Source organism: Phyllobates terribilis, unplaced genomic scaffold (assembly GCF_046119375.1).
Source record: "Phyllobates terribilis strain yellow unplaced genomic scaffold, ASM4611937v1 Scaffold_11__3_contigs__length_659146591, whole genome shotgun sequence".
NCBI classification, from domain to species: Eukaryota; Metazoa; Chordata; class Amphibia; order Anura; family Dendrobatidae; genus Phyllobates; species Phyllobates terribilis.
The window spans coordinates 425654613-425942970 of NW_027362771.1; the positions used below are offsets into that span (position 1 = coordinate 425654613).

General features: G+C 47.1%; 1 protein-coding gene across 2 annotated transcripts; it reads right to left on the minus strand.

Annotated features, from left to right (window-relative positions):
- Positions 1-255: 255 nt before the first annotated feature.
- On the minus strand, positions 256-161159 carry IQGAP1 (IQ motif containing GTPase activating protein 1). Of its 2 annotated transcripts, XM_073653145.1 has the most exons (38): positions 160925-161159; positions 122506-122605; positions 73763-73919; positions 72642-72719; positions 72478-72554; positions 70191-70258; positions 67771-67884; positions 64930-65108; positions 63107-63197; positions 62603-62766; positions 59800-59884; positions 56635-56798; positions 54043-54203; positions 52796-52920; positions 48267-48430; positions 28370-28460; positions 27438-27605; positions 27071-27213; positions 24826-24996; positions 23756-23839; positions 23592-23663; positions 23437-23506; positions 22672-22880; positions 21482-21637; positions 19475-19638; positions 18345-18569; positions 18111-18251; positions 17158-17242; positions 13840-14072; positions 12746-12878; positions 11757-11859; positions 9210-9345; positions 9021-9108; positions 8633-8845; positions 7342-7508; positions 6599-6715; positions 5717-5825; positions 256-1307 (listed from the first exon to the last, which is right to left on the minus strand). In XM_073653145.1, exons 1-38 carry the CDS (start codon positions 160971-160973, stop codon positions 1194-1196), a joined length of 4968 nt encoding a protein of 1655 aa, XP_073509246.1. In that variant the 5' UTR covers positions 160974-161159; the 3' UTR covers positions 256-1193. The 2 variants fall into 2 exon arrangements, with proteins under 2 accessions (XP_073509246.1, XP_073509247.1); XM_073653146.1 differs by lacking the exons at positions 122506-122605; positions 160925-161159 and adding an exon at positions 104637-104759.
- Positions 161160-288358: the final 127199 nt, after the last annotated feature.

Here is a 288358-nt window from a genome sequence, read left to right on the forward strand (position 1 = left end):
CATACCAATTTAAAAATCAATATACATATCTCTATTATTATAAAAAGTATTTTTTTTTCTTAAAAATGTCTAGGTGTATGACTATACATTTCTAAACAGCATCTACCTAAAGACGGAGCCACAACCATGACATCTGAAGATATGCTCATGAAATAGTGTTTCTTACGTTCCTTACGACTCCTCAGGACCTCAAACACTTAAGAGTTTACGTTTACAGTACTTTTCGATTTTTAACTATTCTCATTGCGTCTTGGGTTTTATATAAACTTTTTTTTTCATTAAATTCTATTTAAATTTTCCTTTCCTGAGTAACACAAAATTGCAATCCGAAATTTCATATTAAACCTCTGTTAGCTCTTTTAGCTAAAAGTTGCAAAATTTAAGGCAAAATTCCTACAAAAAAAATACAAACTGAGACATAGAAGGAACCAGTTGGACTTTCTGCAAATAAAGGAAAATTTGGCCGGTGGTTAATTCCAGTTTAGCAATATGTTCTAAAAACAGCCACTTTCCGTGAATGGGTTAATTTCCAATGGCCCATTATTAGCAGCCCCGAGAGCTGTATCAGCGGCTATGACACTTGATCACACCACGTATCAGAGCCCGATAGAAACCAGCCATTGAGTCAATACTGACAGTAGCTGAGAAGCTGACTACACATAACCCCGCCGTTAGGGGACACGGATGCGTACTCATAAATAAGCGACGTCAAGAATAAATTCTCATCTCTGCACAGAATATATCAACCAAGTAAAGAAAAAAAAAAAAAGTGCCTGCACTGTTAAATAGAAACATAGATTTGCTTTTTGAAAATTGTCAAATAATATGGAATATAATCTATAAAGAAAAGATCATTTTCATCTACACAACAAAAAAAAATAAACATTCTAACACATACGTATTTGTAGATGCAGTTAGTGCAGGTCTGTGAGACCAGTTATATCGTAGGCTAACTAATCCTTGGCAGAAAGGGTGTGTATATACCCCATGCTCATCTCCTATGTAACATTATGTAGAAGCACTGCAGCCACGTGTTGCTTTCCTTATGTTTAGCATCAGCGAGATACAGTACTTGCAGAGTTTGGGCACATGACCTCATACATATATAAAAGCATTTTAAGTAAGTTGTAGCCACCCTTTTTTGGTGACCAGGAGGCAGAAAAGGTCCATAGCTTGGCTCCTCAGATCTGGTTTTACTTCCCATAGAATTTCTTGTTTAGAAGGAAGATCAGGAGGTTTACATTGACTTTCGCTCGGTCGAACATCTTCATGACTGCAACACCTTCATACTGCAGCTGAAGAAGATCCTACCATAAAAGAAGCAAGTAAAATAGTAAGAATGCAGGACCGAAATAATAAAGTGTATTGATCTGTAATACATGAGAACAGAACGTTTCCATGGACAGAGATGTCGGAGCCTAATGATTATATAGAGGTCACAGCCAGCTCCCTGTATTGCACCTTCCACTTACAGATTAACATGTAGACTTCCCACTATAGAAAAGATGTTCTTCAGCAGCTCCAGTGAGTATTATACTCTGTATTGCTGAAAAACATGACAATACACACCACAGATTCTGAAGAATTTCCTTTAGATGGACAAGTGAACAGGTATCCATCTTATTCCTCAAGTAGAGGGTCTGCAGCAGCTGAGGTTTGTATTATAAAGAATAATGTATGATTTATATGATACAGAGTATTAGATATCACAACGGAGTTCTGTGACCGGTGGAAACGCACAGGTCACAGTCATCACACATTGTAGTAGCAGACATCTGCAGATATTGCCTCTGATAAAAGAGTAGGTGAACTCCATGGCAGAATGCGGGGAATCCACATACAAAGAAACCAGATAGATCCCAAACCTGCTGGGAACAATAAGTCAGTGGTCTCATGATGTATGGCTGATCTTTGGACTGAATTTAAAACTCCATTGTAGAAGTTTTATAATAAATCCTGATTTTGACCGTTACCTTGTACTAAAGTGTATCTAATTCCAGACAAAGTACTTTTAACACTCAGTGTCAGTCTATTTAAAGTCTGGATGATACACAAAGTACCTGAAGAACAGAAGATTTTAGCTTTTACAGTCAACCAATACATGAAATCAAGAAATATTTTGCAGCTAAGGATATTCTCTTGTATTTGTGGTCCACTGGTATTAGTGGGGTATTCCACTCTTGCATATTTATGTCATCCACAGGCTATGCCATAAATGTATGTATAGCAGATGTGGGTCCCATCAATGGAGGATAGTCAGAATTCCCCATTCATTTGTATAGGAATTTGACCCCCTCTCTGCTACAGCAGCGCACAATGGGGCTCAATTCTCCAATCAGATGCCGGTCTCATTTGTGGCAAAAAAACTGAAATATCGCATGGTCATAAGCATTCAAACCTTTTGCTCAGTATTGAGTAGAAGCACCCGTTTGAGCTAGTACAGCCATGAGTCTTCTTGGGAATGATGCAACAAGTTTTTCACACCTGTATTTGGGGATCCTCTGCCATTCTTCCTTGCAGATCCTCTCCAGTTCCGTCAGGTTGGATGGTGAACGTTGGTGGACAGCCATTTTCAGGTCTCACCAGAGATGCTCAATTGGGTTTGGGTCAGGATTCTGGCTGGGCCAGTCAAGAATGGTCACAGAGTTGTTCTGAAGCCACTCCTTTGTTAGTTTAGCTGTTTGCTTAGGGTCATTGTCTTGTTGGAAGGTGAACCTTCGGCCAAGTCTGAGGTCCAGAGTACTCTGGAAGAGGTTTTCATCTAGGATATCTCTGTACTTGGCCGCATTCATGTTTCCTTCAATTGCAACCAGTCGTCCTGTCCCTGCAGCTGAAAAACATCCCCATAGCATGATGCTGCCACCACCATGTTTCACTGTAGGGATTGTATTGGGCAGGTGATGAGCAGTGCCTTGTTTTCTCCACCAATATCACTTAGAATTACCACCAAAAAGTTCTATTTTCGTCTCATCAGACCAGAGAATCTTATTTCTCATAGTCTGTGAGTCTTTCATGTGTTTTTGAGCAAACTCTATGCGGGCTTTCATATATCTTGCACTGAGGAGAGGCTTCCGTTGGGCCACTCTCCCATAAAGGTCCGACTGGTGGAGGGCTGCAGTGATAATTGACTTTGTGGAACTTTCTCCCATCTCCCTACTGCATCTCTGGAGCTCAGCCACAGTGATCTTGGGGTTCTTCTTTACCTCTCTCACTAAGGCTCTTCTCCCACGATTGCTTAGTTTAGCTGGACAGCCAGGTCTAGGAAGACTTCTGGTGGTCCCAAACGTCTTCCATTTAAGAATTATGGAGGCCACTGTGCTCTTAGGAACCTTGAGTAATGCAGAAATTCTTTTGTAACCTTGGCCAGATCTGTGCCTTGCCACAATTGTCTCTGAGCTCCTTGGGCAGTTCCTTTGAGCTCATGATTCTCATTTGGTCTGACATGCACTGTGAGCTGTGAGGTCTTATATAGACAGGTGTGTGCCTTTCCAAATCAACTTGTATCAGTTTAATTAAACACAGCTGGACCCCAATGAAGGAGTTGAACCATCTCAAGGAGGATCACAAGGAAATGGACAGCATGTGACTTAAATATGAGTGTCTGAGCAAAGGGTCTGAATACTTATGACCATGTGATATTTCAGTTTTTCTTTTTTAATAAATTTGCGAAAATGTCTACGTTTCTGTTTTTTTTTCAGTCGAGATGGGGTGCAGAGTGTACTTTAATAAGAAAAAAAATGAACTTTTTAGAATTTATCAAATGGCTGCAATGAAACAGAGTGAAAAATTTAAAGGGGTCTGAATACTTTCCGTACCCACTGTACCATACATTTCTGGCATATCCTATGTATAAATTGCCTCTTCAGAGAAAAAGATGGATATCCCAAAAAGGTACAAAATGAAAATACCACTTTAATGGTTTGTCGGCTAAAAAAATAAACTAGGCTGATAATGTGCAATACAGGAACTGGTGGGTATTTTACTAGAGAGTAAATCTGGCCATACACCACAGCGGTCGGCTGAACGCTCATTTAGCCAACAGCAATTCCTCCCAAAACCTCACACACTCGGCTGCAGACTCTCATTCTAATAAGAAAAAGCGATCAGATTATGTCTTATCTCTATTTTCCAGCATCTGCCATTGGAGCACAGGAAGGACACCACTAAAATCGATGGGTTTGGCTGAATTTCTTTTAGGCTATGTGCCCACGATGCAGAAATGCTCAGGATTTTTTCCTGAGCGTTTCTGCATCTCCCTAGCAGAAAAAAACGCATGCGGATTGTACATGCGTTCTTCCTGCCAGGGACATGCGGATGTGAAGCGTTCTTCACTTGCATTTCCGCATGCGGGTCGACAAGCGCTTTCCAAGCGATTTTAGCATCACTTGGGAAGTGCTTGTCAACTTGGTCACACTATATAAATCCATGCAACTGGCATGGATTTATATACTGTGACCAAAAGAATGGTAAAAAATAAATCTATACTTACCTTCCGATGGCCCCCGGTGTCTTTTTCCCTCCGTCCTGGCTGCCGGCAGTGGTACACTGAAGGACCTGCCGACGTCAGCGTCACGTGACCCGTCACATGACTATGACGTCAGCGCAGGTCCTTCAGTCCATCGCTAGCTGCCGGCATGGGAGGACGAGTGCAGCGGGGGCTGTCAGAAGGTAAATATAATCTTTATTTTTTATTTTATTCTTTTTTTTACAGTTTCTATGGTAACCGGGTCCGGAGGAGTCTCCTCTCCTCTAGACCTGGGTACCATCCGCACATTGGAACGCATGGAATGCGCATCTACATGTACAGTGATGCGTAATCCATGCAGTCTAATGCAAGTCAATGGTGGCGAAAACGCTGCGCTTCCGCAAAATAATTGGTAGTGCAGCATTTTTTTCCACAATGATAATCCGCAGCGGAAATTTCCGCAGCATGTGCACAGCACATGTGGATTATCATTGGGGAACATGGCAGGCCTTCTATCATGCGTTTTTTTAAGCGTTTCTGCCGCTGCGAAAACGCTTAAAAAACGCATCGTGGGCACACAGTCTTAATATGTGTATAGGCACCTTTATGTTCATAGATGTTTTGGAAAACTAGGTGTTGTTAATACCATCGCAAGTCATTGAAAAAAATCTTGTCAGATAGGGCATGCTGGGGTAAATAGCTGCAGTAGTAAAAATGAATAAAAACTGATGTACTAGAGGATCTGTAGAGTAATAATAATATAGCGCAGCTTGAGCCTTTCCACGTATACTGAAACGTATCCAAAATTTATTTTTTAATGACAAGTTGCACATAGGATTTAACAGTAATTCAGGTGAAATTAGTCGGTTAATTAGTAAGTGAACATTGGCAAAAAAATGTTAATATTTTTTTGTCCGTTTAAGTGCCTGTGGATTGAGGTGTCCAGGTCCCGAGATCCAAACAAATCACTCGAGACCCCTGAGAAGTCCTGCACAAGCATGCACATAGAGCAGAGTACAGATTCAACAGCGAGGCTATACTTTTCATTGAATCCATGCATCCGTGCACGCTCAGGCTGGAGATTTTCGCTCCCGTCTCCTGAGCGGTGCACTCCTCAGTGCTGTTTTCAGTGATCAGAGGGGGTTTCAGAACCTGGCACCCACTGATCCACAGGCACTTAAAGGAACAAAATAATATTAAAAATTTTGGTAAACATTTAGTTACTCAGGACCCATAGAATTCACACATTACCTGATAATGCAGCATGTAGGTTTCCATCTGAACACCCATGAATTTGGCTTTCACTTCAAAATCCCCAACCTCTTCTGTGGGAGCGATTTCAAAGATAACGTTCTTAAACCTGCGGATAAGAGGAACATTTTGGTTCTAGTTGGCAGAGATTATTTTTGGCAAATTGCATATATCATACAGTAAAGAAGAAGAGAACATAGTGCACAACACAAAATAAGGCCCGTAATGCAGAAATGTATGTAGTGATGCAACAATCAGAGGAAAGTAGCTGTGGGCTAAAAGGGAAGGGTGTTGCTCAAGGGATGGGAGTGCAAATGTTAAGCAATCCTTTCATAACACAGATTTTTGGTCGGCAGTAGGTGTCACAGAACTGTGATTGCAAGTCACCTACATAATGGGAAGAAGCAAGAATACAGGAAAGGCATCTGTGGTGCAATGCATAAGGATCCTGACCCAAAATACTGTGAGAAGTGTAACAAAACTACATGTACTGAAAATACATCTAGTAAAATGTCACTTTATGGGGAGTCCACAAAGCATGAAAACAAGAACTGTAATTTCGCTCTTCTTTTAGGTCATGAGACTAAAACCACAGTTCGCTTAAATTGCGCGAGCTACATGAAAACCATTAAAATAAATGTTAGTGTTAATATATTATCGGGAGTATACATTTCAATCGTGTTTTTTTCAGACTTTTGACCAGTCATGTTCACTATTGGTTGACAGCAAGATCACAGGGGACTTCCAAGTTTTTGCATATTCCTGTGTGTGTGGGGCTTTGAGTCAGTAATGTATATAGTGCTAGATCAATAGCAATACTGAAATCTGGTCCCAAGTAAGTGCACAATGCCTGCAGAAGTAGTTACAGACGGTGCCACGTACTGATTGCCTTGCAGATCTTCAATCTCCAATAACACGCCTTTTTCATGGAGCCGGGCTGCTGAGTATTTGAGAGAAATCTTTTTACTTTTCTTCACATGTCCTGGTTTCTTGGAAACCCTAAGTTTAAGAAAATAGAAAAAAGTTATTTGACTCATTGACCTGTGTATCACGGTGGTAAACAGCATGAGCAAAAATATTTCATATCCTACACGCTGGAAATCAGGAACTGGTAAAATGGGATTTAACTTACTTAAAGTAATTTCCCAGAAATATGTTAACACTTTATGATCAGAGAGGGTCTGCGCCCTTCAGATGAGCACAGGGGGGCTCTCAGCCACCAATCTGTGCAAGACACTGCAGACAGCACCATTTACTTGAATGGGGCCACCTTGCAGATCCCTGTTCATCTGAGTGCAGTGTAGTGGAAAAACAATGATGGATATGTAACCCTACACCAGCGCTGAATCACCTGCATTCTCCGGATAGGTGGGAGACCTCTACCAATCCTAGTGATAAGAGATGACAAAACCCCTTTAAGTGATGTTATTGAAATTTGTAGCAAAGGGTAGATTGACTCACCAGAGGATCATAGGGTGGGCACGGCTCTCACAAGGTAACCGGGCCCAACCACAATACACCAACCTCTAAGCTCCAAATCCCTGGTGCATCATTTCCATCAGCGACATTAGCACTAAGTACACTTCAAACAGCATTACACCATCACAGCAATAGACTTTACTTACTTGCCCTTGCTTGCAAGGTTGTCCAGGCACGTTTTGATGTAACTTTTGTAGTAGTCTACCTGTTCCTCATAGAACAGGGCCTTGGAGTTGAGAGCAGCATGTGTCTGTTGCAGCTTCACCAATTCTGCTTTTCTTCTCTGACGGTATCGCCTTTGATTACGGATATCCTTGAGAGAAAGAAGTTAATCATGATTACAAAACAAAAAACCTTTAAAAGTTGAATAAAGGGTTGGTAGAGTTACTGAAGAATGAAATCACACTGCAGCTCTAAATAATGCCTCCCTATCATGCATACACAGTGCCCTATTAGGCAGTACAGACCTTATAGAGGGGGATCAGGAGTCCAATCCATTAGCCAGAGCTGCTGCACACAGTGTCCTTAGCTCCAGCAGAAGTGTCTCCACCATGTATTACATTGACAGCAAATAATTTAAATACCTGTCATGTAACACTACATTCTTCCCAAAGAGAACCTTACTAGTGACATGTATGGCCAGCTGTCTTTAATCATAAAAATTGTTTAAATGAGATCAGTCGCCATATTTTACAATACAAACTGTATACATTATTAAACAGATCACTTAGACTTGATGAGGCTGGTGTACTTAGTCTGATAATCCATGTCAGAATGACTGTACACTGTTTTGTGAAAGTTTTCATTCCCAATATTAAAATGATCATTTTATTAAAAAATCAGGTCTAAGGGGGAATGGTTCTCCTTGAGAAGATTGCTAAGCCGAGACCTATAGGCCATGCAATGCTCCTCTTGGAAATTAAAAATGCAAATATCCTCTTCAGAGAGGCAGAGGACTAGAAATCTAGGGCCATCTGTTGGATGTAGCAGTTCTAAAAGTCAATATCGATTTGTTAACAAGCGTTGTCACATGACGTAGGATGAAAAGGCAAACCAGACACTCCAATTGCAGAAACAGGATTCGGGGTGTTTGCCCCTCATCACTGCAAACAGCTCGAAAAACATGTCTGCAAATGGAGTGTCTGGTTTAGCTTCTTATCCCAAGTCATGTGGCAAAGCACTTTAAAGGGTCAATATAGACTTTTAGGCTAGCTACACCTTTAGTTGGCACTAGAGTTTTCTAGTCCTCTTCTTCTCACAAGAAAATATTTGCATTATAAAATGATTACTTTAATTTGAGGATTATACAACCTTTGTGACATGGATTTTAAAAAGGAGTACACCAGCTTTAACAAGTCTGAGAGGTCCATTTAATAATGTATGCAGTTTGTAAGGTGAAATCTGGTGACAGACCACTTTAAGATAGTCTGTATTTACCTTAGCAATATCATTGATGAGATCTTGATACCGACTCTCTGGCTTCACCATTCCCAACTCTGCCAACTTTTTCAGCCCACTTTGTATCTTCTCTTTCTTCTCTTGCAGAGTTAGATTGTTGCCTTGCCGTAAAGTTGTGGCCTTTTTCATTTTGTCAGGTGTCTTGGCATCTCTGATGGCCCTTCTCTGCATGGCTCTCTGATGATCTGCTTCCTGGAACGAAATAGGCAACAGACAGATGAATAAACCAGAAATGACTTCTATATATCAGATCACAAGGCAAACAAGATGTACTCATTGTACTGTAATCACCAAATAATGGACACGTGTATCGGTGGCACTGACGCTCTTGTTAGGGGAGGGCATTAAATAAAGAATGACACTTCACCTGTTCAGGGGTTGCTGGAGTATCCAAAATTTCTGTCAAGGTCTCTCCAGGTTGGAACCGAATGACATCCACTATCAGCCGTTTTGCGCTGTAAGATAAAATAAAATAATGAATCATTAACTACGTCATTTGCCCATATGAGCAAATAATTCCCCTCTGCACTGAAGACCCCACAACTACAGCTCTTACTTCAGTAAGATGGTCTTTGCATCTTTTTCTGCATTCTCATCGCCAATGACTTCAAACTTGTTAGTGAGGGTCAGGGACACCTCCGTCTTTGCTAGGGACTCTTTACTGTTATCTGGGGAAGTTCCTGGTACCTCACCTGAAGCAAACAAGAAAAAGAAAAGTCAGAAAAAATGCATAAAATCTTTGTCATAATGTCTGAAACTGAAATAACGTCTTCAACAGAGATATACAAAATGCAGCTGGACGTAGGCTGTAAAAGAAAAAATAAATGCCTTTAAAAAGGGGTATTCCCATCTCCAAGATCCTATCCCAATATGTAGTAGGTGTAATAATAATATTAGCAAATACCTCCAATTACAAATGTAATATAGTTTTTCTGATTCGCAATGTCTCTTTCTTCATGTGCAGGCTTTGCAGGACCTTAGGTATCCATGGTTACGACCACTAGCAACTACTTGTCATTATATCAGTGGTCGTAACCATGGATACCTAAGGTCCTGCAATGCCCTGCACATGAGGAAAGAGACATGGAAAACCAGAACTATACTACATTTCTAATTATAGTTATTTTTTAATATTATTAATATTACACCTTCTACATATTATGGATAGGATACTGGAGATTGAAGTACCTCTTTAAGTCTTATATACAGTACAGACCAAAAGTTTGGACACACCTTCTCATTTAAAGATTTTTCTGTATTTTCATGACTATGAAAATTGTACATTCACACTGAAGGCATCAAAACTATGAATTAACACATGTGGAATTATATACTTAACAAAAAAGTGTGAAACAACTGAAAATATGTCTTATATTCTAGGTTCTTCAAAGTAGCCACCTTTCGCTTTGATGACTGCTTTGCACACTCTTGGCATTCTCTTGATGAGCTTCAAGAGGTAGTCACCGGAAATGGTCTTCCAACAATCTTGAAGGAGTTCCCAGAGATGCTTAGCACTTGTTGGCCCTTTTGTCTTCACTCTGCGGTCCAGCTCACCCCAAACCATCTCGATTGGGTTCAGGTCTGGTGACTGTGGAGGCCAGGTCATCTGGCGTAGCACCCCATCACTCTCCATCTTGGTCAAATAGCCCTTACACAGCCTGGAGGTGTGTTTGGGGTCATTGTCCTGTTGAAAAATAAATGATGGTCCACCTAAACGCAAACCGGAAGGAATAGCATGCCGCTGCAAGATGCTGTGGTAGCCATGCTGGTTCAGTATGCCTTCAATTTTGAATAAATCCCCAAGAGTGTCACCAGCAAAGCACCCCCACACCATCACACCTCCTCCTCCATGCTTCACGGTGGGAACCAGGCATGTAGAGTCCATCCGTTCACCTTTCCTGCGTCGCACAAAGACACGGTGGTTGGAACCAAAGATCTCAAATTTGGACTCATCAGACCAAAGCACAGATTTCCACTGGTCTAATGTCCATTCCTTGTCTTCTTTAGCCCAAACAAGTCTCTTCTGCTTGTTGCCTGTCCTTAGCAGTGGTTTCCTAGCAGCTATTTTACCATGAAGGCCTGCTACACAAAGTCTCATCTTAACAGTTGTTGAAGAGATGGGTCTGCTGCTAGAACTCTGTATGGCATTGACCTGGTCTCTAATCTGAGCTGCTGTTAACCTGCGATTTCTGAGGCTGGTGACTCGGATAAACTTATCCTCAGAAGCAGAGGTGACTCTTGGTCTTCCCTTTCCTGGGGCGGTCCTCATGTGAGCCAGTTTCTTTGTAGCGCTTGATGGTTTTTGCAACTGCACTTGGAGACACTTTCAAAGTTTTCCCAATTTTTCGCACTGACTGACCTTCATTTCTTAAAGTAATGATGGCCACTCCTTTTTCTTTACTTAGAATTTGTATTATGGCAAGAAAAAAGCAGCTAACAGTCTATTCAGTAGGACTATCAGCTGTGTATCCACCAGACTTCTGCACAACACAACTGATGGTCCCAACCCCATTTATAAGGCAAGAAATCCCACTTATTAAACCTGACAGGGCACACCTGTGAAGTGAAAACCATTTCCGGTGACTACCTCTTGTTTCACACTTTTTTGTTAAGTATATAATTCCACATGTGTTAATTCATAGTTTTGATGCCTTCAGTGTGAATGTACAATTTTCATAGTCATGAAAATACAGAAAAATCTTTAAATGAGAAGGTGTGTCCAAACTTTTGGTCTGTACTGTAAATAATTACTGCACTGGGTCCTTAAACATAAAGACGTATTTAAAAATGAGAGTCAATAGCCGATATTAGCAAATTGTAAAAGTGGTTATTCTGTGTCTCTCACTGCTACATATAGGGCCGAAGGGGGCTGCCGACATGGCGAAAATCGATCACTATAGGATCCAGAAGATGGATCTGCAGTGACCAATTGCCAGGGAGACAGTTTTTAGAAAAAGAGGTTTCTTAATGGTACAACCGGTTTTAACATTTAACAAACTGGTAATGAACCAGAATTATCATTTCAAACTTTTTTTTAAGGATATTGTCACCAACATAAATTTTATTGTCTTATCCATTCATCACATGAGCAGCAATCTCTCACCTATAAGAGACTCAATAGTAGGAACCTCGCCAAGATCATCTAACAGCTCATGGATGGGATCGTTGTGCTCCGGTGCTATAGCGTCCTGGTGGTCCAGAAGCAGCTGCAATATAAAGACCATGGTTAACCACTGTCCTGTGGGTTCAGTCACAACATATAATGTTCACTTTAACATACACACATATTAAATATATACAGGGTGCCAAGGAGCATTGTCCGGCCTGTAAGTCTCCCTACATCAACTTAAGCACTTAGACAATTTTCTTACATTTTTGGACAACCCCTTTAACGTACAGGTTTTCTGCGCTTTACTGCTTAAGAATGTGCTTCAATGTCTGAAACTTGGCCTTTGTCATGCTCTTGGCATTACATATGCTCTGGTGGTCATCTCTGCAGTCAGCATGTCAATTGTACGCACCCTCAAAACCTGCGACATCTGTGGCATTGCGCTGTGTGAGAAAACTGCCCGTTTTAGAGTGGCCTTTTATTGTGGCCAGCCTAGGCACACCTGTGCAGTAACCATGTGTCTGATCAGGTGGATGGATTATCTCGCAAAGGAGAAGGGCTCACTAACACAGATTTTCACACATTTGTGAACAATATTTGAGAGAAAAAGGCCTTTTGTGTACATAGAAAAAGTCTAAGATCTTTGAGTTCAGCTCATGAAAAATGGGAACAAAAACAAAAAAGTGTTGCGTTTATATTTTTGATCAGTGTATTATCCATTATATGCAGGTACTCCTATGGGCATCTAATTACGGATGCATACTATGGCACTTTGGGTGAGAGGCCTCAGCCTTGTGTTACACAGGTGATGCTGCTGCTGGGTGAACACTTCACTGCACCTACAGGACTGCACCCATTAACCCTGCCACGTGCTACACTGTACAACAAGCTTACCAGACAGATAAAGATGTGATAATGGCAGATAGGGTGACATATGGCAATGTTGTCACCCTTGCCTGAGCAGACAGGGCTGACGTACTTACAGTGTGAGTATTAACAATTTCTCCTATAGAAATATAGATGACCGGTTTGGTGAGGGTGATCAGATCTGAATATTCATCCACATTAAATTTATCCTGTGGCTCTGGAACTTCACAAGCAGATTGGAAGAAGCGTCTGTGGACAATGAGAAATCAGCCTGAGGATGCAGATAGTGGTGAAAACGGGACGCCGGGCAAAGGAAGGTGGCCGCATAGTGCGACCCATGGGCCAGTGTTTTCGGCCCTTTGGCAGTCTTAATCCGTGGGCCCGGACTGAAACAGCCAGAGGTCCTGATGTAGCTCACGAGCCCAGGTCTGTCCTATAGGAAGGTAACGGCGTGTCACCAGATCTTGTTCCACATCACATATCTTTCTCCCCAAATGTTATGGATTTTCATGGATGTTTTGCATTGATATCATGAATTAATAAAGAACTATTGATTATAGATTATAGTGGAGTCTTCTTCTATATAGGATATCTATCTAATTAAACAAGTTTGCATTGGCAACCGTCTGGTAACAAATGAAGGCAAAAAACATGTGAATTATAGTATATTACATGCATTGTGGATCTTTTGAAAAGCAGATGGACTCTGGGGAATCCCATTAGTATTTAAAGGAGTTGTCCAGGCTTGGGATGCAAGTCTGTAGTCACTCTATGTGACAGCAGACTTCTGAATCCTGACAGCATGTGCAATGCACACAGTCAGGATTCTCCTGTGTTGCCAGTGAGAATAAGTGACTTGTATACTTCCGGCCACATTCTGATTAGACCTGCTCATCCCCTCTGAATACACTTCTACTGAGCGAGGCCGAGCACGTCTAGTCGGCACATAACCAAAAGTATGCAAATCGCATGCTTGCGGTCACGTCACCTGCAACACCAAAGGATCTTGATAGCGTGCGGAGAATCCTGACAAAGCGACTGCAGACTTTCATCCCAAACCTGGATTACCCCTTTAATGGTCACTTATGTATAATTTGCCGCACCATCCCTTGCCCCATCCCATACACATTCTCCATCTATACTATGAGTCCACGGGACTATCTTTTTTTTTTTTTTCAGTATAAAGCATTATTTTAAGATTTGTAACTACCTAAATTTCTGGTAGGACTGAGCGAGGTATTCATTGATCATGCCCAGGTGGGCATTGTCCCCAAGGAACATCTTGTTGGAGGCAGCATGTTGGAGCATCTTGGCAATGGATCCAAGGTTCCGGCGCTGATCTGTGGTTAGCTGACCTCCAGCAGAAAGGTCAATGATATCAAAGGCATCTGGAGCCACAATAGCTGGATTCATGTAGCGATAGTACAGCAGATTTCCCACTATCTATTACATAGAAGCAGAGGCAGTATTAGTGCCAAAAATCACATATTGTTCTGTTAAAATAATAGTAACAAGTTAAGCAAAAGCAACAAATTGCAATAAGCAAATGACAGAGGAATCCAAAATGTCATTCCATCCCATATACTTGCAGCTGATTGCTTTTCCGGGGTATAATGACAGGCAGTCAGAACCACCTACTGTGGGACACCACTATTGGTGGGAAATTAGGCTGTAAGATCTATAGGGGCACGTTATGTTTTACATTAATAAATCTTCGGGAAATTATTCAATCTGACCTACCGCTGAACTAGTGAAACAAAATAATCACCTTGGTCAGAGCTAGTGCATTATCGAGGCCTCAGTGCAAAGAAGCAGAAAGCTAGAAGAACAGAAAAGAGAATAGACTTCAGATAAAGTGCAGTGGTTGTCGGCAGAAAGAAAGAACATTGGAAATAAAGCATAGGAAGAATCTAAAACAATTAGGCTGTTGATCTAAAAGTGACCAGCAGAGGGCGCCATGTCACTATACTAAACAATTCTGAATACAGCACAACCTAAACTAATGAAGCCAGAGGCAGCAAGCACTTTGCATTCTACACACTGTAAGGCGGCGGTGTTCACACCGTGCAGTAACTGAGGCAGTGACCCAAGCAAGTCCAACATAAACAGCTTTCATTCAGCACTCACGGATAAAACAGAAAAGTCCTCCAGTTCGCAGAAGGGTTAACATCAGTCCATAACGACGGTTGCCGTGGGCAACGGCCGGGCCGCTCAGAGCCTGACCGGTGCAGAGCCTTCCCAGGCGTGGGTTCAGCTACATACAGGCAAGCCGAGCTTTCCTGCTATGTTCCTAGCAGGTCCCAACACTGAACACCACTAATCCTTAATGCAGGGTTTTTAAAGGACCTGTGGCCAGAGCCACTGGAAAACCCGGGTTGGAGGGAGGAGGCCGCCCCACTGCCTCCTGTGACCTCCTCCAAGAAATGAAGGCCCTGCAGGGTTTTACTAATCTGCCTTAGCCAGATAGCCTGACTAGGTCAATGCTCACCTTCGTTCCTGCATTGCAGCCGCAGCTGTGTCTGTGACTGCAATGCACTCCAATGGATTTAATAGGTCTCTGTACACATTCTGGGGGATATATAATGTCCCTTGTATACGATCCCGGTCACTGCCTCACAACACAAATATATTTATATGCTGTATAGAAATATGATTTCATTTTCCTTAAGTTTGACGTCATCTGGGCTCATTTTCATTAAAAGTAAGATGAATCCATTAATACGATTCATATTTCAAAGTACATGACAGAGTCTATAATGCTAGGGCATATAAGCGGAAGATACTGAAACAGATTTGGTTGGGTGCTGTATGCACAACCACCAAACAGTCCTCAATCTTTAGATTACAGCTCCCATGCATCAATACAGGTACAGTCCTGGATTACAAATCTGTCTGAGGTGCAGAGACACAGGGCCCCGGGGGCATTACCAGGCCACTTTGCCAATCATCTGTCTAAGAATGCTGGTAACCAGCCATGTGAGACACAAAGAGAAAGACTAGTAGTTGGTATACACTCATATGTGATGATAACCTGAGGAAGGAAGACTTTATATCCAGTGGGCTTGGGTTGTGCACACTGATATTTCAGGATCTCTGCTCTAATTTTAAGATAAACTGTTAGGCTATGTGCCCACGATGCAGAAATGAAGCAGAAAATTTCTGCAGCATTTCTGCATCTCCCTGGCAGAAAAAACGCATGCAGATTGTGCATGCGTTTTTCCTGCAGAATACATGCGGATTCACATGCGTTTCCGCATGCAGATTGACAAGCGCTTTCCAGGCGATAGCATCACTTGGAAAGTGCTTGACAACTAGGTCACACTATATAAATCCATGCAAACAGCATGGATTTATACAGTGTGACCGTAAAAATAAAAAAAATAAAGCTATACTCCCCCCCGATTCCCCGGCGTGTGCTGCAGCGCTCCTTCCTGTATGGTTCCCGGCATATCGCGAGACACAGCGGTGAAGGGCCTGCGGTCACATGACTGTGACGTCACCAAAGGTCCTTCAGCGATGCCTGCATGCAGAGAGAGCCGTCGGAAAGGTGAATATAACGTTATTTATTATTTTATTCTTTTTTTCACAGGTAGAATGGTACCCAGGTCTGGATGAGAGTCTTCTCTCCTCCAGAACTGGGTACCATCCGCACATAGAGACGCATAGAAGCCGCTTGTAGAAATGTACAGACACGGATTCTATGCGTCTCTATGCAAGTCAAAGGCGGCGCTTCCGCAAAATTAATGAACATGCTGGGGATTTATGAGCGCTGCAGAAATGCTGCGGAAAAATCCGCAACATGTGCATGGACATTGCGGAATGCCATTGGGGACCATGGGGTGCGGATTACCATGCGTTTTTGATGCGTTTCCGCTGCGGAAATTCCGCAGCATAAACGCATGAAAAACGCATCGTGTGCACGCAGCATTACTTTTTCATTTTCCACCCAACTAACTGCACCCTATACAACCATTCATTTGTCCATTAAATCTGGCCATACACTTGCTGGCCTCTCTGTATGTCGAACGTTCATGTTCTTTTCAATGGCAAAAATAAAAAAAAGACTGTTACCTGGCAGCCACTTATCCATCACAGGAACAACTGATTGGCAGCTTTCTGCCTATGCACAGTGCACACATGAAGCTGCCGATCAGTGGTGTGGGCGAAGTTATACAGAGCTCATGAATGTGGAGCACTACATGGCAGCAGGTTTACTAGTCCTCTAGTGATAATCTCCTGCTGATAAAACAAAGATTTTATTAAAACTACAGCAAGCAACCCAGTAAGTGATATGACTGGAATTCGGGCCTGTTCCTCTACATCATGTTGCTTTAAAATCAGGTATCAAAATAGTGACAGATTCCCTTTAATAAAGTGATTTGCAAACTTAAATAACTTTCAATGCTTGACAGAATATGCAAAAATGGTTTTGAAAGTTTAGCAGCGCTACAAAAAGTCACTGTGTACCCAAGGCCTAATGTTAATGTGTATGTCCAGCTTATCTCCACCAAACCTTACAGAAACTGACCTTCAGCAATTCATCTTCTCCAGCGTCAGGAAACTTCTCATGAAGGGAATGTTTCAGGACCTTTGCAATGTAACGCATGGCGTACCTGGAACAGTAGAGGAAACATCCATGAGTTACACAGAACAGATGGCAAAGGTAAAAAGACAAATATGTAACATAAATGCTACTTGTCATCATGTGTATGGTGAACTCACATCAATACAACTGATAGAATGTGTTTGGTAAAAGGAAAGAATAAAGTGCTTATTACCGAGCTTTTTGCTATTCGAAAGATAAAAACAGATGGCAAAAAACAAGAGTTGATTTGTAGAACACACGCTCCACAATCATTAGCATCTATTTAATATTACACTTTTGTTTCCTTTTTATTATATAGGGGGTATATGAAAAAAATTCAATATCATCGCCTATGTATTATCTTGTAATAGAAAAAATATATAAAACAGGTCAGACCTGTCATACAAGCTTCATCCTGGTTCAGGAGTCAATAAGTGTATAATACAGAACAGCATTTTCTTAGGCAAGTCATATATTATAGGCATATTGAATTCTACTATGGAAGAAAAGAGCACTGCTAGAAAGAATGATTGGCATTAAAGGGTAATTACCATCTTAGCAAGTTATCGCCAGATAGGTGATAGCTTGCTGATTGCTGGGGGTCTCACCACAAATTCTAAGTACGGGACTCCAACATACCCCAATAATAAGGACCAGTGGAAGCTCGCTTTGAAAATATAGGTTTGGCATTTTGGATTTCAACATACTCAATTGTTTCGTTGTTAAGGGAAATAAAAAGCCCCCGGAAGTCTGCCAGTGCCTTATTCCTATCTCCACATTGAGAAGAACGTGCAGAGGCGTATGGAAGACGTATGACTACCTTTATATACACTTAGATAAAATAAATTGTAATAAATAATGGCATAAATGACAGCAGAGATAACAGGAAGACTTACGGGATCTTATCAACTGAACTAATGATCGCAGAGAGGAACTTGTCTGTAACCGTCCTCATGTTCTTGATGGAGGCATCCAGTTTGTTTTTCACCTCCTCGTGTGCCATCGCTTGCTCCGGAGTGACATCATAAGGCAGTTTGCTGTTGAAAAATACAGTAACAAAAATGATTATGACAGCGACAACTACATAAGAAAAAGATTATAAGCCTTAATGGTAGTGGAGAGCGTCTCACCTTGCTTCTCCAGTCTGAGACTCCATCTGATTTACCCAGGACTTGTAAATATCTACTGGGTCAGTTTTGATGTTGAGGGACTTATCATCCATGATCTCTTTCACTACTGGTGACAGAATCTGCCTCAAAGCATTCTGACCACGAGCGCCACGGTTAAAGCTCACCACCATCTTTATAACAGTCGGGTTCCCAGTGACTATTTCCTGAATCATGTCCACCTTGGATCTGTGATGAGAGAGTAAAATATTTTAGGTTTCAAAGTTGCAAAAAGACTATAACGTATTTTAAATGGATCCGTCATCATGGATATGAGCTTCATAGACAGGCATAAAAATGTACCGGCTGACATGAACAGAGCCTACTCTCAGCACATACATTATAAAGGGGAGAAATTTTGTATCATGCTTTTTCAGTTTGTCTTTACTGTGCAGCACAGAAAAAAGCTCGCTGTAGAAACTGTCAGCAAGCAGGATAGATGCCTAGATCTCCTTCTGTGACATTGTCATGTTATGTGAGAGCTGCAGTCTATTAGCAGGCACTGATGGGCTGCTTCACTCACACTTACCTCGGATGAAACTCGGACATCAAGTATGAGTGAAGCAGCCCATCAGCGACCATGGATTGGCTGGAGCTCTCACGTGGCATGACAATGTCAAGCGTGTACTAGGAGAACCATCGCCGACATCGCTGTGACTACGGCATTTAAAAATGGGTAGTCCAGATAGTGGACAACACCTTTAACATATAAATACATGATAGGGTTGTCCATGCTTAAAAACCGTGGCTCCTCTCTTCCACAAAAAGCACCGCACTTGACCATGGGATGTACCTGGAATTTGTAGCTCAGCTCTAATGAAAAGCAAAAAATTAGGTCACACAGCAATATACAGACCTGTGTGGCACTGCTTCTGAAAAAAAAAAACAGCTATGTTTTTGTAATTCTAGACAACCCATTTATCACATCAAATTGAGGTTCATACAAAATTCGCCCAAAAAGTAGAGTACATTCATAGATTGCAAATTCTTTCTGTAAGGTAACGTGTACCTCTGCATGTATGGTGTGAACATGGGACAGCAGGTACAGTAATCACATAAGCCCTTAGGTAATGTATCTCTATGTAGGCACTCACTTTATCTCCTCTTGGAGAGCGGTTTTGAAGAGACGCAGGAGCAGATATTCTTCTCTTTGATTGGATGCATAGTTATAAAGAGTAAAAATGACAGAGTCCATGAATTTAGTGGATTTATTCTGGGGCATTTGGAAAATGAGCTTTGCCAGATATGTCGGATTAGTCTGCAGGAAACAATGATAAGCAGTCAATTGAAGTATGTCATTCTCCGTATACAAGTCCATAGTGTACAAGTCAAACTACACAACCGTAAAATAAAGGATGGGGCTACGACATGTGTCACGTGACAGCAGTTCTAGGACAAGTCACCCAACCAAAAGCATATATGCACCTTTTTTTGTGACTTGCCACCGCACGACTAATTTAGAGCTTTGATTTTGCTGTAAAAAAAAAAACAAAAAAAAAAACAGCCAAGATGCACACAATCCGATGTCGTGTGTGCAACTTGCAAGAGCGTCACAAGCGACTGTGACGAGGACATTTGTGTCACAGGAGCTCACATAAGACCCCATAGGAAATCGTTAGATGGCACAATGCAACACTACGATTTCAGTGCCGCAGAACACATGCCGTCGTGTAGCCCCGGCCTTACTACTATTGTAAGTGAAACCATCTATTCTAGGCCCTAGGTAAGTAGGTAAAGATGTCTCAGCACAGTGTTCACTCATATTATTACAGGGGATTGTACAGATTTACCGCTATAAGTGCTGACATATTCTAATTTGTAATTCAGTGTTTTTCTTTATTCTCTGAATATTTTCTTATCAGTTAGTTAGGATTTGCACCCATGCATTGGATAAAAGTATTGTATAACATAAAGATGTACTGACTTTACACAGGGGACAGGACATGTAAATCCCACCAAATTCAGTAATACTCACCTAACAGCACCCATCTGGATCCAGAGATGGGAAGGAGTGAAAATACAATTCCTTTATGACTTTAAGGAGTGCATTTTCAGATGTTTTATAATGAAGCACACCTCAAAGTCACCCGACCACTGCAGCCAATCACAGGCCGCAGCATTCAGGGGATGGTGTAACAGTGACATCATTGCTTCCTGTCTCTAAGCAGACCACTGAGCCGCCTGTGCTGGCTCTAGGTGGGTGCCTGTAGGTGAGCATGTGACTGAGTTTATTTATACATATCCCACCCCCTGAGCAAAGTTTTATTTAGCCCATACTACCCCTTTAACATAAGCAATTAGATGCCGATGTGTAGATTAAATGCTGGAGCAATCTAAAGAACAATGCAAGAGTCTGTACCATAAGGATATGTGCACACATTGAGTATTTGGTGCAGAAATTTCTGCATCTCTTGGTAGGAAAAGGCAGACTCAAAAACATTGCGTTTTTGCTTGCGTTTTTTCAGTGCATTCAATGGGTGAAAAACCCAGGCAAAAACACACAGAGAATTGACATGCTGCAGATTTTCTGCACCAAATCTGCAAGTCAAAAATACTCAATGTGTGCATGAGACTTCAGGTTTCTCATTCATTTTGCTGGCATCAGGTTCTGTCACAAATCCACGCAGAAAAAAACATGACAAAAAAAGCACTAAATCTGCAACATGCGCACATACCCTAATAGAAAATTATCACTTATTAATAGGATAGTTTATCGCTTGCTGATCGATGTAGGTCTCACTGATGGGACCCCTCCAATTCCAAGAACAGAGCTGTGTCCCGCCGGAATGCAACAACCTATGGCCTCGGCTATCTCCGGCAGTCAATGTATGGAGGTGGTGCACATGCGGGACCATCACTCCATTAAGACAGGGAACTGCAGTGGGAACCTAAGTGATCAACAAGTTACAACCTATCCAATGAATTAGTGATAACCTGCTTTATTGGTGCAAACCATTTAAAAGACGAGGTACCGACCACGGGAGACAAACTAAGCACTTAAACACCAAGTGAATAGTAAATTTAAAGGACATAATACTCCAAGACAATCAGTATCTTATCCTCTAGAGCCATAGTACAAATGTTTCAACCTATTCATATACCTGCAGTAAGTAAAAGAGGTGCTGGTAGGCCTCCAGCTTTTCCCTTTTCTCCTTGCTCAGAGCCTTCAGTCCTCCCTTCTGCTTATTTAGCATCATCATGTCAGAGAGCTGCTCCTTATTTTTCTTTGTTAACTTCTTACTATGGGACACAACATCCTAGAATAGAGAAAAGCCACTAGTAAAGCTTCATATTGGGTTCTCATGTGTCTCAATATTAGTAAAAGTTTAGTTCTCCTTGACTAGTGATGAAGAAAACAAAGTATAAAAAGTAAGAGTGACTGTCACATCTGTCTTTAAAGTCTGCTGATGTGAACGACCGGATCATGGAGCTCACGACTGTTAATACATTTACCATAATGTTACTGAGCTTTGTTTCTAAGGCCACATTCACACGTTCAGTGTTTTACCTCAGTTTTTGTAAGCCAAAATCAGAAGTGGGGGAAAAATACAAAAAGTGGTGACGTGTTTCCATTATACTCTCCTCTGATTGTTCCAATTCTGATTTTGGCTTACAGATACTGATGTTGTGGGGTAACGTTTCGCCTTGCAGAGAGTGACGGGTCAAACATGCCAAGGTGAGGAGACTTTTAAGCCGCAATGCTCCTCTGGAAATATGTAAACTGTCTCTTCAGAAAGGAAAATGGCTAGAACTCTAGTGCCACCTGTATAAAGTAGCAATCCAAAAAGTCAATATCAACCCTTTAAAGAGCCTTATCACATGACTTAGGATAAAATCCAGAACCGGAATCTCAATTTGCCGACAGTATGCTTTATGTTTCGGGGTACTGACGAGGGACAGCACCCGAAACACAGTGTCTGCAAATTGAGATTCTGGTTCTGGCTTTTATCCAAAGTCATGTGACAACGCTCGTTAGAGAGTCGATATTGACTTTTAGGATTGCTACTTCCTATAGGTGGAGCTAGAGTTCTAGTCCTCTTCCTCTCTGAAGAGACAATTTTCAAATACTGATGTTAAATACTGAACGTGGCCTTATAGTCACTATATGGATCAAGTTCTATAGAACTTTAGCTGTATGTTTCTATATGTCAGGGCCATCATTTGTATTGAATGCTTCTTTATGTAATCCCATGAGACCCTTTTCAGAAATGCATTTTCTATCATGCATTGCACAAGCTGTAAGTAATGCTATCAAGAAGCCCGTGCAGAAGATCTGACTGCAGTAATATACCTGCAGTGTAATTTTGTTTTTCACAAGGAGTCCAATCTTGATATCCATAAGATTGAGATCATTCTCCAGCTGCTGGTTTGATCTGAGAAGAGTCACTACTTCTTCTCTCAGTTTCATGACTTCCAACTCTTCCTGGAAATCCTGGTCGCTCTGATCCAAAAGATGAACAAACTTGCGCACCACGGCCATTGGTGGATCTTCTGCATTGACTGGAAGAGGGAAAGACAAAAGTATTATATCATTTCTGGTGTAACATCTTAACAGCAATCCAAGAAGGCATGTTTAGGGGACTGTAACACTACAGCTGCCCATTCATACAGCAGCTCCATACACATGCATGCTCGGCCAAGTGTCCATCAAAGCAGACAATCGCTGAAGAGCAGTGGCACCTGCTTTAGTGGATTGCATCAGTCCATGGATTTTTAATGTATATGTGCCCAAAAATTTCCCATGGCTTTAATAGCTTATCTCCAGATACACTTCATTTTCAGAAGGATCTGTGATGTCATGAGAGAGCAAAAAAAAAAGTCTCCGAGTGCTAAAAAGGAATCAGTCATCCTCTCGAGAACGAACATTATAAGCTGAAATGACTGATCCTATTTTCTTAGGGCATTTATATATAAAAGCCCGAACCTTCCTAGAATACTTCTAGACCTTTAGTTACGTGTATGGACAACATGAATAAAAGGGTTTATGACCCGATAACTCAGAAAGGCAATATTGTGTTTTAGCTCAGGGAAGAGTCATTCACAGGTTAGAACTTACTCAAAGTCTTGTAGTCATCTCGGGCTTTGTTGGCACGGATGAAAGCTTGGATTTTTACTATATCATTAATCTGTGGACAAGAAATACAGAGCTATTAGATGCGATCTCAGTAAAAGCACGCACTATCGTCAGGACACGTAGGTCAATGTACTCACATGGTCATGAAAATACTTTAGTCTGTCTCTGTAGCGTTTCCTGGCTTGATACATTCGAGTGTATGACTGAATCTGCAATAATATAGAATGATGAATTAGTCATTACGACATCTAACAATCATTTATTCACCATTATTCCGACTAAACAAGTAGTAGTGCAGTACCTTCACTACTTCATCACTGTGATCGTTCAGATACCGCATGCGGTCCTTGAATGCTTTCCGCTGCTTCTGACCTCTGTAGTGGGACTATGAGGAAAAAGATAGGGGTTAACCATTATCATTATTATTTCAGATTCATTTACTGTATACCACATGCAACCACCGACCCCAAACTCTGGACAGGATAGAGGGACATGAGCACAATTTATAATGACACCAACAAATGTATTTTTTTTTATTTGTATGTCTGTGATGTATTGATGAAGCCTACCACAGTATAATGTATATATAGTATAATCAATGATTTCTTGGAGTAACAGGGATTCATTACACATAAAAAAAACTTTAAAGGGAACCTGTCATCTGATTGATGCTGCCCGATCCACAGGTATCATGAATGGGAGCCTGCCTGCTTTATTGCAGCCAGGTATGTTTATTCTGAAATGCTGTGGCGTTTCAGATAAAGACAGAGAAAAGACGGCCAGGACTATGTGTATAGGGTGACTAGTCCATTGTAGGTCCCGGCAGCTTCTCCCTATCTATCAGACCTCATCTGGAATTCTGTGTCCAGTTCTGAGTACCATATTTTAAAAAATGACATTGAAAAACTGGAGCAAACAGAACGAAAAAAAAAAATCCAGCATTAGCAGCATGTAGTTAGGTATGATGAAAACATGACTTTAATTGCGACATTGAAAAAAGAAACAATAAAAAGGCATATAGCACAAACAGTTGGAGTGGGTGGGAGGCGGAAAACCAGAGAACCGGGAGCACAGATTTACGCCTTTCGAGTGTGTACGTTCCTAGTCCTGACATGCAGCCTGTACATAGGAGTCATCAAATACAGTCAATCACTTACCCATAATGAAGGAAGGGAGACCACCCGCCCGAGCCTCAAGCAGGTGACAGGTTCCCTTTACATGTGCCCCTCCCAACACCATTAAAGTCAAAGGGAAAATCCCCAAGGCTGAATAAAGACTAAAAGGCTAAACCTTTACCTATGGGGACATACTATTACAAGACATTTCATGTTATTTCGGGCAGACATATATTAAATATAATAGAGAACCAACCTGAATGCAGGTCACTGCGGGAGCCTGTTCTTTTAAAAACTTCATTCTTGAGTTAAATTTCTTGCGCATCAGGTAGCCTCGACAGCGAGCCTGCAGTTTGGTGATGAGGCTTTCGTTAGCCAGCCATAACTGTTCCCGGTTGTAAGCAGCCGAAACACCAGAAATAGTGCTCTGTTAGAGTAAAACACACAAAATAATACTGATGACAACAAAGCATGAGGTAAAAGACAATGTGATAACCACAAATACAGGAATAGCGATAAGATGGCTTCCACTTAGATCCTCCCTTCTTTTATTCCTGGAGCAGAGTTAGGGGTGGATTAGTATAGAAAAGGACATAGACATCATCTCTCCACTGACATCAGAGGTAGGGCTACGATAACTTTGTGACAATTATGGTGGACTAACAGATCATCGTTTCACAGATGGCGCAGAAGGGGATTCAGATCAGTGTTTTTAAGTTATTTTGAAAATAGAGGCTAATTTACTGATCACTGGGCGTCCTCCCGATGGAACCCACAACTATCTCAAGAGCAAGACTCAGGAGCCGGGTTCTTCAGCTCCATCTTGAATTGAGCAGAGGTGCCATGATCGGCTTCCACTCACTGGCTATGGGATCACCAGAGAAAGCTGAGTACAGCACTCTGCTATTCCCAGGAGTCCCTATACAATGAATGGAGCAGAGGTCGAGCATGGCAACTCCGATTCATTTTAGACAAAGCTCTGATGTATCGGGTCCTTGGGTTCCAGAGCGGCGTTCTCGAGATTGCTGGTGGTCCCAGCGGTTGGACCCCTATCCTCTGGAGAGGAGATAACTTCATATTTTGGGAGTAACAATTCACAGGAAAGTTTTCCCTTAAAATAATATGAAATAAACCTTTGCTGCTTGTAACTATAATTGTGATGTACGGTCTTGAACACTAAAATGGTTACATGAGCCCAACAGAGGCCAAAAGAGTGGCCTCTATCTGCCCCATGTATCTCAGTAAACCACAAAAGGTATAGAATCGCATAGTAATCTTCACCATCCATTAAAATGGTATCCAATAGAAAACATAGGAAAAAAGTTATAGATTTAAAAGTTATCCAAGGGGTAACATTTCTTCTTGTGGAGAGTGACATGTTAAGCATGTCACCGTGAGGAGACTTTTAAAGCTGCAATGCTCCTCTGGGAAATATGCAAATTGTCTCTTCAGAGAGGAAGAGGACTAGAACTCTAGTGCCTCCTATAGGAAGTAGCAATCCTAAAAGTCAATAGTGATCCTTTAACGAGCCTTGTCACATGACTTAGGATATAAGCCAGAACCAGAAACTCAATTTGCAGACACTGTGTTTCGGGGTACTGCCCCTCGTTAGTGCAAAGTGTGAGTTCTGGTTTGGCTTCCTACTTCCTGTAGGTGGCACTAGAGTTCTGGTTCTCTTCCTCTCTGAAGAGACAATTTGCAGATTTAAAAGTTAAAATTCATACTTTTTTTTTTTTTTTTTTTTACTTTTTACAATGGGATTCCCTGGATAACAGATGCCACTAGTCCGATATATCTGTTGAACGTTCTGACGTATACAATAAAAGGAGGCCATAAACATGATGGTGACAGGCCTAAAAACTGCAGTGTGTTGTCAGGTTCACTTAAAAACTCCCTGCTCCATTCACAATACATTACAAGCAGATGGGGCTTTAAAAACGCCACCGACATAAGGCAAAAATGTTCTGTGGGGAAAATAATCCTGTGGCAGTGTGCAGCGAGATCCACTTCTATCGGACATGCGTGTATAAAGCATTGGCCATACAGCAGTATATCTAGGGGCAATTTCTGCTGCTCCATTTATGACAAAGTAAGAACTTTCATCACACACAGATCATCTCCAGCAAGCTTCTAGGAGCAGTGAATGCGCAGGTTTGCACGCCATCAGAATCAGGCTTAAGAAAGGCCTTTGTGAACATGACGGGAGCCTGCTAAACATCCTATGACTGCAAGATCCTATGACTGCAAGATCCTATGACCGCAAGATCCTATGACCGCAAGATCCTATGACCGCAAGATCCTATGACCGCAAGATCCTATGACCGCAAGATCCTATGACCGCAAGATCCTATGACCGCAAGATCCTATGACCGCAAGATCCTATGACCGCAAGATCCTATGACCGCAATCTCTCTGTGCTGCCTGCAGGTAGTGTCTTCCGGTACTAATGAGCACCCTTGATATTGCGAAGTGTTGTCATGCACATCGCTGCAGCCATTTACCTGAATGTCTTCTTTTGACAGCTGAGTGTTGTTCTGCACAAATCCTGGGGGCTCTTCCCAGCTCCCTTCATTAGTTTTCAGGTTAAAGTAATAATGATAACCGCCCTTCACCCAGTGCTGCATCCATTCACTTCCATTGTCCCCTGCAAGACAGAGAAACGTTTTACATGAGGGATGACTTTAATTACTCAGCTCAGATAAATCAATGTAATAATGCCTGCCATTTTCTCCTATAGATTAATGATCCCCAATAACACCAAGAATAGTAGAACAATATGTTATACATATAATATGTTAAAACCACGTGCAATGATTTCACAAGTTAGCAGTGGTGATACCTCAGACAGATTTCTGTGGTGCATTTTACCTTCCGATGCTTTGTGTTCCTTCAGGTCTGTCAGTTCCTTCTGATAAGTTTGCGCACATTCAGCAGTCACCCCATAAAGGCCAACATCAGGGGATCGAAGGGCGTGGAGGGTTTGGGCACTGTCACCCTTCTCTACTGCTTCATTAATAGCTAGGACACCCTGAGAGACTGGCGGTACAAAGAGAAAATCACTAGTTTCATTAAAAGCTTTCATCAACAATATAAAAATAAATGAAAAATATATACATATTAAAATGTATATATCGCGTTATCTATATACATACACACAGATATACACACCCATCAGGAATATGTAAACACATACAATACAAATAAATAAATAAATATATATATATATATGCACAAAGTGTTACTGTCAATCATTGGGGTGAAAGGTCACCTCCATGGGAATTGATGGCATTATATCAGCCTGGAAAGCAACTTTACACATGACACTTTCAGAATTTCCTATGGGAAACGTCAGAATAAATAAACCCACAATGCTATACTGTGGATATGATAAAACATGTAATATTGAGGCGCCAACTTTCAAGACTATTTTTTCTAAAGCCAAAGCCAAGCAGCCATAACTTCTAAATGACATTATTCATGAAGAATGACAGGTTGTTTTTGTCACTACAAAGAAATAGAGCCTATAGAAATGCACAGTTAGCTTCTGTTCACACTGGCAGCAGGGCTTCCATTTAGATCAGACAAATCCCTATGAATCCTAATGGATCACATTGACTTTAATGGGATCTATCGAGGTTCCCGTATTAAACATTGTGCTGTACACGGCACTATTGTTGTCAGCAAAATTACTGATCACTGGTGGTTCTTAAAGCACACAGTTCTGGTGGTTTTCACAGTAATGTAAAACGTGTCATGATATTATAAAAAAAAAAAAAAGCGAGCGCTGCACAGCTACATACATCTTTGGGCATCTTCTGTTTCTTTATTGGAGCGGAATATTCCATCCTGAATCTCATCCAGCCAAAGAACTGCAGATTCATCCCTTGTTTCCTGAGAAGAAAAACATTTTAGTAAACTTTTTATTTATATAAAATTTCCGTATTGTACATTTCTTCATTTATCAGTGGAGTCAGGACACGAATAAGGTGTTAAGCTGTCATCAACCAGCAGAGGGCACTGTTACCCACCATGTAAACCATGGGTAGATCAAACGCACAATCCACAAGTGATTCCTTATACTCTACAGAACAATACAGGACACCGGATGCTTCTTACCTTCCTAAGCCAGTAAGTATTTTACCAAATATTTTACAGGAGTCAACAATTGACACCACATGCACAGAACACACAGTCCCATCTTCTAAAGCTTTTGTTTTTGCAGATGATCACATAAGACATTACTGACAAAAGCCACACCACCACCCATTGTCTTCAGATATTACAGAATTCTTTTATGTTGTTGGTTTTATGGATACAAACAAAGCGTACTGTTCAACAGTTAGTGTAACTATTAGTGTAAACCAATGAAGAAAATATTATTTATGCACTATAATTCCATCACCACAACATAGATCATTGTAGCAGAAATGTTATATGCATATTAATAAACATGAGGGGCTATAGGGGGTGCAGACGAAGAAGTCAAACCCAGGACATATTGGCTGTAGGGGAATTAAGGGGGTATTCTGTGTTTCTTCATGAGCACACAGCTCCTCGGCTTCTTGATTGTGGGGGACGGTGCACTCCTGAAGAATAGCAGTTGTCATGCCTCTGCAGCAAGGAAGAACAGGGGGGCTGGAGCTGGTGGGATCCAGTGATCAGGCCAGCTACAAAGCAGCACTTGCAGGCTCTAGATCAGTGTTCCCCAACTCCAGTCTACAAGGCCCACCAACAGGTCATGTTTTCAGGATTTCCTTAGTATTGCACAGGTAATGTAATTATCACCTGAGCAATACTAAGGAAATCCTGAAAACATGACCTGCAGGTGGGCGTTGGGGAACCCTGAAATAAAGCATAAGGTCTGTCTGCAGTGCATGCTCCTTACATAGACCTAGGTAACCAGCCACTCTGATCCTGCAGGGTGGAAGGTAATCTAGATAAAATTAAAAATTCCTCCATTACTGAGAATAGAGAGGATTTTTAATAGGAGGTAAATTGCAAAGTTGTTTTTACAAGCACTTTGAAATTTTACCCCTTTAAGAACTTGAAACAACCCCTGGCACATAAACGCCAGTATGATGAATGGCAAATGGTAGAGCAGGAAGTCGTTGTAGATTTTGGATCCAAGAGCTTGCATTTCACCTATCGTAAGGCATGGTCTGGCATATAGCAGTATGGGGTAAGGCATGGTCTGGCATATAGCAGTATGGGGTAAGGCATGGTCTGGCATATAGCAGTATGGGGTAAGGCCTGGTCTGGCATATAGCAGTATGGGGTAAGGCATGGTCTGGCATATAGCAGTATGGGGTAAGGCATGGTCTGGCATATAGCAGTATGGGGTAAGGCATGGTCTGGCATATAGCAGTATGGGGTAAGGCATGGTCTGGCATATAGCAGTATGGGGTAAGGCATGGTCTGGCATATAGCAGTATGGGGTAAGGCATGATCTGGCATATAGCAGTATGAGGTAAGGCATGGTCTGGCATATAGCAGCATGGGGTAAGGCATGATCTGGCATATAGCAGTATGGGGTAAGGCATGATCTGGCATATAGCAGTATGAGGTAAGGCATGATCTGGCATATAGCAGTATGGGGTAAGGCATGGTCTGGCATATAGCAGTATGGGGTAAGGCATGGTCTGGCATATAGCAGTATGGGGTAAGGCATGGTCTGGCATATAGCAGTATGGGGTAAGGCCTGGTCTGGCATATAGCAGTATGGGGTAAGGCATGGTCTGGCATATAGCAGCATGGGGTAAGGCCTGGTCTGGCATATAGCAGTATGGGGTAAGGCCTGGTCTGGCATATAGCAGTATGGGGTAAGGCCTGGTCTGGCATATAGCAGTATGGGGTAAGGCCTGGTCTGGCATATAGCAGTATGGGGTAAGGCCTGGTCTGGCATATAGCAGTATGGGGTAAGGCCTGGTCTGGCATATAGCAGTATGGGGTAAGGCCTGGTCTGGCATATAGCAGTATGGGGTAAGGCCTGGTCTGACATATACCAGTATGGGGTAAGGCCTGGTCTGGCATATAGCAGTATGGGGTAAGGCATGGTCTGGCATATAGCAGTATGGGGTAAGGCATGGTCTGGCATATAGCAGTATGGGGTAAGGCCTGGTCTGGCATATAGCAGTATTGGGGTAAGGCCTGGTCTGGCATATAGCAGTATGGGGTAAGGCCTGGTCTGGCATACAGCAGTATGGGGTAAGGCCTGGTCTGGCATATAGCAGTATTGGGGTAAGGCCTGGTCTGGCATATAGCAGTATGGGGTAAGGCCTGGTCTGGCATATAGCAGTATGGGGTAAGGCCTGGTCTGGCATATAGCAGTATGGGGTAAGGCCTGGTCTGGCATATAGCAGTATGGGGTAAGGCATGGTCTGGCATATAGCAGTATGGGGTAAGGCATGGTCTGGCATATAGCAGTATGGGGTAAGACATGGTCTGGCATATAGCAGTATTGGGGTAAGGCCTGGTCTGGCATATAGCAGCATGGGGTAAGGCCTGGTCTGGCATATAGCAGTATGGGGTAAGGCATGGTCTGGCATACAGCAGTATGGGGTAAGGCCTGGTCTGGCATATAGCAGTATTGGGGTAAGGCCTGGTCTGGCATATAGCAGTATGGGGTAAGGCCTGGTCTGGCATATAGCAGTATGGGGTAAGGCATGGTCTGGCATATAGCAGTATGGGGTAAGGCATGGTCTGGCATATAGCAGTATGGGGTAAGACATGGTCTGGCATATAGCAGTATTGGGGTAAGGCCTGGTCTGGCATATAGCAGTATGGGGTAAGGCCTGGTCTGGCATATAGCAGCATGGGGTAAGACATGGTCTGGCATATAGCAGTATGGGGTAAGACATGGTCTGGCATATAGCAGTATGGGGTAAGGCCTGGTCTGGCATATAGCAGTATGGGGTAAGGCCTGGTCTGGCATATAGCAGTATGGGGTAAGGCATGGTCTGGCATATAGCAGTATGGGGTAAGACATGGTCTGGCATATAGCAGTATGGGGTAAGACATGGTCTGGCATATAGCAGTATGGGGTAAGACATGGTCTGGCATATAGCAGTATTGGGGTAAGGCCTGGTCTGGCATATAGCAGTATGGGGTAAGGCCTGGTCTGGCATATAGCAGTATGGGGTAAGGCATGGTCTGGCATATAGCAGTATGGGGTAAGACATGGTCTGGCATATAGCAGTATTGGGGTAAGGCATGGTCTGGCATATAGCAGCATGGGGTAAGGCCTGGTCTGGCATATAGCAGTATTGGGGTAAGGCCTGGTCTGGCATATAGCAGTATGGGGTAAGACATGGTCTGGCATATAGCAGTATTGGGGTAAGGCCTGGTCTGGCATATAGCAGTATGGGGTAAGGCCTGGTCTGGCATATAGCAGTATTGGGGTAAGGCCTGGTCTGGCATATAGCAGTATGGGGTAAGGCATGGTCTGGCATATAGCAGTATGGGGTAAGGCATGGTCTGGCATATAGCAGTATGGGGTAAGACATGGTCTGGCATATAGCAGTATTGGGGTAAGGCCTGGTCTGGCATATAGTAGTATGGGGTAAGGCCTGGTCTGGCATATAGCAGTATGGGGTAAGGCATGGTCTGGCATATAGCAGTATGGGGTAAGGCATGGTCTGGCATATAGCAGTATGGGGTAAGACATGGTCTGGCATATAGCAGTATGGGGTAAGACATGGTCTGGCATATAGGAGTATGAGGTAAGGCCTGGTCTGGCATATAGCAGTATTGGGGTAAGGCCTGGTCTGGCATATAGCAGTATTGGGGTAAGGCCTGGTCTGGCATATAGCAGTATGGGGTAAGGCCTGGTCTGGCATATAGCAGTATGGGGTAAGGCCTGGTCTGGCATATAGCAGTATGGGGTAAGGCATGGTCTGGCATATAGCAGTATGGGGTAAGGCCTGGTCTGGCATATAGCAGAATGGGGTAAGGCATGGTCTGGCATATAGCAGTATGGGGTAAGGCCTGGTCTGGCATACAGCAGTATGGGGTAAGGCATGGTCTGGCATACAGCAGTATGGGGTAAGGCATGGTCTGGCATACAGCAGTATGGGGTAAGGCATGGTCTGGCATATAGCAGTATGGGGTAAGGCATGGTCTGGCATATAGCAGTATGGGGTAAGGCATGGTCTGGCATATAGCAGTATGGGGTAAGGCCTGGTCTGGCATATAGCAGTATGGGGTAAGGCATGATCTGGCATATAGCAGTATGGGGTAAGACATGGTCTGGCATATAGCAGTATTGGGTAAGGCATGGTCGGGCATATAGCAGTATTGGGTAAGGCATGGTCGGGCATATAGCAGTATTGGGTAAGGCATGGTCTGGCTTATAGAAGCATTGGGTAAGGCATGGTCGGGGCATATAGAAGTATTGGGTAAGGCATGGTCTGGCTTATAGAAGTATTGGGTAAGGCATGGTCGGGAATATAGAAGTATTGGGTAAGGCATGGTCGGGAATATAGAAGTATTGGGTAAGGCATGGTCTGGCATATAGCAGTATGAGGTAAGGCATGGTCTGGCATACAGCAGTATGGGGTAAGGCATGGTCTGGCATACAGCAGTATGGGGTAAGGCATGGTCTGGCATACAGCAGTATGGGGTAAGGCATGGTCTGGCATACAGCAGTATGGGGTAAGGCATGGTCTGGCATACAGCAGTATGGGGTAAGGCATGGTCTGGCATACAGCAGTATGGGGTAAGGCATGGTCTGGCATACAGCAGTATGGGGTAAGGCATGGTCTGGCATATAGCAGTATGGGGTAAGGCATGGTTTGGCATATAGCAGTATGGGGTAAGGCATGGTCTGGCATATAGCAGTATGGGGTAAGGCATGGTCTGGCATATAGCAGTATGGGGTAAGGCATGGTCTGGCATATAGCAGTATTGGGTAAGGCATGGTTGGGCATATAGCAGTATGGGGTAAGGCATGGTCTGGCATATAGCAGCATGGGGTAAGGCATGGTCGGGCATATAGCAGTATTGGGTAAGGCATGGTTGGGCATATAGCAGTATGGGGTAAGACATGGTCTGGCATATAGCAGTATTGGGTAAGGCATGGTCGGGCATATAGCAGTATTGGGTAAGGCATGGTCGGGCATATAGCAGTATTGGGTAAGGCATGGTCTGGCTTATAGAAGCATTGGGTAAGGCATGGTCGGGGCATATAGAAGTATTGGGTAAGGCATGGTCTGGCTTATAGAAGTATTGGGTAAGGCATGGTCGGGAATATAGAAGTATTGGGTAAGGCATGGTCGGGAATATAGAAGTATTGGGTAAGGCATGGTCTGGCATATAGCAGTATGAGGTAAGGCATGGTCTGGCATACAGCAGTATGGGGTAAGGCATGGTCTGGCATACAGCAGTATGGGGTAAGGCATGGTCTGGCATACAGCAGTATGGGGTAAGGCATGGTCTGGCATACAGCAGTATGGGGTAAGGCATGGTCTGGCATACAGCAGTATGGGGTAAGGCATGGTCTGGCATACAGCAGTATGGGGTAAGGCATGGTCTGGCATACAGCAGTATGGGGTAAGGCATGGTCTGGCATATAGCAGTATGGGGTAAGGCATGGTTTGGCATATAGCAGTATGGGGTAAGGCATGGTCTGGCATATAGCAGTATGGGGTAAGGCATGATCTGGCATATAGCAGTATGGGGTAAGACATGGTCTGGCATATAGCAGTATTGGGTAAGGCATGGTTGGGCATATAGCAGTATTGGGTAAGGCATGGTTGGACATATAGCAGTATGGGGTAAGGCATGGTCTGGCATATAGCAGTATTGGGTAAGGCATGGTTGGGCATATAGCAGTATGGGGTAAGGCATGGTCTGGCATATAGCAGTATGGGGTAAGGCATGATCTGGCATATAGCAGTATGGGGTAAGACATGGTCTGGCATATAGCAGTATTGGGTAAGGCATGGTTGGGCATATAGCAGTATTGGGTAAGGCATGGTCGGGCATATAGCAGTATTGGGTAAGGCATGGTCTGGCTTATAGAAGTATTGGGTAAGGCATGGTCTGGCTTATAGAAGTATTGGGTAAGGCATGGTCTGGCTTATAGAAGTATTGGGTAAGGCATGGTCGGGAAGATAGAAGTATTGGGTAAGGCATGGTCTGGCATATAGCAGTATGGGGTAAGGCATGGTCTGGCATATAGCAGTATGGGGTAAGGCATGGTCTGGCATATAACAGTATGGGGTAAGGCATGGTCTGGCATATAGCAGTATGGGGTAAGACATGGTCTGGCATATAGCAGTATTGGGTAAGGCATGGTTGGGCATATAGCAGTATTGGGTAAGGCATGGTCTGACATATAGCAGTATTGGGTAAGGCATGGTCTGGCATATAGTAGTATTGGGTAAGACATAGTCTGGCACATAGAAGAGCTAAGGAAAGAGTTGATATTGGAGTTATGAGAAGTTCTTGTCTGGCACATGATTATTAGACCTACAAGGCTAGATGTAGAATAATTCCCATAAGGAATTGAGGAGCAGATGATGCTTTTTGAAATGTGGACCCGCAGAAACGCTATTCACAGCGTGAAACGGCTGTTGTCCACCCTCCCTCTCCCCGCTTTCCCGGCCTGCCACTTTTTTAACTACATTATTGAATAAAGGATTAAGTTTTATTCCAGGAATGGTGAGTGCTGCTATTCTTTTTTCATTTGGATATTATATTGGACTGTTCCCATATAGTTGAGCACCACGTCATTTTCCTGTTTTGCTGGTATAGTGTCTAATAACAGGTGGATCTGTTACACTGCATGCTAGGTGGTGAGGGCTTCTTTGATTATTGCTTTTTGAAATGTGGTTACAACAAAACAGGCAACCCTTTGTGGTACAATATTTAACATAAATGGTCATCATCCTGAATTTTAAGGAAATAAAAATGGAAATATTGTGACAGGAAACAAGCCTATTGTACAATGTAAGCAGCAGTGGCATGAAAATATCCCCCCCTATAGAAACACAGAGGTTCAGTTTCAATAAGGAGATGTGCCCGTGAGTAAATCATTGAGGACGGCTGCCAGTAATTACTTAGTCAAAGTCCTTTTTGTTCCAAGAGACCACACAGGTTTTCGGTGTAAAACACGACTAAACACTACTCCCACTTTGTGTATACTCTGACTGGCAATATACAGCCATAAATCTTGCCAAGGCTAGCAGGCAGAAGCCAGATGGCAGTTCTCACAAATCATAAACTGTACACAAGGGCTGTTGTATCGCACACTTCTGGGGTCACACAATGAAGGGGTCAGTGAAACACGTCAAGAGAAGTGTAAACCTATCAGTAAATGTCTACTGTCCTGGGAAAAACAAGGCAAGCGGGTGATTAGTGATACAGATTCCTAGACATCGGACTATAACAAGGATAAGGCTACATTCACACATCTGTGACTATTTAAGTCAGTGTAAAATGGAGCGTTTCTCTTGTGTCATCCGTATTTCCTTCATTTTGTATCTGTGTTTTATTTGGGGGGTTTTTTCATCCATTTTTAAAAACTGAAGCTGCACACCAAACTTTTTATTTATCCACTGATTCTTACAGAGGTTGTCCACCACTCGGACAACCCCTTCTCCATCCCTACATTTGGACAACCCCTTCTCCATCCCTACATTTCCCCCCAGTAAAACAATAACACCTATACTCACCTCTGGCGCTGTTCTAGTTGTGTCAGCACTGGCTTTCCCAGGGCTCGTGTGACATTATGTCACGTGAGCCCCGGGAGGGCCAGTGCAGACACCACTGGAATTGCGCCAGCATCGCCTGTAAGTGTAGATGTTGTTTTACTCAGGGGAAACATAGGGATTGAGAAGGGGTTGTCCGAGAAGTGGGCAACCCTTTTAACAATGGATCAGTGAAAAACTTATAAAACACAGAGACAATACTGGCGGCAAAAAGGATTCCTTTCATCTGTGTCTACCTAATCCTCATAGATTTTAATGACAGAATCTATTCCACAAAACTTGCCGAGTCTCACGGGTCTGACATATGTATCCGTTTTTAAAATGGAGGTGTATGGATCAATGAAACACTATGGGTTATGGGTCCATATTCTGTACATTAAAAAGAAGGATGGCATATGGACATAAATAACAAATCTGTTAATTTAGCCTTTGGATTATGATTTGTTTTAAAGGCTTGTCCTCTTTGTGCAAAATTATGTTTGTTATAGAGGTTTTCCAAAAACTAAGGAGATGACATTCAGTCACACGGCTGGGTTCCCCCAGAGATGATCAATAATCATCAACATAACCCAGCAGTAATCATTTTATTCTCCGTCACTGCTAACATGCATGGAGGTGCATGGAGGTACGGGGTCCTCCAGAGCAACCAGTGCTCTTCATAGCTCATCGGATAATGGATGGCATCCTCTATTAACTTACGTTTCCTAAAGGGGCACTTGAAAAATTGCTCAGACACAGTCTAGGAGAAAATGTCTCCTTTACACCCACCACTATTAAATACAGTCTTTATAACCCCTATTACCCATGACAAACTATTAACTCTGCCACTTTGATACAAATCATTACTACATATTCCACTCTGATACCAACTATTATTATTTCTGCTCATCACTTTTACGAATGATGCCTCTCTTCTACAAATCATCCTTACCAATGCTAACACTCGTTTGACTGACAGCCATCTCTACCGGCTCCCCCATACACATGAACGTTAGTTTCAGGAGACCCCCCCCTCCTGGCAGCTGCTCATCTCTTGCGGAAACAAAAGGATCAGGCTTATAGATTCAAACGGCTCGATCCTTCTGTCCCTCAACATCATCTGTCAGTGGAGAGTACAGTCATGGCCAAAAGTTTTGAGAATGACATCAAACTTATATTTTCACATGATCCTGACCGATAGCAGTCCATTCTTGCATAATCAATGCTTGCATTTTGCCAGAATTTGTTGGTTTTTGTTTGTCCACCCGTCTCTTGATGATTGACCACAAGTTCTCAATGGGATTAAGATCTGGGGAGTTTCCAGGCCATGGACCCAAAATCTCTATGTTTTGTTCCATGAGCCATTTAGTTATCACCTTTGCTTTATGGCAAGGTGCTCCATCATGCTGGAAAAGGCATTGTTGGGCGCCAAACTGCTCTTGGACAGTTGGGAGAAGTTGCTCTTGGAGGACATTCTGGTACCATTCTTTATTCATGGCTGTGTTTTTAGGCAAGACTGAGTGAGCCGATTCCCTTGGCTGAGAAGCAACCCCACACATGAATGGTTTCAGGATGCTTTACAGTTGGCATGAGACAAGACTGGTGGTAGCGCTCACCTCTTCTTCTCCGAATAAGCTGTTTTCCAGATGTCCCGAACAATCGAAAAGGGGATTCATCAGAGAAAATGACTTTGCCCCAGTCCTCAGCAGTCCACTCTCTGTAACTTTTGCAGAATATCAGTCGGTCCCTGATGTTTTTTCTGGAGAGAAGTGGCTTCTTTGCTGCCCTCCTTGAAACCAGCCCTTGCTCAAAGAGTCTCCGCCTCACAGTGCGTGCAGAAGCACTCACACCAGCCTGCTGCCATTCCTGAGCAAGCTCGGCACTGCTGGTAGTCCGATCCCGCAGCTGAAACAGTTTTAAGATACGGTCCTGGCGCTTGCTGGTCTTTCTTTGGCGCCCTGGAGCCTTTTTGACAACAATGGACACTCTCTCCTTGAAGTTCTTGATGTTGCGATAGATTGTTGACTGAGGTGCAATCTTTGTAGCTGCGATACTCTTCCCGGTTAGGCCATTTTTGTGCAGTGCAATGATGGCTGCACGTGTTTCTTTAGAGATAACCATGGTTAACTGAAGAGAAACAATGATACCAAGAACCAGCCTCCTTTTAAAGTGTCCAGTGATGTCATTCTTACTTAATCATGACTGATTGATCGCCAGCCCTGTCCTCATCAACACCCACACCTGTGTTAATGTATCAATCACTAAAACGATGTTAGCTGCTCCTTTTAAGGCAGGACTGCAATGATGTTGAAATGTGTTTTGGGGGTTAAAGTTCATTTTCTGGGCAAATATTGACTTTGCAAGTACAGTAATTGCTGTTAAGCTGATCACTCTTTGACATTCAGGAGTATATGCAAATTGCCATTACAAAAAATGAAGCAGTAAACTTTGGAAAAATTACTTACTATTTGTCTCATTCTCAATACTTTTGGCCATGACTGTAGGGAGGTCCTATACACATTAGATGGCCAGCTGATCTTTAAAGGGATTTTCTGCGGTCTATACAAATTTCAGAAGTCACTATGTGCCTGCAAATTGCCTAATAATGACAGTGTGCAATGCGCACACTATCACAAGTCCCCTGTATTCCCAGTGCAAGTGCCGACTACATTCTTATCAGCTTTGCTCAATGTTCTATTGAGAGAAGCAAATGAGAATCTAGTCACCACATGACCGCAAGTATGCACATTTCACATTTACGGTAACATGACAGCCCATTCGCACAGGGAATACAGGGAAATCTTGCCAGTGTGAGCATTTCACACTGTCACAATTTGTCAATCTACATTCTTTAAGGTGTATGGGGGCCTTATGCCCACCACTATTACCTACAGTGGTGGCCAAAAGTATTGGCACCCCTGCAATTCTGTCAGATAATACTCAGTTTCTTCCTGAAAATGATTGCAATCACAAATTCTTTGGTATTAGTATCTTCATTTAATTTGCTTGCAAGGAAAAAACACAAAACAGAATGAAGCAAAAATCAAATCATTGATCATTTCACACAAAACTCCAAAAATGAGCCAGACAAAAGTATTGGCACCCTCAGCCTAATACTTGGTTGCACAACCTTTAGCCAATATAACTGCGAACAACCGCTTCCGGTAACCATCAATGAGTTTCTTATAATGCTCTGCTGGAATTGTAGACCATTCTTCTTTAGCAAACTGCTCCAGGTCCCTGATATTTGAAGGGTGCCTTCTCCAAACTGCCATTTTGAGATCTCTCCACAGGTGTTCTATGGGATTCAGGTCTGGACTAATTGCTAGCCACCTTAGAAGTCTCCAGTGCTTTCTCTCAAACCATTTTATAGTGCTTTTGGAAGTGTGTTTTGGGTCATTGTCCTGCTGGAAGACCCATGACCTCTGAGGGAGACCCAGCTTTCTCACACTGGGCCATACATTATGCTGCAAAATTTGTTGGTAGGCTTCAGACTTCATAATGCCATGCACACGGTCAAGCAGTCCAGTGCCAGAGGCAGCAAAGCAACCCCAAAACATCAGGGAACCTCCGCCATGTTTGACTGTAGGGACCGTGTTCTTTTCTTTGAATGCCTCTTTTTTTCCTGTACACTCTATGTTGATGCTTTTTTCCAAAAAGCTCTACTTTTGCCTCATCTGACCAGAGAACATTCTTCCAAAACATTTTAGGCTTTCTCAGGTATGTTTTGGCAAACTCCAGCCTGGCTTTTTTATGTCTCGGGGTAAGAAGTGGGGTCTTCCTGGGTATCCTACCATACAGTCCCTTTTCATTCAGACGCCGACGGATAGTACGGGTTGACACTGCTGTACCCTCGGACTACAGGGCAGCTTGAACTTGTTTGGATGTTAGTCGAGGTTCTTTATCCACCATCCGCACAATCTTGCGTTGAAATCTCTCGTCAATTTTTCTTTTCCGTCCACATCTAGGGAGGTTAGCCACAGTGCCATGGGCTTTAAACTTCTTGATGACACTGCGCAAGGAAGACACAGGAACCATCAGGTCTTTGGAGATGGACTTGTAGCCTTGAGATTGCTCATGCTTCCTCACAATTTGGTTTCTCAAGTCCTCAGACAGTTCTTTGGTCTTCTTTCTTTTCTCCATGCTCAATGTGGTACACACAAGGACACAGGACAGAGGTTGAGTCAACTTTAATCCATGTTAACTGCCTGCAAGTGTGATTTAGTTATTGCCAACACCTGTTAGGTGCCACAGGTAAGTTACAGGTGCTGTTAATTACACGAATTAGAGAAGCATCACATGATTTTTCAAACAGTGCCAATACTTTTGTCCACCCCCTTTTTTAGGTTTGGTGTGGAATTATATCCAATTTGGCTTTAGGACAATTCTTTTTGTGTTTTTTCATTGAAGACAAATTAAATGAAGATAATAATACCAAAGAATTTGTGATTGCAATCGTTTTCAGGAAGAAACTGAGTATTATCTGACAGAATTGCAGGGGTACCAATACTTTTGGCCACCACTGTATGCCTGTCTTACTTATATAGATATCATTCTTGAACAGTTTTCACAATGTTTATTTCTCAGTGCTGATTTAAAGCCAGTTTCTTTCTATTATGTTCGCCCCTGAAAAGTCTGTTTTCCACCATGTAATGCATGGCATCCAGGTTCATATATCCTTCCAACCAGCACAGAACAGGCAGCATGTTTATGCCCGGTGAATAAGACTGCTCCTTTACATTACAGGATAAGTTAATTTAGGGGTTGAGAACATTTATATTTTCTATGAAAACTGACTTTGCATATGGCCAGCAACTCAAATGCTAAAAGTAACAATATAGGAATATATAAAATGCAGAAAAGGCATAGGAAACCATAACGTCACAGCCTTGCCTCACTATTTTCCATTGCTGCTTCAGTAGAGCGGTGACGTGTGTATCTGGGGAAGAAACTGCAGAGGAGGGAGAGAGAATATGTAATACACCAGCCCACCACACACAAAGAAGATGACAGAACCACAACAGCTCTGGCTGCGGGGAGAAGTAGGAGCAAAGGGTAGAATGCTCACACAAGGGCAATATTCATTACATTTCTAGTGAATTCAATACGTCCCATAGATGCAGATTTACCCCAAGGATCCGGAGTCTGGCACTGGTTAGAATCTGATCTGTGCTGGAATAAACGGACCTTACATGAGAGGGAACGATGCACTGAGAAACTTCTGAGATGATAACATTTGTGTTCACTCTGATAAGTACTGACAATAACCCTCCAGAATACAAGAATATACCAAATTGTACAGATGAGAGTACCACTGCCTGTTATAACCAGACTCCTAAAAACTTCAATAGTTTTCAGATAGTTAAAGTGTTTTTTCCACAACATAGGCATTTATGAAGTATGAAATAGATAAGCCACTAAAGGGATATTCCAATCTGACCATGTTATCACCCATCTACTGGATATATGATAACGGTTAGGTCAGTGTGGGGGCCACTGCTGGGACCCCACTAATTGCCATAAGTCCCCGGTTTTCTTCTTGTTCTTCTCTGTTCACACAATTATGCCCAGGATGCAACATACATAGGTGTATGGCACTGAAGAAAGCAGCTGCAAGCAATGAGGGTCCAGAATTCTTTGCATCTTTAGCGCCAGAAACTTTAAGGGTGCGTTCCCACATTCAGGATTTATTGCAGTTTTGACGTTGCGTATATATGCAGCGTCAAACTCGCAGCGGCCAGATGTCACAGTATAGTGGATGGGGTTTCTAGAAATCCCATGTCCACTATGCGTCTCTGTGCACCTGCAGATCACCAGCGGAAACTGACATGCGGCGCGTCTTTCAGATCTGCTGCATGTCAATGTCTCTTGCGGGTTCACATGCGGATTTTCCCCATAGACTTGCATCAATGAAGAAAGTCTGCATGGGTAAAAAAAAAAAAAAAGTGTCTGCTCATTTGCATAATTAGGGCGGATGCGGTGCGGAAGTTCTGCAGCGTCTGGGCCACAGCGGGTCCTGAACGTGGGAACGTAGCCTAAATGAGCAGCAGGGTGCATCTCTGATCACTTCATTCAACAATTCCTGGCAGTATTATCACAGCCAGGTGGGAACTAGGGGGAATGGCAAACTAATACCCGTCTATTTACTGGATAGTGGATAACTTGTTTTCAATAGAATACCCCTTTATTGTAGACCACCCACATATTGGACCTTCGCCTTTTTGGAAAAGGGGGTCCCACTTTACTCCTGGATGCCACCACATTGCACTTCATATCGAGGGTCAGGAGATGTCTACATGTCAGTAGATGGGCGCCTAGAGGTCCACTTATTAGACACGGGCCTGGGTGGTCTGGAGTTGGGACCCGGTCCTATTTGTCTACCCTTTTATATGCATTGCTTCAACTTTGATATACAGTAAGGTTTTTAATATAGGCAGTATAGGTACCGTCCCAATTTAGGGTCACCTTGCCGCTGGTGGGACGGCTTGTATACTTTTTTTGATCAAAAATAGTTCACTAAGTACCCTATATTTATTATGCAACTTTGCTTTACATTTATATATAATGATGGTAGGGTATGAGATATATTTTTGTCTTTTGTAGGTTTTATTAGACATGTATGTAATGATTCACCATAGGTCACTATGCACATAAGATTGATAGAGGCACCCGTGCATCCATTCCTGAATACATGAAGAACATCTGATTCTGCAATAGTCACTTGTCTTTCATTTACCTTCCTCCTTCTACATTTTGCTTTATATTCATAGTTGACCAAAAAAAAAAAAAAAAACATGCATTTTTCTAAAAAAAAAAAAAAAAAAAAAAAGTCCATTAAGACGCCAGTTTCCTATGTACATGGCCTACTAATAAGGCAGTGAGGAGAGACAATTACAGTATATACTAGATCAATCACTGATGCTTTCCCTGTAAGGCTACATTGTCACCACAGAAGACATAGTCAATGCTAAATGCAAAAAAAGATCTCTGTAAATATATATATATAGCTGTGCAGTAACCATGGAGTGCAGTGACACATTTACTTTCACATAGTCATCTCAAGCTTTTTTTTTATAATGTTTTGCTAAATTTGGCAATTGTGTAACCATATCCTAAGTGACTGAGCATTGGGGGCACAGTGTAGCTCAGCTCATGACTAAATAAGGCAATTTTGCCCAAGTGTGAAGTGGAGCCCAGTCTGGCAGCCCCTGAGCTCAGTGAATAGAAATGGTTATTTCAGCCCAGCTCAGCAGCAGGAGGAAATGCTTGGACTGGAAACCAGTTCCTGTACAAATTCACATACACCCTGCGCTGGAGCCAAGGCATGATCTCGCTGGAAGGTTTAACTCTTGTCTACACTGGCAGGACTCTAAAATCTCATTCTAAGAGAAAAGGCCACTAGCACCTTCTGAATAACTCTCCGGATAGCTCTGATGGGTCTGATGACACCTCTGATAGGTGGTGGATTTTACAGCGTCAATTAACCTGCAGAAATTCCTCTGCATATTATACAGTATGGTCGATGGGATTTTAAGAAATCTCATCCACAAGACATGCAAAAAATCCACACTGGAAATGGACTTGCACTGTGAATTTGTAATCAGCATCAAGTCAGTTTATGCTATAGACTTTCACTGCTGATTTCACCCTTGACAATCAAAAGAAAGCAGCGAAAATCTATAGCAATTCAGTCTCACGTGAACATAACATTAATGCACATTTTCGCTCTTGATTTCTTCGCAAGGATGCTTTTGCATCCAGTACCCTAAGCACATAAAAGGTCTCTCCCCATGGTACCACCTCCCGCTCACATCATGGTATTTCACTGAAACAGAGAAACTGGAGCTGCATCTCCCTCCTCCCTGACCACTTTCCTGACTTACTATTCCCTTAAACTGAGGAGGTTTCTAAACATTCAGAGATGACCTTCATGCAGAAAAAAAGAGAACCTACAGTTTGCTGAGAGATGAGATATGCAAAGAAAGTGTAAAATAGGTACGCATTACACTGTATTTACAGAAAGCCCATTTAACGATTACCTTTCACCAAATGTTTCATGTTGAACTGGGCACAAGTTGCAATAGTGGCTGCAGAACGGAATATATATTTTTTTGCCTCTCCGTTGCAGATATTTTAGCAAAGTGATTGGTCCCTAACTTCTTTCCTTTGGGTGGTGCTGCCTGCTTATGATTGGACAGCATCATACAGGTGAAAGAAGGACACACCCCCTGTGACACCTCTGATAACACCCACTTGGACTCTTTTATTCCCCTCTGCAGCCACTATTACATCCTGTTCAACATGAAAAATTTGGTGCAAGATCCTCATTAAAGGGGCTATCCAAATCCCAACAATGATGTTGACCGGTATCTAGGTATGTTTTGTATGCAATTTCATAGAGAGTGGGAAAAACTGAAAATAAATTACATTTGGCTGATCACGCAAATATGTTAGTGGTTATATAAATTATCATTTGGCCAACAGAGGATGGCTTTCAATCTAAGATATAATCTTGCTATCTGTAATGGGTGTGTCAGTGTTGACAGACAGTCAGTCATACAGTGTCCAGCTGTAGAAGGTCGCTGCGTTTGGCCTTATAAACATCTCCCTGATCCTTTTATCATTCAATTCCTCTCTTTTTAGGACTCAGCGGTGATCCTCACCTTGCTTGGGGATTATACCTTTCTCTTTAGGACCCTGAGGTATCCTCACCTTTCTGCTGTTAATTAGCACTTCCTTGCTGAGTCCTTAAATACACTCAGGTTGCTTAGAGAGTTGCTGGTGATAGCGTGTTTACCTATTCAGGCCTGGGATTCTAGTAGTCAGATAAAATTTCCTTGGAGTTAGTTCGTGGATTGTTGCCGTGCTTTCTCCGGTGTCATCTTGGAGCTAAGTGTATTCCTGTTTGTTTCCCTTGTGTGTACTTTAGCTTGTAGTGGGGCTGACTCAGTGCTCATCCCTCCTGCTCCCTAGCAAGGGCCTAGCCTTAGGGTCAGCTAGGACCAGGTTTCCTGCTCGGTGATAGGTGCAGAACCTATTTAGGATTTATAGGGGAGTCAGGGTTTGTTGTTTAGATCTGTTTAGGGGTCTCCACTCTCCTTTTAACTAGTTGTAGGGCTCTCTCCCCTTTTCCCGTCGTTATGCGCTGGGCTCTCTCCATACCTAGCATGACACTATCTCAGCAAAAAAATGGTGGATTTTATACAAATCAGAAGTGTATAGCCAGGTACTGTATATATCCCGCAGCTGTGTGCATCTACGGTCTCCAGGCCTTGTGTCTATAATTCATTTACCTAGAAGTCTAATTACAGTGAGCCCTAATACAACCATTACTCATGTACTTTGTGCATCCCATCACCTAGCACGTCTTACAGCCAGCCCAGCTGCGTCTGGCCACAATACTGGAAATACTCAGTACAGTGCTGGCTTTGCTTTGAACCAGCCGGATATTTTTATTACTAACAGTCTACAGTCATATAAACACTATTATACACAATCCCCATTGTTATTACAAGAACACACTGCCAAATATCCTCCTATTCTGTGCAGCAAAATACATATGGAGTTGGTATTATACTAAAAACCTAGGTAAAAACTAAGTGTTAAATGGGTTATCCACTACTGGACAACAGATTCTTAACTGCTAAAGTGCCGCACATAAAAGAAAAAGATAGCGACCACTGTGGCCTATCAGTGGCCGCTGGTTGGTTGCTGCGGTCTCGTGACAATGTGGGTGACGCAGTGCTGGCGTCAGATGTAGGTTTTGTTTTTATAATGTAGGACGCTTTTGTTGTTAAGAAGGGGGTTGTCTAGAATTAAACAGATCCTCTAATAAAAATAAAAACAGAGTCCGCAACGGTTGATACATTCTAATAGCCAGCGGAAAAGGTGATGATAAACAGCGGGATTTCCGGACTTCTTAGGTCTCCTCCACATTAGACATGATTTAATGCGATTTCTGAAGAGCCATATCACTAAGTTACCACTGCAGCCAGTCACTCAGCTCAGCAGTCAAGTCAATGTTGATGGCACAAGACCACGGAGCCCAGTGATTGGCTGCAGCGGTTATGTGTTGTAGTTGTCACATAACTGCTTTGTACTGTCAAGATTGGGGCAGTGGCAGAGACGTAAAACTTGAGCGGCAGTCGGTAAGTAATGCAGATTTTTTTATTTTTAGATAAAGCAAGCCTGAGACCAAAACAATTAAACTTGGGCCTTTAAGTATTTTTTTTCTATATTTCAAAGAATACACTATACAGTACAAAGAGTCATGTATGGTTTTTTTTTCCTTGATAATTGGTAAGTACAGACTTTCTTTACATCCATTGCCCCTGCCTTGTTCAGTCGTCAGTGATATTTATTCTTTGGTCTGCTGTATCCATGCTATTATATCTATAGATCAGATGGCATTTTACAAAGGCTGCAAGCAATCATTAAGAAACGAGTAACAGATAGGGGAGCTGTCATTATTATGGGGACCATGACAGGCATTTCCGTTTATTATCTATGACTTTCATTTATTAAGACTGTCTGATAATCTGGAAACATTATCACTAACTAAGAAATAGAAAAGATGTACATACTGCTGCCCAATAATGTGCAATGGTTGTCCCTACTGAAGTCCATGGATCTTGGCGTACAATGAACTCTGCATATTTTTGACAATAATTCAGCAGGATAATATGGAAGTTTTATTTCTAGACTTTTGTAAACATAATTACCAAATCTAAAGTACAGAGCACCGATCATATAACCCACTAGATACTGTCAGTGGCCACTTGTACTTTTAAATAGTTTCTATTCAAGCCAATTGCATTGATATACAAGTGTATATTCCTAGGGATGGAATAAAGCCACCAAATTTCAAGGGTCTGTGGAAGTAGAGAATTGTTTTTCCCTAGTGGAGAATCCGTGTATAGACAGCTATACTGATAAGGCACAATGATTTATACCAACACTTTCTCAATGAAAATTGCTAGTATATGGTAATGGGAGATTTACTTCAAAGCATACCACCAGTGAAAAAATAAAAACCTTACAATGCTCCTAGATCCTCATCTACAATTTATCTAATTTTTCCATTTAAAGTCCAGTCAATTGTGCTGCAGATTTCTTCTACTATTTTGCTAACAGAAGTTGTTCTACTTGTCTGCCATGCAAGCAGTGGTCATTGCCTAACCTATAGGCCTGCCAGCTCACATTACTTTCCTCTCCTCCCTCCGCACCCCTCTGACACTGCAGAGAAAGGGACTGCTTGAATCAATGCCTTCCCTGTTGGGATTTTATTAGCTTGTTTGTTGTTCAAGGATTCCGGTATTTTAGCAGCATCTCTCCATAGCAGGGAGAAAGTAAAGGCCTAGATTTATTACACTGGCCTTCTACTCTGATCCACCTGAAATTAATGGAGTGTGCAGACTGCGAGTGAATAAGGAACAAGTAAGATAACCTGTTAAACTCATAGCAGTTAATGTCGTCCAGCCCCTGTATTGAGCAATGTTGTCAAATTAGAGAAACATTAAGTTTTTGTCAGGGACTGTATTCTGGTTAATATGAAAAACTAGTAGTAGATTAGAAATATTGCCAACACCACCTCCAACACCAGGGGCCCAAGTTGGAAAACAATGCAGTGCCTTTATTAGTCAAAGGTGAATCTCAAACAATACTATGCAGCAGATGCACATTTAAAAGGGAACCTTTCATGTCAAAAAATGCTATTAACCTCCAGATATGCGGTTAATATGCAGGTTAAGAGCATTCTAAAGCCATGCATCTGCTGCACTAAAAGTCCAGCTACCGGGAGGAAATGAACTTTATTCCTTCCAGCAGCCTCTGGCTTTCAGCCATAGAGGTGCGGCAGACGTGGGTCAGTCCAGGGGCGTGGTAACAGCCACCGCTCATTATATACTGAGTGGAGACTGAAGACGGGAGGAATAAAGTTCATGATGGGTTCACTTTAAGGTTTTCCAAAACACTTCACATAAATCTAACTTGTCAAGACAGTAGGGCTTACCTGAGCCTTTTCCCTTTTTGCTCGCACCAGAGTATCCTGGTAATGTTGAGCCACACTGGGTTGAACACCTTCTAACTTTGCAGCAGGCAGCTGTAATGCTTGCAAGGTCTTCCTAGCATCACCTTCATCCAAAGCTTCATTTATGAGCCCAATTGCCAAAATCCCTAAAAAAAGAAAAAAAAGTTTGCTTTCACACTTATTCATGCATTAGGCATTTAAAGGGAATCTGTCACTACTTTGGAGTTATCAGACCTCTACTATGGGCATACAGGGTATAGAAAAGTAAATCTATACATACCTGCATGGCCCATGGTAGAGGTCTGAATGCAGAGAAATGTAGTTTTATCTCGTTTTTTCACAGGCTTGGCGTCCCCTGGACGCCAAGCTATCCCCACCCATCTGCTTATGCCAAGCTATCACCACCCATCTGCTTATTATTCCACCAAATCCCCGCATATGTCCACGTTTACCATATCACCCCCCCTCTCCCTGCAAGTCACAGGGCCCTGTGACGTGCGTTTTTTTCCTTCACCTCTCGGCACAATGCGCGGCTTACAGGGAGCGCGCTTTGTTTCTTCCCAGGCCTGTTTGGCTGAGCACAGTGCAGCAGTGCTCTATTGCGCAGGCGCCGGGGAGTCACAGTTCTAGATAAATGTGAAAAAGACAAACTGGTAAAATCAATCCATTTGCAAGTTATAAACAAGCTCAGTCAGGCCTGCCTATTCTGATTGGCCTGAACTATTATTTATAGGATTCCATGAATAATAAATACAACTAATTCACACCTGACAGAATAAACGCACTTTCAAGTAACTTTGCAGAATAAGCTGGCATGTGTGCTTACATGAGGAATTCCACCAATTCAGGCCATTATGTATCCTGAATTTTCACCAATTTTCACCTCGGCAGGCTCTATTTCTTAATTTGCAATTGAGGCTATGTGCACACGATGCAGAAATGCTGCATATTTTTTCCGCTTCTCCCTGGCAGGAAAAACGCATGCGGATTGTACATGCGTTTTTCCTGCCAGGGACATGCGGAAGTGAAGCGGTCTTCACATGCATTTCCGCATGCGGGTTGACAAGCGCCTTCCAAGCGATTTTAGCATCACTTGGATAAGTGCTTGACAACTTGTTCACACAATATAAATCCATGCAACCGTCATGGATTTATAGTAGTGTGATCAAGTTAGTTAAAAAAAAAAAAGAATAAGAATGGTAAAAAATAAAAAAAATAAAAAGATTATACTCACCTTCCGATGTCCTCCCGGTGTTTTCTCTGCTGCGTTCGGTGTCTTGGGCGGCTCGCGGTGGTGTGAAGGACCTGCGGTGACATCACTGAGTGATGTGACAGGTCACATGATTCAATGACGTCATGGCAGGTCTTTCACAACAACGCGACCCATACAGCAGACCAGACGGAGGGGAGAAAACACCGGGAGGACATCAGAAGTTAAGTATAACCTTTTTTTTTTTATTATTTTAAATTCTTTTTTTTTTTACAGTTTTCTATGGTACCAGAGTCTGGATGAGAGTCTCCTCTCCTCTAGACCTGGGTACCATCCACACACTGAACCGTGTGATATCCACTTGTGCAGATGCAGTGATGCGAATGTCACATGGTACAATGCAAGTCAATAGCGGCGATTACACTGCGTATCCGCACAATTAATGGATATGCTGCGTATTTTTCCGCAATGTTAATCCGCAGCGGAAATTTCCGCAGCATGTGTACAGCACATGCGGATTATCATTGGGGACCATGGGGCACGTATTACCAAGCATTTTTTAAGCGTTTTTGCTGTGGAAATTCCGCGGCAAAAAAGCTTGAAAAACGCATAGTGGGCACACAGCCTGACTCACAGCTGGTGGGAGGAGACTACCAACAACCCAGTCCCATACACATCACAGCACACAGAAGGATTCCTGCTCTTCATTCCTTAGTTAGCAGGCAGAGAAAAGCAGCAACAGCATGGAGTATGTTACACAGCTATGCTACGGAGCTGTGTAGATCTGAATTCAGCTTTGGTGGGGGGTAAAAGACTTGTTAGCAAGATCAGCACAATCTTTCACCTCTGCTCTTCATTTACCCCTACGCTCTATAAAATACAAAAGGAGGTGTAGCCAGACACCTTACTGTGCTGGAATCCATCTTGTATTGAGCATGATGGCATTAGAATGTTTTTTTTTTCAGAGTGGATGAGTTCAGGAGGCAGAGGGGAGGATTAGAAGTGGATCATAAGTGGAGATAGAAGCATGTTTCTCTGTTAAGATATAGTATAAAGTTTCTTATATTTGCTTCTACTATTGATTTATACAAAGTTTGATGAAAATATAGTTCCCAGTGTAGTGAGACTATAATATATACACATTTATGCATGATAAATGAAACATTTCAGTTGTACGCACACAGATAAAGAGATGTATGACAGATATTTCCGGCATTTAGTTTCAAGCATCTAAACAAGACATCATCTTAAACAGAGTAAAATGTGAATTTTTGAAAGACCAAATAGATTAAAAGGTACCCAATATCTGTCAGCTGAACGTTTGGCTGACAGCTATTCTTTTTGCTTCCCTCATACACATACGTGGTGACGGCTTATCTACCCTGAGAATAAAAACACGGAGAGTGGAATTCAAGATGCCTTATCCTTCTTTCCCAGTGAAACATTGGGAGTCGACAAAATATTTAAGATAGTTGGCCATTCCTGCCGAAATCAGTCTTATATGGGCACCATTCCTGCATGGTCAAAATTGTTGGTATCCCTCGTTTAATGAAAGAAAAACCCACAATGGTAACAGAAATAACTTGAATCTGACAAAAGTAATAATTAAAAATCTTTGAAAATGAACAAATGAAAGTCAGTCATTGCTTTTCAACCCTGCTTCCACAGAATTTAAATTAAAATTAAACTCATGAAATAGGCCTGGACAGAAATGATGGTTCTTCTTAACTTAATATTTTGTTGAACAGCCTTTTGAGGCAATCACTGCAATCAAACGATTCCTGTAACTGTCAATGGGACTTCTGCACCTCTCGACAGGTATTTTGGCCCACTTCTCATGAGCAAACTGCTCCAGTTGTCTCGTGTTTGAAGGTTGCCTTTTCCAGACGACATGTTTCAGCTCTTTCCAAAGATGCTCAATAGGATTTAGGTCAGGGCTCATAGAAGGCCACTTCAGAATAGTCCAGTGTTTTCCTCTTAGCCATTCTTGGGTGTTTTTAGCTGTGTGTTTTGGGTCATTATCCTGTTGCAAGACCCATGACCTGCGCTGAGTCCAAGCTTTCTGACACTGGGCAGCACAATTCTCTCTAGAATTCCTTGATAGTCTTGAGATTTCATCGTACCCTGCACAGATTCAAGACACCCTGTGCCAGATGCAGCAAAGCAGCCCCAGAACATAACAGAGCCTCCCCCATGTTTCACAGTAGGGACAGTGTCCTTTTCTTGATATGCTTCATTTTTATGTCCGTGAACATAGAGCTGATGTGCCTTGCCAAAAACTTCCATTTTTGTCTCATCTGTCCATAGGACATTCTCCCAGAAGCTTTGTGGCTTGTCAACATGTAGTTTAGCAAATTCCAGTCTGGCGTTTTTAGGATTTTTTTTTTTGTCAACAATGGTGTTCTCCTTGGTCGTCTCCCATGAAGTCCACTTTGGATCAAACAACGACGGATAGTGTGATCTGACACTGATGTTCCTTGAGCTTGAAGTTCACCTTTAATCTCTTTAGAAGTTATCCTGGGCTCTTTTGTTACCATCTGTATTATCCGTCTCTCTGATTTGTCATCAATTTTCCTCCTGCGGCCACGTCCAGGGAGGTTGGCTACAGTCCCATGGATCTTAAATTTATGAATAATATGTGCAACTGTAGTCACAGGAACATCAAGCTGCTTGGAGATGGTCTTATAACCTTTACCTTTAACATGCTTGTCTATAATTTTCTTTCTAATCTCCTGAGACAACTCTTTCCTTTGTTTCCTCTGGTCCATGTTGAGTGTGGTCCACACCATGTCACCAAACAGCACAGTGAGTATCTGTAGCCCTATATACAGGCCCACTGACTGATTACAAGATTGTAGACACCTGTGATGCTAATTAGTGGACACAACTTGATTTAACATGTCCCTTTTGTCACATTATTTTCAGGAGTACCATCATTTCTGTCCAGGCCTATTTCAGGAGTTTAATTTTTTTTTAATTCTGTGGAAGCAGGGTTGAAAAGCAATGTCTGACTTTCATTTGTTCATTTTCAAAGATTTTTAATTTATTACTTTTGTCAGATGCAAGTTATTTCTGTGACCATTGTGGGTTTTTCTTTCATTAAACGAGGGGTACCAACAATTTTGACCACGTGTGTAGAGAGCTACTGGGACCAAGAAGAGGCAGTCTTTTCATGACAAATCACCTACACGCTGCAGGGTCTCAGAAACCTCCATCATGTCATTTTTTTGGACTGCAGGTTCACAATGGAATAGTCAAGTGTGTATTACTAAGGATTCCAGTAACTATCATAACAACTTACTGGCGTGCTCCTCGTGTACAGTGTTATTGACCTGATGTACACATCCCTGGATATCGTTCCATGTAATAAACTCATTCCCTTCTTCCCGAGCCTGTTGTTTCAATTTCATCAATTCATCAATGTACCTGTCAACAGGAGAATAATCAGTACAATGGACAACAGCATGTGCTATGTAATATAATCTAGAGGAACTGAATGATAGTCTGTTTACATGTAGCAATATTCGGCACTATTACTTTGCTTCCAAGCAATCGTAATGATTACTAGCTGCTTTAATGTTCAAAAGATAACTTTATTGTTTGCCGTGTTTCAAGATTGGACAGTTAGAAAAATCATCATTTCTACAGATAAGAGTATTTATAAATATGTATTTTATGTGATGGAACAATGGACGAATATTTTAAGTAGTTGACTACTTAAACCTACTGGTAATGCCTGTGTCTATAATGGCCTAAGCCTCCTTATACTGGCATGTCTCTCTCCCTAGACCAAGTCAGAGGCCTCCCTCTCCTAGCAAAATCAGATCTCGTGCTTTGCACTGAGGAGGGGCAACACCCTGAAACTCATGTCTGCAAATTGAGATTATGGTTTGGCTTTTATCCTAAGTCATATGGCAAGGCCCGTTAAAGGATTGATATTAACTTTTACGATTGCTACTTACAATAGGTGGCAATAGCGTTCTAATAGTCTTCCTTTCTGAATAGACAGCTTGACTAATATATATAATTGTGCAATGCAATGGTATCGCAGACCATATTACAGATTTATATCACTAATGGGCTGAGCCTCTAGCTACAAAGAGGAAATGCTCTTTCAAATAAGAGTGAAATACCCATGGCATACAGATGCTTTGCAGTTTGCAATACTTTAATCGTCTTTTCACACAAAACAGAATTTTTTTTTTTTAAACATGCCCGTGTTTGGTAGGCATAATCTGAGCGGCTCCATAATACCTATTCAAAAATGTGGACGTAATATTGAGAAAAAAATAATCTCAGGTGTAATCACCCACAGGCCTCATGCACAAGAGTGAAAATACTGTGGTAAAATCATGCAGAGTCCGTGTAATAAAGTGCTGCATTAAATGCCACATTCCCCCTTATTGCCACTGAATTAAATGACTCTTAAGAAAACTTCAATCACTGAAAAGGAATCTCAACGTAACGGAATGAATTCGTGGAGGTGGATACAAGTTCTTTCCCTAGAAATTCTCTAATGAAGTCCAAGATGAATTCACTTTTACAAACCTCTGCAGGTTTTCATCCTCGACGTCCATCAGGCCGGTGACTTGGTAGGTCAGCTGCTTGCCCACAGTGTTGACATCTCCAGTATCTAAAGCCCTGTTAATGAGAGCCACGGAGGACAACATCTCCACAGCAACTGAGAGCTCCGGATGAGTGAGGTTCCCCTGTCAGAAACAAGGTCTCAGATCACTTCACTAATTGGGATCATTATTAGAGTGGAAGAATAAATAAAGTATAAATCACTATCACCCTGTATAGTGTATATTTTCATGTGCTGAATGAGGAGTCCTTAAGAAGTACCTGTCACCTTGTCAAAAGTGGCCAGTTTTTGCTCTTATTTTATTCCCACTGTAGGGATTCATCCTCTCTGGTAGTATTAGGCCTTAGGTAGTGTTCACACAGGCAATGCAGTTTTTATTACTTCCACAGGTTGCACAGCACCAAAACAAGCTGAAACATACAGGTGCATCTCAGTAAATTAGAATATCATCAAAAAGTTAATTTATTTCAGTTCTTCAAAACCAAAAGTGAAACTCATATTATATAGAGTCATTACAAACAGAGTGATCTATTTCAAGTGTTTATTTCTGTTAATGTTGATGATTATGGCTTACAGCCAATGAAAACACAAAAGTCATTATCTCAGTAAATTAGAATACTTTATAACAACAGCTTGAAAAATGTTTTTAAAATCCGAAATGTTATCCTACTGAAATGTATGTTCAGTAAATGCACTCAATACTTGGTCGGGGCTCCTTTTGCATCAATTACTGCATCAATGTGGCGTGGCATGGAGGCGATCAGCCTGTGGCACTGCTGAGGTGTTATGGAAGCCCAGGTTGCTTTGATAGCAGCCTTCAGCTCGTCTACATTGTTGGGTCTGGTGTCTCTCATCTTCCTCTTGACAATACCCCATAGATTCCCTATGGGGTTAAGGTCAGACGAGTTTGCTGGCCAATCAAGCACAGTGATACTGTTGTTTTTAAACCAGGTATTGGTACTTTTGGCAGTGTGGACAGGTGCCAAGTCCTGCTGGAGAATGAAATTTCCATCTCCAAAAAGCTTGTCGGCAGAGGGAAGCATGAAGTGCTCTAAAATCTCCTGGTAGACTGCTGCACTGACTTTGGTCTTGATAAAACACAGTGGACCTACACCAGCAGATGACATGGCTTCCCAAACCATCACTGATTGTGGAAACTTCACACTAGACCTCAAGCAGCTTGGATTGTGTGCCTCTCCACTCTTCCTCCAGACTCTGGGACCTTGATTTCCAAATAAAAATTGGAACTCTGGGACTTTGTGGAGTGTGTCAATGACTGCCTTCTGCACATCTGTCAAGTCAGCAGTCTTCCCCATGATAGTGGAGCCTACTGAAACAGACTAAGGGACCTTTTTAAACGCTTAGGAAGCTTTTGCAGATGTTTTTGTTAATTATTTTAATTTACTGAGATAATGATTTTTGTGTTTTCATTGGCTGTAAGCCGTAATCATCAACATTAACAGAAATAAACACTTGAAATAGATCACTCTGTAATGACTCTATATATGAGTTTCACTTTTTGTATTGAAGAACTGAAATAATTTAACGTTTTGATGATATTCTAATTTAGTGAGATGCACCTGTAAATCACTAGTCTTGTACAGACACTAAATAAGCAGAACAGACCCTGGATACTCATACACGGCTTAGCTAGCCCCAGCTCGATCACACAAACCAGCTATTGTCCATAGTAACCACTGATGCTTGCTGTTCTCTGCACACGGTCTGTGCATTTAATCATGATCACATATGTCAGTTTGGCTCACCCCAACAGATTACAGTCCTTTTTCCCAAAGCAGACTTCATACACAAAAGAGGCACAATCCCACCAGTTGCGGTATCACCTTCAGCCCGAGCTCCAGCAGCCTACAGCGCCAAACAGTACAAAAGCACAGTTCACACTGAACAAGCTGCAGCTTACACACGGTTCTTTCCAGCTCTCACAAACAGAATGTTTAGCACAGTCTCCACTCAGAGAGACACCTCTGCATGTCTCGCTCAGCTACAGCTCACATTTTGGCTGGTCACTCACTAGAAGCACACTCAACTCTGCTCCATCCAGCATACTGACTCTCCCTCAAGAGACTGCCACTCAATGAAGCTACTTCCTGGTTCTTAGCAAAACCCTACAGGTGTATCTAATCAAGACCCTGAAGAGCTGGGATTTAACTCTGTCCTTCCCAGCTATGCTACACCACTATTTTCCTAGGATTTCCATTTTTATTAAAATCCAACATCTGATAATGTTTATGTTATTTTGCAAAGGGGTGTTGCTCACAGGACAATAATGCACGCCCCAAGAGACCCTGAGAGCACCACCCCCTTAGTAAAGCCCATAATAATTTACACTAAATAAAAAGGCCCATAATTCTGGTACTGTATGCCGGATTTATAAAATTCAAAAACAGAATACTAAAGGAAGCAAAGGGAATAAAATAAGAGCAAAATCTGGACACTTGACATGCTGACAGGTCCTCTTTAAAAGCCTTGCTGTGGCATAATCATAGCATATAGGGTTAATTCACCCACTTCTACACTCACAATCTGGCACTCACCTCTGGGCTCTGCTGCTGTAATGTGGAGAGCTCCCGCTGATAAAGATCTTCTGCAAATGGGAAGACCTCCGGCAGCTGTGCATCGGGGCTCATCAGCTCCTGTACAGTCTCCTCAGCCACCCCCTTTCTGATGGCATTATTAATGCGGACCACTGCCGCCTGCCCTGTAAAAAAAACAATTACAATATTTTACAAGGCCATATATAGTTTCCTATGTCAATAATTGGAATAGATCCATTAAAAATGAATGCCAGAGGGTTGGTGTCCGTATAGCATCCTTTTTTTACACACCCAATGAATTTAATGTGCGAGTCTGATTCGCTGCATTCATCTGAACTGCCCTATTCACATTAGTCTGTTCTCTGTACATGCATGGCCTGTCATGCACACGGACAGCACACAGACCAAAAACACGCTCATCTGATCGAGCCCTTATCCTGGAATGGTGATGTCACCATTATAATTTAAACGTTAGAAATGATGTCACTACATTATGCTGATAATGCGCTTACATAGCACAGCTGCAGTTAATAAATGAATTTTAGGAGGAAAAGTCAGGGGGATGACTTGTAAATTTTCGAACATGCTGAAATTCCTGTTATTTCAATATGTTGCCCATTACGTGTCGTTCAGTGTCCCATATTAGCAATCCACCCCAACAACAGAGATATTACATAGTACTTTGCTGGACACTTGTCACATTAAAAGTTACAGGAAGCCAAATGTCTTTTGGGACATATACTTGCGGTCAACACACAATCATGTACACAGCCCCCTGACCCCCATTTATATGCTCGTGTCCCCATTATCAAGCTGTATAAGCAGGCTGCAAATGACCAGATGAACAAGCAAAACACTCATGCTGCACGTTAAATTATATGTAAGCGTGCTTAAAAATCTTTCTCCTCAGCAGCACATCGCCTGCTGTAAACAGGACATGTGCTGCCGAGAACATGATGTTCTATGCACAGAGAACAACTGCACTGTGATTGTTCTCTGTGCATAAAAGTGCAGTCCACCAGTCTAAACAACCATTGATCGTCTTGCATGTACAGATGAAACCAGAAGTTTACAAACACTATATAAAAAGACACATATTGATGTTTTTCTCAATATCTGACATGATATCAGAATAAACCTTTCCCGTTTTAGGTCAATTAGGATTACCATCATTTTTAATATTTGCCAAATGCTAGAATAATGAGAGCGAATGTTTTAAGGCATTTTTATTACTTACTGCAAAGTCAAAAGTTTACATACACTAAGATTACTATGCCTTTAAACAATTCTGTACTGCCCATATGATGATGTCATGTGTTTGGAAGCTTCTGATAGGTTTCTTGGCAACATCTGAGTTAATTAGAGAGACACCTGTGGATGTATTTTAATGAACACCTGAAACACACTGCTTCTTTGTGTAGCATCACGGGAAAGTCTAAAGAAATCAGCCAAGATATTAGGAAGAGAATTGTGGACTTGCACGAGTCTGGCTCATCCTTGGGTACAATTTCAAGTTACCTGAAGGTGCCTCGTTCATCTGTACAAACAATTATATGCAAGTACAAACAAGATGGGAATGTCCAGCCATCATATCGCTCGGGAAGGAGACGGGTTCTGTGTCCTAGAGATGAACGTGCTTTGGTCCGACATGTGCATATCAACCCAAAGACAAAAGCAAAAAGACCTTGTGAAGATGATGGCGGAAGCTGGTAAGATTGTGTCAATATCCACAGTGAAACGAGTACTGTACTAACATGGGCTGAAAGACCACTCTGCCAGGAAAAAGCCATTACTCCAAAAGAAACATAAAAAAGCCAGATTAATTGTTTGCAGATGCACAAAGGAACAACGACCTTAATTTTTGGAGACATGTCCTGTGGTCTTATGAAACTAAATTGAACTTTTTGGGCATAATAACCATCTCTAGATTTGGAGGAAAAAAAGAGAAGCTTGGAAGCCTAAGAACACCGTCCCAAATGTGAAACATGGGGGTGGCAGCATCATGTTGTGGGCTTGTTTTTCTGCAGGAGGGACTGGTGCACATTACAAAATAGATGGCATCATGAGAAAAGAAGATTATGTGGCAATACTGAAGCAACATCTCAAGACATCAGCCAGGAAGTTAAAGCTTGGGGCTTGGGCGGAAATGGGACTTCCAAATGGACAATGACCCGGAGCATACTGCCCAAATGGTAACAAAGTGGCTTAAGGATAAAGTCAATGTTTTGGAGTGGCCATCACAAAGCCCTGATCTCAATCCTATTGAAAATTTATGGGCAAAGCGAAAAGGCAGGTGCGAGCAAGGCGACCTACCAACCTGGATCAGTTACACCAGTTTTGTCAGGAGGAATGGGCCCAAATTCCAACCAACTATTGTGATAAGATTGTGGAAGGATATCCCAAACGTTTGACCCAAGTCATTCAGTTCAAGGGCAATGGTACCAAATACTAATGAAATGTATGTAAACTTTTGACTTTGCAGTAAGTAATAAAAGGCCTTCAAACATTCTCTCTCTCATTATTCATTTGGCAAATATTAAAAATTATGGTAATCCTAATTGACCTAAAACGGAAAAGGTTTATTCTGATTTCATGTTGGATATTGAGAAAAACATGTATATGAGTCGTTTTATATAGTGTATGTAAACTTCTGGTTTCAACTGTAGCTGATCGGTGGTCGTTTAAACTGCCACGGTCGGCCGATGTATGTAAATGCAGCCATATACAAAGAAAACTAGAAAAATATCTGCTGGCGACAAAATTTCTCTTTAAATACAAACTACCAATTTTCCGCACAACTTTTTATGTTGGATTTGCACTGACAAAAATGATTGCGCAGTGTCCCCTGCAGCTACGTGGGTCTGGGGTTTAATGGCTGCAAAGTTTGTACAGCTGTTATTACATCCACTATGTTCACCATGAACAGGCTGCATTGTGTTCACCAGCAGCAGCAATTACAGTAATAGTGGCCTCTTCTAGATAAGAGGTATGGTAGATGGAACAAGAATGCATTATTTCCATCTAGTGCTACTATGGAGTACCTGGAGCATTGCCATGAGTGCATTCTGAAGAGGGGGCCGGGATTAGCCATTAGTCTGACTCATTCATGCCCTTACCTGTCTCCCACCATCACACACTACTACACTCGGTGTTACTGATACCTACTCCTCTGTAGCTGCTGTGCTAATCCATTGGCAGCGTCAACTCCAGCCTGCAGCTCCTCCTTCTGTAGGGGGCCAGAGAAGCCGTTCTGTGGGGAATTCATGGGACACATCAGTACATGTAATAAGCCTGGGGATCAACTAGAATAAAACATGCTTATTATCACAGGTTACATACAGTAAAGGTCAGCTGTATGAGATTAGAAATTGTAGAACTTTTATTCATAGGGTGAGTCTTTATGGCGTACGCACGGAATATGCCCTAGACATGTCTGACTATGTCTTACAGTTTTCAGCAGTAAGACTTCACTTATCAAGTAAATGCTAATCACATTGCCCAATTTCCATAACCTTAGGCATGCAGCAAGTCTGGAAGACTGGAAGACTTCCACCGGGGCAGTAATCACCAAGCCCTGGCTCTCAGCCATTGCAAAACTACCACTCCCGGCAGCTGAAAGCTTATGCTGCTAATATGCGAGTGCGCAGAAAGTAGTTGGATTAACCCACATGGTATATATATTTTATCACTAGGAATCTTGCTATTGGTATTAGCAATTTAAGGATTTACAGACTCTGGACAAGGGGTTAATAGATGACATAAAATGTTGCATTGCCTCCCTCCGGACACACACCTAGATTCCATGCCTCCACACTGAGCGTCTTTTGTATTGACGTCTATTTATAAATGCCGGCACATACAGGAGCTATACATGTGCTTGTGGGCATGCAGGCACATCCACGCCCAGCCAGCATAGAGGTTCAGGAAGAAACGGGCACGCTTGGCTTACAACAGATGTATTCAGGGCATGAACACTAAATAGCTGTAAATCAGCGCAATCCAAATAAACCGCAATTCATTTGCTGCTGACAACAAGGTGACGTGGAAGGACTGTGTCATCAAAGGCTTCCGCATGAAAAGGCGGCTGCCATAACACCAGGCGTAATGGTGATGTGCACATAAATGCACCTGACAGAAAATGTCTTTGGGTCATGAATGTCTTCATAGACTGAGAGGACAAAGCAGGGACACACAATAGTCTGCACCTCCGTGAGGACACCCCGCAGCCTGATGCCTCTCCTGACTCACCACAATTGCTCATGGATAAACACATTTATATGAGGTCCGGAGGGCAAACCTTCTCCATATTACAGTCGGCTTTTCTTAGTGCTAGGAATTGGATTATCTTTCTGTCCATCCTCTACGTCCGTGCCTCCATGCTTTATAACTCCTATTTACTTTAATGGCAGTTACGGATACAATGCGCCTGATTAGGACGACAGAAACAGCCAACCATTGCACATGGAGATGGGAAGACCCCTTTAACCACCTTCGCATAATCCGTGCCTCCCACTACCATTCTGATGCCTTTCTTGTTCCGCACCAGTTCTCACAATTCATATCCTGACTCCTGTCCTTTTATCACCATGATCATCACATCTGTGCCCACACATACACTGGTGGACGGCTGACGGACACAGCTTAAAGACAACCTATCACCAGTCTCGGGCTGCCCCTTTTTAATTTAAGAAAAGAGTGAGCAGCTTTAGACTAGTGATTTTTCCAAATAACTCCTTAGCAGAAGGGTCTCTATTGCCCCCATAAAAAACCAACCTAGAGTTCAGTCCGTTCCCAACCTACCAGGTTGTGAAACCCCTGCATGCAGAGTGGGGACTCACTGTGAAAGACGGACATCTCATGTGTTATCGGTCAGCGTTAATAATTCGGTCTCTGTGTAGTAATTATATACGTTATACGTGGCAACGCGTAGTTAGTGCAAAGAGCAATAGCTCACTCTTCAAAGCAAGGAGGGCCGTGGGATTCCCGTTCTGCATGCAGAGCTCCCACAACCTGTAACGGACCAGATTTTTAATAGAAAGTCCTTTAGGAGGTGGGGTGAAATTACAGACCCCTCTGCTAATGAATTAAATTTGTGATTCTACAGGACTGGTAAGAGCCCAGTCAGGAGTTATGAGGGATGGGGAGGGTGGTGAGCAGGTAACTGCTGTATAGAAATCAATGAGCTAGAGAGCTGACTGTTGTGTTAGGAGTTAACCCCTGTCCTGGAATGTAACTGCTGCAAACAAACTGGTCAGACTATGGCGACCAAGCTCCAGAAAAAGCTGCTGTACACTACATAAGATAAAAGCTCTCCTTACAGACGAATAAAAACAGATTGAAAAAGCAAGTCAATTGCAATCTTGCTTATTTTCAAATTATGAAACTAATTAAAGCAAATAAATAACTTGAGAATACTCCTTTAGGTTTATAGGACAGTTGGTTAAAGGGGTTGTCCAGATTTGGAAAAAAAGTCTGCAGTTATTATATGTGAATGCAGACTTTTTAATCCTCACAGTGCGCACTGTCAGAATTCTCTGGTGCCGGGAGTGGGGGAGGAGGAGTTATGTGGCCGCAAGTATGCGATATGCATTCTCCCAGCCACATTCCAACTAGACGTGCGCAGCTTTGCTCAGTACAAGTGAATTGAGCAAGGCCGCACACGTCTAGTCGGAATGTGGTTTGAAGTATGAACATCTCATACTTGCAATCACATAACCGCCAACTTCATGCGCCAGAGAATCGTGACAGCATGCAATGTGTAAGCTGAGAGAATTTACAAGTCTTCAGTCATATAGACTTTTGTGCCAAATCTGGACAACCCATTTAAGGCAGGTTCTTACTGCGCAGCTGAAGCTGAAGACCACACAGGGGCAAATAAGCACCTCAGTGTTACTGCAAAGTCATGACACTGGTTGACTCATATAAAATAATAATGTATTATATCTACTCAGATCACCAAACAACTCACCTCCAGCTTCTGCTGCTTGTCATTCTGCAGCTGACTAAAGTACCATTCAGAATGGTCTCTCTGCAATGTTCTTAGTGCCAGCGCTTGACTGCTCAGAGCCTCATACAACACCGGTGGGCTGCCGTTCTCCAGAGCTTGGTCAACCCTGTCTATGGCGGATTTTACTAAACAAAGAGAAAAGAAGCAGAGTCATTAGGGAATATACTTCATATATACTCATTCTAGAGCTAGGATCCCCCTGCCAGTAGATTTCAGACACCTGGATATTACCCATCTGATATTTCTAGACACTGTCAGCCAGCCGCTCATATTTTCTCGCTTTACCCAAATATCATGACTACTATTGTGGATGATGGAGATAATGGTCTAATAAACAATGGATCACCCAATCTTTATTGAAGAAGTGCTCTGCAACGTCTGGTGAAAGTAGGCGACCATAGACAGGATACAGGGATCCGCGCGGTATGTGTGCCATGGCCATTCACACGTAAGTGCAACACTTACAATTCACTTTGTTGATGTTGCCCTGTATTTCGGCTTGAGTTAGCAGTTCTTCATACACATCGCGTTCTCCTCCCTCATTCTCAGAAGAGATCTGACACAAAGAAAGCAGGAGGTTGCCATTAATGTTACACCTCCATCAGCAACAACATGACAAATGCTCAAATATAGTCAGACCAACTATTCATGTAAAAGCTCATGTGCAAAACTACAGGAATTTGATGCGCTTTTTGGGTGGATTTTTTTTTATTCAGACATTCTTTTTGGCGTGCTCTTTTTTTAATTTACAGCTAAAATAGTGCTGTATATTACATTATTCCATATAATGATATATGGTTAAAAAAGAAAGTATACTGCAGACTGTACATTTGTATAGGTACGGGTGATGGAAAACAAAAGGCCACAGTATGATTTGCACAAACGGAAGGAGATTATGTGATTTGGACAGAACCTTTTCTGTGTGTTCCTTTATTACAAGATCATTCTCTAGAACGGAGATCTCCAACCTGTGGTTCGAGAGCCACATGTGGCTCGTGGGCAATGATATGTGGCTCGTGGGCCCATGATATGAGTTAATGCCAACAGCAGCGCTCACTTTGCTATACTGTTCCTGTATCTCCCATTGATTTCTATCAGAGTTCTGCATACAGCATAGAGCAGATCCGGTAGCTGACACCTAGAAGCAGTGCTTTCCATCTGGTCATGAAAGGTAGAGATGGGAATGAATCTAAACTGCACATTACCAGCACTCACAGAGGGCAGCACTGGGCCGAGAGCTTATTCAGCAGTCACCCTTCTCTCCAAATCAGCCTCCATGATTTCTCAATAGAATAGGCTATTGCTTATCTGACTGAGAAACGCAGCTCATCTCCTGCAGGAAATCCAAAATAGCTAATCCTTCCTTCACTGATGGGAACAGCCAGATATCACCCCTAAACCTGTAGATTATAAACTGATCCTGCTCAAATCTGCGAGCTTGCTCCACTTTAATCTCATATGTATAGCCAGCATTAAAGGGGCTGGCGAGACGCCCTAAAGTAAATGTAGATCGGGAGCGACTGGAGTGGCAGCTGCTTACAGGGGTGGTTATGCCTTTTTAAAAAACAAATTATTACATATGTATGTATGTATGTGTATATATATATATATATATATATATATATATATATATATATATATATATATATATATATATATATATATATATATATATATATATATATATATATATATATATATATATATATATATATATATTTATTTTATTATTATTATTATTATTATTATTAAAAGGCAGGCAATGAAATAAAACAGTAAGATAGAAAATCCCCGTAAGCAGCCGCCAATCCAGCCCCTGCCGATCTCTGTTAACTTTAGGGCAGCTGATCACATGGCACCCAGGTAACTGGCCTCAGCATTGACGCCACATGCGATCGGCCACGCCGATCATCCGACTCGCTGCCTAGAAGAAAACGGAGACGCGGCAGCGGTGCTGGAGCAGTTCTAGTTTAAAGGGTGAGCACTGGTTCTCTTATTATTTTATTACATATAAACAGGACACCCCATTAAGATGTGATTGTTCATTTGCCAAGACATTCACCATGTATTAAAACCATAGAATGTTAAAAATAAAGGTATAAATCTGGGATGCAGATCTTGTTACAAATATATCCGGCAAACATTACAAAAATAAAAATGGATATCTTCCCAGCAAATGTGGAATTGTGTGCGGGCAGAAGGAAGATAGAGGCTTGGATGTGTTCTCCGTACTGCAGCAAAGGATCGTGATCGTAGAAGTCTATGGATTCATGGAAATAACGACTCACCCGTTTCTTGGCATTCTCCATTTTATGTTGCTTGGCTTGATAGAGGGCGTTCTGATAGACAGTAGATTGGGGCTCATTAAGATTTACTAGCATGGCATTTGGATTCCTCAGTGCGGTGAACGTTTCTGCAGGAACTCCCCGGTCTACTGCTTCATTGATAGCAATTACAGCCGCATGCACTGAAAAATACCAGAGAGATTATACAAAACTTCAATATCCGCTCTTCAAAATTGATCTGCTCCAGCCAAGTAATACAAATCCTGGTGAGTCAGGCAGCAAGACGAGCGAGCGTCAACCCGTACATAGCCAAATAGCTAACCTCACAATCCCCACACATCAACAGATTGTGCCAATCAATGAATTCTGGAAGGCTTTAAGTGTCAGAAAATGTAATAATTGCTAAAAAATCCCAAAATGAACAGATTAGATCCAGTCCATACATTAAACATTGCCTAAAGAAGGATAAAAGTTTTACTGGTGCACTGGGGCATGTGTGGCATGATGCCAAGGAGGACGCACAGCACTGATATTACGTAAGTGGTAATATCACATCTTACTGGGCACATTTACGTTGCTTTTAATTCGATGTATTGTCTATGCTCTTGCCCATTCTCCTACAAACAATCAAATATATTTTTAACATTATGGGGCCTTTAAAGGTCTATTGTGTTGGAAAGTTCCAGTCGTTATCAAGTCAAGCAATCAGTGTTCGAATGCTAGAACTTAATGGGGAGAATTGGCAACTGGCCCAGTGTGCCCAAAGAGTCATTTGTACACTTAACACTGATAATTACCTCCAGGAAATGGCTTCTAACTAGATGAAAGTAGCAGAATTGGGAACAGAGTCTCTTGGAAATTGATATTTTACCAACATCAGAGCGCTCTGAACCTTTCAAGCAAAACGGCACGGCGGTTATTAAGCCTCATTATAGCTGATGGTGGTATAATTACAGGAGAAACAGATGTACGCTGCATTAATATACCCCTGAAAGTAAAGGAGACATTTAAAGGGAAACTCTAAAAGCTCTAAACTTTTTCCACATATTGACTCTCTCTTTAAACAGCTATGGTACCACAACTGAGTGCTGTGAGGGATGTCCTTGCCAAGCTGGAGGATGTACAAGGTTCACACACCGCTTAGATGGTCATCAACCAGTTTCTCCTTCAGTCTACAGCTTTTCATCCCAACTCCTTGGCCTGTTTTCTCATCAGGTGAGGGGTAATAAGTAACGTTTCTCCCACTAGAAAGAAAGGCTCGGATGCACTGGAATCCACCATGCCCGATTCTCCTTTCATCCCCCCCCTCATGCCCATCGGATAATCAGCCAGTTCTGCTGAAATTCATGCATTTGGATGAAATACATCCAATGTGTATGGCCACCTTTAAAGAGGTCTCTCCTGATATGGTTATCGGTCGTTCCTGCCAAAATTATGTTTATGGGGCCTCCTGATTCTCCAGAGACAAATGATGTCGGGGAAGAGGAGGATCAAGCATGTTGAATTTCAATGCAAGATCCATTTGTTGTCTGGGGAGATAAGGTGTCTGGCGGCTGCCTAGTGTCCTCTCCCCACTGAAAGCATATGCGTGCTTGGCCAAGCGCCATGTTGGGTGGTATAGCTGTTTATGGTGTACAAGCACCTTTAGACTCTTCTTGCTTGGGTAGCACCATGCACACTGTTATATTCCAGCATCTATCCGGCAATGAAGCAATCTAAATCTGCTCAAAATGGCATAATAGTCTGATATAAGACTCACAAAACAAAAAAATTATTGTGTATAATAACAGTCAGGAAATGCCATCTGCACAAATGTACTGTAATGGAGAAACTGCTCTGATTTATTTCCTAGAAGGCCAAATTTGGTCCTCTATACGCATAGCTATCACTCTCGAGTCCCTCAAACACAGGAAAGCTCAAGCTTTACCAAACGCCCTGTATCCTCTAGGATAGCGCACCCTATTCATCTATATGGGCATGTAGGTCATAGGAAGCTAAATAAAATGATATCCTGATATCTGCGATCCGATGTCTTTTTCCATAGAAATCCACGTTTTACAGCAGAGCTCAAGAGCTGCAGCTGCTAATATGTTTGTTACGAGAGAAAGTTCAGTTCTACTGTTCTGTGTTAGTCTCGCGCTGGTAAATCCCCCTTTCATTTATAATCATCTTGGCAGGCAGATTCTCATGCAGATCAGTGTCCTGCCCATAGTCCTGAACAGCACATTTACATATAAGAAAAATGTGGATTTCTCTGGAAAAAGACATCGGATTGCTGATATCAAGGCATCATTTTTGTCAGCTTCCTATGACCTACATGTCCATATAGACGATTTAGGAGAGTTGATCCTACTGACAGATTCCCTTTAAGAGGAATTTACACTGCAAGATAATCATGAACGAGTGTTGTTAAAAACACTAGTTTTACAATTATCTTGCCATGTAAACAGGCTGCCGAACACCAGATGAACACGCAAAATGCTTGTTCATCGGGTGAAATGTTCTTTTGTGCAATGTAAAAGATCATCATTCTCGGCAGTGCATGGTCCTGTGTAAACTGACGAGAACAATGGCAGCCTATGTGCACTGATCTAGTGTAGATCGCTTAGTGCACATAGTTTACTGTCGTCTGCAATCAAGTGCCGATCCGTAAAAGTTTACAAATCGGTGGTTATATAATGTCGCTGGTCGATCCATGCAAATGGACCTTTAGGATAGGCTCTTCTTTTTACAGACCCAATTAAACCCTTTAACTGAAAACGGATTTCTATAGGAGAACTATAATCACATGAGAACATGCTCAGCAGATCATTGCCTAACAATCCCACCATAACCTGTACTCACATGCAGCTTCATCTACAGAGAGCTCACTGGCCAAGATTCCTCCAATTTTACTGAATGCAGGCATCTGAATCCCATATTTCTCCAGCTCACTCTTCATGATGTCAATCTCTTCCGCTGGAAACACAGGAAAAAATCATCATTACTACTGCTTCAAAAAATATTATGTTATATTAATAATCTAAAGCAACAGCATAAAAGTATTAAGAATCAAATTCATTTCCGCACCAGCTTAAATAGGCATTTCCTATAATAATGAAGTGTTCTCAAAGCAATGCACGGTCACCATCATGTCGACACGTCGGACACAAATACTTGAGTTATTTTTGCTCAATAATTCATGTCAGCTGGGATTATAGCATGGATTCTAGGCACTATTGGCCACACCATATACAATGTCACTTGTATTAAAATCATATTTAAGAACACAGATATTAATTTACAATTAAAACATAACACAGAGAACATAATTCTAGGGAAAATTAAGAAAAAAAGAAAAAAGAGGCGTCCCTCAATTATGTGACCTTCACAATGTGAGATTTTGAGGGGAGTACTAAAGGGGGTTTCCATTTTCATAAACCATGTCCTCAAACCATAGCATGCTCGTAGGACAACAAACACAGCAAGCACTCACCCCTCCTTGGGCCCAGCGTGGGCTCTACAGTCTGGGTTTTTGTATCAGTGGTGACATGACGAGTACAGCGCACATCACCGCTGCAGCCAATCGCTAAGCTCAGCAGCTCTGCTGATATAGACAGTACAAGCTACTGAACTCGGTGATTGGCTGCAGCAGTGAAATGTAGTATACTGATGGCGCCACTGCTACAACCAAAATATAATGACGGAAGCAGAGGCAGGAAGCCGATGCCTGAGCCGAGGAGGGCGAGTACTATCAGAGTTTATTGTTTTACAATTATGCAATCATTTGGTCACAAGTTTTTTGAAACTTTGAATGTTTATACCTTTAATTCAGATAGCCATAACACATCAAATAGTTAAAGGGAATCTGTCACTAGGTTTTTGCTAACCCATCTGAGAGAAGCATAATGTAGGGGCAGAGACCCTGATTCCAGTGATGTATCACTTAGTCGGTTGCTTGCTTTCATTTTAATACAAATCAGTTTTTTCTTCTGCAAATCTAGCAGTTATCTGTTGACATCTGTATAACCCTGACTGGCAGCTCTCTGCCCATGTACAGTGTACACACTGCCAATCACTAGTGGGGGCAGGGTGATACACAGCTCATGATTACAGAGCCATCATGGCATGGCAGCAGGTTGACTAGTCCTATAATGATTATCTGCTAATAAAACTGTGATTTTACCAAAACGACACTAAGCAGCAGAGTTAGTGACATCACTGGAATCAGGGTCTCTGTCTCCACATCATGCTGCTCTCAGATTAGGTGACAGATTCACTTTAATAAATAACATTTACCTTATGTCTACCTTTACACCATTTGTCAAATGTCCTTTTATTTTGTTAAAGTGTGGTAAAATTTAGCAGCAATTTTTTTAAGGAAATTTCCAAAACTTATTTTTTAAGGACCTATTCAGTTTTGAAGTGATTTTGTGGGACATACATACTGAAAAGTTCTCTGCAAAGTGATACAATTTTAAAAACAGCACCTCTCAACATAATCAAAACTGCAGTTGGGTACTTTATTAACCCTTCAGGTGCTTTTCAGGAATAAATGCAAAGTTGAATGACAAATGGTATTTTTACCACTAAAATGTTGCTAGCATATGAACAGGTCACTACAGCTGGCAGACCCTAGGACCACTACTGAGATATGGATTGCCATGGCAACCATCAGGACCAGACAATCGTGATCTTAGGGTGTTATAGTGGTAGCCCCCGCACTCTGTTAACCATATAGATGCTGTAGTCACTATTGACAGTAGCATCTATGGCGTTAAGCAGCCATGGTCACTGCCAACAACAGTCATGGTGCACCAGGTGTCGGCTGTAGCGCACAGCTGCCATATTTTCATTCTTCGGGGGATGGGATTCTCTTCTATCTCAAGGGAGTAAAAATGCGCATTGCTGGTCATTAAGAGGTTTAAAGCCAAACTTTTACATAACATGCAAAAACTATCTGCCGACAGATAAAGATAGACATATATGTATACGTTTTCTTGTCTGTACAATTCATAGCAAGTTAATAATTACATTTTTTTTTTTTTTAAATATATAGATGTAGATGATGTACACATAGACATTCGGACAGAAATAGTTTGATGCCTGGCACGTACTTGCATACGTTTTAATGTATCAGCACAATTGTGAGGCCAGCCTAACACAAGCAGCTCTGTCTATACACAACACACCTTCCGGTAAGCATGGGTGACGTTCACGTGACTGCCAAGGAATACGTAGGCAATTTCGATATATATAAACATGAAGAAAGAATGAATACTGACCTGTAAATTCTACTTTCCCGTACAAGTCCTGGATCTGGGGGGCGAGGCCTAGTTTAAACAGGTACAAACTGAAAAAAAGAAGTCACGGAAACAAATTGGTGATTGTATGAAAGATAATTCTTATATGCAGACAGCAGTTTCCATTGATTGGTTTCTACCAGAGCTGTGGAGTCGGAGTTCATTTTGGTGGAGTGGGTCCTCACACTGCAACGCCTGGTAAATTATCCTGACCCTTCTCATTTCTTTTACAACATGGAGGAGGTGTTTTGTTTTGGTGAGTTTGGAAAGTTGATCTTTAAGAGGCTGACATTTACCATTTTTGTGACCTTATTGTCCCAACTGTAGTGGCCATTTGTAACCGAGATATTCAAGCAGCATTCCAATATGAGTTATGTCTACAGTATCCCCATCAGTATAGCAGCGGTGTGTGCTCTCCAGCTTCGAGAGTTACTGCATGTTTTTACCGCTTCTGTGATCAGAGACGTCCTATAACTTCACTCGGATCACCTGGCAGTAGGGTTGCCAACCGTCCAGAAATTCCAGGACAGTCCGTAAAAATACGGCACTTTTTTGCCCTGTCCGTAAAAAAAATGTAAGGAGTCCGATTTTTTTTTCAAGCTGTAGAAACTTATACAGATTATTTTGATTGGAATTATTTTACAGTTTACAGTCACTGCAGCCAATGTCTTCATATCAGAATGATGGGCTGCAGATATATCACTAATAATCATAATGATTTATTATGTTTTTTTAATGCATCTATAAAAAATATTGTCTGTCCATGATTTTTTGGTAAGCTGTTCAGAAAAAAATAAAAATTCAAGTTGGCAACCCTGCCTGGCGGTTACATAGCTTCCATCTCTGACCAGAAGTCAGTTAGTATGTGGTGTCCTGACTCTCCTCTGAGGGAAGATGCCAGGGAAGAGAAGGATCAGGCACTTAAATTTCAACATGTCCAATCCTTTTGTTCTGACAGAAGATCAGTGCCACCAGCGGTGTCTGGCAGCAGAACGCTCCCCTCTCCCTTCATTGAATACACAGGGGCATCAGGCTAAGATGAGCATGCCAATAAATAGGGGCTGAGCATGAGGAATAGATATTAGCCTAATAAACAATTGGCTCTATCGCCACCTTAAAGGGAACTTGTCAGCTTGATTTTACTACTGGTGGCTGCCTAAGTCATAGTACAGCAATAAAAACTATACCTGTTTGGTGGTAATCAGAAGTGTCATTACTGAGAAATCAAGCTGTGAAGCCACATGCAAATTAGGCTAGAAGTCTATTGGGGGCGTGTTGTGTTTTTAGTGCATCAACACGCCTCCAATACACTTCCAAGCTAATTTGCATGTGACCTCAAAGCCTGATTTCTCAGTGATGGCACATCGGATTACTACAAAAAGGGTGTCCTATTCATTGTTGTGTGATGACCTCTACAGCCATGCTTATAGTTGCAGCAGTAAAATCCTCCTGAGAGATTCCGTTTTACAGCCAATGAAGGAGTCATGCTACAGAATATGTCAGAAAATAATATTCTCGAGGCCAAGTTTTGTCATTAGCAGTTCCCAAGGTCCACATGACCGCTATTCATTTCTGTCTCTCAGTTAGAAGAATTTGGGTGCTGGTGTAACAAGTCCTCACCTGCCTTTATCCATCTATTCCCCTAGCAGATTGCACTGGCTCCCAGTATCGGAGAGCCGTCTAATGTCTGACACTAGTAGGAATACAGGGTGGTTACACAAGGAGACCACACTGCTCATGGGAGTAATGCCCACCCTTGTCATCCGATGTGCAGATACACAGTGACATGGTAAAGGGATGCAATTTAAATCTAGACACACAATTATGGGTTTCTGGGGTGATTTACAGACAGAATCTGAGCTGCAGACCTCTACCACTCCTATTGATCAATGTGCAAAGACAAACAAGCCTAAACAGGATCTGCAGCAAAGACGCCAACTCTCGGATTTCACCAGCGGCTGAGATACAATTCCTGGTTTGACCATTAAACAGTATTTGCAGAGGTATTTCAACTTTCATTTATAATTGAGCCATGACATATATTCAGAACATCCAATTGTTTTAATGAGGTCAGCTGGGATTTAGTTCATTTTGACTTACTAGAAAATAGTCTTCAAAAACGGCAAAACACCAGAAATACCAGAAAACGGAAATTCCAAAAGACCCCATTAGTGCTAATTTAAACATTGTCTAATTATTCAGCTCATATTCATTGGAATGGTAGAATGCGAATATATACAGAAAACGTACAAGGTTAAAAATCCTTTACCTTAAAGCATGTATGCAATATATACAACGGGGCATATTCTTCCTATCATAGATGTCTGTGGTCTCGGGGTAAAAAATCTGAAAAAGTAGTGTGGAGAAGATCAATGAAAAGAGTATGCAAAAGACACTGAGGACAAAGACATGGGGTATACGGGATAAACCTACCTTTGGGAGGCCAATCTCCGTCATTGCGTTAAGCCACTGAATTACATTGTCCGTGTGTCTGAAGTGAAGACCGGTGGCCTAAAAGAGAAGACAAAAACAGATACAGAAATGATAACTGGTAGTAGGTTCTATAATGAGAGGTCATATCACAGAGGGGTCTCTATCCATGGACTCCCCTCTACAAGCAGCCCCTCTCGCTTAGGCAAACTAATTCTGCCCACGCATTACGTAGATCATCTGAATGACAACATATAATACTTAGTGGGTTCCCAACACCTCTGCAGTGAGCGTAGTGTGGCCCCAGTCAAGTAATTGGGGCTGAGTGACACCCCCACCCCTATCCCAAGGCCGGACGACTATGGCCACCGCTTTGCAAGGAGAACGTACAATGTACTTAATGCTACACCAGAGCTGTGGCCCCTTCGTTCTCTGGATCAGTGGTGCTCTTGCCAGACTGACCATACCCTAGCGAGGAGTCAACACTTCATAAGACATCCCTTTAAGCAGAGTAATAATATAGATTTTGTAACCTTTACATTTTGACATTTCTTTTGCCCAAAATATTAACAGTAGAAACAAAGTCATTAGCAGTTATGTGATTCACATATTAAAGGGAACTTGTCATCAGATTCATGTTGCCCGAACCACATGCATCATGAATTAGTCTTTGTGCATTATTGCAGAAAGGTATTCTTTACTCTGAAAGCCTGCAGTGTTTCAGAGAAAATATGCTTTGTAAAGCCAGCTGGGGACTGTGCGTCTCAGATGACTAGTCTGGGCTTGGCAACTTCTCCCTGCTCTACTACTCTAGACTGGCAGCTCTCTCACTATGTGAGGAGAAACCTGTCAGTGAATAGGATCAGGGTGGGGAGAAGACATGAGGGAGACCGTCTTGGACTGACCATCCAAGACACACAGTCCCCAGCCTGCTCTACAAAGCATATCTTCTTAGAAATGGTGCAGCGTTTCAGGAGAAAACCTGCATGGTTGCAATAGTGCCGCCAGACTCCCTTGGCAGCATAAATCAGATGACAGGTTCCCTTTAAACATTCACTAGAATGGTAAAAAGCTGCATCTACTGGGACATTGCTGTCCGTAATGGTGTACCAGTATCGGCTTACATTGTATCTGGTCTGCTCCCGATCATAGATTTTCTTCAGAGATACGACTTTTGGACTGAAGAAGTTTCCAAGTTTTGCCAGGTAGACTCCATTCCTGAGCCCTTCCTCCAGCTCTGTAGTAGGGGGCAGGTCTTCCATTAAGCAGGCTTCCATCCATCTGTAATAATCATCCACAACAGATGAGCCATCATACCATGGAATGAATGGATTAAAATGTAAATTCAGAAAATAATTTAATAAGTACAACCAGGCAGCATACCTTCTCTGGGATCTACACAGTATCTTGTGATGGATTCCACTTTGACATCCTATGCTTGTATTCAATGAATTGCTTTAAATAGCAACTCCGTAATATATGATACTACAAAGACCAGGAGTGCTTAAGCTAAAAGGGGAGAGCAACTACGGGGAAATCAATCCCACACACGGGGAAATCAATCCCACACATGCCCTGCAGTAGAACACAGATTCACATGTATTTCTCAAATTGTGGCAGGAGAGTGACTGTCATTATGTAGACATGGCCACAACCAGAGCACTTCAGCAATAAGGATATTTTCCCTCAAAAGGCATTTATCTGAAAAATTAATTGATAAATGTCTGATTGCTAGGGGCTCCACTGCTGGGATCCCAACCAAACACTAATATCCTGAACCCTAGAGTCATTCAGTGAAGAGGAGGTAGAATGATAATACAGTCAAGCATGCGCACTTGGGCTCCAATCATTGTCAAAAGGGCTGGGCTCAAATCCCACCAAGAACGACATTTGCAAGGAGTTTGTATGCAGAGATGAGCGAGCCCGAAATTCAAAGCTCAGGGTTCGTACCGGACACATATACGGGAGAGAAAAAAAGAGAAAGAAAGCAAAAGCATAATAATAAATAAAATAAACTTTAAAAAGGGCCGATAGAGACAGCCAAGAGGTGAATCGTCTATGAATAGGTGTACTGTAAAATTAGCCTAAGGCAGTGTTCACATAGTGTTTTCTCCTATGTTCAGTGAATCTGTCGGCTATATGACCAAACCTCTGCAAAACATGATTTGGGCATATGTGCTGACGGGGCCATTGACTAGAATGATGCAGATGGAGTCCGTGTGCTCAGTTGTGCGTCATTTTCGGCTGTACATTCCTATTGGAGGAGGGCAGCAAGACATAAGCCCTGACAGATCCACTGAACGTGGTGACAAACATTATGTAAATCCAGTCTAAAAAGGAGACATTTTTTGGAGATGATCTGCAGTACCCAGCAGCGGCCCCTACAGTGTGACAGAGTTGTAGTGTTAGCTCCAGATGATGTTACATCTAGACACTCCCGGAGCTAGTAACAGCTGATCAGTGGGGGATTAATTGGTGGGGGGCAGTGTTGATCCCCGACAGATCTGATTTTAATGTCCTACCCTAGACATAGATCCTCAATATCAAAGTAACACCTGCAAGGCGACTGTATGTTCTCCCCATGTTTGTGTGGATTTCCTCCCACACTCCAAAGACATACTGATAGGGAATGTAGATTGTGAGCCCCGATGGGGACAGCGATGATGATATCTGTAAAGTGCTGTGGAATATGATGGTGCTATATAAGTGAGTAAAATGAAAAAAATAAAATAAATGATAGTGGAAAATCCCTTTAAATGTTTTATGTAACACAATTCAGCTGCCCCATATAACAACATTCATCACAGGCATTTCTAGGGATCTATATTTAACTTTCAAGGCTTTTTATAGCCGTTATCTAAAGTGAGTGAGAAGGTGACATTCGTAGCATGACTCTGAAGGTGCAGCACCTTTCAATAAGAAACTTTGCATCTGCTGGAAAATAGAGAACTGCATAAAAAGCAATTACTAAGAATAGTTTTTTGTTGCCTTTTTTTACCAAGTGAAGGCATCCTGATAATCCCATAGTAGATTTCTTCTTTTTTGTGACTCTCTTGCAGCTTTTGGCAATTTTAATGCTAAGAATCTTTGTGAGAAAGACCTGACCATCCTGAAAGATCTATATTACTATTGCCAAATTTTATCAGGACAGGGCAAAATCCAGACAAAAAAATATTACATCTAGGTTAGTCCAGTCACTGGCGACGTGCTGTAGATTTACAGTTTGCATGCAACACTGTAAATCTGCAGCAATATTTGGTATAATGCATGTAAAAACCCTCTCCACATGTGATAGAAAACAACAACACAGCATACACATTATGTTGGGGAAATGCTGTGATTTTATGCAGTGCGTTTCACCCAATGGGCTTGTTCACACAGCATATTTGCAGCGTTGTTTCTGTCTGATTTTAACAGGAATTGGTCACCAGATTTTTGCTAACCCTTCTGAGAGCAGCATGATGTAGGGGCAGAGACCTCGATTCCAGCTATGCAACATTTACTCGGCTGCATGCTGTACATTTGATAAAATACCCATTTTATCTCCTGCAGATCTCCAAGGTGGTGAGTTCCCCTTCAATGGACGTCTTCAAACAGAGGCTGGACAGACATCTGTCTGAGATGATTTAGTGAATCCTGCATTGAGCAGGGGGTTGGACCAGATGACCCAGGAGGTCCCTTCCAACTCTACCATTCTATGATTCTATGATTCTAAGTTCTCTGAATGCTGAGCTCTGTATAACTCCGACCCCACCACTGATTGGCTGCTTTCTGTATGCACTGCATAGGCAGAAATCAGAGGTAGTGCGGGGTTATACAGAGCCCATGAACATGGAGAACTACATGGCAGCAGGTTTACTAGTTTATTTATAAAAGGGATTTTACCAGCAGTAGATCAAAGCTTCAGCAAGCAGATGAGTAAGTGAAACATTGCTGGCTTTTTTCTTTACCAGAGTTGTTTTTTTTTGTATTTAAAAAAAAAAAAAAAAAAAAACGTCTGCTCTTTCAGCATTTTTATTGCATTTTCCCAAATTAAAGGGAATCTGTCAAAAAGTTTTTGCCACCTAATCTGAAAGCCTGTGTTTTTGCCATTTAATCTGAGAGCCAGTGTAGGGACAGACCCGGATTCCAGTGATGTATCACTTAATGGGCTGCTTACTGTAATTTTGATAAACAGCTCAGGATTCAAAGACCTGGAAGATCTGCAGCAAATAAAACTGTGATATTTATGAAAATGACAGCAAGCAGCCCAGTAAGTGACACATTGCTGGAATCAGGGTCTTTGTCTCTACATCATGCTGCCTTCAGATAAGATAGCAACGAACTGGTGACAGATCAGACACAGCAACAAAAACATGCATGAAAAAAGAGACACGTAAAAATTGCATATTTTAATACACAATTGCGAATGGATTTTCTGTCACTTTCATGGAAAGTTTTTCACATTAAAAAAATGCAAATAAAAGCTGCATGTGAAAACACCCTTTCACAATATTGTACCAGCACAAACCATGGAATTTTTTTTGCAAACTTTCAGTCGCCTTAGGGCCTTTCACACTGCGTATCTGCAATGCATTCAGGGTTTCTGTCTGAATCTCCCTAAAAATGGGATTCAGACGAGCCGCCGACAGTGCTATAGACAACAGACTTGTCAGTGGCTTGTCTAAATCCCATTTTTAGGAGGATTCCACTGGAACCCCGGACACACTGCAGCAGTGCTGTGTGAACAGGGCCTTGCAATACAGAATCCATAGCATGTTCTCACACTTCTGCAAACTCAAGTTTTGAATGTGTTTAATAGTAAAAAAGCACCGTGGCATATACAGAGATTATACCTAATATCCAGACATAAAAAGGTTTGTTCCGAAGACACCCAAGGAATATTACAGCACAAGTTTACAGAAAGATTCTAGACATACAAACATAGGAAACCAATAACCCCAACATGATGAATACACAGTAAAAATCAACATGTGGTAATAGTGTAGAAAACGAGGTGAACATAATCCTGACAATAACATAGCCTTATATTCCTACTGTGTATTGCAATTTCTGGTCCGTAGAGGGCAGCATATCAGACAATGCAGAAGATCTGCTTTTTATGACAGAAATAAAAATGGGTAAATGTGCGAGTTCACAGTCTGGGACAATTACTTACACACAATGATCAGTCCTGTGCCAGTAATAAAAGCTTCAGCAGAAGGACAATTCCAGGCAGATGAATAATGTATTGCTGGAGCTCCAATGGCCACAACAGCAAAAGTAACAAATGTCACAGAATATGAGGCATCTGCTTCTACAGACACTGGCACCATTCTGGCAACTCACAAATGAGTCAGCTGCCGAGAAAGAGAAATCAGAGGCAATCAGAGGGGCCTTTCTAGAACAAATCCATCTTGGCTCAGTTTTCCTACAGTAGTTTCATCACTTTACTTATAAGGACTAAAGATTTTACACAGATTAGAAGAACTGTCCAGATTAGAAGAACATGGCTTCCTTCTTCTAAAAGCAGTGGCACACCTCTGCACAGTGTGTATGGTAGAGCACCTGAGCAGTCTTCTCTCCGGTGGGGCTGAGCCGCTATACCACACACGGTCATGTGTTGTGCGGTTTCTAGTCTTCTAGATCGCCACATCATCAGTGCTTGGTGTGGAGGGGTGGGTGGACCAGCAGATTTCAAAAGCGAGGCCAGCCCACTTCTCTGTCATGGTTGCTGAATGGACAGAGTAAGGGGAGCGGATTAGCTAATGGAATGAGCCAGTCAGCCAGCCCCTCTACACACGGCAGTAGTCACCAGGCCTAGAGGGGATAGACACCGATAATAGAAGCATACGAAGAAACTGCGGAACTTACTATTTTACCAGTCCAAGACTGGGACATTTATTCCCATTCCTGGCCAGGAACATTTTTGGGTTTTTTTCATACATGCAGTTTTAAAGAGCCGTAAAAAGAGATGTCTGGCGGCAGCTCTCTCAGAGAAGACCGAAGCGTCGGGCAAGATGGCTGCTGGCTGATCCATCATTCAGCTGACAGCCATCTAGAGTATGACATGCTTTGGTTTCAGAAAACCTGATTCATGTTGCCCAATCTGCAGACAGCATGAATCAGAGTCTTGCTGCAAGATTGTAGCCAGGTATATTTTTCTCTAAAACTTCCAGGATCCGGCCAGGGACCATAGCGTGTGGCCTGGCTTGTCCAGCTCTGCACACGACCAGCTGCTCCAGCATCACACAGGTGATTGACAGGTCTCTCGCTATGTGAGAGACCCATCATGCGCCTCTATCGGAGCTGGGAGAAGACATTCAGGGGCGGCTCCAGACTCATCAGGACTCACCTTATGCTCCTTGGCCGGATCTTTTAGAAAAATAAACCTGGCTGCAATTGTGATTCATGTTGGCCAGGGTTTGGGCAGCATGAATCAACGTACAGGTTCCCTTTAAAACGAATCTGTCACCAGTTTTTTGCTACCCCATCTGAGAAGCGTATGATTTAGGGGCAAAGACCCTGATTCCAGTGATGTATCCGTTAGCTTACTGGAGGTAGCAGTTGTGATACAATCCTGGTTTTCTCTCTAACAGCTCTCTGAATGCTGAGCTGTGTATAACCTGCCAGTGGTGGGGGGTTATACAGAGATCATGAATATGTCCTACATGGCAGCAGGTTTACTAGGGTTTATCTCCTGCTGATAAAATAGTGATTTTCTCAAAACTACAGCAAGCAGTCCAGTAAGTGACACACCGCTGGAGTCAGGGTCTCTTTTCCTACTCTCCGATTAGGTTGCAGATTGGTGACAGATTCCCTTTAAGCTTGCAATAGAATATTTTCAAAACGCTTTCTGGAACATTGAATAGCACCTCAGTTTGGAAGAAAATAAGAGACACCACATAATGTATGTGAATAATGAAGTAACGTTTGGCTGTTCATTAACTTGATGACTTATTTTAGTCATCTTTCTATTCAGAGACGATTCACCCAGGGGTGTTTTCCTGCCGAGCACTTCTGAAAAAGACAGTGCAGAAAAACACACATTTCCAGCAGATGTTGCTGTGGAAACGACCAGCCCGTTGTGTAGACTGGGCCTCTGCCAAGAGCAGATTCTTGGTCTGAAGGGGGATGAGAGCGCAGAGCTGCTGCCATCTCGGGAACGGTGGAGCGCCAAACCATTGACATGGAAAAGCCATCTAATACTGAGTGCTTCTCATAGGAATGGATCGTCCAAACACCACACAGCCTATTATTACTGTGGCACTGAGCATTAGCGGAGACGCTGTATCCTGCCAACCACTAAGTATCTGCACCAAGGCTGCCACTGGTCATTATATATACACATACGAAACATGGACAAAAAAGGGGAAATACGGCACATTTTGGAAAGTACAGATGTTCCTGACGTCACCCGACTACTCATATGTTCTAGAACAGGATATTTGCCCATAGCAATAAGCCAAGAGAATTCATAGTCTGAAAGAGAGATACAGACGAGAAATAAAGCACTTGTCCCCAGCCGCTGGATAATAACACTATATTAGGGAATAGAAATTAGCTCAGATCTGTAATAAATTGGCTTCAGTGAAGCTATCTTGTATTTTACTTCTAATATCTGTAATTTTCTGCGATAACTTTCCAAGCCTAAAGCATTAAAGGGAATCTGTCAGCAGTTTTGCTATGTAATCCGAGAGCAGCACAAGGTAGTGGAAGACCCTGATTACAGTGATGTGTCACTTACTGGGCTGTGTTTTATGTTACACAAACTGTAGCCAGTCAGCAGCTGCTTCCCTCTCACTTCCTTTGGATGAAACTAACACTTGGAAGAAGGGAGCGCTGCTGTCACGCAAGCAGGAGAGCAGGCACCGACATCACTGGAAAGGCACCCGCACCGGAGGAGAATATAGCTGCTAACATTTTACAAGGGGGAACTATGGTGATTGAGAAGAAGCTTTTTTTCTGAAATGCCTCTTTAAAGTGTGAATTTTATCCATTCATTTCAGTAGGGGCCATAATCTGCAGGTTGTACCTCTGGCCTGGCATTGCTTTGATATGTTTTTTAGTGCATTTCTGCAACAACAAAAAATGCATGATTAAGTGCGGAAACGTGGATTTTAGCTGCAGAAATGCTGTGGATTTTATTTCAGAAATTTGTGTGTAAAATCCGATCTAAATACGAAATGTGTAAAAACCTAGCCTAAAGGTTTCAAGATGCATTTTTAACTAGTTCAACCACATTGCCCAGGTTAAAGAGGAGGTTACCTTTAAAAAAAAAAAAAACCTGAGGTTTACTTACTATCCCCTGGTCCAGTGCTGTGTGTCCACTGCTGCCCTCGGCTTTGTTATTTGGCTGCGGAGCTGGCGTCATGTCAACAGTGCCTCATCTAATCAGTGATGTCAGATTTAGACAGCACAAGTCACCGAGCTTAGAGATTGGCAGCAGTGCTGTCTACATTATGTCACCGCTGCAGCCAAACAACAAAGCTCAGGGCAGCAATTGACACACAGCACTGGACCCAAAGATGGCATGTAACACTCAGCTTCTTTTTTTTTTTTTTTCAAAGCTGCCTGAGACTATGGGCAAAAGTTCTTTGGAAGGAAAAAACCCCTTTAATTACAAAAATTAAGGGTTAGGCTATGTTCACACATTGCGTTTTTTCAGCATTTTTTTTTCTGCAGCAAAACCTGATCTCTTACCAGGAGGTTGTTCGGGATTTTTTTTGCTTTTTTTTTGGTGCGTTTTTAGCGCGTTTTTTCACTGTCCTTTTGTCTCTTTAAGCACGTACAGTGGTGGCCAAAAGTATTGGCACCCCTGCAATTCTGTCAGATAATACTCAGTTTCTTCCGGAAAATTATTGCAATCACAAATTCTTTGGTATTATTATCTTCATTTAATTTGTCTTCTTTTTGTGTTTTTTCATTGAATTGTCCTAAACCAAATTGGATATAATTCCACACCAAACCTAAAAAAGGGGGTGGACAAAAGTATTGGCACTGTTTGAAAAATCATGTGATGCTTCTCTAATTCGTGTAATTAACAGCACCTGTAACTTACCTGTGGCACCTAACAGGTGTTGGCAATAACTAAATCACACTTGCAGGCAGTTAACATGGATTAAAGTTGACTCAACCTCTGTCCTGTGTCCTTGTGTGTACCACATTGAGCATGGAGAAAAGAAAGAAGACCAAAGAACTGTCTGAGGTCTTGAGAAACCAAATTGTGAGGAAGCATGAGCAATCTCAAGGCTACAAGTCCATCTCCAAAGACCTGAATGTTCCTGTGTCTTCTGTGCGCAGTGTCATCAAGAAGTTTAAAGCCCATGGCACTGTGGCTAACCTCCCTAGATGTGGACGGAAAAGAAAAATTGACGAGAGATTTCAACGCAAGATTGTGCGGATGGTGGATAAAGAACCTCGACTAACATCCAAACAAGTTCAAGCTGCCCTGCAGTCCGAGGTTACAACAGTGTCAACCCGTACTATCCGTCGGCGTCTGAATGAAAAGGGACTGTATGCTAGGATACCCAGGAAGACCCCACTTCTTACCCCGAGACATAAAAAAGCCAGGCTGGAGTTTGCCAAAACTTACCTGAGAAAGCCTAAAACGTTTTGGAAGAATGTTCTCTGGTCAGATGAGACAAAAGTAGAGCTTTTTGGCAAAAAGCATCAACACAGAGTGTACAGGAAAAACAAAGAGGCATTCAAAGAAAAGAACACGGTCCCTACAGTCAAACATGGCGGAGGTTCCCTGATGTTTTGGGGTTGCTTTGCTGCCTCTGGCACTGGACTGCTTGACCGTGTGCATGGCATTATGAAGTCTGAAGACTACCAACAAATTTTGCAGCATAATGTAGGGCCCAGTGTGAGAAAGCTGGGTCTCCCTCAGAGGTCATGGGTCTTCCAGCAGGACAATGACCCAAAACACACTTCCAAAAGCACTATAAAATGGTTTGAGAGAAAGCACTGGAGACTTCTAAGGTGGCCAGCAATGAGTCCAGACCTGAATCCCATAGAACACCTGTGGAGAGATCTCAGAATGGCAGTTTGGAGAAGGCACGCTTCAAATATCAGGGACCTGGAGCAGTTTGCCAAAGAAGAATGGTCTACAATTCCAGCAGAGCATTGTAAGAAACTCATGATGGTTATCGAAAGCGGTTGTTTGCAGTTATTTTGGCTAAAGGTTGTGCAACCAAGTATTAGGCTGAGGGTGCCAATACTTTTGTCTGGCCCATTTTTGGAGTTTTGTGTGAAATGATCAATGATTTGATTTTTGCTTCATTCTCTTTTGTGCTTTTTCCTTGCAAGCAAATTAAATGAAGAGAATAATACCAAAGAATTTGTGATTGCAATCATTTTCAGGAAGAAACTGAGTATTATCTGACAGAATTGCAGGGGTGCCAATACTTTTGGCCACCACTGTACATAACGTTCAGTGGAAGAAAAAAAAAATCTCATTCTGGTTTTGGCACAAAAAAACACTGAAAAACCTGACACCTGTGTTTTTGGTGCGTTTTTTTCAGCGTTTTTCTCCCAACCCATTACTTCCAATATGTGAAAAAAACACTGAAAGAAGTGACATGCTCTATTTTGCAAAAAAAAAAACATGCAAAGCACAAAATACTGATCAAATAAAAACCAAGCTTGTGCATGAGATTTCTGGAATCTCAGATTTTGCAGGTTGTAAAACACAACTGAAAATTTGCATTAAAAAATGCTGAAAAAAAACACAAAGTATGAACATAGCCTAAAAGCCACACTATAAAAATATAATTATAAAGGATTTTGATGATATTTTATTATACTGGAGCATTTAGCACCTGCTGAAGAAAACAAGCTGAAGATGGTAAACAGGTGGTGGAGCTGAAAGCTGAATAGTCCTGTCTACGTGGATGGACACGTGGTAGAATAGGAAAGCAGGCTGCCTTTCTACCTAACATTTTAACATTCACAACATCACAATACAACTTGTCAGGCTTACAGGTCAAGCATATCTAACCAAGCCATGTGGATGTCACGCACAGGGTGGAGCAGTCAGAATTTCTGAACTTCTCATCTGTTCTTCCCCATCCCAAACCCCTGCTCTGAGCTGTGATCACAGACCAAAGAGAAAGTTGTACTGTAGTCTAGGAGGAATGTGAAAAAAGAGAATGATCTGTACTTTATCTTCTCCTAAAGGCTACAAAACATTTGTAGACATAGATCTGTTTTACTGGAGATAGGAAAGAGCAGCAGAAGTATGCAAGATGAAGACACAACAGGTCAGACCTGTTCTACACCAAACACTTCAGTCACACATCCTCCCAAGCCACAGGTGAGACCATAGCAGGATTGTAATATTCAGTTATGGACATATCTCCCACCAAGGACAACATCTGCAAGGAGTTTTTATGTTCTCCCAGTGTTTGCGTGGGTTTCCTCCGGGTTCTCCGGTTTCCTCCCACACTCCAGAGACATACTGATAGGGAATGTGAGATTGTGAGTCCCAATGGGGACAATGCCGATAATGTCTGTAAAATTGTCTGAATTGTAAAGCGCTTATTATTATAATTATTATGATATCTGGTGTATGCAGTAGGACGCCGTCATTGATATAATCCACCAGGATAGCCCTGCTGTTTGCAACCTGAGCTAAATTGATGTGGGAAACAGAAAGTTAACCAGTAATGAGAATTTTCAAGGGCTCCAGGTAACGACCTAGCTTCTGTAACAACATTCCCTGACTTGTCCTTAGCCGGAGCCACAATACACAGCTCGGGCTAAACACCTGAGGCCCAGGTCACCTAACATTTATGCTCTCCGCCAACTGTATAAGCCTGAATATCAACTTTAACTTTTAATGGGCAAAAACTTAGTCCAAAAGAACATACTTTTGACTATTTCTGCCCTTCTTTACGTTGGAGTGCACTAAAAAAAATGTTACGATAGTCTCCTTGTTTTATTAAATTAAAAAGAAAAAAATAAAGAGACAATATGCTTTTTTATTCCATTACAATATGTTATGTACGTAATGCTTTGCGTGTGCCTGTGTTAAACACGCCATTTCCTTTTTGGAGGAAGACAAAAAAATAAAGAGGCTTTAACATACAGCTCTGGCAAAAATTAAGAGACCACTGCAAAATTTTCATTTTCTCAGATTTTTCTCTTTATAGGTCTATTTTTGAGTAAAATGTACATTGTTGTTTTATTCTATAAACTACTGACAACATGTATCCAAAAATCAAAGCTAAAAATGTTGTATTTATTTGCAGCAAATGAGAAATCATCAAAATAATAAAAAAGAAACCGTGCTTTCAGACCTCAAATTACTAATGTTTTAACTCGGGAAGAGTTCAGAAATCAATATTTGGTGGAATAACCATGATTTTTAATCACAGCTTTCATGTGTCTTGGCATGCTTTCCACCAGTCTTTCACACTGCTTTTGGGTGACCTTATGCTGCCGCTCCTGGCACAAAAATTTAAGCAGTTCTTCTTTGTTTGATGGCTTGTGACTATCCATCTTCCTCTTGATTACATTCCAGAGGTTTTCAAAGGGGTTTAGGTCTGGAGATTGGGCTGGCCATGACAGGGTCTTGATGTGGTGCTCCTTCATCCATACCTTGATTGACCTAGCGATGTGGCATGGGGCAATTGTCCTGCTGGAAAAAACAGTCCTCAGAGTTGGGGAACATTGCCTGAGCTGAAGGAAGCAAGTGTTTTTCAAGGATAACCTTGTATGCGGCTTGATTCATACGTCCTTCGCAAAGATTAACCTACCCAATTCCAGCCTTGTTGAAGCATCCCCAGATCATCACCGATCCTCCACCAAATTTCACAGTGGGTGCAAGACACTGTGGCTTGTATGCCTCTCCAGGTCTCCATCTAACTATTAGACGACGAGGTGTTGGGCAACGCTGAATATTAGACTCACCAAAGAAGATTACCTTACTCCAGTCCTCTATGGTCCAATCCTTATGGTCTTTGGCAAACTTCAGCCTGGCTCTCCTTTGCTTCTCATTGATGAAAGGCTTTTTGTCTAGCTTTATATGACTTGAGGTCTGCCTCTAGGAGCCTGTTACGAACTGTTCTTGCCGTGCACTTCACCCCAGCTGCCATTTGCCATTCCTTTTGTAGGTCACTTGATGTCATCCTGCGGTTGCTGAGTGACATTCGAATAAGATGACGGTCATCCCGGTCAGTGGAGAGTCGCTTTCGCCCTCTGCCGGTCTGTAGCTTTGTTGTTCCCAATATCTGCTGCTTGACCTTGTTGTAATGGACTGCCGTCTTCGAAATTTTAAGGATGGAGGCAACATGACGCTCACTGTATCCCTCTGCTAGCAAAGCCAGAATTGAGCCCTTCTTTTCCTCACTCAAGACTTTTCTTTTCAACTCCTTTGGCATGGTTAAAAGTTATTTTTTCATTCAAATTACTTTTGGGGCTGTTCCTAGCACTTGTTTTGCCATCCAGCTTGTCCTATTGCAAGAGGATTGTGAAGACCACAGCAGTGTTTTTTATACTTTCCCTCGTTACATAAGATTTGGTTCAGGTGATCACCTAATCAGAAGCACATTAAGTAGAATGAGGTGGACTTTGGTTGGAATTCTACTGACACTGGAATGGAATGGCTGTCAGACATGTAGAGATGGGGACCACTGTGAGATGGTGACCACTTAGCAGTGGTCTCTTAATTTTTGCCAGAGCTGTATATGGGACATTAAAATACATAAAGTGAGTGCCTATATATACACTGTAGGGCTCACTCTCTCTGGTAGCCATTAGGCCTTAGGTAGCGGTCACACAGGCAATGCAGTTTTGTTCCAAAGTTGTTGTTTTTTAACTTGATTGTGCGATTTTTATCCATGACTCACATTTACAGACAAGTCTACTTTTTTTTCCGCAGATACTCGGCCCATATAATAACACTTACATGTCACCAGCCTCTATCTATAATGGATACATATTCTATCCATGAAGAAAGCATACTTGAAATCACGGTTGTCTGAATTAGGCCTGCAGCCGAAAGCAAGATGTGAACAGAGCCCCATACAGGCATAATTTATCCATTACTGGTGGACACCGAGACATGGACGTGCTTTCACAACTCAGTATGCCTTGAACTGTCAGGGAAAGCTAATAACTAGTTGACACGTCATGGATTTAAAGAAACCATTCTCGTCACCCGCAGATATAGGACTAGAGATGACTGTCCATCAGACACACGATGAACTTTTATTTCCTTTACAACTTCCGAGACAGAGACTGTTCATACATCAGGAAGTATTTGGAGATGTGAAGAGATCTGAGGTCGCTGTGAGGAAGCCTGGGTCATGATTTCTACATCCTCATGGGATCCCACCAGGAAGTAGATAAATAGATATGGAAAGATAATGGCAATAAGTCAGTCATACGTTTCATGCTTTAATAACTTATCCATGTTTTATTTTACATATTCTCACAGCGCATCAATAAGAAAAAACCTGTCCAAAAGGCATCTTGGAATTTATGACTTCATTTCAACATCAAGCTTCCCATTAAAAAAGGGGAAAAATATAAAAGACTGATGTGGGAATTTCCAATAAATTCTGAGACAAGCTTGGGCTGCATTGTTCATTATGGAAAGGGAAAATGCCAGCGAATAAATGAAATCTACGTACTGGCACAAAATCAACTGGCACACCCAGAGGAAGTGGATTTTAGACATTTTAGGCTAACCCATAGTAGAAAATAGGAACTACATTCCCTAATTCAGTGTGATTGTTATCCATTAGCAGCGATGTCCTCTCACTTGTCTTTCTATGACTTAACAAATGAGCTGGATTATCACCCAGAAGTCAGTGAATAATAGGCCAGGCAGGTGCCAAGGAAGTCCATGCCAGGGCAGGGGGTGCAGAGGTTTTCTCTCATTTCCAATCTTTCATCTGTGTTTTTCAATGAAGTATAAGCTCTGGCCATGTAGCACTCCTGAGAAATGAACGGTAGTACTTAGCCAATAAGGATTGAGATCATGGAGACTAGAATTTACAGGTCCGCGCTATTAAGACTGCGGTTTTATATGTCAGTTATAAAAAGTGATCTGAAATGAACAGCAGCAAATTTACTAAAATATATAGCGCACCTTGGGCACTGCACGAAAGTCAGATTATTAAATCTACACCAATGTGTACCACAAATGCAATTTTTTGGGGCTTTTATATTGTCACATTTGTCAGAAAAATGGAGCTCATGCCTCCTCCTAAATGCCACTTCCACGTTTTCTACTTTTGGCGAGGGGGGCATAAGCAGTGACATATTTGTTCAATGTTGGCAAAATGCAATGATTTCCAACAGTTTATTGGCAAAATTTGCACAAACACTAGTCATAATACACCAATACCATCCACATGTTGTATACCAGCATAAAATACCACAGCACAATGCTTAAAGCACCTCATTTACAGTACATGTGTAACATGGTGCGGAGCAGAAGCCATGGGTGATGTACTCGTCTCTTGCGCCCGGCACATTACATGAAGGTGGAGGTCCTGTCTGGGTGTGTGGGCTTGTGTTATGAGGGTGCTACGACCGTGCAGGCCGCATGTTACCGATGACGCTGGTTTACCAGGACCAGATGTTTTACTGTTCAATGAGGGAGACCACCATTTGAAAATAAACTTTCAACTTGGTAGGAGAACTTGGTAGGAGATATATACAGGAGACATTGGGTATACAGTCTTGTGAACGTTTCCTTCACAACTCAGAGCATTTTCCACACAGTTTCAATTCCTTCCTCTTTACTGCAGGAGTTATAAACTCTGGGCCTTTCAGCTAGGCGTCCTCTCCCAGAACCTGTCTCCAGAAAATCACTCCGTCTCTCGCTCACTTCTGCTCCGGATCTCGCTATCTCTTCTCTCTTTGCCTCCTCTCACGTATGGACACCCAAGAATTAGACACTGCTCACAATGGACCTTAGGTCCTTTCTCTGTGCACTCCAGGCCCTATCTGACTCACTACTATCAGGAAAGGGTCACTTTTCCATCAACTCAGCCCTTCCCACTCTGAGCTAGTCACAAACATTAACTCTCACTATCCCTACTGTCAAACAGCACACCTTATCAAAGTTACTAACATCTTTAATTCACATCACAGTTCACATTACATCACATATACTTGTTTTGCCCTTAAACACTGGGCTCTTGACATCATTCCCGAAGTCAGACGTAGAATACAGAGAGGAGAGAAGAAAAGTAAAAGGGAAAGATTCAATTCTGATTTTGGATAGAAAAAAAAATAACAACAGCACCAAATCTGCACTTTGTAAACAAGGCCACGATGGAGGCCTTACCTCAAGCATTATGTCTGTCTTAAAGGGGACCTCTCATCTGATTCACATCACAGCGCTTCAAAGAAAAATATACCTGTCAGCAATTGTGCAGCGAGGATCTGATTCATGCAGACCGTGGTTTGGACAGCATGAAATAGCTGCAGTTTCCCCTTAAAGTTCAAAATTATTCAACTCCCATCGCGAATTACGCTTATTAGCAAAATGTACAAGCTTTCTGCTGTTTGCTATAAACCAAGCAAACGAGCAATTTTAAAAGCTCAACACAGCTAATATAACAAGTAGTTTCTCCAAATTCTACACAAATTGTCACTTTAGGGCTAGCTCACGGAAGCCAAGAAATCGCTCGAAAGTAATCCGATTAAAAATCAGATTGAACTAGGCCGGCCCAATGTTATAGTATGGGGCAGTGCAATCTGTGATTTTTTTCTCCAGCTAATTCAGCATGAGAAAACAAATCGCAGCATTCTGTGAGTGCATCTGAGAAACGGATCACACACACGCATACAAGTCTACAGGTGCGTGTGAAACATCGGACTGCACTCAAGATGCCATCCGAGTGCAGTCTGATGTACTCGCACAGAGCCAATGGAGAACTTGGAGAAATTTTGTTCTCCATCTTTCATGCACCTGTGCTGTGATTCTCTCATAGAGAATCAGATCACACTAACGTGACACTCGGATAGAACTGTGACGGAGTTTAATCCAAGTGTCATTAGCATAATTGGCCTGGTTCTCTCGCATGAGAGAATACTCGCTTGTCTAACCCCGGCCTTACCGACTACTGCAGTGGCAGAATTATTCAATCACTTTCACAACAAGTATCTTTGGCATTTAGTAGGACCCCTCTGACTGTTATGACCTGCTGCAATGTGAAGCATAGCCAGACCTCAGCTTCTAGCAGCATTCCTGAGGAACCTTAGCCCATTTCTCATGGGCAATTTCTTACAGTTCACTAACATGCTTGGGTTTCAATGCTGCAACCGCCTTCTTCCAATCCCATGAAAGATTGTCTATGTGGATTAAGTCAGACAACTCTGATGGACATTCCAGAATCTTCAAGGATTAGACCTGAAACCAAGGCCTAGTGGACTTTGAGATATGCTTAGGATCACTGTCTTTTCAGAAGGTCCAATGATGCCCAAGCTTCAGCCTATTGACCAAAGACATGACGTTTTCTCATAGGATTTCCCGATACATGATTGACTCTATCTTATCCTCCACAAACTGCTGGTTTCCAGTGGTAGAAGCAGCAAAGCAGTGGTGAAACATCACCAAGCCACCACCATGCTTCACTATAGGTAGAGTGTTTTTTTTATTCTTCCTCCACCAGACATACAACTGATACATAAGTCTGAAAAGTTTCAGCTTTTGTTCATCACTCTACAGATCAGAATTCCAAAAAGTCTGTGGCTTATTTATATGGCTTATGGCTTTGAGGGTTTTTGACCACCAACCTCCTCAGGAATTGGTTGGCAGCCAGTGACAGCTTCCTGTTTCTATAACATCCAGGTGGTATAGCCTATGTTCCTTTAAAGAGGTTTCCCCACAAACAAAGTACTTTTTACTTAATAGATATTGAAATACTAATAATTTCCACAATTAGATGTGCTTAAAAATTGTTCCTGTGCTGAGATAATCTTATAAATGTGCCCCTGCTATGTCCTGTGTAATGACTGAGTCTGACAGTGCAGTAACATGGTCTGATCATACCACAGCTCCTGGGCAGGGGAGGAAGCAAAAGAGTATACAGGCAGGACAGAACGGAATCGCAGCGGATTCTTTCTTTGAGGTAAAATATTTTCCTACCTGTATTTAAACAATGTTTTACCTCAAAGAAAGAATCAGCTGCGATCCCCTGCTGTCCTGTCTGTATACTCTCTTTTGCATCCTCCCCTGGCCAGGAGATGTGGTATGATCAGACCATGTTCCTGTACGGTAAGACACAGCCATTACACAGTACACAGCAGGGGCACATATATAAGATTATATCAGCACAGGAACATTTTATTTAAACTCATCCAATTGTGGAACTTATTATTATTCCAAGATCTATTAATTAAAATGTACTTTGTGGGACAACCCCTTTAACTGTGAACTTGAGAACTCTGCTTCAGGCTGTATCTCTAGGAACATAAAGTGCCTTCAGTATCTTTTTGTATAATTTTTCTTGTTTATTTAAAGGGGGTTGTCTAAAATGATAAGCCTACAGTCACTCAGTGTGACTGCAGACTGCGCGCTGCGAGGATTTGCCAGTTTTTAACCAGGGAACGATAGTGATGTATGCGTTACGCATACTCCCGGGCAGAATAGTGGGCACGGCCTCGCTCCATACACAGGAGCGCTCAGTAAGCAAAATATTAGAGTAGTAAAATGCACAGAGGCCATAATTTGAGAAGGTAGCCTAAAATGACCTTATTTTAAAAGTTTATTGCAAACAGCAGAAAATTTGCAAATAAACCTAATTTACAATGGGTGGTGGTGGGGGGGTAAGGATCAATAATTTTGATCGTAACTGGATGTATATTTAATAATGAGACATTTTCATAGATGTCCTAGTTTCTGGCACCCGCTCACTTTGTCTATACACAGCTCTTTATAAAACACTACACGGGATTGCTAAATGTATACACACTTCCCATTACAACGTGACCACACAGATGTAAGCCACACTCATTATCCAGCAGTCAGGGCATTTATCAGATCACACAAGAACAGACAGGATTTGCAAGTAATAATTCATTTGTGACAATGTGGCAGACACAACTTCACCAGGTTTTATGTGAAGAAGCATTAGCATATAAACAAGGGCCCATAGCAAACAATAATAACAGGCAGCAATCACCACTTCCTCCCAGGCAGCTCCTGAGCCGCTTAACCCCTTATGTGTAAAGCAGATACATAATGAATAGAGTAGACCTGTATACCAGGAGGGAGCCTGTAAAGGATACTGTGCACAAAAAATATATATATTCTGAATATTCTCATTACATTGTCAAAAATGATTAACCTCATTCAACATGGAGATCTAATATATAGCTTAGGATGAAGAGGAACTCCATTAAAAAACACAAATCTCGCAATGCCTTTATTAAAGAGGACCTGTCACCCAGTCTAAAGTGGCCAGTTTTTGCTTTTATTTGCTACCGGTTAGTCCCCACCATACAGTCCCAGAGATCCATATGGGCCTTTTCATTGGGTGCTATTTGCTATGGTCTTTACCAATGAGGCGTGGCTTACAGGACTCGGTGGGGGCGTATCTTTAGGCTGCTCTGCATAATTATCCTCTGGGCAACTCCCCCTAGGTACAGACCCTAACAATCAGCACTAGCTAAAAAGGCCCATGTCTGTGCCACTGTACAAAGGATTGAGAGGAACAAAAAAATGGCATACTCAGGGGGAGCAGCGGAAATAAAGGGCAAAAACTGGTCACTTCACCTGGTGGCAGGTTGTCTTGAACCACAATATGCATTTGCACATGGCAGATATACTGACCCACAGTGGCGTAACTTGATGCTTGTAGGCCCCAATGCAAAATCTCCAATAGGGCCCCAACTAACACAGATCTTTAATATGAATAGTCTTTTTAGATGGGGCAAAGGGACTTTTGGGCCCCCCTAGCCTCCAGGGCCCAAAACCCCCTGCACCTATTAAAGCTACGCCCTGTTGACCACAATAATTTAACACCTCTAATCCTCTAAATTCCTCAGTGCAAAGTACCTCTGGCCCTGTACTCGTATACCACACAAGGGACCACAATATGGATAACTGAGTAACCGTATGAGATAGAACATGACTTCACACAATGTTATTTCAAGAGGTCAAACTCACCAAGTTTTCCAAGATGAAAGTCCTTCAGAAAACGCCGGCTTTTTTTTTTTTTTTGTGAAGCGTCATTTTTTGTATTTTTTGGGGTCGGACACTGAACGCTTTTTTGTCGGTCAGCTTTGTTAGGCGCCTTCCTACTGCCTTATCAAAGTATAGAGCGTCTGCAGAGCAGAAGACGCCTGAAGAATAATCAGGTCACTCTTCCAATCGTTTGACATCTTTGGAAAAGTGAAGTGTTCAATAAAAGCTCAAAAGACTGAACATAGAAATGAATCTGCTCATTCTTTTAAGAGTTTTCTGGGCTCTTTCTCAAGATGGGAATGGAGCGGACCTGCCTGAAAAAGATGGCGGGGGCTCATACCCTAAGGAATTTGACAGAAAAAAAAAGTGACAGACTCCTTTGGATAGTGTGTCGCATGGAGGAACAACTACTGTGAAATCAGATGTATACAGTAAGGCCCCAAAGGGAAGACTCATAGGGTAGATTTTTCCCGTAGAAAAACCCAATTTGTGTTTTCAGTGGAATCCACGGCAGAGATGTAAGGCTGACCCATGGATTTCTGCCGTGGACTTGTGGTCTGCACACAGATTAGCCGCAGGTCAGTCGTAGAGGATTAATAATGGCCAATAATGCAAATTACTGACAGTCTTCTGACAATTTTGCTCTGCAAACAACACAAATTTATTTTTGCCTTTTTACTTAGGGCTTGTTACTTGGAGATAAACACGTTATACGGGAAACCTAAAAGTTCTACTCTTGTTTATTATCTTCCCCAGATAAACCCCAACCAAGGGCATAAAACAAGGAAGGAAACTGTTCCAAGTATCAACCAGGAACTCAGAACCTCTTAGGTAAGACTATTTCACAACCAGATGAAATGAAATACATTCAGTCCTTCCCTCCTTCAGTCTTGTGTCATATCTATTACGTGTCAACTTACAACAATGGAGACAATTATACAGGAGCCGAGGAACAAAAGGCGCAGTAGGGTCTTTTCTGGTATAAAATTTAAACTTCTAAAAAGGATATGCTAACCTGGTATGGTTGTTTGCCCACAACAGTTTTGTCAGACCAGATAGGAGTGATAGAGGAAAAAACGTGGACTTTTCTGTGCTGCTGATGAAATGGTCCAGGATACATGGAACTGTATTAAATATGGTTTAATTATTGACGCGTTTCAAGGTTGACACTTTTCAGGATAAAAGCACATCTGTGATTATATCTGAGGAAGAAGTGTGTCAACTTCAAAAGGCGTCGATAATAAAACCGCATTTAATATGTGGCACCCCAGGGGTCTGGTTGCCACAGTGGTAGAAATACCATGTCTGAGAGCGAGCATGGGTTTTCCTGGTCAGGAGCATCATTGCATGCCACACCTCCTGCCCCAGTCCAGGGAGGGGAGGAACCTGCCCTTTATAAACTGGATCTGGGGTGGGGTTAGAGAGTCGAGTCGAGTCGAGTCTCGTTCCAGAGGAAGGGACAGAGCAGCAGTAAGGAGCTGAAGACCAGGGACTGGAAGCTAGCAGAGCTCGTCCTGGCAGAAGACGCAGAGAACCGGACACCGGAGTCCGAGGCTGTGGGGATATTCACATCCAGCAGCAGAAACCACCTGGCAGGGGATTTCAGGTCCTCTGGCCATAGAAAGCCCGGAGGCTCAGTCACACGCAAGGGACCGGCACCGCCATCGAGGAGCGGAAGGTACCAAAGGCCCCAAGTCACCAGCCATACGGGTGAGCACCACACGGTATACTCAGGGACGTGGGCTACTACACGACTTCAGCAAGGGAGCCAGGAAGAGTGCAGTCAGATGGGAAGGCCTACACCTCCACCTGGCCAGGGGGACTCTTGTTCGCTCACAGACTGACCAGGCCTCTAATGTTAGCCAGTACTCCCGGCAGGGTCTTCTCCATTACCAACAGTAAAGACCCTGAACTGCACTGCACGGACTCAGTTATTTCTGCTGCGCCCATGCACCACGACCCTCACCCTCTATACACGCTGCCCTGAGGCTATACTCCTCCCGTGGGGAGTTATACTACTCTCTGCTGCGCACACAACATCAGCCTCAGCGGTCTGCCCTGCAGCGGCGGTTCTCAGTGACCGCAATCCACGGGTGGCGTAGTCGGACATTTAAACATTGAAAACCAAATAAACAGATCCGCCACTGGTTTGACCACCCTGAGCCACGGGACCGGGTCGCCGCCACAGAGACTACAACCCCCAGCACTACACAAAGACCCAGCTCCGGGTATTCCCCCACACACGGCCCAGGGGGCGCATCAACTTTGGCGTAGTCGGCAGGATTTCGTGCCCGCCACCACCGGGTACTGCGAGCCTGAAGAAAGACTGTGATATTTACCGTGGTGAAGTTTCCCGCCATCCGCAGCCGTTTTCCCGCCATCCACCGCCATTTTCCCGCCATTGGGCGCCATCTTTGGGATGCCGCGCGGTAAGAAGAGGGGCGTGGACGCCAAAAGCGCGTGAGAGCTGAAGCCCCGCCTTACGTACTGACGCTGCGCAAGGTCCTGGAAGGAGCCCAGCAGACGCCGACGTCATCAGCACGCGACGCAAGGTCCTCGACCCCAACGATCGCCTGCGGAGCCGCGGCCTACGGAGAAGAAGCAAAGGAAGGTAGGCCACGGTTAACTAGGGGGGAGGAAGACACCAGGAATGGAGGGAACTCCCACCGCCAGCGAGGCTGCTGCCGCAATGATGCCGTTCACGATGACGTATATCCCCGGAGCGGCATAGTTACCCCAGTACTCAGGGGAGTCGCATACCCTGAGCGACTTTAAAGAAAGACTGTATAGCCTATTCAAAGTATACCCCTTGTCCGAGGAGCAAAAAGTGAGCATCCTGACAGGCCAGTTAATCGGGGCAGCCCAAAGAGAAATAAAGTACTGGTCAGCCAGGGAAAAGGGGACTGTAAAGGAAATACTAGCCCATCTAAAGGACACTTTTCATACCCGGACCTCAGCAGAAATCAAACTAAAATTTTATGGATGCAAACAGCGGGCACAAGATAGTATACGGGACTATGCTTTGAATTTGCAGGAGGCCCTGAGAGCCATTAAGTAGGCAGACCCTGACAGCGTGCAGAATGAGGATAAGCTGTTGACTGAACAGTTCTTTGAGGGTCTACAGTCCAGCGCCCACCGAACCCAGTTGCGTGTAATGGCCTTGCAGAACCCTGAATTGGACTTTGCGCAGTTCAAAGACAGGCCCATCCGGGTGCTCCGAGAACCGGCACCAGGTGGTGCTGTAACCCACAGGCGCCCTGCTATTACCTATCACCAGGAGGCAGCGCCCTTGTCTGCAGAGCCTATGGGAGCTGATGCGCAGGCTTTGGACAAAGACCCGGCTGCAGACCTGCACAATCAGGCCCAAGAACTGACCAAAAGCGTTGCCGCGCTAACCAGAACTGTGCAGTCTTTACAGGTGTCTTCCCCAGGAAAGATCCAGCTGGCTTCCAGTCCGGAGGACGTCCCTTGGAGCCGACGAAGGAGGATCCCATCGTCCAGAGGAAGACCCAGCGACCGCTACGACGAGGAAGGACAACCCATGTGCCGCCGCTGCAACAACCAGGACATATGGCAAGGTACTGTTATTTAAACGGGCCCAACCTAGGGCAGAGGGCCGACCCCCAGGCATAAGATCATCAGGCCCATCGAGCTGGCGTGATAAGTACGTAGGGGGACAACCGGTCTTGCCTGTGGTGCTGGATGGCATTCCTATGAGTGCACTACTGGACACCGGGTCACAGGTAACCACCATCCCCTATGTGCTTTTTAAGCGGTACTGGAATGACTCTGATATTACCCGCTACCCAGACGACGATTTGAGCAGCAATGGTCAGCCCGTACTGCAGGTGGGATTCAAGGAGGTGACCATCAAAATTGGTAAAGTTGAACTATCAGCGCAAGGACTGATTATTGTGGACATTGACCGTCGTGAAAGCCACCCTAAGATAACCTTGGGTACTAATGTTATTGAGAATTGTCTTGCAGAGTTAATTGTCATATTACAGCAGGTTGCAATGAACGCCAGCTCCAGCCAACAGCGTGTCCTACAAAAGGAGATCAGAGCCTTGATGAAAAGGCAACAGGTAGAACTATCTGGTGGTGAGATAGGGAACGGGTCACTCATCCTAACGCTACCAATCGCCATGCCCCCAAAAAGGGAGATGATGATCTGGTGCCGGACTGCAATCGGGTTAAGAGGAAGGGACTACCAAGCCATGGTAGAACCCGTCTACTCAGACAGTAGGCCCACCATTTTGACAGCACGGGGGGTGGTCGATGTACGCCATGGGAGGGTACCCGTCCGCATCCTAAACATTGGGGAAAGAGAAGTATACTTGCCCCGGTATGCCACTCTAGCCAAATTGTTCACCGTTAACCAAAACTCTGTAAAGGCCGTGGAACCCTTGCCTTTATCTCAACCGGAGGAGGGTAACGGCTCCAAGAAACAAACGGACGACTGGTGTCAGAAACTGCATGTGGGCACCGACTCCACTCCCTCACACCACAAACAGGGAGTCTACCGGGTGGTTCAGGAGTACAAAAGAGTTTTTAGCAAACACCCGCTAGACTTTGGGCAAGTAAAGGGGGTAGAACACCACATCCCCACAGGAGACCATCCGCCCATAAAGGAAAGATACCGACCTGTACCCCCTGCACACTATCAGAATGCCAAGGGAATGTTGCGAGAAATGAAGGAGGCTGGGGTAATCAGGGACAGCTGTAGCCCCTGGGCAGCTCCACTAGTTCTTGTGAAAAAGAAAGATGGCACCATGAGAATGCGTGTAGATTACAGAAAGATCAACCGTATCACACACAAAGATGCGTACCCATTACCTAGGAGAGAGGAGTCTTTAGCTGCATTAAAATCTGCTAACTTCTTCTCCACTTTGGATCTTACTAGCGGGTACTGTCAGGTTCCTGTAGCAGAGGCCGACAAGGAGAAGACCGCGTTCACCACCCCGATGGGTCTCAGCGAATTCAACTGTATGCCGTTCGGGCTCTGCAACGCACCAGGAACCTTCCAGCGGTTGATGAAGTGCTGTTTGGGGCACAGGAATTTCGAGACGGTCCTGCTATACCTGGACGATATCATCGTGTATTCCAAAACATATGAGGACCATCTGAAACACCTGGCAGAGGTGTTTGACGCTCTGGCAGGCTACAGCCTAAAGGTGAAACCCTCCAAGTGTCATCTACTGAAGCCAAAAGGTACAGTACCTGGGACACGTGGTGAGTGCTGACGGAGTAGCTCCAGACCCTGATAAGATCACAGTGATTAAGGACTGGCCAAGACCCTCCAGTATAAAGAAAGTGCGGCAGTTCCTCGGGTTGGTAGGCTACTACCGAAGATTCATCTCCGGATTCACCAAAATGGCAACTCCTATGCAGGACCTCCTGATAGGCCAGTCCAGGAAGGCCAAAAACAAGAAGCCGCCCTTCAAATGGGACAAGCTGGAGGATGAGTCTTTCCGCCAGCTGAAGATGGCCCTCACGGGGGATGAAATCCTGGCGTACCCCGATTAAAGCCAGCCTTTTATTCTCCACACAGACGCGAGCAACATCGGGCTAGGGGCGGTGCTGTCCCAGATCCAACAGGGCAGAGAACGGGTGATCGCTTATGCCAGCAGGAAGCTCCGGCCCACAGAAAGGAATCCTGAAAATTACAGCTCCTTCAAGCTAGAGTTCCTGGCGGTGGTATGGGCAGTGACCAAGCGCTTTAAACATTACCTTGCCTCTTCCAAGTTCACCGTGTACACGGACAACAACCCGTTGACACACCTGGACACTGCAAAACTTGGTGCCCTGGAGCAGAGATGGAAGGTCCGCCTATCCAACTATGAGTTCACCATCAAATACCGGGCGGGACGCACAAATGCCAACGCAGACGCCCTGTCCAGGATGCCAAACTTGCCGGATGGAGGGGAAGATCCAGAAGAACTGGAAGAGATCGAACTCCCTGCGTTCCACCGTCATGGGATTACCCAGTATTCCCACTGTGTAAGGGACAAGCACTCTGCCACGTTCAATCCCTTACCCCACTACAGCTGGACAGAGACGCAAGACAGTGACCCAGCCGTCCACCTGGTAAAAGAGATGCTGACACAGGCTGATGCCCGCCTTGACCCAGATGCTCCGGAAGAAACTAAACAGCTGTGGAAGGAGAAGAGTAAACTGTTTCTCTACAAGGGGAAGCTGTGCCGGAGAATTGTCAACTCCCGGACACATGAGCTGACCTGGCAGGCAGTGGTCCCGAGACGAGAAGCGGCTATGGTCCTGGAGGCATACCACGACGGAGCAGGGCACTTTGGATGGAAGAAGTTGGAGTTCCTGTTGCGTGAACGGTTCTTCTGGGTAGGCATGTGAGGGGCCATTGAGAGATGGTGCAGAGACTGCGGCCCTTGCAACCTGAGAAGAAAGGACCGTGCCAGCCAGAAGACTCCCCTGCAGTCCATCATCACCAAGCAGCCACTAGAACTGGTAGCCCTGGACCATGTGAAGCTGGCTCCAAGTAGGTCCGGGTACGTCTACGCCCTCACCATCGTAGACCACTACTCCCGATTCCTGGTGGTGGTCCCTGTCAAGAACTTAACAGCTCAGACAGCAGCTAGAGCCTTCCAGCAGCACTTCTGCCGTCCACACGGGTATCCGGAGCAAGTGTTGACTGACCAAGGTCCAGCCTTCGAAGCGGAGGTCTTCCAGGAGTTCAGCAACCTGTATGGCTGCAAAAAGATAAGGACAACACCCTATCACCCCCAAACCAACGGATTGTGCGAGAAGATGAACCAGGTGCTGATAGACTTGCTGAAAACGTTGCCCCTGGAAGAACGCAGTCTGTGGCCTGAAAAACTGCCTGATCTGGTGGACTTGTATAACCACAACCCAGTAAATTCCACCAACTGCACCCCGGCTTACCTAATGAGAGCAAGACCTGGTAAGCTGCCTATTGACCTGGATATGGGAGTCCTGACACCCGAGGACACCTCGCCAGAGGCAGACTGGGATACAGAACGGCAGCAGCAGTACCGGAAAGTGCAGGAGAGTGTTGAGAGAAGTCTGTCTCAAGCAAGAGAAAGGCAAGAGAGGACTTACAACCAGCATGCTCCCGCTGTTCCCCTGGCACCTGGAGAGCAGGTCTTGAAGAGGAAGAGGCGGCTCCATAAGTTGGATGACCAGTGGGAGAAAGAACCGTACACAGTACTGCCCTCAAACCATGAAAATCCGAAAGTCTGCGTTATCAGTAAGGATGGAGGAGAGACCACAGCTACTGTCTCCAGAGACCAGCGGAAGAAGTGTCCCGAGCAGCTGCAAAGCACTGATGAAGACCAAGATAGCCCTCAACCCGCAGAGGAAAGGGAAGAAATGGTCAGTACAGTACTCGGAGAATTTCCCCTGTCCTGGACACAAATTAACAATGCTATTGTGGTACCCGTCCTTACCTTTCTCCAGCCAGCCCCTCAAGGGCCTACAGAAGAGCAAGTAGAGTTGGGAGAGCAACCGGCCCCGGAGGCAGAAGATTCCATACCAGCAGCCCAGGAGAATCAACCCTCTGCTAGTAGTGAGCCTGCCGTGCCCGTAGTAAGCCAAAGAGTACGCAGAAAGCTGCCCAACCTACCCAAAACAGCACCAAACACCTGTAGTGCAGACACTAGTGAGCCCACTACACAAGGGGTAGAAACAGGGGACCCAGAAAGGACACCACCAGATAGCGGGTTAAGTAGGTCCACCAGGAGCACTAGAGGTCAGATGCCCGCTCGCTGGAGAATCTAAATGTAATGTGATATAAATACCTGTATATTGCAACTGTTGAAACGTTTAATGTTTGTTGCCTGCATATTAATTGTGTTTTTCTAGTTACCCGACAGGGTTTATGGACTAACAGGTTAAGGACAGTGAATAACCGGAACTGTACCTTGTAAATAGTTGCACCTGTTAAGTGCCCCTTTTTGTCCCAGACCACAGAACAAAAACCCGTGGAGGTGGATGAAGACGTGGTCCAACTCCGGATCATTGATGCCCTGTAGCCACCCCAGGGCCTACATGGAGGGTTTGGGACAGGTCCCTCAAAATATTTCTTGGGTGACATGGACACCTGGTCACGGAAGCGCAGTGACCTATAAAGACTAAACTTCTTGTATATATGTTGTGTTATTGCTTATACCCTGTTATGTTATGTTTTCATGAAATAGGTTTAGTCCCGGAGTACTAAAATTCACTAGGGGGGAATGTGGCACCCCAGGGGTCTGGTTGCCACAGTGGTAGAAATACCATGTCTGAGAGCGAGCATGGGTTTTCCTGGTCAGGAGCATCATTGCATGCCACACCTCCTGCCCCAGTCCAGGGAGGGGAGGAACCTGCCCTTTATAAACTGGATATGGGGTGGGGTTAGAGAGTCGAGTCGAGTCTAGTTCCAGAGGAAGGGACAGAGCAGCAGCAAGGAGCTCTGTAGGAGCCAGGAGCTGAAGACCAGGGACTGGAAGCTAGCAGAGCTCGTCCTGGCAGAATACACAGAGAACCGGACACCGGAGTCCGAGGCTGTGGGGATATTCACATCCAGCAGCAGAAACCACCTGGCAGGGAATTTCAGGTCCTCTGGCCATAGAAAGCCCGGAGGCTCAGTCACACGCAAGGGACCGGCACCGCCATCGAGAAGCGGAAGGTACCAAAGGCCCCAAGTCACCAGCCATACGGGTGAGCACCACACGGTACACTCAGGGACGTGGGCTACTACACGACTTCAGCAAGGTAGCCAGGAAGAGTGCAGTCAGACGGGAAGGCCTACACCTCCACCTGGCCAGGGGGACTCTTGTTCGCTCACAGACTGACCAGGCCTCTAATGTTAGCCAGTACTCCCGGCAGGGTCTTCTCCATTACCAACAGTAAAGACCCTGAACTGCACTGCACGGACTCAGTTATTTCTGCTGCGCCCATGCACCACGACCCTCACCCTCTATACACGCTGCCCTGAGGCTATACTCCTCCCGTGGGGAGTTATACTACTCTCTGCTGCGCACACAACATCAGCCTCAGCGGTCTGCCCCGCAGCGGCGGTTCTCAGTGACCGCAATCCACGGGTGGCGTAGTCGGACGTTTAAACATTGAAAACCAAATAAACAGATCCGCCACTGGTTTGACCACCCTGAGCCACGGGACCGGGTCACCGCCACGGAGACTACAACCCCCAGCATTACACAGAGACCTGGCTCCGGGTATTCCCCCACACACGGCCCAGGGGGCGCGTCAAATACAGTTGCATGTATCCTGGACCAATCCATCAATTCTGGTTTAAAATCATGAAAAAGAAGTGTGTCAACTTCAAAATACATTGATAATAAAACTGCATTTAATACAGTCCCATGTATCCTGGACCAATCCATCAATTCTGGTTTAACCTTGAAGTGTCAACTTCAAAAATGCGTCAATAATAAAAATGCATTTAATATAGTTCCACGTATCCTGGACCAATTCATCAATTCAGTAGCAGTGCGGAATAGACCACGTTTTTTATTTTTATCACAACAATGGAGACAGACACTATTATATATCACTGGACTGGACCAGAGATTGACCCAAGTTCTTCTTGTTGAGTTGATTCAATTCCAATTCATCCATTTCTATATATTTTATGGAGAAGTCATGTGACAGCCAACATGGAAGTCATTTGAGCTCCTACAGGATCCTCATCCATCCTACAGTATTCATCTGTCTGAGTGACGCCAAGCAAACCCCTCCTATCTGCTTACTATTCCCCTAAAGTGCCGCCTCTGTGCTCAATTACCATATTCCCCCCCTTTCCCCGTTTGGGTGCGTACTGCGCCGCAGCCTTGTATTGCACAAGAGAGGGCGAGTCACTGAGACTTCCACTCCGCTGGCAGTACGCAGCCAAACGGGGCCAGAGGGAAACAAAGCGCACTCCATGGGAGGCAGAGCAGGGCTGTCACAGGACCTGTCACAGGACCCAGTGATGTGCAGGGGAGGGGGGAATATGGTAATTTAGCACAGAGGCGGGGATTTAGGGGAATGGTAAGCAGATAGGAGGGGTTTGCTTGGTGTCCCCTGGACCCCAAGTCTCTGGAAAACAGACTTTCTAAAAGCAGATTTCTCCGCAATCAGACCTCTGCTATGTGCCATACAGGTAAGTATAGATTTACCTTTCGATCACCTGTATGGCCATAGTAGAGGTCTGATATCGCCCGGGGGGTGACACATTCCCTTAATGAGGCCTCTCGACTCTTCCCTGACCGATGGTGCCGGAGTTCAGAAGGATCAGACATGTTAAACATTGGGCACTTTTTGTTCTCTTGCGGAAAAAATTGCCACTGGTGTTATCTGCAATGGCTTACTCCCCTCTTACCAAGCACATGTATGCTAGGATCGGCCAACCAGGCAGGTGTATTATGGGAGCATGGGGGGTGAACAGCTGACCGCTATCTGAGGTGTATGGACAACCTTTAGGCCCTTCAACACCTTCAAAGTAGGAGTTATGGCAGAAAGACACCGGCCATTTCCCACGTAGCATAAATACTGTCTCTTTTTGTGTGGAAAGTCTGCAATATGTCTGTCCAAGCAAGGTGGATGTGAATGTGATGTCGTTTTAAATTTTTATTTAATAAATTAGTAAGAAAATAAGCAACTTTATAATATATCCATATATATCAGAAAGTCTGTCTTTTAAAGTCTGTCTGTCTAAATACATTTTACCTCAGAATTGAGAATTGTGATAATGACTGATCAGTCCTGGAGGAGAAAGAAGCAGATTTCTCTGATAAGATATATTACAAAGCTGCTGATTTTCATGTGTACTATTGATTTATTAAAAAAAAAATTAAATGACGGTTACTTAAGATGTTGTTGAACTGTGTGGGGTTTTTTATGCATTTTTTCTCTATAGGTTTTACGGGGAGCCTGAAAAAATGCATGTAGAAAATGCAGTTGAGTTTTTAATCGCAGAATCAGAGCTATTCTATATAAAAAAAACACATTAAAAATGCTGCCTCAAATCTGCACAAAAAAAACATCAATTAAAAGGGAACACTGCAAAAACCTAATAGAGAAGATTGCTATTTTGCATTTTGGTGCAGACACCCTTATATAACATGCAGAAAAATCAGCTAAAATACAAACCCACAGCATTCACACTACATATGAAATGGCCTTAAAAAATTATCAGGTACCTAAATGCTTCCAGAGGAAAATCTCATAGGGTCATCAGTATTTCTCATACGAGTGCTATCAGTGTTTTTTGCGGATAGCACTCGTACCTAGTATAGTCTATGGGGCTGTTCACATGTCTAATTTTTTTCTATGGACTGAGAGGTTCATGCAAAATCTTGTAGATACAACAAATACTGATCTGAGCGTTGGATCAAAATCGGCAATGCAAGTCTATTAAAAAAAAATAATAATAATCGGATAGCACTCAGACGCCATCCATGTGCAGCCCGTAGAGAAACTTTTTTTTTTCTCATCAGAGAATAAACTGAACAAAATCTGCTGAAAATCTGTCACACCAATGGAAATCACTGATGAGGCCTAGTACGGATTAAACCCCATTAATTGGTGCCAGATTAAAGTCAATTAGTGGAAAAAGCAGGACTCTGGAGAGGGGGGAGTATTATATAATTTTCTAGATATGCATATGTATAACAACTGCACCACCCAGGACATGCAACACTGGAGCTGACACTTTAAAATGTCTTTGCATTGGGGTGTGCAAGGTGACATGTATGTGCAAGGTGACATGTATGTGCAAGGTGACATCCTGTTGCTTTTTTCTTCAGGGCTCTATAAATCTATTTGTGTGCGTTGAGTCCGATGCCTTTCTGCGAGATTTCTGGAATATTTTCAAGTCACAGTCGCATCCTTACCAAAAAGTGCAGACTTCAGGCTGTTGCATCATACAGTGATTTCCACCCCTTGGAACAGAGAAGAGATGTACAGGGTTCAGTTAGTCATGGGTCGCAGAATGGGCAGTCTGCTCCTTGGGATCACCAGCTGATGGCACTGGCCGCTACGGCCTCATTCAGAGTCCAGTTTTTAACACATGTAAAAAAAAAAAAAAGGACCAATTTTCACCAGTATTTTGGATCAGTACTTTATCAGCGTTTAGTCACGGTGTCAGTTTGTACCATCAGTGATTTTCTTGTATTCAAAAAAGAAAAAGGTTGTAAAGCTTGTTTTACCAATTACAATGGTAAAAACGGAGATGGCATTAATGTGCAGTCTGTCATTTCAAGGGAACAACAGACTTGTATGGGTGATTTTGATCAATGACGACTCGGATCAAAAACAGACATTTCTCAATGACTTTTTGGGGACACATGAGCCCCGATTCATCAAGGCTGGCGATTCTCTCACTGGTGTTGATGAGGGGGCGAGGTGGAGAGTGACGCTCCTGATTTATGAAAAGGTGCACGTCTCATCGTAAATCTGAACTGTATGATGAGTGGCGCACACTACGAGAGAAATCTTATTCAGCCACAGCTTGTCATGAATTGGATGTGCTGTGGTATCATGCCCCCTGCCGCGCACCTGTTTTGCCCCAGCTATGCCTATTTTTGGCAGGGATGGGAAAAACTCGTTTGAAAATGCAAAAGTTGCAAAAAAAATTAACAACTCTGAGTTGCGACAAAATTTAGCGACTTTTCATGGCAATTTCCACCAGAATTCTGGAAAAATTGCTTTAATGAATCAAGGTCATTGTTCACAAAAATGCACAGACATAAAAACAAGACTATAGACTATAATGGGAGACATGTAAAACACACAGAAAAGACACTTATGTGAAAAATGGACGTCTAAATGTGACCAGATCAGGTTTCCCCCAAGTACTTCTTCCCCTCCTAGATAAAACTGAGCTGATTTGCTCACAAAAGATAAGTAGCAGCAGTTATACTGGATTCTCTATACCTGGGACTTGTTGAACTTGTTGAATTTTGGGGGGGATGCATTTTTTCGCTTGAGGGGGTTTTCCAAAAATGTTTATTTCATTATTCATCTCATTACCCCATTACCCCAGACTATATAGTTATTTAGTATATTCAGCCAAAATTCCTAATAGTGTTCCCACTTCCAATCATACACATGACATCTTTAGCTGTTTCTTTGAGGATCACGTAACGTTCATTCAACATGTGATCATTCAGGCTCTGCTGAGCTAAATTTCCAGAACTGCTGAGGATCACAGAGATTGGACCCCAGTCATCAGTAAGTTTTTCCCTACTATAACTTTTTTTTTCTTTTAATTTACCTCTCCACAACTCCTGTACAATACCCCATTACAGTCCCTGGTTCTAAACTGTTCGAAATTGTCCCCCGCTGACGCTGTACATAGCAGTCCAATGATTGTCTGCTCCCCCTCAGCTTCTGATTACTATGGATGACCTCTGCTACGATATCCAGTGAGCCACCCCGTTTCTTAGAATAATGGCACAGAAAATCGAGCATTTGACGGTTTTCAGAGCGAGATTTCTCTGGCTCCAAGAATGATGTTGGAGACGTCAACCATGTCAATTAGAGACAGAGGGGCAGGGATGTTTATAGAGGGATTGTGAAAAGTGAAAAAAAAAAAGTTTTAAAAAGGAGTAGTAGCGCAGATTTACATAAAAAAAACGAATGACAGGTTCTATTAAACTTTCTTTTTTTTAGAAGGAAATGTTTAAAGGGAATCTGTCAGCAGGTTTTTGCTATAATCTGAGATCAGCACAATGTAGGGGCAGAGACCCTGATTTAAGCGATGTATCACTTGCTGGACTTCTCGCTTGTAGTACTCTAGCAGTGCCAATAAAATGAGGCATATTTTTAGCATGTACGTAGTTTTCTATCCAGTCACTGAAATGTTGGAAAGGGTAAAGTGTTCAGTACAGCCGACAGCCTGATCATAGGAACTGGCACAAATGAATCACTACTGAGCCGTGTCTGGCTAATGCAAATAATTAGGCATAGTTCTGTATCCAAAGGGAGCAAGCTGTGTGAGCCTGACCTTCTGTGCACAGAGCGCTCACTGGAAAACATGGGAAGGTTTTTATTTTCAAAAGAAAGTCCTGACCTCTTGTGAAGTTCATTTTCAGGACAAGAAAAACTCCTCCTGGTATAATATCCTCATTATACAACACAGCACCTTCAAAGCAGCCTCTCCAACCCCTTCCCTATTATGTTACTGGCTGGTTCGAAGGGTCATTGTACTGGAAATCAGATGACATGTTCACATCATCAGGTTTTAAGGGCTAAAACTACATTTGTGCAGTGCCTCTATCACATTACAGACAGTCAAATCCTAATCGCGTGGAACAGCCACACTGTCAGGATTTTGATCTATTGCCTGCTCCATTCGCATACAGATGATTATGTGCAGACTAGCAATTTTTCCAGCTTCTCTCAATGTTCTTTTGAAAGAAGTGGATAGTGGATGAGAAACCTTTAAAGTGTTCTGAGAACGAAACTTAACATCTAAGATGGGTGATAATTGTCTGATCAGTAGGGGTGCCACCATTTGGACTTCCACTGATTACAATAATGGGGCTTCCATGTCCACTATTTGAATGGAGCAACATATAAGTGAAAAAGGTGAATATACAAGCAACAGTCATGCACGAACAGATAAGTTGGGGGAGGTAAATCATATCAGCTGAGTAGCTACCTCGTCTCTCTCCCATAGGAGCCTATAGAAAGCACTCCAAAAATATTTACAAAGTCTTCCCCCTGCAAATCAAAGTCTAACAGGGAGGAAGCTGATGCAATACGCACGTCAGGGGTGGTCCTAGGTGCACCTCCAGATCGGTATGCTCTCCCTGTCACTCTTCAACTATTTGTTATGCTGACCCTGCCTGTGTGTTCCACCTTCCCCTATATGTCAAACATGATATATATTTTACTGGGACTTGAAACATTTTGTTGAATACTTGATGCACCTCTCTCTAGTGGAATTAGTCTAATACCCTGCCTATGTATTCCACTTTTCCCTACATGTCAAATATGAGATATATACATATTACTGGGACATGAAATCCGGTACTTTGTTGCATACTTGATACCTCTCTTTAGTGGAATTAGTCACATACCCTAAGCATCTGGTGTATTTTTTGATCCATGATCCATGTTACACAGTTTGAACCCTTATTGCATGCTTTATTCTGATTGATTATATCCACTGTGGGAACAGGCTGTCATCCACCTGATGTTAGACTTTGATTTGCAGGGGGAAGACTATTTTTTGAGTGATTTCTATAGACTTCTATGGGAGAGACGAGGTAGCTACTCAGCTGATATATGATTTACCTCCCCCAACTGATCTGTTAGTGCACCACTGTTGCTTTTATATTAACCTTTTATTCAGTTTTTAATATATGTATGTGTATGTCCATTTGTTGAAATAAAAATTCTTTCTATATTTTGGCATATGCTCCAGTATTTCTTGTAGGATTTATATATTATTGTGCAGTGCCTATTGATTACCATTTGTTTAGTTGCGTATAAGTGAAAAAGATTTGCTTGTCTAAGCACAGTTCATGATGTAGAAGGGGCCTGGCTTAGCTTTTGAAATTAACCAATCACATAGCCCCTTCCTACAAATCACTGCTCAAGATCTCTCCTGAGACAAGCTCAATTTGGAAGTGGAGCTGCCATGACCAGCGCTGAAAGACGGACATCCGTGGAGCTCTGATAATAAAAGTATATTAAAGAGTTGTATGTATTTCAATTTTAAACATATCTAAAGATCTATTTATTTAGCAAGACACCCCCTTTAATCAAAATTAGGCAGTGCATAGAGAAATATATTCTCTGTGAAATAAGTAACCTAAGAAATGCTGATGTTGGCAGGAGTTTCAGCCATCAAACTGTCAGGCCTTTGTCAATCTAAATTAGATAAACTGCTGCATGGGGTGTCAGTCAATAGTGTAAGGGATGAACTCAGTAGAAATTATCCACATAATCAATGTCTACTAGTTGTACGCCTTATGTCTGGGATCACCACCTATCTCAAAAAAGCAGGATTTCAAACCCATTTTCCCCTCGCTCTGTCGGGGTCCCTCAAAACCACTAATTTTCTCCATCTATACTAGGGGTCTCAAACTCGGCTGGGCATATGGGCCGCACAAAGAAAAAATTTGAATTTGGAGGCTGCATTCTTTGCAAGACAAAGTGACATTTTTAGTGATATCATTTTTTTTTTTCAATACACCTTTTGAACATTTTTGCCGTATTTTATTTATAGCTTGGGTCGTTACGAATGTGGCAATATCAAACGTGCACTTTGTTTACTTTATTTTATATATAAAACACCATTTTTAGTGGCAAAATATTTTTTCATGCTTTATTCTGAATTTTTTTTTTTTTAATTTTTACAACTTTCTTTCCCTCAATTGGCCACATACAGTAATGTTGTCTTACAATTAGCACCATATAGTAATTTTGGCAAATATCTTGTAGTAATATGCCGCCATCCTGGTCCCCATCTTGTAGTAATGCCCCATCCTGGTCCTCATCTTGTCATAATATCCCCCATCCAGGTCCCTCTATTGTAGTAATCTGCCCAACGCTGGTCCTCATCTTGTGGTAATGTCCCCATCCTGGTCCCCATCTTGTAGTAATGTCAGTCATCCTGGTCCTCATCTTGTCGTAATGTCCGCCATCCTGGTCCCCATCTTGTCGTAATGTCCGCCATCCTGGTCCCCATCTTGTCGTAATGTCCCCCATCCAGGTCCCCATCTTGTCGTAATGTCCCCCATCCAGGTCCCTATATTGTAGGTTTGTCCCCATCCAGGTCCCTATATTGTAGGTTTGTCCCCATCCAGGTCTCCATATTGTAGGTATGTCCTCCATCCAGGTCTCCATATTGTAGGTATGTCCTCCATCCAGGTCCCCATATTGTAGGTATGTCCTCCATCCAGGTCCCCATATTGTAGGTATGTCCTCCATCCAGGTCCCCATATTGTAGGTATGTCCTCCATCCAGGTCCCCATATTGTAGGTATGTCCTCCATCCAGGTCCCCATATTGTAGGTATGTCCTCCATCCAGGTCCCCATATTGTTATACATGGCCGTCCAGAACTTTCCCGTCCACAGATCTCTGACCTTACCTCCTCATAGGGACTCTCCGGTTCTCATAAAACTGTTTTTGTTCCCCTCTTATCCACTCCTCATTTAACCTTCTCCAACATTTTTCCGGGACTCACTACCTCAATCTATAAGGCTCTTCTCCACCCTCGAATCCTTAAATAGCAGCCTGAAGACTGAAGGCACGTCTCTTCAGAAAAGGCCACAATCTTCTGCTCTTACCTACTATGGCCCTCTACACACAATGTGTACACTCATAATGTTCCACCTGTAGACCATTGACTGGGATTACCGAGGACTGAACAGAGGAACTTACGAAATTGGGAAGTTTGAGCAGATCAGAAGTCCGGTTTCTAATAGATTGTGCTTTTTCCATAAATAAATGAGAGCATTCACATTTCATACATTCATACACACATTAGCTCAGATGTACAGTACAGACCAAAAGTTTGGACACACCTTCTCATTTAAAGATTTTTCTGTATTTTCATGACTATGAAAATTGTACATCTACCAGACTTCTGCACAACACAACTAATGGTCCCAACCCCATTTATAAGGCAAGAAATCCCACTTATTAAACCTGACAGGGCACACCTGTGAAGTGAAAACCATTTCCGGTGACTACCTCTTGAAGCTCATCAAGAGAATGCCAAGAGTGTGCAAAGCAGTCATCAAAGCAAAAGGTGGGTACTTTGAAGAATCTAGAATATAAGACATATTTTCAGTTGTTTCACACTTTTTTGTTAAGTATATAATTCCACATGTGTTAATTCATAGTTGTGATGCCTTCAGTGTGAATGTACAATTTTCAGAGTCATGAAAATACAGAAAAATCTTTAAATGAGAAGGTGTGTCCAAACTTTTGGTCTGTACTGTATATAGTCTGTTACTGGCGAGTCACTTGCTCTAATCCATAATTAGTCTCAATAATCTTTGACAATCAGAGTTTAAGAAAACAAATTTGACTGAACTTTTATGATTCCCATGTCAGGTTCTTTCCATGAAAGCAATCTATCCTAATCAGTAAGTAGCTAGGTTATCTAAAGCAAATATGGCCAAATAGCACATTTATCTGGAGGGAAGTATTTGGACTGGATCTGATCCAAGAATGTAAAGTTATCTTAAAAAAACACAAACAAATATTAATAATGGGAAATCTTCCGCTATTTAACTTAAAGGGGTAGTCTACTTTAGCGATTTTTTTTTTTATTACAATGTGCGTTTTTCGGTAATAAGATTGCAAGGTGTCCTGCCACTGATAATAATACAGTCATACAGATCTAGCAATAATCAGAACACTGCTCCATAATTAACAAAGGGGTTATAGAATGGGGATTTAAAAGGAATCTGTCACCGGGTTTTTTCCACCTAATCGGAGAGCAGCATAATGTAGAGATACAGACCCTGATTCTAGTGATGTATCACTTACTTGGCTGCTTGCCATACTTTTGATAAAATCATAGTTTTATCAGCAGGAGATTATCACTAGAGGACTAGTAAACCTGCTGCCATGTAGTCCTCTATATTCATGAGGTCTGTATAATCCCCAACACTGATTGCAGCTTTCTGCCTATGCACAGTGTACACAGAGCTGCCAATCAATGGTGTGGGCGGAGTTATACAGAGCTCAGAATTCAGAGAACTGGGAGATCTGCAGGAGATAAAGCAGGGATTTAATCAAATCTGCAGAAAGCAGCTCCTATGCGCTCTATGAAAAAGTCACTGGCAGCCACTGCATATGTTGCCAAGAAGAAAAAAGGATTGAAATCAGACATGCCGGATCCTTACCTCCCGACATTACCTTGCTCAGAGGCCCCCATAAAACATCAGACTGTTGGCGACCCCGCAGTTATCGGCAGGTTCAGCTGACGTTAGTCTAATATGTATGAAGGCCTTAAGAGCAAGGCACGGGGAAGCAATAACTCCAAAAATGTAAGTCTAGCAGAAAAACTGTCAGCAACGCTAACTATACACATAAGATATCCGTCGTTTGGCTAACAGGCAGTTCTTCTAACTCCCACAGAAATACGAGGAGTGAACGAAGAGTCATCTTCTCTCGCTCAATCCTGTGGCTTCCATCCTTCTATAGTATGTGGTCAGAACTACACTCCAAGTAGAGAGGCGGAGGCTAAAACAACATCATTAAAGGGGAAGTATCACTTCCTAACTACTCATCCAGAAACTGCCACCTGCTAGAAAGACTTGTTTTTTTTCATTGTAGAAACATTTTAGTTAACATTTGAACATTACATACAAAATATTAATAAGAAAAATGTATAAAAGTGGCCGGTTCGCTCGCTATCCGACATGATCATGCCTCTAAAGTTCACATTTTATTTAATAAGAAAAGTTTAGAAGAAATGGTGGCTGATCATGTGTTTTCTATAGGGACAGGGGAGCAAGCTGCTGTAAACCAATCAGACACCTCTGGCAGCGGCTTATCAGCCCTCAGAACAAAAGGATTGGACATACTGAAAATCAACCGCTTGATCCTTCCGTTCCCTGAGCCACAAGAATCAGGGTGATCTCATACAGATTAGATGGTGTGTCAATCCCACCGAAAACAACATTAAACTGATTGATATGTGGCCAGTCCAAGTAGAAGGGTCAATGAGCCACTTGCATATATGGTGGCAGCCTGGCAGGGTATAGACTCAGATTGTGGGCCTAGGAGTAAATTATTTTTTTAAAGAGAATCTGTCTGCAGGTTTTTGCTATGGAATCTAATAGCAATATAATATAGAGACAGAGACCCTGATTCCAGGGATGTGTCACTTACTGGGCTGCTTGGTGCAGTTTTGATAGAATCCCCGTTTTGTCTGATGTAGATGTAGCAGTGGGCAGAATGCTGAGCTGTATATAACCTGCACACACCCCCGATAAGCAGCTTCCCGGGTACTGTTAATTGTCAGTAAGCTGCCAATCAGTGGTGGGGGCGGAGTTACACAGATTAGCCTGACTGCCCTGCACGCGAGACCTTGTCATCAAGTGATAATCTCTTGCTGATAAAACACTGATTTTATTGAAACTACAGCACACCACCTAATAAGTGATACACCCCTCTAAACAGGCTTTCTGCCCTCAAATTATGCGGCTATTAGATTAAGTAGCAAAAATCTGGTTACAGATGGTCTTTAAATAGTATTATATATTAGGGGAATTAGAGAAGATCAGCAGTGAACTGTGATTACATTTGGTAATCGTTAGGCCTCATTGAGACGTTTGTGTTTGATTGCATACGCAAAAAAAGCCCCCAAAAAACCAGTCTGAGTGTCATCAGTGTTTTTTATCAGAGTCTCATCAGTGTTGGGTGAGTGCCAGTTTTCACCATCAGTGATTTTCACGTTTGGATACGATACTTATGTTAATCGCGGATGCCATCCGTGTGCTGTATGTGATTTTCATGGACTGATAGAATCATATTAGTAATTTTTGTCCGTGATGACGGTAAAAACACAAATGTGTGAACAGTCCCATAGACTATAATGTGCACTTGTTCTATCCATGAAAATCAAGGCTAGAACACGTTCGTGAACCGCAGGCATCTAATGAGGGCTTAGGTAGGAAACTTGTTGCATTTTGCAGAATACGTCCAGTGCTTGTGGACTCGGATAAACAGTCGTAAAATCTGAAGCAAAATGTATAACGGTATACAGTTATGACACGTGTGCCATGCGGTATACATCGCTTTACATTGAGAGCAATGTATCCTACTCTATATTTATACAGTGGGATGTGCTGTATCCTTACAAAATAACCAGAGGACATGATGTGAGCAGACCCTTAAGCCAGATTCATAGATTTATGTCTCGCCGTCGGATGCATGGACAAGCCAAAGTCGAGGACCCAAATGCGACAGCCTCATGGGCACATATGAGGTGGTCTACTTCTGGTCAGGAGACCCATAGCCATTTTGTGCATCACGGGCCGTACATGAACTGAGGACACGTGTAAATCTGGCATTAGATCCAAACAGCAGAGATTCTCCGGATTCCCGCTGAGTGTACCCTATTAGGTCATGTTCACACGTTCAGTATTCGGTCAGTATTTTACATCAGTATTTGTAAACCACAACAGGAGTGGGTGATAAATACAGAAGTGGTGACGTGTTTCTATTATACTTTTTCTCTGATTGTTCCTCTCATGGTTTTGGCTTACAAGCACTGTGGTAAAAAACTGAACAAATACGGAATGTGTGAATGTGGCCTTAAATGCATGAGCAGATTGTGTTTATTGTCCCTAAAATTATGTGGCAAACAAACAACGTTTGACTGTAGAAAATAATGCACAAGGCAAGTTATGCAGATCTCCTTGGCAATCCGTGAGGAAGGTTTTGGGGGAACTGGAGCTGAGAAACATTGATCCAGAGAAGCTGTGTAATTTCCTATGTCGTACATGCGCTCACACGACCTCCTCGTATATAGGAGTCCGTGGGAGACAGAGCGCCTGTTTACACACAGCAGTCAGCCATGAGAAGACCATGGTGGGCGCCCTTTCCTTTCCTGTTCTCCGCTGCTTCCCATCATCCTTTACTTTATTGTAATATATAGTATGCAGTGTCTGATCACTAGCTGGTATACAGATGGACGGTGAGGTTGGAGGAAAATTTTATATTTTCTCTAAGGGAAAACCTTTGATTACATCACCAAAAACATGCTACATTTAGTTTTACATTTACATCTTACATATAATATTACAGGTTTACAGATAGTTTTGGTAAATCGATCAGTTTTCCCTTATGACAAAGTCCACAAACAAGTATCTGATGAATTTCAGAATGACATCTTAGTGCAGAGTCATATACTGTATATCTCCTATGCTCATCCTTGGGTCATAAAAAACGTTGTTTTACAGCGAAGGAGGTCACGGCCCATATGGTAGCAGATATATTTGTATCTAAAGTGGAGTGAAAAAAGTTATTTCTGCTTTGGGTATCTAAATTTAGCTCTTTGGAGTGATGTCAATGGGGAACCTTTGGGCATCCATTTGCATACCGTACTGAAATCCATCTCGTTTGCCATTACCTTCACCCACTTCCTTCTAAATAACTGTAAAAGTTTTACTACGTACACACGGTGCCTGATCTTCCACCACACGCATCAATAGACAATATGCTTTGTAGCAAAGATTACATTTTTTAATTTAAAGGGGTTGTCTTTGTGCACCAATCTCTCCCTGTGTGAGAATGTAACACCGAGCTGAATACCAGGCGATCTCAGCACCGATGCTGTAAGAGAAGAGCTAGCTCTTCAGGAGGTACAGCCAATCCTTGGTTAAGGCTCGGTTCACACATCGCGTATTACCTGCGAATATGCCGTGTGGTTTTTACAAATCTATAATACAGCACCAGCAATGTAGAGGAGATTTGACAAAACTCACCTACCAGTTGGGAATATTATATCAGTACGTAAATTGGCATGCGGTGCGGATTTTCAAATCTGAAACATGTCAATTCTTCTTGAGAAATTCACCCTCAAAATTCAAAGGCAGAAGACTGAAAATTCCGCAACAATATTCGAAGCAAAAGCTCATGTGTAACACATTTGGATTTTGCAATGAATATGCACTGATTTTGCTTGTGCCAAATCTGCTGCATGTGCATAATACTTTAAAGGGTATTTCTAAATTAACAACTTATCACCTATCTGTAAGATAGCAGGTAACTTGCTGTTCGCTGAGGGTCCGACCACTGGGACCCACAGCAATCCTAAAAACTGTCTCTACAGTCTGACCTGGATGAAACAAAGTTGCGCATGCTTTAACTCCATCCTATTCAATGTCTATGGGGCTGCCGGAGACAGTTCAGTGCTCATCTATTTCTGGTAGTCCCATTACAATGACCAAGTATGCGCATCTCCATTCCATTTAAAATGGGGAGGCAGGGTTCCAGAGCCTCGTTCTTGGGATCATTGGTGGCCCCAACATTGGGATCCCAGTGACCAGCAAGTTATCCCCTATCCTATGGATAACGTGTGATTTTGGGAATAACCCTTTAAGGTCTCCACAGTAGATAAATTTCGTCGTACAACTTGCATGTGTGGGGGCGTTCAGACTCCCCAATGGGGGAGACAAGCTTTGGGTAGTTGGAATTTAATCGCCTGATCGTTTATCATTTCCACTTTTTATGGGCATAAAAAAGAAAATCATCGGTGTCCGTTTCTCTACAAATATCATAATCACACATTAATCACTATAATTCACCAGATCCCGGCAGTTCAAGTCTGTTAATACGGCCATAGAGCTACAGCAAGCACAGGCTTATGGTGCCTACACTAATAAGATCACCGTAACAGCACTTCTCATCCAGGGAGACAAAAAAAATCAGGCACGATAAAACGAAAGCCCCCATACACATTAGACTAATGTCGCCAAATCCGCCGATATCGATGGATTCTGCTGACTCTAAAGTGTATGAACGCCCAATACAACTTATTGTCAGAGGAGATATCGATCTGGCATGTCCGATTTCAGATTGATGATCTGGTTCTCCAGGAGATAAACTGCCACCAGACATGTCTAGCGGTTTTCTCATAGAAAACATAGGTGGACGAGCGTTCCTATGTATGGGGGAGCTGGCCAAATAATCGTCCCAAGCAGCCGACCTCCATCTCATGTGTCTGACGGGCTTACCATCCCAATCCTCAACAAAACACGTCTGGCTACCTTCAAAAACAGTACATCCATGTTCAAGGTGAAATTGGTAGTCATTTATCCAATGTAAACGGTCAAAGTGCACAATACAGGACTCAATTCGAACGGAGTACGCTCCCATGCTCATAGTATCAGGAAAATCCACCGGACTGTATTGGCTTTTACAAAGTCACATGCAGCATAAAAGTCCGCTGTGTAAACTGCCCAGTGTGAGGTAGGATGTGAGATATTCCTCCCTCCCCCACAGAGGTTTGCTCGCACCTATTTTTGCAGCGATATCTGAGGGAGTATTTACCGCTGCTGATGTAAGCGCAGCACTTATGCTGTGAACCACATGTGTCAATGTGTCCTAAAGGCAGTTTAGTACTTTTACAGTGTGAATTTAGCACATACATTATATATTATGTAGGAAGGCCAGGTAGGTGAGGGCTAAGTCCTAGCACTGCAGGTCGTGGTTAGGAGTGCATCTGCGGAGTGTTCCTAAGAACCAGGAAATGGGTTCAACGTATGACTAACTCCCCAGCCAGCAGCAGTCTGCTGGATGTGGCAGAGGCGAATGTGTAAGCTCATGAGTGACCAGCCAAAATGTGAGCTGTAGCTGGGAGAGAGACAACACAACTGAGGGTCTCTCTAGTGACTGGGGAGTCAGCTGAGCAGTCTTTGGTCCTAGAGAGAAGGACAGTTTAATGGTGGACAGACTACAAGAGTGTGAGAGCTGGGGAGATCTCATACTGGCCTTTGTGTGGGTGGATGTATACCTGCCCGAGCATTGGACGTATACATACTGGAAGTATTGACCTGTCGTTATGTACTGAACTTTCCTGCAGTGTTTAACACAAAACAGCCGTGCTCCAGCAGAAAGGTTAAGTCCCCTCCTGGGTTGATGGAGCTAATAAACCTCGCCTTGTTGGACTAACGTTGCCTGTGTGAATGCTGCCTAATGCCTACCTGATATATTATATATCCTCTGCTGTGATGGTACCCGGCACTGCCTGCTGATATATAGAGCTATCACCCTACAGACCGCACTGCCCGCGAGTTTAGTCTCCAAGCAACAAGTAACAAACATCCAGGGACGAGCGCAGCTGTCGGAGGTGACTCACGTCCTGTCACTGTCACTTTGACACAGCAGCACAGAACCTTGACTTCCGCTTATGCTCTACCAGCCGTCTGTGGCAGAAAAGACCAGAAATAGCAGCCATCTCTACACCTGCATTGTGGCCCCAAAGATTACTGGTTGCACAGATGATAGTTGTGAAGATCAGTGTCTACAGGGGATACTTCATAATGAGCCATGAGACTTGGTACTATATGGTGGTCCTAATAGAGAGGAATCAGAAGTCCATCAAGTTTATCGGGTTATTCTTGCTTCTTATGAAAATGGATGATGCCATATTGCCGTTTAGGAACTAACAAGAGTAATCGTCATTTTAATTTCAATCCTACAAGTGAAAATAAAAATGCAATGTATTTTATCAGAAAAATCTGCTCCTTTCTCCACCTGGACTGATTGTTCATTCTCAAGATTCTAAATTCAAGGATAAAATGTATCATCAGTGAATATAGATATTCCCTTTACGAAGCTAGGACATGATGGTTGGTGCTCATAAAGTTCTATGGAGAACTATAACTGTTGTTTCAGCAAAGCTTGCAGCAGGATGCCCATGTCTGCCTCTAGTTCCTCCCGAGTCCATAGAATGTTATAAGCACCAACTGTCATCTTCTCTCTCAGTAATGGGAAAATCTTTTCTGAATACACATTTTACCCATGAATGGAGAGTGAAAGACCAGTCCAGGAAGAGAAAGGAGCAGATCTCTGATCAGATATATTACTAAAATTGCCTATTTTCATATATACTATTGATTTAAGAAAAAAAAAAAAACAGAACAACATTTACTCTTTAAAGGGAACCTGTCACATCATTTTGGCCTCTTATATGGTGCTGGGGTTGTAAGTCATGTAACCTGTATATTCAACATGGTACTGTTACTCCAAACGCCCCAACAGATTACTAAAGGAGGAAAAAAATTCCTTTAAAATCCTCTGGAACTTGTTATGTAATTACAGACATCCAGCCAAGAGGGAGGTGCTGGATCCTGAAACAGTCAAGGATAAGAGCCTGTAGTCACGCCCACCGGGTTTGATTGATAGGCGGAAAACTGTCCATAGTTCCTCTGCTCACTGCAGAATTCTTGGATGTGCGCGGCCTGCCGGCTTCTTGGGGACGCGCTGTGGCTTCTACAGCATCCACAGTGCAAGCTTCACATAGGAAGGCACAGTCAGCGTGCATGTGTGAGATTTCTGCCTCAATCATCGTAACTCCTGAAACAGCTTTTGTTGCCCATAGCAACCAATCCATACTTTAATTTCTTAAGCTGCTCTGGTAAAATGAAAACCTACCGTGTGACTGGTTGCTAGGGGCAACGACGGCAGTCGATAATTCTGTTCTTGTCATTCAGGGGTCATGAGGTGCTCTATACAATGAGCTCTATAATACATCTTCTGGTGACATCTTGCCAAATGAGACAATATTTTTCTAGATTTATATTTACAAATCTCTTTTGTTTCACCAGTTCGTGGACTGCTCCATTTACGGGTTTTGTCGTACATGCGCTTTTAACAGCTCTAAAAAAAAAAAAAAACACACCACCTTGTTCAAATATTCAAATCATTTTTGCCTCTTGTTTTTGCAATTCATGGGGCTTAATTTTTTGGTGTACAGGTTTACTTTTTATTTAATCTTTTTTTACGACTACAAAGGCTACCAAAAAAACATTTTCAAATTGCCTTCTCCTTGAAATTATTTTGATATATTGGATATATTTTTTAGATGGGGGCAGGGCAAGAAACAGCGATTCAGACTGGTAGTGTCTTTTTTTAAAAGCTTTGCTTTATTTTTATATTTAAGTTTTTTTGTTCATTTCAATTTTTGCTTTTCTTTTATTTAGTTTCTAATTTATTCTTGCACGTTATGTTTCCCACCCATAAGGTATTAAAAGATCTTTAAGGGGCATTTTAACATTTCAATAAATTCTTTTTTTTTTTTGGTTGATTTCCTCTTTAACTAGGGCTGGTATATCAGCACCAGTTACAGGGGAATCTACAGCCTCCTGTCTGCTTGGTAGAGCTGACCGAGTCTCCTAGGTGCCCACTGGGTCAAAAGGAGGAATCACTGTTAGATGTTTCCTAATCTGTATACACAAGCACTGGTTTAGCAACAGCAATGGAGAAAAAAAAAAACTTTGCAATAAACCAGGTTTCTCTTCTTTCTGGGGAGTGTGGCCATGTCTGACAGCCTGCTCCCAACCCCACAATCCCATGCTAGCTGCTTGCATTGCATTGACATTTTGGCACATCAGTGCAGGGTAGGGTAAAATGTGGACTGCCTGGAAGTATAAAGTCTATGGGCAGTCCAAAAGTAGCTAGTGTGAAATATATTTTGGTAATTTTAAACTAAATGCTCTTTTTATTTTGTATTTTCATTTTGGAAATGAATATCAGGGATTTTACATCTAATATTCATGATCTTCTACCCAGAGGGCATAAGAGGTGTGAAGTATTAATTACGGGGCATATGTGGCTGAGCTGATACTACGTGAGTCCTCAGTTTGATAGAACTGGTTGTAGGTATTTCCTTTTTTCCCTTGGGGTAGGATCATGAGCCAGATCCAATGGGTTCCCTGTGATAAGAACAGAACCTTTCAGAGTAAAGTTATTACAAGTACTGATGTTCTGACGTTTCTTGTCTAAATTGTCAGAATTTGTCATGATTTGCTACAGTATCACTGAGTAACTATCCACATGACTGGATCTCACATCATCACAAGGTTTAGCCTTTCGTCATCACATCCAGACCACAGCTAGGACTATGCAGGTTCATCCATGCGCTGAGACATGATGACAGTCCTGCATACATAAAATAGCCATAGCAATGTGCAAACTGCCGCCAGCAGCTCGCACCATCAAAGTCAGAAATACACAGCGCCTTTCTCAGCCAGTCCGCCAGCATGTATGTGTTAAAGTGAGCGAGTTATGAGAGGTCACAGGAGAATGCCGACCTCCGCATTCCACGCTTACTCCCAGCTGAGCAACCATAGTAATAGTGCAGTCACAGCGTGTCACCCTGATATACCGCACAGGACCGGAACCACAAAACATCTGTCATCCTTATTTCTGCTGTATTAAAGCTCACTTCCTACAGAATTTAATACATATGTTGTCTTAGTCATTTCTGACTTCTAGTCGAGCTCTAAGTGCTGCAAAAGGGAAGATCGAGGAAAAGAAAAACAGAAAATAAGCATGCGGAAAAGTACGGACTTACGGTGATGTCACCATGTTCTATATATCGGTTGTAAATAATGGGGGAGATCACTAGATTTCTGGTGAAACCCTTCTGACACTTTCTTATTTGCGTTAGGAAGACAAGGAGTTAATGATTGACACTCCTTTGTTCAGAAACATGGCGCTCAAGTCTGCCATTGTTTATGAACATGTGTGCATGCCTTGGGTATACCGCACACTCTCCACTAATACGCTACATACTGTATATTGTGCCAGCGCACTCCAAGGCTTTATGTATATGGGAGCAATTACTTTATAGTACCATTATCTTCCTCCTTCACTCTCCTTTATGACCTTTAATCAGATAATGTGACATAATAAAGACACAAACTCCTTTAGCTGAAGGTGGTAGTGGAGGTACACATTAGATGGACGTCTGCCAAATCTCCCACAATGTCAGATAGTGGAGGAAATATGGATCGAGCAGTTGGTCTTCAACAAGAAGCAGGTTGTCTGGCATTGAACTGTTCCTCTCTTCCCATTGAGGACACATGCGCACTCCGTTAACTGAGCATACATGTGTATAGAGAGGGGAGAAATACCTAGACAAGAGCTAGCTAGAGTGCATGGCCTCCTGTATCTTGTACATTCAGAAGCTACAGATATTCCTAATTACTGTGCCTGCTATGTCAAAGGCAGTATAACTGCTCCCCCAATGGCTTATATTTGGCTTCTGTTTTGCACAACTACATCAGGGACCAGGATCTGATCTGTTATTAAATATTCACATGCAGCACTTGTTGCTGAAATGTCTGTGACGGTCCCATTTATCCACATTGGGCTTGCAGAAATCCATTTGCTAGCCACTGAAAGAACCTCATTTATGTGCATGGTAATGATTTTTAGGGCCAGAAATTTCTTCAATAAATCCGCCATGTGTGATCATACCCTTTAATCCCCCATAAGCTCATACCTTTGGGTATCTGTTGGTGGAGAGAAGAGCCAGGCAGTTGGAATTTCAATGCCAGTCCTTTTGCATTCAGCGGAGATAAGGTGCTGCCAGAGATGTCTGGCAGCGGCTTTCTCTTTTCTCCCCATTAAAAGTGCCGATGTGTATGGGAAGAGTCAGCCGTCTACAGATCAATGGCCGACAGCTAGCACATGTGTATGGCCAGCTTTAGAAGATTGTTCTGTTTCCTAAGGACAGAGTTTCTGCTAATAGCTGTCTATTAGGGAATGACTACATGTGTTCTCCATACGTGATGTTTTGAGAGTCTGCAATCTTCAGGACACATTGGGGGCGACTCATTAAAACTTTTTCCCACCGAAAAAATGCTTAAAAGTTGCATTCTTGTGCAAACGCGAAGTTACGCAAAAAAAGTGACTCTTGGCATGTTTACGCTATTCTTGCCCCAGCTCCAACAAAGTGGGTAGACCTGAGGCAGAAATGGGGGCAAGGCGTGGCGACCCCCTCTAGTCAAATTCATGGTGAGTGGTGGCCTTCTCTACGACACACATCTGACTCCGACGAGGCGAACATACTGGCGCACGCCACTATGCGCCTCGCCAGATTCATGGAGTGGCGTAAGCAGAAGCGTCAGCTCTAAAACACCCCCTCATCAAGATCAGCGAGAGAATCGCCAGTCTTAATGAATCGCCCCCGATATAAGTACGTATTTATACAAGGAGTACTGTCCCATTGTCTGTATGTGCGAATACCGCTCCTAGAAATACCAGGGCATTACCTCTTTGCTTCCTCCAGGTGACACAAATATTCATAGGCGACATTCTGACGTCTCCTTTCATCCATCTCTTCTGCTGTAAGTCTTTCATCGTCCAGCACAGCTGTAGATAGAAAAATATAAAATTCATATCTCCGCACCCACAGACATCGCATTACTTGTTTGTCCTGGGTTTACCTTTCTTCCACTTTACCATTTTAATTGGAAGATTCATTGCTGGAAGGCAAATTCTTAGCATTGGATAAAATAAAGAAAGTAGTGGTAAACCGTCATGGACATAAAACTAGAGACCCATTTACACTGGGTATCCTGAACTTCAGGACACCGAAATACACTTATACAAAATCCTTATAACTTTATATGCATGAAAAGGACTTAAGAACCTATTGTTCACACTGAAAGGACGTCACTGATGCTTCCTCTGCAACATGTATTATCAGAAGCTACTGCTGTATCCAGACACTACTGTAACGTCAGCTTAGGCCACTGCAAGACCCGTCTTCCGGCCATGTTTTCTGAAGCAGTAGTGGTGGATTCTGAAACACTAGGCTCCAAATAGAAGTGCGAAAGAAGAAAATGATGGGAGCAGAAAGAACCATGTTGGCCTTTTTCTGCACTTAGCCTCTGCCCCCTCTGTATTTTACATTTATTTTTTATATATTTTTTTTAAATTTCCCATATCGCTATCATTTTTTTTACACTAATCACTAAGTGTGATTGTAGACTCATCATTTCTGTTCTGTACCGAGGACTTTTCTGCAGTCTCATTATCATCACAGAGATGTACAAGGAAAGTTAACTCCTCTATATAAAGTGGATAACACAGGATCCACCACCCACTATAGGTAGTCACAGCTCACCTCCACCACCTCTCTGCACAAAGACTTTTTCCCATATCAGAGCATGTTCACACTGCCACCTCAGAGGGCTTCCATATAAAAGATACACTTTGAGTTAGTCTAGGTCATGTGATCAACAAGAAGTAGGAGATTAGTGGCCAGTGTAAAAATTGTAACATTTTTATATATTTATTTAATATAGATAGTGATAATCTCAAAATAAATAAAAAATTCCATTTAACAGAATAATGTGATTTAAACAATGGGTCATTTTCTGATGACAATCCCTTCATCAAACTGTTTAATTCCTGCAATAGAGAAGCATTGTACATGCTAATAAAACAGAGGTGAACAGAGGTAACCTGCCCTCGCCTGTCTCTATCAGTGCCATAGGCTTAGCATGGAGAGGTGAGGCAATGGCTGGACTGCAGCTCCATATATACTCCTACTGGGGTAGGTTTTAGGATGGCGAAACTGGAGACCCCATCAGATGCTATATATTAAACCAAAGGTTCACCCAGTTTTCTGAAGGAAACAAAGAAGTATAGCAATATATGGTGTAATATGGTCCCAACCAAATATGAATGCAGTGAAAGTCCAGATTTTTGTTTTTCCTTTGAAGTGATGACTTTCCTATACAATAGCCCCAACCCACCAGAGACGCTCAAAAAAGCACCATACAGCCATCATTTGAAGCAAATGTTTTAAGCCAAAACTAAAAATGTAATAAAAAAAAAAGAAGAAGAATTATTGGAAAAAAATTCTGCAACAGAAAATCCTTTCGGCGCGTCTGAATGCCGCACGGATTTCATCTGAAATATCTGCAACAGATTGGCTGCTTGTGCACAACTATACCTCTACCTGAGGCTGCATGAAAAACTGCAAAATGTGACCTTGACCAAGGAGGATAACATGATAATGGCCAATATAAATTGCTTTATTGAACCTTTGCAGTCCACAATGAATAGCGTGTAGGTCAGTAAGAGGCAGAATAGCAGCGTCTGTGCAGACACGGTGACTTCATTCTGTTTGCAGGGAGATGGGTATAATGCATGAAGGCGTCTGTGTAAATTTGTCAGTCTCCTAGAGAAACGACACATACAGGAAACGAAGCACTTCCTCCCCTGTTTCTACAACACTTTAGTGTATCTTACAATCTGCAGAGACCTTCTACAGGTTGGTGGAGCCTGCCCTTTCCTTCTTGTGCCTGGCGCACAGTCACAACCCACCGTACTTACACCTGTCCTATGTGACAAGTACACACAATACACTCACAGACAATGAGGAGAATACAACAATGCCACTTATGGATTTTGCTGATCCTTTCCAGCCTGCAGGGAGGTGAAAATTACTTAAGTGATTTTTAGGAGCGCAATTAAAAAAATGCATAATTGAGTAAATGCACATTATGTGTGCTCCTTAGTCTCGTGAGTCATTTCTAATCCTTCTGTTAAGTTTTTAAAACTTAGGACTTCATTGAATTTCCTGGAAAAGATTAATTTGAAGATTTTCCAATTTATCCTGATTTTTTTTATTTTTAATGATGTCTTTTTCTTCTCATGCAACGTGACAGCATATTACTAGGAAACAGTATCACATTAAGATCGGTGGTGGTCCAATTTATCAGACCCCCACTGATCCTTTGTATAAACGGATATTCCGCATCGCCTCCTCTGTTTTTTTTTCTTCATAAAGTGCTGCCTCCATCACGGATAGTGCAGTAAACTACCATACACCCCATAGAAGTGAATGCGGCCAGCTGCATTTCCCTGCACAGCCAGGTAGCCGGGAACATCACTGTGCAGGAAGAACTGAGAAGAGGGTGCCGGACTAGATCAGCACTGTTTCACCGCTATTTTCAGCAATGGTAGCAGTATCCTGTGTAAAGTGATGGAATTTCTCCAGAAATATGGCATCACATCATAAGAATGGAAACACACTAAAAGTGAAATATTAGTAATTTATTTTTGGAAAGATTGAATATCACAATATCTATGTAGCTTTGCATATTCATATGTTTCATTAGATGAGATGACTGATCATAGGTTCAAGTCTTCTGATTGTGAAAAGTAAACGTTGTGTGGCCAACGACTGAAGCCACACAGTACATTTGATAATGCCATTGCTTCATACCATTCAGGTGTGGCATACAAGACCAACCTGTTGGAGGCAGCAGGCCTACTACCAATAAAGCCTCAGGAAAAATGTCATGCATGCTCACTGCACGTCAAGCATAAAGTGACCTATCCAGATTTTCTACAGTGAGAACGTAAAACACACTCAGGTGGTCTACTGCTGGATTTACCTGCAAATCAACTGACACCACCCGTATCATTTGCACCTATGAATAATCCACATATTTTGCATAGCACATGTTCTTCTCTTATGTAAATATTCCTCTAGTATAATTTCACCTGTGGTTGGCAAAAAATAAAAGAAAAAAAATGAAAAGGGGTGATCCAGCCTTTTAAAATGAATGGCCTATCCTTAGGAGGATGAGGGCTCTAGGATGGTGAGAGTTTACTCTTGGCATACTAGCCAATCAGTGTGTTGAAAGTGATTCTGTGAGCGCTGCTGACTCTTTCATTTTTACATTAGCTTTCAGGTCAGTTGATACTTTACTGTACCATCCTTTTCTTAGGGGTGGATGCAAGGTTTTACAGTGTTGTTCAAGTGAATAAGACAATGCTCCACCTTTAGTTCTTCTACAAAAATATGGTGCTGGAAAAAAAACTCCACTTTCCTTGCCTCAAGGGTCTCTGTAAATGAGTAGAAAACTCTAAAAATCCTGTCTAACGTAAAACAGAGAACAGAGACAGGGAGGAGGGGGATGCAGCTGCAGTCTCTCTGCATCAGCAGTGTGAGACTGCATGTAGTGCAGAAGAGGTGCGGAGTACATATGATAGGCTCAGTTCAGCATGGCGCTTGCATCATGTCAGGCAGGACACGCTTATTCAGCAAGTGTGAAGCATGAAAATGAATATAGACCGGAAGGAGGGGGGGGGGGCACTAACATAATACAGGTTACATTTCTCCGCATTTCTTTAACAATATGTTACAGCTCAGTTCACTTTTCTCAATGAAGAAGGAATAATTGTTATTTAGGATGACACACACTCCGAAGCGGAAGATCGCTGTCTATGCCATCATTATCTCACTGCTTGCTCTTCCTCAATGAACTCCTGCAGGTAATGACAAGTCTCTAGCTCACACTACATCATGAATGAACAGTCACCATGCTGCCGATGTGCCACGTATACTGGGCATCACAGAGGAGAATGTGTTGGTGTAAATACAGATTAACAGCAAGAATGCTGCAGGTGCAGAAATGATGCCAAGATTTTGGGCAAACACAAAGGGAGTTTTCTTTCCCATAACAAGATGACCTATTCATGCACATTAACGGAAACTGACATATTAGGTTCCTTCTTACTACAAGTATACAAATGGGACATAATGTATGTATTGTGATAGGTAAGGAAAAACAAAGGGGATATGTGACTAACTATGGTTTATAGTGAATGCATTTCCTTTCTTTCATCTTGATCTCTCGAATTATCCCCCATCCGTTATCTTGTTGCTGCATGCTGGAACAAATTACAGATCTGTAATGCCTCTAAGGCTACGTTCCCACGATGAGCTTTGATGTTGCAGAATTTCTGCACCTATTGTATAGCTTAGGTTACTTGCGTATGTTCATTGCGTTTTTATCGCATTTTTGAGGCTGCAGTTTTTGTTGCTTTTTTTGCATATTATGCTTTAAGGGGTATTCCCATCTCCAAGATCCTATCCCAATATGTAGTAGGTGTATAATAATAATAATAATAGCAAATATCTCCAATTAGAAATGTAGTATAGTTTTTCTGATTCGCTATCTCTCTTTCCTCATGTGCAGGCAATACAGGACCTTAGGTATCCATGGTTACGTCCACTGATATAATGACAGTTATCTAGCTGCCAGTGGTCGTAACCATGGATACCTAAGGTCCCGCAATACCTGCACATGAAGTGACATGGCGAATCAAAAATACTACACTACATTTCTAATTGAAGGTATTTGCTAATATTATTATTATTACACCTATTACATATTGGGATAGGATCTTGGAGATGGGAATACCCCTTTAAGGCTAAGTGCCCACGATGCAGAAATATAAATAAAATTAAATAAAGCTGCTATGTTTTTGATACTTCCTGGTATTTTGCTTTGACAAAATGTTATTGATATACTTAGGTGCGGATAACATGGGTTTTTTACCTGTGGATTTTCTGCATCTAATGCATATCTATACCGAAAATCCGCACAGAAAACTCAGCGTACCCTCAAGAGAAATTGATCTGTTGCAGATTTGAAACCCGCACCGCAGGTCAGTGTACGATGAGTAAATATGAAGCGCAGGGGGCAGGAGATATCCATACATCCCAGTAACTTTGCTGGAACTGTAAGACGCTGCGTTTTTGATGCAGCAAAAATATATAGCATCAAAAACTCACAAAAAACTCATGGTGTGCACACAGTCTTAAAGTGGTCAAAGACATTAAATGATTGTTAGCTGATCCACCAATTTTGGCAGGACCGGCATACAATCTAATGTGTAAGGGATGTCTGGAAGGAGGTTAAGGTGAGTTTATACTTCACAAACTGCAACATGTTTGCTGAACAGCGGTCTTTTTATAGCCCGTTTAGACATGTCAAACGCACATCCCATGCACACAGAATGATCGGTAATAAATTGTTCTCGACAGCACATTTACGGATTACAATGAACAATGTGCTGCTGAGAATGATGATTTTTAAGCAAGTATAAAAATCATTTTCCCTGACGATCAAGCGCTTTGCTAGTTTGTTGTGGGATTGACAGCCTGTTTATACGGTCCGATTATCGGGAAGCGAGCATTTCCAGGAAAATGAACCCTTAGGCTAAGTGCCCACGATGCAGAAATGCTGCATATTTTTTCCGCTTCTCCCTGGCAGGAAAAACGCATGCGGATTTTACATGAGTTTTTCCTGCCAGGTAGAAGCGTTTGTCAAGTGTTTTTGCATGTGTGGCACCCCAGGGGTCTGGTTTCCACAGTAATAGCAATATTACGTCTGTGAGCAGGTAGAAGGTCTCCTGGTCAGGAATCCTATGCATGCCACACCTCCTGCCCAGTCCTGGGAGGGGAAGAACTTCCCCTATATAAAACTAGGGCTGAGGCAGGGTTAGAGGGAGAAAGAGCAGAGAACACAGACAGAGACACAGTCTGGTCTGTAGTGGAGCAGCTTTAGGGAAAGAAAGATCAGGAGCTCTGTGGGAGCTGTGCTAAAAGAGATCAGGGGCTGGAAGCTGTAGAGCTCGCCCTGATTGAAGAGTTCTTACCGGACCCGGAGTCCGAGGCTGTGGGGATTAATCCTTACCCAGCAGCAGAAACCGCCCGGCAGGGGATTTCAGGTCCTCTGGCCAAGAAACCCGAAGGCACGGTCACACGCAAGGGACCAGCACCGCGACGTGGAGCGGAAGCTACCAGAAGGCCCCGAGTCACCGGCCATACGGGTGAGCACCACACGGTACACTTAGGGACGTGGGCTACTTTTATCAGCCTCTAGCAAGGTAGCCAGAAGAGTACGGTTAGTTGGGGAGGCCTACAACTCCGCCTGGCCAGGGGAGATCCCATCAGCTCACGGACTGACCAGGCCCCGATCGCTAGCCAGTACTCCGGGAGGGTCTACCTTGTCACCAGTAAAGACCCAAAACTACACCGCACCGTCTCTGAGTGGTTCCTGCTACCCCCTTCATCCACGTCGGCTGCCCTGAGGCCATTCCCCTCCCGTTGGGGGTTATACCATCCACGCTGCACAATCCTTCCACCGGCCTCAGCGGTCTGCCCTGCAGCGGCAGCTCCATAGCTGCGTTCAACGGGTGGCGTAGTCCTCCAACATCTACTGCTAATACTCAGCCACACAGTTTGACTCCCTGGGCACGGACCGGGTCACCGCCACGAGACTACTACTCCGGGTAGTCCCCGCGTGCGCAACGCTACACCAAGTAGGCCCAGGGGCGCGTCACATGCATTTCTGCATGCGGGTTATCAAACGCTTTTCCAAGCGATTTTAGCATCACTATGAAAAGTGCTTGACAACTTGGTCACACTATATAAATCCATGCAACCGGAATGGATTTATATAGTGTGACCAAGTATTAGTTTAAAAAAAAAAGAATAAGAATGGTAAAAAATAAAAAAGAAAGATTATACTTACCTTCCAATGCCCCCCGCTGTTTTCTCCACTACGTCCAGTCAATTGTATCGGTCGCGGTGGTGTTTAAGGACCTGCCATGACATCATTTAGTTATGTGACAGGTCACGCGACCACCGACGTCAGCGGTCGCGTGACCTGTCACATGACTAAATGACGTCATTGCAGGTCCTTTCACACCACCGCGACCCATACAACAGACCGGACACATCGCCGAGGAGGCCGGGGGCCATCGACAGGTAAGTATTATCTTTATTTTTTATTTTAAATTCTTTTATTTAACAGGTTCTATGGTACCTGGGTCTGGAGGAGAGTCTCCTCTTCTCCGAACCCGGGTACCATCCACACATTGAACCGTGTGATATCCGCATCTGCAGATGCAGTGATGTGGATGTCACGTGGTCCAATGCAAGTCAATGGCGGCGATTACGCTGCGTGTCCGTAAAATTAATGGACATGCTGCGCATTTTTCCGCAATGATAATCCGCAGCAGAAATTACAGCACATGCGGATTATCATTGGGAACTATGGGGAATGTATTACCAGGCATTTAAGCGTTTTTTTAAGCGTTTTCGCTGCGGAAATTCCACGGCAAAAACGCTTGAAAAACGCATTGTGGGCACGCAGCCTTAGGCCGCATTTACACACTCGTATATCACAATCCGAGCAGAGGCCATGATTTATTGAGCAGCCACAGGTCTCCTGGCCCGCACTTGACAGCCTCATACATGCCAGTGAGGCTGTACAGTTTGGGTCATGAGACCCACAGTGGGTCAGTGAATCATGGTCTCTGCTCAAACTATGATGCACAGATGTGTGAATTGCGGCCTCAGCTCCCCTCTTCCTATTAAGATCACATGCATACTCAGCTGAGCATGTGCATGAGAATGGGGGCTAGAGGATAGCCAACAGCTTTGAAATATGTAAGGCCAGCCTAACACTTTATTTAGGATGCCAGATTTATGCACATAAACAAGTGCCGATGACCTACATACAAGTTTATCGGTGCTCATTTAATGGACAATCAGCTAAAATTCTTGTTTGTGAGTTGACAAGTGCAGACGAGCTGATGATTGAGTGAGCTCGTTAGCCGATTATCAGTAAGGCTGTGGAGTCGGTAAGCCAAATCTCTGACTCAGACTCCTCAATTTCCATGACTTCGGCTCCCTCATATATGGCTCATGTTTAAGTGATGAATTTACTGTAGCACAGATTCATCTCATCTAAAAGTCTAGACCCTTAGATCAGGAATAGGACAGACATTTATAGGACATTTCATAACTTTCCCAAATTCTTATGAAAAAATATTCCCCACAAACTGCATTGAATTACTGTACCCAATTTATTATATATTTAAGGAGTCTGAGTCGGTCCATTTTATACTGACTCCACAGCCCTGATCATCAGTCCATGTAAGAATGATTGTTCCCAATTTATAGCTCCTGTAAACATGCCGGCAATCACCGGACGAACAAGCAAAACCCTTGGGTGAGTGGATCACTTGTGCCATAATGAAAATTATCATAAACAGGGGATTTGTTGCCAATAACATAGTGCCATATGGGGACAGAACGATTAGATTAAAGATAGTTCTGTTGCCAATAGTATTTATCCACCTGTGTGAACAAGCCAGTAAGCGAGAACGATCATCAGCACTCGTTACTGGGGTGGAAACGGCTCAACTAAATGCGCTTTTACATGCTGGGCAGCTGAAATATAATGTTCACATTTTTCAGATTTGTTGCAAGCTGAAAATCTATGGCATCAGACTCATGAACAGATATTGTTAAATCAGCATTCTTGTCAATAGCAAGGGTTGCAAAGCTCTTACTCAACTGTGAGAAGATCAGAAATAGTTCAGTTCTCAGAAATCATTATTTGAGGGAACCTACAGAAATACTATTAACCAGTAGATATAGGATCAATATGAACGTGAACAGCTTTTAAATCCTGCTTGGCAGCCTTATAGGAGCAGCAGCTACTGGGAGAAAATGAAGTTTTATCCTCCCTGCAGCCGATCGCTTCCTATCATCGGGGAGGTGCAGGGAGCGGTTAGTTACTCCTCATTACGCGGTGAGCGCACTGTAATCACTCCCCGGCACTTTAATAGACAACCTGTTCTGAACACACTCTGCAGAGCTGGCTATTAATCAATGTGATGGCCAGCTCTCACAGTATAGTGGAAGGTGACTATAACTGCTCCCTGAATCACCCCAATGACTCGAAGCGAGCGGCTACAGAGAGGATAGGAGTTCATTTTCTCCCAGTAGCCACTGATCCAGTAAGCCGGCTGCACAGGATTCAAACGTTAGTTATCTGCAGGTTTATCTTATTACCGTAGGTAAATAGTGTTTCTCGATGTGACAGGTTCACTTTAATTCCCTATGGGGGTCATTGCTAAAAATTATTTTCACAGTAAATGGAGTCGGAGCTCTGAGTGCAAAGCTAAAAGGTGTAACGTGGAGGTGTATTGATTTATAATACCCGGTTCTTCTTCTGAGCAGTATAATTAGGGGAGGTAACTGGCCTTACACATATGATCAGGAAATTGACTAATGACTCGTCAGGTATAAAATTGCATTGTGTATAATTAGAGCTAGAGAAAATACAATGTAGGTGTTCCCTAATAATACCTTTTACACAATCCTTTCATTTACCAATTGAGTACAATTAAAAAAGAGGTGACCTGAGGATTTCTCTTGGTTTATCCAAATTTTGACAGACTTTAAAGGCTCACATACACAACTGATAGCTGCTAGTTGAACCATCGTTCAGCTGGCAGCTATCCCTCCTGATTATGCCGTACACAGGAGCACTCGCTCTGCGGCAACTCATCTCACTGATCATAAGGATCGACAGTCCAAAATCGGTCATGCTGGATCCTTATCATGGCCCCCTCAATACTATCTGCTGTGGAAAAGTCGGGAGGCCTCAATATGGAGGGTTCATCTGTCGTTAGTCTAATGTATATGGGAGCATTAAAGCACTGTTCACATGTCTAGTTGTCATCTATTTTGATCCATTCTAAGATGGGGAAAAATGGGAGCACGCTCTGGTTTATATTTTGCATCCATTTTTGCTCGGCTATAATAGATGTTTTTACTAGAGAAGTCTCTAAATACCAAAAGTGCTATAAATATGCATGCTACCACAAACCACAGGAGTTTTGTTGGCAATAGTAAAAAGGCAAATATTTTATTAAACATATACAGACATAGGACATACAAGAAGGAACAACCCGGCATGAGAAGTGGGGCTGCCTAAATACATATATGTAGATAAACCAATCATAAAGAGTAAAAGTAACAATAGATAAAAACAAGTGCCACAATGTTAAACCCTTTGTGGGATAGTTGTCTGAGTGCTGTATACGGTAAAAGTCTAAAGAAAATTTTGTATATTTAGTATAACAAATCGTATCAGCACATAGACTCCTATAATCAAAATTCAGATCATGATATTGCACGCTTACCCATTGTTAAATAGCAGCCACACAAGAAAAAAATCCCCAACGCACGTTTCGCTTTGGGTATTTGATCGCTTCCTCGGGGGGAATCAATAAGTATCACTTTTGGTATTTAGAGACTTCTCTAGTAAAAACATCTATTACAGCCGAACAAAACTAGATGCAAAATGGAGTGCAGTGCTAAAAGAAAAACTCCCATCAAAGTTTTTATCCTCTTAATATATTGCAATCATCATACTATACAGCACTGTGTACTTACAATTGCTCATTTTGCCTTTCTACCCAGCTAATTCATCTCTTTTCTCTGCTCTATGTACAGTAGAAACAGGAAGTTTCTTGTCCCTGCAGAAATCAACCCTCTCTTCAAGTCCTGACCCAGCAGCTCCCTCCTCCCCCCTGCCAGGAACTTTTGCAGTGACTTATGACTCATACAGGAGAAACAGACTTCCTGTTTCTACATAGAGCTTAGAAGGATTTGGCTAGTTTTTAATCAGTGCTGTCATGGACCTAATGGAAAAGAGAAGAATTAGTTGAGCAGAAAGGAAAAATAAGCAATTGTAAGTACATAGTGCTATATAATCTGATGATTGTAATACAGTGCATTGTGAAAGTATTTAGCCCCTTAAACTTTTCTCCCTTTTGCCACATTTCTGGCTTCAAACATAAAGATATAAAATTCTACATTTTTGGGGAAGAATCAACAAGTGGGACACAATCGTGAAGTAGAATGAAATTTATTGGATATTTTAAACTTTTTTAACAAATTAAAAACTGAAAAGTGGGGCGTGCAATATTATTCGGCCCCCTTGAGTTAATACTTTGTAGCGACACCTTTTGCTGCGATTACAGCTGCAAGTCGCTTGGGGTATGTCTCTATGAGTTTTGCACATCGAGAGGCTGAAATTCTTGCCCATTCTTCCTTGCAAAACAGCTCGAGCTCATTGAGGTTGGATGGAGGGCGTTTGTGAACAGCAGTTTTCAGCTCTTTCCACAGATTCTCGATTGGATTCAGGTCTGGACTTTGACTTGGCCATTCTAACAACTGGATACGTTTATTTTTGAACCATTCCATTGTAGATTTTGCTTTATGTTTGGGATCATTGTATTGGTGGATGATAAATCTCCGTCCCAGGCTCAGGTCTTTTGCAGACTCCAACAGGTTTTCTTCCAGAATGGTCCTGTATTTGGCTCTGTCCATCTTTCCATCAATTTTAACCATCTTCCTTGTCCCTGCTGAAGAAAAGCAGGCCCAAACCATGATGCTGCCACCATCATGTTTGACAGTGGGGATGGTGTTTTGAGGGTGATGAGCTGTGTTGCTTTTACGCCAAACATAGCGTTTTGCATTGTGGCCAAAAAGTTTGATTTTGGTTTCATCTGACCAGAGCACCTTATTCCACATGTTTGGTGTGTCTCCCAGGTGGCTTGTGTCAAACTTCAAATGAGACTTTTTATGGATATCTTTGAGAAATGGCTTTCTTCTTGCCACTCTTCCATAAAGGCCACATTTGTGCAGTGTACGACTGATTGTTGTCCTATGGACAGACTCTAAGACCTCAGCTGTAGATCTCCGCAGTTCATCCAGAGTGATCATGGGCCTTTTGGCTGCATCTCTGATCAGTCTTCTCCTTGTTCGAGATGAAAGTTTAGAGGGACGGCCGGGTCTTGGTAGATTTGCAGTGGTCTGATACTCCTTCCATTTCAATATGATCGCTTGCACAGTACTCCTTGAGATGTTTAAAACTTGGGAAATCTTTTTGTATCCAAATCCGGCTTTAAACTTTGCCACAACAGTATCTCGGACCTGCCTGGTGTGTTCCTTGGTCTTCATGATGCTCTCTGCCCTAGAAACAGAACCCTGAGACTATCACAGAGCAGGTGCATTTATACGGAGACTTGATTACACACAGGTGGATCCTATTTATCATTACCAGTCATTTAGGACAACATTGGATCATTCAGAGATCCTCACTGATCTTCTGGAGTGAGTTTGCTGCACTGAAAGTAAAGGGGCCGAATAATATTGCACGCCCCACTTTTCAGTTTTTAATTTGTTAAAAAATTTAGAATATCCAATAAATTTCGTTCCACTTCACGATTGGGTCCCACTTGTTGTTGATTCTTCCCCAAAAAATTAGAATTTTATATCTTTATGTTTGAAGCCAGAAATGTGGCAAAACTTAGAAAAGTTTAAGGGGGCTAAATACTTTCACAATGCACTGTATATTATGAGGATAATGGACAATGGCTACCTCCTCCATACACAGGATACGTCAGCCTAACCAAGAGCTGCTTTGTTCTCTATGAAAGACATGCTGCAAAACTCCTGGTATGGCAGCTCATCTCCAGGGAAAACAAAATAAATCAGTTGCCGAAATTCAGCGGGCTGGATCTTTCTCTACCCTGATATCATTTGTCAGTGTAGAGTTGGGAGGCCCCAATACAAATTAGACTGTTGGCAAGTTCGGATGACTTTAGTCTAATGTTTATGTCCAACCTTCTTTGGTGAGTGCCAATATTTCCTCCAGGATTATTTTCTGTTGGGGGGGAGAAGAGGAACCTACAGGCCGAGCTTCATCTTTTCTGAATCTATTGTTTTCCCAGTATGGTCTGGGACTCGCATGCCCACCCGTTACACTAAATAAAGTGAAAAGCCCACTCAGACAAGGCAATCATGCATGTTCATGAGTAGAGACTGAAAGGGGTCAGACAACATCACATATCTGTGACCCAAATTACCAGTATACAGATTAGGAATGGGAAGAAAGGTCTTCTATTCTGTTCTTTATTGCATCAAATTGGCAATCAGAGGATCATCTATATGGGTCTAACATATAAATTCCCTTTAAAGGAATTATACAGGTTGGTCCAAAAGTAGGTGGACAGAAAGTGTAATAAGGTTATGAAGGGGAGATTTATCAAACACTAAATTGCAGCCGCCTGTCTGGATCATCCTCCAATAAACCATGAATTAGACGTGGACGATAAGCTTTCCACCCAGTAGATTTCAGGATTCGCATGATAGAAGCTCATGAAATTCCCAATTCCAAAGAGGCTCTTCTGGTGGACTTTTTTGGACTCTGAACAAATGTTTCAGCAACAAGTTGTTTATTATCTTCTGTACAGACTGTTTTGGGTCGACCAGTTTTAGGAGCATTAAGGATTGAGCCAGAGGCATTGAATTTGTCACGAATGCAGTAAATGGTTTGTCTCTTTGGGGCTTGAGTACCAAATGTTTCAACCCAATTTGCTCTAACGGTTTCAGCATTTTGAGATTTCCAATACTCTGTTAAAATCCATTTTCTTTGATCTGTAGTTAAATTATTTGCCATTATGTGTTATCTGAAAAGAACAAAGATTTGGGGGAGATCTATCTGTGAAAACTAGATCTGTGAAATTGGCTCAGTTGCCCTTAGCAACCAATCAGATTCCACCTTTCATTTTCCAAAGAGTCTGTGAGGAATGAAAAGTGAAATCTGATTGGTTGCTAAGGGCAACTGAGCCAGTTTCACTTTACGCCATGCTTGATAAATCTCCCCCTTCATAACCTTATTACACTTTCTGTCCACCTACTTTTGGACCACCCTGTATATGTTAGACCATACATTGTACCTTCATTTAAAAAAAAAAAAACACAAAGTTTGCCTTTTAAAATTTCAAATATTCATGTTTTATTAGGGTAAAGGGTTCTTCTGGAATCCCATTTTATACAAAAAGTTTCTTTCTAGTACGTTTATGTTTTTTTTCATCTCCGTCTACTAGTCGGTGCATCCAGCTTCACATAGCTAAACGGCCAATCCTATTCTTATTTGGTAAAACTACATATCCCAGCAGCACTTGCTGCAATGCTCCAGACTCCTCCTCCACTGTTGTGTGCACCTTCCTAGCTCCACCTCAGTTAATCTAAATGTTGAATTAAGTATATGCTTCTCCGTACTTCTGTTCCTGTACAGTACCCTGCCTGACAGATTTTATCTTCTACCATCTACATCGGTATAGTTGCAGTGTGGTTTTATATCATTAGTTGGTTCAATCAGAGCTAAACTCTCATGCTCTTTTTCACAACCGCATTGTAGAGCTGTGTTCATTGCATTGCTAGCCGAGGAGAAGTCAATGATGTGTAACTGCAAATGCTGCACCATTTATGCATATAACAGAAGACAATTCTCTGCCATATGCATCAATAGAGCAGCATTTGCACTTTCACATCACCAATTTCTCAGCAGCATGCAACAAACAGATCGACTAATCTCAGTTCCTGTCCTAAGGCTGTGTGCCCACGTTGCGGATTACAAGCGTATTTGATGCGGAATTTCCGCAGCGGAAACGCTTGTAAAACACTTGTCAATCCGCACCCCATGGTCCCCAATGAGAATCCGCAAGTTCTATGCCCATGCTGCGGATTTTTCCGCAGCGTTTTTGATGCGCACAAAAATCCGCAGCATGTCAATTAATTTTGCGTTTCCACAAGAGGAATTGCCTTTTCAATGCACTAAAAAATGCAAGGCAATTCCGCATGTGGAAAACGCGCGATAAATGTTTGCGAAATTCCGCATGCGTTTTTCTGGGCAAGGTGATGCGGAAATGAAGCGCAAATTTTCCGCTTCAATTCCGCAACGTGGGCACATAACCTAAGGGTCCCATCCTGGAGAATAGCTCTCCTCTCAGCCCCCTGTGAACAGCCCATTCCGCAGTATAAGGGTATGTGCCCACATAGCGTTTTACAAGCTTATTTGATGCGGAATTTCCGCAGCGGAAACGCTTGTAAAATGCTTGTCAATCTGCACCCCATGGTCCCCAATGAGAATCCGCAAGTTCTATGCCCATGCTGCGGATTTTTCCGCAGCGTTTTTGATGCGCACAAAAATCCACAGCATGTCAATTAATTTTGCGTTTCCGCAATAGGAATTGCCTTTTCAATGCACTAAAAAATCCAAGGCAATTCTGCATGTGGAAAACGCGCGATAAACGCTTGCGAAATTCCGCATGCGTTTTTCCAGGAAAGGACATGCTGAAATGAAGCGCAAATTTTCCGCTTCATTTCCGCCACGTGGGTACATAGCCTAACCCTTCTTTCTAACTCTTCTACATACAGCCCATCCTTCAGCATAGCTCTCCTCTCAGACCCTTTATATACAGCCCATACTGCAGTACATCGCTCCTCTTAGTACCAGAACACAGGCACAACGCGGCTTCCTGGTGTGAGCACTTGCTGTAATGAAGGTGGCGCCACCTCTTTCGGTGACATCACCTCTTTCGGTGACATCCTTTATAGTAGAAGCTTCATTCTAGACAAGTCCCAGAGCAAAGCAATGCTGGCAGGAAGCCAGCTGGGAGAGGCTGCACTGCACAGGGCACCTGAAACTATGGGATGTTACCAATGGTAACTGAAGGGTACTTAGAGCCTGGAGGAGGATACTTGTGGGGGGGGGGGTGATGCGTGCAAAATTGGGCAGATTTAAAAAATGGGTTATATTGGAGCAAATGAATAAATATAGGAGTACATTATTATAAGACCACATCGTGATTTTGGGAGTACCCCTTTAACTTTGTACATGTAAATGGCGCCTGGATCTCTACATTTAATTGACAACTCACAGGCGGGGAGGTGTGATAATAAAATGCCATGCAGGAACATGCCCGTAACACTGCAGTCTTTTATTAACTGCACACTAAACATTTCAAAGCGTGCCAGGCTCTGAGCTGCAATGTAATGATACGTTTCTTGTACCCAGGGAGAATGATCACGTTCAATTCAACTGGAAAAGCTCATGAGATAATGATTTGTATAAATTTGTATAGCGCACACAAGAAAAATGTACTAGTAGGAGAACAGAATTCCCATTATTACTGATTACAGCAGTCTTCTCAGCGGACAACAAAGATGTTTCTTAAAAAGTATCAGATTTGTTACGTTTTATATATTCTGCCTTGATAACTACCTGCTTTGATTAAAGTAAATCTGTGACCAGGTTTATGCCATGTCATCTGAGAGCAGTATGACGTAGGGACAGATACCCTGTGTATCACTTACTAAGCTGCTTGCTGTAGTTTTGATAAATTCACTGTTTTCTTTGCTGCACATCTACCAATTCTCTGAAAGCTAAGCTCTGTATAACCCCGCCCACATCTCTGATTGGCAGCTGTGTACACTGTGCATAGGCAGAAAACTGATAATCAGTGGTGAGTGCGTGGTTATACAGAACCAGGAGGACTACAAGGCACGAGACAATTAGTCCTCTAGCGATAATCTCATGCTGATGAAACACTGACTTTATTGAAAGTACAAATACCAGCCTAGTGAGTAACACATTAATGGAAACAGGGTCTTAGCCCCTACATCATGCTGCTCTCAGATTACATAAAAACTGCTGACATTCTGGTTTTAGAACAAAAAGTTTGACCGGAGGAAAGGTATGAACTCTACACAAGAGGAGTTATGGGTGTTAAGTAACCAGATATTCAAATTAAAGAATTTCATAATGTGCTAAAATTTGCCACAGCATTCTGACTGATTGGGGGTCCGATACCAGGAAACCAATAGAGGATCCGAGGTTCACTCAACAATTCTCCTGCAGAGTGACACCTGTAGCCACCCGATATGCAGGGAACTGCGACAGAGCGTTAATCAAGAGAAGAGATTGTGCTGAGAGTAACCAATAGCAGCATGGCGGTCCATTCATTCGGTGGGGAAAAGACCCTCAATCAGGAAGTGACAGCAAACACTAGAATGTGAAAAGACTGATTTAATGCCCTTATCATATTTATATTCATCAATATAAAATCAGTGGGGTCTAGCACTGGGAACCCGCAGTAGTCTAATGTAAGGAATGTGCAGAGCCAGAGCAGCACCGCTCCATATACTATGTAGTGACCCTTCCCATTTCCTATTGAAGTGATTGGAAGATGAGCTGCAATACCAGAATATGGCCAATAATGTACAGAGGTGTGCTGTTCCAGCTCCATACACAGTTTACGTCCTGCCCCCACCAGTGCTGAGTTCAGCTGATCATGAAGGAAGGGGTCGGATGTGAGATCCCCCACTGATTTCATACAGACAAGCTATCCTATGGATAGGTCACCAATTTTGAACTAGTGGAAACACCTTTAAGTAAAGTAGAACACAATGTCATCTAAATCACTTCAGTGGTTTAGAAATAAACAGATGACTTCAAAAGGGCATGTTAATGTGGGGAAAGGGTTATATCTGGTAGCCAATTATTTTTTTCACCCAAAAAGCACCAAGGTTATTTCTTATTAATGCACATTTAAAAAAAATCTGTTACCATATTTTTGCTACTCCATCTGATGTAATGTCAGAAAACCCAAATCCAGCGATGTGTCATTTACTGGGCTGCATTTTGCAATAAATCCCTGTTTTCTCTGCTGCAGATCTATCAGTTCTGAATGCGGAGCTCTGCATAACCCCGCCCACACCACAGCTTTCTGTGTACACTGTGCATAGGCAGAAAGCTGCCAATCAGTGGTGGGGGCGGGGTTATACAGAGCTCACAAATATGGAGGACTATATGGCAGCAGGTTTACTAGTCCTCTATTGATAAAATCAAAGACTTATCAGCAGGAAATTATCAAAACTACAGTAAGCAGCCCAGAAAGTGACACATAGCTGGAATCAGGGTATCTGCCACTACATCATGTCGCTCTCAAATAAGGCGGCTAAAACTTGGTGACAGATTCCCTTTAAAAGAACTTGACCCCTCATCCAGGTAAATGGTGTATATGAAGCACAATCTAGTGATATGTTATACTGTGCTCTGCATTAAGATAAAATAAGTTTCTGATTTACTGTTGTGGGAAAGTTTCAGTGATACTTCTGTATATTTCTTATACAGGCAGGACCGCCCTTTCTACAAGTACAGAACAAGAAGTCACAGCAAGGTCTTCTACTGAGGAGTGGGTGACTAGGGAAAATGATGTCATGCATAGTGCTGATGGGAGAGGCTCGGAAATAGCTGCCAAGATCCCTGCATTTATTGGTGAACTCCCCAGCCTGGAGCAATTCCTTCCATTCACAGGTCCCCAACACAAGTAGTCAGACGAGATGGCCAGGACTGTGCAGCAATCCAATCTGCAGAAGATCCCTCAACTACTACTGTATAGACCAAAAGTGATATAAAGGTTTCCAAATAGCAAAACTTGGCATTAATAGAAAGGACACATATTCCTGTTCTCACTCTGAGGGTGTGTTCACATTGGTCGATATGTCCTGATGGAAATTTCACTGCGTATTACAGTAGTGTTATTGGGATTTCACTAAATCTTAGCTGCTGGCTGTAGAGAAAAGCTGCCAATGTATGCTGCAAATTTTCCCTGGTGATTTCCCCCTTTGCAATACAGCAAAGCGATCACAGCGATATGACCCATATGCACAGACAACAATGTCATCCTCAGAGGATTCTGTGATGCCCCAATGTGAATAACACAGTGAACTTGGGCATCACTAGTTGCAACTTCTTTGCCCATCGTCAGATATATTTTCAGACTTTTGCAGAAGAGTCCACACCCTTAATTGCTCCTTACTTTGTTTCTATGAAGCTACACATAGCAATTACCATTAGGCCTCTCCCCAAGCTATGGTACCAGCAGATTAACACACCTATATGCAACAAAGGACACTGGGAAGAAATACACTAAGATCCGGAACCAGTGACGGAATGAATGGCGAGTAACCGCATTGTCACTATACAGAGGAACATTCCAGTAAGCAGGCAATTTTTTGGCCTTAAAGGGAATCTGTCAGAAGGTTTTTGCTATGTAATCTGAAGACAGCATGAGATAGGGGTTAAAACACAGATTTCAGCAATGCCTCTCTTAGGCTGTGTGCCCATTATGCGTTTTTTAAGCGTTTCCACAGCGGCAAAAATGCTGCAGAAAACGCTTGGTAGAAGGTCTGCCATGTTCCCCAATGATAATCCGCATGTGCTATGCACATGCTGCGGAAATTTCCGCTGCGGGTTATCATTGCGGGAAAAAACGCAGCACTACCAATTATTTTGCGGAAGCGCTGAGTTTTCGCCACCATTGACTTTCATTGGAACGCATGGAATCCGCATCACTGGATCTGTACATGCGGAATCCAAGCGTTTCAATGTGTGGATGGTACCCGGGTATGGAGGAAAGGAGACTCTCCTCCGGACCCGGGTACCATAGAACCTGTAAAAAAAAGAATCAAATAAAAACTAAATATTATATTTACCTTCTGATGGCCCCCGGTGTGCTTGTCTTGGCTTGCCGGCAGCTCGCGGTGGACTGAAGGACCTGCTCTGATGTCATTTAGTCATGTGACGGCAGGTCCTTCAGTGTACCGCAAGCTGCCGGCAAGCCAGGACGGAGCGAATAAAGACTGCGGGGGCCATCAGAAGGTAAGTATAGATTTATTTTTTACCATTCTTTAAGGTCACACTATATAAATCCATGCCGGTTGCATGGATTTATATAGTGTGACCAAGTGATCAAGCACTTTCCAAGTGATGCTAAAATCGCTTGGAAAGAGCTTGTCAACCCGCATGCGGAAATGCAAGTGAAGAACGCTTCACATCCGCATGTCCCTGGCAGGAAAAACGCATGTACAATCCACATGCGTTTTTTCTGCCAGGGAGATGCAGAAATGCTCAGGAAAAAATCCGGAGCATTTCTGCATCGTGGGCACATAGCCTTACCAAGCTCTGTGGTTTTGTTTGCTTGCAATGATTGTTTTAGCACCAGGAGCTCATCATTGCTGAACACAGCAGCACATGCCAGTCTGACACGCCCCCTTCTGTGATAGGCACCTCACTGTCTATGGACTTAGTATACACAGAGCCTGGAGTGGGCGGGGGCAGCTTCCTCAGCTCTGCTGTATTGCTAAATCTAAAAACTGATTGTGTTAGATTACAGGGTGCTGCCATTCTAAGTGATACATGGTTGGATTCAGCTTCTCTTTGCCTACATTAGACGGCTCTCAGATGAGGTAGCAAAAAGCTGCTGACAGATTCCCTTTAAAAGGGTAGTTCGGTTAAAACAAAATTTAACCTAACTTTAAGATAGTTGATAACTTGCCGAGCGGTGGGTGTTCCACCACTGGGACCCCACCTATTGGTAAATCAGAGAATTTTTATCCCCATTAGAAGATGGCGTGGTACATTGGGACTCCAGAATGCCCATTCATTCCTTCTCGGCAGCCCCTTAGGGAATGAATGGAGCGGCGGTTGTGCATGTGCACTGCTGATCCATTATAATAGGGATTAAAATTCCTTTCTCAGCCCATCAGTGCAGATAGGTGATGCCTTGTTTTAACCGGACAACCCCTTTAGTAAATAAATATGACAGGATAACCTACAAAAGTAGTGTCAAAGGGGCAGATTTACGAATCCTGTGCAATAGGCAGCATAGACTAATCAGTTTTAGGCCGGCTTCACACATCCGACATTCATGGCCTAAGTATGGACTATGATGGCTGGACCAGCCGTGGGTTTCCTGACCTAAACTGGTCAGGAGACCCAGGACCAGTCCTGACAACATATGCACGATGTATGAGACCAGCTTAATAAAACACCAAATTTAGCATAATGGCGGCAAATGCTGAATGATAACTCTGGTGCCTTTTCTAGACTGTCTGGTTTAAGTTTACACTAGATTTAATTAGCTTACTTTTAGACCAATTTTCAAGCAGCAAAAGTAGACGTTTAGCGACTTTGTTATATTTTACCAACAACCTTAACCATCCCTACTCAACTTAGGAACTCGTTAGTTTCTGGTATTTCTCAGGGAATTTTTACAAGCGGTTTTATTGTAGTTTCTGGAGTTTTTACATGCAACATGCATTTTTTTTTTTTAACTTATTTTAAGTACGTTAGGCAGGTCGATGGGAAAAATGGAAAAAATAAAATAAAAAAATAAATAAAAACTGTACCTAAACATAACATGTTTAATTTTAGAAAACTGCCACAAACTGAAAAAAACCCTTATTAAATAAATTCCATGTAGACTTTTCAATAACTTACTATAAACATTAGTCTATAGTTATTTGGCTGTAGCTTTTGTAGCCAAGAAAAATTATTTTAAAAGTGCCACAAAAACTTAACAAAATGCCGAATGTGAATCCTGAATGGAACAGACAAAAGGTAATCTCTAAACGCAGTTGTGAATGTGGCCCAAGAATAAAGTTTATTTAATAATTTGCATTTGTTTTTGTAGAACGTTTATGGAGGATTACAGGGTAATTGTTATTACAGTTGTGGGACAACCATGTACTGACCGGTGACGCTCTGCCCGGTGACTATACACACAGGCTCCATTATGGGGGAGCAGTACAGATGATCAGTGTTTTATGCACTTTTTAACAAGCTCCATAAGTAAAGTGACCTCACATAGCTGTCCAGTGATCCATGCAAAAACATTGACTTCTAGGCTGAAAGGATAACATACAGTTTCCTCAGATATGCTGGATGGTTGTGGGTCTGCGCATTACAATTAGGAAAGCTAATGTACGTACTTGCAGTGCTACAGCAAGATCCTTCTCATCCCTGACTGCAGCACACAAGCACACACTTCAGATTTCGCAGACTTACGACAAGAATTTTGGTAAATTTAGAGCAACGTATCCATGGTTACGACCACTGATGTAGTGACAGTTAACTAGTTGCTAGTGGTCATAACCATGGATACTTAAGGTCCTGCAATGACTGCACATCGGGAAAGACACATAGCAAATCAGAAAGAAATGTAGTATAGTTTAACTGGAGGTAGTTGCTAATATTATTAATTATTATTACACCTGCAACATAGTGGGATAAGATCTTGGAGATGGAAATACTCCTTTAAGTAGTCTTCGAAAATTCTATCATATGAATTATGGAGTGGATCTGCATCAGAAACCTTGTGTGTGGACATACCCTAAGGCTTTGTGCACACTGCGTTCCAGCCAGCAGAGATGGACCTAAGGAGGATTTCTTGATATTTACTCATGACATATAGCACTAGGCATACAGTGATCAATGTCACCCTGTGATTCTAATTGTCTCAAAAGCTCAGGAAAGCACAATCTGCTGATGTATAAACAAAATCTAGGGCTCAGCTGCAGTGTGCACAAGGTCCAAGACTGGATACATATGTCTCTAAAGCACAGTCCAAGTACAGACCGCAATGTCAGGACCAGCCATAGGTCTCCAGACCTAAACTTAAAAGCCTTAGCTATGTCCATGAGGCTTACTCGTATGGGTCAGGACACCCGAGGCAGAGAACCTATGTATGGCGGAGAACCTGAGGCGTCTTTTCTTGCTCTTCTGTTTTTCATCTAAGACAAGCAGTGGTGCACGTGTCTACCAGCTCCTCACCCGACCCAAGGCACATACAACTATGATTAATAACAATATGGCCGTGACACTTTCCTTTCTGTTCTGACATTAATTTTAACCCAGGGGCCTATGGGACTGTCTACATAGAAGAAGTTGGCAATTGAACCCGCAGTCGAGAACCCATGATACATACGATGACCCAGGACAACATTCCTGTAACATCTGAACACGTTTATGCCTTCAGGAACAGCAGATTGGTGGTCTTAGAATTTTCTTTTATGTACAGAAAAATTTCATCTACTTCTCAAAAAAAAAAATAAATAATGCATGTACATGAACGCAAAAAAATAAAATCCATGAACAGTTTTCAGAACAAATCCACAGTAAAGTTTAAGGGTTATTATAGGCAGACACAAGTAGTCGCTTAGAAAAATGTTTATACACCCATACTTCTGTCTCCCTTTATCAGAGTATTATAACAGATGCAATAATTACAGGACATATTAGTGGTTTGGGGATTTTCTACAAACACTTTAGTAATAAATGAGGTAATCAACGAGACAAGATTGTTCTTATTTTTTTGTTTGATCACTGGGAAACGTTCGGACGATCATCACCTTGTGTAAAAGTGTCTGAAAAATGCATCCATTCAATGAGCTTTCCAAGATAATGACTTACATGGAACCAGGAACGTTAGGATTCCGGCAGAAGAAGAAAAGAGCAAATTAACAGAGATTGTTTTTGTCCATTCATGTATTTCCTGAAGGGAAAATATAAGCAAACTTTCCCCATTAGTCTTATACCGAGAACAACAGAACAATTGCAGCAGTTTTCTGGTTTAGAAAACCCATTTTTATTTCTTAGGGAATTCAGTGTATATGGAAGGATCCTTATTTCTGGGCCAAGGTGGGGAGAGGTACAGAGAGCGGCTCTGGAGGACTGGCATTACACAGACAACCTATTGAGCACTATGTAATGCCTCATTTCTCCTGTGGTGGTGCTGTAGGGAACAAGAACGCTTACAGTGCAAAGACTATATATAATCACTGATTGTCTTAGGTTATGACTTCAAATAAGTAGGGATTGTCCAAAGTAGAGAACCTCTTTAAGCCATAAAAGTCTTACGGCCTCATTCAGACATCAGTTTTTCATGTACGTGTTCTATCCTTAAAAAAAAAAGTAAAATGTATGTTTTTTATCAGTTATAGCTCAAAATCACTCATTTAAGCCTAAGCCCATGTGCACACGTTGAGTATTTGGTGAGTTTTTACCTCAGCATTTGTGAGCCGAGTGTTTCCATTCTGCTTTTCCTCTGTTTCACTCCTGATTTTCGCTTACAAATACTGAGGTAAAACCTCATCAAATAGGCTACATTCACACGTTGAGTAAGAGTCAGTGAAAATCCGTTTTCTCTCCAAATTTAACATTACAATGAGTAGAAGGAGGTTTATATTTTTTTTTTCTACAGTAAACAGAAAAATACATTGGCGAAACACTGACAAAAATCTGATTCAAAATAGTGCCGAAAATCAATCTTTTTTTTGTGCACAAAAAAAAAAAAAAAATCACCAATGTGAGAGTGAGGTATGAAGTCTAACTCTGACTTTATGCTCTTCTCTCACATGTAGAAATCAGTCTGTTATTACCCATAGAAATACATCTAATGACACCGGACCATGCATTTTAGAAAACATTTACAAGTTGGCTTTTCTTACAGCCGCCGCTATGACACATGCTTCATAAAGCTTTTATATGGAGGCATTCAGTGAGAGTTGCTGATCCTCCCTGTTACTTTTTATCTTTTCTCTTTCCATATTCCCTGCAAATTCGGTGTGACTTTAAGGACTTGTTCACACTAACTTTTTTTTTTTTCCCGTCACATGAAAATCACAAATTTTCTAATGAAAACCTCTTCAGGAAACGCTTCTTCTATCAGGAGTTTCTGGAGGAGTTTTTTTTTTTTTTTGTTTCCTGAAGCAGCTTGGAAGCTTTTCAAGCATTTTTGTAGATAATTTTTTCTTGAAGTGTTTTTTGCAGCCTTTTCATTTGACAGCACTTTCTTTTCTCCAACTAGACATTTTTGACAGCCTGAAGCATTTAAAAGAAGCTCAAAAGCATGAACAGCAAGCTGTTTTTCTATAGAAACGAATAGGGAGATTCTTTTGAGCGGATCTGCTCAAGAAATGGGGGGAAAAAATCTCAGTGTGAACATACCCTAAGGGCTTTTCTGTGACTATTACTGATAACTAGTGGTGAGCGAGTATGTTCTATTTACCCTTTCGGCGAGTATGCTCGGGCCGAGCTCCGAGTATTTACAGCTGCTCGGTGATATGGTTAAATCGCTCCCGTGTGCATGATTTGCAACTGTTTGACAGCTTTATTACATGTGAGGAATGTCTATTTTTACACATTCCTCACATGTAATAAAACTGTCAAACAGTTGCAAATCATGCACACGGGAGCGATTCAACCATATCACCGAGCAGCTATAAATACTCGGAGCTCGGCCCGAGCATACTCGGACAGAACATACTCGCTCAACCCTACTGATAACCTGTCCATATTTCCTACGGAATAGAAGACCCCTATTATGGAAGAGGGGTCCCCCAGTTAGCTTCAAATAAGAAGGGGTCAGTCATTTTCTGGCATAAGCATACATTTCCTCACATTTTCCAGCACATATACATGTCAAAAATGTCCAGCAGGTCAGCAGTTAATGTATCTGGTCTCACATTTGACATATTCCTCTGTTATATCTTACAGAACCCCATGTGAAGTCACAAGTCTGATCTTGGAGGAGATCCAGGACTTAAAAGAATCATTTTGACACACAAGCCAGACATTTCTTGATAAGGCAGAAGGAAACGGTGACAACACTGACAGATTACATCATGGTTTCAAGAAAAGACGCTAGAAAAAAGAAGTTTCTCTATGAAACTTAAAGGGGTTGTCCACACAGCTAAAAAAGTGCTAGAAACAGAAATTAAAGTAGAGCTCTGACTGTCTTTAAAGGGTTACTCTCATCTCCATAGATGAATATTGCCACTTCATAGAAAATGTCTAAAATGTTTGCCTCTTTCTAGCACCAGCAAGACAATATTCACATATTGGTTCCTGCTGACCAGCAGAGCAGGCAGGAGAGCTGGATTTCTCTGCTGACACAGTTCTCTAAAAGGTCTAAAAAAAAAAGGAAGAGAGTTGCAAAATCTCTGTTATTACCACCCTACAGTTTGGGTAAAAGTTGAGTCTCACTGTAATGACCCATTCACATACTTAGGATTTGAGGAGGCTTTAGGCACCAGTTCTGTGCCACAGTATTCACTCACGTTCTCTCTCCGATGCATGTGAACAGGGCTTGTTATTCCCGTTCTTATGCCCAAGTTGTCAATATCTTCTTACCAGAGGAACGTGACAACACAAAGTTCTATGAAACAATGTATTTTTTTAGGCAAACTTGTCAGAAGTGGTGACCGCTCACCTCTAAAATCAATTCAGTTATTCTAAGGCCCCCTTCAAACTTCAGCATCTCCAGTACAAGTGGTGACAGTTTTCATACGTACTGGAGACACTTACCCGTAGACCCATTAAATGGGTCTATAAGTCTGCACACATGTCCATGTGTTCACAAGGACCGTGTGTCCGTGTGACCCACACGTGGACATGTCCGTTTTTTTCCAGCAGCACGGACGGTAATACATCCCCACACATGGATGACAAAAAGTGTCATCCGTGTGCAGTCTGTATGACACGTACCGGAATAGAATGCAGAATAGAAATGACATGTTTAGATGTGCAAATATATAAATAGAAATATGTCAGCAAGATATATAATCAGTGCTTTGCATGTGTAGTTTTCAGTACTTGTATTTAGCAAAAAAAAATGTTATGGGGTCCCCTTTATTTTTAATAACCAGCTAAGGGAAAGAAGACAGCTGTGAGCTGGTCTTATTAGTTTGGGAAGGGGCCAATATCCATAGACCTTCCCAGCCTATTAATATCAGCTCACAGCTGTCCTTTACTGGTTATTAAAAAGCAGGGACCCCAAAAAAAAGACACTTCATTTTTTTCTAGGGTCCCCCCTTTTTAATAACCAGTAAAGGCTAAGCATACATCTGTGAGCTCATATTAATAGGCTGGGAAGCTCCATGTTTATTTCCCCTTCCCAGACTAAGACCAGCTCATAGCTGTTTGCTTCCCCTTAGCAGGTTATTAAAAATAAGGGGGACCCCAAGCCATTTTTTTCAATTATTTATTTATTTTTTGCTAAATACAAGTACCGAAAATTACACACACAAAGCACTGGTTATATATTTCACTGACATGTTTCTATCTATTTATCATCTTTCTATTCTCTATCTTTGCACATCTAACACCTAAACATCTGTCATTCTATTCTGCATTCTATTCCAGTAAGTGTCACAGTGATGGAGCACGCGGACAGCACACGGATGCCCCACGAATGGTACATACCGACACACGGACACGGATAGCAACAGTACTGTTTTTTTCAGTACCAGAAACATCAGGACGTGTGAAAGAGGCCTAAAAGGTTTCTTTTTTTTTACATGATAAACACAAGTGTGGTGTGTTACTTACTTTCATGTGACTAAAAACTCCCAGAATACAACCACAACAGCAGTAAAACATGTGAATGACAACTAAGAGCAGAGCGGCTACCACATGCCTCACTTCTGGTTCAGCACCCAATATGGCCGCCTCGTATGTGTTCCCAACAGTGGCCTATAAGTCAGTGACTAAACCCATTCCATTACTATCTGCTAAACCCACGGCCATTTAATGTACATGGCGTGTTAGATGTCTACATATCTGAGCCTGTTATTTTCAGGGGAGAATAATAATCATGTGGGGGTATGGCAGCGACTTAAGGTGTATTTACACTGAAAAATTATTATTCACGCATATTCTTAGGAACGCTTGTTCCACGATAATCCTTGTAAACCTGGTGGCTGATCACCCAATGAAAGAGCAAAACACTGGTTCATAGGCTGAAATTATGTTTTGTGTAGAATAAAAGATCATTGTTGTCGGCGGTGCATCGTCCTGTGTAAACAGGAATCACAGTTGTGAGAACAATGGCAGCCTATGCACTGAGCGATTTATTACAGATCGCTCAGTGCTCATCGTTTACCTCGGTCTGCCTGTGTACACAGGATATTAATCGACCGCTGATTGGCAAAGGTTTATTGATCGGCAATCGTCATGAGCCACAGGTCGGTTCGTGTAAACAGACCCTTGTTCCCCTCTCCTCATACAAAACACATTCAAAAGATCAATGAGAAGTCAGCACACTAAAGTATATGGCCAATTTAAGGAGTTAATCTTTGTAGCATCTCCACTTTGTTCCAGAATTAGTGGATCAGCACAGTTTTTCTTCTGTGCCCTTCTGTTCCCAAGTTATGCTCCCCCCCCGGTAATAATGGTGCAAATTTTCCCTTCAACCAACTGGGTGTACAACACAGAACTTCTCTGTGGGTACTTGCTTTTTTTCCTCTGATGCAGGCCATTCTAAACATGGCCGCATCCACAGTTTTGTGGTATACGCCCAGTTGGCTGAAGGGAAAATTTGCACCATTATTGCTGGAAGGGAATAACTTTGAAAAGGAGGGGCACAAAAGAAAAAGAAGAAATGTTCCAGAATCAATGTATCAGTACTAGTGATGAGCGAGTGTGCTCGTTTAACCCTTAAACCGAGCACAGTCGGCGTGCTCGTATATTATGTTTAAGTCCCTGCGTCTGCATGATTTACAGCTGTAAGACAGCCTCAACACATGTGAGGATTCCCTAACAAACAGGCAATCTCTGCATGTGTTGAGACTGTGTAACAGCCATAAATCATGCAGACGCAGGGAATCGAACATAATATACGAGCATGCCGAAGATACTCGGTAAGCACCCGAGCGTGCTCACTCATCACTAATCAGCACCAATTGGTGGAGGTACTCAGGTTTAAGTAAAAAAATCCTCTTTAAAGGGGCTGTCTGGCCTTAGGCTACAAGTCTGCAGTTACTGTATGTGACTGCAGAGTTGTGAATCCAAATATCACGCGCACTGCGCACCGTGAGGGTTCTCCGATGCCGGAAGTGGCGGTCATGTGACTGCAAGTATGCAATTTGCACACTTCCAGCCATATTCCAACTAGACATGTCCAGCCTCGCTCAATACACATTGACTTGGTAGGTGACCGCATGTATGCAAATCACATACTTGTGGTCATGCGCCTGCAGCTTCTAGAGCCGGCACCAGAGAACCAGCCAGCATTGTGAGGATTCATAAGTCTGCAGTCACAGACTGACCACCTTTACTGGGGTTGTGCAGCCTTGGGCTACAGGTCTGTACTTCAACATACCAGGCACCCAGGGCCAGCTCCAGGCTTTTCTGGGCCCAGGGCGAAAAAGTCTCAGTGGGCCCATTTAACACATACCACAATTCATGATGCAGAGATACCGCAGAGAAATTATATTATAATATATATATATATATATACATATATATATATATATATATTACAATGCAAAGATTTCACTTCTTACATTACATGAGTGATATCTATGGTAAATTCCACAATAGCTCAGAAACCGGCGAATCGCTCCACACAGTATACTGGCCCCATAAAGTGCTCCATACGGAATACTGGCCCCCATAAAACGCTCCATACAGGATACTGGTCCCCTTATAACGCTCCATACAGGATACTGGCCCCCATATAATGCCCCATGCAGAATGTCACCCCCCCTCTTTATAATGCACCATGCAGGACATCACCCCCATCTCTTTATAATGCCCCATGCAGGATATCACCCCCCCCCATATAATGCCCCATGCAGGATATCACCCCCCCCCATATAATGCCCCATGCAGGATGTCACCCCCCATATAATGCTCCATGCAGGATGTCACCCCCCCATATAATGACGCATGCAAGATGTCACCCCCCCCATATAATGCCCCATGCAGGATATCACCCCCCCCCCCCATATAATGCCCCATGCAGGATGTCACTCCACTCTGCGCTGCCTGTGACGGCTCAGGGGAGGGCGCGGTGGAAAGAAGTTACCGCCCCCTCTGACCTGAGACGTCACAGGGAGCGCACAGCAGGAAGACAGCGGATCTGCGGAGACACGGGGAGAGGTAAGTATCCGGCTGCCGGGGCCCTGAGCAAGTAGGGGAGAAGGGCGGGCACTGGCACCGCTCTCCTCCGCCCTTAGCCCAGCGGGGTGGCCGACTGAGTGGGCCCCCCGCCTGCTCAGGGCCCAGATACTTGCCCTGCAGGCACCAGCCGGCGTTGTGAGGATTCACAAGTCTGCAGTCACAGACTGACTACAGACTCGTAGCCCAAGGATTGACAACCCCTAAAGGTACTTTCACATACCATACCATTTTCCACCCCAGTAATGGGTGCAGAATATACTCCATGCAGCATTGTGAATGACATTTCGCAAAATTTCATTTTCATGTGGCAAATAAAATCTACAGCATAAATTCAGCAGCGCTGCAGATATGAAATCAGCAGTAATGTCAATTAATACTGTGAACATCACCTTGGATTTCATCCTTTGTACGTAACACTACGATTTTGGTGAGCTTTTGATGCTGAAGAATTTCCGTCCCATTTCTGCACCTATTGTACAAATTAGGTTACTTGCGGTTTTTTCATTGTGTTTTTTAACATGTGTTTTTATTGCGTTTTTGACACTGCGTTTTTTGTCATTTTTTGGTGTCATGCTTTAAGCAAAGCGGTTTTGTTTTTGATCCTTTTTGGCTTTGAAAAAAACATTATTGAAATACCTAGGTGCGGATTCCATGCGTTTTTGATGCGTTTCTGCCGTGGAAAAGCTCTAAAACACGTGTGTTTTTTACCTTTGGATTTTCTGTATCTGGTGCAAGTCTATGGGGAAAATGAACACAGAAAACTCAGCGTAACCGAAACAGAAATTCACCTGCTGCGGATTTGAAACTCGCACCGCAGGTCAGTTTACGCTGAGGAACATAAAAGTACAGTGGACACGAGATTACTATAAATCCCATCCACTTTGTTGGAACTGGAAGACGCTGCGTTTTTGATGCAGCAAAAATACGCAGCGTCAAAAACTCACCAAAATCGCATTGTGGGAACTTCGCCTAAAAGGTAAACTGTGCTGTAACATCGCTGTATTTCCACAACAAAATACTCTGATTTCAATAGGTCCACAAACTAAAAGTCCCAAGAGAACGTCTCCATATAGGCCACGTGCACACGTTGAGTATTTGGTCAGTTTTTTACCTCAGTATTTGTAAGACAAAACCAGGAGTGGGTGATAAATACAGAAGTGGTGACGTGTTTCTATTATACATTTTCCTCTGTTCCACTACTGGTTTTGGCTTACAAATATTGAGGTAAAAAACTGACCAAATACTGAATGTGCGAACGTGGCCTTCAAGTTCACTGCAGTTCCCAATACCTATTGCAAATGGCAGAAAACAAAGGCAGCAAAATATATCAGAGAGTGATTCATAAAGGACTCCCAGTTTAATTCCAAATTACAGTGTGGAGTAAATTGCTGCTTCCAGCATTCGGCTTGTGTGCACACGATCTGTAGTGCGGCCATCTTGCATAATTGTGATCCATTTTAATTTTAACATATTTCGCAATAATTCTAGAATGTTTATGTACCATTGCAGGGAAAGACCCAGCACTGCATGTAACATACATTTGCTGTCCATTGCTTTGAACATTAAAAATCCCCATTATATTAACTTACAGAATACAGTATCCCCTGTATAATTTCAGGCAGAGATGGATCCGCAGCTTTTCTGCCGCACGTACAAGCGAAGATGCAACAGATCTTTTTCAGTAGACTGGAACAGCTGTACGGTTCTCCAGAAGTAATACCTTTCTCAGTTATCTACATTGTACTTTTAAGGCTTGGGATACATGGCGCCTTCAGACCGAGCACACGGCGAAAGGCCAAAGACTGACGTGATGCCAATGCTGCAAAGCATGATAATGAAAATGAAGCAAGATGTAAGCAATCGAAATCAGCTGGACTTGCTTGTCCTGGGAATTTGTTGGCTGCAGTGCGACCATATGCCCTTTCATTATTGGGTGACGTAGCATCGGTATACTGCAATATCTGGTTGTGTGACGTCCGTCAAGGACCCTTGTGCATGGGGCCTGTACTGAGGCTCCATAGTGCGGAGCCCAGGGGTGGTGCAGTGCAAAACTGAAAAAAATCTATCCTCCAAAGCACTGGAATAGGAAAGTCCATCCGCATACAAGTCTATGTACCCCATGTTACAGCGTTTTACAACGTTGTATGCATGAGACCTATAGGGATGTATTCATGACACAAAGCACCTATATGGAAGCAGTCAGACGGTCCTATATATAGAGACCGAGATCAGAACACAGTGCACGGTCTGGCGGGCAGCGTGACGGCTGAATAGCAATACATGAATCTCTCCCACATGGGTTGGGATAGCAGACGGCCAGCCCTTGCACTGCGTTTCCATTTAGGTCCGATTTATACAGAAATCTGACTGCACCCTAATGGACATACATATAAGGCCTCAAGATGTCAGATTTTCACATAAATGTTCTATCCCTGATTTTCACGTATAGATCACGCACCCATTATGGTCTACGGGGCTATTCACATGTCCGTGTGTCCATGCAAAATCACAAAGACATGTCCGTTATTTACTGGCATCATAAATGAAAAGTATCAATACAAGTCTACGGGTCCGTGAAAATCATGGACAGAGCTTAGATAGCATCAGTGTACAGACCGTCTGCTGACCAGGATTACTATTGGGAAGGATAGGAGAAGATTTGTACTGTATTTATTCATCCATACGTGAGAACACTGATGGTAGAAGCCGACACGCTGACCAAGCACTGATGGTAAAAGCCGACACGCTGACCACACACTGATGGTAGAAGCCGACACGCTGACCAAACACTGATGGTAGAAGCCGACACGCTGACCAAACACTGATGGTAGAAGCCGACACGCTGACCAAACACTGATGGTAGAAGCCGACACGCTGACCAAACACTGATGGTAGAAGCCGACACGCTGACCAAACACTGATGGTAGAAGCCGACACGCTGACCAAACACTGATGGTAGAAGCCGACACGCTGACCAAACACTGATGGTAAAAGCCGACACGCTGACCAAACACTGATGGTAGAAGCCGACACGCTGACCAAACACTGATGGTAGAAGCCGACACGCTGACCAAACACTGATGGTAGAAGCCGACACGCTGACCAAACACTGATGGTAAAAGCCGACACGCTGACCACACACTGATGGTAAAAGCCGACACACTGACCAAACACTGATGGTAAAAGCCGACAGGCTGACCACACACTGATGGTAAAAGCCGACACGCTGACCAAACACTGATGGTAGAAGCCGACACGCTGACCAAACACTGATTGTAGAAGCCGACACGCTGACCAAACACTGATGGTAGAAGCAGACACGCTGACCACACACTGATGGTAAAAGCCGACACGCTGACCAAACACTGATGGTAAAAGCCGACACGCTGACCACACACTGATGGTAGAAGCCGACACGCTGACCAAACACTGATGGTAGAAGCCGACACGCTGACCTTTTTTAGCGCACGTGAAACATGGACATCTGATTGAGCCGTAATAAAGCAGAGGCCTATATCCCAGCTTTCTACAATGAAGGAAGAATAAGACTTTGTGCTAGCTCAGACGAGCTTATAATCTGGGGTGTGTGCCAAGAACCGTCCACGAAGAGCACACAGACCCCTTATAGCCAGTGCACATAGCAGATTTTCCACACACTGATAGTCCGAGTGGGAAACAATGGCTGCATGCAGTTCTTTGGTTGGGTTTATGGACCAGAACAACACATACAATTTAACGGTGGCACATGGAGACCGGTCACATCAGCAATTTGTGACTGGACCATTGCTCAATATGGCCATCTGGACCCAGCCGTGGTCTGGAAACAACTTTGGAAACACTTTCCAGCTGGCGTCACACAAGGATGTTTAGTTCTTCAGCTATGAAGTGAGCATATGGTTATAAGGAATAGAGCTGGAAAGTTACAGGAAACGGTTCTACTCCTCAGCCAAGCCGCCATGTCAGCCATCTTCCCAGCATGCCGTGCAGTGTCACACTCTGGGAGGCTGGAGGATGCTCATGTATTGTTTGGCTTCATGGATAAGATTTAGTGTGCGCGTTTCATACAGCCTAAGCTACGGCTTATCCTCAAGTAATAAAGTATCTGCACCTGGGATCCATACGTGACTCAACATATCACTCCAGAATAAAGGAGGACATGAGACTTTCTCTATAGAAAAATATGGCGGCTTTGCTGGGATTATGAACATTTAATCAAAAGTGACACAAGGTCTTTTTTTAATAGATTCTTAAAAAAGCATACAGTGCACTCCATGAGTACAGCCAGGATCCCCCGGTCGCCTGGTTTACTGGATCTAGTTTTTTAAGGCTTCATCCAGATCTGCACTTGTGTATCCAACTGGAGCATCTATCACAGATAACAAAGGAAGCAGGGAGAGAACAGCGCGGCATCTGCATTTCACAATGAGGAAGACCAAGATAGAGGCCCAACGAGCCCCATTATAGTCAGAGGTCTGATGGGGAAAAAATCAATCACGTTGCAGAATCTGTCATCAGGTTTTTGCTATGTAATCTGAGAACAGAATGATGTAGAAGAAGAGACCCTGATTCCAGGGATGTGTCACTTACTAGGTTGTGTTTTGCGGTTTCAATACAATCAGTATTTTATCAGCATGAGATTATCACTGCAGGACAACTGGCCTCGTGCCTCCTAGTCCAACCTCGCGCCAAGCACTGATTAGCAGTTCTCTGTCACTATACAATATACAGAGGAAGATGTGGTGTGTTCAGGGTTATACACAGATCAACAACTGAGCTCTGCTCAATCTACAACAGAGAAAACTGACAATCATCACTGCGGCACCAATATCTGCTGGAATCTGGGTCTCTATCCCTACTTCATGTTGCTGTCAGATTACATAGTAGATTCCCTTTAAAAAATTGCATTGTACCAGAAATCCATGATAGGCTATGTGCCCACGTTGCAGAAATGAAGCAGAAAATTTCTGCATGTCCTTTCCCGGAAAAACGCTTGCGGAATTTGGCAAGCGTTTTTCGCGCGTTTTAGAAGCGTTTTGCACATGCGGAATTGCCTTGCGTTTTTTATTGCATTGACAAGGCAATTCCGCATGCGTAAACGCAAAATTAATGGACACGCTGCGGATTTTTGAGGGCATCAAAAACGCTGCGGAAAAATCCGCAGCATGGGCATTGAAATTGCGGATTCTCATTGGGGACCATGAGGGACGGATTACCAAGCATTTCACAAGCGTTTACGCTGCAGAAATTCCGCAGCATATACGCTTGTAAAACGCTACGTGGGCACATACCCATATACTGCTGCAAAAACACAATATGACCACAGTGTGAACAAGAAAGATGTCACCAACTCTTCCTACAACTGTACCTCACATCCACACAATAGTCATCGCACAGTGTGACATTAAGTTCTCAGCAACAATCTGGGGGAACAGTCATCCCCACAGTCTGGGTGTGTCCGTCATCTTAGTGGCATTCCTATTACCTTTGTGCCAACCAGTGTACAGCAAAGTAGCATGTACAAACTAACAGCTACTGAAGACTTTAATATGGAGGTATACACACACACACAATCCTGAGTGGACGGCTGAGGGTTTGTGTGTACTCTGATGTGACTGCTGACGCTCTCCTGGGTAGTCACAGTGCCAACAGTCACATTTCTATACTTAGCCTCTGACCAAGAATTAGGAAGTGACAGGGCGGTCTTCATTTTGTAATTTCTGGCTGCATGGCACAGCCCCTATATACTATACGCTATATACAGGTGGGGAGGTGCAGTGCCATTTCCACATTAACCCTATATTCACTGTGCAGCTTAGGACATGTCCTATGGGGCCCAATGCACAGCAGGGCGTGGAGATCCACTGTAAGCACATGTAGTGGGCGCCCGTTGTTTCGTGTGACTGGCAGGAGAGCGGACGACCCAGTCTAGTATCAGACCATAGTCTTTCCTCCGTTATCCCTCCTGGAATCCCTGAATAAAATGACCCCAGGATGTTACTACTGTCTGCGCCTCCATCATTTCCAGGAGGGATAACAGAGGAATGGCACAATGCAGTCTGCGCCTCCATCATTTCCAGGAGGGCTAACAGAGGAATGGCACAATGCAGTCTGCTCCTCCATCATTTCCAGGAGGGATAACAGAGGAATGGCACAATGCAGTCTGCTCCTCCATCATTTCCAGGAGGGCTAACAGAGGAATGGCACAATGCAGTCTGCGCCTCCATCATTTCCAGGAGGGCTAACAGAGGAATGGCACAATGCAGTCTGCGCCTCCATCATTTCCAGGAGGGCTAACAGAGGAATGGCACAATGCAGTCTGCGCCTCCATCATTTCCAGGAGGGCTAACAGAGGAATGGCACAATGCAGTCTGCTCCTCCATCATTTCCAGGAAGGCTAACAGAGGACGGCACAATGCAGTCTGCTCCTCCATCATTTCCAGGAGGGCTAACAGAGGAATGGCACAATGCAGTCTGCGCCTCGATCATTTCCAGGAGGGCTAACAGAGGAATGGCACAATGCAGTCTGCGCCTCCATCATTTCCAGGAGGGCTAACAGAGGAATGGCACAATGCAGTCTGCTCCTCCATCATTTCCAGGAGTGCTAACAGAGGAATGGCACAATGCAGTCTGCTCCTCCATCATTTCCAGGAGGGCTAACAGAGGAATGGCACAATGCAGTCTGCTCCTCCATCATTTCCAGGAGGGCTAACAGAGGAATGGCACTATGCAGTCTGCTCCTCCATCATTTTCAGGAGGGCTAACAGAGGAATGGCACTATGCAGTCTGCGCCTCCATCATTTCCAGGAGGGCTAACAGAGGAATGGCACAATGCAGTCTGCGCCTCCATCATTTCCAAGAGGGCTAACAGAGGAATGGCACAATTCAGTCTGCGCCTCCATCATTTCCAGGAGGGCTAACAGAGGATGGCACAATGCAGTCTGTGCCTCCATCATTTCCAGGAGGGCTAACAGAGGACTGGCACAATGCAGTCTGCGCCTCCATCATTTCCAGGAGGGCTAACAGAGGACTGGCACAATGCAGTCTGCGCCTCCATCATTTCCAGGAGGGCTAACAGAGGACTGGCACAATGCAGTCTGCGCCTCCATCATTTCCAGGAGGGCTAACAGAGGACTGGCACAATGCAGTCTGCTCCTCCATCATTTCCAGGAGGGCTAACAGAGGATGGCACAATGCAGTCTGCGCCTCGATCATTTCCAGGAGGGCTAACAGAGGAATGGCACTATGCAGTCTGCTCCTCCATCATTTTCAGGAGGGATAACAGAGGAATGGCACTATGCAGTCTGTGCCTCCATCATTTCCAGGAGGGCTAACAGAGGAATGGCACAATGCAGTCTGCGCCTCCATCATTTCCAGGAGGGCTAACAGAGGAATGGCACAATGCAGTCTGCGCCTCCATCATTTCCAGGAGGGCTAACAGAGGAATGGCACAATGCAGTCTGCTCCTCCATCATTTCCAGGAAGGCTAACAGAGGACGGCACAATGCAGTCTGCTCCTCCATCATTTCCAGGAGGGCTAACAGAGGAATGGCACAATGCAGTCTGCGCCTCGATCATTTCCAGGAGGGCTAACAGAGGAATGGCACTATGCAGTCTGCTCCTCCATCATTTTCAGGAGGGCTAACAGAGGAATGGCACTATGCAGTCTGTGCCTCCATCATTTCCAGGAGGGCTAACAGAGGAATGGCACAATGCAGTCTGCGCCTCCATCATTTCCAGGAGGGCTAACAGAGGAATGGCACAATGCAGTCTGCGCCTCCATCATTTCCAGGAGGGCTAACAGAGGAATGGCACAATGCAGTCTGCTCCTCCATCATTTCCAGGAAGGCTAACAGAGGACGGCACAATGCAGTCTGCGCCGCCATCATTTCCAGGAGGGCTAACAGAGGATGGCACAATGCAGTCTGCTCCTCCATCATTGGACCATATCAGCAGATGTGGACAGATGACAAGTCCTGGAAGATATCAGGATTTGTGCGCAGTCCGGGGCCAGTGCTCATGTAAACTTAGTGGCCAATTACAAGTATCCAGTAGCCACACGACTTTTCTGCAGCAATAAGAACTTTATTAGATCTTACAGAAAAAGATGCAGAAGAAAGGCGCTGACAGGAGACTCAGGGCTCCTGGGACTTGTGGTGCTGACAGCTCCCCCCTTGCTGTGGCTGACAGGCCACTTAGTGAAGTTTAGGAGCGGCGCCCCCTCCCTGCAGGACACGTCCCCACACCCGGCGCTGAGCGATGACACTTCCCCGCGGGGAGACACCTCCGTGGCAGGCAGCGCCCCCCTCGCCCCTCTTACCCCTAGAAGCGCTCACAGATCAGACCCCAAACAGTCCCCGCAATGTCAGGCTGCAGGCCGCCGGCGCCGCACGGGTTAACACGCCGCCTTCTAACTTACAGCCATAGTGAGGACGGAGGAGCCCGTCCACATCATCCGAGGAGGACATGGTGACTGCAGCCGGCTTCTGGGTCCGATCTGACCGGTTCAGTTCCACCCGATGGAGAGAAGGGGAGGGACGGTGAGAAGGGGCAGCGAGGACACGGACACAACTTCTCCGGAGGTGCGGGAGCCTCCTTGGTGCCTGAGACGGAGCAGCCCGGGTGTGTCCGCCCCGCCCCCGCCATAAGCAGCCAATCACAGCGCACAGCCATTCACACGGGCAGCTGCCAAAAGCGGAGATCGTCACCACAGCCTTGCACATGTCCTGGCACCGCTCATCTACCAGTACTACCACAGCCTGGCACATGTCCTGGCACCGCTCATCTACCAGTACTACCACAGCCTGGCACATGTCCTGGCACCGCTCATCTACCAGTACTACCACAGCCTGGCACATGTTCTGGCACCGCTCATCTACCAGCACTACCACAGCCTGGCACATGTTCTGGCACCGCTCATCTACCAGCACTACCACAGCCTGGCACATGTTCTGGCACCGCTCATCTACCAGTACTACCACAGCCTGGCACATGTTCTGGCACCGCTCATCTACCAGCACTACCACAGCCTGGCACATGTCCTAGCACCGCTCATCTACCAGCACTACCACAGCCTGGCACATGTCCTGGCACCGCTCATCTACCAGCACTACCACAGCCTGGCACATGTCCTGGCACCGCTCATCTGCTAGCACTACCACAGCCTGGCACATGTCCTGGCACCGCTCATCTACCAGTACTACCACAGCCTGGCACATGTCCTGGCACCACTCATCTACCAGCACTACCACAGCCTGGCACATGTCCTGGCACCGCTCATCTACCAGTACTACCACAGCCTGGCACATGTCCTGGCACCGCTCATCTGCCAGTACTACCACAGCCTGGCACATGTCCTGGCACCGCTCATCTACCAGTACTACCACAGCCTGGCACATGTCCTGGCACCGCTCATCTACCAGTACTACCACAGCCTGGCACATGTCCTGGCACCGCTCATCTGCCAGTACTACCACAGCCTGGCACATGTCCTAGCACCGCTCATCTATCAGCACTACCACAGCCTGGCACATGTCCTGGCACCGCTCATCTACCAGTACTACCACAGCCTGGCACATGTCCTGGCACCGCTCATCTACCAGTACTACCACAGCCTGGCACATGTCCTGGCACCGCTCATCTACCAGTACTACCACAGCCTGGCACATGTTCTGGCACCGCTAATCTACCAGTACTACCACAGCCTGGCACATGTTCTGGCACCGCTAATCTACCAGTACTACCACAGCCTGGCACATGTCCTGGCACCGCTCATATACCAGTACTACCACAGCCTGGCACATGTCCTGGCACCGCTCATCTACCAGCACTACCACAGCCTGGTACATGTCCTGGCACCACTCATCTACCAGTACTACCACAGCCTGGCACATGTCCTGGCACCGCTCATCTACCAGTACTACCACAGCCTGGCACATGTCCTGGCACTGCTCATCTGCCAGTACTACCACAGCCTGGCACATGTCCTAGCACCGCTCATCTACCAGTACTACCACAGCCTGGCACATGTCCTGGCACCGCTCATCTACCAGTACTACCACAGCCTGGCACATGTCCTGGCACCGCTCATCTGCCAGTACTACCACAGCCTGGCACATGTCCTAGCACCGCTCATCTACCAGTACTACCACAGCCTGGCACATGTCCTGGCACCGCTCATCTGCCAGTACTACCACAGCCTGGCACATGTCCTGGCACCGCTCATCTACCAGTACTACCACAGCCTGGCACATGTCCTGGCACCGCTCATCTACCAGTACTACCACAGCCTGGCACATGTCCTGGCACCGCTCATCTGCCAGTACTACCACAGCCTGGCACATGTCCTAGCACCGCTCATCTACCAGTACTACCACAGCCTGGCACATGTCCTGGCACGGCTCATCTACCAGCACTACCACAGCCTGGCACATGTTCTGGCACCGCTCATCTACCAGCACTACCACAGCCTGGCACATGTTCTGGCACCGCTCATCTACCAGCACTACCACAGCCTGGCACATGTTCTGGCACCGCTCATCTACCAGTACTACCACAGCCTGGCACATGTTCTGGCACCGCTCATCTACCAGCACTACCACAGCCTGGCACATGTCCTAGCACCGCTCATCTACCAGCACTACCACAGCCTGGCACATGTCCTGGCACCGCTCATCTACCAGCACTACCACAGCCTGGCACATGTCCTGGCACCGCTCATCTGCCAGCACTACCACAGCCTGGCACATGTCCTGGCACCGCTCATCTACCAGTACTACCACAGCCTGGCACATGTCCTGGCACCACTCATCTACCAGCACTACCACAGCCTGGCACATGTCCTGGCACCGCTCATCTACCAGTACTACCACAGCCTGGCGCATGTCCTAGCACCGCTCATCTACCAGTACTACCACAGCCTGGCACATGTCCTGGCACGGCTCATCTACCAGCACTACCACAGCCTGGCACATGTTCTGGCACCGCTCATCTACCAGTACTACCACAGCCTGGCACCGCTCACCTACCAGTACTACCACAGCCTGGCACATGTCCTGGCACCGCTCATCTACCAGTACTACCACAGCCTGGTACATGTCCTGGCACCGCTCATCTACCAGTACTACCACAGCCTGGTACATGTCCTGGCACCGCTCATCTACCAGTACTACCACAGCCTCGCACATGTCCTGTCCCCATTCCTCATCTACTAGTACTACCACAGCCTGGCACATGTCCTGGCACCACTCATCACCTACCAGTACTACGACAGCCTGGCACATGTCCTGGCACCGCTCATCTACCAGTACTACCACAGCCTGGCACATGTCCTGGCACCGCTCATCTACCAGTGCTACCACAGCCTGGCACATGTCCTAGCACCGCTCATCTACCAGTACTACCACAGCCTGGCACATGTCCTGGCACGGCTCATCTACCAGCACTACCACAGCCTGGCACATGTTCTGGCACCGCTCATCTACCAGTACTACCACAGCCTGGCACGTGTTCTGGCACCGCTCATCTACCAGTACTACCACAGCCTGGCACATGTTCTGGCACCGCTAATCTACCAGTACTACTACCAGTAGTACCACAGCCTGGCACCGCTCATCTACCAGTGCTACCACAGCCTGGCACCGCTCATCTACCAGTACTACCACAGCCTGGCACATGTCCTGTCCCCACTCCTCATCTACCAGTACTACCACAGCCTGGCACATGTCCTGGCACCACTCATCACATACCAGTACTACCTCAGCCTGGCACATGTCCTGGCACCGCTCATCTACCAGTACTACCACAGCCTGGCACATGTCCTGGCACCACTCATCACCTACCAGTACTACCACAGCCTGGCACATGTCCTGGCACCGCTCATCTACCAGTACTACCACAGCCTGGCACATGTCCTGGCACCGCTCATCTACCAGTACTTCCACAGCCTGGCACATGTTCTGGCACTGCTAATCTACCAGTACTACCACAGCCTGGCACATTTCCTGGAATCGCTCATCTACCAGTACTACCACAGCCTGGCACATGTCCTGGCACCGCTCATCTACCAGTATTACCACAACCTGGCACATGTCCTGGCACCGCTCATCTACCAGTACTACCACAGCCTGGCACATGTCCTGTCCCCACTTATCTACCTGTACTACCACAGCCTGGCACATGTTCTGGCACCGCTCATCTACCAGCACTACACAGGCTGGCACATGTCCTGGCACCGCTCATCTACCAGTACTACCACAGCCTGGCACATGTCCTGTCCCCGCTCCTCATCTACCAGTACTACCACAGCCTGGCACATGTCCTGGCACCACTCATCACCTACCAGTACTACCACAGCCTGGCACATGTCCTGGCACTGCTCATCTACCAGTACTACCACAGCCTGGCACATGTCCTGGCACCACTCATCACCTACCAGTACTACCACAGCCTGGCACCGCACATCTATCAGTACTACCACAGCCTGGCACATGTCCTGGCACCGCTCATCTACCAGTACTACCACAGCCTGGCACATGTCCTGGCACCACTCAGCTACCAGTACTACCACAGCCTGGAACATGTCCTGGCACCACTCATCACCTACCAGTACTACCACAGCTTGACACATGTCCTGGCACCGCTCATCTACCAGTAATACCACAGCCTGGCACATGTCCTAGCACCGCTCATCTACCAGTACTACCACAGCCTGGCACATGTCCTGGCACCGCTCATCTACCAGCACTACCACAGCCTGGCACATGTCCTGGCACCGCTCATCTACCAGCACTACACAGGCTGGCACATGTCCTGGCACCGCTCATCTACCAGTGCTACCACAGCCTGGCACATGTCCTGGCACCGCTCATCTACCAGTACTACCACAGCCTGGCACATGTCCTGTCCCCACTCCTCATCTACCAGTACTACCACAGCCTGGCACATGTCCTGGCAAAACTCATCACCTACCAGTACTACCACAGCCTGGCACATGTCCTGGCACCGCTCATCTACCAGTACTACAACAGCCTGGCACATGTCCTGGCACCGTTCATCTGCCAGTACTACCACAGCCTGGCACATGTCCTAGCACCGCTCATCTACCAGTACTACCACAGCCTGGCACATGTCCTGGCACGGCTCATCTACAAGCACTACCACAGCCTGGCACATGTTCTGGCACCGCTCATCTACCAGCACTACCACAGCCTGGCACATGTTCTGGCACCGCTCATCTACCAGCACTACCACAGCCTGGCACATGTTCTGGCACCGCTCATCTACCAGTACTACCACAGCCTGGCACATGTTCTGGCACCGCTCATCTACCAGCACTACCACAGCCTGGCACATGTCCTAGCACCGCTCATCTACCAGCACTACCACAGCCTGGCACATGTCCTGGCACCGCTCATCTACCAGCACTACCACAGCCTGGCACATGTCCTGGCACCGCTCATCTGCCAGCACTACCACAGCCTGGCACATGTCCTGGCACCGCTCATCTACCAGTACTACCACAGCCTGGCACATGTCCTGGCACCACTCATCTACCAGCACTACCACAGCCTGGCACATGTCCTGGCAACGCTCATCTACCAGTACTACCACAGCCTGGCGCATGTCCTAGCACCGCTCATCTACCAGTACTACCACAGCCTGGCACATGTCCTGGCACGGCTCATCTACCAGCAGTACCACAGCCTGGCACATGTTCTGGCACCGCTCATCTACCAGCACTACCACAGCCTGGCACATGTTGTGGCAACGCTCATCTACCAGTACTACCACAGCCTGGCACCGCTCATCTACCAGTACTACCACAGCCTGGCACATGTCCTGGCACCGCTCATCTACCAGTACTACCACAGCCTGGTACATGTCCTGGCACCGCTCATCTACCTGTACTACCACAGCCTGGTACATGTCCTGGCACCGCTCATCTACCAGTACTACCACAGCCTCGCACATGTCCTGTCCCCATTCCTCATCTACCAGTACTACCACAGCCTGGCACATGTCCTGGCACCACTCATCACCTACCAGTACTACCACAGCCTGGCACATGTCCTTCCACCGCTCATCTACCAGTACTACCACAGCCTGGCACATGTCCTGGCACCGCTCATCTACCAGTGCTACCACAGCCTGGCACATGTCCTAGCACCGCTCATCTACCAGTACTACCACAGCCTGGCACATGTCCTGGCACGGCTCATCTACCAGCACTACCACAGCCTGGCACATGTTCTGGCACTGCTCATCTACCAGTACTACCACAGCCTGGCACATGTTCTGGCACCGCTCATCTACCAGTACTACCACAGCCTGGCACATGTTCTGGCACCGCTAATCTACCAGTACTACTACCAGTAGTACCACAGCCTGGCACCGCTCATCTACCAGTGCTACCACAGCCTGGCACCGCTCATCTACCAGTACTACCAAAGCCTGGCACATGTCCTGTCCCCACTCCTCATCTACCAGTACTACCACAGCCTGGCACATGTCCTGGCACCACTCATCACCTAACAGTACTACCTCAGCCTGGCACATGTCCTGTCACCGCTCATCTACCAGTACTACCACAGCCTGGCACATGTCCTGGCACCACTCATCACCTACCAGTACTACCACAGCCTGGCACATGTCCTGGCACCGCTCATCTACCAGTACTACCACAGCCTGGCACATGTCCTGGCACCGCTAATCTACCAGTACTTCCACAGCCTGGCACATGTTCTGGCACCGCTAATCTACCAGTACTACCACAGCCTGGCACATTTCCTGGTATCGCTCATCTACCAGTACTACCACAGCCTGGCACATGTCCTGGCACCGCTCATCTACCAGTATTACCACAACCTGGCACATGTCCTGGCACCGCTCATCTACCAGTACTACCACAGCCTGGCACATGTTCTGGCACCGCTCATCTACCAGTACTACCACAGCCTGGCACATGTCCTGGCACCGCTCATCTACCAGCACTACACAGGCTGGCACATGTCCTGGCACCGCTCATCTACCAGTACTACCACAGCCTGGCACATGTCCTGTCCCCGCTCCTCATCTACCAGTACTACCACAGCCTGGCACATGTCCTGGCACCACTCATCACCTACCAGTACTACCACAGCCTGGCACATGTCCTGGCACTGCTCATCTACCAGTACTACCACAGCCTGGCACATGTCCTGGCACCACTCATCACCTACCAGTACTACCACAGCCTGGCACCGCACATCTATCAGTACTACCGCAGCCTGGCACATGTCCTGGCACCGCTCATCTACCAGTACTACCACAGCCTGGCACATGTCCTGGCACCACTCAGCTACCAGTACTACCACAGCCTGGCACATGTCCTGGCACGGCTCATCTACCAGCACTACCACAGCCTGGCACATGTTCTGGCACCGCTCATCTACCAGCACTACAACAGCCTGGCACATGTTATGGCACCGCTCATCTACCAGCACTACCACAGCCTGGCACATGTTCTAGCACCGCTCATCTACCAGCACTACCACAGCCTGGCACATGTCCTAGCACCGCTCATCTACCAGCACTACCACAGCCTGGCACATGTCCTGGCACCGCTCATCTACCAGCACTACCACAGCCTGGCACATGTCCTGGCACCGCTCATCTACCAGCACTACCACAGCCTGGCACATGTCCTGGCACCGCTCATCTACCAGTACTACCACAGACTGGCACATGTCCTGGCACCACTCATCTACCAGCACTACCACAGCCTGGCACATGTCCTGGCACCGCTCATCTACCAGTACTACCACAGCCTGGCGCATGTCCTAGCACCGCTCATCTACCAGTACTACCACAGACTGGCACATGTCCTGGCACGGCTCATCTACCAGCAGTACCACAGCCTGGCACATGTTCTGGCACCGCTCATCTACCAGCACTACCACAGCCTGGCACATGTTCTGGCACCGCTCAACTACCAGTACTACCACAGCCTGGCACCGCTCATCTACCAGTACTACCACAGCCTGGCACATGTCCTGGCACCGCTCATCTACCAGTGCTACCACAGCCTGGTACATGTCCTGGCACCGCTCATCTACCAGTACTACCACAGCCTGGTACATGTCCTGGCACCGCTCATCTACCAGTACTACCACAGCCTCGCACATGTCCTGTCCCCATTCCTCATCTACCAGTACTACCACAGCCTGGCACATGTCCTGGCACCACTCATCACCTACAAGTACTACCACAGCCTGGCACATGTCCTGGCACCGCTCATCTACCAGTACTACCACAGCCTGGCACATGTCCTGGCACCGCTCATCTGCCAGTACTACCACAGCCTGGCACATGTCCTAGCACCGCTCATCTACCAGTACTACCACAGCCTGGCACATATCCTGGCACGGCTCATCTACCAGCACTACCACAGCCTGGCACATGTTCTGGCACCGCTCATCTACCAGCATTACCACAGCCTGGCACATGTTCTGGCACCGCTCATCTACCAGTACTACCACAGCCTGGCACATGTTCTGGCACCCCTTATCTACCAGTACTACAACAGCCTGGCACATGTTCTGGCACCGCTAATCTACCAGTACTACTACCAGTACTACCACAGCCTGGCACCGCTCATCTACCAGTGCTACCACAGCCTGGCACATCTCCTGTCACCGCTCATCTACCAGTACTACCACAGCCTGGCACATGTCCTGTCCCCACTCCTCATCTACCAGTACTACCACAGCCTGGCACATGTCCTGGCACCACTCATCACCTACCAGTACTACCTCAGCCTGGCACATGTCCTGGCACCGCTCATCTACCAGTACTACCACAGCCTGGCACATGTCCTGGCACCACTCATCACCTACCAGTACTACCACAGCCTGGCACATCTCCTGGCACCGCTCATCTACCAGTACTACCACAGCCTGGCACATGTCCTGGCACCTCTCATCTACCAGTACTACCACAGCCTGGCACATTTCCTGGTATCGCTCATCTACCAGTACTACCACAGCCTGGCACATGTCCTGGCACCGCTCATCTACCAGTATTACCACAACCTGGCACATGTCCTGGCACCGCTCATCTACCAGTACTACCACAGCCTGGCACATGTCCTGTCCCCACTCATCTACCTGTACTACCACAGCCTGGCACATGTCCTGGCACCGCTCATCTACCAGCACTACACAGGCTAGCACATGTCCTGGCACCGCTCATCTACCAGTACTACCACAGCGTGGCACATGTCCTGTCCCCGCTCCTCATCTACCAGTACTACCACAGCCTGGCACATGTCCTGGCACCACTCATCACCTAGCAGTACTACCACAGCCTGGCACATGTCCTGGCACTGCTCATCTACCAGTACTACCACAGCCTGGCACATGTCCTGGCACCACTCAGCTACCAGTACTACCACAGCCTGGCACCGCACATCTACCAGTACTACCACAGCCTGGCACATGTCCTGGCACCGCTCATCTACCAGCACTACCACAGCCTGGCACATGTCCTGGCACCACTCAGCTACCAGTACTACCACAGCCTGGCACATGTCCTGGCACCACTCATCACCTACCAGTACTACCACAGCTTGACACATATCCTGGCACCGCTCATCTACCAGCACTACTACAGCCTGGCACATGTCCTGGCACCACGCATCTACCAGCACTACCACAGCCTGGCACATGTCCTGGCACCGCTTATCATCTACCAGTACTACCACAGCCTGGTACATGTCCTGGCACTGCTCATATACTAGCGCTACCACAGCCTGGCACCGCTCATCTACCAGCACTAGCACAGCCTGGCACATCTCCTGGCACCGCTCATATACTAGCGCTACCACAGCCTGGCACCGCTCATCTACCAGCACTAGCACAGCCTGGCACATGTCCTGGCACCGCTCATCTACCAGCACTACCACAGCCTGGCACATGTTCTGGCACCGCTCATTTACCAGCAGTACCACAGCCTGGCACATCTCCTGGCACCGCTCATCTACCAGTACTACCACAGCCTGGCACATGTCCTGGCACCGCTCATTTACCAGCACTACCACAGGCTGGCACATGTCCTGGCACCGCTCATCTACCAGTACTACCACAGCCTGGCACATGTCCTGGCACCGCTCATCTACCAGTACTACCACAGCCTGGCACATGTCCTGTCCCTGCTCCTCATCTACCAGTACTACCACAGCCTGGCACATCTCCTGGCACCTCTCATCTACCAGTACTACCACAGCCTGGCACCGCTCATCTACCAGTACTACCACAGCCTAGCACATGTCCTGGCACCGCTCATCTACCAGTACTACCACAGCCTGGCACATGTCCTGGCACCACTCATCACCTACCAGTACTACCACAGCCTGGCACATGTCCTGGCACCGCTCATCTACCAGTACTACCACAGCCTGGTACATGTCCTGGCACCACTCATCTACCAGCACTACCACAGCCTGGCACATGTCCTGGCACCACTCAGCTACCAGTACTACCACAGTCTGGCACATGTCCTGGCACCACTCATCACCTACCAGTAATACCACAGCCTGGCACATGTCCTGGCACCGCTCATCTACCAGCACTACCACAGCCTGGCACATGTCCTGGCACCGCTCATCTACCAGCACTACCACAGCCTGGCACCGCTCATCTACCAGCACTACCACAGCCTGGCACATGTCCTTGCACCGCTCCTCATCTACCAGCACTACCACAGCCTGGCACATGTCCTGGCACCGCTCCTCATCTACCAGCACTACCATAGCCTGGCACATGTCCTGGCACCGCTCCTCATCTACCAGCACTACCACAGCCTGGCACACGTCCTGGTACCGCTCCTCATCTACCAGCACTACCACAGCCTGGCACACGCCCTGGCACCGCTCCTCATCTACCAGCACTACCACAGCCTGGCACATTCCCTGGCACGGCTCCTCATCTACCAGCACTACCACAGCCTGGCACAGGTCCAAGCACCGCTCCTCATCTACCAGCACTACCACAGCCTGGCACATGTCCTGGCACCGCTCCTCATCTACCAGCACTACCACAGCCTGGCACATGTCCTGGCACAGCTCCTCATCTACCAGCACTAACACAGCCTGGCACATGTCCTAGCACCGCTCCTCATCTACCAGCACTACCACAGCCTGGCACATGTCCTGGCACCCCTCCTCATCTACCAGCACTACCACAGCCTGGCAGATGTCCTGGCACCGCTCCTCATCTACCAGCACTACCACAGCCTGGCACATGTCCTGACACCGCTCCTCATCTACCAGTACTACCACAGCCTGGCACATGTCCTGGCACCGCTTCTCATCTACCAGTACTACCACAGCCTGGCACATGTCCTGGCACTGCTCCTCATCTACCAGTGCTACCACAGCCTGGCACATGTTCTGGCACCGCTCATCTACCAGTACTACCACAGCCTGGCACATATCCTGGCACCGCTCATCTACCAGCACTACCACAGCCTGGCACATGTCCTAGCACCTCTCATCACCTACCAGCACTACCACAGCCTGGCACATGTCCTGGCACCACTCCTCATCTACCAGCACTACCATAGCCTGGCACATGTCCTGGCACCGCTCCTCAACTACCAGCACTACCACAGCCTGGCACACGTCCTGGTACCGCTCCTCATCTGCCAGCACTACCACACCCTGGCACACGCCCTGGCATCGCTCCTCATCTACCAGCACTACCATAGCCTGGCACATTCTCTGGCACCGCTCCTCATCTACCAGCACTACCACAGCCTGGCACATGTCCTGGCACCGCTCCTCATCTACCAGCACTACCACAGCCTGGCACATGTCCTGGCACCGCTCCTCACCTACCAGCACTACCACAGCCTGGCACACGTCCTGGTACCGCTCTTCATCTACCAGCACTACCACAGCCTGGCACATGCCCTGGCACCGCTCCTCATCTACCAGCACTACCACAGCCTGGCACATTCCCTGGCACGGCTCCTCATCTACCAGCACTACCACAGCCTGGCACATGTCCTAGCACCGCTCCTCATCTACCAGCACTACCACAGCCTGGCACATGTCCTGGCACCGCTCCTCATCTACCAGCACTACCACAGCCTGGCACATGTCCTGGCACAGCTCCTCATCTACCAGCACTAACACAGCCTGGCACATGTCCTGGCACCGCTCCTCATCTACCAGCACTACCACAGCCTGGCACATGTCCTGGCACCCCTCCTCATCTACCAGCACTACCACAGCCTGGCAGATGTCCTGGCACCGCTCCTCATCTACCAGCACTACCACAGCCTGGCACATGTCCTGGCACCGCTCTCCTCTACCAGCACTACCACAGCCTGGCACATGTCCTGACACCGCTCCTCATCTACCAGTACTACCACAGCCTGGCACATGTCCTGGCACCGCTTCTCATCTACCAGTACTACCACAGCCTGGCACATGTCCTGGCACCGCTCCTCATCTACCAGTGCTACCATAGCCTGGCACATGTTCTGGCACCGCTCATCTACCAGTACTACCACAGCCTGGCACATATCCTGGCACCGCTCATCTACCAGTACTACCACAGCCTGGCACATGTCCTGGCACCGCTCCTCACCTACCAGCACTACCACAGCCTGGCACATGTCCTGGCACAGCTCCTCATCTACCAGCACTAACACAGCCTGGCACATGTCCTGGCACCGCTCCTCATCGACCAGCACTACCACAGCCTGGCACATGTCCTGGCACCGCTCCTCATCTACCAGCACTACCACAGCCTGGCAGATGTCCTGGCACCGCTCATCTACCAGTACTACCACAGCCTGGCACATGTCCTGGCACCACTCATCACCTACCAGTACTACCACAGCCTGGCACATCTCCTGGCACCGCTCATCTACCAGTACTACCACAGCCTGGCACATGTCCTGGCACCGCTCATCTACCAGTACTACCACAGCCTGGCACATGTTCTGGCACCGCTAATCTACCAGTACTACCACAGCCTGGCACATTTCCTGGTACCGCTCATCTACCAGTACTACCACAGACTGGCACATGTCCTGGCACCGCTCATCTACCAGTATTACCACAACCTGGCACATGTCCTGGCACCGCTCATCTACCAGTACTACCACAACCTGGCACATGTCCTGTCCCCACTCATCTACCTGTACTACCACAGCCTGGAACATGTCCTGGCACCGCTCATCTACCAGCACTACACAGGCTGGCACATGTCCTGGCACCGCTCATCTACCAGTACTACCACAGCCTGGCACATGTCCTGTCCCCGCTCCTCATCTACCAGTACTACCACAGCCTGGCACATGTCCTGGCACCGCTCATCACCTACCAGTACTACCACAGCCTGGCACATGTCCTGGCACCGCTCATCTACCAGTACTACCACAGCCTGGCACATGTCCTGTCCCCACTCCTCATCTACCAGTACTACCACAACCTGGCACATGTCCTGGCAAAACTCATCACCTACCAGTACTACCACAGCCTGGCACATGTCCTGGCACCGCTCATCTACCAGTACTACAACAGCCTGGCACATGTCCTGGCACCGCTCATCTGCCAGTACTACCACAGCCTGGCACATGTCCTAGCACCGCTCATCTACCGGTACTACCACAGCCTGGCACATGTCCTGGCACGGCTCATCTACCAGCACTACCACAGCCTGGCACATGTTCTGGCACCGCTCATCTACCAGCACTACCACAGCCTGGCACATGTTCTGGCACCGCTCATCTACCAGCACTACCACAGCCTGGCACATGTTCTGGCACCGCTCATCTACCAGTACTACCACAGCCTGGCACATGTTCTGGCACCGCTCATCTACCAGCACTACCACAGCCTGGCACATGTCCTAGCACCGCTCATCTACCAGCACTACCACAGCCTGGCACATGTCCTGGCACCGCTCATCTACCAGTACTACCACAGCCTGGCACATGTCCTGGCACCGCTCATCTACCAGTACTACCACAGCCTGGCACATGTCCTGGCACCACTCATCTACCAGCACTACCACAGCCTGGCACATGTCCTGGCACCGCTCATCTACCAGTACTACCACAGCCTGGCGCATGTCCTAGCACCGCTCATCTACCAGTACTACCACAGCCTGGCACATGTCCTGGCACGGCTCATCTACCAGCAGTACCACAGCCTGGCACATGTTCTGGCACCACTCATCTACCAGCACTACCACAGCCTGGCACATGTTCTGGCACCGCTCATCTACCAGTACTACCACAGCCTGGCACCGCTCATCTACCAGTACTACCACAGCCTGCCACATGTCCTGGCACCGCTCATCTACCAGTACTGCCACAGCCTGGTACATGTCCTGGCACCGCTCATCTACCAGTACTACCACAGCCTGGTACATGTCCTGGCACCGCTCATCTACCAGTACTACCACAGCCTCGCACATGTCCTGTCCCCATTCCTCATCTACCAGTACTACCACAGCCTGGCACATGTCCTGGCACCACTCATCACCTACCAGTACTACCACAGCCTGGCACATGTCCTGGCACCGCTCATCTACCAGTACTACCACAGCCTGGAACATGTCCTGGCACCGCTCATCTACCAGTGCTACCACAGCCTGGCACATGTCCGAGCACCGCTCATCTACCAGTACTACCACAGCCTGGCACATGTCCTGGCACGGCTCATCTACCAGCACTACCACAGCCTGGCACATGTTCTGGCACCGCTCATCTACCAGTACTACGACAGCCTGGCACATGTTCTGGCACCGCTCATCTACCAGTACTACCACAGCCTGGCACATGTTCTGGCACCGCTAATCTACCAGTACTACTACCAGTAGTACCACAGCCTGGCACCGCTCATCTACCAGTGCTACCACAGCCTGGCACCGCTCCTCTACCAGTACTACCACAGCCTGGCACATGTCCTGTCCCCACTCCTCATCTACCAGTACTACCACAGCCTGGCACATGTCCTGGCACCACTCATCACCTACCAGTACTACCTCAGCCTGGCACATGTCCTGGCACCGCTCATCTACCAGTACTACCACAGCCTGGCACATGTCCTGGCACCACTCATCACCTACCAGTACTACCACAGCCTGGCACATGTCCTGGCACCGCTCATCTACCAGTACTACCACAGCCTGGCACATGTCCTGGCACCGCTCATCTACCAGTACTTCCACAGCCTGGCACATGTTCTGGCACCGCTAATCTACCAGTACTACCACAGCCTGGCACATTTCCTGGTATCGCTCATCTACCAGTACTACCACAGCCTGGCACATGTCCTGGCACCGCTCATCTACCAGTATTACCACAACCTGGCACATGTCCTGGCACCGCTCATCTACCAGTACTACCACAGCCTGGCACATGTCCAGTCCCCACTTATCTACCTGTACTACCACAGCCTGGCACATGTCCTGGCACCGCTCATCTACCAGCACTACACAGGCTGGCACATGTCCTGGCACCGCTCATCTACCAGTACTACCACAGCTTGACACATGTCCTGGCACCGCTCATCTACCAGCACTACTACAGCCTGGCACATGTCCTCGCACCGCTCATCTACCAGCACTACCACAGCCTGGCACATGTCCTGGCACCGCTTATCATCTACCAGTACTACCACAGCCTGGTACATGTCCTGGCACCGCTCATATACTAGCGCTACCACAGCCTGGCACCGCTCATCTACCAGCACTAGCACAGCCTGGCACATCTCCTGGCACCGCTCATATACTAGCGCTACCACAGCCTGGCACCGCTCATCTACCAGCACTAGCACAGCCTGGCACATGTCCTGGCACCGCTCATCTACCAGCACTACCACAGCCTGGCACATGTTCTGGCACCGCTCATTTACCAGCAGTACCACAGCCTGGCACATCTCCTGGCACCGCTCATCTACCAGTACTACCACAGCCTGGCACATGTCCTGGCACCGCTCATTTACCAGCACTACCACAGGCTGGCACATGTCCTGGCACCGCTCATCTACCAGTACTACCACAGCCTGGCACATGTCCTGGCACCGCTCATCTACCAGTACTACCACAGCCTGGCACATGTCCTGTCCCTGCTCCTCATCTACCAGTACTACCACAGCCTGGCACATCTCCTGGCACCTCTCATCTACCAGTACTACCACAGCCTGGCACCGCTCATCTACCAGTACTACCACAGCCTAGCACATGTCCTGGCACCGCTCATCTACCAGTACTACCACAGCCTGGCACATGTCCTGGCACCACTCATCACCTACCAGTACTACCACAGCCTGGCACATGTCCTGGCACCGCTCATCTACCAGTACTACCACAGCCTGGTACATGTCCTGGCACCACTCATCTACCAGCACTACCACAGCCTGGCACATGTCCTGGCACCACTCAGCTACCAGTACTACCACAGTCTGGCACATGTCCTGGCACCACTCATCACCTACCAGTAATACCACAGCCTGGCACATGTCCTGGCACCGCTCATCTACCAGCACTACCACAGCCTGGCACATGTCCTGGCACCGCTCATCTACCAGCACTACCACAGCCTGGCACCGCTCATCTACCAGCACTACCATAGCCTGGCACATGTCCTTGCACCGCTCCTCATCTACCAGCACTACCACAGCCTGGCACATGTCCTGGCACCGCTCCTCATCTACCAGCACTACCATAGCCTGGCACATGTCCTGGCACCGCTCCTCATCTACCAGCACTACCACAGCCTGGCACACGTCCTGGTACCGCTCCTCATCTACCAGCACTACCACAGCCTGGCACACGCCCTGGCACCGCTCCTCATCTACCAGCACTACCACAGCCTGGCACATTCCCTGGCACGGCTCCTCATCTACCAGCACTACCACAGCCTGGCACAGGTCCAAGCACCGCTCCTCATCTACCAGCACTACCACAGCCTGGCACATGTCCTGGCACCGCTCCTCATCTACCAGCACTACCACAGCCTGGCACATGTCCTGGCACAGCTCCTCATCTACCAGCACTAACACAGCCTGGCACATGTCCTAGCACCGCTCCTCATCTACCAGCACTACCACAGCCTGGCACATGTCCTGGCACCCCTCCTCATCTACCAGCACTACCACAGCCTGGCAGATGTCCTGGCACCGCTCCTCATCTACCAGCACTACCACAGCCTGGCACATGTCCTGACACCGCTCCTCATCTACCAGTACTACCACAGCCTGGCACATGTCCTGGCACCGCTTCTCATCTACCAGTACTACCACAGCCTGGCACATGTCCTGGCACCGCTCCTCATCTACCAGTGCTACCGTAGCCTGGCACATGTTCTGGCACCGCTCATCTACCAGTACTACCACAGCCTGGCACATATCCTGGCACCGCTCATCTACCAGTACTACCACAGCCTGGCACATGTCCTGGCACCGCTCCTCACCTACCAGCACTACCACAGCCTGGCACATGTCCTGGCACAGCTCCTCATCTACCAGCACTAACACAGCCTGGCACATGTCCTGGCACCGCTCCTCATCGACCAGCACTACCACAGCCTGGCACATGTCCTGGCACCGCTCCTCATCTACCAGCACTACCACAGCCTGGCAGATGTCCTGGCACCGCTCATCTACCAGTACTACCACAGCCTGGCACATGTCCTGGCACCACTCATCACCTACCAGTACTACCACAGCCTGGCACATCTCCTGGCACCGCTCATCTACCAGTACTACCACAGCCTGGCACATGTCCTGGCACCGCTCATCTACCAGTACTACCACAGCCTGGCACATGTTCTGGCACCGCTAATCTACCAGTACTACCACAGCCTGGCACATTTCCTGGTACCGCTCATCTACCAGTACTACCACAGACTGGCACATGTCCTGGCACCGCTCATCTACCAGTATTACCACAACCTGGCACATGTCCTGGCACCGCTCATCTACCAGTACTACCACAACCTGGCACATGTCCTGTCCCCACTCATCTACCTGTACGACCACAGCCTGGAACATGTCCTGGCACCGCTCATCTACCAGCACTACACAGGCTGGCACATGTCCTGGCACCGCTCATCTACCAGTACTACCACAGCCTGGCACATGTCCTGTCCCCGCTCCTCATCTACCAGTACTACCACAGCCTGGCACATGTCCTGGCACCGCTCATCACCTACCAGTACTACCACAGCCTGGCACATGTCCTGGCACCGCTCATCTACCAGTACTACCACAGCCTGGCACATGTCCTGTCCCCACTCCTCATCTACCAGTACTACCACAACCTGGCACATGTCCTGGCAAAACTCATCACCTACCAGTACTACCACAGCCTGGCACATGTCCTGGCACCGCTCATCTACCAGTACTACAACAGCCTGGCACATGTCCTGGCACCGCTCATCTGCCAGTACTACCACAGCCTGGCACATGTCCTAGCACCGCTCATCTACCGGTACTACCACAGCCTGGCACATGTCCTGGCACGGCTCATCTACCAGCACTACCACAGCCTGGCACATGTTCTGGCACCGCTCATCTACCAGCACTACCACAGCCTGGCACATGTTCTGGCACCGCTCATCTACCAGCACTACCACAGCCTGGCACATGTTCTGGCACCGCTCATCTACCAGTACTACCACAGCCTGGCACATGTTCTGGCACCGCTCATCTACCAGCACTACCACAGCCTGGCACATGTCCTAGCACCGCTCATCTACCAGCACTACCACAGCCTGGCACATGTCCTGGCACCGCTCATCTACCAGTACTACCACAGCCTGGCACATGTCCTGGCACCACTCATCTACCAGCACTACCACAGCCTGGCACATGTCCTGGCACCGCTCATCTACCAGTACTACCACAGCCTGGCGCATGTCCTAGCACCGCTTATCTACCAGTACTACCACAGCCTGGCACATGTTCTGGCACCGCTAATCTACCAGTACTACTACCAGTAGTACCACAGCCTGGCACCGCTCATCTACCAGTGCTACCACAGCCTGGCACCGCTCATCTACCAGTACTACCACAGCCTGGCACATGTCCTGTCCCCACTCCTCATCTACCAGTACTACCACAGCCTGGCACATGTCCTGGCACCACTCATCACCTACCAGTACTACCTCAGCCTGGCACATGTCCTGGCACCGCTCATCTACCAGTACTACCACAGCCTGGCACATGTCCTGGCACCACTCATCACCTACCAGTACTACCACAGCCTGGCACATGTCCTGGCACCGCTCATCTACCAGTACTACCACAGCCTGGCACATGTCCTGGCACCGCTCATCTACCAGTACTTCCACAGCCTGGCACATGTTCTGGCACCGCTAATCTACCAGTACTACCACAGCCTGGCACATTTCCTGGTATCGCTCATCTACCAGTACTACCACAGCCTGGCACATGTCCTGGCACCGCTCATCTACCAGTATTACCACAACCTGGCACATGTCCTGGCACCGCTCATCTACCAGTACTACCACAGCCTGGCACATGTCCAGTCCCCACTTATCTACCTGTACTACCACAGCCTGGCACATGTCCTGACACCGCTCATCTACCAGCACTACACAGGCTGGCACATGTCCTGGCACCGCTCATCTACCAGTACTACCACAGCCTGGCACATGTCCTGTCCCCGCTCCTCATCTACCAGTACTACCACAGCCTGGCACATGTCCTGGCACCACTCATCACCTACCAGTACTACCACAGCCTGGCACATGTCCTGGCACTGCTCATCTACCAGTACTACCACAGCCTGGCACATGTCCTGGCACCACTCATCACCTACCAGTACTACCACAGCCTGGCACCGCACATCTATCAGTACTACCACAGCCTGGCACATGTCCTGGCACCGCTCATCTACCAGTACTACCACAGCCTGGCACATGTCCTGGCACCACTCAGCTACCAGTACTACCACAGCCTGGCACATGTCCTGGCACCACTCATCACCTACCAGTACTACCACAGCTTGACACATGTCCTGGCACCGCTCATCTACCAGTACTACCACAGCCTGGCACATGTCCTAGCACCGCTCCTCATCTACCAGCACTACCACAGCCTGGCACATGTCCTGGCACAGCTCCTCATCTACCAGCACTAACACAGCCTGGCACATGTCCTGGCACCGCTCCTCATCGACCAGCACTACCACAGCCTGGCACATGTCCTGGCACCGCTCCTCATCTACCAGCACTACCACAGCCTGGCAGATGTCCTGGCACCGCTCATCTACCAGTACTACCACAGCCTGGCACATGTCCTGGCACCACTCATCACCTACCAGTACTACCACAGCCTGGCACATCTCCTGGCACCGCTCATCTACCAGTACTACCACAGCCTGGCACATGTCCTGGCACCGCTCATCTACCAGTACTACCACAGCCTGGCACATGTTCTGGCACCGCTAATCTACCAGTACTACCACAGCCTGGCACATTTCCTGGTACCGCTCATCTACCAGTACTACCACAGACTGGCACATGTCCTGGCACCGCTCATCTACCAGTATTACCACAACCTGGCACATGTCCTGGCACCGCTCATCTACCAGTACTACCACAACCTGGCACATGTCCTGTCCCCACTCATCTACCTGTACTACCACAGCCTGGAACATGTCCTGGCACCGCTCATCTACCAGCACTACACAGGCTGGCACATGTCCTGGCACCGCTCATCTACCAGTACTACCACAGCCTGGCACATGTCCTGTCCCCGCTCCTCATCTACCAGTACTACCACAGCCTGGCACATGTCCTGGCACCGCTCATCACCTACCAGTACTACCACAGCCTGGCACATGTCCTGGCACCGCTCATCTACCAGTACTACCACAGCCTGGCACATGTCCTGTCCCCACTCCTCATCTACCAGTACTACCACAACCTGGCACATGTCCTGGCAAAACTCATCACCTACCAGTACTACCACAGCCTGGCACATGTCCTGGCACCGCTCATCTACCAGTACTACAACAGCCTGGCACATGTCCTGGCACCGCTCATCTGCCAGTACTACCACAGCCTGGCACATGTCCTAGCACCGCTCATCTACCGGTACTACCACAGCCTGGCACATGTCCTGGCACGGCTCATCTACCAGCACTACCACAGCCTGGCACATGTTCTGGCACCGCTCATCTACCAGCACTACCACAGCCTGGCACATGTTCTGGCACCGCTCATCTACCAGCACTACCACAGCCTGGCACATGTTCTGGCACCGCTCATCTACCAGTACTACCACAGCCTGGCACATGTTCTGGCACCGCTCATCTACCAGCACTACCACAGCCTGGCACATGTCCTGGCACCGCTCATCTACCAGTACTACCACAGCCTGGCACATGTCCTGGCACCACTCATCTACCAGCACTACCACAGCCTGGCACATGTCCTGGCACCGCTCATCTACCAGTACTACCACAGCCTGGCGCATGTCCTAGCACCGCTCATCTACCAGTACTACCACAGCCTGGCACATGTTCTGGCACCGCTAATCTACCAGTACTACTACCAGTAGTACCACAGCCTGGCACCGCTCATCTACCAGTGCTACCACAGCCTGGCACCGCTCATCTACCAGTACTACCACAGCCTGGCACATGTCCTGTCCCCACTCCTCATCTACCAGTACTACCACAGCCTGGCACATGTCCTGGCACCACTCATCACCTACCAGTACTACCTCAGCCTGGCACATGTCCTGGCACCGCTCATCTACCAGTACTACCACAGCCTGGCACATGTCCTGGCACCACTCATCACCTACCAGTACTACCACAGCCTGGCACATGTCCTGGCACCGCTCATCTACCAGTACTACCACAGCCTGGCACATGTCCTGGCACCGCTCATCTACCAGTACTTCCACAGCCTGGCACATGTTCTGGCACCGCTAATCTACCAGTACTACCACAGCCTGGCACATTTCCTGGTATCGCTCATCTACCAGTACTACCACAGCCTGGCACATGTCCTGGCACCGCTCATCTACCAGTATTACCACAACCTGGCACATGTCCTGGCACCGCTCATCTACCAGTACTACCACAGCCTGGCACATGTCCAGTCCCCACTTATCTACCTGTACTACCACAGCCTGGCACATGTCCTGGCACCGCTCATCTACCAGCACTACACAGGCTGGCACATGTCCTGGCACCGCTCATCTACCAGTACTACCACAGCCTGGCACATGTCCTGTCCCCGCTCCTCATCTACCAGTACTACCACAGCCTGGCACATGTCCTGGCACCACTCATCACCTACCAGTACTACCACAGCCTGGCACATGTCCTGGCACTGCTCATCTACCAGTACTACCACAGCCTGGCACATGTTCTGGCACCACTCATCACCTACCAGTACTACCACAGCCTGGCACCGCACATCTATCAGTACTACCACAGCCTGGCACATGTCCTGGCACCGCTCATCTACCAGTACTACCACAGCCTGGCACATGTCCTGGCACCACTCAGCTACCAGTACTACCACAGCCTGGCACATGTCCTGGCACCACTCATCACCTACCAGTACTACCACAGCTTGACACATGTCCTGGCACCGCTCATCTACCAGTACTACCACAGCCTGGCACATGTCCTAGCACCGCTCCTCATCTACCAGCACTACCACAGCCTGGCACATGTCCTGGCACCCCTCCTCATCTACCAGCACTACCACAGCCTGGCAGATGTCCTGGCACCGCTCCTCATCTACCAGCACTACCACAGCCTGGCACATGTCCTGACACCGCTCCTCATCTACCAGTACTACCACAGCCTGGCACATGTCCTTTCACCGCTTCTCATCTACCAGTACTACCACAGCCTGGCACATGTCCTGGCACTGCTCCTCATCTACCAGTGCTACCACAGCCTGGCACATGTTCTGGCACCGCTCATCTACCAGTACTACCACAGCCTGGCACATATCCTGGCACCGCTCATCTACCAGCACTACCACAGCCTGGCACATGTCCTAGCACCTCTCATCACCTACCAGCACTACCACAGCCTGGCACATGTCCTGGCACCACTCCTCATCTACCAGCACTACCATAGCCTGGCACATGTCCTGGCACCGCTCCTCAACTACCAGCACTACCACAGCCTGGCACACGTCCTAGTACCGCTCCTCATCTACCAGCACTACCACAGCCTGGCACACGCCCTGGCACCGCTCCTCATCTACCAGCACTACCATAGCCTGGCACATTCTCTGGCACCGCTCCTCATCTACCAGCACTACCACAGCCTGGCACATGTCCTGGCACCGCTCCTCATCTACCAGCACTACCACAGCCTGGCACATGTCCTGGCACCGCTCCTCATCTACCAGCACTACCACAGCCTGGCACATGTCCTGGCACCGCTCCTCACCTACCAGCACTACCACAGCCTGGCACACGTCCTGGTACCGCTCTTCATCTACCAGCACTACCACAGCCTGGCACACGCCCTGGCACCGCTCCTCATCTACCAGCACTACCACAGCCTGGCACATTCCCTGGCACGGCTCCTCATCTACCAGCACTACCACAGCCTGGCACATGTCCTAGCACCGCTCCTCATCTACCAGCACTACCACAGCCTGGCACATGTCCTGGCACCGCTCCTCATCTACCAGCACTACCACAGCCTGGCACATGTCCTGGCACAGCTCCTCATCTACCAGCACTAACACAGCCTGGCACATGTCCTGGCACCGCTCCTCATCTACCAGCACTACCACAGCCTGGCACATGTCCTGGCACCCCTCCTCATCTACCAGCACTACCACAGCCTGGCAGATGTCCTGGCACCGCTCCTCATCTACCAGCACTACCAGAGCCTGGCACATGTCCTGGCACCGCTCTCCTCTACCAGCACTACCACAGCCTGGCACATGTCCTGACACCGCTCCTCATCTACCAGTACTACCACAGCCTGGCACATGTCCTGGCACCGCTTCTCATCTACCAGTACTACCACAGCCTGGCACATGTCCTGGCACCGCTCCTCATCTACCAGTGCTACCATAGCCTGGCACATGTTCTGGCACCGCTCATCTACCAGTACTACCACAGCCTGGCACATGTCCTGGCACCGCTCCTCATCTACCAGTGCTACCATAGCCTGGCACATGTTCTGGCACCGCTCATCTACCAGTACTACCACAGCCTGGCACATATCCTGGCACCGCTCATCTACCAGTACTACCACAGCCTGGCACATGTCCTGGCACCGCTCCTCACCTACCAGCACTACCACAGCCTGGCACATGTCCTGGCACAGTTCCTCATCTACCAGCACTAACACAGCCTGGCACATGTCCTGGCACCGCTCCTCATCGACCAGCACTACCACAGCCTGGCACATGTCCTGGCACCGCTCCTCATCTACCAGCACTACCACAGCCTGGCAGATGTCCTGGCACCGCTCCTCATCTACCAGCGCTACCACAGCCTGGCACATGTCCTGTCCCCACTCCTCATCTACCCGTACTACCACAGCCTGGCACATGTCCTGGCACCACTCATCACCTACCAGTACTACCTCAGCCTGGCACATGTCCTGGCACCGCTCATCTACCAGTACTACCACAGCCTGGCACATGTCCTGGCACCACTCATCACCTACCAGTACTACCACAGCCTGGCACATCTCCTGGCACCGCACATCTACCAGTACTACCACAGCCTGGCACATGTCCTGGCACCGCTCATCTACCAGTACTACCACAGCCTGGCACATGTTCTGGCACCGCTAATCTACCAGTACTACCACAGCCTGGCACATTTCCTGGTACCGCTCATCTACCAGCACTACCACAGACTGGCACATGTCCTGGCACCGCTCATCTACCAGTATTACCACAACCTGGCACATGTCCTGGCACCGCTAATCTACCAGTACTACCACAACCTGGCACATGTCCTGTCCCCACTCATCTACCTGTACTACCACAGCCTGGAACATGTCCTGGCACAGCTCATCTACCAGCACTACACAGGCTGGCACATGTCCTGGCACCGCTCATCTACCAGTACTACCACAGCCTGGCACATGTCCTGTCCCCGCTCCTCATCTACCAGTACTACCACAGCCTGGCACATGTCCTGGCACCGCTCATCACCTACCAGTACTACCACAGCCTGGCACATGTCCTGGCACTACTCATCTACCCGTACTACCACAGCCTGGCACATGTCCTGGCACCGCTCATCTGCCAGCACTACCACAGCCTGGCACATGTCCTAGCACCGCTCATCTACCAGTACTACCACAGCCTGGCACATGTTCTGGCACCGCTCATCTGCCAGTACTACCACAGCCTGGCACATGTCCTGGCACCGCTCATCTACCAGTGCTACCACAGCCTGGCACATGTCCTGGCACCGCTCATCTACCAGTACTACCACAGCCTGGCACATGTCCTGTCCCCACTCCTCATCTACCAGTAATACCACAACCTGGCACATGTCCTGGCAAAACTCATCACCTACCAGTACTACCACAGCCTGGCACATGTCCTGGCACCGCTCATCTACCAGTACTACAACAGCCTGGCACATGTCCTGGCACCGCTCATCTGCCAGTACTACCACAGCCTGGCACATGTCCTAGCACCGCTCATCTACCAGTGCTACCACAGCCTGGCACATGTCCTGGCACGGCTCATCTACCAGCACTACCACAGCCTGGCACATGTTCTGGCACCGCTCATCTACCAGCACTACCACAGCCTGGCACATGTTCTGGCACCGCTCATCTACCAGCACTACCACAGCCTGGCACATGTTCTGGCACCGCTCATCTACCAGTACTACCACAGCCTGGCACATGTTCTGGCACCGCTCATCTACCAGCACTACCACAGCCTGGCACATGTCCTAGCACCGCTCATCTACCAGCACTACCACAGCCTGGCACATGTCCTGGCACCGCTCATCTACCAGTACTACCACAGCCTGGCACATGTCCTGGCACCACTCATCTACCAGCACTACCACAGCCTGGCACATGTCCTGGCACCGCTCATCTACCAGTACTACCACAGCCTGGCGCATGTCCTAGCACCGCTCATCTACCAGTACTACCACAGCCTGGCACATGTCCTGGCACGGCTCATCTACCAGCAGTACCACAGCCTGGCACATGTTCTGGCACCGCTCATCTACCAGCACTACCACAGCCTGGCACATGTTCTGGCACCGCTCATCTACCAGTACTACCACAGCCTGGCACCGCTCATCTACCAGTACTACCACAGCCTGGCACATGTCCTGGCACCGCTCATCTACCAGTACTACCACAGCCTGGTACATGTCCTGGCACCGCTCATCTACCAGTACTACCACAGCCTGGTACATGTCCTGGCACCGCTCATCTACCAGTACTACCACAGCCTCGCACATGTCCTGTCCCCATTCCTCATCTACCAGTACTACCACAGCCTGGCACATGTCCTGGCACCACTCATCACCTACCAGTACTACCACAGCCTGGCACATGTCCTGGCACCGCTCATCTACCAGTACTACCACAGCCTGGAACATGTCCTGGCACCGCTCATGTACCAGTGCTACCACAGCCTGGAACATGTCCTAGCACCGCTCATCTACCAGTACTACCACAGCCTGGCACATGTCCTGGCACGGCTCATCTACCAGCACTACCACAGCCTGGCACATGTTCTGGCACCGCTCATCTACCAGTACTACCACAGCCTGGCACATGTTCTGGCACTGCTCATCTACCAGTACTACCACAGCCTGGAACATGTTCTGGCACCGCTAATCTACCAGTACTACTACCAGTAGTACCACAGCCTGGCACCGCTCATCTACCAGTGCTACCACAGCCTGGCACCGCTCATCTACCAGTACTACCACAGCCTGGCACATGTCCTGTCCCCACTCCTAATCTACCAGTACTACCACAGCCTGGCACATGTCCTGGCACCACTCATCACCTACCAGTACTACCTCAGCCTGGCACATGTCCTGGCACCGCTCATCTACCAGTACTACCACAGCCTGGCACATGTCCTGGCACCACTCATCACCTACCAGTACTACCACAGCCTGGCACATGTCCTGGCACCGCTCATCTACCAGTACTACCACAGCCTGGCACATGTCCTGGCACCGCTCATCTACCAGTACTTCCACAGCCTGGCACATGTTCTGGCACCGCTAATCTACCAGTACTACCACAGCCTGGCACATTTCCTGGTATCGCTCATCTACCAGTACTACCACAGCCTGGCACATGTCCTGGCACCGCTCATCTACCAGTATTACCACAACCTGGCACATGTCCTGGCACCGCTCATCTACCAGTACTACCACAGCCTGGCACATGTCCAGTCCCCACTTATCTACCTGTACTACCACAGCCTGGCACATGTCCTGGCACCGCTCATCTACCAGCACTACACAGGCTGGCACATGTCCTGGCACCGCTCATCTACCAGTACTACCACAGCCTGGCACATGTCCTGTCCCCGCTCCTCATCTACCAGTACTACCACAGCCTGGCACATGTCCTGGCACCACTCATCACCTACCAGTACTACCACAGCCTGGCACATGTCCTGGCACTGCTCATCTACCAGTACTACCACAGCCTGGCACATTTCCTGGCACCACTCATCACCTACCAGTACTACCACAGCCTGGCACCGCACATCTATCAGTACTACCACAGCCTGGCACATGTCCTGGCACCGCTCATCTACCAGTACTACCACAGCCTGGCACATGTCCTGGCACCACTCAGCTACCATTACTACCACAGCCTGGCACATGTCCTGGCACCACTCATCAACTACCAGTACTACCACAGCTTGACACATGTCCTGGCACCGCTCATCTACCAGTACTACCACAGCCTGGCACATGTCCTAGCACCGCTCATCTACCAGTACTACCACAGCCTGGCACATGTCCTGGCACCGCTCATCTACCAGCACTACCACAGCCTGGCACATGTCCTGGCACCGCTCATCTACCAGCACTACACAGGCTGGCACATGTCCTGGCACCGCTCATCTACCAGTGCTACCACAGCCTGCCACATGTGCTGGCACCGCTCATCTACCAGTACTACCACAGCCTGGCACATGTCCTGTCCCCACTCCTCATCTACCAGTACTACCACAGCCTGGCACATGTCCTTGCAAAACTCATCACCTACCAGTACTACCACAGCCTGGCACATGTCCTGGCACCGCTCATCTACCAGTACTACAACAGCCTGGCACATGTCCTGGCACCGCTCATCTGCCAGTACTACCACAGCCTGGCACATGTCCTAGCACCGCTCATCTACCAGTACTACCACAGCCTGGCACATGTCCTGGCACGGCTCATCTACCAGCACTACCACAGCCTGGCACATGTTCTGGCACCGCTCATCTACCAGCACTACCACAGCCTGGCACATGTCCTAGCACCGCTCATCTACCAGCACTACCACAGCCTGGCACATGTCCTGGCACCGCTCATCTACCAGCACTACCACAGCCTGGCACATGTCCTGGCACCGCTCATCTACCAGCACTACCACAGCCTGGCACATGTCCTGGCACCGCTCATCTACCCGTACTACCACAGACTGGCACATGTCCTGGCACCACTCATCTACCAGCACTACCACAGCCTGGCACATGTCCTGGCACCGCTCATCTACCAGTACTACCACAGCCTGGCGCATGTCCTAGCACCGCTCATCTACCAGTACTACCACAGCCTGGCACAAGTCCTGGCACGGCTCATCTACCAGCAGTACCACAGCCTGGCACATGTTCTTGCACCGCTCATCTACCAGCACTACCACAGCCTGGCACATGTCCTGGCACCGCTCATCTACCAGTACTACCACAGCCTGGTACATGTCCTGGCACCGCTCATCTACCAGTACTACCACAGCCTGGTACATGTCCTGGCACCGCTCATCTACCAGTACTACCACAGCCTCGCACATGTCCTGTCCCCATTCCTCATCTACCAGTACTACCACAGCCTGGCACATGTCCTGGCACCACTCATCACCTACAAGTACTACCACAGCCTGGCACATGTCCTGGCACCGCTCATCTACCAGTACTACCACAGCCTGGCACATGTCCTGGCACCGCTCATCTACCAGTACTACCACAGCCTGGCACATGTCCTAGCACCGCTCATCTACCAGTACTACCACAGCCTGGCACATGTCCTGGCACGGCTCATCTACCAGCACTACCACAGCCTGGCACATGTTCTGGCACCGCTCATCTACCAGCACTACCACAGCCTGGCACATGTTCTGGCACCGCTCATCTACCAGTACTACCACAGCCTGGCACATGTTCTGGCACCGCTCATCTACCAGTACTACAACAGCCTGGCACATGTTCTGGCACCGCTAATCTACCAGTACTACTACCAGTACTACCACAGCCTGGCACCGCTCATCTACCAGTGCTACCACAGCCTGGCACATCTCCTGTCACCGCTCATCTACCAGTACTACCACAGCCTGGCACATGTCCTGTCCCCACTCCTCATCTACCAGTACTACCACAGCCTGGCACATGTCCTGGCACCACTCATCACCTACCAGTACTACCACAGCCTGGCACATGTCCTGGCACCACTCATCACCTACCAGTACTACCTCAGCCTGGCACATGTCCTGGCACCGCTCATCTACCAGTACTACCACAGCCTGGCACATGTCCTGGCACCACTCATCACCTACCAGTACTACCACAGCCTGGCACATCTCCTGGCACCGCTCATCTACCAGTACTACCACAGCCTGGCACATGTCCTGGCACCGCTAATCTACCAGTACTACCACAGCCTGGCACATGTTCTGGCACCGTTAATCTACCAGTACTACCACAGCCTGGCACATTTCCTGGTATCGCTCATCTACCAGTACTACCACAGCCTGGCACATGTCCTGGCACCGCTCATCTACCAGTATTACCACAACCTGGCACATGTCCTGGCACCGCTCATCTACCAGTACTACCACAGCCTGGCACATGTCCTGTCCCCACTCATCTACCTGTACTACCACAGCCTGGCACATGTCCTGGCACCGCTCATCTACCAGCACTACACAGGCTGGCACATGTCCTGGCACCGCTCATCTACCAGTACTACCACAGCCTGGCACATGTCCTGTCCCCGCTCCTCATCTACCAGTACTACCACAGCCTGGCACATGTCCTGGCACCACTCATGACCTACCAGTACTACCACAGCCTGGCACATGTCCTGGCACTGCTCATCTACCAGTACTATCACAGCCTGGCACATGTCCTGGCACCACTCAGCTACCAGTACTACCACAGCCTGGCACCGCACATCTACCAGTACTACCACAGCCTGGCACATGTCCTGGCACCGCTCATCTACCAGCACTACCACAGCCTGGCACATGTCCTGGCACCACTCAGCTACCAGTACTACCACAGCCTGGCACATGTCCTGGCACCACTCATCACCTACCAGTACTACCACAGCTTGACACATGTCCTGGCACCGCTCATCTACCAGCACTACTACAGCCTGGCACATGTCCTGGCACCGCTCATCTACCAGCACTACCACAGCCTTGCACATGTCCTGGCACCGCTTATCATCTACCAGTACTACCACAGCCTGGTACATGTCCTGGCACCGCTCATATACTAGCGCTACCACAGCCTGGCACCGCTCATCTACCAGCACTAGCACAGCCTGGCACATGTCCTGGCACCGCTCATCTACCAGCACTACCACAGCCTGGCACATGTTCTGGCACCGCTCATTTACCAGCAGTACCACAGCCTGGCACATCTCCTGGCACCGCTCATCTACCAGTACTACCACAGCCTGGCACATGTCCTGGCACCGCTCATCTACCAGCACTACCACAGGCTGGCACATGTCCTGGCACCGCTCATCTACCAGTACTACCACAGCCTGGCACATGTCCTGTCCCTGCTCCTCATCTACCAGTACTACCACAGCCTGGCACATGTCCTGGCACCACTCATCTACCAGTACTACCACAGCCTGGCACCGCTCATCTACCAGTACTACCACAGCCTAGCACATGTCCTGGCACCGCTCATCTACCAGTACTACCACAGCCTTGCACATGTCCTGGCACCACTCATCACCTACCAGTACTACCACAGCCTGGCACATGTCCTGGCACCGCTCATCTACCAGTACTACCACAGCCTGGTACATGTCCTGGCACCACTCATCTACCAGCACTACCACAGCCTGGCACATGTCCTGGCACCACTCAGCTACCAGTACTACCACAGTCTGGCACATGTCCTGGCACCACTCATCACCTACCAGTAATACCACAGCCTGGCACATGTCCTGGCACTGCTCATCTACCAGCACTACCACAGCCTGGCACATGTCCTGGCACCGCTCATCTACCAGCACTACCACAGCCTGGCACCGCTCATCTACCAGCACTACCACAGCCTGGCACATGTCATTGCACCGCTCCTCATCTACCAGCACTACCACAGCCTGGCACATGTCCTGGCACCGCTCCTCATCTACCAGCACTACCATAGCCTGGCACATGTCCTGGCACCGCTCCTCATCTACCAGCACTACCACAGACTGGCACACGTCCTGGTACCGCTCCTCATCTACCAGCACTACCACAGCCTGGCACACGCCCTGGCACCGCTCCTCATCTACCAGCACTACCACTGCCTGGCACATGTCCTGGCACCACTCAGCTACCAGTACTACCACAGCCTGGCACATGTCCTGGCACCGCTCATCTACCAGCACTACTACAGCCTGGCACATGTCCTGGCACCGCTCATCTACCAGCACTACCACAGCCTGGCACATGTCCTGGCACCGCTCATCATCTACCACTACTACCACAGCCTGGTACATGTTCTGACACCGCTCATATACTAGCGCTACCACAGCCTGGCACCGCTCATCTACCAGCACTATCACAGCCTGGCACATGTCCTGGCACCGCTCATATACCAGCACTACCACAGCCTGGCACATGTCCTGGAACCGCTCATCTACCAGTACTACCACAGCCTGGCACATGTTCTGGCACCGCTCATTTACCAGCACTACCACAGCCTGGCACATCTCCTGGCACCGCTCATCTACCAGTACTACCACAGCCTGGCACATGTCCTGGCACCACTCATCTACCAGCACTACCACAGGCTGGCACATGTCCTGGCACCGCTCATCTACCAGTACTACCACAGCCTGGCACATGTCCTGGCACCGCTCATCTACCAGTACTACCACAGCCTGGCACATGTCCTGTCCCTGCTCCTCATCTACAAGTACTACCACAGCCTGGCACATGTCCTGGCACCACTCACCTACCAGTACTACCACAGCCTGGCACCGCTCATCTACCAGTACTACCTCAGCCTGGCACATGTCCTGGCACCGCTCATCTACCAGTACTACCACAACCTGGCACATGTGCTGTCACCACTCATCACCTACCAGTACTACCACAGCCTGGCACATGTCCTGGCACCACTCATCTACCAGCACTACCACAGCCTGGCACCACTCAGCTACCAGTATTACCACAGTCTGGCACATGTCCTGGCACCACTCATCACCTACCAGTACTACCACAGCCTGGCACATGTGCTGGCACCACTCATCACCTACCAGTACTACCACAGCCTGGCACATGTCCTAGCACCGCTCATCTACCAGTACTACCACAGCCTGGCACATGTCCTGTCCCTGCTCCTCATCTACAAGTACTACCACAGCCTGGCACATGTCCTGGCACCACTCACCTACCAGTACTACCACAGCCTGGCACCGCTCATCTACCAGTACTACCTCAGCCTGGCACATGTCCTGGCACCGCTCGTCTACCAGTACTACCACAACCTGGCACATGTGCTGGCACCACTCATCACCTACCAGTACTACCACAGCCTGGCACATGTCCTGGCACCACTCATCTACCAGCACTACCACAGCCTGGCACCACTCAGCTACCAGTATTACCACAGTCTGGCACATGTCCTGGCACCACTCATCACCTACCAGTACTACCACAGCCTGGCACATGTACTGGCACCACTCATCACCTACCAGTACTACCACAGCCTGGCACATGTCCTGGCACCGCTCATCTACCAGTACTACCACAGCCTGGTACATGTCCTGGCACCACTCATCTACCAGCACTACCACAGCCTGGCACATGTCCTGGCACCACTCAGCTACCAGTACTACCACAGTCTGGCACATGTCCTGGCACCACTCATCACCTACCAGTACTACCACAGCCTGGCACATGTCCTGGCACCGCTCATCTACCAGCACTACCACAGCCTGGCACATGTCCTAGCACCGCTCATCTATCAGCACTACCACAGCCTGGCACATGTCCTGGCACCGCTCATCTACCAGTACTACCACAGCCTGGCACATGTTCTGGCACCGCTCATCTACCAGTACTACCACAGCCTGGCACATGTCCTAGCACCGCTCATCTACCAGCACTACCACAGCCTGGCACATGTCCTGGCACCGCTCATCTACCAGTACTACCACAGCCTGGCACATGTCCTGGCACCGCTCATCTACCATTACTTCCACAGCCTGGGTCTTGTCCTGGCACCGCTCATCTACCAGTACTACCACAGCCTGGCACATGTCCTAGCACCGCTCCTCATCTACCAGCACTACCACAGCCTGGCACATGTCCTGGCACAGCTCCTCATCTACCAGCACTAACACAGCCTGGCACATGTCCTGGCACCGCTCCTCATCGACCAGCACTACCACAGCCTGGCACATGTCCTGGCACCGCTCCTCATCTACCAGCACTACCACAGCCTGGCAGATGTCCTGGCACCGCTCATCTACCAGTACTACCACAGCCTGGCACATGTCCTGGCACCACTCATCACCTACCAGTACTACCACAGCCTGGCACATCTCCTGGCACCACTCATCTACCAGTACTACCACAGCCTGGCACATGTCCTGGCACCGCTCATCTACCAGTACTACCACAGCCTGGCACATGTTCTGGCACCGCTAATCTACCAGTACTACCACAGCCTGGCACATTTCCTGGTACCGCTCATCTACCAGTACTACCACAGACTGGCACATGTCCTGGCACCGCTCATCTACCAGTATTACCACAACCTGGCACATGTCCTGGCACCGCTCATCTACCAGTACTACCACAACCTGGCACATGTCCTGTCCCCACTCATCTACCTGTACTACCACAGCCTGGAACATGTCCTGGCACCGCTCATCTACCAGCACTACACAGGCTGGCACATGTCCTGGCACCGCTCATCTACCAGTACTACCACAGCCTGGCACATGTCCTGTCCCCGCTCCTCATCTACCAGTACTACCACAGCCTGGCACATGTCCTGGCACCGCTCATCACCTACCAGTACTACCACAGCCTGGCACATGTCCTGGCACCGCTCATCTACCAGTACTACCACAGCCTGGCACATGTCCTGTCCCCACTCCTCATCTACCAGTACTACCACAACCTGGCACATGTCCTGGCAAAACTCATCACCTACCAGTAATACCACAGCCTGGCACATGTCCTGGCACCGCTCATCTACCAGTACTACAACAGCCTGGCACATGTCCTGGCACCGCTCATCTGCCAGTACTACCACAGCCTGGCACATGTCCTAGCACCGCTCATCTACCGGTACTACCACAGCCTGGCACATGTCCTGGCACGGCTCATCTACCAGCACTACCACAGCCTGGCACATGTTCTGGCACCGCTCATCTACCAGCACTACCACAGCCTGGCACATGTTCTGGCACCGCTCATCTACCAGCACTACCACAGCCTGGCACATGTTCTGGCACCGCTCATCTACCAGTACTACCACAGCCTGGCACATGTTCTGGCACCGCTCATCTACCAGCACTACCACAGCCTGGCACATGTCCTGGCACCGCTCATCTACCAGTACTACCACAGCCTGGCACATGTCCTGGCACCACTCATCTACCAGCACTACCACAGCCTGGCACATGTCCTGGCACCGCTCATCTACCAGTACTACCACAGCCTGGCGCATGTCCTAGCACCGCTCATCTACCAGTACTACCACAGCCTGGCACATGTTCTGGCACCGCTAATCTACCAGTACTACTACCAGTAGTACCACAGCCTGGCACCGCTCATCTACCAGTGCTACCACAGCCTGGCACCGCTCATCTACCAGTACTACCACAGCCTGGCACATGTCCTGTCCCCACTCCTCATCTACCAGTACTACCACAGCCTGGCACATGTCCTGGCACCACTCATCACCTACCAGTACTACCTCAGCCTGGCACATGTCCTGGCACCGCTCATCTACCAGTACTACCACAGCCTGGCACATGTCCTGGCACCACTCATCACCTACCAGTACTACCACAGCCTGGCACATGTCCTGGCACCGCTCATCTACCAGTACTACCACAGCCTGGCACATGTCCTGGCACCGCTCATCTACCAGTACTTCCACAGCCTGGCACATGTTCTGGCACCGCTAATCTACCAGTACTACCACAGCCTGGCACATTTCCTGGTATCGCTCATCTACCAGTACTACCACAGCCTGGCACATGTCCTGGCACCGCTCATCTACCAGTATTACCACAACCTGGCACATGTCCTGGCACCGCTCATCTACCAGTACTACCACAGCCTGGCACATGTCCAGTCCCCACTTATCTACCTGTACTACCACAGCCTGGCACATGTCCTGGCACCGCTCATCTACCAGCACTACACAGGCTGGCACATGTCCTGGCACCGCTCATCTACCAGTACTACCACAGCCTGGCACATGTCCTGTCCCCGCTCCTCATCTACCAGTACTACCACAGCCTGGCACATGTCCTGGCACCACTCATCACCTACCAGTACTACCACAGCCTGGCACATGTCCTGGCACTGTTCATCTACCAGTACTACCACAGCCTGGCACATGTCCTGGCACCACTCATCACCTACCAGTACTACCACAGCCTGGCACCGCACATCTATCAGTACTACCACAGCCTGGCACATGTCCTGGCACCGCTCATCTACCAGTACTACCACAGCCTGGCACATGTCCTGGCACCACTCAGCTACCAGTACTACCACAGCCTGGCACATGTCCTGGCACCACTCATCACCTACCAGTACTACCACAGCTTGACACATGTCCTGGCACCGCTCATCTACCAGTACTACCACAGCCTGGCACATGTCCTAGCACCGCTCCTCATCTACCAGCACTACCACAGCCTGGCACATGTCCTGGCACCCCTCCTCATCTACCAGCACTACCACAGCCTGGCAGATGTCCTGGCACCGCTCCTCATCTACCAGCACTACCACAGCCTGGCACATGTCCTGACACCGCTCCTCATCTACCAGTACTACCACAGCCTGGCACATGTCCTTTCACCGCTTCTCATCTACCAGTACTACCACAGCCTGGCACATGTCCTGGCACTGCTCCTCATCTACCAGTGCTACCACAGCCTGGCACATGTTCTGGCACCGCTCATCTACCAGTACTACCACAGCCTGGCACATATCCTGGCACCGCTCATCTACCAGCACTACCACAGCCTGGCACATGTCCTAGCACCTCTCATCACCTACCAGCACTACCACAGCCTGGCACATGTCCTGGCACCACTCCTCATCTACCAGCACTACCATAGCCTGGCACATGTCCTGGCACCGCTCCTCAACTACCAGCACTACCACAGCCTGGCACACGTCCTAGTACCGCTCCTCATCTACCAGCACTACCACAGCCTGGCACACGCCCTGGCACCGCTCCTCATCTACCAGCACTACCATAGCCTGGCACATTCTCTGGCACCGCTCCTCATCTACCAGCACTACCACAGCCTGGCACATGTCCTGGCACCGCTCCTCATCTACCAGCACTACCACAGCCTGGCACATGTCCTGGCACCGCTCCTCATCTACCAGCACTACCACAGCCTGGCACATGTCCTGGCACCGCTCCTCACCTACCAGCACTACCACAGCCTGGCACACGTCCTGGTACCGCTCTTCATCTACCAGCACTACCACAGCCTGGCACACGCCCTGGCACCGCTCCTCATCTACCAGCACTACCACAGCCTGGCACATTCCCTGGCACGGCTCCTCATCTACCAGCACTACCACAGCCTGGCACATGTCCTAGCACCGCTCCTCATCTACCAGCACTACCACAGCCTGGCACATGTCCTGGCACCGCTCCTCATCTACCAGCACTACCACAGCCTGGCACATGTCCTGGCACAGCTCCTCATCTACCAGCACTAACACAGCCTGGCACATGTCCTGGCACCGCTCCTCATCTACCAGCACTACCACAGCCTGGCACATGTCCTGGCACCCCTCCTCATCTACCAGCACTACCACAGCCTGGCAGATGTCCTGGCACCGCTCCTCATCTACCAGCACTACCAGAGCCTGGCACATGTCCTGGCACCGCTCTCCTCTACCAGCACTACCACAGCCTGGCACATGTCCTGACACCGCTCCTCATCTACCAGTACTACCACAGCCTGGCACATGTCCTGGCACCGCTTCTCATCTACCAGTACTACCACAGCCTGGCACATGTCCTGGCACCGCTCCTCATCTACCAGTGCTACCATAGCCTGGCACATGTTCTGGCACCGCTCATCTACCAGTACTACCACAGCCTGGCACATGTCCTGGCACCGCTCCTCATCTACCAGTGCTACCATAGCCTGGCACATGTTCTGGCACCGCTCATCTACCAGTACTACCACAGCCTGGCACATATCCTGGCACCGCTCATCTACCAGTACTACCACAGCCTGGCACATGTCCTGGCAGCGCTCCTCACCTACCAGCACTACCACAGCCTGGCACATGTCCTGGCACAGTTCGTCATCTACCAGCACTAACACAGCCTGGCACATGTCCTGGCACCGCTCCTCATCGACCAGCACTACCACAGCCTGGCACATGTCCTGGCACCGCTCCTCATCTACCAGCACTACCACAGCCTGGCAGATGTCCTGGCACCGCTCCTCATCTACCAGCGCTACCACAGCCTGGCACATGTCCTGTCCCCACTCCTCATCTACCAGTACTACCACAGCCTGGCACATGTCCTGGCACCACTCATCACCTACCAGTACTACCTCAGCCTGGCACATGTCCTGGCACCGCTCATTTACCAGTACTACCACAGCCTGGCACATGTCCTGGCACCACTCATCACCTACCAGTACTACCACAGCCTGGCACATCTCCTGGCACCGCACATCTACCAGTACTACCACAGCCTGGCACATGTCCTGGCACCGCTCATCTACCAGTACTACCACAGCCTGGCACATGTTCTGGCACCGCTAATCTACCAGTACTACCACAGCCTGGCACATTTCCTGGTACCGCTCATCTACCAGCACTACCACAGACTGGCACATGTCCTGGCACCGCTCATCTACCAGTATTACCACAACCTGGCACATGTCCTGGCACCGCTAATCTACCAGTACTACCACAACCTGGCACATGTCCTGTCCCCACTCATCTACCTGTACTACCACAGCCTGGAACATGTCCTGGCACAGCTCATCTACCAGCAGTACACAGGCTGGCACATGTCCTGGCACCGCTCATCTACCAGTACTACCACAGCCTGGCACATGTCCTGTCCCCGCTCCTCATCTACCAGTACTACCACAGCCTGGCACATGTCCTGGCACCGCTCATCACCTACCAGTACTACCACAGCCTGGCACATGTCCTGGCACTACTCATCTACCCGTACTACCACAGCCTGGCACATGTCCTGGCACCGCTCATCTGCCAGCACTACCACAGCCTGGCACATGTCCTAGCACCGCTCATCTACCAGTACTACCACAGCCTGGCACATGTTCTGGCACCGCTCATCTGCCAGTACTACCACAGCCTGGCACATGTCCTGGCACCGCTCATCTACCAGTGCTACCACAGCCTGGCACATGTCCTGGCACCGCTCATCTACCAGTACTACCACAGCCTGGCACATGTCCTGTCCCCACTCCTCATCTACCAGTAATACCACAACCTGGCACATGTCCTGGCAAAACTCATCACCTACCAGTACTACCACAGCCTGGCACATGTCCTGGCACCGCTCATCTACCAGTACTACAACAGCCTGGCACATGTCCTGGCACCGCTCATCTGCCAGTACTACCACAGCCTGGCACATGTCCTAGCACCGCTCATCTACCAGTGCTACCACAGCCTGGCACATGTCCTGGCACGGCTCATCTACCAGCACTACCACAGCCTGGCACATGTTCTGGCACCGCTCATCTACCAGCACTACCACAGCCTGGCACATGTTCTGGCACCGCTCATCTACCAGCACTACCACAGCCTGGCACATGTTCTGGCACCGCTCATCTACCAGTACTACCACAGCCTGGCACATGTTCTGGCACCGCTCATCTACCAGCACTACCACAGCCTGGCACATGTCCTAGCACCGCTCATCTACCAGCACTACCACAGCCTGGCACATGTCCTGGCACCGCTCATCTACCAGTACTACCACAGCCTGGCACATGTCCTGGCACCACTCATCTACCAGCACTACCACAGCCTGGCACATGTCCTGGCACCGCTCATCTACCAGTACTACCACAGCCTGGCGCATGTCCTAGCACCGCTCATCTACCAGTACTACCACAGCCTGGCACATGTCCTGGCACGGCTCATCTACCAGCAGTACCACAGCCTGGCACATGTTCTGGCACCGCTCATCTACCAGCACTACCACAGCCTGGCACATGTTCTGGCACCGCTCATCTACCAGTACTACCACAGCCTGGCACCGCTCATCTACCAGTACTACCACAGCCTGGCACATGTCCTGGCACCGCTCATCTACCAGTACTACCACAGCCTGGTACATGTCCTGGCACCGCTCATCTACCAGTACTACCACAGCCTGGTACATGTCCTGGCACCGCTCATCTACCAGTACTACCACAGCCTCGCACATGTCCTGTCCCCATTCCTCATCTACCAGTACTACCACAGCCTGGCACATGTCCTGGCACCACTCATCACCTACCAGTACTACCACAGCCTGGCACATGTCCTGGCACCGCTCATCTACCAGTACTACCACAGCCTGGAACATGTCCTGGCACCGCTCATCTACCAGTGCTACCACAGCCTGGAACATGTCCTAGCACCGCTCATCTACCAGTACTACCACAGCCTGGCACATGTCCTGGCACGGCTCATCTACCAGCACTACCACAGCCTGGCACATGTTCTGGCACCGCTCATCTACCAGTACTACCACAGCCTGGCACATGTTCTGGCACTGCTCATCTACCAGTACTACCACAGCCTGGCACATGTTCTGGCACCGCTAATCTACCAGTACTACTACCAGTAGTACCACAGCCTGGCACCGCTCATCTACCAGTGCTACCACAGCCTGGCACCGCTCATCTACCAGTACTACCACAGCCTGGCACATGTCCTGTCCCCACTCCTCATCTACCAGTACTACCACAGCCTGGCACATGTCCTGGCACCACTCATCACCTACCAGTACTACCTCAGCCTGGCACATGTCCTGGCACCGCTCATCTACCAGTACTACCACAGCCTGGCACATGTCCTGGCACCACTCATCACCTACCAGTACTACCACAGCCTGGCACATGTCCTGGCACCGCTCATCTACCAGTACTACCACAGCCTGGCACATGTCCTGGCACCGCTCATCTACCAGTACTTCCACAGCCTGGCACATGTTCTGGCACCGCTAATCTACCAGTACTACCACAGCCTGGCACATTTCCTGGTATCGCTCATCTACCAGTACTACCACAGCCTGGCACATGTCCTGGCACCGCTCATCTACCAGTATTACCACAACCTGGCACATGTCCTGGCACCGCTCATCTACCAGTACTACCACAGCCTGGCACATGTCCAGTCCCCACTTATCTACCTGTACTACCACAGCCTGGCACATGTCCTGGCACCGCTCATCTACCAGCACTACACAGGCTGGCACATGTCCTGGCACCGCTCATCTACCAGTACTACCACAGCCTGGCACATGTCCTGTCCCCGCTCCTCATCTACCAGTACTACCACAGCCTGGCACATGTCCTGGCACCACTCATCACCTACCAGTACTACCACTGCCTGGCACATGTCCTGGCACTGCTCATCTACCAGTACTACCACAGCCTGGCACATTTCCTGGCACCACTCATCACCTACCAGTACTACCACAGCCTGGCACCGCACATCTATCAGTACTACCACAGCCTGGCACATGTCCTGGCACCGCTCATCTACCAGTACTACCACAGCCTGGCACATGTCCTGGCACCACTCAGCTACCATTACTACCACAGCCTGGCACATGTCCTGGCACCACTCATCAACTACCAGTACTACCACAGCTTGACACATGTCCTGGCACCGCTCATCTACCAGTACTACCACAGCCTGGCACATGTCCTAGCACCGCTCATCTACCAGTACTACCACAGCCTGGCACATGTCCTGGCACCGCTCATCTACCAGCACTACCACAGCCTGGCACATGTCCTGGCACCGCTCATCTACCAGCACTACACAGGCTGGCACATGTCCTGGCACCGCTCATCTACCAGTGCTACCACAGCCTGCCACATGTGCTGGCACCGCTCATCTACCAGTACTACCACAGCCTGGCACATGTCCTGTCCCCACTCCTCATCTACCAGTACTACCACAGCCTGGCACATGTCCTGGCAAAACTCATCACCTACCAGTACTACCACAGCCTGGCACATGTCCTGGCACCGCTCATCTGCCAGTACTACCACAGCCTGGCACATGTCCTAGCACCGCTCATCTACCAGTACTACCACAGCCTGGCACATGTCCTGGCACGGCTCATCTACCAGCACTACCACAGCCTGGCACATGTTCTGGCACCGCTCATCTACCAGCACTACAACAGCCTGGCACATGTTCTGGCACCGCTCATCTACCAGCACTACCACAGCCTGGCACATGTTCTGGCACCGCTCATCTACCAGCACTACCACAGCCTGGCACATGTCCTAGCACCGCTCATCTACCAGCACTACCACAGCCTGGCACATGTCCTGGCACCGCTCATCTACCAGCACTACCACAGCCTGGCACATGTCCTGGCACCGCTCATCTACCAGCACTACCACAGCCTGGCACATGTCCTGGCACCGCTCATCTACCCGTACTACCACAGACTGGCACATGTCCTGGCACCACTCATCTACCAGCACTACCACAGCCTGGCACATGTCCTGGCACCGCTCATCTACCAGTACTACCACAGCCTGGCGCATGTCCTAGCACCGCTCATCTACCAGTACTACCACAGCCTGGCACAAGTCCTGGCACGGCTCATCTACCAGCAGTACCACAGCCTGGCACATGTTCTTGCACCGCTCATCTACCAGCACTACCACAGCCTGGCACATGTCCTGGCACCGCTCATCTACCAGTACTACCACAGCCTGGTACATGTCCTGGCACCGCTCATCTACCAGTACTACCACAGCCTGGTACATGTCCTGGCACCGCTCATCTACCAGTACTACCACAGCCTCGCACATGTCCTGTCCCCATTCCTCATCTACCAGTACTACCACAGCCTGGCACATGTCCTGGCACCACTCATCACCTACAAGTACTACCACAGCCTGGCACATGTCCTGGCACCGCTCATCTACCAGTACTACCACAGCCTGGCACATGTCCTGGCACCGCTCATCTACCAGTACTACCACAGCCTGGCACATGTCCTAGCACCGCTCATCTACCAGTACTACCACAGCCTGGCACATGTCCTGGCACGGCTCATCTACCAGCACTACCACAGCCTGGCACATGTTCTGGCACCGCTCATCTACCAGCACTACCACAGCCTGGCACATGTTCTGGCACCGCTCATCTACCAGTACTACCACAGCCTGGCACATGTTCTGGCATCGCTCATCTACCAGTACTACAACAGCCTGGCACATGTTCTGGCACCGCTAATCTACCAGTACTACTACCAGTACTACCACAGCCTGGCACCGCTCATCTACCAGTGCTACCACAGCCTGGCACATCTCCTGTCACCGCTCATCTACCAGTACTACCACAGCCTGGCACATGTCCTGTCCCCACTCCTCATCTACCAGTACTACCACAGCCTGGCACATGTCCTGGCACCACTCATCACCTACCAGTACTACCTCAGCCTGGCACATGTCCTGGCACCGCTCATCTACCAGTACTACCACAGCCTGGCACATGTCCTGGCACCACTCATCACCTACCAGTACTACCACAGCCTGGCACATCTCCTGGCACCGCTCATCTACCAGTACTACCACAGCCTGGCACATGTCCTGGCACCGCTCATCTACCAGTACTACCACAGCCTGGCACATGTTCTGGCACCGTTAATCTACCAGTACTACCACAGCCTGGCACATTTCCTGGTATCGCTCATCTACCAGTACTACCACAGCCTGGCACATGTCCTGGCACCGCTCATCTACCAGTATTACCACAACCTGGCACATGTCCTGGCACCGCTCATCTACCAGTACTACCACAGCCTGGCACATGTCCTGTCCCCACTCATCTACCTGTACTACCACAGCCTGGCACATGTCCTGGCACCGCTCATCTACCAGCACTACACAGGCTGGCACATGTCCTGGCACCGCTCATCTACCAGTACTACCACAGCCTGGCACATGTCCTGTCCCCGCTCCTCATCTACCAGTACTACCACAGCCTGGCACATGTCCTGGCACCACTCATGACCTACCAGTACTACCACAGCCTGGCACATGTCCTGGCACTGCTCATCTACCAGTACTATCACAGCCTGGCACATATCCTGGCACCACTCAGCTACCAGTACTACCACAGCCTGGCACCGCACATCTACCAGTACTACCACAGCCTGGCACATGTCCTGGCACCGCTCATCTACCAGCACTACCACAGCCTGGCACATGTCCTGGCACCACTCAGCTACCAGTACTACCACAGCCTGGCACATGTCCTGGCACCACTCATCACCTACCAGTACTACCACAGCTTGACACATGTCCTGGCACCGCTCATCTACCAGCACTACTACAGCCTGGCACATGTCCTGGCACCGCTCATCTACCAGCACTACCACAGCCTTGCACATGTCCTGGCACCGCTTATCATCTACCAGTACTACCACAGCCTGGTACATGTCCTGGCACCGCTCATATACTAGCGCTACCACAGCCTGGCACCGCTCATCTACCAGCACTAGCACAGCCTGGCACATGTCCTGGCACCGCTCATCTACCAGCACTACCACAGCCTGGCACATGTTCTGGCACCGCTCATTTACCAGCAGTACCACAGCCTGGCACATCTCCTGGCACCGCTCATCTACCAGTACTACCACAGCCTGGCACATGTCCTGGCACCGCTCATCTACCAGCACTACCACAGGCTGGCACATGTCCTGGCACCGCTCATCTACCAGTACTACCACAGCCTGGCACATGTCCTGTCCCTGCTCCTCATCTACCAGTACTACCACAGCCTGGCACATGTCCTGGCACCACTCATCTACCAGTACTACCACAGCCTGGCACCGCTCATCTACCAGTACTACCACAGCCTAGCACATGTCCTGGCACCGCTCATCTACCAGTACTACCACAGCCTTGCACATGTCCTGGCACCACTCATCACCTACCAGTACTACCACAGCCTGGCACATGTCCTGGCACCGCTCATCTACCAGTACTACCACAGCCTGGTACATGTCCTGGCACCACTCATCTACCAGCACTACCACAGCCTGGCACATGTCCTGGCACCACTCAGCTACCAGTACTACCACAGTCTGGCACATGTCCTGGCACCACTCATCACCTACCAGTAATACCACAGCCTGGCACATGTCCTGGCACTGCTCATCTACCAGCACTACCACAGCCTGGCACATGTCCTGGCACCGCTCATCTACCAGCACTACCACAGCCTGGCACCGCTCATCTACCAGCACTACCACAGCCTGGCACATGTCATTGCACCGCTCCTCATCTACCAGCACTACCACAGCCTGGCACATGTCCTGGCACCGCTCCTCATCTACCAGCACTACCATAGCCTGGCACATGTCCTGGCACCGCTCCTCATCTACCAGCACTACCACAGACTGGCACACGTCCTGGTACCGCTCCTCATCTACCAGCACTACCACAGCCTGGCACACGCCCTGGCACCGCTCCTCATCTACCAGCACTACCACAGCCTGGCACATGTCCTGGCACCACTCAGCTACCAGTACTACCACAGCCTGGCACATGTCCTGCCACCGCTCATCTACCAGCACTACTACAGCCTGGCACATGTCCTGGCACCGCTCATCTACCAGCACTACCACAGCCTGGCACATGTCCTGGCACCGCTCATCATCTACCACTACTACCACAGCCTGGTACATGTTCTGACACCGCTCATATACTAGCGCTACCACAGCCTGGCACCGCTCATCTACCAGCACTATCACAGCCTGGCACATGTCCTGGCACCGCTCATATACCAGCACTACCACAGCCTGGCACATGTCCTGGAACCGCTCATCTACCAGTACTACCACAGCCTGGCACATGTTCTGGCACCGCTCATTTACCAGCACTACCACAGCCTGGCACATCTCCTGGCACCGCTCATCTACCAGTACTACCACAGCCTGGCACATGTCCTGGCACCACTCATCTACCAGCACTACCACAGGCTGGCACATGTCCTGGCACCGCTCATCTACCAGTACTACCACAGCCTGGCACATGTCCTGTCCCTGCTCCTCATCTACAATTACTACCACAGCCTGGCACATGTCCTGGCACCACTCACCTACCAGTACTACCACAGCCTGGCACCGCTCATCTACCAGTACTACCTCAGCCTGGCACATGTCCTGGCACCGCTCATCTACCAGTACTACCACAACCTGGCACACGTGCTGTCACCACTCATCACCTACCAGTACTACCACAGCCTGGCACATGTCCTGGCACCACTCATCTACCAGCACTACCACAGCCTGGCACCACTCAGCTACCAGTATTACCACAGTCTGGCACATGTCCTGGCACCACTCATCACCTACCAGTACTACCACAGCCTGGCACATGTGCTGGCACCACTCATCACCTACCAGTACTACCACAGCCTGGCACATGTCCTAGCACCGCTCATCTACCAGTACTACCACAGCCTGGCACATGTCCTGTCCCTGCTCCTCATCTACAAGTACTACCACAGCCTGGCACATGTCCTGGCACCACTCACCTACCAGTACTACCACAGCCTGGCACCGCTCATCTACCAGTACTACCTCAGCCTGGCACATGTCCTGGCACCGCTCGTCTACCAGTACTACCACAACCTGGCACATGTGCTGGCACCACTCATCACCTACCAGTACTACCACAGCCTGGCACATGTCCTGGCACCACTCATCTACCAGCACTACCACAGCCTGGCACCACTCAGCTACCAGTATTACCACAGTCTGGCACATGTCCTGGCACCACTCATTACCTACCAGTACTACCACAGCCTGGCACATGTACTGGCACCACTCATCACCTACCAGTACTACCACAGCCTGGCACATGTCCTGGCACCGCTCATCTACCAGTACTACCACAGCCTGGTACATGTCCTGGCACCACTCATCTACCAGCACTACCACAGCCTGGCACATGTCCTGGCACCACTCAGCTACCAGTACTACCACAGTCTGGCACATGTCCTGGCACCACTCATCACCTACCAGTACTACCACAGCCTGGCACATGTCCTGGCACCGCTCATCTACCAGCACTACCACAGCCTGGCACATGTCCTAGCACCGCTCATCTATCAGCACTACCACAGCCTGGCACATGTCCTGGCACCGCTCATCTACCAGTACTACCACAGCCTGGCACATGTTCTGGCACCGCTCATCTACCAGTACTACCACAGCATGCACATGTCCTAGCACCGCTCATCTACCAGCACTACCACAGCCTGGCACATGTCCTGGCACCGCTCATCTACCAGTACTACCACAGCCTGGCACATGTCCTGGCACCGCTCATCTACCATTACTTCCACAGCCTGGGTCTTGTCCTGGCACCGCTCATCTACCAGTACTACCACAGCCTGCCACATGTCCTGGCACCGCTCATCTACCAGTACTACCACAACCTGGCACATGTCCTGGCACCACTCATCACCTACCAGTACTACCACAGCCTGGCACATGTCCTGGCACCGCTCATCTACCAGTACTACCACAGCCTGGTACATTTCCTGGCACCACTCATCTACCAGCACTACCACAGCCTGGCACATGTCCTGGCACCACTCAGCTACCAGTATTACCACAGTCTGGCACATGTCCTGGCACCACTCATCACCTACCAGTACTACCACAGCCTGGCACATGTCCTGGCACCACTCATCACCTACCAGTACTACTACAGCCTGGCACATGTCCTGGCAGCGCTCATCTACCAGTACTACCACAGCCTGGCACATGTTCTGGCACCGCTCATCTACCAGTACTACCACAGCCTGGCACATGTCCTAGCACCGCTCATCTACCAGCACTACCACAGCCTGGCACATGTCCTGGCATTGCTCATCTACCAGTACTACCACAGCCTGGCACATGTCCTGGCACCGCTCATCTACCAGCACTACCACAGCCTGGCACATGTCCTGGCATTGCTCATCTACCAGTACTACCACAGCCTGGCACATGTCCTGGCACCGCTCATCTACCAGTACTACCACAGCCTGGGTCATGTCCTGGCACCGCTCATCTACCAGCACTACCACAGCCTGGCACATGTCCTGGCACCGCTCATCTACCAGTACTACCACAGCCTGGCACATGTCCTGGCACCGCTCATCTACCAGTACTACCACAGCCTGGCATATGTCCTAGCACCGCTCATCTACCAGTACTACCACAGCCTGGCACATGTCCTGGCACATGTCCTGGCACCGCTCATCTACCAGCACTACCACAGCCTGGCACATGTCCTGGCACCGCTCATCTACCAGCACTACACAGGCTGGCACATGTCCTGGCACAGCTCATCTACCAGTGCTACCACAGCCTGGCACATGTCCTGGCACCGCTCATTTACCAGTACTACCACAGCCTGGCTCATGTCCTGTCCCCACTCCTCATCTATCAGTACTACCACAGCCTGGCACATGTCCTGGCACCACTCATCACCTACCAGTACTACCACAGCCTGGCACATGTCCTGGCACCACTCATCTACCAGTACTGCCACAGCCTGGCACATGTCCTGGCACCACTCATCTGCCAGTACTACCACAGCCTGGCACATGTCCTAGCACCGCTCATCTACCAGTACTACCACAGCCTGGCACATGTCCTGGCATGGCTCATCTACCAGCACTACCACAGCCTGGCACATGTTCTGGCACCGCTCATCTACCAGCACTACCACAGCCTGGCACATGTTCTGGCACCGCTCATCTACCAGTACTACCACAGCCTGGCACATGTCCTAGCACCGCTCATCTACCAGCACTACCACAGCCTGGCACATGTCCTGGCACCGCTCATCTACCAGTACTACCACAGCCTGGCACATGTCCTGACATCGCTCATCTACCAGTACTACCACAGCCTGGGTCATGTCCTGGCACCACTCATCTACCAGTACTACCACAGCCTGGCACATGTCCTGGCACCGCTCATCTACCAGTAATACCACAGCCTGGCACATGTCCTGGCACCGCTCATCTACCAGCACTACCACAGCCTGGCACATGTCCTAGCACTGCTCATCTACCAGCACTACCACAGCCTGGCACATGTCCTGGCACCGCTCATCTACCAGTACTACCACAGCCTGGCACATGTTCTGGCACCGCTCATCTACCAGTATTACCACAGCCTGGCATATGTCCTAGCACCGCTCATCTACCAGCACTACCACAGCCTGGCACATGTCCTGGCACCGCTCATCTACCAGTACTACCACAGCCTGGCACATGTCCTGGCACCGCTCATCTACCAGTACTACCACAGCCTGGGTCACGTCCTGGCACCGCTCATCTACCAGCACTACCACAGCCTGGCACATGTCCTGGCACCGCTCATCTACCAGTACTACCACAGCCTGGCACATGTCCTGGCACCGCTCATCTACCAGTGCTACCACAGCCTGGCACATGTCCTGGCACCGCTCATCTACCAATACTACCACAGCCTGGGTCATGTCCTGGCACCGCTCATCTACCAGCACTACCACAGCCTGGCACATGTCCTGGCACCGCTCATCTACCAGCACTACACAGGCTGCCACATGTCCTGGCACCGCTCATCTACCAGTGCTACCACAGCCTGGCACATGTCCTGGCACCGCTCATCTACCAGTACTACCACAGCTTGGCACATGTCCTGTCCCCACTCCTCATCTACCAGTACTACCACAGCCTGGCACATGTCCTGGCACCACTCATCACCTACCAGTACTACCACAGCCTGGCACATGTCCTGGCACCGCTCACCTACCAGTACTACCACAGCCTGGCACATGTCCTGGCACCGCTCATCTGCAGTACTACCACAGCCTGGCACATGTCCTAGCACCGCTTATCTACCAGTACTACCACAGCCTGGCACATGTCCTGGCACGGCTCATCTACCAGCACTACCACAGCCTGGCACATGTTCTGGCACCGCTCATCTACCAGCACTACCACAGCCTGGCACATGTTCTGGCACCGCTCATCTACCAGTACTACCACAGCCTGGCACATGTCCTAGCACCGCTCATCTACCAGCACTACCACAGCCTGGCACATGTCCTGGCACCGCTCATCTACCAGTACTACCACAGCCTGGCACATGTCCTGGCATCGCTCATCTACCAGTACTACCACAGCCTGGTACATGTCCTGGCACCACTCATCTACCAGCACTACCACAGCCTGGCACATGTCCTGGCACCACTCAGCTACCAGTACTACCACAGTCTGGCACATGTCCTGGCACCACTCATCACCTACCAGTACTACCACAGCCTGGCACATGTCCTGGCACCGCTCATCTACCAGCACTACCACAGCCTGGCACATGTCCTAGCACCGCTCATCTATCAGCACTACCACAGCCTGGCACATGTCCTGGCACCGCTCATCTACCAGTACTACCACAGCCTGGCACATGTTCTGGCACCGCTCATCTACCAGTACTACCACAGCCTGGCACATGTCCTAGCACCGCTCATCTACCAGCACTACCACAGCCTGGCATATGTCCTGGCACCGCTCATCTACCAGTACTACCACAGCCTGGCACATGTCCTGGCACCGCTCATCTACCATTACTTCCACAGCCTGTGTCTTGTCCTGGCACCGCTCATCTACCAGCACTACCACAGCCTGGCACATGTCCTGGCACCGCTCATCTACCAGTACTACCACAGCCTGGCTCATGTCCTCTCCCCACTCCTCATCTACCAGTACTACCACAGCCTGGCACATGTCCTGGCACCACTCATCACCTACCAGTACTACCACAGCCTGGCACATGTCCTGGCACCGCTCATCTACCAGTACTACCACAGCCTGGCACATGTCCTGGCACGGCTCATCTACAGCACTACCACAGCCTGGCACATGTTCTGGCACCGCTCATCTACCAGCACTACCACAGCCTGGCACATGTTCTGGCACCGCTCATCTACCAGTACTACCACAGCCTGGCACATGTCCTAGCACCGCTCATCTACCAGCACTACCACAGCCTGGCACATGTCCTGGCACCGGTCATCTACCAGTACTACCACAGCCTGGCACATGTCCTGGCATCGCTCATCTACCAGTACTACCACAGCCTGGGTCATGTCCTGGCACCGCTCATCTACCAGTACTACCACAGCCTGGCACATGTCCTGGCACCGCTCATCTACCAGTACTACCACAGCCTGCCACATGTCCTGGCACCGCTCATCTACCAGTACTACCACAGCCTGGCACATGTCCTGTCCCTGCTCCTCATCTACCAGTACTACCACAGCCTGGCACATGTCCTGGCACCACTCACCTACCAGTACTACCACAGCCTGGCACCGCTCATCTTCCAGTACTACCACAGCCTGCCACATGTCCTGGCACCGCTCATCTACCAGTACTACCACAACCTGGCACATGTCCTGGCACCACTCATCACCTACCAGTACTACCACAGCCTGGCACATGTCCTGGCACCGCTCATCTACCAGTACTATCACAGCCTGGTACATGTCCTGGCACCACTCATCTACCAGCACTACCACAGCCTGGCACATGTCCTGGCACCACTCAGCTACCAGTATTACCACAGTCTGGCACATGTCCTGGCACCACTCATCACCTACCAGTATTACCACAGTCTGGCACATGTCCTGGCACCACTCATCACCTACCAGTACTACCACAGCCTGGCACATGTCCTAGCACCGCTCATCTACCAGTACTACCACAGCCTGGCACATGTCCTGGCACGGCTCATCTACCAGCACTACCACAGCCTGGCACATGTTCTGGCACCGCTCATCTACCAGTACTACCACAGCCTGGCACATGTTCTGGCACCACTAATCTACCAGTACTACTACCAGTACTACCACAACCTGGCACCGCTCATCTACCAGTGCTACCACAGCCTGGCACATGTCCTGGCACCGCACATCTACCAGTACTACCACAGCCTGGCACATGTCCTGTCCCCGCTCCTCATCTACCAGTACTACCACAGCCTGGCACATGTCCTGGCAACACTCATCACCTACCAGTACTACCTCAGCCTGGCACATGTCCTGGCACCGCTCATCTACCAGTACTACCACAGCCTGGCACATGTCCTGGCACCACTCATCACCTACCAGTACTACCACAGCCTGGCACATGTCCTGGCACCGCTCATCTACCAGTACTACCACAGCCTGGCACATGTCCTGGCACCGCTCATCTACCAGTACTACCACAGCCTGGCACATGTTCTGGCACCAATAATCTACCAGTACTACCACAGCCTGGCACATTTCCTGGTATCGCTCATCTACCAGTACTACCACAGCCTGGCACATGTCCTGGTACCGCTCATCTACCAGTATTACCACAACCTGGCACATGTCCTGGCACCGCTCATCTACCAGTACTACCACAGCCTGGCACATGTCCTGTCCCCACTCATCTACCTGTACTACCACAGCCTGGCACATGTCCTGGCACCGCTCATCTACCAGCACTACACAGGCTGGCACATGTCCTGGCACCGCTCATCTACCAGTACTACCACAGCCTGGCACATGTCCTGTCCCCGCTCCTCATCTACCAGTACTACCACAGCCTGGCACATGTCCTGGCACCACTCATCACCTACCAGTACTACCACAGCCTGGCACATGTCCTGGCACTGCTCATCTACCAGTACTACCACAGCCTGGCACATGTCCTGGCACCACTCATCACCTACCAGTACTACCACAGCCTGGCACCGCACATCTACCAGTACTACCACAGCCTGGCACATGTCCTGGCACCACTCATCACCTACCAGTACTACCACAGCCTGACACATGTCCTGGCACCGCTCATCTACCAGCACTACTACAGCATGGCACATGTCCTGGCACCGCTCATCTACCAGCACTACCACAGCCTGGCACATGTCCTGGCACCGCTCATCATCTACCAGTACTACCACAGCCTGGTACATGTCCCGGCACCGCTCATATACTAGCGCTACCACAGCCTGGCACCGCTCATCTACCAGCACTAGCACAGCCTGGCACATGTCCTGGCACCGCTCATATACCAGCACTACCACAGCCTGGCACATGTCCTGGCACCGCTCATCTACCAGTACTACCACAGCCTGGCACATGTTCTGGCACCGCTCATTTACCAGCACTACCACAGCCTGGCACATCTCCTGGCACCGCTCATCTACCAGTACTACCACAGCCTGGCACATGTCCTGGTACCGCTCATCTACAAGTACTACCACAGCCTGGCACATGTCCTGGCACCGCTCATCTACCAGTACTACCACAGCCTGGCACATGTCCTGTCCCTGCTCCTCATCTACCAGTACTACCACAGCCTGGCACATGTCCTGGCACCACTCATCTACCAGTACTACCACAGCCTGGCACCGCTCATCTACCAGTACTACCACAGCCTGGCACATGTCCTGGCACCACTCATCTACCAGTACTACCACAGCCTGGCACATGTCCTGGCACCACTCATCACCTACCAGTACTACCACAGCCTGGCACATGTCCTGGCACCGCTCATCTACCAATACTACCACAGCCTGGTACATGTCCTGGCACCACTCATCTACCAGCACTACCACAGACTGGCACATGTCCTGGCACCACTCAGCTACCAGTACTACCACAGTCTGGCACATGTCCTGCACCACTCATCACCTACCAGTACTACCACAGCCTGGCACATGTCCTGGCACCACTCATCACCTACCAGTACTACCACAGCCTGGCACATGTCCTGGCACCGCTCATCGACCAGTACTACCACAGCCTGGTACATGTCCTGGCACCGCTCATCTACCAGCAATACCACAGCCTGGCACATGTCCTGGCACCACTCAGCTACCAGTACTACCACAGTTTGGCACATGTCCTGGCACCACTCATCACCTACCAGTACTACCACAGCCTGGCACATGTCCTGGCACCTCTCATCTACCAGCACTACCACAGCCTGGCACATGTCCTGGCACCGCTCATCTACCAGCACTACCACAGCCTGGCACCGCTCATCTACCAGCACTACCACAGCCTGGCACATGTCCTGGCACCGCTCCTCATCTACCAGCACTAACACAGCCTGGCACATGTCCTGGCATCGCTCCTCATCTACCAGCACTACCACAGCCTGGCACACATCCTGGTACCGCTCCTCATCTACCAGCACTACCACAGCCTGGCACATGCCCTGGCACCGCTCCTCATCTACCAGCACTACCACAGCCTGGCACATTCCCTGGCACGACTCCTCATCTACCAGCACTACCACAGCCTGGCACATGTCCTGGCAACGCTCCTCATCTACCAGCACTACCACAGCCTGGCACATGTCCTGGCACAGCTCCTCATCTACCAGCACTAACACAGCCTGGCACATGTCCTGGCACCGCTCCTCATCTACCAGCACTACCACAGCCTGGCAGATGTCCTGGCACCGCTCCTCATCTACCAGCACTACCACAGCCTGGCAGATGTCCTGGCACCGCTCCTCATCTACCAGCACTACCACAGCCTGGCACATGTCCTGGCACCGCTCTCATCTACCAGCACTACCACAGCCTGGCACATGTCCTGACACCGCTCCTCATCTACCAGTACTACCAGAGCCTGGCACATGTCCTGGCACTGCTTCTCATCTACCAGTACTACCACAGCCTGGCACATGTCCTGGCACCGCTCCTCATCTACCAGTGCTACCACAGCCTGGCACATGTTCTGGCACCGCTCATCTACCAGTACTACCACAGCCTGGCACATATCCTGGCACCGCTCATCTACCAGTATTACCACAGCCTGGCACATGTCCTAGCACCTCTCATCACCTACCAGCACTACCACAGCCTGGCACATGTCCTGGCACCGCTCCTCATCTACCAGCACTACCATAGCCTGGCACATGTCCTGGCACCGCTCCTCAACTACCAGAACTACCACAGCCTGGCACACGTCCTGGTACCGCTCCTCATCTACCAGCACTACCACAGCCTGGCATACGCCCTGGCACCGCTCCTCATCTACCAGCACTACCACAGCCTGGCACATGTCCTGGCACCGCTCCTCATCTACCAGCACTACCACAGCCTGGCACATGTCCTGGCACCGCTCCTCATCTACCAGCACTACCACAGCCTGGCACATGTCCTGGCACCACTCCTCATCTAACAGCACTACCACAGCCTGGCACATGTCCTGGCACCGCTCCTCATCTACCAGCACTACCACAGCCTGGCTGATGTCCTGGCACCGCTCCTCATCTACCAGCACTACCACAGCCTGGCACATGTCCTGTCCCCACTCCTCATCTACCAGTACTACCACAGCCTTGCACATGTCCTGGCACCGCTCATCTACCAGTACTACCACAGCCTGGCACATGTCCTGTCCCCACTCATCTACCTGTACTACCACAGCCTGGCACATGTCCTGGCACTGCTCATCTACCAGCACTACACAGGCTGGCACATGTCCTGGCACCGCTCATCTACCAGTACTACCACAGCCTGGCACATGTCCTGGCACCGCTCATCTACCAGCACTACCACAGCCTGGCACATGTCCTGGCACCACTCAGCTACCAGTACTACCACAGCCTGGCACATGTCCTGGCACCGCTCATCTACCAGCACTACTACAGCCTGGCACATGTCCTGGCACCGCTCATCATCTACCAGTACTACCACAGCCTGGTACATGTCCTGGCACCGCTCATCTACCAGCACTACCACAGCCTGGCACATGTCCTGGCACCGCTCATCATCTACCAGTACTACCACAGCCTGGCACATGTCCTGGCACCGCTCATCTACCAGCACTACCACAGCCTGGCACATGTCCTGGCACCACTCAGCTACCAGTACTACCACAGCCTGGCACATGTCCTGGCACCGCTCATCTACCAGCACTACCACAGCCTGGCACATGTCCTGGCACCGCTCATCATCTACCAGTACTACCACAGCCTGGTACATGTCCTGGCACCGCTCGTATACTAGCGCTACCACAGCCTGGCACCGCTCATCTACCAGCACTAGCACAGCCTGGCACATGTCCTGGCACCGCTCATATACCAGCACTACCACAGCCTTGCACATGTCCTGGCACCGCTCATCTACCAGTACTACCACAGCCTGGCACATGTTCTGGCACCGCTCATTTACCAGCACTACCACAGCCTGGCACATCTCCTGGCACCGCTCATCTACCAGTACTACCACAGCCTGGCACATGTCCTGGCACCGCTCATCTACCAGCACTACCACAGGCTGGCACATGTCCTGGCACCGCTCATCTACCAGTACTACCACAGCCTGGCACATGTCCTGGCACCGCTCATCTACCAGTACTACCACAGCCTGGCACATGTCCTGGCACCACTCATCACCTACCAGTACTACCATAGCCTGGCACATGTCCTGGCACCGCTCATCTACCAGTACTACCACAGCCTGGTACATGTCCTGGCACCACTCATCTACCAGCACTACCACAGCCTGGCACATGTCCTGGCACCACTCAGCTACCAGTACTACCACAGTCTGGCACATGTCCTGGCACCACTCATCACCTACCAGTACTACCACAGCCTGGCACATGTCCTGGCACTGCTCATCTACCAGCACTACCACAGCCTGGCACATGTCCTGGCACCGCTCATCTACCAGCACTACCACAGCCTGGCACCACTCATCTACCAGCACTACCACAGCCTGGCACATGTCCTGGCACCGCTCCTCATCTACCAGCACTACCACAGCCTGGCACATGTCCTGGCACCGCTCCTCATGTACCAGCACTACCATAGCCTGGCACCGCTCCTCATCTACCAACACTACCACAGCCTGGCACACGTCCTGGTACCGCTCCTCATCTACCAGCACTACCACAGCCTGGCACACGCCCTGGCACCGCTCCTCATCTACCAGCACTACCACAGCCTGGCACATTCCCTGGCACCGCTCCTCATCTACCAGCACTACCACAGCCTGGCACATGTCCTGGCACCGCTCCTCATCTACCAGCACTACCAAAGCCTGGGACATGTCCTGGCACTGCTCCTCATCTACCAGCACTACCACAGCCTGGCACATGTCCTGGCACAGCTCCTCATCTACCAGCACTACCACAGCCTGTCAGATGTCCTGGCACCGCTCCTCATCTACCAGCACTACCACAGCCTGGCACATGTCCTGGCACCGCTCCTCATCTACCAGCACTACCACAGCCTGTCAGATGTCCTGGCACCGCTCCTCATCTACCAGCACTACCACAGCCTGGCACATGTCCTGGCACCGCTCTCATCTACCAGCACTACCACAGCCTGGCACATGTCCTGACACCGCTCCTCATCTACCAGTACTACCACAGCCTGGCACCGCTTCTCATCTACCAGTACTACCACAGCCTGGCACATGTCCTGACACCGCTCCTCATCTACCAGTGCTACCACAGCCTGGCACATGTCCTGGCACCGCTCATCTACCAGTACTACCACAGCCTGGCACATGTCCTGACACCGCTCATCTACCAGTACTACCACAGCCTGGCACATGTCCTAGCACCTCTCATCATCTACCAGCACTACCACAGCCTGGCACATGTCCTGGCACCGCTCCTCATCTACCAGTACTACCATGGCCTGGCACATGTCCTGGCACCGCTCCTCAACTACCAGCACTACCACAGCCTGGCACACGTCCTGGTACCGCTCCTCATCTACCAGCACTACCACAGCCTGGCACACGCCCTGGCACCGCTCCTCATCTACCAGCACTACCACAGCCTGGCACATTCCCTGGCACCGCTCCTCATCTACCAGCACTACCACAGCCTGGCACATGTCCTGGCACTGCTCCTCATCTACCAGCACTACCACAGCCTGGCACATGTCCTGGCACCGCTCCTCATCTACCAGCACTACCACAGCCTGGCACATGTCCTGGCACCGCTCATCTACCAGTACTACTACAGCCTGGCACATGCCCTGGCACCGCTCATCTACCAGTATTACCACAGCCTGGCACATGTCCTGGCACCGCTCATCTACCAGTGCTACTACAACTTGCCACATGTCCTGGTACTGCTCCTCATTACCAACACTGAGGCTTCCTCACAGCCTGGCACATGTCCTACTAATGCCCCTCATTGCTAATGCTGTGGTCATATATAAAATGTACTACAGTGGAGCATTAAATGGCCACCAAAATGTCCCATATGTATAGCAAAGAAATTAAGGAACGAGGAATAAGTCTGAAAAAAAAAATTAAAGTGTCTTTTTTATATGATAACAAAGGAGAACCATACATTACATGAAACAGTCACTTTTTACTTTTTGGGTCCATGCTCACAAACAAAATCCAATATTACTAGACATGGGTAATTAATTTCACGCTGCCCTGGTCCGGCATCCGGTCTGGTCCTCCGTGGTAGCCAATCTTCACTTCTGCATCCGGCATCTTTGGCCTGGCATCGTGGCCCCTCTTACTAGGTCCTGCGACGCTTCATGTTGGGACACACATCGCACAAGACCTAATCTTGTCATGACATTCATGTTTTGGCCCGGCATCATCGGTGTCCCTGGCGTGTACTAGGCGCCTTGATGTCATGACAAGATTAGGTCTTGTGCGATGTGTGTCCCAACATGAAGCGTCGCAGGACCTAGTAAGAGGGGCCACGATGCCAGGCCAAAGATGCCGGATGCAGAAGTGAAGATTGGCTACCACGGAGGACCAGACCGGATGCCGGACCAGGGCAGCGTGAAATTAATTACTCATGTCTAGTAATATTGGATTTTGTTTGTGAGCATGTACCCAAAAAGTAAAAAGTGACTGTTTCATGTAATGTATGGTTCTCCTTTGTTATCATATAAAAAAGACACTTTAATTTTTTTTTTCAGACTTATTCCTCGTTCCTTAATTTCTTTGCTATACATATGGGACATTTTGGTGGCCATTTAATGCTCCATTGTAGTACATTTTATATATGACCACAGCATTAGCAATGAGGGGCATTAGTAGGACATGTGCCAGGCTGTGAGGAAGCCTCAGTGTTGGTAATGAGGAGCAGTACCAGGACATGTGGCAAGTTGTAGTAGCACTGGTAGATGAGCGGTGCCAGGACATGTGCCAGGCTGTGGTAATACTGGTAGATGAGCGGTGCCAGGGCATGTGCCAGGCTGCAGTAGTACTGGTAGATGAGCAGTGCCAGGACATGTGCCAGGCTGTGGTAGTGCTGGTAGATGAGGAGCGGTGCCAGGACATGTGCCAGGCTGTGGTAGTGCTGGTAGATGAGGAGCGGTGCCAGGACATGTGCCAGGCTGTGGTAGTGCTGGTAGATGAGGAGCGGTGCCAGGGAATGTGCCAGGCTATGGTAGTGCTGGTACATGAGGAGTGGTGCCAGGACATGTGCCAGGCTGTGGTAGTGCTGGTAGATGAGGAGCGGTGCCAGGACATGTGCCAGGCTGTGGTAGTGCTGGTAGATGAGTGGTGCCAGGCTGTGGTAGTGCTGGTAGATGAGCGGTGCCAGGACATGTGCCAGGCTGTGGTAGTGCTGGTAGATGATGAGAGGTGCTAGGACATGTGCCAGGCTGTGGTAGTACTGGTAGATGAGCGGTGTCAGGACATGTGCCAGGCTGTGGTAGTACTGGTAGATGAGCGGTGCCAGGACATGTGCCAGGCTGTGGTAGCACTGGTAGATGAGGAGCGGTGCCAGGACATGTGCCAGGCTGTGGTAATACTGGTAGATGAGAAGCGGTGCCAGCCTGTGGTAGTACTGGTAGATGAGGAGCGGTGTCAGGACATGTGCCAGGCTGTGGTAGTGCTGGTAGATGAGAGCGGTGCCAGGACATGTGCCAGGCTGTGGTAGTGCTGGTAGATGAGGAGCGGTGCCAGGACATCTGCCAGGCTGTGGTAGTGCTGGTAGATGAGGAGCGGTGCCAGGACATGTGCCAGGCTGTGGTAGTGCTGGTAGATGAGGAGCGGTGCCAGGACATGTGCCAGGCTGTGTTAGTGCTGGTAGATGAGGAGCTGTGCCAGGACATGTGCCAGGCTGTGGTAGTGCTGGTAGATGAGGAGCAGTGCCAGGACATGTGCCAGGCTGTGGTAGTGCTGGTAGATGAGGAGCGGTGCCAGGACCAGATTACAAAAGCACATGCAGGATGCAGCAGACCCCCATGATAAAGGCGGGGGCAGCATAGGTGCAGAATACTGATGCAACAGCCACCTCCTCCATGAATAGGCAGATATGTGATTGGCTGTGTAGTATTACGAATGCACATAGATGGAGTTTGCATAGGAAGCCAGTCACACAGATATGTGTGATGCACAGTGTCTGGCTTACAGCCTATTAATGACGCCCATAATTTTAAATCAAGCAGGCTGCCCAGCACTATATATGTGCACCCCACAAGACAGACACCCCAATTCACCCAACCAACAGTAAAAGGCCCAGCTTGTTCCTGCAAAAATTATTGCACATTTGGTCCGACTAATGAGCAGAGCCGCATAACGTGGGTGTCCCTGATGTGTGTGAAGACCGAGGCAGTGGATAGCATGATCCTGAGTAAAGAGAGAAGTGACCAAAGGACAGAGTGGTGTAGTGGAGAGGTAACAAGCCAGGACAGAAAAGAGAATATGAGACGAAGAGAGTCCCCCGGGTGGGAGTTCAAGGCGTCAGCAAGCTGAGAAGCTGAGTACTGGCTATACTGGCAAACTAGTTCCCTTAAGAAGGAAGAGGATGCAGAACTGTGTCTCGTTGCTGATGCAGCCAGTTCTCACATCCTGCCTGACTTCTCCACTTCTGACCTCGGTTACTCCAACTTATGCTGTGCTGCCTGTCCCGACCTTGGACCGTCTCACCACGTTTATTCTTTGCCCTTGTGTACCATGCACCAGTGCCTCTGACCCTCCAGTCAGCTGCTGCAGTCCTGGGGACTTCCCTGGAGTGGTAACTGGTGACTACCTGCGGCCAAGCCTAACCTCATCACCAGAGGCTCTAGCGAAAACCAGGTAGTCGTTTAGTCACACCCCTCCGGGATAAGCCCGGCCTGTGGCGGAGTGGGTCCACATCCACCACTTTTACAGAAACGTTCATTAAGCTGTGAACCCGCTATCTTTTGTACACAATTCCCACCAAGTTATTGTTCAGTAGAAAATTTTTTTGACTGGTGGTCTCCCTCACTGTCCTCAACATCTGGTCCTGGCCAACCAAAGTCATCGGTAACATGTGGCCTGCAAAGGAGTAGCACCCACATAGCACAAGTCCACACACTCAGCCAGGACCCCCACCTTCATCTAACGTGCTGGGGCGTAAGAGACGAATACCTCGCCCACGGTTACCACCCCATGCCACTTTACACACATACCCTTTCACAAGCTGCAGTACTACAACTACTGTGTGACCATATTTTGCATCAGTATGTGTAGGCAAAAAAAGCAGTAAATCTAAAACACAGAAGACATACTAACGTTTTCAGTCCAATTTTTCTCTCTATCTTCCACTCCTGGATCTGGCTTACACATACTGATGCACATTACTGATCTAGATACTGTGAGAAAGTGACTAAACACAACCTAGTGCCATCATAATATTATTTTTTTTGCGCCTGTATTATGGGTGCAACACCTGGATCTTTCATGGCTCATCAGAACTGGAGCTAGATCACCAAAGGCTTATTATATCACAGCCATCTAAAAACAATCACCGAATATGCATCTATTGAAGTGTACAGAATTAGCGAACTGATTCACAGAAATTACACTCAATAAAACATTACTTTTATTATTTACTATTAAAAAGCCTGAGCAAAGAATAAAATAGAGACACTCTAGTTTGTTAACTGTCCCCAAAGCGGTAAATAATGTCCAATATAGGTAACAGTTTGGTAAGTAGCCACCTGCAAAAAGATAGGGGATAAAAAAAAGGGAGAGGGGCGGTCCTGCTGCCGGATCCTATAAAGGTAGAGTATTACCCTGTTATCAGACTATTATCAGCCCTACTTTTCCTCGGAGGTTGGCACCCTGCAATGCGTAATTGGTGCCCCCGCTCAAAGTAGACTCACCCTGATATTCGCTATTACGCCCTATATGTATAGAGGCAATCAATAACTAATAGCTAATACAAAAAAACAGATAGCAGAACCCACACCAATAGTCAAAAATCCATATAAAGGTCAGAACACCCCAGGGACCCAAGGTATCAAAATAGGGTATACCACTCCTTGTCCTCATATACCAGGATATTACATAGAAGGTTTAAATCGATAGGAGGCCTTAAAGGGGTGGTCCGGTCTAAAATGATAAGTCTGCAGTCACTCTGTGTGACATTATGCATGAGGTATACATACACCCGGCCATTCGGCACTTGTATTGAGTGAGGTCACATCCCGTCTAGTGATGTGGACGGCCAGTGGGCATGTCCGACTAGAGGGCTCTCAATACGAGTGTATGGAGAGCGAGGCCAGACCCACTGGCCCGGGGTATGTATAACTCATACATACTCTCCGATCCAGGTCTGAAACCGGCGAATCCCCACAGTGCACAGTGCGTCCGTTGGGAAGATTCATAAGTCTGCAGTCATACAGAGTGACTGCAGACTTATCGGTTTTGACCGGACAACCCCTTTAAGGAACAAAGTAATGCTACAAGACACAAAATAATATTGCCTTTATCAAGAGCATAAGCAGTATCATATTAAAAGTTCCTTATCCAAATGTAAATAGTGTGCCATAATCAGTACCATATCAAAATTATTAAATCATATGTACATAGTATGCTATACTCGACCCCTCAACACTAGAGGTTCAGCTCAGGAGGGGGCGAAACATCTGAGGGGGCCCCTAACCGGTAACCTTGATTACAACTATGGTGGCGCACTGATATTACCGCCATACGGTGACCTTTTAGTGGTACAGTTGAAACCAGAAGTTTACATACACTATATAAAAATACACATATACATGTTTTTCTGAATATCTGACATGAAATCAGAATAAACCTTTCCCGTTTTAGGTCAATTAGGATTACCATAATTTTTAATATTTGCCAAATGCCAGAATAATGAGAGAGAGAATGTTTTCAGGCATTTTTATTACTTACGGCAAAGTCAAAAGTTTACATACACTTCATTAGTATTTGGTACCATTGCCCTTAAACTGAATGACTTGGGTCAAACATTTGGGATATCCTTCCACAAGCTTCTCACAATAGTTGGTCGGAGTTTGGGCCCATTCCTCCTGACAAAACTGGTGTAACTGATCCAGGTTTGTACGAGGTGACCGTAGTGTGTCTGTTGCTTGTCTGGCTATAAATAGCCAGCGCGCGCTTACATTTCCTGTTTCCTGTCAATTGGAACGCAAGTTCCTGTTGTGTGGAATGCACCATCGCGCATGCACGAGATGCGTGCTTTCAGACTGAATGTGATTGTGGAACGCAAGCTATGCGTTCCACTACGTAGTTGATACAGAGGATCAATCCATGGTATAGTATGGTTATGTCTAAGGACAAGGGACAAGTGTAAACAAACTTACTTGTGTTAAACATAATGGGCACAGGTTGAACAGATCACAAAGGGGTCAGTATTAAAAAATAATAAAAGGAGGGGAGGGGAGGATGAAGGAAGAGATCAAGAGGAATGATATATCAGCAGTGTGGTCTTCATTATATACATATATAAACAGATGTAAAGCCACATGAAATGACAGCAAAGGATACTTCAGAGGGTGCATATATAAAATATGGCTGTGGATGTGAAAAAGGATATGGGATGATGGAACTATTTTTCTGAGGGTAACAGAGTATATTTATACATGAAGGGTCTGAAAAGGAAAGAAAATATCATTAGTGATAAAGAATATAAACTACGAATGATTAAATGGAACAACTGATACATAGAAATTAATACATATATATATAAGGCACCTCCTCCAAAATGGAGGTGCCCGAGCAAAGTTGTTTGCACTGTGTTTGATCTGTGCTTCAGCCCTCAGGTCCCGCTGCTAGTCTGACTCCTCGTCCTGCCAGCCAGCCTGTTATCAGCCCGTTACCTGCCGAGCCTGCCAGCCTGCTCTCCTGGAGCGCTCACCTGTTACCTGCCTGTTACCTGTCTTGGCTATCAGTCCGCTCACCTGGGAGCATCCGCCTGCCCTGTCTGTCAGCCCGCTCTCCTGGGAGCGCCCACCAGTTACCTGCCAGTTACCTGCCTCGTCTGTCAGTCCGCTCACCTGGGAGCACCCGCCTGTTACCTGCTGAGTCTGTCAGCCCGCTCACCTGGGAGCGCCCACCAGTTACCTGCCAGTTACCTGCCTCGTCTGTCTGCCCGCTCACCTGGGAGCACCCGCCTGTTACCTGCTGTGTCCGTCAGCCCGCTCACCTGGGAGCGTCCACCAGTTACCTGCCAGTTACCTGCCTCGTCTGTCTGCCCGCTCACCTGGGAGCACCTGCCTGTTTCCTGCCAGCCTGCCTGGAGACCCTGCCGTCACTTGCTGTGACCACCTTCCTGGTAAACCTAAAGACTGCTACTTGTCCTGCTTTCTCGAACTGTGTCCACCTGTCAGCTACCAGAGACTTCCGCCTGCTTGCCGTGCCCATCCGCCATACCGGTCTGTCCCAGCCATCTGACCCGTGGGAGCCACCTGCTGTCTTACAAGGTCGTCCCCAGAGTAGCACCTGGTCCCTCAGCCGGATCCTCCCTGGTCACGGTGTCGCTAGCTGCCGTACGACCAGGGTCGGTTCGGGTGAATACTTAGTCACGCCCCTCTGGGTCCCTCCTTGCACCTCGGCACAGAGGTTCCACCACCCGGACCCGTAACATAAATCCATGCAAACGGCATGGATTTATACAGTGTGACCTTAAAAATAAAAAAATAAAGCTATACTTACCGATCCCCCGCCGCGTGTGCTGCCGCGTGTGTTGTTGCGCTACTTCCGGGATGCCGGCATCTCGCGAGACAGCCTGCGGTCACATGACCGCGACGTCATCTCAGGTCCTGGAAGGAGAAGCGCTGCAGGGGCCGCCGGACAGGTGAATATAACTTTATTTATGATTTTTTTTTTTTTTTTACAGGTACAATGGTACCCAGGTCTGGATGAGAGTCTCCTCTCCTCCAGACTTGGGTACCATCCGCACATTAAAACGCATATTATCCGCGTGTACAAATGTACAGACACGGATTCTATGCGTCTCAATGCAAGTCAATGGTGGCGCTTCCGCAAAATTAATGAACATGCTGTGGATTTATGAGCGCTGCAGAAACGCTGCGGAAAAATCCGCAGCATGTGCATTGACATTGCGGAATGCCATTGGGGACCATGGGGTGCGGATTACCATGCGTTTTTTATGCGTTTCCGATGTGGAAATTCCGCAGCGGAAACGCATGAAAAACGCATTGTGTGCACGCAGCCTCACAGGTAAAATAACCCCTGATGGGGAAACTCTTGCCTGTTGTCGGATGGGTAAAGAACCTACCCTTCGTCATATTAGAGCATTGGCGGCACCCCAAGAACGGGAAATTGCCCAAGCGAGGTGTTGCCAAAGTAGTCTGACGTATGTTTGCCTGCAAACTGCCAATGTCAGCCTTCACTAGTTTGTCCCTCAAGTTGTGTGGTCTCTTGTTACAAACCAACATTGGTTGTTGAAAGTCTGATATATCCGGGTAGGATCTGCCTAATAGTGCCCAGTTGTCTTTGAGGATGTCTTGAATCAGTGTTTGGTATGGATGGTAAGTATTTACAAAGATCATCCTCTGTGCTATAGGTTTCTGTCTTCTCAGTTCAAGAGAAGGAAATGAAATGGATGTAGGATTCTATTGATCCTAGTGTGTTGCGAGATTGGGAGTGATTTTTTGACATGTTTAGGGTGACAGCTGGTGTAGTGTAGGAGGGCATTCCGATCCGTGGATTTGACAAACAGGTCAGTGGATAAGTGTCCCTGGTCACCCTTGATGACCTTGATGTCCAGGAAACTTATCTGGCATCTGTCATGTGTTAGAGAGAAAGAGATGCCTGGTGTACAGCCATTGAGATATTCAAAAAATTGAATCAGGTGTGTTTCATCTTGGTCCCAAATGACGAATACGTCGTCTATGTAGCGTTTCCAAAATCTGATCCCTGTATTTGTGCCACTGTCTGGTGTTACAAATTTTTCCTCAAAGTGCACCATAAAGATATTGGCATATGGGGGTGCCATATTGGACCCCATGGCTGTCCCACGTTTTTGTATGTAAAAACGGTCTCCAAAAAGAAAAAAATTATTGTGCAGAATGATATCTGACAAGTCCCTACAGAGATCTTTACGGGATTGGGAACAGCTACTGTATTTCTCTAAGAACCATGTGAGTGCCTTGAGGCCTAAATCATGGTTAATCGATGTATATAGGCTGTTTATGAGTCACCCCAGATCTGGATGCCACAAATAATAATCTGCGTCTGAGAGCAGGAGGGAGGTTCCCTGGTTAGGGACAATTAGCATGCAGCACCTCCTGTCCCAGGCCAGTAGGGGGAGCTGGCTGCCCTATAAAAAGCTGGAACTGGGACAGGGTTAGAGAGACCAGAACCCACTTCTGAAGTGTCCGGAAGGGTTCTCAGAGAAGAGGGACAGGTCAGCAGCAGCTGAGGAGTCCGTGAGGCAGAGGAGAAACTGCAAGCCAGAGACAGAGGCGACGAGAGCCGGTCCTGGCAGAGAACTAATCTAACCGGACATTGGGGTCCGAGGCTGTCCGGGTTATTATTCCCAGCAGCAAAGAACCAAACCGCAAGGGATTTCAGGTCCCTTGGCCTAAGAAGCCTGGAGGCTCCGCCACACAGAGGGACCAGTACAGCGAGGAGAAAGCAAAAGGTACCCAAGGCCCGAGTCGCAAGTCATACAGGCGAGAAGTACACGGCCAGCTCAGGGACGTGGGCTATTACACCACGAAGAGGGGGATAGTCAGAAAGAGCATACAGAGAACGTTAGGCCTACACACTCACCCTGACCAGTGGGGCTCGCCCGAATGCTCTCAGACACCCAGGCCCATTCCTAACCGGTACTACTGTTGGGTCATTAATAACATCTACAATAAAGACCCAGAACTGTTTTGAAACGGGCTCTGAACTCTTACTATTGCGGCCTGCACTATCACTCCCGGCATCCACCTTCACTGCCCTGAGGCCACACTCTTCCCGTGGGGAGTTATCCTACCCTTGAGCTGCACACCAACACCAGCCTCAGCGGCCTGCCTAGCAGCGGTGGTTATCTCTGACCGCAACCCACGGGTGGCGTAGTCGGACATTCACAAAACTATAAATAGACTGCCACAACATTGGTCTGACCACCCTGAGCCACGGGACCGGGTTGCCACTACTACCCCCATCAGCACCGTACACCAAAAGGCCCGGTTCCGGGTACCCCACGGCCCAGGGGGTGAGTCAGCTTTGGCGTAGTCGGCAGAATTGTGGCCAACCCGCCACAAACGGGTATTGCGTACCTGAAAAAGGTTATACATACCTGAGTGAAGTTTTCCGCCATTCGGGGCCATTTCCCGCCATCCGGAGCCGTTTCCCGCCATCGGGCGCCATCTTCGGGACGCCGCGCGGGAAGAAGAGGGGCGTGGACGTCAAAAACGCGCGAGACTTGAAGCCCCGCCCTATGCTGAGACGCTGCGCAAGGTCCTGGAAGGAGATCCAGCGGACGCTGACGTCGTCACCGAGCGACGCAAGGTCCTCGCCCAGAGCATCGCGAGCGGAGCCGCGGCCTACAGAAGAGGATCGCCGAAATAGGCCACGGTTAACTAGGGGGAGGAAGATGTCGGATGCGGAGGGAACCTCTACCACCAGCGTAGCCGCTGCAGCTGTGATGCCGTTTTCAAGGACCTATATCCCCGGAGCGGCCTGGCTGCCACAGTATGCCGGCGAGTCCCATACCTTGGGCGACTTTAAAGAAAAGCTGTATAGCCTGTTCAAAGTTTATCCCCTGACAGAAGAACAGAAAGTAAGCATACTGATAGGGCAGTTAACTGGTGCGGCCCAGCGGGAGGTAAAGTCTTGGACAGCTGAGGAGAAAAGGACTGTAAGGGGGGTTCTGACCCGTCTACGGGACACCTTTGATACCCGTAGCTCAGCAGAAATCAAAATGCGGTTCTATGGATGTAAGCAGCGAGCTAAAGATAGCATCTGAGATTATGCCCTAAATTTACAGGAAGCCTTGGGCGCAATTAAGCAAGCTGACCCTGGCAGCATGCAGGATCCAGATAAACTATTGACTGACCAGTTCATAGAAGGTCTGCTGTCCAGCGCCCACAGAACTCAGCTGCGCCTCATGGCCCTACAGAACCCCGATTTGACTTTTGCACAGTTCAAAGATAGGGCCATCCGGGTGCTCCGAGAACCTGCACCGGGTGGCGCTGTAGCTTCCCGGAGTCCTGCCATCACTTACCACCAGGGGGCGGCGCCTACCCCGCAGACCTTGTGGTGGCTGATGCGCAGGCCCTAAACCCATCCCCGCCTGCAAACCTGCACCATCAGGTCCAATAACTAACAAGGAGTGTTGCTGCATTGACCAGGACCGTACAGTCGTTACAGCTGGACCCGTCAGGACCAATCAAGCTGGCTTCCAGTCCGGAGGATGTCCCGTGGCGTCGACAGAGGAGGATCCCGTCGTTCAGAGGGAGGCCCACCGACCGTTACACGGAGGATGGACAGCCGATTTGCCGCCATTGCAGCCAGTCGGGACACGTAGCTGTTATGTTCTGCTACCAGAGCTAAGGAAAGAGAGGAGATCTGTCCCTACGATAGAACTCAGCTGAATCCCTACGATGTAACAGGGGACCTGATCCTGCGATCAGACCTGCTAAAGTCCTAAGCTAGTCTGTACGGAGACCTATAGATGTGGGGAAGGAATCCCTACAAGTACTAAGGACTGGGAGGAAAATGGACACCTCCTAACAGAAATAGTAGCAGACAGACGAACAAACAAAATATATAGAACATAGAGGTCCGTAGACCAAGCAAACTAACAGAGTTAGAAACAGAGCACAGGCCAGCTAGAAAGTAGTTATACAATGAAGTCCAGCAAAGCCAGAAGGGCGGAGCAGGATTAAATAGGCCAACAAGGTCATGTGACCAGCAAAGGAAAAAACCTAAGAGCAAGGTTCTAACAGTACCCCCCCTTCTAAGAGGATCCTCCGGATCCCCTAGGACCAGGCTTATCAGGAAATCTCCTGTGAAACGCTCTGATAAGTCTGGACGCGAAAACATCATCTGACCTCACCCAAGAGTTATCCTCGGGTCCGAAACCTTTCCAGGCCACAAGATACTGCAAACTACCTCTATACCGTCTAGAGTTAAGGATGCGAGAAATTTCATATTCCCCGTCCTCCACCACCGGAGGAACAGAGGCAGAGGCGTCACCATCCGACACAACAGCTTTTTTTAACAGAGAGACATGAAATACCGGATTAATTCTCCAGGAGGTAGGAACCTCCAACCTAACAGCAGATTGGTTGACAACCTGAAGCACCTTAAAGGGCCCTACAAACTTGGGACCCAATTTCTTAGAAGGAATCCTCAACCGCAGATTCCTAGAGGACAACCAAACCATGTCACCAACAGCGAACAAAACCTCCTGTCGTTTCCTATCAAAGTAGTCTTTAGATTTTCTGTTGGCCTCCTGAAGATTACCACGCACATCCGTCCAAACTCTCTCCAAATCACCGGAAAAATTCTCCTCCTCAGGCACGGCAGATCCCAACTTGGAGAACGACCCAAACGACGGATGTCTCCCAGAACAACAAAAAAAAGGCGAACAACCAGCAGAAGAAGATGTATGATTGTTCAGAGCAAATTCAGCAAGTGGCAGAAACTCAGACCACCCCTCTTGATTGTCTGCCACAAAACAACGCAAGAACTGCTCAACATCCTGGTTTTTCCTTTCTGTCTGGCCATTAGATTCAGGATGATATCCGGACGAGAACGATAAATGAACTCCCAACCTGTCACAAAAGGCACGCCAAAAACGAGCCACGAACTGAGGACCCCTATCAGAAACAATGTCAGTAGGAACGCCATGAAGTCTGACAATTTCCTTGACAAAGGCCTTAGCGAGAGTTTTAGCGCAGGGCAGTTTGACGAAGGGAACCAAGTGACACATCTTGCTAAAACGGTCCACGACCACCCAGATGACAGTAAAACCCTCAGAGGGGGGAAGGTCAGTTATAAAGTCCATAGTCAAATGTGTCCAAGGAGCACTGGGAACCTCCAAAGGACAAAGCAACCCCGCAGCAGGAGTATGTGAGGACTTAGATCTAGCACATATAGTACATTGACGCACCCACTTAATGACTTCCTTCTGCCATCCAGGCCACCAAAAACTGCGACCCACCAGTCTCTTGGTCTCAGAGATTCCGGGATGACCTGCCAACCGAGATTCGTGACACTCAACAAACAAATCTCTCCTAAAGGTCCCAGGCACAAACAACCTCCCATGAGGAGTGTTAGATGGGGCATTCTCCTGTGCTTTAAGAATCTCATCTTCCAAAACGGAGTCCAAAGCAGCTATCACAACACCTTCTTGTAAAATGTTCTCCTCTTTCTCAGCACCGACTATGGGAGAAAAACTGCGAGACAAGGCATCCGCCTTAACATTCTTAGTACCAGGGATGTAAGTAACGGAGAAATTAAACCGCGAAAAAAACAGTGCCCACCTAGCTTGACGGGCATTCAGGCGCTTGGCAGCATCAAGATATATCAGATTTTTATGATCCGTAAGAACCTGAACGGGAAATTCCGCACCTTCCAAGAAGTGGCGCCAGTGTTCAAATGCGAGTTTAATAGCCAATAATTCCCGATTACCAATATCGTAATTCAGTTCAGTCTCCGAAAATTTTTTTGAAAAAAAGGCACAGGGATGTAATCCATCCCCGTTATCCTGAGACAATACTGCGCCAACCCCCACAGAGGAAGCATCAACCTCAAGCAAAAACGGCTTAGTCACATCAGGCTGCATAAGGATGGGAGCAGAGGTGAACCTCTCCTTGAGATACACAAAAGCTTCAATAGCCTCAGAAGACCACTGAACCGCATCAGCACCTTTCCTGGTGAGATCGGTCAGAGGTTTGACAATACTAGAAATTTTTTTTATGAATTTTCTGTAATAATTGGCGAAACCTAAAAACCTCTGTATCGATTTCAAACCAATAGGCCTAGGCCATTCCTGTACAGCTTGAACTTTAACCGGGTCCATCTCAAAACCTTCGCTGGAGATAATGTAACCCAAAAAACTAATTCTCTGTACAGCGAACTCACATTTCTCCAGCTTAGCAAAAAGCGAATTGTCCATTAACAACTGTAATACCTCACGTACGCTCTGCCAATGAGACTCCAGATCCGGCGAATAAATCAAAATGTCATCCAAATACACAACCACATTTTTGCCGATCAAAGGTCTAAGGATGTCATTAATAAGATTCTGAAAAAATGCAGGAGCATTGGTAAGACCAAAAAGCATCACCAGATTCTCAAAATGACCCACAGGAGTGTTAAAAGCAGTCTTCCATTCGTCACCCTCCTTCATGCGCAACAGATTGTATGCCCCCTTAAGGTCAATTTTAGAGAACCACTTGGCCCCCATTAACTGGTTAAATAAATCAGGAATCAATGGCAGTGGGTAAGGATTGCGTACAGTAATTTTGTTAATCTCACGAAAATCCAGACAAGGACGTAAACCGCCGTCCTTTTTTTTTACAAAAAAAAATCCAACCGCCACAGGAGACTTAGAAGGCCTAATGTGACCGGCGGCCAAACTTGTCTGTATGTATTCCTCCAAAGCCTTCCTCTCAGGAATAGTAAGGTTAAATAAACGACTTTTAGGAAGAGTCGCTCCAGGGACAAATTCAATAGAACAATCATAGTCTCTATGGGGAGGCAAAACCTGCGATTCCTTCTCAGAAAAAACTCTCCAAAAATCCTGAATAGGAACAGGCAATTCTCCCCTATCCAAAGCTGCAATACGCCCGTTACAACACTTGTCATAACATTTATGGCTCCAGGATTTAATTTCACTGGTAGACCAATCCAGTACAGGATTGTGAAATTTTAACCAGGGCAATCCCAATATTACTGAAGGCAAGTTATTCAACACTACCAAATCCAATTTCTCATGGTGAACACCATTAATAGTGAGAGGAAATTCACAGACCTTGAGAGTAATATTCTTCAAAGGGGAACCATCCACAGAAACCACAGCAATGGGGGATGATAAAGGTTCTGGTTTTAAATTGAGTCTTTCCAAGAATCCCCCATCAATTACATTCAGAGTAGACCCACAATCGACAAACACCCGAAATTCCATTAATTTTTCCTGAGCAATCGTGGAAGCAGCTAAAAATACACCCTTGGAATTTAAACAGGCAATACGGGCATGACTGACCTTTTTTTTTTCTTTCTTCATACGAAGCTCACAGCCTTTAATCAAATGACCAGATTTTCCGCAATAGAAACACAAGCCTTCAAAAAGTCTACGGTCTTTTTCTTGAGAGCGAGGTGCCACCGATCCAATCTCCATCGGTTCACCACTGTTAGTACACACATTCTTATAACCAGAAACTGACATAGCAGAGGATTTGCTCTCATTAACCCTTGCACGCAGTCTTCTATCCACCCGTATAGCTAATTGCATAGCCTGTTGCAAATTTTCAGGTGTAGGATAAGCAATTAGCAGGTCTTTAACCCTTTCATTCAGCCCAGCAAGAAATAGACTTTTCAGAGCAGAATCGTTCCACCCTGTTTGAGTAGACCATCGACGGAAATGAGTACAATATTTTTCCACATTACCTGATCCCTGTCTCAGACGTCTTAACTCAGTCTCAGCTGATGCGACACGGTCAGGATCATCATATAATAGCCCCAAAGCAGAAAAAAAACTATCCACTGATCTGAAGCATGTATCACTAGGTTGCAAAGAAAAGGCCCACTCCTGAGGCTCTTTGCGCAAAAGTGACATTATGAACCCTATGCGCTGGGATTCATCCCCAGAGGACTTGGGTCTCAAACGAAAATACAATAAGCAAGCATTTTTAAATGAAAAAAATTCTCGGTGTTCACCAAAAAATAAATCCGGCAAACATACCTTAGGCTCCAAGAAATGTGCTCCAGGACAGTTACTCACGTGCTGACGGAGCTCGGCCACCTCCAGAGAGAGTCCCTGCAGGCGATGAGCCAAATCCTGAACCGACACCATGATGGAACAGAAAAATCTTTCCTTAGAGAATTTGCAGGCTGGACTTACTGTTATGTTCTGCTACCAGAGCTAAGGAAAGAGAGGAGATCTGTCCCTACGATAGAACTCAGCTGAATCCCTACGATGTAACAGGGGACCTGATCCTGCGATCAGACCTGCTAAAGTCCTAAGCTAGTCTGTACGGAGACCTATAGATGTGGGGAAGGAATCCCTACAAGTACTAAGGACTGGGAGGAAAATGGACACCTCCTAACAGAAATAGTAGCAGACAGACGAACAAACAAAATATATAGAACATAGAGGTCCGTAGAACAAGCAAACTAACAGAGTTAGAAACAGAGCACAGGCTAGCTAGAAAGTACAATGAAGTCCAGCAAAGCCAGAAGGGCGGAGCAGGATTAAATAGGCCAACAAGGTCATGTGACCAGCAAAGGAAAAAACCTAAGAGCAAGGTTCTAACAGTAGCCAGGTACTGTACTCTAAATGGGTCCGACCTGAGGCAGAGGGCCAACCCCCAGTCATAAGGTCATCAGGCCCGTCTAATTGGCGTGATAAGTACGTGGAGGGACGCCCAGTTTTACCCGTAGTGCTGGACGGGATCCCCATGAGTGCACTGCTGGATACTGGGTCACAAGTAACTACCATCCCCTATGTACTTTTTAAGCAGTATTGGAGTGACACTGACATAACCCGCTATCCAGACAATGACTTGAGCATCATCGCCAGCAATGGCCAGCCCGTGCCGCAGGTGGGGTTCAGAGATGACCGTTAAGATTGGTAAAGTTGAACTGCCGGCACAGGGTGTGATCATTGTGGACATTGACCATCGAGAAAGTCACCCTAAAATAACCTTGGGTACTAACGTGATTGAAAATTGTCTTTCAGAAGTAATTGTAATTTTGCAGCAGGTGGCGATGAATACAAGCTCCAGCCAACAGAGGGTCCTCCAGAAGGAGATAAGAGCCCTGATGAGACGGCAACAGGTAGAACTGTCTGGTGGTGAGATCGGTAGCGTGAGGATGAGCGACCCGTTCCCCATTGCCATGCCTCCCAAAAGCGAAATGATGATCTGGTGTCGGACTGTAATCGGGTTAAGAGGGAGAGTCTACCAAGCCATGGTAGTACCCGTGTACTCAGACAGCAGGCCCACCATTTTGACAGCCCGGGGGGTGGTTGATGTCCGCCATGGAAGGGTACCCGTCCGGATCTTAAACATAGGGGAAAGGGAAGTACACTTGCCCCGGTACGCTACACTAGCCAAATTGTATACTGTTGAACACAATGCTGTCAGGGCCGTGGAACCCTTGCCTCCATCTCCCCAGGCGGAGGGTAATGGCTCCCAGAAACCAAAGGAGGACTGGTGCCAGAAACTCCACGTGGGTGCTGACTCCACTCCCTTGCACCAAAAACAAGGAGTCTACCGGGTGGTTCAGGAGTACGAGAGAATCTTTAGTAAGCACCCGCTAGACTTCGGCAGAGTGAAAGGGGTAGAACACCACATCCCCACGGGGAGCCACCCACCAATAAAAGAGAGATACAGACCTGTACCCCCCGCACACTATCAGAACGCAAAGGGCATGCTGAGAGAAATGAAAGAAGCCGGGGTCATTAGAGACAGCTGTAGCCCCTGGGCAGCCCCCTTGGTTCTGGTAAAAAAGAAAGACGGTACCATGAGAATGTGCGTGGACTATAGACAAGTCAATCGTATCACCCATAGAGACGCATACCCGTTGCCTAGAATAGAGGAGTCTTTGGCCGCACTAAAATCAGCTAATTTCTTCTCAATTTTGGACCTTACTAGCGGGTACTGGCAGGTTCCTGTGGCAGAGGCTGACAAGGAGAAAACAGCCTTCACCACCCTGATGGGATTAAGTGAATTCAACTGTATGCCATTCGGGCTCTGCATTGCACCCGGGACCTTCCAGAGGCTGATGGAATGCTGTCTAGGGCACCGAAACTTTGAGACGGTCCTACTTTACCTGGACGACGTGATTGTATATTCAAAGACCTACGAGGACCATCTGAAACACCTGGCAGAGGTGTTCGAAGCCCTGGCAGGCTTTGGCCTGAAGGTGAAGCCCTCAAAGTGTCACCTGTTGAAACCGAAGGTACAGTACCTAGGACACGTGGTGAGTGCAGACTGAGTAGCCCCCGACCCCGACAAGGTTACAGTAATCAAGAGCTGGCCGAGCCCCTCTAACATCAAAGAAGTGAGGCAATTCCTCGGGTTGGTAGGCTACTACCGAAGGTTCATCCCCGGGTTCACAAAGATGGCAGCTCCAATGCAGGACCTCCTGATAGGTCAGCCTAAATCCAGAAGTCACAAGCCACCCTTCAAGTGGGACAAGCCGGAAGAGGAGTCCTTCCGCCAGTTCAAGATGGCCCTCACGGGGGATGAGATCCTGGCCTACCCCGATTATGGCCAGCCTTTTATCCTCCACACAGACGCCAGTAATGTGGGGCTGGGAGCCGTACTGTAACAGAACTAACAGGGCAGAGAAAGGGTGATCGTGTACGCCAGCCGGAAGCTGAGGCCCACTGAAAGAAACCTGGAGAATTACAGCTCCTTCAAGCTAGAATTCTTGGCAGTGGTGTGGGCCGTCACGGAAAGGTTTAAACATTACCTGGCCTCCGCAAAGTTCACTGTGTACACGGACAACAACCCGTTGACACACCTGGACAATGCAAGATTAGGTGCCCTAGAACAGCAGTGGATGGCCCGGCTATCAAATTATGACTTCACGATCAAATTCCGGGCAGGCAGAACCAACGCCAATGCAGATGCCCTATCGAGAATGCCCCACCTCCCCGAAGGAGAAGAAGACTCGGAAGAGCTGGAGGAAGTAGAGCTCCCAGCGTTCCACCGCTTTGGGGCCACTCAGTATTCTCACCGGATAAGAGACAAAGAGCTAATCACCGTCATGTTCAACCCCTTACCCCACCACGGCTGGGCTGAAACGCAAGATAGTGACCCTGCAATTCGCCTGGTGAAAGACCTGTTAACCCAGGCAGACGCTAGCCCTGGCCCGGACGCTCCAGAGGAAGCAAAGCAGTTATGGAAGGAGAAAAGCAGGCTATTCCTCTACGAAGGTAAGCTGTGCAGAAGGCTTGTCAACCACTGGACGCACGAGCTGACCTGGCAGGTAGTGGTCCGATGACGAGATGCAGCAATGGTCCTGGAGGCCTACCATGACAGAGCGGGACACTTCGGGTGGAAGAATCTGGAGTTCCTACTGAGAGAGCGGTTCTTCTGGGTCGGTATGAGAGGGGCCATAGAGAAGTGGTGCAGGGACTGCGGCCCATGTAACCTTAGAAGGAAGGACTGTACCAGCCAGAAGACACCCTTGAGGCCCATCGTCACCAGACAGCCTCTTGAGCTGGTAGCGCTGGACCATGTGAAGTTGGCTCCAAGCCGGTCCGGCTACATCTATGCCCTCACGATTGTGGACCATTACTCCCGATTGCCTGGTGGTGGTTCCTGTTAAAGACTTGACAGCCCAAACAGCGGCCAGAGCCTTCAAACAACACTTCTGCCGTCCACATGGGTATCCGGAACAGGTCTTGACAGATCAAGGTCCAGCGTTTGAGGCTGAAGTCTTCCAGGAGTTCTGCAACCTCTACGGCTGTAAGAAAATTCAGACAACGCCTTACCACCCGCAAACCAACGGGCTGTGTGAGAAAATGAATAATATCGTCATTGATCTCCTCAAAACGTTGCCCCTGGAGGAACGCAGCCTGTGGCCGGAAAAACTGCCGGACCCGATAGACTTATACAACCATATCCCGGTGAATGCTACAAATTGCACCCCGGCTTACCTGATGCGAGCAAGACCAGGTAAGCTGCCAATAGACCTGGAGATGGGAGTCCTGACACCCGAGGACACCTCCCCAGATGCGGACTGGGATACGGAACGGCGGCGACAGTACAAGAAGGTACAGGAGAGTGTGGAGAGGAGTCTGGCTCAAGCGAGAGAAAAGCAAGAGAGGCTCTTCAACCAACACGCCCCTGCTGGTCCTCTGGAACCTCGCGAGCAGGTCCTGAAGCGGAAGAGAAAGCTTCACAAGCTGGATGACCAGTGGGAGAGAGACCCGTACACAGTACTGCCGTCCAACCACGACAACTCGAAGGTATGTGTAATTACCAAGGATGGAGGAGAAACCACTAGCACCGTCTCCAGAGACCACCTAAAACGGTGCCCCGAGCAGCTACAGAGTGCAAGTGAAGATCAAGATGACCTTGAGCCCGAAGTGGACAAGGAAGAAATGGTCAGCACCGTCCTCGGGGAGTTTTCCCCGGGCCTGGACTCAGATAAACGACGCCATAGTGGTACCCGTCCTACACTTCCTTCAACCAACCCAGCAGGAACCTTCAGGAGAGCAGGAAGAATCAGAAGAACAAGCAGCCCCAGAGGCAGAAGAACCCATGCCAGCAGCCCAGGAGAGTCAACTCTGCTGACAGTGAGCCTGCCATGCCTGCGGTAAACCAAAGGACCCGCAGACAGCTGCCTGCACTGCCTGTAAACCCAGCTAGTAGCTGTACCCCAAATGCTAGTGGGGAAAGCCAGGTTAGACCACCACCAGACAGTGGGTTACGTAGGTCCGTCAGGAGCACTAGGGGTCAAATACCAGCTCGCTGGGGAATCTAAATGCAAAGTATATATTTACCTGTATATTGCAAATGTTTCATGTTTGTTACCTGGTTATTAATAATGTTTTCCAGTTTTTCCTAGTTCAATGGACTGAGAGGTCATGGACACTAAATGGCCGGAACTGTCTTGTAGATAGTTGCACTTGGTGCCCTCTTGCGAAGATGGCCACAGAAGAAAAACCTGTCCGGCGTGGCCCCCTTGTGGCCCAAAGTAGGTAGCTCACCCTTGTCGCCACGCCCAAGGCCAGGAACTTGGGGTTTATGGAGACAGGTCCCCGCACCGTTCAAAACTTCACCTTGTTGGGTGATATGGACACCTGGTCACGGAAGCGCCGTGACCTTAAGGACAAAATGTACTTGTATATATGTTTATGTTATTGTTAATACCCTGTATTTGTGTTTCCTAAAAATAATGTGTTTAGTCCGGAGTACTAAATTTTACTAGGGGGGAATGTATCACCCCAGGTCTGGATGCCACAAATAATAATCTGCGTCTGAGAGCAGGAGGGAGGTTCCCTGGTTAAGGACAATTAGCATGCAGCACCTCCTGTCCCAGGCCAGTAGGGGGAGCTGGCTGCCCTATAAAAAGCTGGAACTGGGACAGGGTTAGAGAGACAAGAACCCACTTCTGAAGTGTCCGGAAGGGTTCTCAGAGAAGAGGGACAGGTCAGCAGCAGCTGAGGAGTCCGTGAGGCAGAGGAGAAACTGCAAGCCAGGGACAGAGGCGACGAGAGCCGGTCCTGGCAGAGAACTAATCTAACCGGACATTGGGGTCCGAGGCTGTCCGGGTTATCATTCCCAGCAGCAAAGAACCAAACCGCGAGGGATTTCAGGTCCCTTGGCCTAAGAAGCCTGGAGGCTCCGCCACACAGAGGGACCAGTACAGCGAGGAGAAAGCAAAAGGTACCCAAGGTCCGAGTCGCAAGTCATACAGGCGAGAAGTACACGGCCAGCTCAGGGATGTGGGCTATTACACCACGAAGAGGGGGATAGTCAGAAAGAGCATAGAGAGAACGTTAGGCCTACACACTCACCCTGACCAGTGGGGCTCGCCCGAATGCTCTCAGACACCCAGGCCCATTCCTAACCGGTACTACTGTTGGGTCATTAATAACATCTACAATAAAGACCCAGAACTGTTTTGAAACGGGCTCTGAACTCTTACTATTGCGGCCTGCACTATCACCCCCTGCATCCACCTTCACTGCCCTGAGGCCACACTCTTCCCGTGGGGAGTTATCCTACCCTTGAGCTGCACACCAACACCAGCCTCAGCGGCCTGCCTAGCAGCGGTGGTTATCTCTGACCGCAACCCACGGGTGGCGTAGTCGGACAATCACAAAACTATAAATAGACTGCCACAACATTGGTCTGACCACCCTGAGCCACGGGACCGGGTTGCCACTACTACCCCCATCAGCACCGTACACCAAAAGGCCCGGTTCCGGGTACCCCACAGCCCAGGGGGCGAGTCATTTACATCTAGTGTTACCAGAATCCGTTTCACACGGTGATACTCTGCTAAAGTCGAAAGGTCCCTAGTTTTGTTGTCCTCTATTGAAGAGTGTAGTTTCCTCGTCATTGTATGCGAATGTGTTAAACGACATGAAGATGAAAATAGGAGCTGCGGTATAAACCCAGATAAATAATTAACAATGTAAAGTCCAGGCTCGACTATACAAGATAGGTGCCAGGAACACAACGTAATCCAAATAAGAAGAAAAATAAGGTTCTGGCACTCAAAAATAATGTAGATAGTCAGATAGTTGCAATTTCAAACATAATTTCCTTTAATGGTTCTTCAGTGAATAATGGCACGACGTTTCAACCCCTCCAGGATTTTTATCAGGGGCTTCAAATAAAATAGTGTATACATGTAAACAAAAAGGACAAAAATGCAAAAATGAATAAACACCCTCTAACCCCTGTCTTTTACACGCTCCCAAAGATCCACAAAAATCTACAATATCCGCCCGGACGTCCAATTGTTGCATCCACGGATTCCTTACTCTCCCCGTTGGCTAAAACAGTTGAAAAAATCCTAACACCACTCTTACCCGCCATTCCATCACATATTAAGGACTCATCTGATTTTCTGTCGCATCTACATCAACTTGACACAATACCTCCTGGATCCATTCTGGTAACACTAGATGTAAACAGCCTATATACATCGATTAACCATGATTTAGGCCTCGAGGCACTCACATGGTTCTTAGAGAAATACAGTAGCTGTTCCCAATCCCGTAAAGATCTCTGTAGGGACTTGTCAGATATCATTCTGCACAATATTTTTTTTCTTTTTGGAGACAGTTTTTACATACAAAAACATGGGACATCCATGGGGTCAAATATGGCACCCCCATATGTCAATATCTTTATGGCGCACTTTGAGGAAAAATTTGTAACACCAGACAGTGGCACATATCCGGGGATCAGCTTTTGGAAACGCTACATAGACGATGTATTCGTCATTTGGGACCAAGATGAAACACACCTGATTCAATTTTTTGAATATCTCAATGGCTGTACACCAGGCATCTCTTTCTCTCTAACACATGACAGATGCCAGATTAGTTTCCTGGACATCAAGGTCATCAAGGATGACCAGGGACACTTATCCACTGACCTGTTTGTCAAATCCACGGATCGAAATGCCCTCTTACGCTACACCAGCTGTCACCCTAAACATGTCAAAAAATCACTCCCACACTAGGAGCAATAGAATAGTATCTGACCCATCCCTCAGAATTAAACGCCATGGAGAAATGGGACAAAAATTCATTAACAGGGGTTACCCTACGTCCATTTCATTTCCTTCTCTTGAACGGAGAAGACAGAAACCTATAGCACAGAGGATGATCTTTGTAAATACTTACCATCCATACCAAACACTGATTCAAGACATCCTCAAAGACCACTGGGCACTATTAGGCAGATCCTACCCGGATATATCAGATTTTCAACAATAACAAGAGACCACACAACTTGAGGGACAAACTAGTGAAGGCTGACATTGGCAGTTTGCAGGCAAACATACGTCAGACTACTTTGGCAACACCTCGCTTGGGCAATTTCCCGTGCTTGGGGTGCCGCCAATGCTCTAATATGACCAAGGGTAGGTTCTTTACCCATCCAACAACAGGCAAGAGTTTCCCCATCAGGGGTTATTTTACCTGTGGGTCCTCTTTTGTTATTTACCTCATCAAATGTCCGTGCGGTCTGGGATATGTTGGAGAAACTACCCAGCATATCCGAGACCGAATCAGCAAACATAAATCCACCATTAGATGCAAATACAATCTGTTGCCTATTCCCAATCATTTTTCCACACATAATCATTCTGTCTCACAACTCCGGTTTCAAATTATTGATCATGTTCCCATTAATAGGAGAGGGGGCAATAGAATAGAGAGACTCAAAGAGAGAGAAACCTACTGGATCTTCACCCTCAAAACACTCGAACCTCATGGTCTCAACAGGGAATATGAGATTCATGTTTAATTAGTCTCCTTTTTACCGTACCACCCATGCCACATTTTCACTCTATACTTGTATACTTTATTTGCTAGGGTCTATTAAATATATGGGTTGATGTGATATAACATTTTGTCCATGTATTAATTTCTATGTATCAGTTGTTCCATTTAATCATTCGTAGTTTATATGCTTTATCACTAATGATATTTTCTTTCCTTTTCAGACCCTTCATGTATAAATATACTCTGTTACCCTCAGAAAAATAGTTCCATCATCCCATATCCTTTTTCACATCCACAGCCATATTTTATATATGCACCCTCTGAAGTATCCTTTGCTGTCATTTCATGTGGCTTTACATCTGTTTATATATGTATATAATGAAGACCACACTGCTGATATATCATTCTTCTTGATCTCTTCCTTCATCCTCCCTTCCCCTCCTTTTATTATTTTTTAATACTGACCCCTTTGTGATCTGTTCAACCTGTGCCCATTATGTTTAACACAAGTAAGTTTGTTTACACTTGTCCCTTGTCCTTAGACATAACCATACTATACCATGGATTGATCCTCTGTATCAACTACGTAGTGGAACGCATAGCTTGCGTTCCACAATCACATTCAGTCTGAAAGCACGCATCTCGTGCATGCGCGATGGTGCGTTCCACACAACAGGAACTTGCGTTCCAATTGACAGGAAACAGGAAATGTAAGCGCGCGCTGGCTATTTATAGCCAGACAAGCAACAGACACACTACGGTCACCTCGTACAGGACACAGGTAGGACTCTTACACCGGGAGGGAGTCACCCTTGGGGGGTTAATGTTCATCTGGACTATTATATGTCTTATAATATAATGCATTCTCTATTGACAGATTGGCAGGACATCTCTCCTCCATAATCCCTGGCAACAAGTACCAGGAATAACCTTCCCACTCCTTGGGAATTCACATAATACGCAATTTTGGTATTTACAATTACATTTAACCTCTCCTGCTTTACATCAATTCCTGAGCTTGCAATGAATCTTATTGCTTTCCAATTTTAAATTACTTTTCTAGCTGCCGGATACTGATCCTGAGGATTATTCATCCTTCATGGTTTAAATTCCATAAACCCAGGGTATCTAACACCTTTCTAAATACAAGTGTCCCCCCTCTCTTCTCTCTCCTTTCCCTGCTTTCTTTCCTATCCTTATTTTTTCAGTATTTGTTACCATTTGAGATACTATAATTTATCTCTGAGACATGTGTCCTATGAGCCAATTGTTACTGGTCCTTAATGAAGACTATAGAACTTTTTCCACAGTGTCTATTATTTTCTTGGACACTGTCACTTTTTCTTTGCAGTCTCCTCAATATTGTATTTACTATGATATACCCTTCAGGACCACACTGCACAGATATTAATGTTTTTCTAGTCACATTATTGTGTATGTAATTAGCACTAATACCTGCATTTTTGTCCTTTTTGTTTACATGTATATGTGGCACCCCAGGGGTCTGGTTTCCACAGTAATGGCAATGTTATGTCTGAGAGCAGGTGGGAGGTCTCTTGGTCAGGAATCCTATGCATGCCACACCTCCTGCCCAGTCCTGGGAGGGGAAGAACTTCCCCTGTATAAACCTGGGGCTGAGGCAGGGTTAGAGAGTTCAGAGGGAGAGTTCAGCCAGGAGGGCTGACAGGGAGCTGTGGCTCCGGCTGGGCCCAGCTCCGGGGCCATGCCAGAAGTAGAGACAGAGAAGAGAAGCAGCTATGGGAAGAAACAACAGGAGCTCTGTGGGAGCAGTGTTACAAGGAGTCAGGGGCTGGCAGCTGCAGAGCTCGCCCTGACTGAGAAGATTTCTTACCGGACCCGGAGTCCGAGGCTGTGGGGACTAACTCCTACCCAGCAGCAGAATCCGTCAGGCAGGGGATTTCAGGTCCTCTGGCCAAGAAACCCGAAGGCACGGTCACACGCATGGGACCAGCACCGCCGTCGTGGAGCGGAAGCTACTAGAAGGCCCCGAGTCACCAGCCATACGGGTGAGCACCACACGGTACACTCAGGGACGTGGGCTACTTATACCCGCTTCTAGCAAGGTAGCCAGAAGAGTATCGTTAGTTTGGGAGGCCTACAACTCCGCCTGGCCAGGGGAGATCCCATCTGCTCAAGGACTGACCAGGCCCCAGTCGCTAGCCAGTACTCCGGGAGGGTCTATCTTTGTCACCAGTAAAGACCCTGAACTACACCGTACCGTCTCCGAGTGGTTCCTGCTACCCCCATCATCCTCGTCGGCTGCCCTGAGGCCATACCCCTCCCGTTGGGGGTTGCACAAACATCTCATCCTACTGATACCCCAATACTGAGCTGCTGCTGCCATATGTGTCCTTATTACTGCACCTGCTGTTTGGCACAATAACAGCATTCTTCTTACTACTCCATATAATAATGTCCACCACTGTGCCTCTTACATAGTATGCCTCCTTTCTGCCCTCTTGATGGTAAAATTTCCCCTAGAAAATATTAATGCCCTGTGCAATTACCCTAGAAAACAGTATCCACATTTTGTACCTTTGATGGTGTCGGCAGTGGATCATTCAGGATACTCCCAAAGCATGTTGACAACAGAACAAAGCTTTAATTAGCTATAAACAGGTACAGATATGATAAGATATGTATATTCCTGATTCCACAAAGCCTAAGTGTCTCTGTGCAGCATCAGCAGGCTGCTTCTCCTCTCATGCACAGACGCAGGAAACTGAACACAGTCACATGGTCTTTTCTGTGTGTGAGCCTCTGGGAGATTTTTTTTTTACTTTATAGACAATAAACAAACCTAGCAATAGAACATTTACATATACTGGAATGGAGTTGTTGCACTATTGCACTAAACATATTCCAATACCCCCACTCAACAACTACTTATCCTGTTAGTCCCATTACGGTTCTGAAGTCCTCAAACTTGGCTCTTGGCAATGGGTTTGTCATACCATCAGCTACCATCTTGTCAGACTCGCAGTAAACAAACTCTAGTACACCACGTTCTACTAAGTCACGTAAGTGATGATGTTTAACGTCGATGTGTTTAGTCCTTGCACTAATCTTCTCACAGCTGGCAAGTTTAATACTTCCTTGGTTGTCCTCATAGATAACTGTTGGTTGAGCTAGTGGCTTGCCGAAATCTTCCAAAAGTTGTTTTAACCAAATAACTTCTTGACTTGCATAAGCAGCTGACACATATTCTGCTACTGTAGAAGACAATGCGACTGACACTTATTTTCTGCTGGACCAAGAAATTGAATTTTCCCTAACTTGAACAAGTAATCACTTGTTGATTTCCAATCACTTGTATCTCCAGCCATGACTGTGGCTCTGGCTCAGGAAGTGTTCTGACCATATAAGAAAGGCGTCAAGCTGGGATACCTTTGTTTGGTCTTTCTGATCTCCTGACTGGAGGTTGACTTGGTTCTTCTGTTTCTTTCTTGCTGGTTCAGAGCTTATCCAGACTTCAGTGTTTTCTTTTTCAGTGTCTGGGTTTGGTGATTGAGATTCTTGTTCTTGTTTCTTGGCTTGAATGACTGGTGTAACTTCATGGAATTTGAGCGAAACTGAGTTCTCATCAATCACTACATCTCTGCTGATTGTTACTGTGTTGGTCTCTGGGTGCAAGATTCTGTATCCCTTTTGAGTTTCGCTATACAGACCACCAGGACTCCTTGCTTTGCATGTGATTCCCACTTGGAACGTTTTTTTTTGGGAACATACACAATTGTTTTGCTTCCAAATATCCTTAGGTGCTTCAGTTTAGGAGTCTCACAGTTCCATAGCTCATATGGAGTTTTATTTGTGGCTTTACTTGGCAGTCTGTTTTGAAGATAGCAAGCTCTCGTGATGCCTTCTCCCCAATACGTTCATATCAAACAACATACTTCTTCCACTTTCACAGAGAGTGCGGTTCTTTCTCTCTGCAATGCCATTCTGTTCTGGGTTGTATGGGATAGTAGTCTGAACATGATTCCTTTCTTTTTCAAAATGGTTTTCACCTTACCACTTGTATATTCCGTCCCATTATCTGCACGCAGGGCTTTTGGCATTCTTCCAAATTTGTTAAATACTACAGCAAGATATTCTTCAAGTTTCTGTGGAACTTCATCCTTACTGTGAAGCAAGTAGGCGACTGTATATTTGGAGCAGTCATCAATAAATGTGAGAAAATATCTCTTCTTGCTTGGAGTTTGAACACTCATTGGACCACAAACATCTGCGTATCAAATCCAGTGGCTGTGCAGATCTAGTGGTGCTTACTTTAGGAAAGGATTTTCTGGACATTTTCCCTTTAAGACAGCTAGTGCACTTCATCATTTGACTACATTGCTTGATTTCCACACCCTTTGCCAGTTGACCTAGCTTCCTTATTGCTTCTGGGTCTCTGTGCCCAAGACGTCTGTGCCATATATGAATACAGTTCTTATGCAGATCTTGTCTAGCACTGTACACTCTTTCTTTGCATTTTAGCTGATAAAGTTCATTTTGGATTTTTCCTTCTGCAAGAGTGTGACCCTTCTTTGATATAATGCAGCTGTTGTCTTTAAAAGTAACTACATTCCCTTTTTGCGTAAGCTTCTTTACTGACAGAAGATTGCTTTGAAGACTGGGAACATAGAGAACATCCTTTACTGGGATCTTTCTGCTTTGTGCTGAGGAAACTGGACAGTGGAGGTAGCCGTCTCCTACTCCTTCTGAGGTCATATATTGACCATTAGCGAAGATTACCTTTTCTGACTTGCTTTCATCAAGGTCAGTGAAGAAATCCTTGTTATTTGTCATATGGCTGCTAGCACCAGAGTCTATACACCACATATGCTTTGCAGATGAGCCTGTACTGGTATTAAATGCAGTTTCAACACATGCAGACTTTTCCTCTACGGCTGTTTTCACCTTTTGATCACTGTTCTGCTTTTTAAGCTGACTCATTCTTGCTTTCCAAATTCTGCAGTCTGCTTTAAGGTGACCGGGCTTTTTACAGACAAAACATTCACGAGTTTCCCTTAGATTGCTCTTATTTTTAGGAAAGTCCTGTGTCTTTAATGCTGTTTCTGCTCTAGATTCATTACTGCTGCTTACATTGTGTGTTTTTCGCTTGAATTCATCTACAAGCTTGCCTTTGACATATACTAGTGTGAGCTCATCATCTGGCCGTGCATCTAGTGCAGTGACAAGTGTGTCATAACTTTCTGGAAGATCACTTAATAGTAGTGCAGCAACATAAAGGCTTTAATTTCTTCTCCAATGCCCCTGAGACGCTCCACAATCTCTAGGGTGTCCCCACTGCTCCCCTAAACACAGTATAATGACCCCCACAGAAGCTCTCACACTGTATAATGGCCCCCACAGTAGAACCCACACTGTGTAATGGCCACCACGGCTCCCCCCGGCGGTCTGCAGAGGGCCTAAAAATTGCCCAAATCGAGGGGAACATTGCTCAAACGACATGGGGAAGACCACTGGAAGCATTTCTGACTCCCAGGTCACTGCTGTCAACAACGTTGTCAGAGGTATTACGCCACTTTTACGGACTCACAAATAAACATACAAAAACGAAACCAAAATGGATTTTCCTGGGAAATATGTTAAGGAACATCCTTTCCAGGCTAATGACTTGTATTTAAGACAAAATAAATAACCAAAAACAAAAATACTCCTCCACACCTTGGGCTATGTACACACACGTAGCGTTTTTGATGCGTTTTTGCACTTTTGCATTGCTTTCAACCTTGACAAATTCATTCACCGGGAAATGTAATTTTAACATTTTACAACCTTATCTGGCAATGTGGTGTGTGAGACATGATCAGACACATCCTGTTTCATTTATGAAGGAGGGACTCTGATAGTCACAAAGCCTATTTTTACAGGACCATCAGGGGGCCTTTACTATTCTTAAAGAGCCAGCAGTCAGTCCTCGCTATTCTTAGAGAGCCGTCAGCCGGCTATGCTTTGTTGTTCCCATTACTAAAGAGTGGGTCTCCTATACTTTTATTGCGTATGCAGTGAGTGGCAGGTCTGCCCAAGATTTGGATGCACCCCAATACTCCTTTGAAAATTTGGACACACCCCAATACCCCTTAGAGGAGGGCCTCCTGAAAACAATGTTCCCGTTATTAGGAAGTGGGTCTCCCATACTGTTTGCCTATGCAGTGAATGCAAGGGCTGCCAAAAATTTGGACCTCCTCCAATGCCCCTTGGAAGAGACGTAGAGGAGGGCCACCTGAAAAAAATGTTCCCATTATTAGGAAGTGGGTCTCCCATTGTGTTTGCCTATGCTGTGAATGCAAGGATTGCCAAAAATTTGGAGGCACTCCAATGCCCCTTGGAAGAGACGTGGAGGTCAGAGGGCCTCCTGAAAACAATGTTCCCATTATTAGGAAGTGGGTCTCCCATAGTGTTGGCCTATACAGTGAATGCAAGGGTTGCCAAAAATTTGGAGGCACTCCAATGCCTCATGGAAGACACGTGGAGGTCAGAGGGCCTCCTGAAATCAATGTTCCCATTATTAGGAAGTGGGTCTCCAATAGTGTTGGCCTATGCAGTGAATGCAAGGGCCGAAAAAAAAAATTGGGAGGCACTCCAATGCCCCATGGAAGAGACGTAGAGGACCTCATGAAAAAATGTTCCCATTATTAGGAAATGGGTCTCCCATAGTGTCAGCCTATGCAGTGAATGCAAGGGTTGCCAAAAATTTTACGGCACTCCAGTGCCCCTTGGAAGAGACGTAGAGGGCCTCATGAAAAAATGTTCCCATTATTAGGAAGTGGGTCTCCCATTGTGTTTGCCTACGCAGTGAATGCAAGGGTTGCCAAAAATATGGAGGCACTCTCAAAGAGGATGTTTCTAATATAAACTCTGCCATCAGTGCACTTGAAGCTAAAGTGGATGAACTGTCTACCCAGCTCCATACCCAGCAGCATCTTTTGGATCAGTACTCCCAGAATTTTTATCTAGTTCTGGATATGCTAGAAGACTCCGAAAACAGAAACAACATTAGACTCCGAGGTCTCCCGGAGTCGGTGGCTCCACGGGACCTGAATTCAGCCCTACAGCACCTTTTCAACTCATTGCTGAGTAGATCTACGGTAGAACATCTCAAGCTGGACAGAGCTCACCGATCCCTGGGCCCCAAACACCCTGACTCATCTAGACCTAGAGACGTAATTTGCAGGATCCACTTCTTCCAAATTAAGGAAGACATTATGCGTAAAGCTAGAGAGAACGATGCCATAGACTTTAATGGCACAAATATTCAACTTCTAGCGGACCTCTCCCCTATAACCCTGGCTAAAAGAAGGGCTCTGCGACCTCTTTTGGAGCCTCTGCGTGCGAAGAACATTACTTACAAGTGGGGATACCCCTTTCAGCTTCATGCTTGTGGGGACACTGGCACGGTGACCCTGAGATCGCCATTGGATCTTCTGGATTTCTCATCGTCTCTGGGGTTGCCACCAGTCACCCTGGGAGAGTTTACCCTCTTTTGGGTTCGGAGGAGCAAGGAGAGGTGGGAGAGTGACAATGGGAACTGTGAGGAAGAGGAGAAGATACCCACGCAGTAACTCCACTGGTCCCTCTGGTGACTTCCAGAGCCTTAGGAGTCTGTCCTATCGTAGTCACTCGCTCTCTCCACTGTCTCTTTCCTCATGTCGGAGTTTATTAATTTTAATATTAGTAGATTTCTTATGGGGGGCTTTGTAGTCCTTGGGTGGAACCTCACTATGCATTGCATTGGCTTATTATGTCTAGAAAATAGTCCACAGGGATTTCCACCACCTTTTAGTTGCCTCTGGTTTTATGTAGTGTTAAGGGGAATTTTGATAAGTCTGGGGCACTGGATTTGTTTAGTTGCATAAATTAATTATCATGTATAATTAATTTTCTGTGGGGGCCTGGATGATTGCTCGTGTTTTAGGGTACAGTCACCTCCCAAGTTAGGGTGTTTGACACTATTTACAGAGATATCTCTGTTTAATCTTAGTCCATAGGTGTAGCTACCTGTGGTCTAATAAGACGGAATTTCTTTCTCCGTCTGAACCTTTTATACGCATTCTGTCCTTTCTAATCTTCCTACTGAATTTTCTTCCATATCTTCTTTCTTAAGGGCTTACACTTCTACACCCAATACCTCTTCCCCTCATACCACCACTCGGTCCCACCACTGATTCTTATATTAATCTACGATGTCCACTTTGAAACTTTGTTCTCTGAACATTAGAGGGTTTAATACCCCAGAAAAACGCTCACAGGTACTTTACCATATGCATAAGAAACGGGTTCATATATTACTTCTTCAGGAGACACACTTTAGGTCAGATCGGATACTGTCACTCAACCATAAATTTTACTCACATTGGTTCCACAGCGGCAACCCAGACTCAAAATCTAAAGGGGTCAGTATTGCCCTACACAAGTCGCTACAAGCTCAAGTACTTGCCTCTAAAACCGATACGCAAGGAAGGTATTTGTTCCTAAAGATTACAATTATCAGAGATGTATTTACCATCGCTAAATTTTATCTCCCTAACCAGGATCAGATTAGAACTTGTAAAGCATACTTACGCGACCTTACAGCATTCGCCGAGGGTGCGGTAATAGTCGGAGGAGACCTCAATTTCACGCTGGATCGGGTCCTGGACTCATCTACGGGTAGGTAGGCCGTCCCCCCCTCCCAGTTGGAGAGCCTGAGAGCTAAACTAACGGAATCTAGATTGGTTGATGTCTGGAGACTGACCCACCCCTCCACATGTGACTATACTTTTTACTCCGCGGTACATGATTCATATAGCAGAATAGATTATTTTTTAATTAGTCACAGACTGCTCTCGTTTCACCCGTTGACACAAATTGACCCAATGATTTGGTCAGACCATGCCCCAGTCTTACTATCCTTGACATTACCAGAACTCTCATCGAGCGAGTGGACTTGGTCCTTGCACCCGGGGCTCCTTAAAACTCCCACTTGCCAAGAGGCAATCAAGACAGCAATCTCAGATTTCTCCAATATTCATAAAGATGACCCCACAGCTTTGCCATTTCAGTGGGAGGCCCTAAAGGGAGTCATACGGGGAGTACTCATTCAACAAGGGGCACGATTGAAGAAGGATAGGGCTTCTGCCATTGCTAATATGCTGACGCATGTTCAGGCTTTAGAGTTGGATCACAAAAGATCACATAATCCACAGGTCATGATTGATCTTTTGAAAGCTAGAACTGACTAGAGCTCATTGCTAGATACAGCAACAGCGAGACAGAGAGACCGCTTCCGTAGATATCTATATGAATACTCAGACAAGCCTGGTAGAGCTTTAGCACGATTTTTGCATCCTCGAATTCCTACTACCTATATACCTATCATTAAATCTAAATCAGGTAAATCTCTTCATTCCCCTCTGGAGATTGTAGACTCATTTAGGGACTATTACAACTCCCTTTACTACCTTAGGGGACCTTTGGCAGACATGGCCGTGTCCGACTTCCAGGAAAGAGTGGATGATTATGTAAATTGCACTCCGATTCCCCCTCTGCCATCTGAGGACGTGGTGGCCCTTGAGACCCCGTTCTCAGAACAGGAGGTACTGGATACGGTCAGGTCTTTGGCAAATGGCAGAAGCCCCGGCCCGGATGGATTCCCGGCTAATTTTTATAAGTTATTCGCACCAAACTTAATATCATTTATGACGAAGCTCTTCAATTCCATCTCTGAGAATTGCCATTTTGCCCCTCAAACCTTAGCTGCCACGATTGTCTTTATTCCCAAACCAGGAAAGGACCCATTGGTATGCGCAAATTATCGGCCTATCTCCCTAATTAACGTAGATGTAAAAGTATATGCCAAAGCAATTGCAAACAGATTAAGCTCTCTATTTCCTAGCTCTATTCATGGAGATCAGGCTGGATTTGTACACCGCAAAGAGGATAGAGATAATACTATAAAAACATTGCTCCTTACCTCCCATATGCGTAAACATAAGATCCCAGCATGTCTATTATCTATTGACGCAGAAAAGGCGTTTGAGGGTGGAGATTTCTGAGATCTGCCTTGACACAACTTGGGTTGGGTCCGGACATGTTAGGTAGGATTATGGCACTATATCGGGGTCCCACAGCCCGACTTAAAGTTAATGGTATTTTCTCATCCCCTTTTCATATAGCTAATGGCACAAGACAGGGGTGCCCTCTTTCTCCCTTACTCTACATCATTGCAATGGAACATCTAGCGGTAGCACTGAGGAATGCATCAGATATCAGAGGCGTCAATGTTGGTCAGAATCATTTTAAATCGTCCATCTATGCAGATGACCTTTTGATTTATATCACTAATCCGATCATTGCCTTCCCAGTGCTGATGAGAGAGTTCCAACGGTTTGGAGAAGTATCTAATTTTAAAGTTAACTATTCCAAGACAGAGGCCCTAAATATATCTCTCCCTGACGATTTAGTTCGGAGACTTCAAACTTCCTTTCCATTTAAATGGGAGGATAAAGCAATAAAGTACCTGGGAGTTTGGATTCCCAGAGATGGGGTGGACCTGTTTTCATTGAACTATGTCCCACTTTTACACAAAACGTTTTTGGATCTTAAAAAATACAGTAGACCTCAGCTTTCATGGTTCGGCCGTATAAACGTTATTAAAATGGATATTCTCCCTCTTTTCCTTTATCTTTTTCAAACTGCCCCAATAGCAATACCTGATTATTTCTTTAATCGTTTACAATCTGCTATCAATAGTTTTGTTTGGGGTGCTCGTAGACCCCGAATTAGGCTCTCGGTTTTGACTAGATCCAAGACACAGGGGGGCACAGATCTCCCTAATTTCAAATGATACTATCAAGCTATTCTCTTGTCTAGATTGGTTGACTGGAGATACAATGACCTGCACAAACAGTGGGTGACTATAGAAAAACTTCTCTCCCCTGGCTCTCTATACTGGGCACCATGGTGTGGTGCCAATTCTAGGCCCCTGATCTCAGACTTTCCACCACTTACGCAGATAGTGCTGAGATTTTGGGATAGAAATCGGAGGAAACTGAAACTTCAACAACATTGATTTCCCCCCAGCGGTGGATAGGACTACGTTTTTATGTTGGAGGTCTGATGACCGGGTGAGATTGGGACAGGTGGCGGACAGGCTCTCTGGGCTCTCCGATGTGGGGGAGTTAAGGGACATATGCCATGACAGGCCACGGTCTTGGCTTGAATTCACCCAGTTGAAGGACTTCCTCTCAGGTATTTATTTTAACAGACCGACCCGATTTGAGTCCTTGATGCTGTCTACAGAGGGCCCTACCCACACAGTCTCCTTGCTCTATAATTTGATCCTGGAAACGGTATCTATTGACACCCCTAGCTTTATTACAGCATGGGAGGGAGACTTGCAGACTACCCTCTCTGAAGCTGACTGCCTGAAGATCTTTACCCTTACTCACAAGATCTCTGTCTCTTGCAGATCACAAGATAAAAATTATAAAATTTTAACACGCTGGTATAGGTGTCCTGTGCTTCTCCATAAATTCAATCCTGCAATCCTGAGTACATGCTGGAGATGCGACAATGAGGAGGGGTCTATGCTTCATATATGGTGGTCTTGTAGGCTTCTGCGTCCATTTTGGGGTGCTGTTTTTAATGCCTTTCGCTTGATGACGAGTGTCCACTGTGAACCATCCCCTCAAATTGCCCTCCTTTCATTGATTCCTGGGTCTATAACAACCATAAAGAAGGGAATTCTGAGGTTCTGCTTAGTGGTGGCCAGAACAATTATCCCCCGATACTGGAGAGCGGTGAGGGTTCCATCTGCGGTTGAGTGTGTGTCCGAAATGGATAGATTGGGCCGCATGGAGCCAATGATGGCTCAAGATAGCGACTATGTGACCATTCAGGGCCAAACATGGTTCCTTTGGGAGACATTCAAGGTGAGCTTAGAGTTTCGGGACTGGTTAAGTGAGTCCTCATAACCTCCATATAAGGTAACCGGAACCGAGGCTGGTTTTGCCCCTCCCCCCCTTTTTCCCCACTTCCAGTCTTTTGTCTCTATTTCTTTTCCTTTCTCTTTACTTGACTTTGTTTCTTCTTCACTGTCCTTTTCCTACACAATTTAAGAATGTTTAGTTTAAAATTTACTAAGTGGGGTTTGGACAAGATGAGTCGAACCCGAGATATCTAGGATTACAAGTTTGATTTGTTTCTTCATAAAGTTGCATTATACCTGAATGTGAATTCACATGTATTCATACACCGCGTGCAGAATTATTAGGCAAATGCATTTTTTGATCACTTCGATACTTTTTATACATGTTGTCCTACTCCAAGCTGCATAGGCTTGAGAGCCAACTACCAATTAAGTAAATCTGGTGATGTGCATCTCTGTAATGAGGAGGGGTGTTGTCTAATGACATCAACACCCTATATAAGGTGTGCTTAATTATTAGGCAACTTCCTTTCCTTTGGCAAAATGGGTCAGAAGAGAGATTTGACAGGCTCTGAAAAGTCCAAAATTGTGAGATGTCTTGCAGAGGGATGCAGCAGTCTTGAAATTTCCAAACTTTTGAAGCATGATCACCGAACAATCAAGCGTTTCATGGCAAATAGCCAACAGGGTCGCAAGAAGTGTGTTGGCCAAAAAAGGCGCATGAATTGAGGAAAATCAAGCGTGAAGCTGCCAAGATGCCATTCGCCACCAGTTTTGCCATATATCAGAGCTGCAATGTTGCTGGAGTATCAAAAAGCACAAGGTGTGCGATACTCAGGGACCTGGCCAAGGTAAGGAAGGCTGAAAAACTACCATACTGGTATGGGCTAGTATCATCAAAGATGAACTTGTGGGACCTTTTCGGGTTGAGGATGGAGTGAAGCTCAACTCCCAGACCTACTGCCAGTTTCTGGAAGACAACTTCTTCAAGCAGTGGTACAGGAAGAAGTCGGTATCGTTCAAGAAAAACATGATTTTCATGCAGGACAATGCTCCATCACATGCATCCAACTAATCCACAGCGTGGCTGGCCAGTAAAGGTCTAAAAGAAGAAAAAATAATGACATGGCCCCCTTGTTCACCTGATCTGAACCCCATAGAGAACCTGTGGTCCATCATAAAATGTGAGATCTACAGGGAGGGAAAACAGTACACCTCTTGGAACAGTGTCTGGGAGGCTGTGGTGACTGCTGCACGCAATGTTGATCAAAAACAGATCAAGCAACTGACAGAATCTATGGATGGAAGGCTGTTGAGTGTCATAATAAAGAAAGGTGATCACAATTTTTTTTCGTTTTTGTTTTTGCATGTCAGAAATGTTTATTTCTAAATTTTGTGCACTGATATTGGTTTACCTGGTGAAAATAAACAAGTGAGATGGGATTATATTTGGTTTTTATTAAGTTGCCTAATAATTCTGCACAGTAATAGTTACCTGCTCAAACGGATATCCTCCTAAGATAACCAAATCTAAAAAAACCTCACTCCAACTTCCAAAAATATTAAGCTTGGATATTTATGAGTCTTTTGGGTTGATTGAGAACATAGTTGTTGATCAATAATAAAAATAATCCTCTAAAATACAACTTGCCTAATAATTCTGCACACAGTGTATATATACTATTTTTCTTGATTGTTGTATCTTATCTCTGACAAAATTTTAATAAATATATTTACGGAAAAAAAAAAATATGGAGGCACTCCAATGCCCCTTGGAAGAGACATGGAGGTCAGAGGGCCTCCTGAAAACAATGTTCCCACTATTAGGAAGTGGGTCTCCCATAGTGTTGGCCTATGCAGTGAATGCAAGGGTTGCCAAAAATTTGGAGGCACTCCAATGCCCCATGGAAGAGACGTAGAGGATCTCATGAAAAAATGTTCCCATTATTAGGAAGTGGGTCTCCCATAGTGTTGGCCTATGCATTGAATGCAAGGGCTGCCAAAAATTGGGAGGCACTCCAATGCACCTTGGAAAAGACGTGGAGGAGGGACTCATACAAAAATGTTCCTATTAGAAAGGAGCGGGTCTCCTATACTTGTAATGCTCATGCACTAAGTGTATGGGCTGGCAAACATTTACCCCTGGGGGATATACATGAACATACTGTATAATTTTTTTTTTTTTTTACGGGCATCATAAACACCCTTTAAAAAAAATTATGTGGGTGTTGCATCACGGACCACGGTCACCCTGGTGATATGGTGGTGGAGGATGATGATGAGGAGAAGGAGGAGGACAAGAGCAAATAGCCAAAATCAGGAAGCGTATACCCATGTGTGGGTGTGAAAAGGTGCATGGGAATATACCTCCCAAAAAAAGACACAGGATTTGAGTTTATGTTACGCTGCTATCCTTCGGTGGTGTTGAGAAGTCTGGCCCAATCCAGCCCTTGTTCATTTTTATAAGAGTCAGCCTGTCAGCATTTTCAGTTGACAGGTGGATGTGCTTATCAGTTGTAATTCCACCAGCGGCACTTAAAACCCGCTCTGATAAAACGCTAGCTGCAGGGCAGGCCAGGACCTCCAAAGCGTAAAGAGCCAGTTCATTCCACGTGCCCAGCTTGGATACCCAATAATTATAAGGCACAGAGGAATCACGGAGGACGTTGGTACGGTCGGCAAGGTACTCCCTCAGCATCTTCCCAAACTTTGCACTCCTTGTGAGAGTACCCCGCGCCTCAGGGCCTGTGCGATGGGAGGGGCTGAGAAAACTCTCCCAGAACTTTGACAGTGTTCCCCTGCCTCTGCTGGATTGGAGTTGTGTCTCTCTCGCCTGTACTCCTTGGTTGTCCAACGAACTGTGACCTCTGCCGCCAGCGTTTTCAGATGGGAGTTATTTTAATATTTCGGCAACAAGGGCCTTCTGGTACTGCCCCATTTTTGTAGACCTGCCCGCCTCAGGAATAAGAGATATAAAGTTCTCCTTGTAGCGTGGGTCTAGAAGTGTCACCAACCAGTAATGACTGTCACCCAAAATTTTGAGAATGCGAGAGTCACGGGAAAGGCAGCGTAACAAACTCAGCCATGCGTGCCAGACTGCTAACAGGCAAGACTTCCGTGTCCTCACCAAGAGGACGACTGACCATGCTCTCCTCCTCCTCCTCCTCCTCCCTGTCCTCAGGCCATCCACGCTGAATAGACGGTATGACAGTTGTGCAGGTAGTACAGTCTATAGCGCATGAAACTAGCTCCTGTTCTTCCTCCTCCTCCTCCTCTTCCTCATTGTCACCCAATCCACATTGGGATGAGATGAGGCTGAGCTGTGTGTAATCACCCTGTATGGTTCCTTGCTCCATCTCATCGTGCTCCACCTGCAATGCATCCTCTTTGATTGTGAGCAGAGAGTTTCAGAAGACAGGGAAACGGGATGGTGACGCTAATTATGGCGTTATCGCCGCTCACCATCTTGGGAGTGCTCAAAGTTTGAGAGGATGGTACAGATGTCTGACATTCATGTCCACGCCTGAGGTCTTATGTGTGGAGTCTGAACTGAATACCGACGGCCTTGTTGATGCTGGTAGTCAACAACTGCCCTCTTTTGCTCAAAAATCCTTCCTAACATCCGCAGTGTAGAGTTCCAACATGTGGGGACATCACACACCAGTCGGTGAGCCAGAAGCTGCAAACGCTGCTGAAGCACGGCAAGGGCAGCAGAAGCTATAAGTGACTTTCTAAAATGGTCACACAGGCGATGTACTTTGACAAGCAGATCCGGAAGCTCCGGAAAAAACACTGAACCACGAGGTTAAGCACATGTGCCAGGCATGGTACATGTGTGAGCTCACCTCGCCTCAGAGCCGCCACCAGGTTCCAGCCATTGTCATACACGACCATGCCTGGCTGTAGGTTCAGCGGTGTCAGCCACAGATCTGCCTGCTCTTTCAGAGCTGTCCACAACTGTTCAGCATTGTGCGGTTTGTCACGTAAGCATATTAGCTTCAGCACAGCCTGTTGCCGCTTGGCTGAGGCAGTGCTGCAATGCTTCCAGCTTGTGACTGATGTGGTCATTTCAGAGATGGAGGCTGAAGATGAGGAGGAGGCTAAGGAGGATGAGTTGTAGGAGCTGTAGTCTGTGGGGGCAACCCTCATTGACCTAGGGCCTGCAATCCTCGTCGTTGGGAGGATGTGTTCCGTCCCAAGGTCCGACTGGGTCCCGGCTTCCACTATGTTATCCCAGTGTGCCGTCAGCAAGATGTACCGTCCCTGCCCACAAGCACTTGTCCACGTGTCCGTGGTTAGGTGGACTTTCCCAGTAACTGCATTGTTGAGGGCACGGCTAATGTTGTCAGACACGCGCTTGTGTAATGCGGGGACGGCACACCGGGAGAAATAGTGGCGGCTGGGGACCGAGTAACGGGGGACAGCCACCGCCTTCAGGTTACTGAAAGCTTCCGTCTCCACGAGCCTAAAAGGCAACATTTCGAGCGCAAGCATTAGAGAAATGTGGGAATTTAGTACTGTGGCCTGTGGGGCGTTGGCTGCGTATTTGCACTTGCATTACAAGGACTGGGGTATGGACAACTGAATACTGCGCTGGGACAAGGACGTGCTTGCTGATGGTGCTAGTTGAGAGTATGCAACGACAGGTGCAGGGCAGGAGGCATCTTCGCATGCACTATGGACAGGGGATTGGCTTGCATGCACAACAGCGGAAGAAGCAGTGGTGTCACCTGCAGACACTGTTCCTGGACCCTGGGGTTCGGCCCACAAAGTCGGGTGCTTTGCTGCTATGTGCCTGATCATGCTGGTGGTGGTCAGGCTGGTAGTTTTGCTACCCCTGCTGATGCTGGCCTGGCAGGTGGTGCAAATGACCTTTTTTGGGGCTATCGGCAGAGTCTTTAAAAAACAACCAGACTTGGGAAGACCTAACAGTTGTACTGTACTGGCAACTTCCGTCGTGTTGGTGTTACGGGGAACGGTTGCCCGCCTTCTGTCTGGGCCACCACACTGCTTCTTCCTGCCTCTTAGGGTGCTCTGCCTCCCTTCTCCTGTGAGCTGCTGTCCTCACTCTGCAAGTCCTCCTGCCAGGTTGGGTCAGTTACTATATCATCCACCGCCTCGTCTTCCACTTCCGCACATTGGTACATCTCCTGACTTTCTGGCAATTGTGTCTCATCATCATCCACCTCTTGTCACACTTTCCCACCGTCGCCTTCGTATGACCGTGGCTGCTCAAACATTTGGGCATCGGTACATACGATCTCCTCTTGCCCCGCTTCAAGTAGGCCAGGCGAGAGGCCCGAATCTATAAATGGAAAAGTGAACAGCTCTTCGGGGTGTCCAAGTGTGGGATCAGTTGTCTCTGGGCACTCGGCATGGTGGAAGGAAGGAGGATCAGGGTGAGGAATATGCGGTCCAGACTCACGGCTACTGAGACTTGACCGTGTGGAAGATGTGGGTGTTTATTGTGCCACAATTTCAGCTTACCTGAAATATGGACCTGATGATGCTGTGCGGCAAGCCAATCACTGTAATGCCACAACCAACATGGCTGCGGCATTACAGTGTGTGGCAGACAATCCTTGCATGTTGATTGGCACTCTAAAGAGTGCCAAACATGCAGGGAGGGGACCCGAGCTCCCGCCGAGCAACCCCGGAAATACTCGACGAGCGCCGAGCATCTCGAGCAGTGAGATGCTCGGGCGAGCACCAAGCAGTAGCAAGCATACTCACTCATCACTACTGTAAAATGGCACTCACACTAGCCACCAAACTGTATAATTGCCCAAGCATTAGCCCCCAAACTGTGTAATGGCCCCTACATTAGCTTCCATGCCGTTACTGTCACGCCAGGTGTGAGTGCAACACAGAGAGTCATGCCAGGTGTGAGTGCAACACAGAGGGGAAAGGGAAAGAGAGCCCAGACACTAGGGAAAGGGGGAAGAGGTGACCTCCTAATCTGGACTAGCGTCACCCTGTTTCCCCCTTATGTCCCTATACAGCCTCCGCTGCTGTCGCCCGTCACGTGCCTTGCCCTACTATCCCTAGCGTAAGGCTATAGCTGGGGGTGGAAGGAGATGAGCACTAGTCTGCCCTCTGTTAGCACTCTAAAGTCGCAACCACAAATTGCAGACTTGACTCGCTCCATCTGCATCTCCCTGTGGTCGTCAGCATTGTGGACCGATGCCGGAGCTGCCTTATATTGCATGCATTCTTCTGGTATGTAAAACGGACCAAAGTGGTGCATCGGCCATGTGCACTGGTACACTGGTCATAATGGGTTTGGGCGCGCTCTGTGTGCAGTCCATGGTGCACACAGACAGATTATGCGCTCATCTGAATGAACCCATAAACTGGGCATTTCAAAGGTTAATTTACACTACAAATCTTCTCCACATGAGATTTCTAAAAAGCCGGTAATGTAAAATCTGGACAGAAAATATGGTACATTTGATTCGTCTTGGGAATTTATCCTAAATCTGCTAAATCTGTAGATTCTGCATCAAATGATGCCTCGTATTTCACTCATTTCAATACAATGAGTGAAATGTTTTCAGTTTGTAGTCAGCAGCCAATAGCGCTGTTTTGGAACTTTTTTAGAATTTCAGTATTTTTTATTTTACAATTTGTGAAGAAAAAAAATATACAGGAAAAAAAAACTGTGAAAATGCTGCAAAAAATGCTTGGTGTGAGCATGTCCTTAACTTTTAATAGCAGTTTGGGAATTCTTTTGCAATATTCTCCATTTAGTATTTGTTGTGAGGAGGGAAGAAGTAGCTGGGACACGGCATTCAGTTCCTACTTGCTCTCTTTGGTAAATGTCCTATTTGCTGATCATGAAGCGTAACATTACAATCCACAGAATGAAAGCCCACGGGTGCTGTACAGTGCGTGTCACTATATGTTTTATGAGATACAGACCTAGCAGTCTGACATAGGACAAAGTGTCATGTGAACAGACAGAAAGTAATAAAGCTGCAGACAATCCATTTTATGGTCACAGGCAGTAATGTCACAAGGAGTCTGTCTCCATACCAGAAATTCTGTGTAAGTAGACCGTTACAAAAGATCTCTGTCAAGGAGACATTAGCGGAGATTTATTAAAAATAGAAGCAACCAATTTTATTACAAACCTCCTTTTTGGGAAATGTTGTAGCAGCCTAACATATAATGTTTTGCGCTAGTTTTAATGATTCTCCTGTATGCATCATCACTGATCCAGCAACAGCAAATTGAAATATAGTTGTTTTATAAATCCTCAAATATTCACAATTTCACCCAATAAATGAGTATATTTGTAGCACCCTGAGAACTTCCACGTCCTCTGCAGACTAGCACTCATGACGTTTTGTGGCAACACCCCGCTGAATTGAGCTGTGTAATCCACTGTGTAATTCAGGGCAATACCAGTACTGCTGCTCTAAATGAAGTGACATCACCGAGTCTCCTTAGAATATACTGTAGATGCAATAGCGTCCCCTGCTGGTAGTAACTCCAGTACCTTGGCATGTAATACAGTTCTGCCTTGAAGGCAATTAGGACATATGGATGTCATATAATTGTGTGGCCATATCACCGAAAATGAAGAGACATTGCAAATAGTGATTCCCAATGTGAAGGATTTTAACACAACCGTGTATATCATAACCCATAAAAGCTATGTGATATTACACAGCAGGAAAAGCTGGCCATGACAGATGATTTTTGGTGTTTTGAGCAACTAGCTAAACTCATTTTTAGGTCTAAATGTTGAAAAGAAAGTCTAAAATATGTCATATTTACCACAATGGTTCATGCTGTTTAATACAACCCTAATTTCAAAAAAGTTGGGATGTTTGTAAAATCTAAAGAAAAGAAATATCTATCAGTCATATTTTATTCGCAACTCAACATATATCAGAAGTTGAACATTAGCCATTTTTCCATTTTATTTGAAAAATATAACTAATTTAGAAATTGATGGCAGCAACACATCTCAAAAAAGTTGGGGCAGGGCCATGTCTACTATTATAGCATCCCCTTTTCTTTTTACAACTGTCTGTAAATGCCTGGGAAGTGAGGAGACCGGTTACTGAAATTATTGGAGATGATTGTTTTCCCATTCTTGTCTGATGAAGTGTAAGGGGGTTGGGAGCAGAAGATATAACTCATCAATGTCCTGTGGCACTTGCGACCAAATGTTGCCATCTGATGAGCAAACTGCGTAAGGTGGAACTAGGAGATGGAGGAAGCATTTCTGAAGGGATGAACTTGAAAGGAACACTGGGTCAGGTGGTAGCTATGGAGCAATTATCAAAAGGCGGGAAGAGACTTGGCGTCAACAAGTGAAGGGCGGTGTGAGCGGTGGAACGCAGAGGCAGAACGACTGAAGAGTGGCTGGAGACCGAGACAGGCGGGACAGCGTGGGTCAAGCACCGAAGCCCAGACTACGCAGGTCAAGACCCGAGACCCAGGCTCTGTTGGTCAAGACCCGAAGTCCAGTCTTCACCAGTTAATACCTGATATCCGGACGCCGCAGGCAAAGCAACGGAGGTTGAATGCTAATCATCTTACGAAACCGGATGTCTGTCGTGGAGACGCGAGTGAACCGGGCCGTTACTTCCAGTGTGGGCGTGGGCCTATGCTGAGCTGTAGAATGGACCAGGGACGACCAGTGTGAGGAACACACACAGGGTATTAAGTGACTGGCTACTAAGGACTAGCGGCCTATCGGGAAATACCGGTGACCCTCATTAGTGCCAGTACAGTAATCAGAAGCGCCAAGAGGACATATTGCAGTGATGGGCCTATCGTCGCGGGTGACAGCCGTGGCGTTAAAGCAGAAGGACATAAAACGCCATTCACTGAGAGATAAGTAGATGGGACATTGAATAAGATATTGAAATTGTTATACTATTGTCATAGCCATTATTGCTAATATTATGTGACTTGCTAATATAATTAACACTTTCATTTCTGTGCTATGAAAATAAATAGCTTTAGTTGGTTACTTCTGCCTCATCATTATCTGTGTGTAACCTGTTGACAGAAGGATTCTAGGATTCTAGCTGCTCAGTAGTCTTGGGCAGGGGAGGATTAATGGTAGCCAGGGCCCCAGACAGTTCAGACTGTGTTACCCCCCCGATTATGTGATGGGTCACTGTGCGCTGTGAGGATTCTCCGCTGTCGGTAGTGGTGGGTGCGTAACTGCAAGCATGTGATTTGCATACTCTTCCGGCCACATTCTGGCTAGATGTACAGTGGGGAAAATAAGTATTTGATGCACTGCTGATTTTGCAATTTTTTCCACCTGCAAAGAATGGAGAGGTCTGTAATTTTTATCTTACGTACACTTCAACTGTGAGAGACAGAATCTAAAAATAAAACCCAGAAAATCACATTGTATGATTTTAAAAAATTAAATTGCATTTTATTGCATGAAATAAGTATTTGATCACCTACCAACCAGACCTGTTAGTTTTTCTTTAAGAAGCCCTCCTACTCTGCACTCATTACCTGTATTAATTGCACCTGTTTGAACTCGTTACCAGTATAAAAGATACTTGTCCACACACTCAATTAATCACACTCCAACCTCTTCACCATGGCCAAAACCAAAGAGCTGTCTTAGGACACCAGGGACAAAATTGTAGACTTGCACAAGGCTGGGATGGGCTACAGGACAATAGGCAAGCAGCTTGGTGAGAAGGCAACAACTGTTGGCACAATTATTAGAAAATGAAAGAAACACAAGATGACTGTCAATCTTCCTCGATCTGGGGCTCCGTGCAAAATTTCGCCTCGTGAGGTAAGGATGATTTTGAGAAAGGTCAGATCAGGAATCAGCCCAGAACTACACGGGAGGATCTGAAGAGAGCTGGAACCACAGTCTCAAACATTACCGTTAGTAACTCACTATGCTGTCATGAGTTAAAATCCTGCAGGCCACGCAAGGTTATCCTGCTCACGCCAATACATGTCCAGGTCCGTTTGAAGTTTGCCAATGACCATCTGGATGATCTAGAGGAGGCATGGGAGAAGGTCATGTGGCCAGATGAGACCAAAATAGAACTTTTTGGTATCAACTCTACTCACCATGTTTGGAGGAAGAAGAAGGATGAGTACAACCCAAGAACACCGTCCCAACCGTGAAGCATGTTGGGGGAAACATCATACTGTGGGGGTGCATTTCTGCAAAGGGGACAGGATGAATGTGACGCGCCCCTGGGCCTGCTGTGTCGCGCAGCGTCTCGCGCATGGGGGCTTACCCGGAACCGGATCAGATGAGGGTTGTAGTCTCCGAGTGGCGGGGACCCGGTCCGTGCCCAGGGAGTCAAACTCAGTGTGTGGCAGTCTTGATAGATGTTATTTGAGTGTCGACTACGCCACCCGTTGATTTGCAGCTATGGAGCTGCCGCTGCAGGGCAGACCGCTGAGGCCGGTGTAGAATTGTGCAGCGTGATAGTATAACCCCCAACGGGAGGGGTATGGCCTCAGGGCAGCCGACGTGGAAGATGGGGGTAGCAGGAACCACTCAGAGACGGTGCGGTGTAATTCAGGGTCTTTACTGGTAACAACGATAGACCCTCCCGGAGTACTTGCTAGCGAACGGGGCCTGGTCAGTCCTTGAGCAGATGGGATCTCCCCTGGCCAGGCGGAGTTGTAGGCCTCCCAAACTGACTGTACTCTTCTGGCTACCTTGCTAGAAGCGGATATAAGTAGCCCACGTCCCTGAGTGTACCGTGTGGTGCTCACCCGTATGGCCGGTGACTCGGGGCCTTCTAATGGCTTCCGCTCCACGATGGCGGTGCTGGTCCCACGCGTGTGACCGTGCCTTCGGGTTTCTGGGCCTGAGGACCTGAAATCCCCTGCCGGTCGGCTTCTGCTGCTGGGTAAGAGTTAGTCCCCACAGCCTCGGACGCCGGGTCCGGTAAGAAAGCTTCTCAGTCAGGGCGAGCTCTGCAGCTGCCAGCCCCTGACTCGTAGTAGTATTGCTCCCACTGAGCTTCTGCTGTTTCTTCCTATGACTGTTTCTCGTCTCTACTTCTTCTCTACTCACTAACCCTGCCTCAGCCCTAGGTTTATATAGGGGAAGTTCTTCCCCTCCCAAGACTGTTCAGGAGGTGTGGCATGCACAGGATCCCTGACCAAAGGACCTCCCACCTGCTCTCAGACATAACATTACATTACTGTGGAAACCAGACCCCTGGGGTGCCACATTCCCCCCTAGTGAAATTTAGTACTCCGGGACTAAACATATTTTAGAAAAACATAACAAGGTAAAAACAATAATAATACAATAAGAAAAACATATAAAGATGGTTACGGCATGTCCGTAACCGGGTGCAGTCTTTGAAGAAAAGCAAGGTGTCCATTTCACCAAAACAGGGAGACGTAACCAGGTAGGGGTTTGTCCTGCCCCGAGTCCTTAACAGTCTTTAGTCCGTCCTGGGTTACGCTCCACTATGTACAAGGATTCCCGGTAAATCCACCAAGGACTCCTACAAATAACTAGAAACACAAAATTATACACAAGCAACAATACACAGGTAAACATAAATAAAACAATTTATACACTTCAAATCCTCCAACGTGCGGGTAACTGGCCCCTAGTGGCCCTAGTGGACCTACGGAGCTGACTGCCTAGCCCTGAACTACAGGGTGTAGGAGCTGTCAAGGGTAAACTGGGCAGCTGTCTACCGGCTCTTTGGCTCACTAGGGATATGGCAGGCTCACTGCAAGCAGAGGGTTGATCCTCCTGGTCTGCGGGTGTGGGGTCTTCTGCCTCCTGGACCGGCTGTTCTTCCAGCTCTACCTGTTGCTCCGTAGGTGCTTGGGATGCTGGTTGGAGGAAGGTGAGTACGGGTACCACAACTGCACCATTGACTTGAGTCCAAGACCGAGGGAAGTCCCCGAGCACAGTACTAACCATATCTTCCCTTTCCTCTACGGGTCGATGGTCTTCTTGTTCCTCTTCAGGGTTCCTCAGTTGTTCGGGACACTTCTTCAGGTGGTCCCGGGATACAATGGCTGTGGTTTCCCCTCCGTCTTTACTGATGGTACAAACCTTCGGGTTCTCGTGGCTTGAGGGCAGTACGGTGTACGGGTCCTTCTCCCACTGGTCGTCCAACTTGTGGAGCCGTCTCTTCCTCTTCAAGACCTGCTCTCCGGGTACCAGGGGAACAGCGGGAGCATACTGGTTGTAAGTTTTCTCTTGTCTTTCCCTAGCCTGACAGAGACTTCGCTCCACGCTCTCCTGTACTCTCCGGTACTGCTGCTGCCTCTCTGTGTCCCAGTCTGCTTCTGGTGAAGTGTCCTCGGGTGTCAGGACTCCCATTTCCAGGTCAACAGGTAACTTACCAGGTCTTGCCCTCATTAGGTAAGCCGGGGTACAGTTGGTGGAACCTACCGGGATGTGGTTGTATAGGTCCACCAGATCGGGCAACTTCTCAGGCCACAGACTGCGTTCTTCCAGGGGCAACGTTTTTAGAAGATCCATTACCACCTGGTTCATTTTCTCACAAAGTCCATTAGTTTGCGGATGGTAGGGTGTCGTCCTTATCTTCCGGCAGCCATACAGATTGCAGAATTCCTGGAAGACCTCCGCTTCAAAGGCAGGTCCCTGGTCCGTCAGCACTTGGTCCGGGTACCCGTGTGGACGGCAGAAGTGCTGCTGGAAGGCTCTAGCTGCTGTTTGAGCCGTTAAGTCCTTGACGGGGACGACAACCAAGAACCTGGAGTAATGATCCACGATGGTTAACGCGTAGACGTAGCCACTTCTGCTTGGGGTCAGTTTTACATGATCCAAGGCTACCAGTTCCAACGGTTGCCGGGTGACGATGGACTGCAGGGGAGTCTTCTGGCTGGCACGGTCCTTCCTTCTCAGGTTGCACGGGCCACAGTCTCTGCACCACTTCTCAATGGTTCCCCTCATGCCTACCCAGTGGAATCGCTCGCGCAGCAGGAACTCCAGCTTCTTCCACCCGAAGTGTCCAGCTCCGTCGTGGTATGCCTCCATCACCATGGCTGCGTCTCTTCGTGGCACCACTACTTGCCAGAGTAGTTCATGCGTCCGGGAGTTAACCATTCTGCGGCACAACTTCCCCTTGTAAAGGAACAGTCGACTCTTCTCTGCCCATAGTTGTTTGGCTTCCTCCGGAGCGTCTGGTTCAAGGCAAGCCTCCGGGCGAGTCAGCATCTCCTTCACCAGTCGGACGGCAGGGTCGCTGTCTTGCGTTTCCGCCCAGTTGTAGTGAGGTAAGGGGTTCAACGTAGCAGCCTGCTTACTCCTTACCCGGTGGGAATACTGGATAGTCCCATGACGGTGGAACGCAGGGAGTTCAACTTCTTCCAGTCCCTCCGGATCTTCTCCTTCGTCCGGCAGGTTGGGCATCCTGGACAGGGCGTCCGCGTTGGTATTGGAGCGTCCGGCCCGGTATTTGATTGTGAACTCGTAGTTGGACAGACGGGCCATCCACCTCTGCTCCAGGGCACCGAGTCTTGCCGTGTCCAGGTGTGTCAACGGGTTGTTATCCGTGTACACGGTGAACCGGGAAGAAGCGAGGTAATGCTTAAAGCGCTCGGTGACTGCCCATACTACGGCCAGGAACTCTAGCTTAAATGAGCTGTAATTCTCGGGGTTCCTTTCGGTGGGTCGCAGTTTTCGGCTGGCGTAGGCGATTACTCGTTCCTTCCCCTGCTGGATCTGGGACAGTACGGCTCCTAGCCCGATGTTACTGGCGTCGGTGTAGAGGATAAAGGGCTGGCTATAATCCGGGTACGCCAGGATTTCGTCCCCCGTGAGGGCCATCTTCAGCTGGCGGAAGGACTCTTCTTCCAGCTCCTCCAATTTGAAGGGCGGCTTCTGGTTCTTGGCCTTCCGGGACTGGCCTATCAGGAGGTCCTGCATAGGTGCTGCCTTTTTGGTGAAACCGGGAATAAACCTTCGGTAGTAGCCTACCAACCCGAGGAACTGCCGCACTTCTTTTACGCTGGAGGGGCTTGGCCATTCCTTAATTGCGGTGATCTTATCAGGGTCGGGAGCCACTCCGTCAGCGCTCACCACGTGTCCCAGGTACTGCACCTTTGGTTTCAGGAGGTGATACTTGGAGGGTTTCACCTTTAGGCCGTAACTCGCCAGAGCTTCGAACACTTCCGCCAGGTGTTTCAGGTGGTCCTCATACGTCTTGGAATATACGATGACATCGTCCAGGTACAACAGGACCGTCTCGAAGTTTCTGTGGCCCAGACAACACTCCATTAGTCGTTGGAAGGTTCCTGGTGCGTTGCAGAGTCCGAACGGCATGCAGGTGAACTCGCTAAGTCCCATCGGGGTGGTGAATGCGGTCTTCTCCCGGTCCGCCTCTGCTACAGGAACCTGCCAGTACCCGCTAGTGAGATCCAAGGTAGAGAAGAAGTTAGCAGATCTTAAAGCAGCCAATGACTCCTCTCTCCTTGGTAAGGGGTACGCATCCTTGTGTGTGATACGGTTGATTTTCCGGTAATCTACACACATCCTCATGGTGTTGTCTTTTTTTCTGACTAAGACTAGTGGAGCTGCCCAGGGGCTACAGCTATCCCTGATCACCCCAGCCTCCTTCATGTCTCTAAGCATCCCCTTGGCGTGTTGGTAGTGGGCAGGGGGTACGGGTCGATACCTCTCTTTTATAGGAGGATGGTCTCCCGTGGGGATGTGGTGTTCTACCCCCTTGACTCGCCCGAAGTCTAACGGGTGTTTACTGAACACTCTCTCGTACTCCTGAACCACCCGATAGACCCCTTGTTTCTGGTGTGAGGGAGTGGAGTCAGTACCCAGATGTAGTTGCTGACACCAGTCCTCCATGTTTTTCTTAGAGCCGTTACCTTCCTCCGGGTGAGATGGAGGCAAGGGTTCCACAGATTGTATAGAATTTTGGTTAATGGTATATAATTTGGCTAGCGTAGCATACCGGGGCAGGTACACTTCCCTCTCCCCGATATTTATTATGCGAACAGGCACCCTCCCATGGCGTACATCAACCACCCCCCGTGCTGTCAAAATGGTGGGCCTACTGTCCGAGTAAACTGGTTCTACCATCGCCTGGTAATCCCTACCTCTCAGACCAATAGCTGCCCGGCACCAAATCATCATTTCACTTTTTGGGGGCATGGCAATAGGAAAAGGGTCACACATTCTTACGCTACCAATCTTACCACCGGAGAGTTCCACCTGTTGCCGTCGCATCAGTGCCCGGATCTCTTTCTGGAGCACCCGCTGCTCGCCGGAGCTGGCGTTCTTGGCAACCTGCTGTAAAAGGAAAATCACCTCTGCAAGACAATTTTCAATTACATTAGTTCCTAGAGTTATTTTTGGGTGACTCTCATGTTTGTCAACATCTACAATGATCAGTCCCTGTGCTGCCAGTTAGACTCTACCGATTTTGATGGTCACCTCTTTAAATCCGATCTGTGGCACGGGCTGGCCATTGCTGGCGATGACACTCAAGTCGTCGTCAGGGTAGCGGGTAATATCCGAGTCATTCCAGTACTGCTTAAAGAGCACGTACGGGATGGTGGTGACCTGTGACCCAGTGTCCAGTAGGGCACTCATGGGAATGCCATCCAGTACCACAGGCAAGACTGGACGTCCTCCCACATATCTGTCGCGCCAGTTCGATGGGCCTGGTGATCTTTTTCCTGGGGGTTGGCCCTCTACCCCAGGTTGTGCCCGTTTAAAGAACAGTACCTTGCCATATGTCCGGGTTGATTGCAGCGGCGGCAGATGGGTCGTCCGTCCTCGCTGTATCGGTCACTGGGCCTTCCTCTGGCCGGTGGGGTCCTCCTTGGTCGACGCCACGGGATGTCCTCCGGTCCGGATGCCAGCTGGATCTTCCCTGAGGTGGAAACCTGTAAAGACTGCACAGTTCGGGTTAGCGCAGCAACGCTCTTAGCTAGCTCTTGGACCTGATGGTGTAGGTCTGGAGCCGGGTCATTGTCCAAAGCCTGCGCATCAGCTCCCACAGGCCCTGCCGACAAGGGCGCCGCCTCCTGGTGGTAAGTGATAGCTGGGCGCCTGTGGGTCACAACGCCACCCTGTGCCGGTTCTCGGAGCACCCGGATGGCTCTGTCCTTGAACTGTGCAAAGCCCAGATGGGGATCCTGTAAGGCCATCGCCCGCAACTGGGTTCGGTGGGCATTACAATATAGTCCCTCTATAAATTGTTCGGTCAACAGCCTGTCCTCGTTTCCCACTCCATCAGGGTCGGTCTGCTTAATGGCCCTCAGGGCCTCTTGTAGGTTTAGTGCATAGTCCCTTATACTCTCATGCGCTCGCTGCTTGCACCCGTAGAATCTAAGCTTAATCTCGGCTGAGGTGCGGGTATCAAAGGTATCCTTCAGCCGGGTTAGTATCCCTGCGACAGTCTTCCTCCCAAGTGGCCAGGATTTTACTTCCCTTTTGGCTGCCCCGGTTAGTTGGGCCACCAGGATGCTCACTTTTTGCTCTTCTGTGAGGGGGTACACCTGGAAGAGGCTATCCAGCTTTTCTCTAAAGTCATGCAGGGTATGTGACTCCCCTGAGTACTGGGGTAGCCAAGCTGCTCCCGGGATATAGGGCATGGTGAAGGGCATAACTGCAGCAGCGGTGGCGCTGGCGGGGGTTGAGGCAGTGAAGCTCTCCTCCGTATCCGACATCTTCCTCCCCCCTAGTGGACCGTGGCCTACCTTGCGATGATCCTGTTCCGTAGGCCGCGGCTCCGCAGTAGATCGTCAGGGTTGAGGACCTTCCGTCGCGCTCCGGTGACGTCGGCGTCTGCTGGGCTCCTTCCAGGACCTTACGCAACGTCCGGACGTGAGGCGGGGCTTCAGTTCTCACGCGCTTTCGGAGTCCACGCCCCTCTTCTTCCCGCGCGGCGTCCTCAAGATGGCGTCCAATGGCGGGAAAACTCCACGGATGGCGGGAAGAAGGCCGAAGATGGCGCCGGATGGCGGGAAAACTTCGCGGATGGCGGGAAGAAGGCAGAAGATGGCGCCGGATGGCGGGAAACCTCACTACTGGTAAGTTTGAACAGTCTTTGCTTTTCAGGCACGCAGTACCCGGTGGTTGCGGGCACGAAATCCTGCCGACTACGCCAAAGTTGACGCGCCCCTGGGCCTGCTGTGTCGCGCAGCGTCTCGCGCACGGGGGCTTACCCGGAACCGGATCAGATGAGGGTTGTAGTCTCCGAGTGGCGGGGACCCGGTCCGTGCCCAGGGAGTCAAACTCAGTGTGTGGCAGTCTTGATAGATGTTATTTGAGTGTCGACTACGCCACCCGTTGATTTGCAGCTATGGAGCTGCCGCTGCAGGGCAGACCGCTGAGGCCGGTGTAGAATTGTCCAGCGTGATAGTATAACCCCCAACGGGAGGGGTATGGCCTCAGGGCAGCCGACGTGGAAGATGGGGGTAGCAGGAACCACTCAGAGACGGTGCGGTGTAATTCAGGGTCTTTACTGGTAACAACGATAGACCCTTCCGGAGTACTTGCTAGCGAACGGGGCCTGGTCAGTCCTTGAGCAGATGGGATCTCCCCTGGCCAGGCGGAGTTGTAGGCCTCCCAAACTGACTGTACTCTTCTGGCTACCTTGCTAGAAGCGGATATAAGTAGCCCACGTCCCTGAGTGTACCGTGTGGTGCTCACCCGTATGGCCGGTGACTCGGGGCCTTCTAATGGCTTCCGCTCCACGATGGCGGTGCTGGTCCCACGCGTGTGACCGTGCCTTCGGGTTTCTGGGCCTGAGGACCTGAAATCCCCTGCCGGTCGGCTTCTGCTGCTGGGTAAGAGTTAGTCCCCACAGCCTCGGACGCCGGGTCCGGTAAGAAAGCTTCTCAGTCAGGGCGAGCTCTGCAGCTGCCAGCCCCTGACTCGTAGTAGTATTGCTCCCACTGAGCTTCTGCTGTTTCTTCCTATGACTGTTTCTCGTCTCTACTTTTTCTCTACTCACTAACCCTGCCTCAGCCCTAGGTTTATATAGGGGAAGTTCTTCCCCTCCCAAGACTGGGCAGGAGGTGTGGCATGCACAGGATCCCTGACCAAAGGACCTCCCACCTGCTCTCAGACATAACATTACATTACTTTGGAAACCAGACCCCTGGGGTGCCACAAATGCACCGTATTGAAGGGAGGATGGATGTGGTCATGTATCGCAAGATTTTGGCAAACAACCTCCTTCTCTCAGTAAGAGCATTGAAGATGGGTTGTGGCTGGGTCTTTCCAAAACACACTGCCAGGGCAACTAAGGAGTGGCCCCATAAGAAGCATTTCAAGGTCCTGGAGTGGCATAGCCAGTCTCCAGATCTGAACCCAATAGAAAATCTTTGGTGGTAGCTGAAAACAATGTTGCCCAGCGACAGCCCCGAAGCCTGAAAGATCTGGAGAAGATCTGTATGGAGGAGTGGGCCAAAATCCATGCTGCGTGTGTGCAAACTTGGTCACGAACTTCAGGAAAAGTTTGATTTCTGTAATTGCAAAGAAAGATTTCTGTTCCAAATATTAAGTTCTATTTTTTTATTGTATGAAATACTTATTTCATGCAATAAAATGAAAATTAATTTGTAAAAATCATACAATGTGATTTTCTGGATTTTTTTAAGATTCTGTCTCTCACAGTTGAAGTGTACCTACAATAAAAATTACAGACTTCTCCATTCTTTGTAGGTGGGAAAACTTGCAAAATCGGCAGTGTATCAAATACTTATCATCCCCATTGTATGATAATGTCTGTAAAATTGTCTGAATTGTAAAGCGCTGTGGAATATGTTGGCGCTATATAAATAAAAAGATCATTATTATTGTACGTGGCCTTACTCAATGCAAGTGTATTGAGCGAGGCCAGAAACAGTCTAGTCCGATTGTGGCTGAGAGTATGCATATCGCATACTTGCGGTCAGATGACCGCTGTTACCGGCACCGGCGAATCCTCATATCAAGCAGTGTGTGTGCGTGCCATATGAGGATTCACATGGAGGAAGAGGAGGAGTCATATAGAGTGACTTGTAGTTTAAGACTGGATAACCACTTTAAAGGGAATCTGTCACCCCTGGCACTTATATGACCTCTAATATGGGCATGCAGGTAATAGAAATGTAAATTTATACCTACCTGTATGCCTCATATTAGAGGTCTTGTTGCTATGAAATGTCTTTTTATTCAATCAAGTTTCTGATGCTTGCAGGCCAGGGATCCTGAAGAAATCCCCACCTACTGTGGTAATTATAATGTTTCCCCCCTCCCCTGAACATCACTGTGCCCTGTTATGTGTAGTTGTCATGGCTAAATCTGGGCACTGTGACATGCAGGGGAGTGGGAAAACTATATCTAGGAGGCTATGTGGGGGCTCATACTGTATCTAGTGAGCTATGCGCGGGCTCATACAGCATCTGGGGAGCTATGTGCAGGCTCATACTGTCTATAGGAGGATATATGGGAGCTCATACTGTATTTAGGGAGCTATGTGTGGGCTCATACTATATCTAGGAAGCTATGTGTGGGCTCATACTGTATCTAGGGAACTATGTGCGGGCTCATACTGTATATAGGAGGATATATAGGGCTCATAGGTAGCAATGCACGGGCTCATACTGTGTCTAGGAGGCTATATGGGTGCTCATACTGTATCTAGGAAGCTATATGGGGGCTCATACTGGAGCTAGGGAGCCAAGTGCAGGCTCATACTGTATCTAGGAGGCTATATGGGGCTCATACTGTATATAGGGAGCTATGTGCGGACTCATACTGTATATAGGAAGCTATGTGGGGGTTCCTACTGTATGTAGGGGCTATGTGGGGGCTTATACTGTATATAGGGGGATGTCAGCATACTTAATTGTGCTCAATATTAAGTCATACAATTAATGTAAAAAAAGAATTATAGTTAATATTAATATTGAGCTATTCCCCGTCCTCCCCTCTCTGTCAATCTCTTCACTGGCTCTCCATTGTTCAGAGACTCCAGTTCAGAACCCTAACCATGGCATGCAAAGCCATTCACAACCTGTCTCCTCCATATATCTCTGACATAGTCTCCCGTTACATACCCGCATGAAATCTCCGATCCTCACAAGATCTCCTTCTCTACTCCCCTGTAATCTCCTCTTCCCACAATCACATACAAGATTTCTCCCGTGCATCCCCCCTACTCTGGAACACTCTATCCCAACACATCAGACTCTCATCGACCCTGGAAACCTTCAAAAGGAGCCTGAAGACCCACCTCTTCCGACAAGCCTACAACCTGCAGTAACCACCGCTCCACCATACCGCTGCACGACCAGCTCTACCCTCACCTACTGTATCCTCACCCATCCCTTGTAGATTGTGAGCCCTCGCGGGCAGGGTCCTCGCTCCTCCTGTACCAGTCGCTGTCACATTGTGTTCAAGATTATTGTAATTGTTCTTGTATGTGTAACATACCTGGCGGTGTCCTTGCATAGTGGTCCATCTCCCACTGTGCAGGAGCGCGCACTTGATCTCCTGTCCAGAATGTCTCTCTGGCTTCCCTCCATGCTGTCTGTTTGTGTCTGTTTCTGCTGCTTAAGGGCGGCGCCCGATCACTTCCTGCCTTTTGTGCCTGCTGTGGGTCGCACCCCTTGTGCGTCCTCAGCCTATTGCTGTCTGTCACTTGGTATATAGCTCAGCAGCTCCCTTCTATCCCTGCCTGAGCATAGTGTTTCCTTCAGTGTGTGCTTGCACTCTGAAGGTGCCAGGTCCCGTTCTTTGTTTCCTTGTCTGCCTTTCCTGGAGGCTGTATTTCCAGGCCTGTCTGAACTGAGTCCTGTATGTCTTCTGCTTTGCGGTATCAGCTCCCCTGTCTGAACTGAGTCCTGTATGTCTCCTGCTTTGCGGTATCAGCTCCCGTGTCTGAACTGAGTCCTGTATGTCTCCTGCTTTGCGGTATCAGCTCCCGTGTCTGAACTGAGTCCTGTATGTCTCCTGCTTTTCGGTATTAGTTCCCGTGTCTGAACTGAGTCCTTTCTGTGTTCTCCTGTCTGTCCTGTCTGAACACGCTCCTAGCCTGTTCCTCCTGCCTTCTAGGGGCCGATTACCTAGACCCGTTCCTGTATCTTGTCTGACCTGTCTGAACACGCTCCTAGCCTGTTCCTCCCGCCTTCTAGGAGCCGATTACCTAGACCCGCTCCTGTATCTTGTCTGTCCTGTCTGAACACGCTCCTTGGCTGTTCGTCCTGCCTCTCTGGGGGCAGTATTCCCAGACCCGCTCCTGTATCCCTCTGCAGTGTCGGTCTCCTCCGTACACTCAGTTCCAGTCTGAACTCTCTCCTGTCCTTTACCTGTTTTGCCTCTATGTCCGTTCCCTTCCTTTTTCTGCAGAGTCTGAACTCGTACCTAACTCCTGCTTGTTGTCTCTGCAAGTACTGTGTGAGTATCTGGCTCTGTCTTTCCCTTCCTGTCTGTTCCGTGTGAACAGAGCCCTGTCCTCCCTGCTCAGCCTTGTCTGCACTCTAGCTGTGCTTGCCTGTAACCCTCTGCCTGTATTGTTCCTGAGTCCCGGTGTGTACTGGGTCCTATCCCGCCTGTGTTCCTACCTGCTAGTGCCTCCCTGTCTGCACTCTAGCTGTGCTTGCCTTTACCCCCCTGCCTGCATACCCGCCTGCCTGCATACCAGTCGTGCCTGCCTATACCCACCAGTCTGTGTGCCAGCCTACCAGCCTGTTCCTGTATTCCCCTGTGTGGGTCAACAGCCGTGTCCGGGGTCTGTCCTGGAGTAGCACCTGGTCCCTCTGCTCGGTTCCTCCTTGGTGCACTGGCGTCGTATGCCGTCGTGCGACCCTGGTCGGATCGGGTGAATACTTAGTCACGCCCCTCCAGGCATTCACTCTCCGGCACGGTCCAGTGGAATCACTACAATCACACGCACACGCCGCTTAGCCCGGGCGCGTGCATAACAGCATGCTCAGGCCATGGTTCCCGTTGAGCCCCACGGCCTTCGCTCTTTGAGAAGTTTTTCCAGCGAATACATGCATTAAAATAAAATAAATAATTTTTTTTCCCCCTTTAGCTGAGTTCCAGGCGAATTACGCACCCGTCCAGATGGATCTATCAGCCCTCGTTCCTGCGGATCCGCCACGTTACTATGGGGATCCAAGACAGTGTCGTGCATTTGTGGAGCAATGCATGCTACACTTTAAGGCCTACCCTCTCTATTTTCCTTCCGATTGGGCTAAAGTGGCCTTTATGATTGACTACCTAGCGGGTGATGCCTTGAAATGGGTCACCCCCCTATGGGAAGCATGGGATCCTGTCATCCTTGACCTGCAGGCCTTCCTGGTGGCCTTTCGTATGGTCTTCGAGGACCCTAACTCTGAAGCCCCTGCTGAAGCTTCACTTCCCAATATCCCGGAGCAGCCCCGACGGGTAATGTGTGTGGGTAGCGCAATAGTCCTCCAGCCCAATGAGACTACTGCCCACCCAGAATCCTCACAGGGTGACTACGCTTTCCGGAATACTTCTCTCAACCTCAAGAGGCAGTCCAGACGTGCTAGACTTAGAGGCAAGCCGTCACGCCAGGGTCTGTCCTCCCTGAGACCTCCTGACCCCAACCTTGAAGTCCCTACTGAAGCTTCATCTCCCTGTATCCCGGAGAAACCCCAATGGGTAATGTGCGTGGGTAGTGCACCAGTTCTCCTGGCCGAAGAGACTTCTGCCCATCCAGACTCCACACAGGAGAACTTCCTGCACCCGGCATCAGATGCTTCTTTCTCTTTAACCGGTGTGCATGTCCAAGGATGCTCCAAAGCTGTGGTTACCTCAGAGTCTGTGCACCTCTACTACCTGGCGGAGGATCCCCTGTTGCCTCCTGAACCCTCCGGGATACCACTCGATGACAAATGGAGAGAGACTTCTCTACACCCGGTACTCAATACTTTGTCCGCTTCGTCCTGTGAGCCTGACAATGGGTACCCCAAAGTGGTAGTTACCTCCGAGTCTCTACACCCCTCCGACCAGGCGGAGGATCTCCAGTTGTCTCCTGAACCCTTCGGGGTGCTACCTGGTAGCGAAAGGACAGAGACTCTCCTATACTCTGTACCTGATACCTCGCTCGCTTCGTCCAGTGAGTCCAACCTAGTGTACTCCGAAGCAGAGGTTACTCCTGAGTCTCTACACCCCTCCGACCAGGCGGAGGACCTCCAGTTGTGTTCAGAACCCTTCGGGGTGCCACCTCGTGGTGAATGGACAGAGACTTTCCTATACTCGGTACCTGATACCTCGCTCGCTTCGTCCAGTAAGTCCAACCTAGTGTACTCCGAAGCAGAGGTTACTCCTGAGTCTCTACACCCCTCCGACCAGGCGGAGGACCTCCAGTTGTGTTCAGAACCCTTCGGGGTGCCACCTGGTGGTGAATGGACAGAGACTTTCCTATACTCGGTACCCGATACCTCGCCTGCTTCCTCCAGTGAGTCCGACCTAGTGTACTCTGAAGCAGTTGTTTTCTCTGAGCCTCTGCACTCTTCTGACCCGGCGGAGGACCTCCAGTTGTTTCCTGAATCCTCCGGGATACCACCAGATAACAAAGAGACAGTGACTTTTCCTCATTATGTACCTGATAACCCGTCTATTTTTTCCTGTGAGCTTGACAAGATGTACCTCGAAGCAGAGATTACCCTCAAGTCTCTGTCCCCCTCCAACCCAGTGAACGACTGGTCCTCGAATTCCCTGCGGAAGATTCTGGCAGGCCTGAAGAAGAGGGGGCGTAAGGGGGGAGGTACTGTAACATACCTGGCGGCGTCCTTGCATAGTGGTCCATCTCCCACTGTGCAGGAGCGCGCACTTGATCTCCTGTCCAGAATGTCTCTCTGGCTTCCCTCCATGCTGTCTGTTTGTGTCTGTTTCTGCTGCTTAAGGGCGGCGCCCGATCACTTCCTGCCTTTTGTGCCTGCTGTGGGTCGCACCCCTTGTGCGTCCTCAGCCTATTGCTGTCTGTCACTTGGTATATAGCCCAGCAGCTCCCTTCTATCCCTGCCTGAGCATAGTGTTTCCTTCAGTGTGTGCTTGCACTCTGAAGGTGCCAGGTCCCGTTCTTTGTTTCCTTGTCTGCCTTTCCTGGAGGCTGTATTTCCAGGCCTGTCTGAACTGAGTCCTGTATGTCTTCTGCTTTGCGGTATCAGCTCCCCTGTCTGAACTGAGTCCTGTATGTCTCCTGCTTTGCGGTATCAGCTCCCGTGTCTGAACTGAGTCCTGTATGTCTCCTGCTTTGCGGTATCAGCTCCCGTGTCTGAACTGAGTCCTGTATGTCTCCTGCTTTTCGGTATTAGTTCCCGTGTCTGAACTGAGTCCTTTCTGTGTTCTCCTGTCTGTCCTGTCTGAACACGCTCCTAGCCTGTTCCTCCTGCCTTCTAGGGGCCGATTACCTAGACCCGTTCCTGTATCTTGTCTGACCTGTCTGAACACGCTCCTAGCCTGTTCCTCCCGCCTTCTAGGGGCCGATTACCTAGACCCGCTCCTGTATCTTGTCTGTCCTGTCTGAACACGCTCCTTGCCTGTTCGTCCTGCCTCTCTGGGGGCAGTATTCCCAGACCCGCTCCTGTATCCCTCTGCAGTGTCGGTCTCCTCCGTACACTCAGTTCCAGTCTGAACTCTCTCCTGTCCTTTACCTGTTTTGCCTCTATGTCCGTTCCCTTCCTTTTTCTGCAGAGTCTGAACTCGTACCTAACTCCTGCTTGTTGTCTCTGCAAGTACTGTGTGAGTATCTGGCTCTGTCTTTCCCTTCCTGTCTGTTCCGTGTGAACAGAGCCCTGTCCTCCCTGCTCAGCCTTGTCTGCACTCTAGCTGTGCTTGCCTGTAACCCTCTGCCTGTATTGTTCCTGAGTCCCGGTGTGTACTGGGTCCTATCCCGCCTGTGTTCCTACCTGCTAGTGCCTCCCTGTCTGCACTCTAGCCGTGCTTGCCTTTACCCCCCTGCCTGCATACCCGCCTGCCTGCATACCAGTCGTGCCTGCCTATACCCACCAGTCTGTGTGCCAGCCTACCAGCCTGTTCCTGTATTCCCCTGTGTGGGTCAACAGCCGTGTCCGGGGTCTGTCCTGGAGTAGCACCTGGTCCCTCTGCTCGGTTCCTCCTTGGTGCACTGGCGTCGTATGCCGTCGTGCGACCCTGGTCGGATCGGGTGAATACTTAGTCACGCCCCTCCAGGCATTCACTCTCCGGCACGGTCCAGTGGAATCACTACAATCACACGCACACGCCGCTTAGCCCGGGCGCGTGCATAACAGTATGTATACCCCTTTTTCACATGTAAAGCGCCATGGAATAAATGGCGCTTTAATAATAAATAATAATAATAATAACCTATTGGTTCGGCCTCCACAACAGTCACGGTCTTTCATGTGGCCCCTTGGGAAAATGAATCCCCCACCGCTGCTCTATTTTATATAGCGCTATGTTATGCCTAATACTGTACATAAGGGCAAGATTTGCGCTATCTGTCTTTTAGCAATGTACAGATGTGCACAAGAGCACCTGTGTCTTACTCACATGTGACCTATCACATGATTTATGAAAGGGGATCATGTGACATGTCACATGATACATTTGGGTACCTAGGGGGCTCCATGCCTTCTAAATTGCGGGGGCCCTGGCTACTCTTAATCCACCATACCTCCCAACTTTTGAAGAACAGAAAGAGGGACACATCATGCGGCGTGCGTAGCGCGTCACTGCAAATTTTGGCCATGCCCCTGGCCACACCCCAATCCACACCCATTTACCATTTCTTTCTCCCCTGGCAGGAGGAGTTGTCAGAGGGGCGCTGGTAATGAGGGACATTCAGCAGACGCCCGAGACTGCAGGTTGTAGACCCAAATCCAGGACTGTCCGCTGTATCCGGGACAGTTGGGACTAGAGATGAGCGGATGGATTCCCAGGTCTCCAGTCCAGCATCCAGATCAGTGCTACCTGGCGGCTGGACAGGAGGCCGTAAATCTCTTATCTTCAGGCGTCCTCGGCGGCTTTTGATCACCAAGGGCAGCGCAATATCATCTGTGCGTCCTGATCATCTCTAGTTGGGACCTGTGGATTATTTTTTGTTCCCTCATTCACAGCTGGAGCCGTCACAACTTTCTCATCTTTATGTAGTTTCATTATACTACTTCCGGCTTTTTTGTGTCTGTAAGTCCGTGTTCACACGTTGCAGAAATACTGTGTTTTTTGTTTTGTGCAGATGTCCGCACCAAACTACACAATAAGAATCAAAGCTTTTCTGTACTGTTAAAAAGCGTTAAAAACTCTGCTTCACATCTTCCCCAAAATCGCATCAAATAAGCGGGAAAACGCATAAAAGAAACGCAACAAACACGTCATAATCAGAGAAGATTGTTACTGTGGCGTGTAGTGCTGACACCTGCAGAAAAAAAGCAGAAAGAACGCAGCATTTATGCTACGTGTGAACACAGCCTCAGCATTACCGTTTTATTACATTTTTATGGATTTAATAGAAAAATATATAAATCACGCCATTTTTTTTATGCCATTTATCGATCCCCGTAAATAATCTGATCGCTGTGTTGTGCGGATCGTTACGATTACAGGAACACCAAATATGTCCATGTTATTTCCTGATTTGTGATGTTTATTATTTAAAAATAAGCACATTAAAAATATATTTCTTTTCATTATCGAGTGTTTTTCATTATTTTTTTTTAGTAATTTTATAAGATGAAAAAAATCTCTTAGCGTATGTGCACACAATTTGGAGCCGCTACGGGTTTGACGCTGCGTGTTTATGCCGCGTCAAAGCTGCAGTGGCTAGATGTTACAGCACAGTGGATGGATTTCTAGAAATCCCATGTCCACTATGCGTCTCCGTGCACCTGCAGATCACCTGCAGAAACTGACATGCGGCGCGTCTTTCCATACCGCATGACAATTTCTCTTGCGTTGTCCTAAATCCTGTATATAAAGCTCACCACTTATAAAATGTGTAAGCTGCCCATGCCATAAGCACTAATGCAACCAAATGTCATCAGAGATGCAGGATTGCTGATAATAAGCTGGATGGTCCTTCTTCTCTTGAATCTCTTGAGTCCCCAGGACATGGCATCTGTGCTTTCCATAAAGCATTTCACATTTTGATTCATCTGACCAGAGAACAGTTTTCCATTGTGCCTCAGTCCATTTAAAATTTTTCACCAAGAGAAAACGGCAGCATTTCTGGATTGTGATGATATATGGCTTCTTCTTTGCAGGATAGAACTTTTGTGTAATTCATAGCAAACTGTGATCACAGACAATGATTTCTGGAAGTATTCCTGATCCCATGCAGGGATTTGCGTGCCCTAATCATGCCTATTTTTAATGCAGCGCTCCTGTGGGCCTGTAGATCACTAGCATCCAATACTGACCATCGTTCTTGTCTCTTGTGCACATGGATTTCTCCACAATCTCTGAATCTTTTGATGATATTATGTACTGTAAATGGCAGGATTTTTAATGTCTTTACAATTTTACGTTGTATGATATTTTTCTGATATTGTTCCACAATTTTTAGAAGCACTTGTTTACAGATGTACTGGTACTGTCCTTTTTTACAAAATAGAAAGCTGCAGCATCAGTTCATCTAACTGGGAATAGAAGAGTATCTGGAAAATATGCCAGTGCAAGCAGTGTTAAATCCTACCAGTGGACCTCAAATTCACAAGAAAATAAAAAGAAAAAACCCACCGCAGACGATCCAAGAGGTAAAGCTGATTGTACTTTATTCAACAAAGAAATGCAACATTTTAACCAATTTTTTTTTTTTTTAAATTAAACTGGCTTTGCTTTGCAAAGAGTGATATCCATGTTAAAAATCTGCAGTATAAATTGATATTGGAGATCCTAAAGATCAATTTCCTATGGGGATTTTTTCCTCTGCTTATGGATGACATTTGGTGACATCTCATCCATTTTGTTGTTACTGTAATACGTTGCAGATTTTCAATCTGGACAGAAAATCCACTGCATACTTGGCCTATATGTACATGTCATAAAATAAACTGTTTACTATAAGAAATAAATCCTGATTTACTACATGATCAGTCTTACTATATGGTAAATGAGAATGTCTTAAAATAAATGAGGTTTCTTATAGTAAACACTTAGCACAAGCTTTTTTAATTACAAACGGCAGACAATGAATGCAAATGTTCTGCCACCTTCTGGAAGATGAAAAGAAGTTCACCCTAAATATCATCTTGTCCCTTTTATACCTTCTGTTTTTTTTAGTAGTTTTACTGAATTACATCAAGTTAACATCCATATCTATACTAGTGAGGTTAACAAGCAAAGAACGCACTCTTGTCACCTCACTGCTATATCTAGAGAATGTGACTCTGACTAGCTCAGGGGAATGGGGACGACTCGGTACCCGGGCCTTTGTCTGGCCTTGGGGATGTCGCGGTGGTCGGCTCCCGGGCCCGCACTCTGGGGTCAGCTTTTAAAAAGGGATTGTTTGTTAATTTTATGAAAGTTCATGACGCCACCTGTGGCTTCTGGTGAGAATCACCAGCGCTGCGCAGTCCATTGCGGTCGGTGATAAGGCAGCTTGATGGTATAGCTCCCCACAGGTGGAGCTAGGCCTCAGGGCAGCGTACGGAGAGGGGGGATGCAGGACAGGCGAGACCCAGCCAGGTCAGAGCAAGAACGGGGACAGACACGGTAGTCACTTCAGTACCTTTTACTGATGGAAATTCAGGCACGTCCCGGAGCACTGTAGAGTGAAGGGTGCATATCAGGATCCTCCCCAATGAGCGGGTGTAGGGCCTCCTGTTTCTTGCCTCTGCGTAATAAGTTTCTGACCTGCCTGGAGCTAGGCCTAACTTTATCTCTGTCCTGCACCAGCTGACGTTGTGGGAGTGCCTTCTCTTGGAGTCCACGCTCCCAACTTACGGGGCCTATGTGTCTCCTGGCTCTGTTACGTATCAACTCTCTGGTGAACCTGGGACCTGTAGTTATCCAGGGATTCCGGTTATGCCTTACTGGGTCGTAGAGATCCCGGTAAGCTCGGACCCGGTGTCCAGTATATGTTTCGGGGTGAGCAGGGTAAGCTCCTTTGCCCCCCACTGCTACTCACTTTCCACTCGCCTTCGGCCACGCTCGGGCCCTCACTAGGCTACTCACACTAACGGCAGCTTGCCGCTCTTCACCGATCTTATGGCGTCGGCACACCTTAAGCTCACTATTCTGAGCTACAACTGAGTCTTAGTCTGGATGAGCTCCACTGCAGGCTAGCAACTGCAGGAGCTGGAACAGGCTCTGTCCTCTGAGGTAACTCTTCTCAGACTGTACTGGACTGGACTGCAAACTGAAACTAGACTAGACTGAGCTCCACTGCAGACTGACCTGTTTCTGTGTCTCACTCTGCAGGAACTGAACTGCCTAGCTCCACCTTCCCTATTTATATCCCTAACGGGCTTCCTCTGCTGGTCTGAGGTGGAAGGTGGAGATGTGTGAATGTTTATGGGGGCCTCTTTTGGAGGAATCCATCAATGCACTCTTCTAGGATCTGTGATACCAAGCGCAGCTGGGCGTCACATTCCCCCCTAGCAAAGCTCAGCACTCCAGGGCTGAAGTAAATTTTAAAACAACAATAGGAAACATGAACAATCTTCCCTTTATGGGAGGTACCAAGCTTAAACGTTACATAATAACATAACCAAATACAAAGTGTCCTCAGAATTCAAGTCTCTTGCAGTGAGGTTCCCAAACAGGATGTCCATCTCACAGGGTAGAGTACTTGGTGGTTTGAGGGACCTGTCCCAAACCCTCAACGTAGGCCCTGGGGTGGCCGCAGGGCATGAAGATCCCGAGTCGGACCTCCAGTAGAGCCACTCCAGACAGGTTTTCCTTCTGAAGTCACCTAAAGGGACACTCCAGGGAGTGCAATTATATACAAAAAGCAGTTTTAGGGCAACACACAGTCCTCAGCCACGAAGTTCTTAGGTAAATAAGGAAGTAAATAGACAAAGTGTCCATATCACTTAAACTGTTCAGTAATAAAGGAAAGCACAAAATAATATACATATGCATGAAAATACACAATAATACAGTACAGTAATACACAATACCCCAGGGGTAACTATCTTACTGAGTGTATCTGACAGGCGGTTTACCTCTAGTACTACGTGTTGATCTGTGTAGTGCGGTGGTCTGTGTGGTATTAGAGTCTGCATTGTCAGTTACCCTACCAGTTCTACTTGTGACTAAGTTGTAAAACTGCCTTAACCTCTCTCTGGGACTGGCAAGTGTACCATTGGCTGGGCCCTCTGGCTCTTCTCCTGCCGGGGATCCTTCTTGAGCTGGCTCTTCTGCAGCACTAGGCTCTTCTGCAGCACTTACAGGTTCATCTTGCTGTGGAGCGTCTTCTGGCTGTTCGAAGAATTGGAGTGTTGGAATGATTACTGCTCCTCCTATTTGAGGCCAATCTGCCGGGAAATCTCCTAGGTCAGTGTGTATCACTGCTTCTTCTTCTCTTCCGGGATTGTGAGAGGCACTTCTTCTTGGGGTTTTAGCCGGTCTGGACACAACTTTAGGTGGTCCCTGGACACTGTTGCAGTAGTCCTTCCTCCGTCTCTACTAATTATGCAGGTCTTCCTATTATCAAATCTTGACTGTAACACAGTGTAGGGTTCTCTCTCCCACTGGTCATCAAGTTTGTGGTTTCGTCTTTTCCTTTTCAATACTACTTCACCAGGTGTGAAAGGTTCTGCTTGGGCACCTCTGTTGTATTGAGCTTCCTGCTTGTCCCTCACCCGAGTGAGACTGTCCTTGACACAGGCTTGTACCCTCCTGTACTGCTCTTGTCTGGTCGTGTCCCAGTCCTCAGTGGTCATATCAGCTTCAGGCTCAACAACACCAAGCTCCAGATCCATGGGCAGCTTTCCTGGCCTTGCCCGCATGAGATATGCTGGAGTGCAATTGGTGGAACTTACTGGTATATGATTATACAGATCTACTAGGTCAGGTAGTAGGTTTGGCCACTGATTTCTCTCCTCAAGTGGTATGGTCTTTAGCAGGTCGATGATGATGTTATTCATCTTCTCACAGAGACCATTAGTTTGTGGGTGGTACGGTGTAGTTCTTATCTTCTTACACCCGTAGAGATGGCAGAACTCCTTGAACAACTCAGCCTCAAAGGCCGGGCCTTGGTCCATCAGCACCGGCTCAGGATAACCATGGGGTCTACAGAAATACGCTTGGAACGTCTTTGCTGCTGTCTCTGCCGTCAGGTCTTTGACGGGGGCGACCACCAGGAAACGTGAGTAGTGATCCACCACGGTAAGAGCATAAGAGTACCCTGACCTGCTGGGGGACAGCTTGACATGGTCCAGGGCCACGATCTCCAGGGGTCGAGTCATCTTGATGGGCTGCTGTAGTCTTTTCTTCTGAGGCCACAGGGTCCACAGTCTCGGCACCACCGCTCAATGGAGCTGCGCATTCCTACCCATTAGAATCGACACTTCAGCAGGGTCTCTAGCTTTTTCCAGCCAAAGTGCCCCGCCTGATCGTGGTAGGCCTCCAACACCATTTGGATGTCTGTCTTGGGGACCACTATCTGCCATACCATCTCATGGGTTTTTGGATTGACGTACCTCCGGCACAGCTTCTCACAGTAGATAAACAGCCGGCTTCTCTCGTTCCACAGCTGCTTTGCTTGCGGAGACACTTCTTTTTCCAGGGAGGCACCTTCTTGGGTTATCAGCTCCTTGATGCGGCTGACAACCGGGTCACTGTCCTGGGTCTCTTTCCAGCTGTGGTGAGGCAAGGGGTTTAACGTCTTTCCACGCTGCCTCCTGGAGGCTCGTTGCTCGTGGATCATCCCATTCCGGTGAAATGCAGGTAGCTCAATATCTTCCAGGTCATCCACTTCTTCTTCTGAGTCTGACTGGTGAGGCATCCTGGACAGGGCATCGACGTTGGCGTTCTTGCGACCCGCCCGATATTTAATTGTGAATTGGTAGTTTGACAGCTGAGCCGTCCATCGTTGTTCCAGTGCCCCTTGCTTAGCTGTTTCAAGATGGGTCAAGGGGTTGTTATCAGTGAAGGCAGTGAACTTACTGGAGGCTAGATAATGCTTGAACCTTTCAGTGATGGCCCAGACCAAGGCCAGGAACTCCAACTTAAAGCTGCTATAGTTCTCTGGGTTCCTCTAGGTCGGGCGGAGCTTCCTGCTTGCATATGCGATCACTTTCTCTTGGCTATTCTGCTTCTGACTTAGAACAGCGCCCAGCCCTTCGTTGCTGGCATCTGTATACAGCAGGAACGGTTGGCTGTAGTCAGGGTAGTCCAGGATCTCGTCGCCTGTCAGGATCTCCTTCATCTCCTGAAATGACTCGGCTTGCTCCTTACCCCAGTGGAATGGGGGATTTCTGCCTTTGGGGGACTGCCCTACCAGGAGGTCTTGCAGAGGAGCTGCTTTCTTAGTGTAGTCTTTTACAAACCTCCGGTAGTATCCTACTAGTCCCAGGAACTGACGCACCTCCTTGAGGTTCTTCGGCTCCGGCCACTTCTGGATGGCAGTGATCTTCTCCAAGTCTGGTGCTACCCCTTCCGGACTAACAATGTGCCCCAGGTACTGTACCTTTCTCTTGAGCAGGTGGCACTTTGAGGGCTTCAACTTCATCCCGTACCGGGACAGTGACTCAAATACCTCTGCCAGGTGCTTCAAGTGGTCCTCGTACGTCTTAGAGTACACTATCACATCGTCCAGGTAAAGTAACACAGTCTCGAAGTTGCGGTGTCCCAGGCAGCACTCCATCAATCTCTGGAACTTTCCGGGGGCATTGCAGAGTCCAAACGGCATACTGTTGAACTCGCAGAGTCCCATCGGGGTAGTGAAAGCCGTCTTCTCCCGATCCTCCTCAGCCACAGCTACTTACCAGTACCCACTAGTGAGGTCAAGGGTGGAAAAGTAATTTGCAGACTTTAAGGCAGCTAGGGACTCCTCTATGCGTGGTAAAGGGTATGCATCTATATGTGTAATGCGATTTACTTGTCGGTAATCTACACACATTCTCATGCTCCCGTCCTTTTTCCTAACTAGCACTAGGGGAGCTGCCCAGGGACTACAACTATCCCTTACTACCCCCGCCTTTCTCATGTCGTGCAGTATTTCCTTAGCCTTCTGGTAGTGAGCTGGTGGTATAGGCCTGTAACGTTCTTTGATGGGTGGATGGTCACCTGTGGGGATATGGTGTTGAACCCCTTAATCCTCTCGAAATCAAATGGATGTTTACTGAACACCTGCGCGTATTCTTGAACCATCCGATGTACACCCTGTTTCTGATGGGCAGGAGTGGTGTCTGTCCCAACATGGAGCTGTTGACACCAATCCTCCACCTGGGTTGCAGGGTCACTATCCTCCACTTCATCTGGTGAGGTTAAGGACTCCGCCTTGTGAATGCAGTTGTTATTTACAGCATGTAATTTGGCAACAGTGGCATAACGTGGCAATCTGACCTCATCTTCCCCACAATTGAGAAGACGGACGGGCACCCTCCCATTGCGTACATCTACCACTCCTCTGGCGGTTAAGAGCGTGGGTCTGTGCTCAGAGCAAAGGGGTTCTACTACCACCTGGTTGCTCTGTCCTCTAAGACCTATGGCAGCTCTACACCAGATAAGCATTTCACTCATTGGGGGGACCACAATGGGTATGGGGTCTGTCACCCGCACATTACCGATTTCACCTTCTGTTAACCTTACTTGCAGTTGGTACATCAGGACTCGGATCTCCTTCTGCAGCGCCCTCCTCTGTCCTGGTCTGGCAGTGTCAGCTATCTGTTGGAGCAAGAACACAACTTCTCCCAAACAGTTACCAACAATGTTAGTGCCTAGTACCATATAGGGATTGGTATCATCAGGATTAGTCTCTACTACAATTAGTCCCTGGTCTTTCAGCTCCACTCTCCCCACTTTTACAGTCCCATTCTTAACCCCGATTAGGTTAAGGGGGAGTCCATTTGAGGCATAAACAGAAAGATTTGGAGCTGGCGGACCTAGGTCGTCCATGGACCAGAACCTCTTCTAGAGGACGTCAGGCAATATGGTTACCTGAGATCCTGTGTCCAGCAGAGCGTGCGTTGGGATGCCGTCCAGCACAATGGACAGGAAAGATCTCCCTCCGACGAACCTGTTGTACCAGTCTGATGGGCCTGGGGAGTTTACTCCTGGGTGTTGGCCCTCGGCCCCAGGGTTTTCTCGTTTAAAGGACAATTCTTGGTGGTGTGTCCGGTCTTGCGGCAGCGGTAGCAGGTAGGGTCCTTCTGTGGACGGCGCTGGTCACTGATCCTCGTAGGGGGTGGTGTTGTCCTCCTCCTCCTTCGCATCCAGGGGACATTCTCAGGGCTATCGGCTAACAGGGTTTTCCCTCCTTCCTCGGGCTCCGTCCGCAGCTGCAGGGCACTCAGCACAGTGATCAGGGTTTTGCTCAACTGGCGCACTTCAGAGCGCAGACTGTCCAGCTCTCTAGGGGACGTTGTTGGAACCTTGGCTTCAGCAGCCACTGGGGAAGAGGTGGGTGTAGCAGGCACTGGGGTAACCCCACCCTGGTAACATTGGATGGCATTTGTTTCCAGTGGCTGCAGTCCTTTTATAGCCATGTCCT

Bases quoted from the DNA above. Each gene is read 5' to 3' on its own strand.
- IQGAP1 (XM_073653145.1), bottom strand. From the start codon at position 160,973: ATGTCCTCCTCGGATGATGTGGACGGGCTCCTCCGTCCTCACTATGGC. The intron at 24,997-27,070 runs GTAAATGGCTGC...TTACTCTAACAG, and splicing joins TGTCAAAAGAAGACATTCAG to AGCACTATTTCTGGTGTTTC. The intron at 7,509-8,632 runs GTAAATACAGAC...CTTTCTCTCAAG, and splicing joins TCATCAATGATATTGCTAAG to GATATCCGTAATCAAAGGCG.